General features: G+C 66.0%; 6 protein-coding genes and 1 non-coding gene across 18 annotated transcripts; 3 read left to right on the top strand and 4 right to left on the bottom strand.

The window, feature by feature from the left end:
- The first annotated feature begins 1,458 nt into the window (after window positions 1–1,458).
- DBH (dopamine beta-hydroxylase) lies at window positions 1,459–14,237 on the top strand. Its single transcript, XM_008152484.3, has 12 exons — window positions 1,459–1,776; window positions 5,251–5,397; window positions 5,639–5,896; window positions 6,355–6,531; window positions 8,032–8,134; window positions 9,980–10,146; window positions 10,491–10,634; window positions 11,006–11,044; window positions 11,551–11,610; window positions 11,906–12,033; window positions 12,392–12,551; window positions 13,384–14,237. Exons 1-12 carry the CDS (start codon window positions 1,459–1,461, stop codon window positions 13,513–13,515), a joined length of 1,833 nt encoding a protein of 610 aa, XP_008150706.3. The 3' UTR covers window positions 13,516–14,237.
- Window positions 14,238–16,362: 2,125 nt separating this feature from the next.
- Window positions 16,363–55,337, bottom strand: SARDH (sarcosine dehydrogenase). The gene is made up of 21 exons (XM_054727767.1): window positions 55,240–55,337; window positions 52,742–53,099; window positions 51,312–51,490; window positions 50,354–50,533; window positions 49,773–49,896; window positions 49,523–49,623; window positions 46,262–46,366; window positions 45,332–45,461; window positions 43,025–43,111; window positions 42,689–42,779; window positions 41,110–41,251; window positions 40,286–40,369; window positions 38,985–39,098; window positions 34,853–34,991; window positions 32,833–32,946; window positions 31,437–31,584; window positions 30,271–30,364; window positions 19,441–19,603; window positions 18,934–19,102; window positions 17,797–17,932; window positions 16,363–17,160 (listed from the first exon to the last, which is right to left on the bottom strand). Exons 2-21 carry the CDS (start codon window positions 53,067–53,069, stop codon window positions 17,035–17,037), a joined length of 2,754 nt encoding a protein of 917 aa, XP_054583742.1. The 5' UTR covers window positions 53,070–53,099; window positions 55,240–55,337; the 3' UTR covers window positions 16,363–17,034.
- A 6,236-nt stretch (window positions 55,338–61,573) lies between these two features.
- VAV2 (vav guanine nucleotide exchange factor 2) lies at window positions 61,574–163,586 on the bottom strand. Of its 4 annotated transcripts, XM_054727771.1 has the most exons (28): window positions 162,900–163,586; window positions 129,389–129,505; window positions 105,084–105,142; window positions 98,629–98,697; window positions 90,293–90,395; window positions 87,487–87,585; window positions 86,625–86,693; window positions 86,193–86,293; window positions 85,889–85,988; window positions 84,684–84,779; window positions 83,934–84,002; window positions 82,146–82,232; window positions 79,232–79,317; window positions 78,387–78,519; window positions 76,185–76,294; window positions 74,779–74,880; window positions 74,352–74,440; window positions 72,812–72,828; window positions 72,135–72,156; window positions 71,386–71,513; window positions 70,653–70,727; window positions 69,707–69,759; window positions 68,851–68,967; window positions 67,291–67,378; window positions 66,236–66,356; window positions 65,320–65,406; window positions 64,237–64,391; window positions 61,574–63,123 (listed from the first exon to the last, which is right to left on the bottom strand). In XM_054727771.1, exons 1-28 carry the CDS (start codon window positions 163,101–163,103, stop codon window positions 63,076–63,078), a joined length of 2,604 nt encoding a protein of 867 aa, XP_054583746.1. In that variant the 5' UTR covers window positions 163,104–163,586; the 3' UTR covers window positions 61,574–63,075. The 4 variants fall into 4 exon arrangements, with proteins under 4 accessions (XP_054583746.1, XP_054583744.1, XP_054583743.1 ...); XM_054727769.1 differs by lacking the exon at window positions 65,320–65,406 and having other exon boundaries at window positions 66,236–66,353; XM_054727768.1 differs by lacking the exon at window positions 65,320–65,406.
- A 7,995-nt stretch (window positions 163,587–171,581) lies between these two features.
- BRD3OS (BRD3 opposite strand) lies at window positions 171,582–174,588 on the top strand. Of its 3 annotated transcripts, none has more exons than XM_054727779.1 (4): window positions 171,582–171,730; window positions 172,123–172,196; window positions 172,747–173,014; window positions 173,107–173,314. In XM_054727779.1, the coding sequence occupies exons 1-4, from the start codon at window positions 171,645–171,647 to the stop codon at window positions 173,111–173,113; spliced, it is 435 nt and encodes a 144-aa protein (XP_054583754.1). In that variant the 5' UTR covers window positions 171,582–171,644; the 3' UTR covers window positions 173,114–173,314. The 3 variants fall into 3 exon arrangements, with proteins under 3 accessions (XP_054583754.1, XP_054583755.1, XP_027983016.1); XM_054727780.1 differs by having other exon boundaries at window positions 172,747–172,922; window positions 173,015–173,314; XM_028127215.2 differs by having other exon boundaries at window positions 171,586–171,730; window positions 172,747–174,588.
- A 3,091-nt stretch (window positions 174,589–177,679) lies between these two features.
- BRD3 (bromodomain containing 3) lies at window positions 177,680–208,376 on the bottom strand. Of its 5 annotated transcripts, none has more exons than XM_054727773.1 (12): window positions 208,336–208,376; window positions 191,677–191,995; window positions 190,764–190,901; window positions 189,608–189,755; window positions 188,718–188,932; window positions 186,422–186,793; window positions 185,898–186,026; window positions 185,431–185,622; window positions 184,246–184,469; window positions 180,131–180,423; window positions 179,852–179,977; window positions 177,680–178,667 (listed from the first exon to the last, which is right to left on the bottom strand). In XM_054727773.1, exons 2-12 carry the CDS (start codon window positions 191,887–191,889, stop codon window positions 178,552–178,554), a joined length of 2,166 nt encoding a protein of 721 aa, XP_054583748.1. In that variant the 5' UTR covers window positions 191,890–191,995; window positions 208,336–208,376; the 3' UTR covers window positions 177,680–178,551. The 5 variants fall into 5 exon arrangements, with proteins under 5 accessions (XP_054583748.1, XP_054583747.1, XP_027983012.2 ...); XM_054727772.1 differs by lacking the exon at window positions 208,336–208,376 and adding an exon at window positions 200,426–200,490; XM_028127211.2 differs by lacking the exon at window positions 208,336–208,376 and adding an exon at window positions 192,123–192,388 and having other exon boundaries at window positions 189,608–189,701.
- A 2,037-nt stretch (window positions 208,377–210,413) lies between these two features.
- On the top strand, window positions 210,414–225,925 carry WDR5 (WD repeat domain 5). 3 transcript variants are annotated; one of them, XM_054727216.1, is made up of 14 exons: window positions 210,414–210,504; window positions 213,357–213,547; window positions 214,103–214,211; window positions 214,551–214,624; window positions 215,424–215,513; window positions 215,675–215,764; window positions 215,895–215,978; window positions 217,327–217,382; window positions 219,443–219,489; window positions 221,657–221,732; window positions 222,316–222,349; window positions 222,729–222,803; window positions 223,311–223,398; window positions 224,244–225,925. In XM_054727216.1, the coding sequence occupies exons 2-14, from the start codon at window positions 213,467–213,469 to the stop codon at window positions 224,342–224,344; spliced, it is 1,005 nt and encodes a 334-aa protein (XP_054583191.1). In that variant the 5' UTR covers window positions 210,414–210,504; window positions 213,357–213,466; the 3' UTR covers window positions 224,345–225,925. The 3 variants fall into 3 exon arrangements, with proteins under 3 accessions (XP_054583191.1, XP_054583190.1, XP_054583192.1); XM_054727215.1 differs by lacking the exon at window positions 210,414–210,504 and adding an exon at window positions 210,957–211,079; XM_054727217.1 differs by lacking the exon at window positions 210,414–210,504 and adding an exon at window positions 211,705–211,929.
- Window positions 225,926–227,609: 1,684 nt separating this feature from the next.
- On the bottom strand, window positions 227,610–227,735 carry LOC114226802 (U6atac minor spliceosomal RNA). The gene has a single exon (XR_003612913.1). It is a non-coding gene; the product is annotated as a U6atac minor spliceosomal RNA (small nuclear RNA).
- Between the last annotated feature and the right edge of the window lie 44,661 nt (window positions 227,736–272,396).

Here is a 272,396-nt window from a genome sequence, read left to right on the forward strand (position 1 = left end):
TCGTGACCTCCAATGCCAGATGCCTGCTTAGGGCACAGACTGGGAGGTTCTAGAAAGAATTTGGAGAAGGAGACCTGGTCTCAGGCCTTCCCCCCTGGCCTGGGCCCGCCCAACTTAGGCAGACAGCACCACCCCAGGGCCAGGAACTTCCTCCCAGTTTCATCGTCACACAAAGACAGTCAATCCTTCCTGGGGAACAGAGGTCAGAGCAAAACCAGAGCCAGCGCAACCTACTCACAGCCCGTCTTTCAAATCCCTGAGGATTTAACACTGGGCACCTGCCAGGGACCTCCGTGTGCTCCTGGGGCTGGGTTTTTAGTTTCTCCAAAGAGAGGAGGAACAGGAGGAGGAAGAAGGTAGGAAAAAAGGGAGGGAGGGAGACCGAAGGGAGGGAGGGAAAAAGGAAGTTAGTTTGATGTCTGAGGGTTGGGGGCTGAGGTCAGAGCAGGAGGCAATCATGGAGAACTTCCTGGAAGTGGCAGCACACGTTGAGTCCATTCTGCACAGAGAAGGACGGGAGGGAGCCGAGTGCGATGAGACTGACACTGGAGGCTCTCAGGGCTGTAAGACCCGACGGGTCTGTGGGAAGGCCCTGTGGAGTGTGGAGAAACCGCAATGGCCGGCTGGCCCGGGAGGGTTCACTTTCAGGCTGGGTCCACTCTCTGCTGGAGGGTGTCAAGGTTGGGGAGCTTTGGAGACATGGAAGCGGGCCCCCTTTCCGAATGTGTCCCCTTTCCGAATGTGTCCCCGCCAGCAAGGTGCGCTACATTTTACCCCTCTGCAAGGCATCGCCAGGTCTGCTGCCCAGAAACGCCACCCCCCCACAGCGCCATCTGTCCCCACCCCCAGCGCTGCACCCACTGCTTCTGCAGCAGCCGTGGCGCCAGCTGGAGCCTGTGGGGAGCAGAGCGGAACAGCAGGCCCCCGAGAGTGTCTCCACGCGGCCTATTTGGGGACCGCCTTTTGTTTTCGGTTTGAAAGCGCCCGCCCCCCGGCCTTGTAAAACCGCTCCGCGGGCCAGGCCTCCCGCAGCACGGCCCATTACTCACTGCCCCCTCGGGGATAACTTTGGGGTCTCAGTCTGCCCATCCGCGAATGGGGCGGCACGGGGCCCATCCGTCGGCTGGGGGGGGACAGGACGGGACGGCCTGCCGGGTGGTCAGGGGGTGCCTGGCGGGAGGGCAGGCGAAAGGCTGGCCGGCTGCAGGGAGCAGCCCTCCCCGGCGGCGACCCCTCCCCAGTCTGCTCCAATTCCCGCTGACGGTGTCCATGCCCCCATCAGTGCCAATTAGGGGAGCCAGGGAGGCAGAGCGTTTGGCCCGGGGCACGAGCAGGTGGGAGGGTCAACCGGACAATTCAATTCCCCGGCAGACAAATGTGATTACGGCGGCCGCCTGGGCCCAGCCCCCGCGAGGGCCGGGACATAAAGGGCCAGGTGGGGCGGCCGAGCGCCCAGCCATGCGGGTCCCCAGCCCCAGCACGCGCGAGGCCGCCTCCATGTACGGCACGGCGGTGGCCGTGTTCCTGGTCATCCTGGTGGCCGCGCTGCAGGGCTCGGGGCCCCCCGAGAGCCCCTTCCCCTACCGCATCCCCCTGGACCCCGAGGGGACCCTGGAGCTCTCCTGGAACGTCAGCTACGCGCAGGAGACCGTCCACTTCCAGCTGCTGGTGCGCGAGCTCAAGGCCGGGGTCCTGTTTGGGATGTCGGACCGCGGGGAGATGGAGAACGCCGACCTGGCCGTGCTCTGGACCAACGGGGACCGCGCCTACTTCGCGGTGAGTCTCTCCTCCGCCCTGAGCCTGCCCCTACCCAGCCCCCGCCGGCCGCCCCCTGCACTCCACCTCCTGAGCCGGGTCCCAAGCGCGCCAGTTTGCGGAAAGAACGAGAAATAGATGCTCTCCAGGGGCCCTCACTGCGCCCCAAGCTACAGGGCAGGACAGGCCGCCGCTGGAGCGGGCGCAGACCCCACGCCCTCCACTCACACGAACAACGCCCGGGCGCCCACACCCTCGCACGTGACCAGGCGCAGGGCCGCGTGCACCCCGGGCCCAGGACGCGGCGCTGGCCGGACGCGGTTTGCACAGGCAGGTCCACCGAGCGGCGCGGCCCCACGGGCGGAGCGCTGGAGCCCTGGCCTCGGAAAAGCTGCAGAGGGTGGAAGGGGGAGGTTTCCTTTTGAACTGGAGCAACGTTGGGGCCTCCACAAAATGAAGGGAGGTCCTGGGGGGGCCCAGCCCCTGTCCTGAGCCCCCCTCCCGCCCCCTCCCTGACTGACCTGCCACCAGGGTCTCTCTCAGCACAAACCCCTCTCTCCCCAGAAACAGACACAGGAAGACGGGAAGTCTCGGAAGTCAGAGCGTCCTTTCTTTATCTGTGCACAGAGGGACGCTTGCCCCTTGGCGTGGGGGAGCCGGGCGGGAGTGCTGAGTCAGGAGGGGGGGCCCGGCCTGTCCTCCTCGGAAGGGCGGGGAGAATCTCCTTCCGCTCCTGCGGGTGTTTGTGGGTGACACCAACTGCTGATATTCCTGGTCCCCGACTGAGCTCCCCCCGCTGCCTGAGCCGGCCCTGCAGGCGGGTACGCTGCTGGGTTCACAAGTGGGGCCCGCGGCTGGGGAGCTGCGTGGGGCACCCAGGTCGATGGGCCGGAGCTGCCTGGTTGGGGCAGGGCTGCCCCGGGGCCGCCCGCCTCCCACGACGAGGGCGCTCGGTAGCTGGGGCCACGCAGCCCCGTGCCGAGCACGCGCTCCTCCGGGCGGCACAGCGGCTGCCAAGTGAGCGGGCCTCTCCCTCCTGCGCCGCAGGGTTCATTTGCACAACAAATTCCTCTGCAAACAAATGTCAGGCCTGTTCTCCTCCTCCGGCAAGATGTTCAACAACTACTTTCTAGGTTCCCAGCCCAGCATCACCCGCGATCTTCCTGCCTCCGTTTAGCAGGAGTCCCGCGAGCCCCCGCCCCCCCACACACACACACACACACACACACACACACACTCATACTCACACACACACACACACACACACACACACTCACACACACACTCACACACACACACTCACACACACACACACACACACACACACACACTCACACACACACACACACACACTCACACACACACACACACACTCACACACACACACACTCACACACACACACACACTCACTCACACTCACACACACACACATACACACACACTCACACACACACTCACACACACACACACACTCACACACACACACACACACACACACACACACACACACTCACACACACACACACTCACACACACACACACACTCACACACACACACACACACACACACACACTCACACACACACACTCACACACACTCACACACACACACACTCACACACTCACACACACACACACACACACCCGCGGTGGCGGCGCGTTTCTCCTGGGACACGGTGCACAATCGTGGGCAGCTCTTCTCTCAGGGAAATGAAGACCACAGCGATGGCCCCGGGAGCAGGAAAACAGGTCCTGAGGCCAAGGCCCCTGTTCCTGAGCGGAACAGAGGCCCTGGGTGGGGAAGGCTGTCCCTCTCAGACGCGCCCCCCCCCCAACACGCGCCCCCTGCTCTGGCTGGAGCCCCTGGTGCAAGGGAAGCAGCTGGGGGTGGGGAGGGGTCAGCCAGGTCTGCTTAACATCTGGGGGAATGCAGCCGGTCCGTTTCCTCCCCGGCCTCAGTTTACCCTCTCCAAGCGAGGAGGGGAGGACGGGGCAAGGGGAGCAAGACGCCCAGGCGTGGGGTTCAGGGGGTGCCCACTCTCGGGGGAGCAGGAGCACAGGACAGGCACGTGAGCCGAGGGCCTCCTGAGCACTGTGCCCGGCCTCTCTCGCCATCTCCCCTCCACGCTCCACGGGCCGTCATGACCCTCCCCCCCCCCCCCGCGGGCCGGTGGGGGCGCTGTTTGTCTGAGGCCTCTTCCCAGTCACGGCACCTTCTTAGCAGGAAGACTCCCGGGTCCCGCCCGGAGGTCCGGACTGACTGAAGCACATAATCCCTCCTTGGGAAAACGGCTGTTTAAAGCGGATGTTTTAACTCCTCTGTCATTCTCAGACAGTCCCTTGTTCTATGGGTCAGCTCTGTCATTCTCAGACAGTCCCTTATTCTGTGAAATAACCGTTTTAGTCTGAATAATAGAAAAAGATACAAATCCAGCTGTCTGACCTTGCAAGCTCGCCATCTAATGTAACAGACGAATACTGATACTATCCCCATGTTCTCAGGCCGAGTTTGTTCATTATGTATCCAGGATTACGAGCTGTCTGCAAAAAATAACTCACAGAGTTCTTTTGTCCAAGCTGCGAAGAGCTCGGGAGGTATAAATAGGGAAGACGTCCTCCATGTCTTTGCTCAGAGGTTCGGGAGACGCCTCCCTCTGGGCCCGCTGGCGTGGATGGAGACCCCTAATTAATTGGCTCATTAAGGCGTCTTGTGCCTATGATACGACATAGCCAGCCCCGGAGCCCCGCTGGCCTCTGAGAGCCCTGCTTCAAGGTCCCAGGGGAAGGGAGACAGGACGTGGAGTGAGCCCCTCACCCCGGCCAGACCCCGGCCCCACAGGGCCCGTGCGCCCTGCGCTGTGGGCAGCAGCCTTCGCTCCCAGCCCGTCCTGTCCCTGCCCCGCACTCCCAGCCCGTCCTGTCCCCGCCCCGCGCTCCCAGCCCGTCCTCTCCCCGCCCCGCACTCCCAGCCCGTCCTGTCCCTGCCCCGCACTCCCAGCCCGTCCTGCCCCTGCCCCGCACTCCCAGCCCGTCCTGTCCCTGCCCCGCACTCCCAGCCCGACCTGTCCCTGCCCCGCACTCCCAGCCCGACCTGTCCCTGCCCCGCGCTCCCAGCCCGTCCTGCCCCTGCCCCGCGCTCCCAGCCCGTCCTCTCCCTGCCCCGCGCTCCCAGCCCGTCCTGCCCCTGCCCCCCGCACTCCCAGCCCGTCCTGTCCCTGCCCCACACTCCCAGCCCGTCCTGCCCCTGCCCCGCGCTCCCAGCCCGTCCTGCCCCTGCCCCGCACTCCCAGCCCGACCTGCCCCTGCCCCCCCCCCCCCCCCGCACTCCCAGCCCGTCCTGTCCCCGCCCCGCACTCCCAGCCCGTCCTGTCCCCGCCCCGCACTCCCAGCCCGTCCTGTCCCTGCCCCGCACTCCCAGCCCGTCCTGTCCCTGCCCCGCACTCCCAGCCCGACCTGCCCCTGCCCCGCACTCCCAGCCCGTCCTGTCCCTGCAGGACGCCTGGAGCGACCAGAGGGGACAGATCCACCTGGACGCCCAGCAGGACTACCAGCTGCTGCAGGCCCAGAGGACCCCGCAGGGCCTGAGCCTACTGTTCTGGAGACCCTTCAGCACCTGCGACCCCCGGGACTACCTCATCGAGGTGGGTGGTGGGCCTGGGTGTGCGTTCACGGCAGCCCGTGAGAGAGCCAGCCCAGCCCCTGCCCCCGTCCGCCTGTGACCTCCAGCTCGCAGCCTCTAGAACTTTCTATGCCTGCTCCATCCAGCACCAGCGGGGCTGGCAGCTGCCTTCTTGGTCAGTGCCAGGCATGCCACCTGCCAGGCAGGGCGGGCAGGGGCCCGGCGTCCCCAGGTGACCAGGAGCCCTGCTCTGGGGTCCGCAGGACGGCACCGTCCACCTGGTGTACGGGGTCCTGGAGCAGCCCTTCTCGTCGCTGGAGGCCATCAACACCTCAGGCCTGCGGACCGGGCTGCAGAGGGTGCAGCTGCTGAAACCCAACATCTCCGTCCCGGCCCTGCCCGCCGACGTGCGCACCATGGAGGTCCGCGCCCCCGACGTCCTCATCCCCGGCCAGGAGACCACCTACTGGTGCTACATGACCGAGCTCCCCCCGGGCTTCCCCCTGCACCACATCGTCATGGTACGTGGCGGGGGGGGGGGGCGGGAAAGGGGGGGAGGCTGCTGCCTGGGGGCCTACAGAGCCCTCCTGTCCCTGGAGCCCTCCCTGTCCCTGGAGCTGTCCGAGGTCCTGGTTGAACCAGGTGTCCTGAACCCTGGGCCCCCGACCTTCCTGAAGCCGCAAGTGTGGTCTGATCCATCGCTGCCCAGCTCCCAGGGCCTCGCACCCCAGCTCCCAGGGCCTCGCACCCCAGCTCCCAGGGCCTCGCACCCCAGCTCCCAGCCTGGACCAAGGCAACTGATACCGAGTTCTGCTTCTTCCCCTGGGACTGGAATGGCCGTCTGCCTGTCAGGCCACATCCCCCTTCCTTTAAAAGCAGCTTAACTCAGAGCGCAATTGCTCTGAGCACCTCCCAGTGGGTGGGCAGGTGTGCGGGCGGTGTCCACTGCCCCAGACTCGGTGTCCCCTCCACCCCGCAGTACGAGCCCATCGTCACCGAGGGCAACGAGGCGCTGGTGCACCACATGGAGGTGTTCCAGTGCGCGGCCGGGTTCCAGAGCTTCCCCCACTTCAGCGGGCCCTGCGACTCCAAGATGAAGCCGGAGCGCCTCAACTACTGCCGCCACGTGCTGGCCGCCTGGGCCCTGGGCGCCAAGGTGCGGCACCCTCCACACTGGTGTCCCCACTTCTCCGAGAGGCCCCACGACGGGGGCTCCACAGGGTGCTGCCACCCCCAAGTCCCCAAGGCCTGTGCGCGGCCCCATCCCGTCCTGGGAGCCGCGGGACTTTTCCCAGAAGCCCCCGAGCTGTGTGCTCTGTGGTACTGACCCGGGTCCGCTGGCCGCAGAGGGTTTGTGCACTGGGGGGTCCCGGGTGACGGGCAGGTGTCGCAGCCGCCCTGGGCTGCACCGTGGGGCTTACCTCCACATGCAGAGGGGCCAGCCAGGGGCCGGGCAGGCTGGCCGAGGGGCACCAGCACCCCACCCCCCGCCCCGAGTCCAGGAACATCGTGTGCACTGGCGCTGAGCTGCTCGTCAGCAGGAGAGCATTGTTCTAATCCGCTGCCCCACCAACACCCCTGCAGCTCAGCCCCACCCCCTGCGGCTCAGCCCCACCCCCTGCAGCTCAGCCCCACCCCCTGCAGCTCAGCCCCACCCCCTGCAGCTCAGCCCCACCCCCTGCGGCTCAGCCCCTCCCCCTGCAGCTCAGGCCCCTCCCCCTGCGGCTCAGCCCCACCCCCTGCAGCTCAGCCCCACCCCCTGCAGCTCAGCCCCACCCCCTGCGGCTCAGCTCCTCCCCCTGCGGCTCAGCCCCACCCCCTGCGGCTCAGCTCCTCCCCCTGCGGCTCAGCCCCACCCCCTGCGGCTCAGCCCCACCCCCTGCGGCTCAGCCCCACCCCCTGCAGCTCAGCCCCACCCCCTGCAGCTCAGCCCCACCCCCTGCGGCTCAGCCCCACCCCCTGCGGCTCAGCTCCACCCCCTGAAGCTCAGCCCCACCCCCTGCGGCTCAGCCCCTCCCCCTGCGGCTCAGCCCCACCCCCTGCGGCTCAGCCCCACCCCCTGCGGCTCAGCCCCACCCCCTGCGGCTCAGCCCCTCCCCCTGCGGCTCAGCCCCACCCCCTGAAGCTCAGGCCCCACCCCCTGCAGCTCAGGCCCACCCCCTGCAGCTCAGCCCCACCCCCTGCAGCTCAAGCCCACCCCCTGCAGCTCAGCCCCACCCCCTGCAGTTCAGCCCCACCCCCTGCAGCTCAGCCTCACCCCCTGCAGCTCAGCCCCACCCCTTGCAGCTCAGCCCCACCCCCTGCAGCTCAGCTCCACCCCCTGCAGCTCAGCCCCACCCCTTGCAGCTCAGCCCCACCCCCTGCAGCTCAGCTCCACCCCCTGCGGCTCAGCCCCACCCCCTGCGGCTCAGCCCCACCCCCCGCGGCTCAGCCCCTCCCCCTGCGGCTCAGCCCCACCCCCTGAAGCTCAGGCCCCACCCCCTGCAGCTCAGGCCCCACCCCCTGCAGCTCAGCCCCACCCCCTGCAGCTCAGCCTCACCCCCTGCAGCTCAGCCCCAACAGTCAAGTGGGTTTGCCACCCGGGACCCCCTGGGGCCCCGGTCTGTCTGCAGGGCTGCTGTCCTAACGCCCAGCCCGCTCCCTCCGCTCCCCGCAGGCCTTCCACTACCCGGAGGAGGCAGGCCTTGCTTTCGGGGGCGCCGGGTCCTCCAGGTTTCTCCGCCTGGAAGTTCACTACCACAACCCGCTCAAGATACAAGGTAGGAGCTCGAGCTGTTTCTCCGGGCCCACCTCTGCCTTCCCCTCGGCGCTGGACTCCCCCACCCTGCAAAGTCTGGCCTCCTGCTGTGACCCACAGGGCACGCATCCCTCTCGCCTCTCTCCTTCACTGCTCGCTGTCCGTCTCCGGGACCGCAGTGGCTCTGGGACAGGGCCTCGCGGGGCTGGCTGAGCACCAGGGACACGGCACTGTCCCAGACACCAGCCCCTGGCACAGGCAGGTAGAGGTTCCTGTGTACCCATTTTGCAGATGAGGAAATTAAGGCCCAGAGTGTAGGGACCCACGAGGCCACAAAGTGAGGAGGGACCTGGGAGCCAGGAAGTCTGGCTCTGGGCCGCGGTGGTCTCCAAGGGCACGCAGCCTGGCCGGGACTGGCCGGCTCTGGAACTGAGCCAGACTGGTCTGAGAGCAGAGCTGTAAGGATCCGGTGGATGTTGGGTCGGAGGAGTAAACGCCCGCCCTTCTCCGGCACCCTGGGCTCACCCCGCCAGCCAGAGCAGGAGCGAGCGTTGGGGTGTGCCGACCAGGTGGCTCAAGGACGTGGGAGCAGAAATAGCGTGAGAGATCCGACTGTCAGCCCCGGGCCGGGCCCAGCCCGCCCTCCCTAGTTGCGTGACCCGGGGGGGGGGGGGAGATGGTGACCCTCACCCTGCCGATCTGCTCACCTCCCACGTGACTCTTCCTGGCGCACAGCCGACTCCCCCGCGCGGGAATGACGGCCGCGCACAGGGAAGGGCATACGTCAGCGGGCCTTCGCGGGAGACAGGATTTAGTGCTCCCTGAAGCCGGGAGGCTAATGGGTTTCTGAGAACGCCTGACGGACACGCCAGGGAAGTCTGTCTCCTCCTGATTCTCGGGGTGTATTTATGGACCCGTCACCAGATATAGGGACGCGCCTGTCACTCCACAAATCTGGAAGCGGCTGCTTTCCTATAAATATCAGAATCCACCGTGATCTCGTCATCCATCCCGCTGCGCGCGAGCCAGCGCATCTCCCTCACTTTGTCATCCTCGGACGCAGTCAGCGCGGTGCAGGGCTAAGTGTGCACCCCGAGTTGCGGGCTGGGGGGCATGGAGTAGGGAGGCAGGGGGCAGAGGCAGGAGGCGTTCTTGGCTTCACCTCCGAGCAAGAGCGGGAGCCCCCGGCCCCCACCAAGGCCCTGGCTCCGTTCCCATCTCGGCCACGTCCCAGGCCTGCGATCTTGGGCTCTGAGCCTCCGTTTCCACGTCTGTAAATTGGGGACGAATACTCTGTTACCTGGGCTCTCCACCCACCTCCCAGCTCTGCTGTGCATTCCTAGGGTCATCCAGCCCCGCCCCCCCTTTTTTTCTCCACGGGACCCTCCCGACGCTCCACCTGAAGTCCTCAGGACCCGGTCACTGACCAGTTCCAGGCAGGGAAGGGCAGGAGACAGGTGACGAGGCCACAGGTCGTGTGGTGGGGCCTGTGGGTGGCAGTGTCCCCGGACCTCTGACCCACACCCTCATGTGCCCGCCGGGAAGCTGCCCAGGGAGCTGAACTCCCCGATGAGCAACTTCGAGGAGAGCGGGCAGGGGTGGCTGGACCGTGCTGGGTAGAAGCACTGAGGTCTTAGGACGAGGCCCTTGGCTTTGAGCTGAGGCCCAGAGAGGGGCAGCGACTTGCCTGAGAGCACCCAGCACACTGCTGACCAAGTGTCTGCCTCCTGGTGTGAACGGTGTGGGGTCACAGGCCCACGCTACAGGCTGGGACAGGGGCGGGCTGACCATTCCTCCTGCCTCAGGGCAGCGGGGGTCAGCCTGCCAAAGGGGCGGGGACCTTGGCTCACCCCTCGCCCCCTCCCAGGCCGGCGGGACTCGTCGGGCATCCGCCTGTACTACACGGCCACGCTGCGGCGCTTCGACGCGGGCATCATGGAGCTGGGCCTGGTGTACACGCCCGTGATGGCCATCCCCCCACGGGAGGCGGCCTTCGTGCTCACGGGCTACTGCACGGACAAGTGCACGCAGCTGGTGAGCGCCGGCCTGGCCCGCGGGGCCCCTGCCGGGGGCTGCCTTCCCAGGGCCTCCGTCCGGGGACCGTCCTCCTCGAGGGCCGGAGGCTCCGGGGCCCCGGGCCGCTCAGGAAGAACTGGCTGTCCCCACAAGGCGCCCCTCTCTCGGACAGCGCAGCCCCCTGGTTTCCTGACGGGGGGGGGGGGGGGTTAATGCTGGGAGAAGGGTGAGGCCGGGAATGCTCACGTCCTGGGACGCTCTCGGCCTCGCTGCCCCGTGCGCGGTCAGTGCCGGCAGCAGGTGGAGGGCAGCGGCCCACGTCCCCACATGGTCAGGCCCTGACCGGCACCCCCGGGGATCAGGCCCTGCCTCCCTCGGGGATCCACATCTTTGCCTCCCAGCTGCACACGCACCTGACCGGGCGCAAGGTGGTCACCGTGCTGGCCCGGGACGGCCGGGAGAGGGCCATTGTGAACAGGGACGACCACTACAGCCCCCACTTCCAGGTGGGGACCCCCGCCCGCCCTGTCTGACCTTCTCTCTCCCAACAGCCACAGAAACACCCCCGTCCCGGGGCTCCTTGTCCTGGGCCAGGCCCAGACGCCTGGCGGGGGTGCAGTGGCCAGCCCTCCCCCCGGGATTTACTCTAAGGGAAGGATCGGGGGGACGCTGGCCTGTGGCCGATGCGGATCTGGGGGACCCAGGCGGCCCAGTGGTAGCATCTGTCCTGTTTCAGTCCCTCCGGCAGAAACCAAACTCAGCCAGGCCTGGCTCCCCCAAGGGGCTGGGACGAACCTACACCCCAGAGGGCCGGGGGGTGGCTGGAGTGGGTCCAGCTGAGGTCCCCCTTCCCTCCGCCCCCTGCTCTCCCCTCCAGGAGATCCGCATGCTGAAGAAGATCGTGTCCGTCCATCCAGTGAGTGCCCGGTCAGGGCGGAGGCCGGGAGGGCCGGAGACACAGACAGCACCGGGGGTGGGGGCATGCAAAGGTCCCTCCGTGTCCACACAGCAGGGGCTGGGCTGTCCCACGGCGAGGGCCCTGAGCTCAGAGGGGTTGGGACAGACGGCACTCGGGGTCAGCCGACCCCAAAGCCCGAGAGCCGCAGAGGGAGCTGAGGGCGTGGAGGTCGCCCGCGGGGCTTCTGGTCACGCCCAGGGAGCCCGGGCCACGGGGGCCTGGCCCACGTTCACCGAGGGCTGGGACACGGCCGGCAGGCCCGGAACCACCAGCCGCCTGCCCATGGCCGGCGGACGAGGGGCATGGAAGCCGAGGCGCGGTCACGCCTGGACACTCAGCGTGTGACCCTCAGGTGTGGGCCCGTGACCACACGTGCTGTGGCCCAGTCCCATGTGAGCGTGGGCCCCGAGCACCTGTCACCCCAGGTGGGCAGGCTGACGGGCCTCTGTCGGCTCGGCTCACAGGGGGACGTGCTGATCACCTCCTGTACGTACAACACGGAAGACAGGGAGCTGGCCACCGTGGTAAGTCCCTCACTTCTCCCTGCCCCCGGCCCTGGAGCCCCTGCCGCCGGGGCTTCCTGTTCGGACTGTCTGCACTTTCGAGAGGACGCCTTTCCTCACCTGGGGAGGAGGCTGCTGGGGGGCAGGGGTGCCCCCTCATTCATTCCATCAAGTGTGGCTGCAGAGACCCACTGGGACCGCTGGGTAGCGGAATGAGGGAGGGAATGGACGGAAGAATGAACGAATGCGCGGACCCAAAGGACGCGCTGCGGGGTGGGCGTCCGCGGGGCCGAGCCACAGCGTCTCCTGCCCGCAGGGCGGCTTCGGCATCCTGGAGGAGATGTGCGTCAACTACGTGCACTACTACCCGCAGACGCAGCTGGAGCTGTGCAAGAGCGCCGTGGACGCCGGCTTCCTGCGGAAGTACTTCCACCTCGTCAACAGGTGACGGCGGGCGGGACCCCCCCCTCAGGCCCTGCAGCCGGCGGGGGAGTGCGGGACCGGGCCCGGTCCTCAGAGCAGGGGAGGCGTGGCAGGCATCACCAATGGGACCCACCCCCCCTTCCTGCCGAGCCCGGACGTGGCCTGAGAAGCACCCGGCCCCGCCGTCCAAGGTGGCAGGGGAGAGGAAGCTGTTCCCCATCCTGGCGTGGAGGCGGGGCCACCACAGCCCGTGAGGCACCCCACAGGAGCCCTGCCGGGGAGGAGGCGGCCTGAGGGCCACTCCGGGGACCCCACCCCGTCTGCAGGGGGTGTCTCCTTGCCCCACCTGCACCCAACGGCCGCTCCCTCCCGCCGCCAGTTTCAACAGCGAGGAGGTGTGCACCTGCCCCCAGGCCTCGGTGCCCCAGCAGTTCGCCTCGGTGCCCTGGAACTCCTTCAGCCGCAGCGTGCTGCGGGCCCTGTACGGCTTCGCGCCCCTCGACGTGCACTGCAACAAGTCCTCAGCTGTGCGCTTCCAGGTGCGCCCCCTGGGCCTCGCTCTGGGCCCTCGCTCGCCCGGGGCCTCCCGCAGCAGGTCCCCCAGCTGCCTACCCCTCTGTGCCCGCATCAGCCCCGGGCCCCGAGGACCCCCGTGTGGGGTGACAGGTGCCCCTCCAAGCAGCTGGCAAGGAGCCCTCACACAGAACCGTTAGACAGGCGGGCCCAGCCAGCCAGCCAGCCCATGGAGGGAGGAACCTGCAGTGGGAGGAGCCGACAGCACCCACGTGGGCAGGGGGCTCCCCGCTCCTGGGCGCCATCACATCACATCACGGGACCAATCTCGGTGGTGTGAGCCGGGCGCCAGCAACCTCCCCCGGAGCCTAAAAATAAAGCGAGGGGAGGGCAGGTGGGAAGGAGCAGTCTGAGACGGGGCCCGTCTCCCTCCTTCTCGGGGGCCCACTGGGGTTCAAAGGCAGCTCCCGAGCCCCCAGGCCGAGTCAGGTGGGACCGCTCTGCCGATGCCCGAGGCACATTTCCTGGGCGCGTCTGGGAGCCGGATTAATTGCTCACCGATCGGTGCCGGCTGCCAGGGAAAGGCTGCCAGTCACCCAGGCGGCGGGGTGGACGTGGCACAGACTGGTGTGGGGCAGCCGGTGGGGGAGGAACAGCGGCCGCTGCCGCCTGCACCCGGGGCTCTGAGGGGAGGGTGAGTGGGGCGGAGGGGGTGCCAGGATCACCTCCAGTGAGGCCCTCCCAGCAGCCCCCGGGGGTGGGGAGGGTGTTTGGTGTGAGGACAAGAAGCCAAGGGATTGTTGGGAGGCGGCGCCATCTCAGCCCTCCCGCCTGTTACCACGTGGCCCTTCCTCGCAGGGGGAATGGGACCGGCAGCCGCTGCCCAAGATCGTCTCCCAGCTGCAAGCGCCCGCCCCTCGGTGCCCGGCCAGCCAGGGTCTGGGCCCAGCCGGCCCCACCGTGGCCAACATCAGCGTGGGCCAAGGCTGAGGGGCAGGCCACCTCCTCGCTCCCCCTCCGTGCTACCCCTGTGGGCACATGCCAGCGCTGTGCACCCCCACTCTGTGAAGACCTCCTCGAAACAGCCGTGTGCCCAGGATGAGGGACCGGACTGTGCCCCTGCCTGAGACCACTGCGCCCTCCCCCTGCATGGCCAGAGGCTCCTGAGCGCGCCCGGTGGACCCGCCAGGCCTGGGCGTCCGGACCAAGGCCCCTCCCGGCCTGTAAGGGCAGCCCGGCTGGCGGTCTGGAGCCCAGAGCCCCGAGAGCCCTGCCCGTGTCTCCAGGAGCCACCGGCCCTCCCGGCAGGAGCCACGCCTGACTGCACTCACCCCGCCCCAGCCCATTCGTGCTCTTGCGCGTCCCTGCAGAGCGGCGCGTTGCAGTGGGCGGCTTCCCTGCCCACGGAGGCAGGACGAGCGTTTCGCCACTTAGAGACTCGCCTGGGAAATGGCTGGTTTCAGGGTGAAGAGACGTTTCGCCCACCTAGAGGGAACCCTCACCACAGCGCCACCATGAAGGTCGGACGGCCAGGATCCCAGCGAGGGCCTGGGGCGGCCCCGGGTTCCCCTCTCCTCCCATAAGAATCAGACCTGCCTTAGAGCCCCTGGCCTCTTAGTGCAGGTGTGATGTGGGTGGACCATCTCACCTCCCTGCCCCTCAGTTTTCTCATCTGTGAAATGGGGCCAATACTGTGCCGATTGATGAGACAATAAAGCTCACACACAGGGCGGCCTTGCTCCCACCAGAGGCCTCGCTGAGCTCCTTCCCATGTGGCCCTGTGCCCCGCGGGGAGCTGGGACACGCCTCGCTTCCCTGCCCACCTCCACCTTCCTCCCCTCGGAGCTGCCTCCCGGTTAAGGCCAAGCTCAGCTCTTGGTTTCTGCGGGAAGTAACAGATCAGACTGTTCAGCCAGATCAGCAAAACCCTCCCAGCCTCGAGGGAGGGAGGGGGTGATGGATGGGCCTTGAGTCCCCACTTACACCCGAGCAGACGCCAGCTCAGCGGCCTGCGAGCCACTCATCACAGAGCGAACGGTCTGCACTGCGTCGTATAAATCACGCTTCCCGCGCCGAGTCACAGGGCGATCGTGGGAAATGCCAGAACCGCCCCGAGCCGCCGCCCTTGCTCATCTTACAGCCGGGAGGACAGGCTGGGAAGGGGCCCTCCCTGTGGGGCAGGCCTCTGGCCCTGGTCTCCTGGCCCAAGGAGAAGACCCCTCACCCCACCATGCCCATCTGCCCGAGCTCCCCCTCACCCCACCGAGCCCTCACTGGCCACCACCATTCTGTCCCCAAACACCTGGGAGGCACTGTGCTATTCCAGTCTCGCCAAAGAGGGAATGGGGAGAAATGGCTCACCCAGGGCCCCTGGAGGATTCATGGTGACTGGAAATCACACCCAGTTCTGGAACCTTCCGCCACCCACAGCGACCACTGCCTGCGCCCTGTGCCCCAGGCCCTGGCTCCCACATGGCCCTACCTGACCGTCCTGCCCCGTGTTGCTGACAAAGCTGCCACTGGCCCTGGTCCTGTGATCACACGGAACCAACCCACACGTGCTGCTTCTGCTCCACAGATGGGGAAGCGCAGGCTCAGAGACCTAGTTAGGGGCCGAGGTCCCCAGCGGGAGCCGGGAGCCCAGGAGCCCAGGAGCTGCCCCGGGCCTGACTGCAGTCTGGGCCCTTGGCCTCCGCTTCCTTCCTCGGGAAGCAGGCACCGTGCCCAGTCCTTGTGAAGACCAAGCAGACGCCTGGGGGCCCTTTAGTTCCTGACAACCTGCCAGGGCCAGGACCTACCTGGCCAAGCCCCCAGACTCTCACCCACCTTCTGAACGGTTGGGGTGGTGGCCAGAGTGCAGTGAGGGCCCCATTCCTCCCTCTGCTGTGTGACCCTGGGCAAGTTGCTTTCCCTCTCTGGGCTCAGACTTCCTGCAGCAGGATGAGGCAGGGGAGCATGGGAGGCGGCCCAAGATGGCCTCTGGCACGTGACCCTCATCCCTCTCCACGCGGGTCAGGGCTGTTTCTCCTCGGAGAACAGCAAACACCCAAATGGGCAAAACATGGGTTTCTGAGCTCAGCCCCGAGGAAGGAGTCAGACTAGAACCCAAGTCTGACCTCCTGGTCCTCAGCATCCCCCGGGAAAGGCAGGCTGTGGGATTAACACCGCGCGGCCTGCTCAGGACCTGCAGAGACCGGCGAGGCAGGCCAGGCTGTCGGGGCGTGGCCTCCCAGGCCCCTGTGCCGGAGCCAGGCCTGGGGGGAGCAGGCCAGGCTCTGGTGGGCCTTCGCCGGGGCCTTGGAAAGCCAGAGGCCCCTGTACCCCAGCCCGTGGGCTGGCAACGAGGCCAAGCAGCTGTCCAAAGGCCGTCTGGACCCCAATGTCCTCCCTGGCTACGGCTTGACTAGCCTGGCCCGTCCCAGCTCAGCCCGAAGCCGTGTGTGAGCCCCCGAGAGTGGCCAGGCTGCACCCCAATCACCAGTGCTCCCTGGGCTCTCCTGTGGCCCGTCCTCTCTGTCCCCGGGCATGTCCCCCCGCTTCCCGGAGAGCCAGGGGGGGATTCCTGGTGACTGGAAAGCACACCCGCGCAGGGCAGCTTTGTTGAGGCTGCCTGGCCCCTAGGGTGCCCAGAGGGCAATGACCTCGGGCGGGGGAGCGAGTGGAGGGGCTGGGAGCTGGGCATGCGGGTGGGGCAGCCGGACCCCATCCCGGGCAGGGAGGCAGGGCCACACGGCAGATGCCCCGAGAAGAGCCCTCGGCCAGGCCCTTCCCCAGGGTCCAGAGGAGAGAGACAAGGACGCAGCAAGGACAAAGGCCACCCAGGCAGGAAGGTTCTGTCAGGTTCTTACGGAAACATGATCATCAAGGAGCGCCTGGGGAAACAGGCAGGAGATGGCCTGTCTGCACGGGCAAGGACCCCACACGGGGACTCTCTGAAGGCTGCCGTGTGAAAGCCTGGGCCATGGAGGCAGGAAGGCCTTTCCACCGCCCTGGGACCGGGACAGGCCCTGCGCCCGGCGACCTCAATCAGGGCCAGGGCGGCCTGGCACGTGCACGCTGCCTTCCCTACCGTGCCCAAGGCAGACATTACTAATCAATCCTGCTCTGCCCCGATTGGGGGGGGGGGGGCAGGGGCGCCTTGGACACCTCCACCACCGGAGCAGCAGGCGGAGCCTCCCTGCCTGTCGCTGGGCTTGTCCGCTCGCTCCTCAGTGCCTTCTCGGAAGCCTGTCACGGTCCTGGCCCGAGGCGCCACAGGTGTGTCTGGGGGATGGAGGGACTAGAGCCGGGCCCTCGGGTCCTCTTCCCACCCTCTCCATCCACATGTCAGGTCAGCAGGCCTGGCCTGAGGGCAGGGAGGGACCAAGCTCTGGCAGGGGCCCAGGTCTTGGGCTCAGGGTGGTGCAGGCCCCGGGGGACCCAAGAGGGGGAAAGGCCCTATGGGAGCGTGGGTGGGTGGGGGGAAGGTCTCTGGCGGCCTGAGCAGCTGGGGCCCTGCCCGTAGGCCCGTCAATAGATCCCCTTCACTCTCTTGTTGTCAGGGTCAAAGGGAGACTTCAGGTGAGCCCGGGCAGGGTAGGCCACCCCCATCCTCTCCAGGCTGTAGTCCCCACTCTTCACGAAGTCCGGGGAGACCTAGGGGCAGAGGAGAGACGCCATCACTTGGGACTTCCTGGTGGGTGCTGGGCCCACACCTGCTGCTTCTCGGAGCAGGATCTCGGCCTCGCTTCCCCCCCGCGAGCAAGCCAACCCTGCGCAGGGCCTCCCTGAACCAGGGCCTGCCCAGCGGGGGGATCCTGCGCCCCAGGCCCAGCGGGGGGAGCCTGTGCCCCAGGCCCAGCGGGGGGAGCCTGCGCCCCAGGCCCAGCGGGGGGAGCCTGTGCCCCAGGCCCAGCGGGGGGAGCCTGTGCCCCAGGCCCAGCGGGGGGAGCCTGCGCCCCAGGCCCAGCGGGGGGAGCCTGCGCCCCAGGCCCAGCGGGGGGAGCCTGTGCCCCAGGCCCCTGGGTCCAACAGAGCCAGCGTCTGGCAGGGATAACACAGGGCTGGGCCCCACGGAAGATGTCTGGGGGTTCTGCCCTGGGGTTAGGGGAGCCCTTTCTCCCGGCACTCAGGACTGGGTGGAAAAATGAAAAACACACAAGGAGTGAGGCGGCTTCTCGGCCCGGCCACGTGGCCCCGTGGCCCCCGGGCAGGGGGACAGGCCGTGGGGCCAACACCTTAAACAGCGGCCACCAAGCTGCCATGTGGTCCTCGCTAACACCCCCGACTCACCGGCCCGCCGCTGGGGTCCCGGATGTAGCCGTAGGCGAGGGTCTTGTCGATGGTGAAGCCGAAGTCGGCCCTGCGCACGTGGCCCACCACCTGGCCGTCCCTCCAGATGGCCTCCAGGCCAAACATGGGCACTTTCCTGGGAGACGCAAGGGAGAGACTGGGACCCAGAGCCCCATCCCCGGGAGACACCTGGCGGGAGGGGGAGGCTGGAGCCCCAAGACCCCCACACTGAGGGGACGAGCCTGGAGGGGGCGGTGTCCAGGGGGAAGCGGCCTGGGCCCCGTCCGTGGAGAGGATGGGGGGAAGGAGGGTCTGTGAACATGTCCCGTCTCCTATGGTGCCACCTCCAGGTGAGGAGACAGGCTCGGGAGGCCCCGCCTCCCCCGAGGGCAGAGCCGAGGGCGGGCGCTCCCTGTGGCTGCACGGCCAGCATCCAGGCAGGGTCGCCGCTGAGGACGGGACCGCAGGGCGCCAGCCCTACGCTGTCTGTGCCCAACCTCGCCGAGCTGCTCCAAGGAGGGCGCCGCGGATGGTGACACAGCCAGCTCTGCTCGCCCTCCTCCCACCCCCCGCCTCCACCCCCGTCACTCCCGACACCTCTGAAAGCCCCAGGCTCTGGGAGCGGGCGCTGTCACCCCCAAACCCACAGGCCAGAGCCCGCCCTGGAGACGGCTGCCGCTCGGACGCCACAGAGCCGTGGCTCGGACACGGCGTGGACGGTCACCTCAGAGTGACTCCGCCCACCCACGTGGAACCCAGGTGCCCAAAACCAGGGACGCCGTGGCCATGGCTGAGCAGCAGGTGCAAAGCCGCCCCCGGGGAGGCAGAGGGCAGGTCCCGGAGAGGGGCTCCTCTCCGGGGCAGGAGGCCCCCGTCCCTGGCACCCATGGTCCCATATGCAAGTGGAGTGGCCCCAGCCTGGCCCTGCCCGCCCCGTCCCCTAGCCCGGAGCCCCGGGGAGGATGTAGCTGGGACACGGGGAGGGCCTGCGCGGTGACTGGGAAGCTGCCTCGAGGCCGGCCAGCCTCCCGAGGCCTCTGCCTGGGCCGCCCCCGGGTGGTGGCTCGGCAAGACCTTCCTCCTCTGAGACCCGCGGAGGCAGGTGAGCCGTCCCCCTCGCCCCGGCGGAGCACTCACTCGTCCACGGTGAAGCAGACCAGGCGCCTGCGGAGGCCGGCCGCCCGCTGCCGCTGCAGGGCCTCGCGCCCCAGGAAGGGGACAGCGGACTTGAGCTTGCAGGTGAAGGCCAGGCCCGCCTCCAGGGGGCTGTCGTCCGGCCGCAGGTCCGCGTGCCAGTGCCGGTAGCCTGTGCGGAGGGACTGGCTCAGCGCCCCGGGCCAGGCACCACCGGTGTCGCAGCCTCACACACCGGGCTGGGACCTGGGACGGGACAGGCTCGCGGAGGCCCTGGCGGCTCTCAGGACAGGACGTTAGGCACCGAATCCAAACTGAGCCTGGTCCTTCACACCCCAGCTCCCCGCCGAGGGGGGTCAGAGGACCCGCTGGGGGAAGGCCCGGGTCACGGGCAGTGGGCGGAGGGAGTGTCACAGGGGAGGAGGGGACAGACCTGGGGAGTAGCAGCTCCCCGGCCCCCGGGGGGCTCCAGCCGCCCGCCTGCCCCCGCCCCCCAGGACTTGTGCGCACCTTTCTCGATGCTCAGCGAGTCGATGGCCCGGTAGCCGGCGTTGACGAGGCCGTGCTTGGCGCCCGCTGCCATCACGGCCTGGTACACGGGCACACAGGACGGCCTGGGGACGTGCAGCTCCCAGCCCAGCTCCCCCACGAAGGACAGCCGCATGGCCCGCACCTGGGGGAGTCACAGCGCTCACTTGGGGCGGTCCCATTTCACCATTGTTATCGGCTGGCCCTGGGCCCCGGCCCGCCTGCCACCGAAACGTGGGGTCTCCGAAGAGACTTCCCAGGAGCCCTCGGGAAACATGTGAGGGGAGCAGGGGGTCGCGCTGGGAGAGAGCGGACAGTTCCCAGGACTCAGCTCTCCTCTACGTGACCGTGTGAGGGCCCTGCAGCCCCCAAACCAGCGACCCCAAACTGAGGCTGGAATCACCAGAAGGGACTCCCTTCCGGTTCTGGGGCTGGAAGTGCCACCACGGTGCCGGCCCGGCGCTCCCTCCCGGGCTCTGGGGGGACCTTCTCCCCACTCCCCTGGCCTCTGGGCGCTCAGTGGCTGTGGCTGCGTTACCCCACCCTCTGCCTCCGGCGCCACGTGCCTCTCCCCTGCGGCGCCCTGTCTCTGTCTCTCATCAGGGTTCCTGTCCCTGGACTGAGGCCCCGTGTGGAGCAGGAGCAGCTGTGACAGGGACAGCGGGTCTCTGCGTGTGTCCCTCACACATGTGCACCACCAGCGGCTGCGCGAGGCCACCACCAGCCCGGGGTCACTACGGGCAGCAGCATGCGACTGACCCGCACGCTGGGTTGGGTGGCGCGTCATCTAGACACCCCGCAACCGGGTCTGCGTCCAGGCCTACGGGCAGGTCCCGCACCCACAGGTCCCGGTGGGGAAGGCCTGAGCGCTCAGCCCAGGGACCGTCCAGCTCACAGAAGGGACAGTGAGAGCACAGCAGGTCAGAGGTCATGGAGAGGGAGGAGCAGGTCACAGAGGTCACCGAGAGCAAGGCAGGTCACGGAGAGCGAGGAGCAGGCCCCGGCACTGCTCCGGCTGGAAGGCCCGCCAGGGGCAGCTCCGCCGGGACACGTCCACCGGGAGAGTGGAGGCCGCGCTCCTGGCCGCAGAAGCACAGCCGGGGGGCCGGCTGGAAGGCCCTGGGCGCCCCCGCCGCTCGGAAAACTCAGCATCGACAGAGGACGTGCTGCTGGCGCTGCCTCGCTCCGGGTGTAAGCTCCAGGCCTCAGCAGAGCCCGCCCGCCGCCCGCCCGCCTGCCTGCCTGCCAGCGGGTGCTCCTGTCAGGCAGCCGCGCCGAGCCCTGGCCCAAAGCCAGTCTCATCCGAAACAGACAAGTCCTCAGTAAAGCTCCCCACTGGCAGCCCGAGATTGAGGATTCCAGTCTGACACCCCCCGTCGGAGTGAGAGGGTCGGCCCGCGGCTTCCTTGAATCACGGGTGGGACGCAGCCCCTTCCCAGCTCTGGAAGCCACGGTGGGGCTGCTGCAGCTGATTCCCACCCCTCGCAGGCTCAGCCACGGGGGCAGAGTAAATGCTTCCTGAATGAAGAACACGGGCGGAGCAGACGGACCCCCGCTTCCCGGCCAAGCGAGGGCGCGGGGGGCAGCCAGGGGCCTAAGGCCACGGCGTCACTGGTTCCCAAACGCCCTGCTGTTCTCCCGGAAGCGGGAAGAGGGGCAGTGCTCACTCCTGCGGAACACGGGCTCCGGGTCGGCCTCTCTGACCTCAGTGTTCCCATCTGATAAATGGGCGGAGGCCAGCGCTGTGAGCACCAACTTCACGGGAAGCCAGTGCCTGCCACACAGCCACCTGCCAGCACACGTGGGCGTGGAGGGGCTGTAAGAGCAAGCCCCAAGAAACCGTTGTAAACAGCCCTGCACTCACTCTTACGGGACCCGCAGGCAGTGGGCGGAGTCACAGAATCGTGGAAGGTTCTCAGGGAGGACTTCAGCCGGGTTTTGCTAAACCCTTTTCTCACCCTAAGAACATTACTGGAACTAATAAACAATAAACATTCAGCGAGGCGGCAGAGGGCACAACCCACACACACCATCAGCTGTGCTTCTACACCCAACCATGGACAATCCGAAAAGGAAACGAATAAACCCAACCACGGAGGTGAAAGACGACAAAACTTTGGTGGAAAAAATGCAAGAAGATACAAATAAATGGCAAGACAGCCCATGTTCATGGATTGGAACGCGCAGTATCGTGACAGTATCAACACTACGCGATCTACAGGCTGAATGCAATCCCTATCGGCATCCCCATGGCTTCTGGCAGAAACAGAAAAGCCCACCCTAAAATTCACAGTCACAGGGACCTCAAACAGCCAAAACAATCTTGAGAAAGAAGAACGAGGCTGAAGGACTCAACTTCCTGATCTCAAACATCCTACGAAGCTGCTACACGCAGAACGAAGCCAGACCAATCAGCCCGTGGGAAGACAGGAGGGCCCAGAATAAGCCCTGTGTGCATGGTCCACGGTCTTCCACGGGGATGCCAAGACACACAACAGAGAAAGGGCGGGCTCTTCAGTGTTGGGAAAGCAAATACCCACACGCAACTGAATGACGCTGGACTCGCACCCGCACCGGATGCAAACATTCACGCTAAATGACTCAAGACCAAGTGTCAGGCCTGAAACTGTCAGACTCTTAGAAGAAAACAGGGGAGCAGCTTTATGACGCGGGACTCGGATGATCTCTCAGACTTGACACCGAAGGCGCAGACAACAAAAGCAAAAGCATTCTCGTGGGACTACGTGTCATCACGTGGGAAAACCTCTGCGCGCCAAAGGATGCGGTCAGCAGCGGGAAGGCCGCCTGCAGGCTGGGAGACACTCTCGACAAGTCACAGATTCAATACGGCTTAGGACCCAGAACATACAGAACGGCAGCTCAACAGCACACAGACCACTGATGCAGAAACGAGTCCCGGACTCGAACAGACGTGTCTTCCAAGATGCTACACCAACGGCCAATGAGCATTCGGAAAGATGATCAGTATCACTGAGCATCAGAGAAATGCAAATCAAACCGCGATGAGATGACCTCACCCCTTTTAAAACACACCCGTGTTGGCGAGGATGGAGAAACTGGAACCCTTGGGCACAGGTGGGGGTGTAAAATGGTGCGACTGCTCAGGAAGACAGGATGGCGGCTCTGAGAAATGAAGAGAACGGCCATACGTCAGCCATCCCATTTCTGGGCATACACCCGCAAGAACTGAAGGCAAGACCTCAAACTGCCGTTTGCCCGCCACGTTCACAGCAGCGTTAGCACCACAGCCAAGAGGCGGAAGCGACCCGTGTCCGCCCACAGAGAAACGGACCAACAGTGTGATGCGTCGACGCAACGGCATCGCATTCAGCCGTGAAAAGGCCGGAACTCCGACACCTGCTGCCACACGGGTGAGCCCGAGGACGCGGCGCGGAGGGAAACAGGCCGGTCACGGAAAGACGTGTTCTGTGTGACTCCGTGTGCGGCACCGAACGCAGGCCAACGTGCAGCGACGGACAGGATGGCGGTCATCAGGAGCTGGGGGGGGCTGTTCACATCACGTGGCGATGTGAGTGTGCCCAACACGCTGAGCCACGTGCCTGAAAGGGTGAAGATGATGAAAGCGAGACGAAGCACGCTCTTCTCCACGACTGGGCACCGGCAGCCCAGAGGACTGTGACTTGTCCTCTCGTGACGCTCCGGGTGCCAGGAGGGAGGGAGAGAGGCCGTGGCGCCATCCCAGACCACAGGGCTCTACAGACCCACCCAAACCCTTCGGTGGCAGGGGCTGTTCTCAGGTTTCACTGACATGTGCACCAGGGGGCTCGGTGCGTCACGGAACTCCCGCCAGCTCTCCTTGGAGATGACTCAAGTCCAAGGGGTACGGGGTGCCCGCCTGAGCCCAGACCCAAGGCCCTGCAGGTGCCCAGGTCAGGGAGGCCACGGCGCTCCCGCGGATGCTTTGGGCCATGCGCCATCAGCACAAGCCTGGGCGCACCTCTCAGTCCACCCCGCAGGGGGCTAAGCAGCTGTGCCCACATGCCCACCTTTTCAGATCACATCAGCTCATGGCGGTTTCACCAGTTCCCAGCGTTTGGTTGTGTAACAGCACGGCCGACACAGCAGGCACAGCCACCAATCTTGGTCACCCCTTAAACAGTGAGGACCCCAGAGGCCCAGAGGCAAGGGGCGGGCGGGGACCAGAGCACGAGCTGCTCTCTGCAGGGCCCGTGGCCCCAACCCCACAAGAAGCACGTTGGTTGTATGTTCAGATAATCTTCATTTTTTAAAACCCTCTGAGGGCTCCGAAGACATCCTGGACTCTCAAAACATCCTGCTGTGGGGTGTGCACTCTCTCTCAGGGGTCTGGTTCAAAAGGCTAAGGTGTGATGGCGATGGTGGTGATGGTGGCGGCGGCGGCAATGGTGGTGGTGGCAATGGTGGTGATTATTGTGATGGCAGTGATGTTGGCGATGATGGTGGTGGTGATGGTGGTGGTGGCGATAATGGTGGTGGTGGTGATGGTGGTAATGTTGGTGGTGGTGGTGGTGGTGGTGATGTTGGTGATGGTGGTGGTGGTGGTGGTGGTGATGGTGATAATGGTGGTGGTGGTGATGGCAGTGATGTTGGCGGTGGTGGTGGTGGTGGTAGCGATGGCGATAATGGTGGTGATGGTGGTGTGGTGATGGTAGTGATGGTGATGGTGGTGGTGATGGTAGTGATGTTGGCGATGGTGGTGGTGATGGTGGTGGCGATGGCGATAATGGTGGTTGTGGTGGCGATGGTGGCGATGTTGGTGGTGGTGGTGGCGGCGGCAATGGTGGTGGTAGCAATGGTGGTGATTATTGTGATGGTGGTGAAGATGGTGGTAGAAACTAGTTTTCCAAGAACCAGGATAAAAGTAAATAAAAGGTGTGATGCTCAAAGGTGCGATTGTATGCATCTGACCCTCTCCGAGGATGTGGAAAGCACCATGGAACTGTCCGGTCCTCGGGGCACCTCTCTGGGCCTCTGGAATGCCAGGTCGGCCACAGCCCGGACGCTCCTGAGAGGAAGCGCACCTTCCCCCTGGGCCGGCCTGGAGTCGGATTCCGAGCTGCGAATGACAGCTGTGGGTCACCCCGAAAGGCGCTGCCTGCACCCACAGAGGACGCAGGGCAGCAGAGCCGGACACTCAGCGCCCCCTGCGAGGAAGGACGGGGCTCCCTGGAGGAGGTTCTGGAATCTCTGATGCACACGCCCCAGGTCCCTCAGCACCACCAGCCGCATTCCAACCACACGTGTCCTCATGCCCCAGCCAGACACGCTGCCCGCACGGACACGGGAGGAGGGGCTGCAGGTGCTCGGGGCCACGGCGATGCCGCACAGGCTGCGAGAAGGACCTCTCCGCCGGCAACCAGACCCATCGCCAAGGCCGTCTGCGTGGGGTGGCCGCGTCCGGTGCCCCTTTCTAGAACGTTTGCGGGCGAGAGAACCTTCCCCCCTCGAGTAAGCAAACCCGTGAGGACTTCACATGGTCAGGGAGAGAAGTTCAATTTCCTCCTGACCTGAAGTTAACGTTCAGGAGAAAGTCGCTGTATCGCTGTGTCTCATCTGAGCCTGCAGCCCGGCGCCTGCTGCTCTGCAGAGGGGCCCCGGTCCTCACCGAGGCGCCGCGACACCACGTCTGGCCGGTGACCACACCGGGGACCGTTTCCCACCGGGAACCTCCATGGCCTTGAAGCCGATGTGTGGGAAGTAAGGCCATCTGGTCAGTTGGCTGCCGAGGGGACAGCGTCGCCGCCCTGTCCTGCCTCTAGGAATGCAGGCTCATGGAAGCCCGGCCTGAGCCAAGCATCTCGGAGAATTATTGCAAAACCCGGACACTGCTCGGCTGGGGACACTGCTCAGCCAGGGCCCCGCCCGGCCGACTGCTGTGAGCGAGGGTCCCGGGGGCGCAGCGGGGGCCTGACGTGCAAGCTGGGCCGGGGCTGCGGTCTAGGCTCAGGGCCCGCCATCCGCGCCCTGCAACCAGGAGGCCTTGCCGACTGCACAGGCCCCCATCCCTCCCCCACATCTGCTTGGCCGGAGCCCAACGATCTCCCATAAACACTTGGCCCAGCCCTGCGCTCCGGCCCCAGCGTCTCTTCACATTGAGGGATGGGGCGCCAACACGCGCCAAAGCCAAGACAGGATCTTGCTTGGGAGAATGTGAAATTCCCCGGCCCCGGGAGAAGGGCCGTCTGCGCAGACCTGTGGGCCGGCCCAGAAAGGAGCGTAGACATTGTCTAGCCTTGGCGCTACAGATGGGGAAACTGAGGCCTGAGAGGCAGCCCCAAAGAAGGCTGGGGTGGGACTGGAAGCCAGGCCTGCCCAGCCCCCAGCTCTATTGACCAACGGGGTGACATTGCCCATGAGCCCTCGGGTTCTGTGCTGACCCAGCTTCCACCCAAGCACATCTGTGACCCCAACCACAGGCCTCTCTTCCATCCGTGTTTCTCTTGCCAAGACTTGACTCTCCCTCCTCGGACTTGTCCCTGGAACCCTCCTCATTCTGATGTCAGCTCCTTGGGGAGTGCCCCCCCCCCCCGGCCCAGGCCACCCTCCAGTGCAGGCTGGCCTGTGGCTGCAGGACCCTGCCCGACCCCCAACCTCAACCCGGGTGTGACTCCTGGAGGGGGCTGGCCGGCGCGGAGGTCTTCGGGAGGAGACAGACAACTCCAACGCACGATGACCCACAGGACGGAGTCAGGGTCGCAGTGAGGCTGTGGGAGGGGCACGGCCGAGGGACGCTGGTCACGGGGCTCCGAGGAGGAGACACGGCCCCGCGTCAACGCCCAAGCACAGGGGCTCACGGAGCTGAGCGAGGGGACGTGGCGCTCAGAGCGGCGCTCAGGGAACATGTAAAAGGACAAGAAACCGACCGCCAGGCCGTGAGGGAAGGAAGCCGCGCACAGATGTGCACGCAGGGTGGTCCCGCCTCCGCGTCAGCATGCGGCCAGAGTCAGGAAGAAGGAAGCACCTGGGGCCTGTCTGTCTCTCTGTCTGTCTCTGTCCCTCTCCCTCTCTCCCTCTCCCTCCCTCCCTGATTGCTGAGTTAGGGCTTCCTTTACTCATCCTCATTTGGCACAGGCCCCCGGGATTTTCAATGAAACGCTGATGCCCAGACAGGCAAGCAAGCTTTGCGCCAGCTTCTCCTGGAATCTGCTTAACGACCGACCCCCGTCCCGTGCCAGGTCCACCCCGTCCCGTGCCAGGTGGACAGAGGGAAGGCTCAGGGAGGCCGAGGGTTGCGCCAGGCCCGGCACCCTCAGCCCCATGCGGCATTTGGTTGGAAGCAGAGGCGGGCACGTGCAGTAAATCCTTTTGGACAAAACCAGTAGCCAACCCTGGGGCCAGGGCGGGGAGGAGCCCGCACACCCTAACCCCGCCCCCCACCCATGTCTGCCTGCTTATCACCCGGGGAGAGGTTCACCCCGAGGCCCAGCCTCTTTCCCGCCAGCCCTGCTCAGAGCCCGGCCGCCACGGCGCGGCCAGACCTGGGAGGTGGCCAGGGCGGCCCCAGGGGCAGGGAGGCAGCCGGACCCGCCATCCAAGACCACGTTCCAGGTGCCTCATGGGAGCGCCTGGCTGAGAGGGGAGTGTTCCCACCTGGTCCTCTCCCCAACTCACCCCCACCCCAAACCACAGAGGCTGAGCGGATGCCAAGCCTCCCAGCTCAGACGCTGCACGGGCCCAGGAGCTGCAACGGGGTAGGCGGGGTGCAGCCACCACCCCGGCCGAGCTGTGCTGCTCCTGCGAAGTGCCCACCCTCTCTGGTCCCAGCGGGCAATTTGGCACCGAGGAGTCAGGAAGCGAGCTAGACAGATTCCCCCTCCCCAGCTTCCTGCTCCCCCAGCTCGGCCTCTGCAGTGAAGGCGGGAGCGGAGCCCGCGCCTCCTGGGCTCCCTCCGCAGAGCGGCCTTTATCTCCGTCCCCCTGGCAGCCTCCTCGCCGATGTCATCGCGATGCTGTTTATTTGCTAACAGGACCCAGACGCGTCCGACCTCCAGACCCTCTGCGGGCCAGCATGGCCCCTGACCAACGCTCCCTCCCACTCCCTGCCCGAACCCCCAGATGGACACAGGAGATGAGAAAAGGACCGTCTGTCTGTCCACCCAACCTGTCCTCATGGTCCCGTCCGCTTCAGGGACACGTATCTGTGCACTCTTCCTGTTTTATTGGCCGGGCAGCCCACCCAACCTCTCTGAGCTCAACTGGAAGGAACATCTGTCCTCCAGGGTGACGGGGACCTGGCCATGACTGCTGCCCGTGGCGGCCACCCTGCCATGGGTAACCCTGCAACAGTGGCTGCCCACAGCGAGTCTGTCCCCTGCTGCCCGTGGCGGCCACCCTGCCATGGGTAACCCTGCAGCCGCAGAGGACACTCGCTCATGTCTGGACACATTTTCGGTCACAACTGGAGGAGTCCTGGCATCGAGCAGCCTGAGGGCAGGGACGAGGTTTACACCCACCGCACCCAGGACAGCCCAGCACAGCACATCTGCTCCCGGTGTCGGCAGCACCCGAGGAGGTCAGTGCGCGGAATCCTCGTGTCAATGCACCTAGAGCGGCGCCTGGTACAGCGGGCCTGGTACAGCGGGCCTGGTATACACCTGGTACAGCGGGCCTGGTACAGCGGGCCTGGTACAGCGGGCCTGGTATACACCTGGTACAGCGGGCCTGGTACAGCGGGCCTGGTACAGCGGGCCTGGTATACACCTGGTACAGCGGGCCTGGTACAGCGGGCCTGGTACAGCGGGCCTGGTATACACCTGGTACAGCGGGCCTGGTACAGCGGGCCTGGTACAGTGGGCCTGGTATACACCTGGTACAGCGGGCCTGGTACAGCGGGCCTGGTACAGTGGGCCTGGTATACACCTGGTACAGCGGGCCTGGTACAGCGGGCCTGGTATACACCTGGTACAGCGGGCCTGGTACAGCGGGCCTGGTATACACCTGGTACAGCGGGCCTGGTACAGTGGGCCTGGTACAGTGGGCCTGGTATACACCTGGTACAGCGGGCCTGGTACAGTGGGCCTGGTATACACCTGGTACAGCGGGCCTGGTACAGCGGGCCTGGTATACACCTGGTACAGCGGGCCTGGTATACACCTGGTACAGCGGGCCTGGTACAGCGGGCCTGGTATACACCTGGTACAGCGGGCCTGGTACAGTGGGCCTGGTATACACCTGGTACAGCGGGCCTGGTATACACCTGGTACAGCGGACCTGCTACAGTGGGCCTGGTATACACCTGGTACAATGGGCCTGGTACAGCGGGCCTGGTACAGTGGGCCTGGTATACACCTGGTACAGCGGGCCTGGTATACACCTGGTACAGCGGACCTGCTACAGTGGGCCTGGTATACACCTGGTACAATGGGCCTGGTACAGCGGGCCTGGTACAGTGGGCCTGGTATACACCTGGTACAGCGGGCCTGGTACAGTGGGCCTGGTACAGCGGGCCTGGTACAGTGGGCCTGGTATACACCTGGTACAGCGGGCCTGGTATACACCTGGTACAGCGGGCCTGGTATACACCTGGTACAGCGGGCCTGGTATACACCTGGTACAGCGGGCCTGGTATACACCTGGTACAGCGGGCCTGGTACAGCGGGCCTGGTACAGTGGGCCTGGTATACACCTGGTACAGCGGGCCTGGTACAGCGGGCCTGGTACAGCGGGCCTGGTACAGTGGGCCTGGTACAGTGGGCCTGGTATACACCTGGTACAGCGGGCCTGGTATACACCTGGTACAGCGGGCCTGGTATACACCTGGTACAGCGGGCCTGGTATACACCTGGTACAGCGGGCCTGGTACAGCGGGCCTGGTACAGCGGGCCTGGTACAGTGGGCCTGGTATACACCTGGTACAGCGGGCCTGGTATACACCTGGTACAGCGGGCCTGGTATACACCTGGTACAGCGGGCCTGGTACAGCGGGCCTGGTACAGTGGGCCTGGTATACACCTGGTACAGCGGGCCTGGTATACACCTGGTACAGCGGGCCTGGTACAGTGGGCCTGGTATACACCTAGTACAGCAGGCTACAGCGGGCCTGGTACAGCGCCTGGAACACTGGGCCAACACAGCAAACAGTGGCGGGTGTTACTTACACTGTCTGCTCCTCCCCTTGGCCTCAGTAATGCAGAGGGAAAGTCACGGTCCCTAATTTCCAACAAGGACACTGAGGCCCAGGAAGGGACGTGCTGACCCAGGCCGGACCAGGCACCTGGCCCCACGGGCTCTGAGGAAGCCGGTTCTGACAGGGCCCCGACTGTCCACAGTCTCCGAAGCTTCAGGTCCTGGGTCCCGGCCTGTCTGAGCTGGGGGTGGGGGTGGGGATGCCCCTCGGGACCGGTAGTGCTCCCCCGAGCAGCCCTCCTCCTCCCACACCCGCCCTGCTGGTGGGCGAGAGGGGAGACACAGCAGGATCTGGAGACCTGCCCAGCTGCCCCAGCCCCGCCGTCCCGAGGAGGCAGAGGAAATAACGCGTCACCCGATGTGGGAGGGGACCCCGGGCGGCTGTGCAGGTGGCAAGGCTGAGGCTGCCTTCCTGGCAGAAGCCTGGGACTGAGTCCCCTGTGCCAGGTGCCAGGAGGAGCTGGGGTGATGCCGGGCTTAGACCCAGCACCCCTAGAGGTCTTGACAGCTGGTGGGCAGGACCGGGGTCTCTGTGCACAGTGGGGACCCAGGCTCTGGGAGGTAAATAGCCTTGCCCGAGGGCACTGGGGTTCCCCAGTGCCAGCCCCGGTGTGTTCCTTCCAGCAGGCGGCTGCCGCCCACAACCCGGGGACAGCGGGTACCTACCAGGTGCCCGGCGGCGCGCACCAGCTTGTGGGTGGAGAAGGGGAAGGCCTCGTTGCTCAGGTCGGCATCAAGCACCTCCTGGAGGATGGCCCGGCTGTGAGCGAGAACAGAGTCGGTCAGTCAGTCAGTCAACCAACACTTGCTGGCACCCCTGGGTGTGTGCTCCGTGCCAGGAGGGACTGGGGACAGAGCGGTGAGCGGGACCAATCCCTGTGCTCGTGGGGCACTGACAGCAGGCCTGGTGCTAATGAAGGCACAGCAGGACGCACACACACGAAACAGGCAGAGAAAGCAACAATGAAGGAGCAGGCGACCCGGTGGAGGCCAGACCCACAGACACGCTCTCAAGGGCTCCTTCCTCGGGTGGGTGAACAGAGGCTGGGACGGTGACCTAACCATCTTCGCCACCCCATCCGACCACATCTCCTGCTGCCCTGCATCCCCCCCCACCCCCACCCCCGCTATAGACCTGGGTCCCCACAGGCAACCCGAATTCAAACACTTGACAGTTCAGGTACACGAGCCACTCAGATTCTATGCGATTGCTCTGCCAGGACCCACTGGGCACCTGCTGCGTGCCGGGAGGGAGGCCGGCCAGTCTAGGGCCAGCGGGGAGACGCTGGCACAGGCTGGCAGCCCACAGGTGCCGGTGAGTGGCTTCTACACGATGTGCTTCCCCTCTTGCCCCCCACCCCTGGGTTCCTCCTCCGAAGCCCAGCCAGAGGGGCCTCTGGAAAGTGCGCAGCTGCCCGAGTGCCCCTTTCTGGACGGGGCTCCGCGGGGGGGAATCCTATAAACACAGCAGAGTGAACGGAGGGTGAGTGCGCGGCCCTCCGGCGTCTCACGGGCTCAGGGAGGTGCAGAAAGAGGCAGGTGGCCTCTCCGTGCAGGACAGGCTCTCAGCCCAGGCAGGACCGGGCCTGGCTCTGCCCACTCCCAGAGCGTACGTGATTCTGAGACGTGACCCCTGAACCCTGCGATACCGAGTCACACGGGAAGTTTCTCTGCATTTTAGAGCTTTGAAGACGGTTTATCCCGCGTGGAATCGCTAGCTTCCCCCGATCGCTGAGCTAACCAGACTGTCCCATTCTGGACAGTAAGGGCTTCTGCCCACGGGTCCCAGTTGGAGGGACTAGGGCCGGGGCCCAGGTGCCCCCTCTCCTCACCTGGCTGGGCCCTGGATGCTGATCATGCCCAGGTCCTCTGAGCTGTCGATGAGCTGGCACCGGAACCGCTGGTCCTGCAGCACCGAGGTGATGTGGGACCAGTTGTGCTGGGCCACGGCCCCGCCCACAGCCAGGTAGAAGCCGTCCCCTGGAAGGGAAGCAGCGCCTTAGGGGGGGCCTGAGGCTTGGGTTGAGAGAGTGACCAGCAGAGCAGCGACCTCACCAGGGCCCTGGACCCTCACGCACAGGACAAAGCGTGGGGCTGTCACTGGGGGAGACCGGGGTGTGGGACCCTGAGGACCGCCCACATCAAGGGAGCACTTTCCTGGGAGAGTCTGAGGCTTTCGCCCCTTTTCAAAGGCTCCTGATCTGGGAGCGTGGGAGCCCGACACCAGGTCGCCACGGGAGATTCCGGCCCCATATCGGCAGGGCGGGCAGCCGGGGACCCCGCTCCTTTCCTCTGTGAGCGGAGAGTCCCCTGCCAGCTTCCATGTCACTCCGTGTGCCCGTGTCCCTGGGTCTCGGGCACCCCGCCCGGCCCAGATCAGGATTCGCTGAGGCTGGCACTGGTGGACCTGGCCTGCTGTCTCTCATCCCAACACCGGAAGGGCTGGGACTAGACCAGAGGCCAGCCCAGGCCGGGCCAGCTGCAGGCGGGGCGGGGAAAGGCGCGGAGTGTCAGGGCGGAGCCCGCAGGGGCGCTGGGGCGCGGGGCACCGCAGCCTGGACTGGGTCCCGCACTTGGCGGCATGGCCAGCTGCTCCCTGCGGGCTTGTGTCCGGGCCCTTGGCGGTCAGAGGTGGTTCAGAGCCACCGTTCAGGGCTGCGTGTGCGCCACCTTGATCCGACGCAGATCGCCGCGTGCCCCCGACTTCCTGACGGAGCAGGCGCCGTGCACACGCGTGTGCCACACACGCACACTTGGCGGACTCGCACCTTCCGAGCAAGAACTGAACGGCTTTTAAAGCCGAAGCTGAAACCCAGTCTGCGTGCGGCGCCCGCGCATTGGTGTCCCCGGGACCTGCAGCGCCTCCGTGTCCCTCGCCTTCCTCGTCACAGCACCAGCGCCTGCTCCCCGCCCCCACCCGCTCCTCAAGCCCCGGGCGGGCCGAGAACCCACTGGACCCCAACCGGGAGCCCCGGGGGGACCCAGACAGTCCACTGGGCAGATGTCCACGCCGAGGGGCTCGCTCCGCCCAGTGGGAGGCCGCCTTCGCCCGGGCTCAGCCTCGGGCAGGAGAGCCGAGCAGCCACGCCACGGCCGCCGCGAGCGCCAGGGGCCGACGGGCTCACCGGGCACAGGCCGCCCGCCGGGCACACGGGGCACAGAGCGGCGCTCAGCGCGGGGCCGCCCCTCCCGCCAGGGCACGGCCGCCGGGCCGGGCCGGGCTCTCACCTTCGAAGGCGGGGGCGAGGGGCGAGGCCGCGGGGCCGGGGGCCAGGCGGCTGACGGTCAGGTCGCTCTCGGTGCCGCCCCGCGGGTTCAGCATGCAGGTGTACACGGTGGCGCCTGCGGGAGGGGGCCGTCTGTGCCGCGACGCACGCAGGCAGCAGCACGCACGCACGCAGGCGGCACGCACGCACACAGGCTGCACGCACGCAGGTAGCACGCACGCACGCACGCACGTAGGCGGCACGCACGCAGGCAGCACGCAGGCGGCACGCACGCACGCAGGCTGCACGCACCCAGGCAGCACGCACGCACGCAGGCGGCACGCACGCGGCATACACGCAGGTAGCACGCACGCACGCACCAAAGACCCCTCCCCCCTCTGCCCGCGGGAGAAGCAGGAAGGAGGTCCCTCTTCTTGCAGCGTCTCCCACTGACCCCCCCCCCCCCTGCCCCCAGGATCCGCGTCCCATCCACCCGGGTTCCCCGAGCACCGTGCCTGGTAGCGGAGGCTCCACAGAGCCTGCAGGATAAATGGTATGTGATGGGGGCGGGGCGGGGGGAGTGAATGGATGGGGTGGGGGAAGGTGGGCGGAGGGGGTGCAGGGGTGAGGGGTGGATGGGAAGGTTGGAGGGCAGATGGGTGGAAGGCGGAATGGGTGAAGGGGGAGTAGATGGGTGGAGAAGTGAAGGGGTGGGAGGAGGTGATGGTGGGAGGAGGTGATGGTGGGAGGAGGGGATGGGATGGGTGGGCAGGTGGGAGGAGGGGATGGTAGGAGGAGGGAATGGGATGGGTGGGAGGAGGGATGGGATGGGTGGGCAGGTGGATGGGTGGGAGGAGGGATGGTGGGAGGGAGGGGGTGGAGGAGGGAATGGGATGGGTGGGAGGAGGGATGGAATGGGTGGGCAGGTGGATGGGTGGGAGGAGGGGATGGGTGGGAGGAGGGATGGGATGGGTGGGAGGAGGGATGGGATGGGATGGGTGGGAGGAGGGATGGGATGGGTGGGCAGGTGGATGGGTGGGAGGAGGGATGGTGGGAGGGAGGGGGTGGGTGGGAGGAGGGGATGGGATGGGTGGGCAGGTGGATGGGTGCGGCAGGATGGCTGGTGAGTGGGTTCTGGGAGCACTGAGGGAAGTGAGTGGAGTGCAGAGCGCAGGTGGGTTGGTGGGCTGGCTGGAGAGATGGTGTTATGGGTGGAATTGGGTCCCCGAAAAGGTGTTGGAGTCCCCTCCCCCCGTATCTGTGAGCGTGGCCTTGTCTGGAAACAGGCTCTGGGGAGACGTAATCACGTAAAGGCAGGTCGTGAGCGCGGGTTCTAATCCAATGTGGCGGTGTCCTCACAGGAGGAGGAAATGCAGGGAGGAGGCCCTGTGGCCTCAGAGGCAGAGACCGAGAGACAGGAAGGAAGGACAGCCGCAGCCAGAAGCCGGGACGGAGGCAGGAGGGTCCTCCCGAGCGTCAGGCAGCGTGGCCCTGTGACACCTGCTGTGGGTCGCAGCCACCCTCGGGACTGATACAGAGCACGGGGGAGGGTGGGGGTGCCTGGGTGGGTAAGATGGTGTGTGGGTGATAAAATAGGAGAGGACTGTCCCAATATTACATAACACACATTAAGAAATTATTCGTTCTTTCTCTGAAGTTCACACTTAACTGAGCATGGGTGTTTATTTAATCTGGAACCTTATCTGGGGCAAGCATTCCTGGGGGTGGGTGGGAGGCCCCCCCAGTGCCAGGGGACATTTACTGGGGGCCTCAAATCCTTTCTGGAACCAAGTACAGGGGCAGCAAGGGATGGGGAAGGGGCAGCAAGGGTGGAGGGAGGGGTGCAGGGAGGCCGACAGTCCTGGGCCTGGGATTGGTGGTAGGGACACAGGGATCTGGACAGGGGCCCAGGCCAGGCCGAGGGGCAGAGCATGTGCTGGAGGAACCCAGAGATGCCACCTCATTCCAGTGCCCAGAGCTGTGCCAGGAGTTCTGCCTGGAGCTGAAGCCTGACAGGAACATGGCCCGCCCTGGCCGCGTACCTGGGGGTCGGCTGACGTCGGCAGAGAACAGCCAGTCGGCAGCCTTCCTCGCGTCCACGCCCACCAGGTAGAACTTGCCGAAGTAGGACATGTCGAACACAGCCGCCGCCCCTCTGCAGGCCAGGCACTCCTGCCTGATCTGGAAGGGCGGGGGGTGGGTGCCAGGGGCTCTGAGACGTGCCCCCCCCCCAGGATCATGGGCACTGGGGCTCTCTGCTGCCACCCACTCTGAGCCTCCCCTCCGTCCCCTCCAGCTCAGAAACACCGTGACATCTCGGACACAGGGACACACCCAGCGTAGATCATAAGCCATAAAAGCAAACCTAATACTTTGAAAGGATTAAAGTCATACACAGCATGCTCTTCGACCACAATGGAATGACACTGGACATGTAGCAGGACGCTGGAAAACTCTCAGGTCAGTGCAACTGAGCAACAGCCAACAGATCAGCAAAAATCGCAAGGGGACTTAGAAGACATTGAGCGGAGTGACAATAAACACGTGACGTATGAAAGAATTTTAAAATGCTTACGAATAAACGTAACAAAAGTACCAATTGGAATTAAAAACTACAAACTATTTTTGAAATAAATCAAAGAAGGCCTAAGCAAGTGGGAAGACATCCGTGTTTGTGAAAGACTTACTGTTGCTAAGGTGAAAACACTCCCCAAATGGACCTACTGTTTCAACACCATCCCTACCAACATCCAGCTGATCCGTGGCAGAAATCGCCAAGCTGACTCCACAATTCACATGAAAATGCGAGGGACCCAGAATATTCAAAACAACCTTGAGCCCTCGCTGGTTTGGCTCAGTGGATAGAGCATTGGGCTAACCGGAAGGTCCCGGGTTCAATTCTGGTCAAGGGCACATGCTCAAGTTGTGGGCTCGGTCCCCAGTAGGGGGTGAGTAGAAGGCAACCGATCAATGATACTCTCTCATCATCGATGTTTCTATCCCTCCCTCTCCCTTCCTCTCTGAAATAATTTTTTTAAAAACTCTTGAAAAGGAAGAACAAAGCTGAAGGATTCACACTTCCTCAAAACTTGCCACAAACTGCCGAAACCGGTGTGGCTCAGTGGATGGAGCGTCGGCCTGCGGACTCAAGCGTCCCAGGTTCGATTCCGGTCAAGGGCATGCACCTTGGTTGCGGGCACATCCCCAGTGGGGGGTGTGCAGGAGGCAGCTGATAGATGTTTCTCTCTCATCGATGTTTCTGGCTCTCTATCCCTCTCTCTTCCTCTCTGTAAAAATTCAATAAAATATATTTTAAAAAAAACAAAAAACTTTACACAAACTTACTACAAAGCCACTGTAACCGAGACAGGGTGGTGTAACCTCCGGACAGATGCATAGATCAACAGAGTAGAATGGAGGGAATTCCAGAAATAAACCCTCACATGGATGATTTCCAACAAGGGGGCCCCAGGCAATGCAGTGGGGGAAGGAGACTCTTCACGCAGCGGGGCTGGGACGTTGGCTGTGCACTCACACGAGAATGAGGCCGGACCCCGACCTCACACCGTCCACAAAACGTCATCAGAACGGGTCACAGACCCAAGTGTAAGAGCTGAGACTGTGACACTCCTGGGAGAAACAGGAGTAAATCTTTGTGAACTTGGGCTAGGAAACGTTTTCCTAAACACAACACCCACAGCAGAGGGACAGGCGAGCAACACGGCAGCCCTGCCGCATCTGAGTCAAGAACTTCTCTGCTGCCAACAGCGCCACCAAGCAATGAGACGACAGCCCACAGAACGGGGGTGTCTGCAAGTCGTTTATCTGGTGAGGGATTTGTATCCAGAATCCATAAAGAATTCTCATAACTGCCCTCACCAGTGTGGCTCAGTGGATAGAGCGTCGGCCTGCGGACTGAAAGGTCCCGGGTTCGAGTCCGGTCAAGGGCATGTACCTTGGTTGCGGGCACATCCCCAGTGGGGGGTGTGAAGGAGGCAGCTGATCGATGTTTCTCTCTCATCGATGTTTCTAACTCTCTATCCCTCTCCCTTCCTCTCTGTAAAAAATCAATAAAATATATATTTTTTTAAAAAGAATTCTCATAACTCAAAACAGGTAAATGACAGAATTTAAAGATGAGCAAAGGGTCTGAATAGACATTTCTCCCAAGAAGATACACAGATGGCCAACAGGCACATGCAGGGATGCCCACAGCATCAGGCATGGGGAAACGCAGCTCAGATCTGCAGGCTACGCCTACCCCCCACTGTGATGGCTGGACTCAGACAGGATGGGGCAAGGGGCGTGGGCCACATGGCCGGGGGGGGGGGGGGGGGGATGGAAAGGGGCGTGGTCACTTTGAAAACAGCCGGGGTTGCTGAGAACCCTCAACACCGAGTTCCTGCACGACCCAATGACTCCTCTGCTGGGCGTCCATCTCCCCGGAGAGGTGGACACGTGTCCACATGCAGGCTTGCGTGCACGTGATCACAGCAGCCCAAACGTGGGAACAAGTGGAGTGACCCCCCGGCTGGATGGATAAACAAAACCTGGTCCATCCGCAGGATGGAGCCTTGTCCGGAGCCAGTGGAGAGCTCCGCCCCCTGCAGACACCAGGCAGGCAGCCCTTCCGGAGCCCCGCCCCCCGCGCCCCCCCCCACCCCCCCCCCCCCCCCCCCCGCCTGCACTGCTGGGCCTGGACCAGAAGCCGAAGCAGCTTCCTGGCAGATCCACGTCTCCCCGCCTGGGCAGTGCCAACGGCCAACGCTGAGAACAAGCGCGGGGCGTCCATGGGCTGGAGGCCGCAGGAAGCCAAGTTGCCCCCCCCCCCCCCCCAGATCTCACAGCGGAGCGTCCACAGCCTTAGAAGCTGCGGGTGCAGAGGCGCCAGACGGAGCCCCACTCGCTCCCCAAGAGGCGGCCCGGGGACCCTGAGGTGTAATGCACGTGCCTCCCCCCCATTTCAGAAGCCAAGGCTTCAGGGGCCCCCACGGAAGCGGGCTCCGGGGCAGTCGAGGGGTGATGGATGGCTCCTTCCCTCTGGGGTGGCTGCTGAAGGTTGAGGCCCAGTGCAAAAAAGACCAAAGTGTGGGTCCTTGTTCAAAAGTAGGAGTCCGGCCCTGGCCGGTTTGGCTCCGTGGATAGAGCATCGGCCTGCGGACCAAAGGGTCCCGGGTTCGATTCTGGTCAAGGGCACGTTATCTTGGTTGAGGCTCCTCCCTGGCCCGGGCCCTGGTCGGGGCTCGTGCAGGAGGCAACCAATAGATGTGTCTCTCTCACATCGATGTTTCTGTCTCTCCCTGTCTCTTCCCCTCTCTCTAAAAATCAATGGAAAAATACCCTCGGGTGAGGATGACCAAAAAGCACGAGGAGTTTCAGGGCGCGGCCACAGAGCGTTACCGCCCAGGCGCTCCTGAGTGCGGCCCCGTGTCTGCGCAGGTGGCCGCCCAGGAAGCTGGCTGTGCGGTGTGACCCCCAGCGCTGCGGCCCCTTGGGGTGGGGCCTCCCTGGGCGCTGGCACCCCTGGCTCGGGCCTTGGCTCCACTCCTGCACAGAGGCACGTGTGGGCGTCACCCCGCCTCCCCCGACGGCCACGTGTGCGGACACAGCGACGTTCTGCTTCGTGACCACCTGACAGCGTGGCGAAGAAGCCGGCCTGGTGCGTCCGCACTGGCTGCCCCCGAGATCGCCCCGTGTGGCCCAGGCCCCTGTCACCTCCACCCAGAGTGGGAGCTCGGGCGAGGGGCAGGGAGCTGCCAGGGGCCCTGTCTGGCCAGCCTCCCCCACCCACGTGTGGAGTGAGGGGCAACCAGCGGCCCAGACCACGGACCCTCCCCAGCGGCTCCGCTCTGTCATCCCAGAAGGTCTGCTCTGGGCTCGGAAGGAGGGGTCATCGCTAGTAAAGCTGACCGGGCGCCCAGTTCTGGACGAGGCTCAGGGGGCCGAGGCCCCGGCCTGAGGCCACACAGCCGGACCCAGGCCCGCTGCCCGGAGCGGTGCCGCTGCCCCAGGCCGCGTCTCGCAGTGGGGCAGGGGAGACATCACCTGACTCCTGGAAACGGAGTCAGCCCCAACGGGCATGGGACGGAGCCAGGAGCTGGGCACTCTGCGGGCCAGGAGGCCGGCCCACAGAAGCCCCGGCTCTTCCTGGGGGGGAGGGGGCACAGCACTCACCACCTCGTGGTGGGGCGGGAAGTCGAAGGTGTACTCGGCCCCCAGCAGCCGGTTGTAGGCGTAGTCCTGGTGCGCCTGGTGCCCGTAGGCCCCGTAGTAGTCGTAAGCGAGGACCTGGGGAAGGAGCCTGCTCGACCTGGTCCCACCCCCATCCTCCCCCTCCCCCACACAGATACCGGGCTGGTCCCACAAGGACAGACACCCAAGACCCATAAACCCACACAAGTGACACCGTCATCGCGGAGCGCGTGCGTGGTGGTGGGTCTGTGAGCCAGTGGGGCCCCCGGGGGCTGGACAGGAAAGTGCGTGAAGTCGAGGTGTGGGGAGATGGGGAGGCAGGAGGGGTCCACTGGGACCTCAGGGCTCTCAACGCCCAGGCAGTGGGGGGCGGCCAGGGACGGGGATGAAGGAGGGGGTGGCCCAGCGCCACCCCTGAGGCTGTTGCCATGGCAGTCGGGGACCACGTCCTGCTCAGAGTGCCCCTCTCCTAGGAGGAGGGTCCTTGCTGCGGTGAGGAAACAGGCGCAGGGACATGAAGACTGGTCCCGGGTCCCGGGGGGTGTCAGACAGAGCGTGGCCCTCACCGGGGGTGCACCGGGAGGCGCTGGGCCCCTGTGGGGAGGTGGGTCCTACGGGCCCCAGGAGGAGGGACGGTGCCCAGTGGGGCTCAGACCGAGCGGAGGCGTGAGGGAGCTCTAGCTCCCGCTCCCCTGTCGATGGCCCGGAGCACTCTGGGGGATGTGGGTTGCTATGGAGATGGAAGAGGGGTTGTGCTGGGAGGGGATGGCGGAATATAGCAACAGGAAAGGGGTTTCATTTGTTCCCATCAGGACCCAATACTTCCCCAGCGGCTTAAAGCCTCCCGTGCCGCCTCGAGGGCCGCCCCAGGGGTTCACAGACAGGGTGGTCTGACCCTTCTGAGGGCCTGGGCCCTTGGGGGACACTGGTGGGGGTCGGCGGGGGGTGGAGCCCCAGGAGGGCGCCCCGAGGCCAGGATGGTGTGAAATCCCAGCTTACAGGCAACACAGAATGCATCACCTCCTGCGAGCCTCCCACTCACACAAATGAGCAGTTGCCGTTGCCAAAAATACGTGAACCAGATTATGAGGAGACGCTCTGATTTCTCCTGCAAACCGGGGGGTGTGCCCGGCCCGCTGCGGGCACCAGCTTCCCGGGGCCAGGGCCCTGTGGGCGGCGGCACTGCGGGGGCCTCGGGGAGCCAGTGCCCCGGAATCACAGGCAGCCGGACGGGCTCAGCGCCCGAGGCGGGTGGCGGGTGCGGGAGGACAGGGACTGCTCACCGGGGCCGCGCCTCCGGGGTTGAACCATCCTGGCCGCTCCCAGCCGTGCCGCTCCTGGAACACACAGCCTCGCGCGAGGAGCTCCTGGGGGGGGGGGGGGGGGGGGCAGCACCCTTCATGCCGGGCCAGACACCCCATGCAGGACAGACAGCGACCGGACCTGCCACGTCACCCCAGGGCATATGGGCCTAGAGATCCTGGCCCGGAGCCGGGACACAAGCCCAGGCGCCCTCCCCACAGAACCCCAGCCGCACCCTCTGCTGAGGACTGAGCCCCTGGCCTCACACTCCCATGCGGAAGCCCCGAGCCCAGGGCCATGTGTTTGGAGATGGGGCCTCTGGGAGGGACTGGGGTGAAATGAGATGGTGAGGGGAGGCCTGTCCTTCCAGGGACGCGACCCTGCTCTGTCCCCCACGTGCGGACAAAAGGGCGGCCGTCCCAACGCCAGGAGAGCCGGTGGGCGGGGCCTCCAGCCCTTGGGGAGTGGGGTTCTGTGCTGAGGCCGCAGCCCCTGGTGGTGCGTGGTGGTGGCCCAGCAACCCCCCTGCCAGGTGTGACCCAAGAGGAACGACAGACATGGAGCTGCGCACGCAGGAGCGCGTCTCCTCCGCGGGCCGCCGTCTGATGGCGCCCACCTGCCGGGGGACTGCACACACCTGCCCGGGCACCTCCCCCAAGAACCCCCCTTCCCCCCCCCCCCCCGTGCCAGCGGCCGGGGAAGACCCCAGGTGCGCGAGTGAGCCAGCCGCCCGCCCGCCGGTGGGGCCCCACAGGCACTGCCTCCCCAACACCCCACCGCCGAGGGGAGCCGGCCGCCAGCGCACCTCGTGCAGCGGGTCCGTCCGCATGTTGCGGCCCGCCAGCGGCTCGTCGTGCGGGAAGACCACCGCGTAGTTCTTGGCGTAGGACTCGTGGCTGCGCTCGCGGATCCAGCGGCGGTGGTCCGTGAGCGAGTGGTGGAAGCGCCTGTCACAGGTGGAGGCACCGTCACTGCCGCGGCGGCCGAGGACCAGGGACCCAGGCAAAACCCCACCCCCAGCCTGGGAGGCACCGCCCCTGCCAGGAGGGGGGGCCGAGGCGTTCACCGCCTCCCTCAGCCCCCCTCCCGGCCCAGCTCTCGGGGTGCCCTCCCCGTGCCCTCTGCCTCCCAGCCACACACCGGCCCTGGGAAGGCTCTGCGGGAAGGCGCTGGCGGAGGGAGCCAGACCCGGTCCCAGCTGGGCAGGGGCTGGGCAGGCCTTGGCTGCTGGGACACGGTGGTGCGCAAGGCCCCGGGGACAGCAGCCAGCCGGGCCGGGTCAGACACGGGGTGCCTGCCCCTGCAGACAGCCCTGGTGACCCCAGGCAAGTCCCCGCCCCTCGGTGCCTCCTCCTCGCTGTTGGTAGCAGGCGGGGCTGGTCCATCCCCAGGGCCCCGCACAGATTCCGCATTCGGGAACATGCCCCTCCTGGGAGAGCCCGTGGGCACAGCCCCCACGGACACCAGGCACACCGCCCACCACGCCGTGCCAGGCGCACGAGGGGGTGGCCACTGGGGCATCTCAGTGCCTGTCAGCCTGTCCCTGTGGGGCCAGACACCCCCGTGGGTGTGATGTCCCATCAGGCTAGGAAGGGAGGAGGCGAGCCGAGGAGCGGGCGTGCTGAGCTGAGCCTGTACCCCTGCACCCCACCGGCAGCGGGTGTCCCGGGGGGCTGTCTGCCAGGAGCAGAAACGGCAGAGCTGGCTGAACACCCAGCAGCCCCCCAAGCTGTGGCCGGGACTGCGGCCTGGGGACAGAGCCCGGCCCGCGGATCCCACCGCCCAGGCCTGTCTGGGGCACCTGTGTCACCAGCCCCGACTTGCAGGGCAACTAGGACCCCCCAGCCCTGACCTCAGTGCCCCCCGGCCTCTGCGGGGGTTTACTAGCGCTGCCACGTGCAGGCCTGGTGGGGGTTTACCTGCACGGACCGAGCAGCACACGCACCCCTACCCAGGTCCCAGGGAGGCCACCGCTCGGCGTCGGGGCGCCTGGCTCCCAGCCACGGCACACGCGCCAATGCCCAGCTCAGCTCAGCCCCGCCCCCAGGCAGCCGGCACAGCCCCTTCCGCCCCGGCTCCGGCCTCCCCTCTGCGGAGTGGGAGGGTCTGATCCCACGGCTGACCCCGGAGCTGGCCCGCGGGCCAGGCAAGGCCCTGGGACTGGAGGTCCTGGAACTTGTAAGGGGCCGTGGAGCTGCCAAACCCAGGCAGCCCCAGCACCGCCCCTCCTAGCAGCCTTCCTCCCTGTCCCCCTCACTGCCTCCTCTTCCAGGAAGCCCCCCAGATTTCAGGGAAGGCTCCTTTCTCTATCGCCCTGGCTATCTACCCAGGTCCCAGGGCGGCCGGGAGGAGCCACCCCGCCCGCAGGTGTCAGGTGCGCTCACCTGATGTCGTAGCCGTACATGTCCTTCTCCGGGCGCCCGTGGACGATCCAGTGGGCCAGCTCCTGCCCGCAGCCGCCGCCCAGCATCATCCCTGCCGGGAGGGGAGCCACAGTCTGCAACCCGTCGCACAGCTGCTCACCCGTCCCGGCCCCTCCCAGCCCCCGGGCAGCAGCACCGCAGGCCTCCTGACGGGACCGCACCCGTCCCTGCAGGCCGCTCCGTCCCCACCCCTGTCGGGGCGCGGGGCTCCCGGGCCAGCCCCTCAGTCCACCTGGGGGAACTCTGAGAACTAAAGGGGAGACCACGGGGTGCCGGGGGCGCTGCGGCCGGACCCACCTGCACTGTTGAAGCCGCAGCCCAGGAAGAATCCTCGGACCTCGGGCGCCTCCCCCATCAGGGGCTTGTGGTCGGGTGTGAAGGACTCTAGAAGGAAGGGTGGCCTGAAGCCCTCCAGGCTGCGTGCACCTGGGGTGGGGTCTCCCGAGGGCAGTGGTTGGGGCAGGGGCCTGCACATGCTCCGTCATCCAGCCCCTCCCACCCTTAAGCGCCCACTCAGTGCCCCTTCCTCCAGGGAGCCGCTCTGATTGCTCCGGCCACATTTACAGCTACGCTTACAGCTTTGCCATACGTCAGAGACTTCCAAAACGGCGGGGCTCCGTGGCTGAGCGTCAGCCTGTGAACCAGGAGGTCAGGGTTCGATTCCCGGTGGGGGCACAGGCCCGGGTGGCAGGCTGCATCCCCAGTGTGGGGCGTGCAGGAGGCAGCCGATCCATGGTTCTCTCTCATAGATGTTTCTACCTCTCTCTCCCTCCCCCTTCCTCTCTCTAAAATTAAAAATTAAAAAAAATAAAAGGAAAGGAGAGAGGCCAGGGCTGCTGACCCCGCGGGCACTGGGGTGGAGCGTCGGCCCGGCGGCCGCAGGAAGCCCTGAGCCTCGGGGCCGGGAGGAGACGGCGGCGGGAGCACAGTTTCGGGGGACAAGGGTCTTGTGAATGTTTAACCCAGGACCCAAGGCTGAGCCACCGGAGATGCAGGGTGCGTGGGCGCTGGGGCAGGGCAAGCGAGACCCCACCTTGGCTCTGACCTCCCGCCCAGGAACGAGAGCTCGGGCCCCGCCCCCTGCTTCCCCGAAGGCGGGGGCCTGGGGCTCCCCGGCTCCGCTCCGGAGGCCAAAGGCCCCTGGCTGTGCTGTCCCCTGGCGAGGAGAGAGGCCCGTTTCCCCAGAGACCGCTCAGGGCCGCCCGGAGACAGACCCAAGACGCCTCACAGGCATCCCCCCAGGCGAGGCCTCCGGGGGCGACGACTCGTCTAATTAGGCTGAGCTCCGGGTTATCTGTTTGCTGGGATGGCTTCCGGCCTGTCTCTCACTGCCGTCCCCTCCCCCGAGGCTGTGGGGCGGTGAGTCATCGCCTGCTCCCCGAATCCTGCCCCTGTGGGTCGCCCTGCACCCCTCCCTCCCCGCCCCTGCCTCCCCGGAAAGGCGGCGGCCCTCGCCAAAGCTTCCTCAGGCCCAGGACAGCTCCTGGGGGGCCAGCGGACACCGGTGTGCGGGGTGGAGGGCTGGGACCGGACCCTCCCCCTCCTGTCCCACCCCTCCCTCCCCGCGAGGCCTGTGGACGCGGCTCTGGCCCGGCTTCTGGCTGAGCGCGCCCATGGGGGACTCGCTGCAGTCTGCTGGCCGGGCCGCGCCCTCGTCTGCGTGTGGCTTCTCCTCGCTCCGTCCCTGCGGGGTGGCTTGCACCCATTTCACAGATGACCGAACCGAGGCACAGAGAACGCAGAGCCTCCCCCACAGCCCTGAGCTGGGCGAGCTCACCCTGCCATCAGCAGGGCATTAAACAGGCCCGTGTGCGCCCAGAGGGAGGGGACGCCCCGGGGCCTGTGGGAGCCACAGCGGGGTGGTGAGCCTCCGGCCCAGGCACGGCCTGCTCCCCCCCAGGGCTCGATTGGGCTGTCCCTCCTCCGGGCAGCCCCCCAGGCACCAGCACCCCTGTACTCCCGTCCGGACACCTGCCCCAGTGGCTGCAGCCACCTAACCGCCTGGTCCCGCCCGCCCGGCTGCTGGGGCGGCCAGCTCGGCGCTGGGGCTCACACTGGGGCGGAGGGAGCCTGGCCGCGTGGCCCTCGGGGCACATTCCTGCCCGGCCTCCCGCAGGTCCTGGCCTGCAGGGAGGGTACAGCAGTGCCCACCACCAGGGCTGCTGGAGAGAGGCCCAGGGAGCAGAGACCCAGCTGCTGCCTGCAGGGGCCAGCCCCCTGCCCCCAGGCCTCCCGCTCAGCCTCCAGGGCCAGCCCCCCATTCCCCCAGGCCTCCAGCTCAGCCTCCAGGGCCAGCCCCCTGCCCCCAGGCCTCCCGCTCAGCCTCCAGGGCCAGCCCCCCGCCCCCCGGCCTCCAGCTCAGCCTCCAGGGCCAGCCCCCCGCCCCCAGGCCTCCAGCTCAGCCTCCAGGGCCAGCCCCCCGCCCCCCGGCCTCCCCGCTCAGCCTCCAGGGCCAGCCCCCAGCCCCCAGGCCTCCAGCTCAGCCTCCAGGGCCAGCCCCCCGCCCCCCGGCCTCCCCGCTCAGCCTCCAGGGCCAGCCCCCCGCCCCCAGGCCTCCCGCTCAGCCTCCAGGGCCAGCCCCCCGCCCCCCGGCCTCCCGCTCACCAGGGCCGCAGACCGTGGACTTGACCCCCGTCTTCTCCAGCACAGGCACCCGGTTGACGGCCCCCTCGATGTGCTGGGTGAACACGTCCCAGTCCAGGTCGAAGAGGCCGAAAGCGAACTTGTCCGACACCTGGGGGGGCGGGACCCGCCCTGTGACGCCGCCCCTGGGGCTGCAGCTTCCCCGCAGCAGGTGAGTGACAGCTGGGCTGGTCCCCACTCACCCACCCCCCAGCAGGGCCTGTCTGCTGTCTGGGCCCCCCAGCTCCGCTCCTGACTTGCCGTGGCCTCTGCCTGGAGGCCCCGCTTCCCCGCCCTCCCCGTCCCATCATGCCCCGCCTGCTCTGAAGCCTCCTGTGGGTCCCGGCGGCTCCTCTGTGGTCTGCAAAGTCCTACAGGAGCCGGCCCGCCCACAGCTGCCACTGACCCACAGCCACGCCGACCTTCCTTCGCTCGAGAAGGGCAAGCTGGACCTCAGGGCCTCCACCTGCCCCCGGGGCAGCTGCTCTCCCACCTTGTCCTCTGCAGGGCCCTGCTCAGGCCCTCCTCCAGCGCTCAGCGTTCCTGTGTGTCTCCCCACCAAAATACAGGTCCCCCGGGACAGGGACTTTTATCTTGGTCTCCCTGTTTCCCCAGAAAGTAAAGCAGAATCTGACCCAAACTGGTCATGATTCATTCAAGTTGTGGACTAAATGCATGAAAATGAGAGAGAGGGTGGCCGCCCACGCCTGGGGTCGCCGAGGGGGCGGGGCACGGTGCTGCTGGCTGCTGGACAGAGGACTTGAGGGGAGCCCTCCCCCTGCCGAGGTCTGGACCTGCGGGCCGGGGGCCTGCGTGGCTCAGCACCCACCCCAGGAGCTGCAGGCGGAGGGAGACGCAGCCCCACCCCCACCCCACCCTCCAATCCCCACCCCCATTCCCTCCGAGCCGCACCTCCTCCCAGAAGACGGGGTTGGCCTCGTAGCCGCCCACAGACAGGGCGTCCCCCTGGAGGCGGAGGTAGACCGAGGCGTCGTGGTCGCGGACGTTGGGCATGTTCTAGAAGGCAGAGCAGAGGCCGGGGGTCAGCCAGAGCGGGTGCCGGGCCCCATGCCTCCACCAGGCCCCAGGCCCATGGCGGGCCCACCTGCCGCCTCCTCCTGGTAGGACCCTGAGGACAGGGACCCGGGGCCTCGGGCCACACGGGGGACAAACCAGCCCCCTTCATCCCAGGACAGAGCAGCAAAGATGTGAAAAGGAGGAATGTGGGCGGGCGGGGGGGGGGAGGGACCAGCACAGATGGGGCTCCCCAACACCACTGGGGTGCAGAGTGGATGGGAAGGCGGCGCCACAGCCGGGGTTTGGGGTGGGAGACCGAGCAAAGGCGGGTGGTGTGCCCCCCTCTGCCCCTCCAATCTGCTGGGAGACCGAGCGGGGGGGGGGGGGGCAGACCCAGGTCCCTCTGCGTGGGGGTGAGAAGCAGGACGCGTGTGCGCGCCGCGTGTGAGTGAGCGTGAGGGAGAGTGCGTGTGCGTGTGTGTGAACAGCAAGGTGGGCAAGGGTCCTTTCGAAGCAGCTGGACCCAGATCCCCTCCATACCCACCCAGCGAGGCCGGCCCTGCCCTGGGGGAGCCCCGAGGCCTGACGCTGGAAAAGGGGAGCCCCAGAGGCTCCAGGCTGGGGGGAGACGTGGGCTGCTCCCCCCGACAGTGACTGGACGCTCCTTGTAGACACTGAGTGGCCGGAGAAGGCTCCAGAGCAGCCGCCAGGGCCTCCCTGAGGAAGGGGCTTTGGCCGGCCGGCGCGGCGCCGTGGCTGGGTGTCGCCCTGAGAACCAGGAGGGCACAGGCCGGGCGGCGGGCTCCAGTGATTATCTTTCATCACTGATGCTTCTATCTCTCTCCCTCTCCCTCTCCCTTCCTCTCTGAGATCAACAAAAACATTCTTTAAAAACTAACAGACAGTGACAGAAAGACAGACAAGGGATAGATATCACTCGTGACCGTTAAATGGAGAACTGAGCGCCCAGAAAAAACACGGTTTACAACCAACTCCAGGAAACAGCAAGCTGGACCTGCCTGCCCCGGCGTGGCCACGTAACGTGGCCGTCCCATCGCCAACGCTGGCCGCGGCCTTAACCCGTAAGCGAAACGAGGAAGTCTGGTCAGGAAGCAGCAGGCGAGGGGGAGCCCACCTGCCAGGGGCGGGCCCGCAGCTCTGACCCCCGAATGAGAGCCAGTGCGTGGAGGCTGCGGTTGGGGGGGGAACCCTTCTCAGCAAGGGAGCGTCAGGGTGACAGCGACGTCATCGCCGCCCTGTGGCTGCCACGGGCACACAGCATGGCGCGGGCTCCGGACAGCAGGGCCGGAGGAGCCTGACTCCTTCCCCAGGGGCCGTGCCCAGCCCGCCCCGGGCACCCACGGGAAGCCCGCCCCCGGGTATGGCCCCTCCCACTGGCATCCCTGCCTCCCACCTCAGCCCCTTCCCCTCCGAGTCCTGCGGCCCCGGCCCCTGAAGCGCCTGCAGCTGGACCACCCACGCCCTTGGTCTCGGCCACCGCCGTCCTCACCGCAGTGACCACGGCGTGAGCGGCTGCTGCACGCCAGGCACCACGCTCAGCCCTCGGCCCTGTCCCGCGTTCCTCCCTCCGCACAGCCCTCTGCACGAGGCACAACTTCTACCCATTTTACAGAAAAGGAAACTGAGGCTCAGGCGGTGCCCTGACCGGCCCGGCTGGGCGATGGGGGACTTGGGTGCAGACCCACAGCCTGTGCCGGGCAGAGCAGCTTCTGGAAACGAGGCGGGGAACGTGGTACTGGGAGGCCACCGGAGCGCCGGGCCTTTGAGGGACAGACCAGGCCCGGAGGGGAGGACGAGGTCACGAGGACGGGGCACTGAGGCCCCCGGGGCGGCACAGCCCTCTGGGCCCCGAGCCCGCACCGCCAGCCGGGTGCTGAGGCCCCTGGCACCCTGAGGCCGGGTCTGGGCAGACCACGTCCTGGCCCAGGCCTGCCCAGCCAGGGAGTGTGCTGAACAGCGGGGCGGGGGAGCGGCCGGGACAGCCCGGGGTCAGGGGCCTCCCAGCGCCGGCCCGAGCCCCTGCCTGCAGGAGCTTGTTCTGTCACCTGCTGGGGTCGGAGGCCAGGGTCGGGGGCCAGGGTCGGAGGCCAGAGTCGGAGGCTGCGGTCAGAGGTCAGGATCGGGAGCCAGGGTCGGAGGCCAGGGTCGGAGGCCAGAGGCCGGCTCCTCTCCCAGGTCCCGACTCCAAGGTTGGGCCTCGGGGCCGGCCTTCAGCGGGTGTGGGTTCGCCCCAGCCCCAAATCTCCTCTTTCCTCCTGCACAGTCTCCGAGGTTCTGGGGCCGGTGCGGGGCACAGCCTGGACCCCCACAGCACACGGGCCCCGGGGGGCAGCGTCGGTGACTAAACGAATAACCCCAGCCTGCCTCTGACCTTGAAGTTCACGGAGGGGCCCTGGCCGACCGCCCGGCTTCTCCTGAGCGGCGCCTGGAGGTCAGGCATCCGCGGGGACCAGGGCCCGGGGACGAGGGCCGCCCACCATCCTGGCGCTGTGGACGCCCTGGGCGCCCCTGCCCTGGACACAGCCCCTGCCGCCCTCAGCCAGTCCCCGGCGTGAGCTCAGCGGCCCGAGCCCGCTGCGGCCCGAGGGCGCCCCCTGGTGGCCACCCAGAGCTCTCCCACAGAACGGGGCCTCCCTCGTCCTGCCCGCGGCGCTGGGTGACTTCTCTGACCCCAGCGCCCACCCAGTGGGGACACAGCAGCCTGAGGAGGGGGGCCCTCAATTACAGCAACTCCATGAACCGGGGAGCCCTGTCAAGGGAGGCCCCCGCGCCCCACCCCGCCCCTCTGCGTCGCCGAGCGGCCAGCCTGGCCCTTCCAGTGACCGCAGGGAAGCAGGGGAGTCCAGGGCAGGGTGCAGGCTCCCAGGACCCTCTGTGCTGGGCCTGACCCTACACAAGGGCAGTCGCCTCGCTGTCCCCACCCGGCCCCCTGGCCCGTGTCTGGACGGCCTGCAGGCCCTGCCGCGCTCCACGCCTCCCGACCGGCCCTCTGCCGCCTCCGGACACGCCGCCACGGAGCGCCTGCCCGCAGACGCGGGTCACGCCACGCGTAAGTGCCGAGGCCCAGACCCAGGCCTCCGCGCCTCCCACCAGCCAGCCCCCCAGGGACCCCCCCCCCCCCCGGCGGCCGCCTACCTGGATGCCCTCGATGCGCTCGGTCACCACGTAGGCGTGGTGCATGGCCACCAGCGGGACCTTGACCCCCGCCATGCGGCCCACCGCGTCCGCCCACACTCCTGCGGGCAGAGGCGACCGGTCAGCCCCGCTGTCACCCTGTCTGCCCGACCACGGAGCCCCCAGGCTGGCCCACCTGGGCCCTCCCCCCGGAGAAAGGCCGGGGTTCGAGGGCAGCCGCGTGGCCGCTCGGAGGCCGGGACCCTCCCACCTGCACAGTTGACCACGCAGGGCGTCTGGACGGCTCCGTGCTCCGTCTCCACGGCCGCCACCCGCCGCACCCCGAAGTCGTCCGTCCGCACGCGGATGCCCGTCACGGGGCAGTTCTCGATGACCTGGGAGCGAGAGGGCTGCCACCTGGGGCTCCCGCACCCTATCCCGGCGGGACGGGGACCCCTGCTTCCGACAGGCCAGGCCTGGGCGACGCTCCGGGAGCCACCACCGCAGCCCCGGGAGCTACTCCTTCGCTCGGAGACCTCGTCCCGCTCACAGCGGCTCTTTCTCACCAAGTGACTTAAAAAGGGCCCATGACTAAAGGGTGTCTGCGTCCCCCGTGTGGTCTGAGGTGAAAAAAGCCACGAGAAGACGGTGGGGAGGCGGCCCTGGCCCAGCGGGCAGCAACCTCGGGGCGTGCCGGCGGGAGGGGACCCCCAGGCCGACGCGGGCACTGCTGCCTTCGCAGGAGCGGCCGCACGGCAGCGAGAACGGCGCCGGTGCCCTGCCTTCTGCTCCCGGGCCTCAGCGGGAGGGGTGGGCTGGGGGCAGGGCAGCCCGGCCGGCGGCCACCAGTACCTGCGCTCCCCGGGCAGTGGCCGCCCTGGCGAGGGTGGTGCAGGTGCCGGCGGGGTCCATGGTCCCGTCGTGCGGCACGTACAGGGTCCCGTACAGGTCGTCCACGTTCATCAGCGGGTACAGCGCCTTGGTCTCCGCCGGGCTCAGCACGTGGGACTCCACGCCGTAGGCCTTGCCCAGCTGGGGGCCGGGGGACAGGGACTGAGCCCTCGGGAGCGAGCCCTTCCGGTCACTGTCCTCCCCGCCTGGCTCCGAGGGTCAGCCCTGACCCCTCCTCCAGGAAGCCTGAGCCGGCCGCCACGCCCAGGACCCGGGGCGCACCACCCAGACCATACAGACCCGCTGCCTGGCGTCTCCTGCCTCCACGGTCCCATTTCACAGGTGAGGGGACTGAGGCTCAGAGGCAGACTCCTCCCAGGTGGCCCAGCCACCAGGGGCAGCACCAGGGTTTCAACCCAGATCTGTCGGGGCTCCCTCCCTGCAGGGGCTCGCCCACCAACTTGAGCCCCCACCCTGCAGGGCGCACCCCATACACGAGCCCCCCCACCCTGCAGGGCGCACCCCCCCACACGAGCCCCCCCACCCTGCAGGGCGCACACACCGACATGAGCCCCCCCACCCTGCAGGGCGCACCCCCCCACACGAGCCCCCTACCCTGCAGGGCGCACCCCACCACATGAGCCCCCCCACCCTGCAGGGCGCACCCACCGACATGAGCCCCCCCACCCTGCAGGGCGCACCCACCAACACGAGCCCCCCCACCCTGCAGGGCGCACCCCCCACACGAGCCCCCCCACCCTGCAGGGCGCACCCCCCACACGAGCCCCCCCACCCTGCAGGGCGCACCCCCCCACACGAGCCCCCCCACCCTGCAGGGCGCACCCCCCCACACGAGCCCCCCCACCCTGCAGGGCGCACCCCCCCACACGAGCCCCCCCACCCTGCAGGGCGCACCCACCGACATGAGCCTCTTGTACTCATCCAGGCGCTGCCGGTTGGACGCGATGAACAGGCCCCCGTTCTGGATCCAGCCCGTGTGCAGCCCCGTCTCCTCCTCCAGGTCGCGGCTCACCACGCGCCTCGTGTGGGCCAGCAGCTCCACCTCCACGTCGCTGGGCCGCAGCTGCCACAGCAGGCCTGGCGGGGAGGGGCACCGTCGGCCCCGCGTGGGGAGCTGCACCCGCCCCCGGGCCAGGGCCCCGAGGATCAGGCAGCGCCGGCCCTCATGCAGACCACAGGCAGCCCGAGAGCCGGGGAGGAATGACAGGGTCCGGGCTGCTCAGGACAGGCCTCCTGGGCCCGGGCAGCGCGGAGAGTGACCCCAAAGGCTCCATCTACAGAGCGCCTGCTGTGCCGGGTGCCAAGTACTGTGTGCCGTGTGCCATGTACTGTGTGCCGGGTACTGGGTGCCGGGTGCCATGTACTGTGTGCCGGGTGCCATGTGCCGTGTGGCATGTACTATGTGCCAGGTGCCGTGTGCCATGTACTGTGTGCCACGTGCCGGGTGCCATGTACTGTGTGCCGGGTACTGGGTGCCGGGTGCTGTGTGCCAAGGCCTGGGCTGAGCCGTCCCAGGGGGAAGGGGGCCTCTGAGGTAGGGTTACTTTACCCAACGCCCTTCACCCACACAGCTGCCCCTCAGAGCGAGTCTGGGAATGGAGGCCGGGTGAGGCCGAGACGGTGAGGGCCGAGGTTGCCCTGGCTGATGGAGGGCGGGAGGGGTGGTGGCCGTGGCTATGTGGGCGGCCTCAGGTCACCTCCCAACATGTGTGGTGCCTGAAGGCTTTCCAGCTCCGCGGTCAGTGGCTCGCACTCATGCGGGAGGCGGGAGTGTTTGTCCCTGGGAGCTGGGAGCTGGGAGGTGGGAGGTGGGGGCTGGGAGGTGGGAGGTGGGAGGTGGGAGGTGGGAGGTGGGAGCTGGGAGGTGGGAGGTGGGAGCTGGGAGGTGGGAGCTGGGAGCTGGGAGCTGCCCCGGGTTGGGGCAGAAGGGCGACGCCCGGTGACGGGCACTGGTTGGCTAGAAGAGAATCGCAGACACAGCTGGTGGCCCGGAGGACCCCGTCTGACCACCTGGATGGCCCTCCCCGTCCACCCTCCTGCCCCGGGTCCGCCCCTCACCCAGGTGACTGTCCGGGAAGGGCTTCTGTTCTCTGAATAGACAGCTGGCTCCCAGCTCAGGTCTCAGCTTTGACCTCTGACCTCCGGGGTCCCACAGGCGGCGTCTGCTCCCTCCTCCCACCACAGCTTCAGAGCCTCAGGGGCAAGCAGGCCCCCAATCCGCCCCCCTCCCTGCTCCGCTCAGCTGCCTCTGGCCCGCGGTCCTGGCCCCTCGCTGAGTCCCGTCCCCCGCCCGCCTCCTCCCAGCGCCCCTCCCTGCGGCGGGCCCACCTGCGGTGTGCCAGGTGGTCCCCGAGGTGAGGCGCTCCCGCTCCAGCAGCACGGCGCCGCGCACGCCCAGCTTGGCCAGGTGGTACAGGGTCTGGCAGCCCAGGCTGCCCCCGCCGATGACCACCACGTCGGCCGTGCTGGGCAGGGGCCGGCTGGGGCCTCGGGCCGCCGCAGGGTCCCGGGCCTCCTTCAGGGTCCGCTGGTACGGCACGCTCTTCTCGGTGGCCGGGCCGGCCCCACTGGTCAGGGGACGTGGCCCCAGGCCCTGAGCAGGGCTCCGACGAGGGCGTGTGGCCGCCGCACGCAGGGCTCGGCCCAGCGAGGCCATGGCGATGCCTGGTGTCAGCGGCTCGGGGAGCTGGGGAGAGAGTCAGGTGGCAGGTGTGGACAGGCGCCGTGGGGGCGGGGCCAAAGGAGAGCCGGACTGTGCCCCCCACTGTGCCCCCAGGCCCCCTCCTGCCACAGCCTGTGTGTGCTCCTGCATCACCCGGCGAGGGCCCGCTGCGGCCTGGAGCACACATGTCAGGGCCTGGAGCACACATGTCAGGGCCTGGCGCACACATGTCAGGGCCTGGAGCACACATGTCAGGGCCTGGCGCACACATGTCAGGGCCTGGCGGGGCCCAGGGCACCACGGTGGGGGCCGAAGGTCCCGGCCAGCCCAGGGAGTGGAGAGTGGGCAGGGCTGTGCCTGGGCGGGGGAGCTCTGTTGGGGGGGGGGGGGGGGTGGAGAGGAGCGGCCAAAATGAGACCTGGGAAGTGGGGTTACCCCTGGGAGAGGGCAGGGAGGACCGGAGGGGACCTGAGAACCAAGGACGAGAAAAAACTCGGGTCTCGGAGAACACAGGACCCAGACAGGCACCCGGGCAAGGATCGGGTGGGGAGGGGCTGTCCCAACGGCCTTGAGAGCCCCAGGCACTTCCCGGGGGTGGGGCCTGGTGACCCCCGGGGGTGGGGCCTGGTGACCCTCGGGGGTGGGGGCTGGTGACCCCCGGAGGTGGGGCCTGGTGACCCCGGGTCTGGCGCTGCAGGGTGGTGCTGGGACAGGGAGACGGAGGGAGGTGGGAGCCACCAGAGGGGACGCAGTGACCTAGGGGGTGATGAGAACGGGGGTTGGGCGGGGGAGGCGGTGTGCACGGGGAGCGGGGTCACAGGGCAGGTGGCGGGCAGCCCTGCGGCAGGGACACTCGACCCTCCAGCCTGGCTCCCACACGACCCCTGGGGGAACTCCCCTCTCAACCCGACACAAGTCCTTTCTGCCTGGCCGGCCCCAGCGCCCTCCGGACCCGAGGCAGACGGTGAGAAGGGCTGTGAGGTCCAGGCCGCTGGGCGTCAGGGCTCAGGGCTCCCTCCTGCCTCCTCCCCTCACCCCCGTCCCCTCCTCAGGGTCCTCCCGGGGACTTCAGGGCTCACCTAGGGCCCCTCCTCCTCCAGGGAGCCCTCCCAGACCTTCCCAGCCAGAAACATCTCAAGATCAGAACGTGACAGGGAGCCCCTCTCCTAAGGACAGAGGCGCGGAGAGGAGCCCGCAGGGGGGAGCCCCGGCCAGCAGAGGGGCAGGGAACGCTCCGGGGGTGGAGTGAGCCGAGGGTGGGGGTGAGCTGGGCCACCGCCATGAATCGTCAGGACGGATGCCAACGAACTGACTGAGAAAGGCACCGTCCATTGCGAGTGAGTGCCGAGCGCCGCCCGCCCGTGGCACGCGCCTCGTTCAGCAGCTGCTCTGAGGCCAGTGCCATCCAGCTTACAGGGAGGCCACTGAGGCACGGGGAGGCCACTGAGGCACGGGGAGGCTTAGCCAGGGTCCCAGGGCCGCGACGGGCCCCGCGGGGACGCAGGTCCGGGCCTGTGCTTGGCGGCTCTGCTGCCCCCTCCTGACCTCCGTCTGCTGGGGTTACAGGGCCTGGTGTGGGAGGGGGGCTGGGGCCGTGCCTGGGGGGTGGGGGCGAGGGGCCCAGCCCCTGACCCTCTCCCAGAAGGGGACCAGAGGGGCAACGGGGAGCTGTGATCTGAGAGGCTTGGGGGGGGGGGGGGGTTCGGGGTTGGGGCAGCGCCTCGCAGTCCTCCCCGCCCCCCTGTGCCTCCCTGTGCCCCATGCCTGACCCCCACCTGCCCTCCTCCCGCAGGTGGCCCGAGTGCGGGGCGCACCCCTCGGCTGTGTCTGAACTTACCGTCCAGGAGCCGAGCGGCGTCCGCTGTGGACAGCCGCCTCACGTGGGTGCCCGGACCTTTCCCCGCTGGGCACCTGCCCCCGCCCGCCCCCCGCGCCCGGCCCCGCACCCCGCGGCCTCTGACCGGCCTCCGCCCCCGGGAGGCGGCCACGGCCCGCCCGCGCGCTGGCCAGTCCCGGCTCTCCACCTGGCGGCCTCCGGTAGCAGCTGCTCCCACATTAGCCTGCGCCCCGGGGCCCCCCACAACCCTGCCCCACCCCCAGTCGGCCACTCGCTGCCGGGGGTGAGGGTGCCGGACCCACGGGTGCGGGGTGAGCCACCACTTACCCAGCCGTCAGGGGGCCCGAGGCGCCCCTCGCCGCTGCAGGACGAGGGGAGGGTGGGGCGGTGCCTGGCCCGGCCCGACCGGTGGAGGGGGGCGGGGAGCTGGCCGGGGGCCCCGCCCACCCAGCCCAACTATCTATCTAGTGCAGCCGCCAGAGGCGGACAGATGGCCCCCAACTCCGGGCCGCCCCACCCCGCCCGCCGGGGAGAGCCTGGGCCCGCCCCCGTCCAGAGCGCCCGGCCCGCCTGGCGGCTCCTTCCTTCCTGAGCAGCCTCGGCGGAACTGGGCCGCCCCGTCCCGGCCAGTCCCTCCGCGCCCGCCCCTGCACCCCGCCCCCCGCCCCCTGCACCGCCCCCGCAGCGAGGCCAGTCCCTCCGCGCCCGCCCCTGCACCGCGCCCCCTGCACCGCCCCCTGCACCGCCTCCTGCACCGCCTCCTGCACCCCGCCCCCTGCCCCCTCCTCCGTCCCCAGCCAGTCCCTCCGCGTCCGCCCCTGCACCCCGTCTCCCCCCGCCTCCTGCACCGCCTCCTGCACCCCGCCTCCTGCCCCCTGCACCGCCTCCTGCACCCCGCCTCCTGCCCCCTCCTCCGTTCCCTCCCCCCCGCCCCCGCCCCCGCCCCGCCCCCCACTTGGGAAGCGCCGCCAGACCGAGGGCCGCTGGGGCTGCAGCCTAGAGGGCGGCAGAGCGGACTGCAAACCCCGAAGCCCCGTCGCCAACCCCCGGTGATGGGTTGGTGGCCTCACTTCCTCGATAAGACGGGTCCCAGGGCTGCTGCCGCGGGGACACACACACACACACACACACACACACACACACGGCCTTCTGCGGGCCCGTGGGAGGTGGCCCGGAGCCTCAGCACACGCCTGGCCCCTGCCCTTGCCCCCCCACAGGGCAGAGTCTGGCTGCCCCCCCTCCCCCTGTGCCCTCCGGAGCGCCCATCCCTCGGTGCCGGGGACGGGGACGGGGGCGCCCCTGGGCCTCTGGTTTCCCGCTGCACAGCCTGGCTCCCGGGACAGGCATGCCTGGCTCCACTCAAATGCGGGGGGAACGGGGCCCAGAGGGGAGCCAGCTGCCTTGGGCCACGCAGCAAGGGGGACGACAACCCGCACCTCCTCTGGGCCGGCATGTCGTCCGCGTGCAGCAGAGGCAGGTGCCGGAGAACGCCGGACACACACGCTCCCTGCACGCGTGCACAGAATCAGGAAAGGTGCTGACGTGAGATGGTCCCACTGGCCCCGTGGTCGGCCAACTGCGGGTCGCGAGCCACATGCGGCTCTTTGGCCCCTTGAGCGTGGCTCTTCCACAAAACACCACGGCCTGGGCGAGTCTATGTTGAAGAAGTGGCGTTAGAAGAAGTTTAAGTTTAAAAAATGTGGCTCTCCAAAGAAATTTCAATCATTGTCCTGTTGATATTTGGCTCTGTTGACTGATGGGTTTGCCGACCACTGCACTGGCCCCTGGGTTTACGTTATGGCCAGTGGACACCAGAGCGATGCCAGCCGCTGCGGTGAGTACCGCCCAACATGTAACTGGGTTCCTGATGGCACCAGGCGGTCCTCCCTCTTGCTGCTCTCGTCTGCCCTCCACTTTTACTGAGCACCGACTGCATACAACGCTCTGCCTGGAATCAGGCAGCAGGACCAGTCCCTGCCTTCAGGGGCTCAGGGTCCATCCGGGAGGAAGCGGGGCTGCTGTGCAGCGGCTGCTCCCGAGCAAGTGGTCCTTCCTCCCAGCAGGAAACCCAGGAGGGTGTCCTGGAGGAGGTGGCCTGGGCTCTGGCCTGACCAGGTGTTGCCACTGTTCTCAGTCCTCACTCACTGCCTGGCTCCGCCAGCACCAGGCTTCCTAGGGGTGGCTCGGGGTCCGGGGCAGGGAGGACACCGGCCGGTCACTGTGTGGCTGGCCTGGGCAGCCGCCCGAGTCAGGGCCGCACTCGCTCGATGGGCGAAGGACAGGTCAGAGGACGAGGACGGGTCATGGCCTTGTCCTCCTGAGAACGCGGTGCCCGGTACGCGGGCGAGTGACGCACTGGCCACTGCAGCCCCGGGCAGCCGCTGGGACCGCCCGGCTGCCCGCGGCCCCGCACACACGTCAAGCAGCTGGTGCCCTGGACTTTGGACCAGGGGCGGAGGCTGGAGGGCCAGGCCTCCTGTGGTCAGCGAGGCCACCGATCGGGCCCTGCTGGAGTCTGGGGGAGGGGCGGGCCCCTCGGCTTCCCCGGGTGCGGGAGGGCACAGCTCAGGAGGTGGCCAGGCTCCAGTGAGGGACACCCAGTCAGGGTCCTGCGCGTGGCCGAGCCTCAGTTTCCCCACCGGGCAAGCCGGGACGAGAACCCTTCAGGGCCCACTTAGGGGAGGCGTTGCACGTTTACCTGCGTGCTGTCCTGTCCTTTTAGTGCGTTTTTTAACTGTGTGCTGTCCTGTGTGCTGTTTACCTGTGTGCCGTCCTGTGTGCCGTCCTGTGTGCTGTTTACCTGCGTGCCGTCCTGTGTGCTGTTTACCTGTGTGCTGTCCTGTGTGCCGTCCTGTGTGCTGTTTACCTGCATGCCGTCCTGTGTGCTGTTTACCTGCGTGCCGTCCTGTGTGCTGTTTACCTGCGTGCCGTCCTGTGTGCTGTTTACCTGTGTGCCGTCCTGTGTGCTGTTTACCTGCGTGCCGTCCTGTGTGCTGTTTACCTGTGTGCTGTCCTGTGTGCTGTCCTGTGTGCCGTCCTGTGTGCTGTTTACCTGTGTGCCGTCCTGTGTGCTGTTTACCTGCGTGCCGTCCTGTGTGCTGTTTACCTGTGTGCCGTCCTGTGTGCTGTCCTGTGTGCTGTTTACCTGCGTGCCGTCCTGTGTGCTGTCCTGTGTGCTGTTTACCTGTGTGCCGTCCTGTGTGCTGTTTACCTGTGTGCCGTCCTGTGTGCTGTTTACCTGTGTGCTGTCCTGTGTGCTGTTTACCTGTGTGCTGTTTACCTGTGTGCTGTCCTGCGTGCCGTCCTGTGTGCTGTTTACCTGTGTGCTGTCCTGTGTGCCGTCCTGTGTGCTGTTTACCTGCATGCCGTCCTGTGTGCTGTTTACCTGCGTGCCGTCCTGTGTGCTGTTTACCTGTGTGCTGTCCTGCGTGCCGTCCTGTGTGCTGTTCACCTGCGTGCCGTCCGGTCCTTTTGGTGCGTTGGAAGAAAGCCACGTGCAGACCAAAGTCCCGATGTTCTGTGGCCCCGACCCTCCCCCACCCACGCAAATCCAGACTCCCCCCTGCCTGCGTGGCCAGCCCTGAGACGGCCCCTCTTGCCCGGGCTGGCCCCACGCGCAGGCCCCAGCCCGCCCTCTGCCCGCCTGCTGGCCAGCTTCCCCGGCACAGGGAGGCGCCTGCCGGCGGCACCCTGACTGGGCGGGAGTCCAGGGTGGAGCAGGGGGAGGGGGCAGGGGCAGCTCTGCCTGCGGCCCTGAGGGACGCTGCCTGAGGCACACCTGACGAGGACGTGGCGCCCGGCGCACCTGCGGGGCGGGCGGTGTGCCCGGCTCTCAGTGAGAAATGACTGCCCGGTGGAGAGATGGGGAAACTGAGCCAGGACCCAGCCGAGGGCGCAGCCGGGGTGATACGCGGTCAGGGGAGCGTCCAGGGCACCTCGAGGGAGGGCTGGGTTGGCACTGCGGTTCTATCTCCCAACGCGAGCCTTTAAAAACACGATGCCAACGACCCCACGACCCCACGACCCCACGGAGGCAGGCTGTTCATCACCCGGGGTCCGTGGTGGATCTTCGGGGGCAGGCGGGCACCTCGTTCCCCGGACACCCACACAGAGGGCAGGTGGGACCGGCTCGGGGCTCGGCCACCTGGGCACAGGCGTTCCCAGGGACAGGGCACCCCCAGCAGGTGTGGGCAGCTTCCTGGGGGCTCCCACCTCACCCCATGATTTGCCTTGAGTGTCACTTGTGAGTGAAACAAACACGTAAAACAGGTGAACTTGGTCGCTTCCCATGGCTGAGCCCGTGGGGGCCGGGCCGTGCTTCGTGTCGCCCGGGGGCACGGCGCCCACAGCTGGGGCACCACCTCTGTCCACGGGGAGACAGATGGAGCTTCGAGGCTCTCCTGGCCATGGAGCGCGGGTTGGGGCGCGGGGCCCCTCTCATTGAGGGTATCGGAGGGAGCGATGGAGAAGCCGCGGCCAACGGCACAAGACCCCACAAACACCTGCCCGCCCAGCTCGGTCAGCGAGCCCTCCAGGCCCCACGCTGGCTGTCCCGGCTGAGACTGTAGGAGGGGCCCAGAGATCTCCTAGAAAACCCCGGACTTCCACGCTTCGCCCATAAAGCTGGACACCCCCTGGCCACACCCTCAGATGGCCCATTTGGTCCAGCTGGCCACAGTCCCCACCCGGCCTCTTTGCCTCTGACCCCTGACCCAGACCCCCAGCCACTGGGGTGGTGGAGGTAGCAGAGACAGCTTCCTCTCTCCAGCTCCGGGGGCAGGAGCACCCCCAAAGGGGACCCTAGGGAAGCCGGGCAACCAGTGGGTCTTGCAATGACGGAGGGGGAGGCTGAGCCTTTGCAGGGAACACCTCCCCCTGGTGGCCACACGGAGTACAACACCTGGGAGAGCTGAACCCAGGAGGCATCCTCAGACCACCCCTCCCCCCCGGGAGGGGATGGGCACTGGGCCTGGCAGCGTGGCTCAGCCCGCTCACCCACCTCCACGCAGGGAGCTCCCGCACCACTCTCCAGAGGCACCTGCTCTCCCTGCTCGACGCCAAGTGGGTCTTCATTTCCTTCATCGTTTTTTTAATTCGTTGATTTGAGGGGGAGGGAAGGGAAGGGGGGGAAACACCCATTTGTTGTCCCACCGACCCACCCGTCGCCCATTGGGGGTTCTGTGTGCCCTGACCAGGGATGGGACCCACAGCCTCGGTGTCTCCGGAGGACGCTCTGCCCACCGCCGCCTGGCCAGGGCTCATTTCCTTTCTCTTCGAAGTCCAGGTTGAGCGTCAGGTGCGTTTGTCCCGGGTACGGGCCGCTTTCCACCCTGTGTTTCTGGAAAGTTGAGGAAGCACAGGGAGCCCTGGCCGGTGGCTCAGCTGGCTGATTCCATCCAGGGGCGTCGCTACAGCTCGGGACACAGGCCCCCGTGGCCCTGCCCTGGGACCCGCAGCTGTCGGCATTCAGGGCCGTGATGCCTGGTGCCCGGGCGGCCACCTGCCTCCCGGGTCCCGGGTCACCCTGGGCAGGCAGACCCCTCGTCCCGGCCGACTCCACCCCGTCCACACGCGGGACCTCAGACAGGCGGGCACCCGCCATCTTTGGGTCTGAACCCACAGCAGACGCTCTGATGCCCGCCCCCCAGCGGCCACCTGTGGACGCAGCAGCTTCCCCCCAGGCCTCTCGGCTCTTGGCTCCCGGAGCTGGTGTGGGAACAAACAGGCCCCTGGTGGCTCAGGCTGAGAATCCCAGGGCGGGGGCGGCCTCTGTGTCACCCCAAATATTCGAACCCGCCTCCCTCCTTCGTAACAAAGTCTGACATTTGCTGAGCACCGGCGTGAACCAGGTCCCAGCTCAGCTGATCCTCACGACCCCGTGAGCCGGGCCCTGCGGCCGCCCCCCAACAGCCGTGCCCCCGTCTCCACAGTAACAGGGCCCAGGGCCCCAGGGGCCGTGCGCCAGCTCAGCTCCCGCGTGTCCGTGCCCTCGCAGGCAGCAGCGCCGGCGCCCAGGCTCCGGGTGAGGAGGGAAGGGGCACGCTGTGCCGGGCCCGCTCTGCCCGTGGCCGCGGTGGCAGGAGCGCCAGCAGCCGTGGGCCACGAGGGGAGTGAGGGAAGTGCATGTGGACAGTGGAGACGGGGTGTGGGGGGCTCCGCGGCCTCCACCTGCTGCTCCCTGTCCGGGGCCCAGCCCCGCCCTCAGGAGAGCACCCACTCTCTCCAGCCCCGGGAGACGCGGCTGGGAGGGGAGGGCGCACGTGGGCAGGGCCCGGGTTCGAGTCCACCCACAGGGAAGACAGCAGGCGCTGTGCCAGCCGGAGGAGGCGCCGGCGGGTGGCCCTGGCATGTGCCCGAGGCATGTCCCGAGCTGACAGTGTCCTGGTGGGACAGACCCAGGGGAGCCGGCGGCCGCGCCCCTCCCGCAGGGAAGAACTGGGTTTATTGCCGTAGAAACCGGGGTCTGAAAAACCTATCGGCAAATGTACAGCCTGTGTTCCATTTGGGGTCGCCTTCAGCTGCGGGACCCCGACTTCGGACCCGCATGCATGGGGCTCCATGTTCACAGCCAATCCCAGGCCCCGGCCTGCAGCCCCCCAGAGGGCGCCCCGCCTCCTGCCGGATGGAGCCGGAACCGCCCCTCCCCGCCCGCCTGCCCCGAGCGAGCAGAGCAAAACCAGCCACTTGAGTCCTGGTTTCAGAACAAAAAAGACAGAACGGCTGCGGGAACCGGACCCGCGTGCGCCTTCCCAGTGGCCCCGCGTCGCACGCCCGCGTCGCGATGGCCTCAGAGAGACACACGTTCCCGCTCTTATAAAATCTCTTCCTTATATTCACAGACACACACGGAGCTTTGGACGAAATAATTACAAACTTCTTTTTCCCTCAGAAAGCAAACAAGCCAAACAAAACAAACACAAAACCTCCGACAGCAGTAAACAGAAAGGGGCTGGCCCCTCCCCTCCATCGGGCCGCGGCCGAGGGTCTGCGCAAAGTGCTGGTGCGCCCGTGACGGGATTCCCCCCGGCTCACCGCCCGCGGCCGCGACCTCCCCCCACTTCTCCAGCCCCTGCAGGCGGCCTTCTCTCTTCTCCCTGCTGCTCACCACCTGGGGCCCTCCCGCCTCCTCCCCATGCCCGGGGCGGCGGGAGCCCAGCCTGCAGGCTGCCAGGCTGACCTCCGAGGCCCCGCCTGGCCCTGCTCCGGGCACAGGGCTGTGCAGCTGCACACGGAGGAGGGGCTCGCAGGGAGTGTCACTAGGTCTCATGCAACATCCAGGCAGAGGAGGGTCCGGCCGAACAGCCAGAGGCCAAGGCCAGGGGAGGCAGGAGGGGGCGCCCCAGGGCAGAGCCCCCCAGAGCACTTACTTCGGGGCCCGTTCGCGAGCTATGGGAGCTCCTGGAAGGAAGACCCGCCCAGGGCGAGAGCCCACGTCCTGTGCCAAGGCCGGGGCCCCTCAGGGACCACCTCGCAGGACACAGGAGACCCAGAGGGGCACCCCGCATGGGAGCGTGCGCCCCCTTCCGGACAGGAATGTGAGCAGCAGGGACAGCGAGGGGACCCGTGTTCTCCCCGCCGCATCGGGGTTTCCAGTCTCCCGGCAGCAGGCAGGACAGACAGCCTCGGGTTCGGGCAAAGACAGTACCATCGACCAGGGGGAGGGGGCAGCTCCCCCGCTCCCAGGGCACCTTCCTGAGAGAGGTGCCCGGGGCAGAGGGCACGGGGAGGTCAGGGGGCGGCCGGGCCCCTTCAATGCCCTCCCCTACGCGAGTCACCCCGGGAGCAGCAGGAAGCAGGAGGGCTGAGTCCAGGGCTGAGCAACGTGGGGGGGGCCCTCCCGCCCTGGGACGGCATCCGCGCTCCCGCCCAGGCCCGGCAGGACGGGGCCAGACGAGCTCCGACCGGGCTGCCGCCGGCGCGGGCCCTCCCTCCTCGGCGCTCCGGCGGGCAGCCACGCAGGCCGCCCGGATTCCTCTATGTACAAGCGGCGAACCCAGGACAGGCCACCGAGGGCAGGCTGACGGGCACGGGTTGCGGTCAGGACTCAGCACCCTCCCCGTCCCCGCGGCCGTGGGAGATGGAAGGTCGGCAGGCACTTCCCCGTCTGGGTCCAGGAACGGACACGGGTGCCCACGACAGTCCCTGAGTCCCGCCTGCGGCCTGTCACTGGATGCCCTCCTCTTCCACGTAGGTTGAAGGAAACCAGCCGATCTGAAAAGAAAGATGGCGGATCACTAACAGTGTATGTGTGCGTGTGTGTGTATGTATGTGTGTGCATGTGCATGTGCATGTGTATGTGCGTGCGTGTGCGTGTGTGCTGGGACAGGGCGAGAAAAGGCTTGTGGAGGTGGGGGACCCTTCAGATGGCGACGCCAGCCTGGAGAAGAGGCTGAGCGCCTGGCGGAGCCCTGGCCCCGAGTAGGTGGGGCCCCGAGAGGCACAGCCCTGAGCAGCTCGCGCTGAGCCCGCCCTCCAGCTGCCCCCGGAAAACCAGCATCGCCTCTGGGGGGAAGGGCATCAGCCAGGCCTCCGCTACGGCAGCCTTCCTTTCACAAAAAATTACTTTATCGATTTCAGAGAGGAAGGGAGAGGAGAGAGAGAAACATCAATGGTGAGAGAATCACTGACCGGCTGCCTCCTGCACGCTCCACACTGAGGATCGAGCCTGAAACCCAGGCCTGTGCCCCGACCAGGAATCGAACCCTGACCTCCTGGTTCATGGGTCGATGCTCAACTACTGAGCCACACCGGCCGGTGTTAAAAAAGGGAGTGGAATGAAGACGTGTCCCCATCCAGCAAAAACTAAGGACTTACAGACGGACTCGCCCGGAGCACGACCAGGAGGAAGTGCCGGCGGGGGGACTGGTCGTGGGCAGATGCCGGGAGGACCGGGAGGACCGGGAGCCGGGAAAAGTGAATCTACATGAGCACCAGCTGCCTAAAGCAAGCCACGCCCACGGGGCTAACATATTAGAATGAGATACAGGCCCGGCTGGCGTGGCTCAGGGGTTGAGCAGTGACCCAGAACCAGGAGGTCACGGTTCGATTCCCGGTCAGGGCACAGGCCCGGGTGGCGGGCTCCATCCCCAGTGTGGGGCGTGCAGGAGGCAGCCGATCCATGATTCTCTCTCATCATTGATTGGTATTTCTCTCTCTCCCTCTCCCTTCCTCTCTGAAATCAATAAAATATTTTTTAAAATAAACTTTTTTTTAAAGATACATGACACCTTCCCCAAAGCTCAGGGGGGTGGGTTGTCAAAGACGGGAGCCCCTCGTCGGCGGGAAGGTGGTCTCAGCGGTGGCGGCGGTGGGGCAGCCACTCACCCGGCCGTTGGTCTCGCCCCGCCACCAGCCCTGGTCCCCGCCGATGCGGCTGTAGATCTTCACCACGTCGCCTTCCCGCAGCGAGAGCTCCCGCATGTCCCGGGCCGCAAAGTTGTACCTGGCCACGGCCGTGCCGATGACGCGGGGCGTGAACACTGTTGGGGAGATGGGCGGCGTCACCGGGCTGCGGGGCAGGGCCCAGCCAGGGCGGGGGGACCCTCAGGCCGAGCGGCTCTCTCCCCTCAGGCATCTGGCCCATCCCCGGGGGGAGGCCTGGTGGCATGAAGGCTCTGGAGGGACAGCCCAGGCCCCAGGCCCAGGGCCCCTCGCTCCTCTGTGGCCTGAGACCCCGTGGAGGGAACCAGAGCCGGCACCACCCGCCCCGGAGCCACCACCGGCAATGACCGCGCTCCCACGGGGACAAGAACGGACGCCATGCTCTGACCATCACAGCACCTGCGAGCCCGCCCCCCCCCCTCCCGCCCATGTGCCCGGGCGCCACAGGCCAGGGGACAGCTTCGTGGCCGCCGCCCAGCTCCCAGCTCCCAGCCCTCACTCCGACGGAGCTCCCTGACGGGACCCCAGGGCACGGTGCCCGCCTCCCTCAGGACCCCCTTCCAGGTCCCCAAACGGGAACCCCAGCTGGACCAGCTCCCCCGGGACCCAGGAGTCCTGATGGACAGGTGACAGCGACCGCGACAGAGAGAGAAGCAGGCACAGCGGCCGGGAGGGCTCTGGCTCTGGCAGCGGAGGGAAGGCCGTGTGGTCGGCCACCGAGACCCCGCCCCCGGCCCCCAAGTCCCACCACCCCTCGGACAGCGCTGAGGGGGGCCGCCTGGCTGTCAGCCGCCGCCAGAGGCAAAGCTCTCCGTGAGCACCGCGGACGATGGCCGAGCAGCTGCGGAGGGGCCGTCGGGTGAGCGTGTCGAGGGGGGACAGCAGTGAGGGCAGCGCCGAGCCTGCCGGGGTCTCAGGTGCAGCAGCCCCGCCTGCCCCGCGGCCCCCCCACCGCTGGGACCCCTGCAGGCAGGGTGGGCCCGCAGCTGCCCGCGCCAGGCCCCCACGCCCCGAGGGCAGCGGTACCTGACCAGAAGGGAGCGGAGGGGCCCTGACAAGCCAAGCTGAGGCCCTGAGGACTGAGGAAAGAAAAGCTGTAGGAGGCGCAGGGAGCTGCAAAGAGGCGAGAGAGAACGTGAAAGGGGCGAGGAGCGCCCACGGGACCCACCGCACATGCTCGCGGGCGGCGGGGACGGCCCAGGCCGTCCTAGGAGTGGGGGGTGGGGGGCGGCCTCAAGGCCCTCCCGGGCACAGCGCAGTGGCCACCGCTGGGTGCCCTCCCTCCAGCTCAGCCCTCTGCACCTGCCCCAGAGAACACATGGGGCCGCCTCTCCCAGGGCGGCGAACACGGGATTGACCTGCCAGGAGCCTGCCCCTCGCCCAGCACACAGTAGGTGCTCACGAAGGCCCGCCATGCCTCTCCTGGCCTGCTCTGCCGTGGACCCACGGCTCTGCAGGTCCTGCCGGCTGGGGGAAGCGGTGGCTCAGGGTGAGTCCTGGGCTGGATGCCGAATGCTCGGGCCCAGCCTGCCCCCCACTCCAGGGCCACCCCTTAGCCCCCCGCCTGGGCCACAGGGCCCGGTCTGCACAGAGGTGCTGGCCTGGCTCCCGCACAGCAGGGCCCCTGGGCGGGTGGGGCACAGGGAGGGATCTGAGGCAGGCGGGACCCGCTCTGTTCTCTCCCCAGGCTGACCTCGGGCAACGGCACCCAGGCTCAGAGCGGCAACTCAGAGCGGCATTCCTCCACTGACACCCAAGACCACCGGGCACCGGCCTGGGAGGGTGCTGGTGATGGGCTGGGGTGCCAGCACTGCTCCGGGCCGAGGTCAGTGTGGCCCATGGAAAGCCTTCCTTGAGGGCAGGTGGGCAGTGGGGCCTGGGCCGTGGGGACCGGGCAGAATGGACACCGCGGGGAGACGGGTGTGCCGAGGGCGGGCACTACCTGGGGAGCGGCCGGAGGTCCGGGCGGCGCGCTCGCGGGACTTGTAGGGGTACTTGAGCGTGGTGTCCAGCTGCTTGAAGCTCTCCTTGAGAGAGTGGCACTGGTAGTACTCCACCAGCTCCTGCAGGGCACACACACCGACTGCCGCCGCCGCCGGGCAGGCCTCCCGGGGCCCCGGCCGCCCTCTCCCACCTCCTCGGGGCCAACAGGCGATTCCTCTCCTGGCCCCTCGAGGGCCCCCTCCTCCTCCTCTTCCCCCAGCGCCAGGCCCAGGCGGGCGGCCAGCGTCCCCTTTGAGCCAGTCATCTCCCTCCCCAACAGGAACAGCCTGAGAAATGCTGAGGGCGGGGTCAGGGGTGCTCCCTGCAACTCTTTATACGGAGAAAAGCGGGGACCCCACGTGCCCCCCATCGGGGAAATGCTTCCAGAAATAACAGCTTGTCCAAGTGGCCGAGGCCACACCAGCCAGGAAAAGGGGGGTGGACTGACTGGCCCGTTTTTCACTCCGCCTGCCGGGGAGCAGGCCGGGGCACGTGCATATGAGGCTTCCCGGGCGGGCGGGGGTTTTGGGGGCGCAGTGGGGGGCTTTCTGTTTTACGTGGCACTTCTCTGTGGCCACTGTGGGTGTAAGAGCTCAGGGGGTCTCAGTGCACGGCCTGCGTGTGAGGAGGAGAACGAAGGGGTCCAGTCTTAGTCACCTTATGCCGGGAGCTGCATCCGGCTGGGCTGTGACCGCGCAGTGGGGAGGCGGGGGGGGGGGGCGCCGGGGGAGGGGTGCTGTGGGGAGCAGCCGCGGGTGAGGTTGGCTCACACCAGGCCTCACTGGCCATGGTTTCCGGCTCCGGTAGGAGGATGGGCTGGGCCCTCCCTGTCACTGTCCACCAGTCAACCCACCTGGCCTTTTGGGGGGTCTGGGGGACAGTCCCGACTCAGGGGCCCTAACTGTCCCAAGGTGCGGGGTGCAGGAGGCCTCTCCTCCGTGGAGTGGCGGCCATGGGGCCCGGGCCCTCCCCCGACCCTGGGGCCCGGCCGGCGGGAGCCGCAGAGCCGCCTACCAAGAGGCTTTCAAACTTCTTGGCCTCCGTGATGTGGATCCAGCCGTCCTTCTCCACGACCTTGATGTGCTTCACCTCGTCGTTGAACCTGGCGATGTCCACGGCGAGCTGTCACCGACGGGCCCGTGGCCCCGCCCCTCGGGGGCCCCCCCCGCCCGGAGCCAAGACCCACCTGGGCCTCGGCTCACACCCGCTCTCCAGCCCCTGCCTTTCGGTCCTCCCCCCGCCCCACCGGCTCCGGCCTGCCTCCCACGGCTTGTCTGTCCGTCTGTCTGTCCGCCTCTCCTGCCTGAGCTCCAAGCTCCCAGCCCAGCCTGCACGGCCTCCCCCAGCCACTTCCGGACTCGGGGTTCTGCTCACCCTGCTCTCCGCCCTGGGGACCCTCCGCCCCGTTTCCCCAGAGGCCTGAGGAGGCAGCCTCGCCCCAGCTTTGACACCGTCTCCCAACATTCTCCAACTCACACCCTCCCCTCCGGCGGCCCGGCCCGTCCTCAGTCACGCCAAGCACATGCCCACCTGGCCCTGGCCCTGGCTGCCCCTCTGCGTCCTCTCCGTGCCCTCAGGTCTCGGATCCAATGTGCCTCCTCCTCCCCCTCCTCCCCAGGTGCCCCCGCACCCCTGCAGCCGACACCACCCAGACCAAGACCCACAGGAAGAAGATGTCACACCAACACCAGGCGCCAACCCTTCAGCAGCCGGGCCTTCCCACACAGTCCACACGCACACGAAGGACTGCGCACCACAGCCAGCGGGGCACCCCAGGAAGGCACGGATGGGGCGACCCAGGACCCCTGCGTGGGGCTCTCAGCCCCGTCCCGCCGACAGCGGGCCTCTCATCCCTGGCCTCGAGCCCGGCCCAGGACTCCTGCCCCGTGGGTGTTCCATGCCAATGGTGACCAACCACCAATCAGATTCTGTCTCTTGGAGAGGTGACAGCAGACCCGGGCGGGGGCAGGGAGGGGAAAGCTCTGGGCAGGAGGGCACCCCGACTGATGACCACTGGCGGGGGCTGCAAGATGGCAGCCGTGTGACTCCCGTGCTCTCCGAGGCCACCTGTGGGGCCGCTGGGAGCCCTGACCCTCCCAGCATCCCCGCCTGCTCTGTGGCTGAGCTGGGAGCCCTGACCCTCCCAGCATCCCCGCCTGCTCTGTGGCTGAGCTGGGAGCCCCTGACCCTCCCAGCATCCCCGCCTGCTCTGTGACTGAGCTGGGAGCCCCTGACCCTCCCAGCATCCCCGCCTGCTCTGTGGCTGAGCTGGGAGCCCCTGACCCTCACAGCATCCCCGCCTGCTCTGCGGCTGAGCTGGGAGCCCCCGACCCTCCCAGCATCCCCGCCTGCTCTGCGGCCGAGCTTGTCTGGTCCGTGGAACCTGGAAACGTCGGCCAAGCTCGCAGGGCAGCTGTGAGCTGACGGCAGCCAGGATGCTCACGCACACCCATGGACACCCTTCCGACCTGAACGTGTCCAGGTTTGGGCACTGCATCCCGTGGCCACCCAACCCAACGCTGCCCTGCAGGGGACGTGGGCTCTGAGGTCCCGACCGGCGTCGGGGACACGTACTTGATGCTGATGGCGAAGCGCTCGGCCTCGGCCGGCCGCTCCCGGATCAGGTAGGTCCCGCTGGCGTGGGATTTGAGCAGGTTGTCCGTCTGCTGCCGCTCCATGTTGCCTGCGAACCTAGAGCGACGGGAGGAAGCGAGGGTGTCACTGACGGCTGTGACAGCATCCCGCCCGCGACAGCACCCAATCTGCAGGACGAGCCCGCTGGGAGGTGAGGCCACGCCCTGTGGCCCGCACTGCAGCCCCCCTGCTGCGGCCACTGCGGGCGCTCGTTCTTCGAGGCGGAGACGCACGCTGGACCCCGGGCCGCCTGCACCGGTGGCTCACGCCCAGACCGCCACCTTCACGCCTGTATCAACACCAACATCCCACTGTCCCGGCGAGCGGCTGCCCGTGTGAACACGTGACTAGACCTGGCCTTAAATGTGCCGCTTTCACACCTGTAGTGACTCTTCACGCAGAGAGCGTAAGAAAGCACTTCACTCTCCCAACTGCTCCCCCCAATGATCGGCAAAGGCGGCCGCTGCCAGGGGTCGGGGAGACCCCCACACCCAGGCGATCAGGGCCGAGGACGGAGCAGGGTGGGCAGCTGGGCTCCGCTGCCTGGAGAACCCAGACCCGGCCTGCTCACGGGCTTGTGGGCCCCCCCACAGCCCAGGGGCCCCCCACAGCCCAGAGGCCACCCCCACAGCCCAGGGGCCACCCCCACAGCCCAGGGGCCCCCCACAGCCCAGAGATGCCTCCCCACAGCCCAGGGGCCACTCCACAGCCCAGGGGCCACACCCACAGCCCAGAGATGCCCCCCCACAGCCCAGAGATGCCTCCCCACAGCCCAGGGCCACGCTGGTCGGCTCACCAGGGGTAAGCACTGTAGTCGATCTCCCGGGACGGCAGCCGGCCGATGGGTGGCTGGCAAAAGAGAACATGGGTGTTAATGCCCCCCCCCAGGGGCCGCCCACACGGGGGGGCGGGGGGTAAAGGGGGTTTGTCGGCAGTGACCTGACCCCTGGGGCCTGGAGCCACTGGACTGCGGGGTCCCCGAGGGCAGTGACCGGGACGCACCGCCTCTGAGTGACTGGTCGCTGGGTTTGAATGGATGAGTGAACGGGTGAGTGATGATTGGTTAAATGAATGAATGAATGAGTGAGCAACCACCACCGGGCACCTGCCCCCAGGAGGGTGTGACAAAGGCTGCAGAACGTCTCGGGGGCCACGAGCACCCCCACAGCTCTCGGCGCTCAGGCCCGAGGCCCCGGGCAGGCATCTGCTGGCAACATGGTGACAGCTGCTCGCAGGCAGGTGACCCCGCGGCCGGAGCCCCCCGACTGCCCCTGGCTGGGCCACAGGCTGGGCAAAGCCTCACTACCTACCCCCTTCCCACCCCTTCACTGTGCAGATGGGGAAACTGAGGCCCGGAACGGGGACGAGACCGGCCCAGGCCACCCGGTGTCAGCGACTTTCCCTCCTCCGCCACGTGGTCCCCTGGACCTGCCAGCAAAGCCGGCCCCAGACCCAGGTGTCCCCCTGCGTCCTCCTTCCCCCGGGCAGGGAGCCGCAGATGCTGCGTGCGGGGCGGGGGCGCCGGGGCCAGGCGGGCGCCGGGGCAGCTCCTGGTCTCTAACACCCATGATGGAACGCAGCCCCCCCGGCCGGGTCCTTCAGACAGGAGGGCCCCCTGCCCTGGGCGCCCCACCCATCTCCTCTGGGTGCAGGGCGCTCCAGGGCCAGCTCACGGCCATCAGCAAGGAGGCCCCGCACCAGGACGGCCCCGGCCCCGGCCCCGGAGCTCCTGCCACGCTCACCCGTCCGTCCACGGGGCAGGGCTTCACGGACGCGCTGGGGAAGCAGCCGGACTTCCTGGTCTGCACCAGCCGCCCCTGCAGCAGAGGGGGGCACGGTCAGGCCGAGGGCGGGGGGGGGGGGGAACCTTAGCGCTCGCTGTCTCCTAGGGACAAGGACGGGGCAGGGCCATTCCGGAGATGCGGAGACGGCATCCCCTCCCTGCCGTGACCTCCGCTGACCTCACAGCCCTTCTGGGCAGGAGGGGCCTCCCCACGGCACAGAGGAGCACGCTGAGCCCGCAGAAGCAAGCGGCTTGCCCCCAGCTGGGATGGGGCCTCGCCTCCCGGCTGCTCCCTCATCCACGCAGACCCCGCGGGGAGGCCAGGTGGGGCGGCTCAGCCTCGCCCTCCCGCCCCCGTCCCCGACTGAGCCCCAGGGCCGGGCAGCCGCCCCTGGCCCTCCGCTGTCTCAGCAGCAAAGCGTCCCTCGAGGCCACCGGCACTGACGGCCGGTCACACCTGGGAGGGTGTGCGGGACGCAGGGAGCCGGGAAGGAGACGGGCGCCGGGATGTCCCCTCTGTGAGGGCGCCGCACCCTCCCCAGGGAACAGCCACCGCCCGAGGCCCGGCGCACAGCCCTCCTCCCTCCACCCCCGCCGCTCGCCCCCACCCGCCCTGCCGGGGGCGCAGGGCCTCTGCCTGGGCCGGGGCGGGGGCAGGCGGCCGGGCCTCCACCTTCCAGCCCAGGACGCACCTCCCACCACGGAGACTCGGGGTCCCCTCTTAGCAGCTCAATCACGTCGCCCGTCTGGAAGGTCAGCACCGGCTTCCCGGGGGGAGCGGGGTTGCCGTGGTAATTCTGCACAGCCACCATCTTGGGACCTGTGGGGACGGGGTGGGGGGGTCGCTCGGGGACTCCATCCTGCCCGGACTCCCGCATCTCCGCTGTGTGTGCGTGTGTGCATGTGTGTGTGCGTGGTAACAGGTTTGGGGGGCCGTGTTCTGGAATGGCGCTTCCCGTGTTTCCTTTCAGCACCTCCCCTCCTGGGACCCACAGCGGCACCCGCAGGAGGCGAGCTCCCGGGTCAGACAGCAGGGTGGGCCGGGCCTGGGACGCGCCACGGCCACCCCGCTCACTGGCCCAGGCGGCTCTGGGGCTGACGGGGGTCCTGGCTGAGCCCCCTAAACCGTGCAGGCCGGGCCTAGTCAGGCCCTGCTCTGGCCCGGCCGCCCCGCGTGGGCCTGTCTGCCAGGTCCGGTCCCGGCGCTGGGTCCCAGCGGCAGGGGCGTGGCCTCTGGCTTCGGTTTCTCGTGATCCAGCCACGTTCCTGTGATGCAGTGCAGGGGGTGTGTGTGCGTGTGTGTAGCATGTGTGTGGCGTGTACGTGTGGTGGGAAGAGGAGACAGAACACGGGAAAGCAGCCGTGCTCCCGTCGGCTCAGCTCGGGGCCCAGGGTGACCGCTGACAAGGACGGCAGCCGAGAGGCCCAAGCCCGCACTCACCTGGTCCCGCTCCAGAGGCGTCCTGTGAGGGCAAGGACAGACGACAGGGCTGAAGGAGGCTGCCCACAGTCCGACACACCCCGCCCCCAGAGAGAAGGGTCAAGGCAGGGAGGGGGCGGGACCGGGACGCGTCCTAGATCCTGCTCCCGTGTGGCAGCCCCCCACTATTTCTACTGCCTTCCCCTTTGTGCCCCTCTACAGCCCTGGGACACCCGCCCCTCCCTCGCCCATCCTTACCACTAGCTCCCACCTCCTCCAGGGAGCCTGCCCTGACCACCCCGGCCTGGAGCCTCCCGGTCTGAGCCCGGGACAATCCGGGCGTCCTTCCCCCACGCAGGGCTGGTAAGCTCGCGTCAGTGCTGGTTAACCTGACTGGACCCCACAGCTGGGCAGGCCCCGACGTCCACACCCCATAGTGACCTCAGGGACACCCAGGCCAGCTGAACAGAGGGCTGTGAGCCAAGGGGCAGGCGGGCAGTGCCGGTGCCAGAGCCGGGCCCCGTGGCCACGAGCCAGCCGGGCAGGTGGGAAGGGCGGCGGCCGGCGGGGCAGCGGCCTCCAGGGCCCTCACGACCGCAGTGGCTGTGCTCGCCGGCGCGGCCGGGAGTGCCGAGAGCTGGCCCCGGGCCCGGCGGCACACAGGGCGGGCTGCGGGCAGCAGAGCGCGGCGGACTCACCAGGTCAGCAGGCGAACCTGAAAAGGAAGCACCAGGCCTCAGGGCGAGCCCCCGGCACGGGCCGGCGCTCGCCGCAGCAGGCGAGGTGTGTCTGACCACGGCTCTCCAAAGTGGGGAACGGCCCGTCTGGTGAGACCCCAACTACAGATGCAACGGGAACGGCGAAAGCGGCCGGGCCCGGGGTGAGCGCGTTCCCAGCAGGAGGGCGGGCGGCCGGGCCAGCGGCGGGGTCCGCTCCTTTGTTCTTCCTACGTTTCCCCGTTTTCCCCGGAAACAGCATGTAACATCAGAAAGACCAGTCCTCTGGAACGTACTGGTCTGGGCGGCGTGCCCGAGATGGTTCCGGAAGGTTTAGAGCCTCGACGGCAGGGCGGGAGCCTGGGCCCCGTGGGGATAAGGGCCGAGGCTTCATTCGGGAGCAGAGCCGAGGGGCAGGGACCTGCGGAGGCCAGCCCGCTCCCCGCAGCGTGTGGGGGCCCAGCCCCCCCAACCCCCCGGGCACTGATGTCCAACCCCCGCCCACCCTCAGGGCAGCTCCTCCAGGAGACAGAGCGGCGCCCGGCTGCGGCCACCCAGACGCCACGGCCGGGAACAGGGGCTCTGCCAGTCCCGTTGCTGCTGAGGCCGGGCCCGGCGCCCGGACAGGGAGGAGGGCCAGACAGGGCGGCTCGGACCCGGGACCGAATAGCCTCCGGTCATTTCTTCACCAGTTCACGGGGGACATTTATTTTCTCCTTTATTTCATTTTTTCTCTCTCTTTTTTTTTTCCCCTTCAAATTTTTGACAAGTGTTACTTTTAGGATCAAAAGAACAACAAAAACGCTTCCCCCAAAAGCCAGTCACCCAGCGCGAGGGACACGTGGCCACCAGAGGGCAGTGCTGGTGGGCCAAGCCGCGCAGGAGGGCAAGGTGGCGTCTTCCTGCCGGGAGGGGCCTGGGCCGGGGCTCAGGGCCTGGGCTGTCGGACCCGCCTCCCCGCTCAGGCACTGGGCCAGGCTCAGCAGTAAATGGGACACTAAGTCTGCTCTTGGTGAGTGTGCGTGCGTGTGCGTGTGTGCATGTGTGCATGTGTGCATATGTGCGTGAGTGTGCATGTATGTGTGGACATGAACCCCTACAGCACGGCTGCAGCCGGAGGGCCAGGCGCTCGGCGCAGAAGCGGGCGCAGGGGTTTCTCTGAGACCAGAGCCTCCACGCACTTGCCCAGAGGTTCTGTGTCCATTTTGGGGGGACCCCCAAGCCCCCGCTGGGATGAGGCGGGGACACGGGAGAGGCAGAGAGAAGCCCTCCAGGCGCAGGCAGGAGGGAGGAGGGGCACGGAGCCGGCCCCTGGCCCCGGGCAGGTGTCCTCCCCTCCGAGCCTCGGTTTCCTCAGCTGTCCCGGCGGGGGACCCCGAGGGAAGGAGAGCGTGCTCACGCAGCCCGCGCAGGAGGGTGGCGAAGGTGGCTGCGAGCCGCGGGACCCTCGGCGGGTGTCAGGGGTGGCCGAGGGCCAGCTCCCAGCGGGCAGCGCGGGCGGGCGGGCGGGCGCGGTACTCACTGATCTTGCAGGGCGGCGTCACCTCCAGACACTCCTTGTGCGCCCCGACCCCACACTTGGTGCACAGGTAGCCCTGGTAGAAGGTGCCCCTGTGCCGGGGGGGGGGGGGAGGGGGGGGTGAGGCACTGCCGGTCCCCGCACCCGGCAGCCGCAGGCAGGGAGGGCCCAAGAGCACCAGGCCCGCCCCGCTGGCCCCCAGAGCGTCCAGCCGCCCAGCCCCGGGCCTCCGAGACCCCGTCCCGCTCTCCCCAAGGACAGCCGCCTCGCTCTGCCGTCCCACACAGCGGGCCCTGGGCACCCACAGGGACAGGCCTCCCCGCCCCTCCCGGCCGGATCTGAGCTGACGGGCCCAGCCCGGGGCGGGGGAGGTGGTCGGAGGCGGTGGGTTCGGGGCCCCTCGGGGCGGGGGCGGGGGGGGGCCCCTCACCGGAGGAACATCCTGCAGGCCTTGCAGCTGGTGGTCTTGTCGAACGTGTACATCTGGAAGCTGTGGTGGTTGGCGTTGGCCTTGTCGGGCTTGATGTTCGACCTGGTGGGAGGGAGGCGGCAGGTCCCTGAGCCCCACGCAGCCGGGCTGGGCCGGGACGGAGCCCGGTCTGCCCGACACCCCGGCTAGACGGGGGTGCTGCTCGGGCAGGAGAGGCCTGGGTGCAGGTCATGGCTACACCCTGACAGGGTTTGGGGGGGCAGGCGCGGGCACTGGTCAAGACTGAGCGGAGGGGCCCTTCAGGCCGCCACTGGGGGCGAGTTAGCGATGAGAAACTCAGGGTAGCAGTGAGCTGGAGCTCACAGCAGGCACCCGAGCATTCGGGGGGCGTGCGCCGTGTCTAATTCACCCAGAGCACATCCCCCGTCAGCCGGCACGAGGCCGGGGCTTAGACAGAGCCAGCAGGTGGGATTGGAGTGCTCCTCAGAGGGTTCGGGATAAACTGCCACCTGGGAGCCGGGGCAGAGGTGGAGGGAGGTATCATCGACCTTTTCCTTTTTAAAAAAATATTTTTAATTTCAGAAGGAAGGGAGAGGGAGAGAGAGAGACATCAACGATGAGAGAACCATGGATCGGCTGCCTCCTGCACGCCCCGCACTGGGGATGGAGCCTGCAACCCGGGCCTGGGCCCCGACCGGGAATCGAACCCTCATCTCCTAATTCACAGGTCAATGCTCAACCCCTGAGCCATGCCGGCCGGCCGGCCGGGCGGTCATTTGTTCTGACGTGTCCTGGGCGTGTCCCCCCTCGACCCCCCTAACAAACCCCTAACGGCTTCCTTTCACCGCCGGTTCACCAGGAGGAGAAAGCCCGGAGCGGGCGCACCTGCCCGTCCGACCGCGGAGTCTGAGGGCACAGGACCTGCCTCCCTGGCCTCGGTCCAACGTGCCTGGGTCCCCAGTGACCCACTGGTCCCCGTCTCCGCTGGACAGAATGGGCTCCTCCTGGGTTTCACGGACTGTTCTCTGGCTGCCACAAGAGGTGGCAGTCCCAGCCTGGGGCCCCGAGGAAGTGTCACCAGGGGTCCATCTGGCATCGCGACCCTTGCTGGCCACGCAATGCCCTGCCAGACAGCGTGCAGGGCTCCGCCTCGGGCAGCGGGGCCCACCTGGGCCAGCTGGGATGCCACCAGCGTGGGGCTGGGGGTGACCAAGTTCGTCTCGGTCTCTGGGCATCTGCCCTCACCCTCGCCTGACAGAGTCCTGGACAGAGCCCCCCCCCCCGGGGCTCCTGAGCCCCCCCACGCTGCCCCCTGGACTCCCGTGTCCATCCCCAACTGCTCCATCCACTGGACAGAGTCCCCCCCCGGGGCTCCTGAGCCCCCCCACACTGCCCCCTGGACTCACATGGCCATCTCAAACTGCTCCATCCACTTCCGCTTCGTGTCCTCTGTTTTGCAGAAGAACTGGAAGCCCTGCTTGCCTTGCAGGTGGATCAGGTAGAAGCCATAGGACCACTGCGGGGGGGAGTACATGTGTGTATGCATGTGTGCAGTGCACGCCTATGCATGTCTATGCCCGCATGTGCACATGTATGTATGCATGTGCATGGGTACAGTGCACTCGCATGCATGTTTGTGTCTGTGTGTGCATGTGTATAGTACACTCATGTGTGTGTATGTGCATATGTCTGTGTGCAGGTGCATGTATACAGTGCACTCATGTCTGTGCCTGCACACGTGTGCATAGGGGCATGTGCACAGCCCTCTCAGGATTTCCTGGGAACCCCTCCCAACCCCCCGACGGTGCGCCCTCAGCTGAACTCCACTGGTGCATCCGGGTCCCTGAAGACGGAGCGGGGTCCCCGGGGAGCCCGTGTTCAGGAACTGGCCCCGGGCCTCCCATCGCACCACAGCGGCCCACCCACTCTCACTTCCTAAATGTGGCGCTAAAGGAACGCCCTGCTCTGAAGCAAATCAACCGAAAGGAACAGGGAGGGAAAGGCCACGGTCTGGGAGCCCACGCCAAAGCCCCACACCGCTGCCCACCCCCTCGGGGCCCAGGCTGGCGCCCCAGGAAGGAGTTTGGAAACCCCGAGCCCCTGTGTTAGAGATGATGGAGGGGGGGGGGGGGGCGCAGAGAGGAAGAGGGGGAGGAGGGGGAGGGGAGAAAAGACAGAGGGTGACAGAGGGACACTAGACACACCCCTGACCAGCCATGGCCTTAACCTCCAGGGAACGGAGCTGGCGGGGGGCCAGGCAGGGCGGGGGACCTCGCTGGAACCCTCTGTAAGAGGCAAACCCTTCGTCCCGCACACACGTCGTCGTCGTAAGAAACTCGAAGGAGGAAGAAAGCCGTGAGCCCGCCTCTCCCCGGCCCCGGGCCCCGGGCCCCACTCCCGGCTCAGGAGGGAGGGGCCGCGTCGGCCGAGGTGAGGGAGGCGTGAGGGGCGCCAGGTGCTTACCATTTTCCCATGAGACTAGGCAGCGTGCGGAGAGGAGAGGAAAAGGGCGAGGTCATGACGGACTCGCAGCCCAGGACACTGACCACTGAGAGCCCTGGGGGCGGGGGGGCAGCCGGGCCTTCCCACAGGGGAAGGGTCAGGGGCTGGGACCTGGGGAGCGTCTCAGCCTGGAGCCTGGGGCGTGGCCGCAGCTCACCACCTCGGGGCCCAGCAGCTTGTTTTGGACCTCAGGGTTAGGCGGGCCCCCCACCAGCTCTTCCAGGCGGCACCCTCTCTCTACACTGTAAACTCTGAAGTCCAGGACCTGGGTCTTTAGCACATTGGATCCTGGCCCCTCACCCCGCTCAGGGCTGCGAGTGAGGGCCCAAGCTCTGGCACAGAGGCCTCTGCAGGAGCAGGACTGAACGGAGAGCAGGGCAGCCCCATCCAGCAGCCATGGCCCCACCCCCAGCAGCCATGGCCCCACCCCCAGCAGCCATGGCCCCACCCCCAATAGCCATGGCCCCACCCCCACAGCCATGGCCCCACCCCCAGCAGCCATGGCCCCACCCCCAATAGCCATGGCCCCACCCCCACAGCCATGGCCCCACCCCCAGCAGCCATGGCCCCACCCCCAGCAGCCGTGGCCCCACCCCCAATAGCCATGGCTCCCCACCCCCAATAGCCGTGGCCCCACCCCCAGGTGCCATGGCTCTCCACCCCCAGCAGCCATGGCCCACTGACTGCACAGCAGTCTGACAGCTGACCCCGAGCCCACCCAGGGCCCTCCTCGGCAGGGGCGGGCAGGGGCAGGAAGGACTGCTTCCTGCAGGGCCAATGTGGACTGGAGCCGGGGCCAAGGTCTAAGGCTGACTCCCACCGAGCACTTGGCTGGGTCCCTCTGCTCCTCCCCTCACTTGGGCACTGAGATCCTGGCCACGCCCACTCCCGGAACGATTCAGAGACGAAAGCCAGGGATGGGCTGGGCCCGGCGGGAGGGGCGCCTTCGGCAGGAGTCACCGTGACAGAGGATGATTGACAGGAAGCCCTGTCCCCCTGCAGCCCACCCTTTCCCGAGGCCGCTCCGCGACACCCCTCAGCGGGGCATCGCCCGGCTCCCTGCCTGTGCGCCCCGCTGCCCCACCGTCCCCCAGGACGGGACCCACCTTCTTGACGTCCTTGTTGTTCATGGGGTCGTCGGTCATCTTGTGGAACAGCAGCTCGATGATCTCCTTCAGCTCGTAGCTGTAGCCCCGCCTCTTGCAGACGATGACCACCTTGTCGAACAGGAACAGGTACCTGGCCGCGGGCGCGGCGGGCGTCAACATGGCCCGCGCCCCGGGCTCCCGGGCCGTGGGATGGAGCCCAAGCCCTGCCCTCCGCCTGGCTCACCCGCGAACGCTGACCCTCGGCCAGGTCTCCGCTGCTCAGGTACGACTCCTCCAGGAAGTCCGCCTTGACCTCACCCATGGCCCAAGGAGCAGATGGACTCCTCCATCCCCAAGCTCCATCTCCCACTAGCTAGACTGGGAGCCCCGAGGGAGCCGAACCCACGTGTGCTGCGACCCCAGCCTCGGCCCAGGCCTCGCACAAGTCGGAGTGCATGGAGGGCTGAACAGCTGCCGGGCCAGCTCGGCCAGCGCCGTCCCTGTCGCCCGCCTGGGCACTCCCTCAGTCATCTGGCAAAGGGCTCACGTGGCCACTCTGGCTGGCTGGCTGCTCGGAGCCTGGGAGCTCGCCGGCCAAGGCCTCTGGCTGCCCCCCAGCCCAGCCCAGCCCAGCCCAGCGCCGCCGGGCAGGGCAGCCCCATGGGCGTGGCGGCCGCTGGCTGACGTGGCCGCTGGCTGACGGCTCACCAACGCTCTCCCGAGAAGGCAGGAAGCAATTAAAACGGAGCCACACAAAGCCGAGCGGGCAGGCAGCGCGCTCCGGCAGAAAAGCCGTGTCCACCCCGTGGGGGCGGGTGCCTGGCTGCGCTGGTGCCGCCGCCCGGGACGCCGTCGCCGCTCACCTGTCCTGCTTGGTGTGGTTGACGATGGACCGCACCTTCAGCTCCCCGTCGATCTTGGGCCGCCCAAATTCCTCCAGCTTTACTTGCTAGGAAGACGGGGAGGGCTGTGAGCCGCCAGCTCGTGCCGGGCAGGCCCCGTCCCGCCCCTGCCCGGAGGAAGGGCGGTCGGTGTGCACCAGCCCCAGGGGCCGACCCCACGGAGGCGGGAACCCAGCGCGAGAGCCCGGTGGGTCCTGGCTGGTGCTTGGAACAAGGGGCGGCGGGTGCCAAACAGGCCTGCAGGCTCCGGTGCCCCGCCCAGGGACTGCCTGCACCCCCAGGAGCAGAGCCCTTCACGGGGGGCGACCTCCCCGGCCGCTGTGGCGTGCCCAGCGCACGGACCCGGTAGGAAAGGCCAGACGCCCGAAAACCACGTTCAAGGGAACGAAGAGCGTTTGGCAGACGGAGGGCGGGCGGGTGCCGGTCCTGCCCGGAGCACGGTGTGCGGCCACGGGACAGGCGTCCCGCCAGACCCCCTGCTCTGCGGAGATTCCGTCCCGTTTTCCGTGAGGCCGTATCGCGGCTGCTCTGCTCTGGGCACGGTCCTGGTGGCCCGCGCAGACGGGAAGGCTGCGCCCTGCCCTCTGCCTGGCTCCGGCACCAATGCTGACCCACAGATACGCCTCCTCCGGGAAGCCCTCCTTGGCCTCCCCAACCTTGAGGAGGCCGTGTCCGCGTGGTGCTCCAATGGACGGGTCTCAGCATCTTCTTCCGAGCTCTCGGAACTTTCCAGAAGCTGCCAGGGCACAGCGGCTCGATGTCTCGGAGGGAGGCTGAGCACCCTGCACAGCGACTCCCTCGGAGCCTCCACGTCTCGCCTCTAACGTGCAGGACGAGCGTGCCGCGCCCGGGGGCGGGTTCCCGGAGAAAGAGCGGCTGCGCGGGGCCTGGCCCAGAGCCCCACACCTGCTCGCCCCCGGGCCGGGTCGTAGTTTTCAGGAACAAGTATTTCTCACACGCTAAACCAGTGATGGCGAACCTATGACACGCGTGTCAGCACTGACACGCGTAGCCATTTCTGATGACACGCGGCCGCTGAGGCAGCCGCATGCCGAGGATGAAACATTTGCTGCTCCTGAGAATGACACATTTGCGAAATAATGTTTTTTCCTCAAAGTGACACACTCCCCGAGTTATGCTCAGTTTTTTGGCGAAGTTTGACACACCAAGCTCAAAAGGCTGCCCATCACTGGGCTAAACAAAAGTGTTTAAGTAACAAACGAAAATCGTCTCTTTTCATGTAAAAGTGACGCCGGTGCATCACCGGGCATCGAGGACACGCTGCTGACGGGGAGCCGGACGGCCTCGCTCCGCCAGGCGCTGAAGGCACCGCCCCCAGTCCGGGCCCTGCCCCCACCCTCTGCCCCGGGCTCCGAGTTTGTTCTCAGAGGAAGGAGACACGAGCTGTGTCCCAGCGCTGCGTGGGAGCGTCTCTTCACCCGGCGACACGTACGAGCGTCCCTGGGCGCGTGCGCAGAGGGGTCCTCCTCGGGCTCTCGGCCCCGGGGGTGAGGAACGGGCAACGGCACCAGGTGTGGCCTGGGCACCCGGGAGCTTCCTTTGCCCAAAGCTTCTGTGTGGATCCGACTTCCACAGACTCGGCGGGACCGGCCAAGTTCAGGGACGAGAGTGAGAGCGTCACGCAGGCCGGGGCTGAGCCAGGGCCAGTCCTGTGCCCGGGGGCACCCGGAGACGTCACTGGCCCCCAAGGGTGGGGGTGCTACGGGCATCCAGTGGGCAAGGTGCGATGCACAGGACAGACCCCCCAACAAAGGACGCTCCCCACGGTCGACAGAGCAGAAGTGGGGGAACTCTGGGGACGCACTGGCAGGTCGGCGAGACGTCGGCTGGGACAGCAGGGAGTGCCCGCTTCCGCTGGCCCAGCTCCTGGTCACAGAGGCCACCCAGCACCCAAGGGTGACGCTGAGAGGGTCCCGTGAGGTGCCCGCCTGACGCCCAGGGGAGGGAGGACCCTGAGGGCAGCTCCCGGCAGCGTGGACACACGGTCCGTTGTCCCCCAGGGGCCAGTGGAGGCGAGGGGGGCAGGGTCCAGGAAACAGGAGCCGCAGGCGCCCTGGGAACCACCACCTCTAGGACCGACCAGGCCAGAGGGGAGGGGAGGGGGGCTGGTGCCGTCTCCCGCGGGCCTCCCCTGGGCAGCAGGCCACCTGTGAGCCCTGGGTGCCGGGCGCCGGGCTGGCTGGCTGGCAGAATGTCAGGGCCGCACCAGCTCCCAGGACCCGGCCGGACAAGTGTGTTCTCACTTCCGCTTGTTCAATACGGAGATCGGGAAAGGCGTTTAAAAAACACACGCAGGACACGGACATGATCCATCTTCACCCTCTGGCCCTGGCCGGTGTGGCTCAGTTAGCTGAGTGTTGTCCCATGCACCACAAGGTCACCGGTTCGATTCCCCTCAGGGCACAGGCCCGGTTGTGGGCTTGATCCCCAGGGTGGGCGGCGTGCAGGAGGCAGCCGATCCATGATTCTCTCTCACATCTATGTTTCTCCCTCCCTCCCTCTCTCTCTCTCCCTCCCTCTCTCCCTTCCTCTCTGAAATCAATAAAAATACACTGAGTGGCCAGATTATTATGATCTCTGAACACATAAATCTGGCCACTCAGTGTATATCCTGTATAATAAAAGGCTAATATGCAAATTGTCCCCTCGATCAGGAGTTCGACCAGCAGGCAGGCCGGCCAACCACCCATGTCCCCTTCCCCTGGCTAGGCTGGCCGGACCCCACCCATGCACGAATTCATGCACCAGGCCTCTAAAATATATATATTTTATGCATTCAGAGATCATAATAATCGGGCCACTCAGAGTACATTTAAAAGAAAAGTCTCCATCCTTTGGAGTCGGCCACACTTACCAAGTTCTCTATGGAACTCTGAAACTCGCTGATTTTCTTCAGGGTCTCTTTGTCCCGTTTCACTTCATTTATGTACATGGCCAAGTCCTTGAAAACAGCAGTGTGGGGCGGGGTTGGCAGGCCCACGCTGGGCAGGGCTCAGCCCCCAGCCCCATCCCACATCCGCCCAGAGCTGGGCACTTTCAAAGTACCCCCAGCCCGGCCGGCGTGGCTCCGGCCGGCGTGGCTCAGTGGTTGAGCGTTGACCTGTGAGCCAGGAGGTCACAGTTCAAGTCCCGGTCAGGGCGCATGCCCAGGTTGTGGGCTCCATCCCCAGTGAGGGGCGTGCAGGAGGCAGCCGATCCATGATTTTCTCTCACCATTGATGTTTCTGTCTCTCTCCCTCTCCCTTCCTCTCTGAAATCAATAAAAAATACACGTTTTTAAAAAGCACCTTCCATCTGCCGGAGGTGGCCGGCTCTCAAAGCAGCAAGGAGTGAGAAGGGCCAACCCCACTTGACAGATAAGAAACTCGGGAAGAAAAGGTAGAACCAACCCCAAACCACACTCCAATCAGTGGCCAAGAACCCCCACTCCTGCCTCCTCACCCCCCAGGTGCGAGTAGATAAACAGCCAACTAGACTCGAGCAGCCGTGTCTTAGCTCTGGGGAGGGGACCCCCAAAGGCCACCGCCTCGGGGAGCCCCGGCTGCACGTGGGCGAACCCCACCAGGTGGCCAGCTGGCCATGCATGCAGCCTCCTGCTGGCCACCAGGGGGCAGTGCCCACCACAATCCAGAGGGCAGAGCGACTGGGCAGGGCACCCAGCGCTGCAGAGCCAGGGACCCGGCCCACCCTGGAGAACCCAGGAGGGCGCCGCTGCCCCCGCCCAGCAGGAGCACAGGCTGCCGTGGGGGGAGCCGCAAGCCAGGCCGCGGTGGGGCCGGTGCAGCCTCCCCGCAGAGCTCCTGCCCGTCCCCGCGGAGCCCAGCGGCGGGGCAGGGCCAGACCCGAGGCAGAAGCGCTGCAAGACGGCCGGCCAGCTGTGCGCCCACGGCAGCCCCGCGGCACAGGCCACGGCCCACGCGGACGTGGAGCGAAGTCCCCACGAGCACAAGGCTGTTCAAGGCGCGCTCAGCGTGGAGCCTGCGCAACGGGGAGCGGAACCCAGGGGGCCACCCTCCTGGGAAACGTCCCCCTGCAAAGACTGGGACACAGCCGGGAGCGGGGAGGGGCCCGGCCTGCCACCACTCCGAGCGGGGAAAGGCTGGAGGGTGCTCAGGGCCCGGCGTGGCCAAGCAAGCCTGGGACGTGGGCACGTGGCAAGCACACCGCAGAGCCACAAGCACCGGGAGGCCCCCCGGCACACGGAGAAGCCCGTGCCTGACGGGCAGGGGGAGCCCCAGGAGGTCTCGGGGCAGCGGGCGACGCCAGCTGAGCTCCCCTTCGCGAGGTGTAGCTGCCAGTGTCTGGCACGGGCCTGGGAGGCGGGGGAGGTGGTGCGGCTGGGGGGGAAGGGGGGGTCCAGGGGCGGGCATGTCCGAAGCAGAAGTCCCAGGGCTGGGCAGCAGGCAGCACAGGGCAGGTGCCCAGAACTGAGTCCAGGGCCTGGGAACCTGGCGGCCCCAGCGGACGGCGGGAAAGCCTGCAGCGCCCCCGCCCCGCCCCTCGGCCCGTCGGTGGGTCTCCCCCACCACCCTGTGCCCTGCTCTGCTCCGTGCTCCCCAGGAAACGCTACATCTAGGGTCACAGGCTTGTTCGTGAGCCCCAGGCCAGCCCGGCCGCTCCCTGCCTCAGTTTACCCACCCACCTGCATGGCTTCCAGTGCTTCTTTCAGCTGCTGCCTCTCGGGCCGGTCGGTGGAATGGCTCAGAAGTTCCTGGGAGGGGTGGGAAGGGAACCCTGGGTCACCCCTCGGGGGTCCTGGCCTCTGCCCTTGCCCCTACCAGGTACAGAGTGCAGGCACAGAGCGAGGCCTCCTAACAGCCGGGCTCAGCTGCCGCCTCCAGCAGACAGTGGGTCCCCACCCGGCCACACACTGCTTCAAGGGCGGGGTGTCCCCGAGTCCGGTGGGTAACAGGAGGGGTGTCCCCGAGTCCGGTGGGTAACAGGAGGGGTGTCCCCGAGTCCGGTGGGTAACAGGAGGGGTGTCCCCGAGTCCGGTGGGCAACAGGAGGGACGCTCACAGCACGAAGCTGGGTGCTGAGCCCACAGGGAACCGGCTGGTTCACGGAAGAGCCTCCCTCGGCACCTCCCAGAACCAGCGTCGCCCCGGGTCCGTCTGCCCAGGAGGACTTCCCATTCCCCTTTCTCCGTGGCCACCGGGGGGCTCCGGGCGGCTAAGGCGCAGCCCCGGGAACGCGCACTCCTGGCCGGGGCGCTTCCTGTCCCCCCGCTCTCTCCGCTCACCCCCACGCGAGCCCTCGCTCTCTGTGACGCCTCCCGCGGTGCCAGCTCAGAGCCGGCTCCTCGCGCACCTGCCGCTGCCAGGCCTAAGCTCGGCGCCCCCGTGGCTGCTGGTCCTGCCCTCCCCGGGCCGCCCGCCCGGCGCGGGGCTCACCTTCAGGAGGAGGTGGTACTTGAGCACCCGCTGCATGGGCACCACCAGCAGGTCCTGCAGCTTGAACTTCCCGTCCTGGACCTTCTGCGTGCATTCCTGGGCGTCGGGGCAGCAAGGCGATGAGGGGCGTCCTTGCCCGGGGACGCTGGGCCCCGACGCTCCCACACCCCGGCCGGGGGCAGACCTGAGGCCGGAACTGGGGCCCAGGTGTCCCGTCCTTGTCTGGCCTGGCTCCCAGAACCCCCTCTCCCCCATAACCAGGGGTGGGGCTGCCGCCTCTCACGGCCTCGGGTCCGCAGCGGCCACACGAGGGCTGCGAACCTGGGGCTGGCGCCCACTGGGCCTGCCTCCGCACCCTCGGGGAGCCGGCTCCCGTCAGGGGACCACCTGCAGGACCAGGGCTCCCTCACTGCCTGGGCCCCGGGCGCCCCCGCACCGCTGACAGAGGGACCCAGCACCGGGGCCCACTCCGGAAGCAGGATCTGACGGGAACCCAGCCGGGGAGCAGCCAGGCCACCCCGAGGAGGGGAGCGAGGACAGGGTCCAGAGCGGAGCTCACGTGGGAAACCCCACAGGAGCCCGGCCCTGAGGATGGGAGAGCGGGGGGTCTCCACGCTCCCAGCAAACAGCCGTCACCTGGGGCCCCCTTGGGGTCCACGTAGGCCAGGGTCAGGGGTCGGTCACAGCCCCTCACTGAGCCAGATCCGGTCCTCGGGGCCTACCTGCCCTGCCCCCAAGGGGCTCGGCTGGATTCTGGCCTGGGACAGTGACCCCCACCTGCTCACTGCCCACCCCACAAAGGAGGGAAAAATCACCTGCTAAAATCACCTACAAAAAAAGTCCTATCAGCCCGGCCGGCGTGGCTCAGGGGTTGAGCGTTGACCTATGAACCAGAGGTCCCGGTTCAATTCCCAGTCAGAGCACAGGCCCGGGTTGCGGGCTCGATCCCCAGTGGGGGCGTGCAGGAGGCAGCCGATCCATGGTTCTCTCTCATCATTGATGTTTCTCTCTCTCTCCCTCTCCCTTCCTCTCTGAAATCAATACAAATTAAAAAATTTAAAAAAGAAAAAGTCCTATCACTACCTGGTCCCCACCTTCCCACAATGTGGGTGAGCAGGAGGCCATGGAGCTGCAGCCTCGGGGGATGAGCCAGGGGCGGGGCAGGCCGGGGGCAGGCCAGGGGCCGGGCCGGGAGCCACTGTCACCTCCACTTTCAGCCTGAAGTCCTCCCGGCTGGCGAGGAGCTGGTTCAGCGTGTTCTGAGCGTGCTCCATGTGGCTGCAGTACTCCCCGTAGATCAGGAGCCTGGGCATGCACATGCGAACATGTAGAGTCACATGTGTGCACACACACATGCACATGCGCACATATGCCACCTGCCGCGGGCGGCACACAGCCAGGGGACCCCGCCCGGTGAAGCCACTGGTCAGCTCTGCACTGTCCCCCGAGGACCCAGAGAGGCGCCCAGGCGTCCCCGAGGCCCCGCAGCCGGGAGGGGCCGCCACCCACCTCTCCTTGAACTCCAGGAAGACCTTGGCCAGCGTGCCGCCGCCCGCCATCATGGCCACGTCGATGGCCCTCAGGAAGCTGTGGTGCACCCTGATCAGGTCCTGAGGGAAAGCCGTCGGCACGTGAGCAGGCACCCGCCAGAGGGGCCCACGGGTCCCTGATCGCTCTCGATGGCGAGGCCCGGGCGTGGGGGTGCGTCCCACATAATGTGGGTGTAACCCAGCCAGGAGGGCTACGGGGCTGGGCGCCCAAGGAGGCCTGAGCACACCCAAGTCCCCCAAAACCAATCCCTCCTCTCATCTGCCAGCCTTAAAACACCCCTAGCCAGGACCCACCGAGCCCCGGGCAGGGATGCAGCGCAGCCCGGGACCTGGGTACAGGCACAGCCGGGGACCCGGGACAGAGCCCGCGGGCGGGCGCACGGGGCCTCACCTCCAGGTTGATGAAGACGGCCGCCATGTCCGCCGGGCTCAGCACCAGCCTCAGGGGGCCCATGTAGTTCTGGAAGACAGAGCCCGATGCCGCCTCAGCCTGGGGGGCAGCCACCTCCAGGCCACAGCTCGGCCAGGGGGCTCTGACAACCCCCCGAGGTCAGGGCTCCCTGCAGGCGGCTCCCAGGCCTGGCCCGGCCGGCGCTCAGTGCTCGCTGGAGAGCGTCTGGGAGGCCCGGCTCTGCTGAGCGGGGCAGGTGGAGGGGCCTGAGCACCGACCGAGAGCCACGCCTGCTCCCTGGGGGCACTTGCATCGCGCTGGACGCAAACCCCACAGCCACCGCGGAGCACGGCTAGCGTTTGAGACATGAGGAAACTGAGGCCCGGGAGGGGGCATCACCCTCATGCACCTCTGACGGTGACAGGGCCACGGTCCCCAGCCTGCGCCCCTGAACCTGCCAGGAGCGGCTCTCCACACCCAGCAGCTCCGCGAGGCAGGCTGTGGTTCTGCCCGAGCCGCCTCGGTTCTCACAGGTGCAAACGTCCCGCCGCCGGGGGAGGACTCCGCCCCTCCTCTCCGGCCCTTCTCCCCGGGGGCCCTCCCCGGCCTCTCCCGGCCTCTGGACGGAGCGGGAGGAACTGCCCACATGGACAGGCTGCCCTGGCCTGTCTGACTCGGGGACAGCACACCTGCCTCGAATGGGGAGGGGAGGCCTATAAACATGGTTACCCCCCAAAGCACACGGCACGCCCTGGCCGAGGCCCCCAACGCCGCCCGGTCGCACCGGACAGGAGTGGCCCCTGCCCTGCAAGGCCGAGCGGCGGGGAGCCGGAGCCGGCGCCGCCGCGATGGCCGAGCCCACCTTCTCGATGTCCTCCAGCGTGCGGTAGTACTTGGCCTCGGTCTCCTGGATCTCCAGCAGGCAGCACGTCCTCTTGTCGTCCTCCGTCATGCCCATTTTCTACGGGACGGACACGGGGCGTGAGCAGGGACGCCCGCCAGGCCTGCCACCCGCTCACCGCCGGGCTTGGCCAACGTGGGGCCGGATGGGAGGCGGAAGGGGCCCAGGCCTTCCTTCCCCGCCCCTCTTGCAGATGAGGAAACTGAGGCACGCGGAACCTGAGAACCGGCGGCCGTGCCGAGGAAGCGCGGCTTCCAGGCCAGGGCGAGCCCCGCACAAGCCACCTCCCGCATGGACAGCACGTGTGAGCTGCTTAAAGCACCTACTGTGTGCGCAGGAGGGGCTCTGACCAGCTCCCTGAGGACCCGTGTTCGCCACCTAAGCTGGTGCCTCAGAGAAAGACACCGATTGCTCACAGGCTGGCCCTTCCCGGCGCCCACGGGGCTCAACCAGGGGCCCTGGGCCTGGGGACTCGCCACCGGGGCAGGGCCGGCCCCCACCTCTGGGGGGAACGGGGCCGGGGGGCGGGCTGACCGAGAGACTGTGGCCACAGGGCCGGGAAGGGGGTGATGTGACTGCAGAGGCAGCCACGCTCTCGGGCCCCCAGGCGGAGCCGTGAGCAAGGCCCGGGGAGAAGGAGCTGGGACCCGTGCCGTGACGTCCGGACCCCGTGTGCCCTGACCACCCGCCTCCTCCAGGAAGTGCCAGGCCCTGCTGGGCTCTGCCGGGGCCGCAGCTCCAAGGGCCGCGCGGGGCACATACTCCAGGGCCGGGTGACAGCCCTGCTCAGCCAGGGGCTGCATCGTTACTCTCCATGGGGTGCCGAGTGACCCCCTAAAACGGCATAAAAACAGCCGACAGTGTCTCCGGGGACAGGGCCGAGGTGGGGGAGCCGTGCGGGCAGCGCTTACCTGCATGTACCTAATCTGCGAGCATGGAAACAGATGAGAGACCCGGTTAGTGCCCCGCTGCACGGGGGTCAGGGAGGCCCGGCACTTAGCCCACAGCCTCAGGGGTGCCCCGTGCCGGGCTGGCGGGGAGGGACAGCCCGGGACCAAGCACGCGGCTGGTCTCCCACGTCTGGGCTGAGAGCCACACCTGCCGACCTCGGGCTTTATCTTCCTTCGCGAAAGTCACCGCCCCATGACCTCCACGGGGACTGCGGGGGGGGCCCAGCCGTGGAGGGGGTGGCAGAGAATGGCGGGAGATGAGATAAACTGGCGGCGGGTCCCAGAGGGCGTGGCAGGAGGCCCCCCCCACCCGGATGGACGCAGCGGCCTGTGAGCACCAGCCCGGGGCGTTAGGACACTGAGCAGAACAGGGCAGGGGGCGCCAGCTTATCCCCAGGATATTGGGGGGGACATCGTCTCAGCCCCAGGCCCCGCTGTGTGGGTGCGGCACCAGGACAGAGGGAGCTCCGGAGGGCCCTCTCCAGGTCCCCGCAGGCCAAGCACCTGTGGGGGCCCGAGGGGCTGTGGCCAGGTCCCCACCTGCCCGGCCGGCCCGCAGGACCCGCCTTCCCCACAGCAGCCGTGGGCATGAACCCCGCACCGCACCGCAGCCCATGGGCGTCCTAGGCTGTTAGCCGCCGCCGGCTGGAAACAGACACCTCGCACATAGAGCACGCACAGCCGGCTAACCGGGCGAGGGCGGGTCCCGTGCTGCCCAGAGAGCCAGAGGCCGACACGTGTGGTGTGAGCTGGTGCGTGTGGTGTGAGCTGGTGCGTGTGGTGTGGTGTGAGCTGGTGCGTGTGGTGTGAGCTGGTGCGTGTGGTGTGGTGTGAGCTGGTGCGTGCAGTGTGAGCTGGTGCGTGTGGTGTGGTGTGAGCTGGTGCGTGTGGTGTGGTGTGAGCTGGTGCGTGCGGTGTGAGCTGGTGCATGTGGTGTGAGCTGGTGCGTGTGGTGTGAGCTGGTGCGTGTGGTGTGAGCTGGTGTGTGCGGTGTGAGCTGGTGCGTGTGGTGTGAGCTGATGCGTGTGGTGTGAGCTGATGCGTGTGGTGTGAGCTGATGCGTGTGGTGCGGTGTGAGCTGATGCGTGTGGTGTGGTGTGAGCTGGTGCGTGCGGTGTGAGCGGGGCTCCCGCTGCGAGCTGGTGGCTCCAGGCGGGAGGGACTCTGAGCCCCGCACAGCCTTCGAGGAGAATCCCACGGCTACGCATCGCGGAAGGCGGTAAGGGCACATGGCAGGCAGCGTGTCACATCCCAGCCTCCTGAGGAGACTTCGCAGGGACGAGGGCCTGCAGCAGGCTGGGCCCGGGCAGAGCGAGGAACCGGGATGGGGAGGAACGGGGTGGGGAGGAACGGGGTGGGGAGGAACGGGGTGGGGAGGAACCGGGGTGGGGAGGAACGGGGTGGGGAGGAACGGGGTGGGGAGGAACGGGGTGGGGAGGATGGGGCAGCCTCTGGAGCTCCCTCCACACGGGACCAGCTGCCCCTCAGTGGCCCGGGCCCGGCCGGGGCTGCTCATTTTTAAAGAAAGGGCCAGAATCAGCCCGGCCGGCGTGGCTCAGTGGTTGAGCGTCAACCTATGAACCAGGAGGTCACGGTTCAGGCCCGGGTTGCAGGCTAGATCCCCAGTGGGGAGCGTGCAGGAGGCAGCTGATCAATGATTCTCGCGTCATTGATGTTTCTCTCTCTCTCCCTCTCCCTTTCTCTCCAAAATCAATAAACGTACATGTATATTAAAAGGGCAGACTGCTCTGCCCAGCCTAAAGCCCGTGCGGGTGAGAAAGGGGGGGGGGGGGGCACGGGCGTGGGGGGCGGCTCACCATGGGCTGCTGCACCTCCACCTTGATGATGTCCTCGTAGATGTCGTCGCCCTCATCCTCGCACGGGACGCAGTCGTAGATGTCCTCCCCCACGTCGTGCTCGCTGCAGGGAGGGAGCGGTCAGAGGGCCCCACCAGGTGGGCACCCGCCTCCCAGGCGCCTGCGTTTAAACCGGCGGCGCACAGAGCCCGCTCCTGCCTTGCCTGCCGTCCTTCAGAAGGACCCCCGAGACAGAGCCCCAACTCCCCCAGCCCCTCACTAACTGCCAGGGACACGGGCGGAGGCTGGGGGGACCCTGCGGGAGTCTTGGCAGGCCAGTCAGCGCAGTGCCCAGCTCCGCGCCGGGCTCCTGCCTCCCGGCCCAAAGCCCTCGCCACGGCCAGGCCTGGCACCTGCAGCCAAGCACCCGGCCTCCGTCCCTGCAGACCCTGCCCCAGAGAAACGGCTCCCGAGGCCCTGCCCGCCGGTTCCTGGGGTCCAGACAGGCCCTGAGGTGCCGGCTGCCCCGGCCCCTGTCGCACGGCAGAGCGGGCCTGGTGACAAGGCCGGCATCGCAATGGTGGCCGCGTGGGACAGAGGAGAGACGGACGCGGCAGGCTGCTCCCTCAGAGGCAGGCGAGGCCGCTCACGCCGGCGGGGGGGCCAGTGGAGGGAGGCGGCGGGCGGTGGGGGCCCGGGCAGCGACACATTTTACAAACAAGTGACATTAACAAAGAGAACGGGAAACAGGCCCAGGAAGGGGCCTCCAGGTCACTGGTGCAGGGGCACCAACCCGCCCGCACGAGCCCCCTTCTCCTCCCATGTTTGGGGGCCTCCAGGTCACTGGTGCAGGGGCACCAAACCGCCCGCACGAGAGCCCCCTTCTCCTCCCATGTTTGGGGGACATTCCAGTTGATTCCCGCGCCCTGTCCCACCCGCTCAGGATCCTGCCCCGCAAGGACCTCCCTGCAGCGCCCCCACAGGACTCGGTGCTCAAGATGCAACCTCCTTACTGCCCCACGCGCGCCCATGGCTCTCACAGAGCAGAGGGAAGTGGGGTGCACCGGGCAGGGGGCTTGCCGAGATCTCCAGGTCTGGGGGACACAGTCCCGTTCCTCTGCGTCCTGCTCGGGCGGGCTTGAAAGACGCTTGGAGGGGCCCGGCCGGTGTGGCTCAGTGGTTGAGCATCGACCCATGAACCAGGAGGTCGCGGTTCGATTCCCGGTGGGGCCACCTGGCCCTTCTCTGCGTTTCTGTTTCTCCGCGGAGCCCCCACCTGTCACTCAGGCGGCACATTTTCCCCCGAGTTCCTGGCCGTTTACAGCAGCGGAGTCGGCGATGGGCTGCTCTGGGCCGTTTCTATTCCGGCGATGGCTCCCTCTCCCCCGTGCTCTGCGAGTGTGATGGCTTCCGGTGGGCACGGGACAGGATGACGTTCATGGCGGCGCAGGCCGCGGTTCTTGCGAAGAGCCGTGTTTGCGCTGAGACGGCTCGCTGAGCGGGGCTCGGACGGTGGGCAGCGGCGGGCGTGGCTGCTGGGTCCGCCTCCGGCTGCTGACTTCTCGGCGGGAAACCGAGGCCCCTTCCCGTGTGTGAGGTTCCGTGCTCAGCCCGGGGCTGAGGTGGATTAGAAGACGGGGGGGGGGGGGGTCTCTGCTCTGTGGGTCCCTCACAGGCAGCCCCGATCCTTTTCCCTGACGGCTCAGGCCTGAGAGTGCGGCTGTCGGCACAACTTGGGGGGTACCCCGCCCCCCCGGAAAAGGCTGCAGGCCTTCCAGTTCCATCCACAGCGAGCACTCGGGGAGAACCTGAGGGCTCCTCCGGGGGAGAGTGAGACGACGTGTGCTCAGGGAAGGGACAAGACCCCGAGACTGACAGGGGAATACCTCCAGGGTGGTCACCCCCCCGCCCCCCGTGTCCACTGCCAAGGTCCCCACTTGCTTCTGTCCTCAGAAGAGAGACAGGAGCACGCGTGCCCATGGCATTCCCTCCGTGCACCCCTCCACTCGCAGCTTCCCACGCCCCAGGGCCCTGAGACCTGCCCAGGCAGAGGGCTGTGTCCTGGCACCCTAATGTGGGACGGAAGCACCTCAAAAACGCAGGCACCGCCCCCTCCGTCTCTCTTCTGCAGAAGGTCCACCCTCTGCCTGTCCATCTCCCACCGGGGATGGCGAGCCCCTCCCTCGAGCCCTCCACAAGGCACGGAGCACATGCCTCCTACACGGAAAGCCCCGTTTCCTCATGGAAACCCTTCCCAGCCATTGTTACTATTATTATTATTTTATTATTATTATTATTATTATTTTGTTGTTGTTAATCCTCATCAGAGGAAATTTTTCCATTGATTTGTAGAGAGAGGAAGGGAGGGGGAGAGACAGAGAAACATTGATGTAAGAGAGACACATCAATTGGTTGCCTCCCCCATGCACCCCGACCAGAGCTGGGGTTCGAGCCTGCAACCGAGGTACGTGCCCTTGACCAGGATCGAACCCGGGACCCTTCAGTCTGCAGGCCGACACTCTATCCACGGAGCCACACCGGCCAGGGCCCCAACCACTATTCAGTTCGGGTCGATGAGCACGAGGAATGTAGGTTCGTGCCTGTTATTTGAAGTTATGAGACAGGAGCCCGGAGTCCCTTCTGCACGCCCCGTGGTACATGGGAGGAGGGGGTACAGGGCGAAGGAGTGACTCTTTTACACTGAAAGTATGCGAGTAACGAGACGTGTGAGACCCAGCCGTCAGACACAGACGCCGTCAGATTTGATGGGTTAGATCCGTGGTCGGCAAACTGCGGCTCTTCCACAAAATACCACGGCCTGGGCAAGTCTATTTTGAAGAAGTGGCGTTAGAAGAAGTTTAAGTTTAAAAAATGTGGCTCTAAAAGAAATTTCAATCGTTGTCCTGTTGATATTTGGCTCTGTTGACGAATGAGTTTGCCGACCACTGGGTTAGCTCAACACACTTCCTAAGACCAGTTCCCGCCAGCAGCTTGTCGGGTGCAGGGGCACGGAGAGCCCACAGCCCAGGTGGGGAGACCGACGGACGGATGGACGGACGGACAGACGGGCGGCGAGACGTCGGAGAGGCAGACGCTTCCGGAAGGTAGCAGTGTCGTTCGCTGGGGTGACGAGCTCCGGCTGCCAACAGTCCTGCTCTCTGGTCGGAAGGCAGACGTCCCACGAGCACCTGCTGTTCAAAGGCAGCATCTCCGGACGCACGTCCCGAGCGGGGCGGGGGGGGGGGGGGGGGGCGGGGCTAGAGGACAAGTCTCGGCGTCTGTGGCAGCGGATCAGTCCCGTCCCACCAGCTGGGCCCAGGGCATCTGACCGCCGAGGCGGAGTGGACACACTTTGGTCGTCACCCGCCCGCGTGACGGTGGCCTCTCCAGGCAGTGGGACCGGCTCCTGGCAGCTCTGCACACGCAGGCGCTCTCCACCGCATCCCGGGCGCAGGCAAGTCCTCCCCGAGTCCCGGGGAACTTGGACGATCCTGCTTTCTCGTCAGTCCCAGGAGGTGTGCTTCCCCGGGGCGGTGCTCCACGCCTCGCTCTCCCGCCTCCCCCCGCTCCCTACCTTCTGCTCTGGGGGGCACTGTCCCAGCCAGGCCTCTGCAAGACGCTCCTACTTGGGCTCCAAGACCCAGTGGTCACCTCTTATGAGGAGCCCTCCTGGATTTCTTGGGTTGGCATTTACCCAGCCCCAGTCCAGGCTCCCACGGGTGCAAACTCCCTCCCAGCCCTGGGCGAGGGGTTCCCCCAGTTCGGGCACCTCACCCCGGGCCGGCCCAGGACTCGGGCAGGTCTGAGACGGGAGGAGCAGCACCCCAGGCTTCCTCAGAGCGCCCCAGGAAGAAGAGGGGCTCTCAGGGAGGGAGAAGCCATATGCAAACGCAGGCATTCATCAGGAGAGCCATTTCAAAGCAGGCCTCCCCGCTTGCTTGCTGAAGCGTCCTTAAGTGGCAGCATTTTGTGTTAATTTTTCCAACCAGCTGCCGTCCTGTTCAATTATACATGACTCAGTGGCCTCGGCCGCGAGCTCGGAGCCCGAGACCACCCTCCTAACCCAGCGCCCTCCGCTCAGGCGCACGGGCTTCTGAGCTCCCGGGTCACGTCTGACCCGAGACCCCCGCTGCCCACCGGGGCCGCCACCCGCCGGGGCCGTGAGCTCCCCGCGGCGAGTCCCGCTGAGCTGTGCCCGCGGTTACGCCGAGCACGTCGGCTCCGTGTGGCACTAAGGACACGGTGGGACCTGGTTTCTCCACCGCCGCCCACCGCGGACTGACCGCCCTTTCCCGCTGACGCCCGTGTGATGGTCACGCGCCTCTCGAAGGAGAGGATGCGCGCACCGGAGTCGGTTTCCCGCGGTTCACACCCCAGGATGTTGTGCGTGAATATCTTCGCGTTTTGTTTTTGGCTTTTGTTGCTGCTTATAATTATTGTTAAATTTTCACATCTCACTGTTCATTCCCTTTCCTGTTGGTTAAGTTTTCGTCTCCCTTTCACGTCCTTTTTGCTTTCCTCGTGCTCACTCACAGATTAGCCAGGACAAGAGGCCTGGCCTGCCTATCAGGGAGGGGAGGCGGGATCACGGGAGGGCCTGGGACGAGTCACTCCACTTACACGACTTCTAACGGGAACAGGTGACTCGGTGTCGCACAGCCTCCGGACCGAGTTAAGGTCCAGGAACGAGGCCCGCTGTGTTGGGCGTGCCGGGTTAAACAAAAATACACCCTCACAGCCCCCTCCTGTGCCGCTCTCTTCCTTCTTCGCGCTTTGCTGTCGGTGTGGCCACTAGAGAACGCACAGCCGCACACGTGGCCCGTGGGCCATTCTCCGGGCGGCACGGCCACGGCCGTTGGCAATCCGGGAAGAAAGGCCACGTTCGGGGTAAAGCGGGTCGGGAGCCACCGTCCCTGCCTAGTGCCTGCAGTGAGGTCTCTGGGCCGTGCCGTCCACAGTGTCACTGCGACCCTCCCAACCGGTCCCCAAACCAGATGCAGACGCTGCGTGTCACACACGGGAAACCGAGGCACGAAAGGTGGGTAACTGCCAGAGGCCACACAAACAGGACAGGACAGAGCCAGGTCCTGGGCTTGTCCCACAGACAGCCTGTGGCTGGGGAGCAGGCGTGGCGGGAGTGGGCGGGCGGCGGCCTTCCCCGAGGAGCTGTGCGTGGCGGGCGGAGGCTGCGGGGCCTCCACCACCCGCTAGGCTGGGGCGGCCGTGGGGGCTGCACCCCCGGCAGAACGGCCTCTCAGAGGAGGGTCCACATGGGGACCACGCCTCTCCAGCGCTCGCCCCTCTTGCAGCCCCCCGCCCCCCGCCCTGCCAGGAGCACAGGGGCCTGGGGCAGGGGGTCTCACTCCCCTTCATGGTCCCAGCTCCTGGGACACAGAAAGCACTAGTCTCCAGTGGCAACTGGACGAACACACGATTGACTGACTGACTGAATGAATGAATGAATGAATGGAAGCCGATGTCGGCGCTCGCCATGTCGGTCCCTCCCCAGGTTCCCGGCGTGGGAGCGCGGCACGCGGCTGCCGTGTGTGAGGGGGATCGAGCTGCGGAGTGTCAGGTCCGGGCAACTTCTGACGCCGGCCAACAGCCCAAGGAGAGAAGAGCAGGTTCTGCTCAAACTGGAGCTGCTCACGCCCGGCCGCCAAAAGGAAGTGGGGGGAAGTGGGGGCTCCTTGCTCCCGGCCGCCCAGAGGAAGTGGGGGGAAGTGGGGGCTCCTTGCTCCCGGCCGCCAAAAGGAAGTGGGGGGAAGTGGGGGCTCCTTGCTCCCGGCCGCCCAGAGGAAGTGGGGGGAAGTGGGGGCTCCCTTGCACCCAGTTGCCCAGAGGAAGTGGGGGGAAGTGGGGCTCCCTCGCTCCGGGCCGCCCTGATGAGGTCGGACCACGGCCCCAGCCCCGCCTCGACGCGCACAGCCTCCTGTCTGCCCCGCACTCCTGTTTGCCTGGTGAGCGACCCTAATCGGTAACATCACCCCGGCCCGCGGGGACAGGATGCGAGGGGTGTGCTTCTCCGCGGAAGGAGGAGGGGGGGGGAGCTTGAAAAATTTATTAAACTGGAGCCGCTGGGACCAAATCGCAAGTTAAGGACTCACATTCATCCCGTCCCTGCGACCCGTGATTTATGTTGGCAATAACGGCGCCGTGAGGAACGCATTGGATTAGGGCCCGCTCTTCCCGTCACAGAACGATGTCCCTGAGCTGTGCGCAGCCACGGCCCCGGGCCGGCCGACACCTCAGGCCGGCGACCTGGGAGAAGCGGCCCTCGCCCTGGACAGGGGGCGCCCCAGGCTCTGGGGGGCTTCCGCTTCACATGGTGGGGAGGTGGGCGCACAACATGGAGTCAAAGCTGAGCGACATGGACCGGGGCTTCCCCTCGCTGGGCCTCAGTGTCCCTGTCTGTAAAATGGGGACGCCGCAGGCAGACCGCACAGGCAGCTGGGCGAGGGGACCTCCAGGGGTGACATCCCAGCACTGTCACCCGGGCCTTCCGTTGCCGCGCACACGCCCCGCTGCTAGGGGACCTGAACGGGGTGCTCGTGACAAAGACACAGGGTCTGAGCCCAGGAACCTCCCAGTCCAAGGAAGACAGGCATGTGCCTCCCCATCGCCGCGCACCCCATGGACAGCCGCGCAGGGTGGGGCTCTGCCGGGTGGGGGTGGGCGGTGGTGCTGGCTGGGTGGGTGGGCTGGAGGGGTGTTCCGAGGGGGAGACACTCAGACCCGGATGTGGCAGGTGAGGAGGCGTCTCCAAGGTGAAACGCCGGGAAGGGGGCTCAGCCAGCAGGAGGGGGGCAGGAGGAGGGCGCGGACCTTCCAGCTGAGCCTCTCTGAGCCCCGTTTCCTCATCCCTGCAGGCGGGTGAGCAGCTCCCCACTCAGCCGCACCCCTAAGGGCCCGCATGTGGGGTGATCCTCTCAGTCATTTCTAAGACCCGCTCTGACTCCTGGCACTGGTCAGGGCGGGGGGCGGGGGCCGGGGGGGCGGGGGGGGGGGCAGTGGCATCCAGGTGGGCTGCTCGGCCCCGGCTGTGGCTCACATGGACCCCAGGCCCCTGTCTCCCTCCAGGCTGCTCTCCCGCCCTCTCACCCACATGGGGTCGACCAGGCGCCCCGAAGAGCTCCAGGCCTCCCAGTGGGGTCGCTGCAGGGCCCGGCCGCCCAGGCTCAGGAACAGGGGCCGTGGCAGCCTCTCCCACTGGTGTCTCGTTCCCACAATCACAGGACCTCGCCGCCAGCTGTGCCCACACCGGAGTTTTGAGTGGCTCGTGTTGCTTTAAAGAGACAGGCTCCTGCTAAAGGTACCGGCCCGGCCCCACACCCGGGAGGCCGCGGGGATGTGGGTGGGGCGGGCGGCCACGGCTGGCTCCCACCCCGGCCTGTGCTGCAGGTGGAGAGAGAGACGCTCAGAGTCTCCCACAGGGACAGCGGCTCATCCGGGCCAGGCAGGAAGGAGGCGCCGGTCGCAGGAAGCGTGCGGGGTTCCCCGCCTGGCCCAGGGGCCGTGCCAGCCGGCTCAGGAGCCAGGAGGGGCCGGCCACCCAGGGCTCAGGCTCCCTCCTGCAGGATGGGCACCCCTCCTCCTCCGGCCACTGCCCCCCAGGGAAGCGGCCCCGCCCTGAGCGCAGGCCACACGGTCCCACCCCTGCCACAGTGACCCCGCAGCCGGGCGACCTCTTCAGGCTCCTGTTGGTCCCGGGTGGGGTGGGGGGGACTGTAGGGTGAACCGGCCCAGGAGGATGGCCAGGCGGGGCTGCGTGTGGACGCCTGAGGAAGCCCTCGGAGAGAGGAAGGAAGTAGACACACAGCCACAGGACGGGCCGCCCAGAGAAGGGGGACCCCTGGGCCTCAGGTGGCCTGGTCTCAGCCCCGCGCCCGCCCTGACGGGCCAGAGGCCACGCTGGACCCACCCACTGCCTGTGCTGTGGCTCGGGCTCCAGGGGCCCTGGCTCCAGGGACACCCACATCCCCCAACAACCCCCCAACACAGCACCGGGCTAAGAACCTCCCAGCCCAGCCCCGTCCAGGCGGCCCAGCTCTCGCTGCGGCTCTGAAAAAAGAGGCTCCCCGACAAGAGGCCTGGGGAGGAAGACCCCCCATGGCACCTCCAGACACGCCGGGAGCCTTCGAGAACGAGGGGGGGTGGTGCAGAAAGGCTCATGTTTGAGAGAACAGACCCTCCCACTCACTCTCTCCCAACCTGCTGGGGGGACCCACACGGGGCCCTCAGGACTGGCAGGTGTCCTGGGCGGGGCTCTGAGGCCTCGGTGGGTACCCTCCCTCCCCCCTCCCTCCCCCTCCCCCCTTCCCCCGCCCTCCCTCGGTCCAGTCCTCCCCGGTCCTCACTCGGCCAGCTCCTCCAGGCTGCGGTACACGTCATCGTCGTTCTCCGCCGTCTCCTCCGAGGGGAAGGGCCTGCGGGAGAGAGAGGAGTGAGGTGAGCAGGTGTCTGTTGGGCCGGGAATGATTTTGCTTAATCCCGTCACCTCCCCCCGGCTCTCCCCTGCACTCAGCCCAGCTCCGCACCACGCTCAGCGGGCTCTGCCAGGCTGCGTGGGGCGCGGGCCTGCTCCCCTGCGGTCCCTCCACCCCGGGCAGGAGCCCCCGTGCCATCCCCTCACTAACCCTAACCCTAACCCTAACCCAGCCTGCTGCCCCCGGCCCCGACCCCCCAGACCCTGGAGAGAGCACAGGCCAGAAGCCAACAGAGACCCCACCGCCTCCGACGCCTTCATCTAAGGAGAGACTCGGCGGGGGGGTAAGAGCAAGGCCTCTGCAGGTCCCAGACCCAGGTTCAACCCCGGCTCTGCTCCGCTCAGCCGCTGTGTGACCTGGGGGCTGTGTGACCTGGGGGCTGTGTGACCTGGGGGGCTGTGTGATCCTGGGGGCTGTGTGACCTGGGGGCTGTGTGACCTGGGGGCTGTGTGATCCTGGGGGCTGTGTGATCCTGGGTGCTGTGTGACCTGGGGGCTGTGTGACCTGGGGGCTGTGTGACCTGGGGGGCTGTGTGATCCTGGGTGCTGTGTGATCCTGGGGGGCTGTGTGACCTGGGGGCTGTGTGATCCTGGGTGCTGTGTGATCCTGGGGGCTGTGTGACCTGGGGGCTGTGTGACCTGGGGGCTGTGTGATCCTGGGTGCTGTGTGATCCTGGGGGCTGTGTGATCGGGGGGGGCTGTGTGATCTGGGGGCTGTGTGATCCTGGGTGCTGTGTGACCGGGGGGCGGGGAGCCCTTGGCGCCTCCCTCCCTGGTCTTGGCCTCTGCCCGGGGGACGCTGCCCGGGGGACACTGCCTGGGGGACGGTGCCCAGGGGATGCTGCCCGGGGGACGCTGCCCGGGGGACGCTGCCCGGGGGACGCTGCCCGGGGGACGCTGCCGGGCCAGGCAGGAAACCCCGTAGGCTCTGCCCACACAGACACTCGGGATGCGTGCCCCAGGGGACAAGAAGGTGTCACAGAGCTCACCCCGGGCCTGCAGGAAGGCCTCACGGGCCAGCGGGGCCCCCGGGAGCCAGGCCTGGACAGCCAGCGCCCCGCACGGCTTCCCCCAGCCCTCAGGCTGGGCCTCGTGTCCCCCCATTTCCACCCACAGGAAGCCACTCACGCTCCCTGCACAAAACACTTCCCAACTGTCTGTGACGGGTGGAGCCCCGGTCCCCCAGCCCTGGCCCGGGTTACGGAGTCCGAGCTCGCGTGTGCCAGGCCAGGAGAGTGACGGCTGACCCTCGAGGAAACGGACACAGGGATGGGTGGACGACAGGCCGATGGCAGCTCTGCCCCAGGTTCCAGAGCCGCCAGCCACGGGGCGGAAGGCCGCCTCCTGCCCGCAGCCCCCCACTCTGCCCCGAGGGTGCCCCTGAGGCCCCAGACCGCCCCCCACAGGCAGCCGTGGGCGTGAGCTGGCACCACAGCCCGGGCACTCGGGCAGCTACTGGAAGCCAAGAGCCTTCCCTTCCCTCCCCTCGTCCACGCTCCGCTCCCGGAGTGGCCCCGGGGCCCGGGGAGGCGGCAGTGGCAGAGCAGGGCCCCAGCTGCTCCCGCCCCCCCTGCTCCCCAGTCGCACAGCCGGCGGCGCTGGGGCTCGGCCGCGGGCTTGTCTGCCTTTGCATCGGGCACAGGCGTGAGTCAGACACGCGATGTGCCGCGGGCGTCCAGTTCTCGCTGCTGACTCCACGGAAACGTGTCGAAAGCGGATCTGAGTAAGCACGGCATCTGGGGACAAGAGGGGCCCCTGCTCAGGGTTCTGGGGGCCGGCGGGGTCCTGTGCAGGTGCAGGGAGTACGGGATGACCCAGCGGAGGCCACCTTCTCCCTGCCCGACTTCCCTGCGTCTCCCGGGCGATGAAGCGTCCCACGGCAGCCCCATTCCCGGAGCCCTAAGGCCTGGATCCACAGGACAAGGGGCAAACCAGGGCCTGCCTGCCTGCACCCACCGCCCGTCCCAGCCCTGGCACAGCAGCATCGCTGGTCGAGCGCGGTGGCCTCTGGCATCGCGGTCCAGGCGCAATGCAGATCCGTGGGCCCCGGTGAGCAAAGCGGCCAGCTTCCCGGGCGCTCTGGGCAGCCCCGACTCAGCACCTGCTGCCCAGAGGTGGGTGGGGTCAGAGGTGAGGGCGGGGCCCACTCACCCAGATGGCAGGGCACAAGGTAAACCCAAGCCGCCCCTGGACTCGCAAAGGAGGGTCAGGGAAGCCTCGGGATATGGGGGGGGGGGGGGGGTGTTCCCCAGGTTTCCTCCAGTCACTGACCACAACCGCCCACAAGGTGGGCACCAAGGCTCAGAGACGGGGTGACAGTGGCCCCGGAGACCAGGCAGGAAGCGGCAGAGCCAGCCTGGAGCCAGGGCTGCTCCCAAGAGGGCCACGCGGGGAAGCACCAGGCAGGACAAGCTGCACCCTCCCACCCTCCCGGGACGGCGGGCTGCGTGCTGCGCGTCCTGGCTGCGGGCACCCCGAGCCTGCGTGAGGACGGGCCGGTCTGCAGCCCTCCCACCGTGCACCGGGGGGTCCGGCTCGGCCCGGGGAGCGCAGTCCTGGACCTCGGCCCTCGGGACGGCGCGGGCCAGCAGCGGAGGCGGCCCTGGGGGTGGCTGGGCACGGGCGCACCCCCACCTGTGACGGCTTTCCTCGCTCTCTGCATGGGGCTTCAGGGCACCCCGGCCCCTGGAGACAAAGGCAACCCCGTGGGGGCCAAACGAGGGGACGCCCCCGGCCACAGGCTGACTTATCCCCCGTTCGGTCCGTCACCACGGGAGCCTCAGGGGTGAAGGCGCCCCCCTCCGGCAGCGGGAAGACGGGGCGGTCTCGACGGCCAGCCTGGCACAGAGGCTGCCACTGCCCGGCCCCGAGTGTGCTGCCGCGCTCGGATCCGCATCTGGGTGTGTCTGACGTTCTAGAATTCTCTTCAAACTGGAAAAGGGAGTCCCGGGCACGGGGGGCTGGGAGTCCAGTCTCTCCACCGCTGACCCCGGCCTCCACCGGAGGACAGACGTCGCTCAAGACCGCCCAGGGGCCCGGCCGCTCTCTCGCGGCCCCAGAGCCGCCCTGCCCCAGGTCCCCGGCGGGGGCTCCTGGCCTCACCTCTCAGCCTCACTCCCAGCCCCGCCCTTGCCACCCCCTCCCTCCCCGGCCTCCCCGCTGTCATGGAGGAGGACGTCCCTCGTCTGCAGGACCAGCTCCGGGTTCCACAGGGACCTGCGTCCCCCACGCTGAGCCCGACGGGTTGACACGGGCCACCCCCGCCTCACCGCCGACCCCCCGACCCCCCGGCGGCACCAGGGTGGGACTCTGGATCAAGCCTCCCATTCATCGCCTCTGAGAAGTACAACTGGGCTCTGATGGAAAACCAGCTCATTATGCCAAGCACAGGTGCTGGGAAATGACCATTTTTTAAAGGAGCGCGTTGGGCTCCATCCAGCCGTGAGAGGAAGAAGCGATCGGGCCGGGCTGCGGGCTTGGGGTGTGGGTTTGGCTGAAGTAAAGCCTTTCGCTAATTAGCGGCCCCGCGCAAGGCTCTGAACGGGAGAGCCCCGTGGGCGCTCGGCAAGGTGCTGGGGCCCCGGATGCCTGTGGACACCCCTCCGCCCCCCACGCTGATCCTGACTCCTGCTGTGCTGCGGGGCAGCGCAGAGCAGTGCCGCCGGCCCGAGCTCACAGGGCGGGCTGCGGGGTGGCGGAGGGCCTGTCCCAGGGGCTGCGGGCAGAGGGGACCCCATCTGCGGGCTCAGGGCCCAGGGCCAGGGGCTTCTGCCCACGGCTGGTGAAGCACCTGCATCGGAGAGTAGTTTGGGCTGGGTGCAGGCCTGTTGGGGTGCAGGGGCCATGGGAGAGGGGTCCACAGGGGCCACGGGAGAGGGGTCCGCAGGGGCCACGGGAGAGGGGTCCACAGGGGCAGGAAGACCAGGAGCGAGGACACCACCCAATTCCAGGGGCCGTGACGCCCATCGGAGGGCAGGACACGCACTGGGACAGACGCAGGGCCGCTATGGAGTCCTCTCCACACCCTACGCCACCCAGGGTCTCAGCACCAGCGGCAAAGCCCCCGGGAAACTGGGGCCTGGGGGCTGCAGAGGGGGTGGGACCGCCTGGGCCTCGGGACAGAGAGCCTGGACCGGCACCGGGAGAGCCCGGACCGGCACCGGGAGAGCCCGGACCGGCACCGGGAGAGCCCGGACCGGCACCGGGAGAGCCTGGACCGGCACCGGGAGAGCCTGGACCGGCACTGGGAGAGAGCCTGGACCGGCACCGGAGAGCCTGGACCGGCACCGGGAGAGAGCCTGGACCGGCACCGGGAGAGAGCCTGGACCGGCACCGGGAGAGAGCCTGGACCGGCACCGGGAGAGCCTGGACCGGCACCGGGAGAGCCTGGACCGGCACCGGGAGAGAGCCTGGACCGGCACCGGGAGAGCCTGGACCGGCACCGGGAGAGCCTGGACCGGCACCGGGAGAGCCTGGACCGGCACCGGGGGAGAGCCTGGACCGGCACCGGGAGAGCCTGGACCGGCACCGGGAGAGAGCCTGGACCGGCACCGGGAGAGTGCCTGGACCGGCACCGGGAGAGCCTGGACCGGCACCGAGGAGGGCCGAGGCGTCAGCGCAACCACGTCCGTGCAGTCAGGCCGGCTATGCCGCCCCCAGGAACATAACAGGGTCCCGGCCCCGGGCCGGCGCGGGGAGAACGCTGGAAGAACTTGGAGATCACACCCAGCACCACCTGGAAGAGCGAGGGAATGACTGAGCCTCGCCCCTGCCGACGACGGTGGAGCGTGGACGCGATGAGGAACTGCTGGGACCGCCGGCCCCACACCCGTCACACTCCAGCGCGGGGGCGGGTGCGGGCGGCGTTCCTGGGCCGTTGTCCTTCACACCTGAGGCTGCAGACACTCGCGGGTCTGTGTTCACTCTCGAGTTTAGAAACGCTGTGACACAGCCCACCCGTGTCTGACATTAACAACAAAACACAGCCCGGCCGGCCTGGCTCTGTGGTTGAGCATCGACCTAGGAACCAGGAGGTCAGGATTCGAGTCCCGGTCGGGGCACAGGCCCGGGTTGCAGGCTCCATTCCCAGTGTGGGGCGTGCAGGAGGCAGCCGATCCATGGTTCTCTCTCCTCATGGATGTTTCTCTCTCTCTCCCTATTCCTTCCTCTCTGAAATCAATAAAAACATATTTTTAAAAAAACAAAAGGCCTTAAACTGGTTTGGCTCAGTGGATAGAGTGTCGGCCTGTGGACTGAAGGGTCCCAGGTTCGAGTCCGGTCAAGGGCATGTACCTTGGTTGCGGGCACATCCCCAGTAGGAGGTGTGCAGGAGGCAGCTGATCGATGTTTCTCTCTCATCAATGTTTCTAACTCTCTATCCCTCTCCTTCCTCCCTGTAAAAAATCAATAAAATATATTTTTTTTTAAAAAGAATTCCTTCTTTAAAAAAAAAACAAAAAGCAAAAATCCTCAATTCAATGGAATGTCTAAGTCCCCTGAGATCCAGCAGGTGGGCCCCCTAACATCTGGGTGACGCTGAACCTGGGCAAACAGCCCCACTGAGGGGCAGCTAGGCTGGCCCAGGTCCCCCCGAGCCGTGGTCCTGGGACCCCCAGCCTGCAGGGGGGCGGTGTCCCCCACGGACAACACCAGGATAAGGCCCCCTCCCAGAGTCCAACCAGCCTCAAACAAGGGGAGCTGTTCCCCCCTCCCAGGCCTGTCACTCCCCCTGCTGGCCCGTCCTCCCGGGATTCAAAAAAGGCCCATCCCTACTGAATCTGGAACCCGGTCCCCATGCCGCTGTCTCTCGGACCCTGATCTGAGGGCCAGAACCCACAATGAGCAGCTGCCATGTGGGGCTGCCCTCCCCCCGCCCCCCGTGAGCCCCTCCACGTGTCAGAGGTGAGACGCCAGACCGCGGGGGGGACAGGATCCTGAGCAGAACGGACACCAAGCAGAGAGGGTCCTGCCGGGAGACCTGAGGCCCAGGTGGGCGGTCCCCGTGCCCTGCCCGTCACTACAAACCACCACCAGCTCCCTCATTCCCACGGAGCCCCCGCTTCTGGCGCGTGCAGAGCGCACACACGCGGGCAACGATCTGTGAAAGGACTAATTTGTTCACCTGATTGCCTAAATCGAAACGGATTTCGCAGCCATCAGCAGCATGCCTGCGAGGTTTCCCTGGTGCGTGCGGGCAGCCGCCTCCCCCGCCTCCCCGCCCTGCCAGCGCGGCCAACAGGGGACTCGAAACACGTGGAAAATTCACAGGGCTGGGGGGCGGGGCAGGTGGAGGGGGCGGGCCTGTGCCAGGAGGGGGGGGGTGCTTACCGGATCCCTTTGTTCTGGGCCACATTGTGCAGGGACAGCCTGGACACGGCGGAGATGACCTGGGGACGACAGAAAAGAGGCTCGTCAGTCACAGGAAACAGAAGTCTCCGGAAGGCGGTCATGCAGCCCTCGCCAGCTCGGCTCCGTGGAGAGAGCGTCGGCCTGCAGACTGAAGGGTCCCGGGTTCAATTCCAGCCAAGGGCACAGGCCCGGGTTGCAGGCCCGATCCCCATTAGGGGGCGTGCAGGAGGCAGCCGATCAATGACTCACTCATCACTGATGTTTCTATCTCTTTCTCCCTTCCTCTCTGAAGTCAATAAACATATACATATTTAAGATAAAATGAAATAAAGCGGCAAGGCAAGGGCTGGTAGAAGCGGAGGGCTGTCCCCCGCCCTTCACCCTCGGGGGAGACACGGGAGCTGGTACTTAGGCTGACGCCTGTTTTGCCCTCATTGTGCAGAATCGGTCACCGGGTGCACTGCCCTCCGAGGGCTGCCCGCGGCCGGTGCGGGTTCAGAGTGCGGGCGGGGGTCCTGGCGGTGCCCCAGACCAGCAGCTGTGTCCAAAAGGGAGCTGTGACGGGCTCAGGGACGACCTCGGCCACTCCTCCCTGGGCGGCCCCGCCCCGTGCTCCGGCCAGCCTGCCCCAGACACACAGCTCCCACCCACCCCGGCCCCGCAAGTCCCGGTGCGGTTATTCCAAAAATTTTTTTTAACGTATTTTATTGATTCCAGAGAGGAAGGGAGAGGGAGAGAGAGATAGAAACATCAGTGATGAGAGAGAATCATTGATCGGCTGCCTCCTGGGGATCGAGCCCACAACCAGGCATGTGCCCTTGGCTGGAATCAAACCGGGGACCCCTCAGTCTGCAGGCCGACGCTCTATCCATTGAGCCAAACCAGCTAGGGCATATTCCACAATCTTCAACACGACGGGCAGCTAGCAGGCATGGGCTCCGCACTGTGGGGAAACCGAGGCAGGGAGAGGGAGGTGGCTGACCCCGGAGCAGAGTTTAACACACACCAGCACAGCAAGAAGCTGCTCGCGGTTCGGTACAGGATTTACCGGCGCCAGGGGGGCGGCGGCGGCCTCACCTTGGAGACGCCATTGTGCGAGCACGAGTTCATGTGTGTGTGCTCATGTGTGCCTGCGTGCTTGAGTGGGCATAAGAGCCGAAGTGTGTGCACTGCGCGTGTGCATGTATGTTCGTGAGTGCGTGCATGCTTCATGTGAGCTTGAGTGTGCATAAGAGCTGAAGTGCCTGTCCACGTATGCGAGCGTGTGCGTGCGCACACATGGGTGCATCTGGGGAAAGGGAACCTGGACACGACCCCTGGCGGCCGGCTGCTAAATTCACAGACCCCCCTGCTGAGTGCGGGGTGTCCCAGGAGGGGAGCCCAACAGGCCTGGAGGAGCCTCGCCCCGGGCCACCCTCGCGCCCCTCCAAGGCCTGGCCTGCCGTGCACACTGGGGAGACAGGAAAACCGAAGGCAGGTCCCCCACCAAGGCCCCGCGGCTGGGACCCATCCCTCCGCCGTCCTTTCAGGCTGCCCTCCTGCTACAGCAACTGCTTAAAGGCTCGGGGAGACCCCCAACCCGTACAGAGGGCCCTTTCTCAGCCCGCGAGGCGGCAGACCCGGCCAGCAGCCGTGCGTGGTTCTGTCTCAGGGGCCGGCGCGCGGAAGCCGTGAACCTGAGGGTGGCAGGCCCCGTCGGTGCTCTCAGACCAGACTCCCTCGCGCATGATGGGGCCGCCCAGCCGGCTCCCGGCCCGGCGCTCTGAGGGATCCTTTACAAGCAACTCGGCCCGGGCTGTTTTTCTTGGCGTGTGAGACTGGCAAATAGTTCCAGAGAACAAAACCAGAGCAACATTGCTGGTGCCCTTCCGGCCATCCGACAAGCTGGCCCTGCTAGAGCTGGGAGGGCTGGCGGACGATGGGGCTTGGAGACCGTGGGGCGGGGAACCGCCCCGTCCGATGCCCACCGGGCAGACAGCACTCATCAACGGGCACACTCCTCCCCGACGAGCCAGACGCAGCTGGGCCCCCTGCAGAGCAGCCGGGCACCAGCCTGGGTCAGCGTGGACCCGGAGACAAGACCATCTGCCGACCTGGAGCCAGGGCAGGGGCGCGGCTTCGCACGGGGAGGAGCGGCCGCAGCGCGAGCCGGGCGGACGGTCTGCGCCCCGAGCTCCTGGTCCCGGCGCAGGGGCTCCTCCAGCGGCTGTGACCACAGCAGCCGCAGCCCCGGTTTCACGGCCACGGCTCCGGCTGGACTCGGCCCCGGCGGTGTGTAAAGGGCTCGGCTCTGGTTCCCGCCCGACAGGGCAGCTCCTTAAGCAGGGAGCCGGTGCCGGGTGCCCGGCTCCGCCCGAGGCCCGTCCCTCGCCCCGCGGGGCTGTGTGCTGCCTGGAGCCACAGGAAACCCCGCTCGGGGGGCTGGGGGCAAACGGGAGCCCCAACACCGCCGTGGGGGGAGCTGGGGCGTGGCGTGGCCCCTCGTGAAAGGACCCGGCGCAGGGAGCACCGCCCCGCAGGGCGCCCGGCTTCCCCGGAGCCGTCGCCCGGGGAGAGGATCTAAAACCTCCCACTCCGCCTGCCAGCGCCTCTGAAAACGTAAATGTCAAAGGATGACATTTTCCCACTTTTATCTCCACGTCTCATCTTCCCGCAGTTAATGAATGAAATGGAGACACACGGCTGCCCCCTCCCCGTCCCTGCCCCCCGCCCCCACGGGACCAGCACCACCTGTGCCCACGGAGCTTCATTCCGGGCCAGCGAAGGGCCGTGTGCGAGGGGCATGGGGGCAGGCGGGGAGGCCAGGGGGCAGGAGCAGGCCTGCCTGGTGCCCCCCAAAGCTGCTGCCTGCGCTGTTCCCCGAAGGCCCTCCCCGCCCCCACCCCCACCCGCCTCACGTGGCCTTGAATGTCACGGCTCCTTTAATGCTGGTGAGGGGACGAGGGGTGGAGGTGACAGCCCTGAGGGGAACATTGGGGTCTGAGGCCTTGGGCCCGCCCCCACCAGCGTGGCCAGCACGGACCCTGGCTCTCTACCAGGTCTGGGTCCCGGGACACCAGCAGGCCCCTCACATTACAGGGGGACCTTCAGAATGCACCCCAGCCCCCGGCTCCGAGTGAGAGGGGGCCCCGGAACCTGCATGTATGTTTAAGGCCCCACGTGGCTCGGATGTGCGGCCGGCTGGTCCCGGCACTGTCCATCTCGGGGTGGCCTGCGACGCCGGGGTGCCGAGAGGAGCTGGGTGGGGGGCCCAGCGGCGTGGGCAGGAAGGACGTCTGCAGAAAGGACACGTGGTCTGGACTGCAGGACGCTAAGGGGTGGGGCCCAGGGCAGAGCAGCGTCCAGTGCGGACCCCAAGCCCAGAGCCGGATGGGGCTCCCAGGGCCCTGCACTGGGGGAGGGGGGCAGGGGGGTCACTGCCTCCTCCGACGAGCAACAGGCTGTCGGCGTTTGGGCTGCTGGCCCCGCGGGCCCGAGACCGGGCAGCGCCCCCCTGCCGGCCGGAAACTCAGCTTCTGGTCCTGCCGGGCAGGGAGGCGGCAGGTGGGCTGAGGACACGTCCCGAGGGGCAGGGTGACCGGGGTGGCCGCAGCAAGCCCTGGGGGGCAGGTGTGGGGAGCACCCCATTCTCTGGGCCGGGAGCAGCTCCCCGCCCGGCTGTGCCACTGCCGGTTCCGCCCCACGCCTCACAGGCTCTGCTCAGGCTCCGGCTCCGGCTGACGGGCCGGCAGGACCTGGGACCCAGGGTGCAGCGTCCCTGCTGGAGCTCCCCCCGCGAGCCAGAGGTGCAGGTCGTGGAGCTCGGGGTCCAGCCCTGAAGCCACAGCCTTAAGGTCCCCTCGTCCTGGGTCAGGGCTCAGGGCCAGCTCTGGGCCAGGGGCTGTGCGGGCCTGAACACCGCTGCCAACCTGTGTGGGGGTGCTGGGAGAACATTCCGGAGGCCTCACCGCCCAGCACCGCTCAGAGGGTCCCTGCACGAGGAAGGCTCCAGGGGCGCCCGCTGGAGGGAGCTCCGCCAGGCGGTTCCCGGCCGCGCATGCTGCGGGGGTGGGGGGGCAGGGGGCGGGCAGGCCGCGGGCTGCGGGACCCTGCTCCCTGCCGGATGGGGCTGGGGCGCTCTGCAGGCGGGGCCTTAGGACGGCGTCAAAGACAATGCCGCGGGCCCACGCGGGTGCGCGGAACAATTAGGTCCAGACGCAGTCACTGCAGCGTTCACAGACAGGCGCAGAGCTGGCGGCGCCGGCGGAGAAATGCAGAGAAATGAAGAGCTCGGCGCGCCCACACGGGGGAATCCTGAGCCGGTGTCCTCGTGGGAGGGATTTATTGCGACAACACACCCATCAACACCATCAGGAAAAAACAGGTTGGAAAACACGCAGGAGGGAGAGGCCTGATTTCTAAAAACACGAGCTCGTTAAGAGCGCCGGCGGCAACACGAAATGTCGGCGGCGGCTCCTCTTCCTTCCCCGTGTTTCTGACGTCGGGGCTGTGCTCGGAAAGGACTGTCTGCGGGTGTCCACCCCCCGGGGCGGCCTCTCCCCGGAGTCCCGGCATGAAAACATGTCACTCAAACCAAAGGGGCCTCGAGGGGAAGTGCGGGCACAGGCCCGGGCGAACCCAGCTGCCTGCCCGTCTGGACCGCCCCGCACCCTCCCCGGCCCCGCAGGCCGGCCTCCACTCTGGATGAGGCTGACGGGGGCGACAGGACCACAAACCTCACCCTCAGGCATCAGGAGCAGGGCTAAGTGGGGCCCTGGGGTCCCACCAACACGGGCTTTGGGGAGCCTGCCGGGCAGCCTCTGTGAATGCACCTCACTCCTGCCCTCCCCGCCCCTCCATCACCGTAGTTCCCTCCAGCAGCTGCCCCAGGCTGGCTGCCTGCGGAGGCCCCTCCCCCGTGGCAGGGGAGAAGGTGGGTGGGATAAAGGTGTGAAACGCAAGCAGCAGCTTGTCCCCTCTCTGATCCAGTCGCAGCCTCTAACCAGACACAGGTCTGCTGCCCCGTGAGTCACAGCCCCGGAAGGTGCCGGAATCCCCCAAGCCGCCCCGTGGCGCCCGGGCCTGGGATGCTAAAGGCCGCGCAGACAGCACGGGGCGGGCAGAGCCCAGGCCCACCTGGAACCTCGCCCTCCCCTCTCCCTGTGTGGACCCTGAACCAGGGCCAGGAAGCAGGGTCCTCACAGCTGGCTCCCAAGTGGGCCCGGCCGCCCCAGCCCAGCCCGCCTCTGGCCGGCACACTGGATCCCGACTCAGCCCGTGGAGTTCGGCCCCACCACACCCCTGGGGAGTCGGGGCCGTCCTCCCATTTCCCAGGTGAAGAAACTGAGCCCGGCCGTCTGCATCAGCACTGAGGTGTGAAAAGCCTCCCACGGGCGTGAAAAGTTGCCAGAAATGGGATGGATTCTGTTTGCCCCTCCAGTCCTCAGGGTGCCTAGAATCGGTGCTGGGGTGGCGGCAATCTGCCAGAGGACAGCCACGCCCCAGCCCCCAGATGCTGGGGACCCGCAGCCCTGGGCACACAACCATTTCCTGGACAAACCGGCCGAGTCAGAGCCCAGAGCAGCGCTCACAGCACCAGGCGCACCAGGAGCCTCCTGGAGTGAACTGAGCTGAAGTGACCTCCAGCCTGAGCCCTGACCTCCAGCCTGAACTCTGACCTTGAGCCTGAGCCCTGACCTCCAGCCTGAACTCTGACCTCAAGCCTGAACTCTGACCGTGAGCCTGGCACTGGGCTCAGAAGTTACCCCGCGGCCTCACCGAATCATCAACCACCCAAGATAGTCAGACAAAGACACCGAGGGTCAGAGTGGTCACCTGCCCGCAGCAGCAGAGAGGGCTGAGAACCTGGATGGTTGATTCGTGCCAAGTGCCCTTAAAGAGGAATCGGCCAGAAGAACAGTTCAGCCTCCTGGCTAAGCGTCTCCCCAGAACCCCCTCCCACGGCATTTCTGGCGCATCCGCTCCGGGCTCCCAGCCACCACGATCCGTCAAACCCGCTTTCTAACAGGAGAGAGTGACAGCAGCCACCGCCTGCAGAGGCGGTGGGTCTCCGAGCTGCTGACTAACGGCCACTTTAACGGGAAGGAGAACAGACATTGTATCTCAGCTGGCGGCGGCAGCTTTTCAGGCGGCACCCGTCTCGGACGCGATGGCTTAGGAACCCGGCTTTCACGGCGAGCGCGGGACTCTCCCGCCAGGTCAGCTCCTTGCTCCGGGCCCGGGGGGAGCTGGTGAGGCCGGAGCACCCGCAGCTCCGGGGCAGGGGCACGGTGCCCCATGCCTTCTCCCCAGCCCGTGTCACGGCAGAGGCGGGCGGCCCCTGCACAGGGCCAGCAGGTGAGGGCGAGTTGGGCTGTGTGTTCCTGTGTCCTGTGAATGGAACCAGTGTCTTCATAAGGAGACACGGAAGGTGAGTCCCCAGGTGAGAAGGCGGCCACTGCAAACCAGGAGAGGCCCCCCCCCACCCCGGACCCCACCATTTGGGCCCCTCAGAGTCCCCGCCTCCGGAGGTGAGAGAGAACCCTGCGCTCAGGCCCCGGTCCGCGGTCCTCCTGTCACAGCTGCCCAGCGGCCTTGCAGGGCCCAGCCCGCCAGCCCCCCCCACACCAGCCCGGGAAAATGCCCAGGAAGCCACGCCCGGGAGCCCGCCCTTAGCCGCAGCCACTGCCCACTGCCCACTGCCCACTGCCCACGCCAGGCGTCTCCATCCGGCGGCAGGTTTCCAAAGAGGTCAGCAGGGCCTGGGGGGCGGCATGGGGGCAAGGACAGCGCTGGCCCTGGTACGGAGGTCCCGCCGGCCTCCTGCCCGCGTCGCGCTCTCGGTACGAGAGAGACCCTCTCCCCAGAGCGGGCGCCGCCCAAGACCCACAGGGATGGAGGCGGTGAGTCAGCCCTGGACTCCCTGCAGGAGGGAGCGGGGGTGGGGACCCTGTCCCAGCTCCGGGCCCGGGCACAGCCTAGGAGGGGCGGGTGCCAGGCTCGATGTCCCACACGGGCTGGCCCCCGCTGCCCACGGTCCCACCATCCCAGCGATGGCCTGAGCTCCTGGGGTCCCGGGCCCTCGTCTGTGACGTGGGGACCACAGCCGCCTGCCGAGGGGTCCTCGCTCCTCGTCTGTGTGCGCAACAGCATTCGGGGAGCAGCTAGGACGCAGCAAGCCCAGTGCTCGGGACAGAGCCACCGGAGGCCTCTGCATCTCACAGGACCCTCTGGGCTCCGTGCTGTGGGGCAAGGACAGGCCAGCCAGCGGGGTGGGAGCCGCGGCAGGGCCTCACTGAGTGGGCGGGGAGATCAGGGAAGGCCTCCTGGAGGAGGTGCCTGGACCTGAGGCCTGGGGGGTGAAGGGAGTGTGCAGCAGGCAGCAGCCTTCTCGCGGGACGGGGTGGGCGCCTCGGCCTCGGCCCCGGACTGCGGGCTGCTCGCACGGACCACAGCGGAGAACGGGCCCTCCCTTCCTCGGCTGCCTCAGCGCGGGCCCCCTGCGCCCACATGCCCGCCCACATGGCCAACGGGCGGTGCCAGCAGAGGCAGAGGTCAAGGCGAGGGCCCCCCGCGCACAGCGTGTACGGAAACAGGTGAAGCAGCGCAGACAAAGCTGCAGGTCGCTTCCGAGAAAACGCCTCTGTTCCTGCTGAAGCCCGGCCCACTCGGGGTCCCGGAGCCGAGAGATCGTGAGGGAGGAGCGGGAGGAGGAAGAACGCAGGGCGAGCCGCCGTGGGCACCTGCCCGGAGCCGGGCGCCATCCACACAGTCCCCCAAGGGGGCCCCGCCAGCGCCTGGCACCACGGACAGGTCCCGGAATAAGCTGTCATGGCCAGCTGCAGTCTGTACTGAGTCCAAGGGTCCCCCAAATCCGTGTCCCCCCAAAAACCTCACAGGGGATATCTGGGCAAAGGACCACTGCAGATGCGATTGGTTACGGCGAGGTCAGGATCAGGGTGGGGCCTTCACCCCATGTGCCGGGTGTGCCTACAAGAGACAGAGACACAGAGAGGCCAAGGCAGTGACAATGGAGGCAGATCAGAGCGAGGAGCCACCCGTCGGGAACACGGGAGCCCCAGGAGCTGGGAGGCGGGGACCCTCCCGGGGCCTCCGAGGGAGCCCGGCCCTGGGACACAGAACCGGGCGAGAAGGAACGCGGGTTTGTGGTCCTTTGCTGTGCAGCCACGGGTGCTGAACGTCACAGACACTGGGCCGGGGTGGGGGGTGCCGGCCCCCAGAGCAGATAGGCCCCGAGATGCTCAGCGATTAGAACGGCACAGCCGCCCCCCACACAGACAGGCGACGGCGCTGAGCCCGAGCGGGGCGGCACCTCCCGGGTGGGGTCGCGGAGCTAACCTGCGGTCTGCACCCTGCTTTCCGGATGCCTCGTGGCTCCCCTGGCCCACACACGTGTGCCGTGACGAGCCGGCGAGCGAGCGCCGGGAGCCTGACCAGGCCCGGAACTGCCTGCAGGGGGCCCTCAGCCGCTGCCAGGCCGCCACCCATCGCAAGCCCAAGTCCACACGCTGCCCGGCCCAGCGCCAGGCTCGGCAGAAGCAGGGACCTTGAGACCAGCGTATGATGGGGTCCCTGCTCATCCCCCAGCCTCCCCGCCAGGAAGAGGGCCCCGGTAACCCCTCAGCAGCCGAGTCCGACTCAGAGGCTGCGGAACCGGCCACGGCCACCCAGCGAGGGCAGCTGGTCCGGGATCACACCAGCTCCGGCCGCCCGGACGAGGGGCAGCCCCGACCTGAGGGGCGCCCGGGCCCGTGTCAGGGTCTGGTGGGCGCAAACCCCTCCTCCTCCTGGAGACCAGGGAACCAGACAGGCCCTGAGCCCGGGCCACTCACTACAGCCCCCACCAGGAACGTAGTTAGCAACCGCCCCGCGGTTCTACCAACAGAGGTCAGGCGTCTGGCCACGGGAGAGGAGCGGCTTCAGGCACAACAGCCGCTTGCCTGCCAGGCTCCCCGGAAAGCTGCGCCCCGGAAAACCACCTGCCCCGGGCAGGGTTCAGGCGTGCTCAGTGTCCGAGCCGCCGAGCCGGTTCAGGCCCAGAGGGAGCCTTCCCTCCCCAGGCCACGCCGAGAGCCGACTGCAGCCGGGGGACCCCGAGGCTCCGGGTGGGACCGAGGCAGACCCCGAGGACTCCAAGCCTCTCTCTTCTGCAGAGGGGGGTCTCCTGGTGGGGGTGCTGTCCTTAGAGGGTTCCCTGGGCTCAGGCCCACTCAGGACAGAGCCAGCGCCTGCCCGGCCCCAGGACAGCAGGTCCCAGCACAAGCGGTGCCCCTGTGGGGTGGGGGCAGGGCGGGCCATCTGCCAGGCCTGTTCTGTGGGAAGTGACCTTCACACACACACACACACACACACACACACACACGCGCACTCACACACACACACACACACCGGAGCCCTGGGGACTCCCTGCGGAAACGAGCTGCCTGGAAGCGTAAAGGAAGCCGCAGGGATGTGATGGGGGGGCAGCGAGGCCCACAGGCCCCTCGGAATGGGGCACAAAGCGGCCTCAGCTGCGGGGAGCCCACCGCCCACCGTTCCCAAGGAGGGGGCGCCGGGAGGAGCCAGGTTTTCAGAGACGCGGGCAGCTGGGCTCCGGGAAGGATCTGGGTCCAAAAACAGCAGCCCCTGTCCCGCCGGACCCCTCCCAGCCCACAACTCCCAGGAGGGGCCGTGAGAGCCCACTCACCCTTCTCCAGACCAACAGGGGCCCCTGGACCCCCGGACCCCAACGGCAGGAGCCGGACGGGCCTCGGCAGGGAGCACACGGCCAGGGCACCGTGCTTGGCGCGGCCTGCCAGCCCTCCCGCTCTCCAGGGGTCCCCACGGGCTGGGGGAGGTGGGAGGAGCCCCGGCTGAAGGATGGGGGGATGGAGGCTAGAGGGGAGGCGACTGCTCCTGGGCCCCAGCCCCTGCCCGTGAGTACTCCAGGGCGTGTTCATCAATCCGCCCACCAGTTCAAGCGCCCCGCAATCTGCTTTCCCCGCTGTAACGCCCCCGCCTCTGGTTTTGCCTGGACCGACGGGGTGGCTGCCCGACACGGTGGTGTGTTTGGTGCCGCAGAGCTGGGCCCGGCAAAGGGTTAGGAGGGGAGTGATGTTATGGGTGTTTTACCAAAACCAACACAAGCCGCTCCGAGTGCACACCCACAAGGGCGCCCGCCATCGGCCCGCTGAGAGCTGGTTGGGAGGCTCGGGCCGGGGAGCGCAGCCACTCGTACACCCTGGACCGAAGCCGTCCCCTCCTCTGGGGGAGGCCCTCCTCTTCCCCCGAGCGCGCACGGATCGGTGAGGGAGGGGGCACCCGCCTCGCCAGCCGGGTCAGCCGAATCAACCCTGGCGATCCGTGGGGTGACAGATGTCCCAGCCAGATCGCCCTCACATCCAGGCCTTCGGCCCTTTGAACACAGGCGGGGAGCGCTCGCCCGTCTCCTGACGGCCCGGGTGGGCCCGATGCGACCGGCTGAGTCGCCCAGAGCGGTTCCCATAGGAACCATTGCACCCATCTGTCCGTCCGTCCGTCCGTCCGGGAGACCAAGGCAGGCATCTGGGGCCGCACATCTCGAGTCCCAGCCTTGCTGCGGCGACAGGAGGCCACGGCGTCCCTCCCAGGTCAGAGCCGGTCAGCATCCCGGTCGGGGCCGATCTGCTCCAAGGGCATCGCCCGTCGGCTTCTCAGGTGCTGGCATCCTTTCCAGGCCCCGAGGCTGCCAGCGGCCGGATTAACCACACGCACACACGTGACGCTTTCCCTCAGCACAAACCAGAGGGACCGCTCTCTGGCGAAAGGACGCCGGCCCCGGTGAGACGGCGGGTCATTCCCAAGGAGACACACAGCCTTTACGGGACATGAGGCCGCAGGGCCCCGGCAGGGGCGAGAGCATCCGAGGGGGCGCCCGCCTGGCCGTCCCAGGTGGCCACGGGGAGAGGCTGCGTCTCGGGGTGCGTGTCGGGGCCGTCCCGCTCACAAGCAGAGGAACCGGGCAGGCGGCCGGGTGGAGGGAAAGCGGACACGCTCTTGGGTCCTCACACCGCAGTCCAGAGACAGCGCACGCGGGCTGGAATGAAGCCACTCGCCCAAGGTCAGGCCAGCAGTGGGGGGGCCCCGGGTCCCCAACGCCAGACTTAGAGGGTCGCCGCCGGCCGAGGCCGGGCCAGGCACAGGGCTGCTGCGGGTCTGCCTGCGTGGACGCCGTCCTGGGTCTCCGAGGCCGAGAGAGACGCCAGCGCAGGTGAGTGCTCGGCGGGAGGCTGACTCGGGGACGGGGGAGGACAGACCCAGGACGCAGGCGGGGCCGGGGGAAGCAGGGGACGGGCCCAGGACGCAGGCGGGGACGGGGGAAGCAGGGGACGGGCCCAGGACGCAGGCGGGGCCGGGGGAGGACAGGCCCAGGACGCAGGCGGGGCCGGGGGAAGCAGGGACGGGCCCACACCCAGCAAATCCCGGCGGGCTGGTGCTCCCAGGCCACCAGGATGCAGACTCCGGGCTCTGCGGGCACAGCCACATCTGCCTCTCCCCTGGAACCCCACGCCGTGCCCAGAGCCGGGCACCCAGTGGCCCTCAGAAATGGGTGCCAGCCCAGCCAGCGTGGCTCCGTGGTTGAGCATCGATGTATGAACCAGGAGGTCACGGTTCGATTCCCAGTCAGGGCACATGCCCGGGTTGTGGCTCGTTCCCCAACTGGGGGAGAGGGGGGGGTGGGGAGGCGTGCAGGAAGCAGCCAGTCGATGTTTATCTCCAGTCGTTGCTGTTTCTATCCCTCTCCCTTCCTCTCTGAAATCAGTAAAACAAAATTTTTTTAAAGAAAAAGAAAGCTCTGGAAGCTTTGAACATGTGGCCCCGGAAGTCGGGTGGCGGCAGCTGCAGTGGGTTCTGCAGCCCCGAGGGGGCGGGAGGAGCCCAGGGCGCCTTTTCCGGGCCTGGGTCCTCGGACAGACACCCACACGCATGGCGGGAGCCCGCCGCCGCCCGCATGGCCTTCGCCGCCTCCACGGCTCCGAGGACACGTGTGGGGGGCCCAGCCCTGGCAGGCGACGGAGGCCAGGTCACTGCGGCCCGGCAGGGCTGGACAAGGAGCTCCGCTCGGACCCACGCCTCCCCCAGGGGAGGGGCACGAGGAGCAGAGGAGCCTGCAGGGACCGGGGTCACAAAATGAACTCAGAGGTTAGCGTGTCAGCCCTGGGCCTGAAGGGTCGAGAGTTCGATTCTGATCAAGGTCACCTACGTCAATCCCTGCCCCGGTCGAGGTGTGTGCGGGAGGCAACCAATCGATGTGTCCGTCACACGGACGTGTTTCTCTCTCTGCCTCTCCCTCCCTGAAAAACAAAACAGAAAGAGAAGAGCTCGCAGCCACACTGCAGCGCTGGCCCGCGTCCCGGCGGCGGCTGCCTCGGCTGCGCCGCCAACCGGCCGCCCCTCCCGGCGGGGAGCGCCGTGAAAGCGGTTATTGATTCCCACAAAGCGCCTCCGTCTCCCGGGGGCGGCCGGCTGGCACGGGAGGCTGGGCCGGCTTCCTTCCGCGTCTGCCCTCCCCGGGACGGGACGGGGCGGGGCGGGGCGTGGGCGCCTCGTCAAAGTGCCGGCCTCAGAGCCCCTCACCTGCCGGGTGTGAGCCCGGAGCCCACCATCGGGTTCAAGACCAGCTCCTCCAGGCTGAGCTGCGTGACCGTGGGCTGAACCTCCGCGCCTCCGCTCCCTCTCCTGCCGACCGGCCGGGCAGACCGACCGCCGAGACCAGCAAGACCTCCGTGCCCCTCCTCCCCGCCCCCTCCTCCCCGTCAGTCCTTGTTCTTGGCTCGGGGAGGCTGGGGACACAGCCCAGGGTGGCTGTGCGGTGAGCGTGGAGGAGGGCGGGGGCGGGAAGGGGCGCGCCTCCCCTCCGGGCACGTCCCGCCGGCCGGTGCCTGTGGAGTCTGACGTCGCGGTCAGCTCTGGGCCACGCCTCAGAGAGCTGCTGGAGGAAGGGCCTGACAGGAGTGAGCCGCCCTCACTGAGTGTCAGCCGCCGTGGGCACGAAACCCACCCGCAGCCGGGAGGCCCCGGCCCCGGCCCCGCCTGCGGAGGAGCGCACTGCCCGCCCGGGTCCACCCCGCACCCTGCGCCCCAGGCTGTTGGCAGGCACGCCCACGGCTTCCCTCCCCCGAGCCTGGCAGGAGGTGGGCACAGGCCAGGCCGGCCCACGGGAGGGGGGAGGAGGGGGTCTTTTCCAGACGCCTCTCCGCTCCTCCCCGTGGACACCTGCTCCGTGGGGGAGGCGAGAGGCAGCCGGCCGGGCGTGGCCCGCTCAGATAAGAGGGAAGAAAGGACAAGATGAATGGCCGGCCGAGCCCATCACCGGGCTGAACGCTGACGGACAGGGATGCATCCGAAGTCTCCCGGGAGAAAGCCCGGGGCAGGGAGCGGGGTGGTGGGCGCCGCCAACAAAGGCCGGGCGTGGCCTGGCAGGGCGGGCCGGGACGTGCCCGCCGGCCGCTCAGAGCTGCTGGCTGAGCCGCGGAGGCGCCTCCGAGCTGGGAGTGGGCGGCGTGTCACGGGGGGACGGCCCTCTGGGGGGGGGGCCGTGGGTGAGGGGGGCCTCATGGCCCGAGGGAGAGGGAGGCGTGGAGAGAGCGGAGGAAGGGAGGGGGCGGGAGAAGCCTTCCATCCTTACCTATTCCTGATCCCCGAGCTCCCGGGATCAGTTCACTGGAGGAGGGGGTGGGGGGGTGCCTACGGCTCAAATGTGAGGTTCCCTTTCAGTCTGGCTCTGCGGGGTTCTCTTTAAAAACAGCACCAAGAACAGCGCACACTGAGCGCTTGGTAAGAGTCTAGGTTGGGCCCTGGCCGCACGTACCCGGGGTGCAGGTTAAACCCCAGGCCCAGGTCCGGGGGCGTGCGGGAGGCAGCCCACTGCTGTGCCTCTCTCCATCGGCGTGTCTGTCTGTCTGTCTGTCTGTCTGTCTCTCAGGAGGGGAACCCCATGGCAGGCAGCGGGAGCCCCGTCTCTGACCACGGCCGGACGTCCCAGAGCAGCCACAGCGTTGTCCACCGCCCGCAAAGCACCGCCGTCACGCCGAAAGCACTGACTGGGCGCCTCCCGCGTGCAGATGGGGGGGGGGGGCGCCGGGTGGGGCTGGAAGGGAGAGCCTGGTGCCGAAGGCCTGGCTCTCCAACCACCGGCGCCGGCTGTGCGGGAGCCGGTCCCTCCACCTCCGGGGCCCGGGGTCCCGTCCATCCTGAGGTCCTCCCACAGCAGCCGGAGCCTCGAGGGGGGTGCACAGTCACTGCTCATAGGAATTAAGAGGAGGGCCCGGCCGGCGGGGCTCAGGGGCTGGGCGGTGACCTATGAGCCATGAGGTCACGGTTCGATTCCTGGTCAGGGCACCTGCCCTGTGGGCTCGATCCCCAGAGTGGGGCATAAAAGAGGCAGGGGATCAATGATTCTCTCTCATCCCCGATGTTTCTCTCTCTCTCCCTCTCCCTTCCTCTCTCAAATAAATAAAAAAATTAAAATAAAATAAGTAAAGTCACTGATCGCATCCACGACGCTCCGGCCTCATGATGGAACCCAACCCCCAAGGCCTCACCTCTGACCCCTCACACGGAGGCCAAGGCTTCAGCGCGTGAATTGTCGGGGACACAGCCCTCCGTCTGGGGCGGCCGGAAGCCTGCTGGCACAGACCGGCGGCGAGAGAACTGGCGGAACGCCGGGAGATGCCGGGTCCAACCGGGTCCCACCGGCTCCGCGCCCTCGGCCGCCGAGACCCTGTCCCTGGCCCCATCGCCTCGCCCACACCGGCTCCCAGACCCCCTTCCCCGACCTCCCGCCCAAGGACGTCGGCAATTTCTCATTTCCCTGCTTCACCGACTCCATTCCCCAGAGCGATTGAGATTCTACACCATCGAGGACGATTTAATTTGCTTCCCCCGATGATATGCCCACGGTATTAGGACGTCTCTCCTTTTCCGCTTGGAGGACATGGCGGGTGATTTTCTGCAGTTAAATTAATAGGGTGCCTCCAGCTCAGCGAGGGACTGTCTTTAAATGGAGGGGAGCCCTGGCCGGTGTGGCTCAGTGGATAGGGCATTGGCCTGCAGACCAGAGGGTCCTGGGTTTGACTCTGGTCAAGGGCATGTACCTTGGTTGCTGGCTCCTCCCCGGCCCGGGCCATGGTCAGGGCTCGTGCAGGAGGCAGCCCATCGAAGTGTTTCTCTCACATCGATGTTTCTCTCTGCCTTTCCCTCTCTCTCCCACTCTCCCTGAACATCAATGGACAAACATCCTCGGACGAGGATTAATAAAACAAAACAAAGAACCAGAGGGGAGCCCGGTCCCAGCGGGGCAGAAAGTCTCTGGTCCCGGCGTCTCATTTCTGCGGCTCCCGCTTCCCTGTGGCGATCCGACGCACGCCCAGTGGCCACCCGGACCCACCGTGCCCGGGAAGCGCCCAGGCACCCAGGCCAGAGGCCAGCCCCTGGAGGGCGCCCTGCTCCGGGCACCTGTGGTCGGAATGGGGACGGGCGCCCTTCCCAGCTCGGCGAGGCTGACGTAATGGGTGTAATTCCGATGCCCGCGTTGCAGATAAGACGACTGAGGGCGTGGAGGGCGTGGAGCCGCACCAAGGTCACGCGTTCAGTAAGCACAGAGGCGGAACCAAACCCTCCCTCCCCCGCCCCACAGTCCTCAGCTGCTGGGACCCGAGGCCACAGGTCAACAGCCACCCTGCCAGGCACTGCCAGCCCCTCGGGCTCACCTCTGCCCTCGCCCTGACCTGGCCACGCTCCCAGGTGTAGACTGGACTGCCCACCCCTCAGGCCTCCCTCCTGCCGCGGCCCTGCCCTCTGACACGCCCCACTGCCCACGGAAGCCACCCCGGGCACGTGGCCACCCTCCCCCGGCTCCCAGACCCGCCCGAGAGGCTGGTGCTAACGGGCATGGCTCCTGGCGGCAAAGAGCGAGGACCCAGCGGGGCTCTGAGATCTGAGCCGAGGGCCCCAGGACTCGGCGATCCGGGCGGCACCCATAGAGCCGCCTCCTGGGACCCGCCCTGACGCCGCGCAGCCCTGGCCAGGGGGCTCCTGGAACCCGGCACCCAGACCCCCGGCCCAGGCCCCGCTGTCCCGTGGCCGGCACGGCCGGCCGACTGCCCGGTCAAAGCTGCCCTCGGGGCGGGAAGGCACCAGACACCGGGCTGTCCTTGAGCTTTCTCCCGTCGGGAGGGAGGAGGGGCTTGGAGCCATTTTTCCACCAGCGAAGTCTGTCAGTCTCAGGTCAAAGAGGAATCAAGCCGGACACGGCACCGAAGCCGGAGATGATGGATGCGGCCGGGGAGGCTGAACAGCCCGCTCTGGGCATCCATGGGCGGAGCAGAGGGGCCTGGCCACCGCTCCCTGCGCCTCGGCCCCTCGTCGCGGCCCTGAGAGCTGTCTGCCGGCCCAGCCCCGGGCGGCGCTCAGCTGTGCTCGGCCGGCTCTGCCGGGGCTGCTGGCACCTGGGCGCTCCGTCCTGGCCTGGTGGCCAGGCCTCACCGCCTCCACACCGTGACCTCCACACCGTGGCCTCCTGCTGGCCAGGCCTCACCGCCTCCACACCGTGGCCTCCACACCGTGGCCTCCACACCGTGACCTCCACACCGTGACCTCCACACCGTGACCTCCACACCGTGGCCTCCACACCGTGACCTCCACACCGTGGCCTCCACACCGTGGCCTCCACACCGTGACCTCCACACCGTGACCTCCACACCATGACCTCCACACAGTGGCCTCCACACCGTGACCTCCACACCGTGACCTCCACACAGTGGCCTCCACACCGTGACCTCCACACCGTGGCCTCCACACCGTGGCCTCCACACCGTGGCCTCCACACCGTGACCTCCACACCGTGGCCTCCACACCGTGGCCTCCACACCGTGGCCTCCTGCTGGCCAGGCCTCACCGCCTCCACACCGTGGCCTCCACACCGTGGCCGCCACACCGTGACCTCCGATGTGAACGCGGCACTCAGACAGGGGAGGGCTGCTGTCTGGGGCTGAGCCCAGAGCCTCAGGCTGGTCAACCCCAGGCCATGCTCGGCCTGCCCGTCACCCAGGGCCTGGCCTCAGGGGCCAGGAGAGAAGCCACAGGGCAGGCCGGGTCCTCGCCAGGCCTCCGTGTGCCCCTCAGGCCTCCGTGTCCCCCTCAGGCCTCCGTGTCCCCCTCAGGCCTCCGTGTGCCCCTCAGGCCTCCGTGTGCCCCTCAGGCCTCCGTGTGCCCCTCAGGCCTCCGTGTCCCCCTCAGGCCTCCGTGTGCCCCTCAGGCCTCCGTGTGCCCCTCAGGCGTCCGTGTCCCCCTCAGGCCTCCGTGTCCCCCTCAGGCCTCCGTGTCCCCCTCAGGCCTCCATGTCCCCCTCAGGCCTCCGTGTCCCCCTCAGGCCTCCGTGTGCCCCTCAGGCCTCCGTGTGCCCCTCAGGCGTCCGTGTCCCCCCGGCTGGAAGACAGCCAAGGCCCGCCATCCCGAACCCGTAGGCCTGGGCCACCGGGGCGGCTTCACAGAGGCGGCGGCAGCGGGCTGGCCCACACCGGCCGCGGGGTCAGCCAGGGAGAGGAGAGCCCGGGGGCTGGGCACAGATGCCCATGTCCCCTCTGCCTGCTCACCCAGCTGGGGAGCCTGGGCCCCAAGGCTGCAGCTCCGTAGAGACCTCACACAGCAGTGAATGGGGGCGGGGGTCATTTCCCCCCAGATGCCCGCCCTCTGGGCGCCCCAGCTGATGGCTGACCCTCCCCAGCCCCACAGCACAGAGAAGCCCTGGGCTGGCTCGGGATTGGGGTGCTGCCTGGCTCCCTCTGCGCCTCCCACAGCGGCAGGTGCCACCCGCCCACCACGCCGCCTGAGTGACCACAGTGCCAAGGACCCGAACTGGGGTCCTCGAAGGTCATCGTCCCGGGGTGAAGGTCATCCCAGAGGTCGCCAAGTGCCCTGAACACACCCAGCTCAGCGCCCAGCTGGCCCTCACGGTCAGGTGTGGATAGGAAATGCTAATTGGAGACGTAACTCATAATTAGTCCTTGATTAATTAAAGATGGGAAAACTAATTACCTAACGAATGTCGTTGGTTTTAAACGCATAATCTCTGAAAACAGGCCGTCCTAAGAGGAGAGGGGAGGGTATTTAAGAGGGTCCGTGAGGGCCACAGCTGGGGTGCAGATTCGGCGGGCTCCCCAAGACCTCAGCCCCCAGCCCCCAGGCTGACACGGGGGAGAGTTGCCCCACTCCCCTTCCCCACTCAAGAGCAGGGGACAGGGTCTGTCTGCTCACCACTCTGCCCCCTGCCCCAGGGCACCTCACAGTGTCCGTGGGATGAATGAATGAATGAATGAATAATGAATGAATGAATGAATGAGCGAGCAGCATCTCCTTCAGACCCCGAACGTCCAGGGGGAAAGCCGTGTCTCGCTCTCGGCTTTAAGCTCAGGTGGGGCTGAGCGTCGACCTGTGAACCGGGAGGTCACAGTTCGGTTCCCAGTCAGGGCACATGCCCGGGTTGTGGGCTCCATCCCCAGGAGGGGGTGTGCAGGAGGCAGCCGATCGATGATGTTGCTCTCATCATGGATGCTTCTCGCTCTCTATCCCTCTCCCTTCCTCTCTCTCTGAAATCAGTAAAAACACGTATATTTCTTAAAGTCAACCAAGCCTCCCCGGCACGCGCATGTCCACAGCAGCGCCATTCCCAGCAGCCACAGGGCCGAAGCCGCCCCACTGTCGGCCGGCGGGCGATGGACAAACACAACGTGTCCGTGCACACAACGGAACGTTAGCAGCAGGAAGAGGGAGGGAACGCGGACCCGGCGGCGGCGTGAACTTTGCACACTCCGTGCTCAGGGGAAGCACCGGCCGCCGCAGGCCACCTGCTGTCTGACTCCGGTGCACAACGCCCAGGTCGGCACGCGGGAGTGAAAACAAAGGAAGGGCCGCCGGGGGCTGGGGTGGGAGAGGAAGAATCGGCTCTCCTTCCGGGTGGTGAAAAGTGTGGGACTAGCCCTGGCCGGTGTGGCTCGGTGGATAGAGCATCGGTCTGCAGACTGAAGGGTCCCGGGTTCGATTCCAGCCAAGGGCACATCCCTGGGTTGCGGGCTCGATCCCCAGGGGGGGGGGGGGGGGCGTGTGCGGGAGACAGCTGATCCATGATTCTCTCTCATCATGGATGTTTCTATCTCCCTCTCCCTTCCTCTCTGAAATCAATAGAAATATATTTTCAAAAAGTGTGGAACTAGACAGTGGTGATGGACGAGCAACACCGAGTAAATGCAGGGAATGACACGGAACTGTGCACATTTTTTAGGGTTAAAACGATCAATATTAGGTTACCTCCATTTTACCATAATAATTGCTTTTTCCACGGAAGTCTAAAAAGGATCACCCAGGATAAACATTTCAGGGCTCCAGCCCAACCTCCCGAACCTGAGGTGCAGGCAGAGGGGGGCGTCGGAGGGCCTGGGAAAGGCTTTCTGACCCGCAGCAGGGCCTCCCCCCGCTGCACCCCAAGATCCAGAGGGGCTCCCCCACCCAGCACCCGCCTGGCGCAGAGCCTGGGGCCTCGGGGAAGCCCGGGTCCTGGGGGGCCGCCTGGAAGGACACCTTGTTGCGATGCACTTGCTACCTCCTGATGTTTGTTTCTTCTCACCTTCCTCGTCTCCTTCTGCCTCTTTTGCAACAAACATCCAATTGCCAGGCTTCAACAGAAACAATTAGTCTCTTGGGGCGCTGAGGAGAAGCAATTAGCCAATTAAAATTTAATTAACTGTGGACACAGGCAAAGGAAAGCATGCGCACCCCAGGTGGAGGTGGGGAAATCCAAGCTCCCGGCCATCGGAGTGGGGTCGGCAGGTAAAGGACGTGGAAGAGAGAGGTGAAAAGGTGGGAGCCCACAGGGACCCGAGAGGCACCCCGACAGCCCTTCAGCTGACACACGGGGAAACTGAGGCCCGACGAGGAGCAGCGACCTGCCCTGTGTGGTGAGGACCAGCGGCCGAAGCCGGGCCGGGATGCACCCCGGCTGCCCATCACCTCCATCCCAGGCTTCCCCCCCAGGCGTGAGGGCTGCGCCCGGGACCGGAGTCCCCTCTCCCCAGGAATGAATCGTAGCGAGAAGGGAGAAGACAGGCGTGGTCGCTCACCAGGGTCAGGGACTCCCCTGGGCCAGCAGCCCCTCTCAGAGGCCGGACCCGGGTCTGGGAATCACCGCCCCCCTGGGGCCCACCGAGGGGTACTGAGGCACCAAAACAGAGCCCCAGAGGCTCCCGGCCTCCCACGCATGCTGAGAGCCTCCCACCCGGGAGGGAGACCCACCGCGCCCGGCGCTCAGCTCCTCAGATCTGCAGGGACCCAGCCACTGAGACCCACGGGCCTCCCTCCGCCATCGCCCACGGGGGAGGCCTGCTGATGGCCACGGCTCCCGGGGAGAGGGCGCAGAGAGAACATGGAAAACGGCGGGTCAGCGCTCACGGCTTATCTGACTCTGTGCGCGAGTGTGCACGTGTGCAGTACATGTGTGTGCATGTGTGTGAGCTATGTACACATGTGTGCAGGTGTATGTGTATGCAGGCTATGTACATGTGTGTGCAGGCATGTGTGTGTGCATATGTGCCGGTGTGTGTATGTACTATGTACGTGTGCGGGTGTGGGTGTGTGTGTGGACTGTGTACACGTGTGCAGTTGTGTGCACGCTGGCTGTGTACATGTGTGTGCAGTGTATGTGTGGACTGTGTGCGTGTGCCTGGTCGTCGGTCCTGCTGAGAGCGGGTGGGCTGACGGTGGCGAGTGACAGAGCCGACGGGGGAGGACGGTTTCCAGGGGAGCTCAGGCTTCGCCAGCCTGTGGGCGGGAGCCAGAGGCCGCGGCCCCGGCCCGCGGTTAAGCCGTCAGCAGAGGCGGCTGCGAGGAGAGCAGAGCACCCGCGGCATCGTGAGCGAACGCCCCCCGGCAGCAGCTCTGAGCCCCCGGCCGAGCAGCGAGGCCTCCGGAGCCAAGGCGTCCGCGCTCGGCGAGCGGACGAGCAAACACGAAGGGAGAGGCGCAAACACAGGCAGGGCCTGGGGGCACAGACGGGGTCGGATCGATGCCCGCGGCCGCCCGCTCCCGTCCCCGACCAGAGCGAGCCGGGGACGCGTCCATCAAAGCGCCTTCCATCGATGCGCCTGCTCGGGGAAATGAGTGCCCGGCGGGTGACAGCTCCATACAGGCGGGACCGGGGAGGCTGGTCAGGGGCACGCCCGCCGCACCCTCCCCACAGCCAAGGCCATGCCCACTGCTCAGTGCACTGGCCGCAGGCCACCACCCGAGGGCAAGGCCAAGCACAGCCACCCTCTCAGACCCTCCGGCCGGCTGTCCTCAGAGGCCCTCTAGGACGCCCGAGAGGGAGGGGACCCACCACCTCAGACCCTCCGGCCGGCTGTCCTCAGAGGCCCTCTAGGACGCCCGAGAGGGAGGGAACCCACCCTCTCAGACCCTCCGGCCGGCCGTCCTCAGAGGCCCTCTAGGACACCCGAGAGGGAGGGGGCCGAGGTCCCGCCAGGGCAGTCTGGGACCGGCTCGCCCACTCCCAGCATCACATTCTGTCCTGAGCCCCGAAAGGCGTCTCAGCTGGCCACTGTCACTTCCAGAAGCACCAGCTTCCCCGAGAAGTCGGGGGACAGTGGGGGGGGGGGGTGTCTGCGGGAGGGCAGGGCTCCCCACTGGCCTCCTGCCTCGCTTCCCAACCCCGGTGATGGCAGAGCCACATGCTGACCACAGGCTGACCGTCCTGTCCCTGCCGACAGCTGCCGGCTTGGCAGAGGGCAGGGCACAGCAGAACACGAGACTCCACCTCTGCCGTCGGCAGGACCCGACCGACCCCAGTTCCACTGTCGCTGTGGGACACGAGGGAGGCCTGTCTTCTCCGTTTCCTCCCTCCCTCCGGGGCTCGTGGGCGCCAAGAGCCCGCACACAGCGCAGGGAGCCCGCACGGAGCGCTTGCCGGCGGAGGGGGAGGGCGGAGGCCAGCGACAGACGCGCACTTGGGTGGACGGCTGCGTGGCCGCTTCGCGCTAAGTGACCCCACGGCCTGTCGGTCGCCCCGCCTCGCCCCGGGCCCGGTTCGCCGCTCCAGAAGTTCCAGAGGTTCCGAGCCCGGCAAAGTGCTCCGTGAATAACCAACAGGCGCCAAGCCGCCCATCAGACCGTGCGCTGCTCTTCCTCAGCCGCGGGCCTTCCTCTCGGGTCAACTCTGCCCCAAACCGAGGCGACCGTGAGCCCAGGACCGGCAGCCCCGGAGCAGGGCAGCAGCTGGGGCCGCCCTGGAAACGGGCCCTGACCCGGCGGGGGCCCCTCTAGGGGAGATCCCGGGGCCCCAGGATGTCGTCTCCCCAGGCCCGGCAAGGCGGCTGGGCCGCCGAAGCCCCCGATCCACCGAGGTGCCTCCCGCTCCTCCCGTGAGATCTGGGCGTCCAGGCAGACAGACAGGTGCCCTCGGCCCACAAGCCCGGCCGTCCACCAGGGACCTCGGGGAGGGAGGGAGGGAGGAAGGGAGGGAGGGAGGGGGGAGGGGGAGGGGGAGGAAGGGAGAAAACCCCGGCCTGCAGGGAAGGCGTGTCACACTCCTGTCCCTCAGCAAGGGTGGGACTGGGGGTCGTCAGGTCGCGCTGGCGGCGGGCTCGGCCGTGCCCCTGCCCTCGGCTGAGTGACAGCTGTTGGCAGGGTGGTCAGCTCCGCAGGACTCACTCCAGGTCTAGTGACCGGAAGCCCCTCTCCCGCCCCCTCCCTCCCTCCCACAGCATGAACGCAGGCTCGGCGGAGGCGGCAGGCCGGTGGCTTCCCCGGCGATGGAGGCCGCTCACCGGGTGTCTGGCTGCGCCCTTGAGGGGCCACCTGCCGGCTACCCCCGAGGCCTATGCCAAGGGTCTCCCCAGGAGCCCTGAGCCGGGGGTGGGGAGGGGGCGGCGAGAACCGGCCCCACAGGGCTGCCCTCCCATACGCTGCTCCCTGCCCCGGGCGCTGCGGGTCAGGAGAGAGCAGGTCCGTGGGGCTGAGGGGCTCTGACAGCCAGGAACCCAGGTGGTTCTGGTCCCGGGGGGGGGGGGGGGGGGGGGCCCACCAGCGGACGCCGCTGAGTCAGAGACCCGGGTGGCTGCACAAAGCGACGGGCTCGTGAACAGCGCCGGAATCTCCTCTCCGGAGAAGCTCAGGAACCAGGAAGAAGGAATGCCGCCAGGCCCAGGTGGCTGATGGGAAAGTCCTGGCCTCGATGCTAAAAGGACGCCCCTTCAAACACGGACTCCTCAGCATCTGTGACCGCCCCTCCAAACCACGCGCCGGCCACGGACACGCCCGAGCCCCGCCCTGACCCCGGTCCTCCGATAAACAGGCACTAACCTCCCGAGAGGGCCCATCAGAGGTGGGGCGCCCTCCAGGCCATCTGGGCAGCGCGGTCCCCGGAGCCCGGGCCAGCGGCGGAGGGCAGGGCCGCCTGGGGATCCTGCAGGCGCTCGAGGGGACGCGGGCCACCGGGGCCGTGGGCAGCGCCGCACCAGGTCTGCACTCAGCCCCACACGAGGCCCCGGGCCACCAAGAGGTCGTCGTGGTCTGCCCAGCGATTTACAAGGGGTGACCTTGGCCCTGCGGTGCTATCTGGTAGCACGTGGCACCCCAAACCCGGGCTCACCAGGATGCCCGGCATCAGCCTTTGGACGGCCCGGCCTCGGGCCCCCTCCCCGTGCCAGCCGGGCTCGGAGGACAGCTGCCAGCGAGACTTCCCCGAGGCATGGGCCCAGGGGATCGCCTCCGGGACCTTGGGGTTCAGGTGATCACCCCCTCCTTGCCTCACACCTGCCGGACCTGTTTCAGGGTCACTGCGAGGGCCCCTCCCACCGAGCGCCAGCCCAGCCCGGCACCGCCCCCGCCGGCTCCCGAGGCGCTGGGCCGGGCAGCAGCCCTCCGTTCCTTGGAGAACCGGAGACTCGGGCAGGAAGTAAACTCTGGGGTCCCCCGCTGGGCAGGCAGGGCCAGGGCCCCACCCGGTTCTGCCAAGAGGGACGCCCTGCGGTCCCTCCACGTCCTGGCCTCACCCGAACGGCCTGAGGATGGGCTGACCTCCTGTCCAGCCCCCGATCGGGCCCCTCCTCTTGGCACACAATCCCGCCTGCACCTGCCGGACGGACGGGACGGGACGGGACGGGACGGGACAGCCGCTCCGTGGCGTACAGGGGCCGGGCCCCGCCTCTTTACTTGGCCCCTGCCGTCGAGCCGGCCTCGGCCGCCAACCTGGGGACTGAGGCGGAGGAGGAGGCACTCACCTTCCCAAAGTCTCGGACATCGAAGAGGTCGAAGGGGTCAAACAGCTCGCTGTTCCTCAGCCCAAACTTGTCGTGGCAGACCTTGAGGAAGGTGCGGATGTTCTTCAGGCACAGGAACTGCGGAGAGAGGCAAAGCGTGAGCCCTGGAGCCGACGGCAGAGTCCGCGCCCAGGGGCCAGCACGGTCCTGCTCAGGAGCCGCCCGTGACTGTCCCACCGCCCAGCGTCACAGACGGCCCAGCCCTCGGCCACTCACGACCATGTACCCGCCCACCCCCCCACCCCCGGCCCTGTCCGAGGGGACCCAGCACGTTTCAACCTGACAGTCTGGACTGGAACAAAGGTGCTGCCTGAGTGAGCAAAGACGGAGTGTGCGCCCACACGCACACACACGGGCATGCATGCACATGCTCACTCACACACGTGCACAGGCACACACACCTGCACTTCCCTGGGCACGGACTGACACAGTTACTCTACAGGGGACAAAGCCGACACTCAGCACGGGGCAGCACAGGCCGCCACAGCGGGGCTGGAGCCGGCACACGGACAGGCCAGAGTCCCCAGATCAACATCCAGGCGGCTCCTCCTCCCCTCCGCCCCCGCCCCCCCCACCTGGTACCCCAACACCTGGGCTCCCGGCCTGCACTGGGCGTGGCTCGCAATGGGGGAGGAGGCATGGGGGGAGGCATCGCCGGCTTGCATCCCGAGAGAAGGAGCTGGTAGGAACTTACGGGCGGCCGGCGAGGTGGCCGGAGCTCAGCCCGTCACCGGCCCTGGGGCACCCGGTCGCTGATCCTGACTTGCGGGACCAGGGGGAGTGGCTCGGCTCCCGAGACCTGGTTCCTAACAGGAAGCCCCTCGCTGGGTTAATGCTGTGCCCTCAAGGTTAATGCCCCCTCGGTGTATGGGAGCCCCCGGCCCACGCCCTCCAGCTTGGCGTGGGTGCCCACGGGCGAGACGGCGGCACACACAGCGGAGAACAAGGGGGTCTCAGTCGTCCTCCCCGGGAACCGCTCACCAGGCGCCCGACGGCTCCATTCCCAGAGCCTGCTCCCCGGGATTCAGACCAATGGCCAGTTCAGGCCAAGGACAGGCCAGATCGGAGCTCCGGCAGCCCCCCCCCCCCCAGAACCCTCCAGCACGCCCCCCAGCACTCCAGCCCGGCCCAGCCCAGCCCGACTCTCTGACTCTCTGCCCACCCACCCCCAAAGGCAGTGCCCCTGCCTCAGGCCACTCCTCCCGTCCGCCTGGGCTGGTCCCTGGTCACGTGGAGACCAACTCTGTGTGTGTGTGTGTGTGTGTGTGTGTGTGTGTGTGTGTAGGGGGCTGTGTGTGTGTGTGTGTGTGGGGGCTGGGTGTGTGTGTGTGTGTGTGTAGGGGGCTGTGTGTGTGTGTGTAGGGGGCTGTGTGTGTGTGTGTGTAGGGGGCTGTGTGTGTGTGTGTGTGTGTAGGGGGCTGTGTGTGTGTGTGTGTAGGGGGCTGTGTGTGTGTGTGCGTGTGTGTGTGTAGGGGGCTGTGTGTGTGTATGTGTGTGTAGGGGGCTGTGTGTGTGTGTAGGGGGCTGTGTGTGTGTGTGTGTGTAGGGGGCTGTGTGTGTAGGGGGCTGTGTGTGTGTGTGTGTGTGTAGGGGGCTGTGTGTGTGTGTGTGTGTGTGTAGGGGGCTGTGTGTGTGTGTGTGTGTGTAGGGGGCTGTGTGTGTGTGTGTGTAGGGGGCTGTGTGTGTGTGTGTGTGTGTAGGGGGCTGTGTGTGTGTGTGTGTAGGGGGCTGTGTGTGTGTGTGCGTGTGTGTGTGTAGGGGGCTGTGTGTGTGTATGTGTGTGTAGGGGGCTGTGTGTGTGTGTAGGGGGCTGTGTGTGTGTGTGTGTGTAGGGGGCTGTGTGTGTAGGGGGCTGTGTGTGTGTGTGTGTGTGTAGGGGGCTGTGTGTGTGTGTGTGTGTGTGTAGGGGGCTGTGTGTGTGTGTGTGTGTGTAGGGGGCTGTGTGTGTGTGTGTGTAGGGGGCTGTGTGTGTGTATGTGTGTGTAGGGGCTGTGTGTGTGTATGTGTGTGTAGGGGCTGTGTGTGTGTATAAGTGTGTAGGGGGCTGTGTGTGTGTGTAGGGGGCTGTGTGTGTGTGTGTGTGTGGGTGTGTGTGTGTGTTGGGGGGTGTGTGTGTGTGTGTGTGTGTGTGTGTGTGTGTGTGTAGGGGGCTGTGTGTGTTTGTGTGTGTGTGTAGGGGGCTGTGTGTGTGTGTGTGTGTAGGGGGGCTGTGTGTGTGTGTGTGTGTGTAGGGGGCTGTGTGTGTGTATGTGTGTATAGGGGGCTGTGTGTGTGTGTAGGGGGCTGTGTGTGTGTGTGTGTGTGTGTTGTGTGTAGGGGGCTGTGTGTGTGTGTGTGTAGGGGGCTGTGTGTGTGTGTGTGTGTGTGTGTAGGGGGCTGTGTGTGTGTGTGTGTGTGTGTAGGGGGCTGTGTGTGTGTGTGTGTGTGTGTGTGTGTAGGGGGCTGTGTGTGTGTGTGTGTGTAGGGGGCTGTGTGTGTGTGTGTGTAGGGGGCTGTGTGTGTGTGTGTGTAGGGGGCTGTGTGTGTGTGTGTAGGGAGCTGTGTGTGTAGGGGGCTGTGTGTGTGTGTGTGTGTGTGTAGGGAGCTGTGTGTGTGTGTGTAGGGGGCTGTGTGTGTGTGTGTGTGTGTGTAGGGAGCTGTGTGTGTGTGTGTGTGTAGGGGGCTGTGTGTGTGTAGGGGGCTGTGTGTGTGTGTGTGTAGGGGGCTGTGTGTGTGTGTGTGTGTGTGTCTGTGTGTGCAGGGGGCTGTGTGTATCACTTTTTGTGAACCCTAAGAGAACACTGCAGACTCCACCCCCTTCACCCCAAGCACCTGCATCTGCGTGTGTTTCCCAAGGACAGGACCCCACCGTCCAGCTCCACGTCAGACCGGGACGCTCACTGGGCCCCCACGTGCTCGCCTTCCCGCCACTGCTCTCATTTCCTCACCGGGAAGGACAGCCAAGAGCCATCAGCGCAGAACGAAACCCCGCCCTGCAGCGGCCACGCTCTCCGTGACCCTAAGGGCAGCGCCGCGGGCACTTCGGACCCACGGAGGTGCCCTCGCTCGCCCGCTGAGCACCGGACGGTGGCCGCGCCAGCTGAACAGCGGCTTCTTTACCTTCGTTTCCTCCTAATTCACTTACGGGGCGCCCTCACGCGGACCCAGCACACCCGTCTCTCCCCCAGACCTGGCATTCTGAGGGGTGCGGACACAGGGGGACGAGCGCTGTGGGTCCCACGCGTGAGGCGCCGGGGAGGTGAGCGCACAGCCGGGAAGCGCCGGGGCCGGGCTGCGGAGGGAGGGGCCAGGGTTTGATCGGCGCCGGCTTTCTGTTTGGGCAGATGAAACGTTCTAGAGAGAACAGTGTGATGGTTACGCAGCCCTGTGAACTACTGAACTCTCCCGTGTACACTGGCAATGGTTAAGACGGTAATAGTTACACTGCATAGGTCTTACCGAGGTATAAATATTGATTTTTTAAAAAGGGGCCCTAGCCGGTTCGGCTCAGAGGGTAGAGCATTAGCCCGCAGACGGAAGGGTCGCAGGTTTGATTCCCGGTCAAGGGCACACAAGTCCGTTGCAAGCTCAATCCCCGACCGCAGTTGGGGTGCGTGCGGGAGGCAACCAATTGATGTGTCTCTCTCACTGATGTTTCTCTGTCTCTCCCTCTCCCTCCCACTTTCTCTAAAAATCAATGGAAATGATATCCTCGGGTGAGGATTAACCAAATAAATACACACACACACACACACACACATATACATACACATACACACACATACACACACACATACACACATGCACATACATGCACACGCACGCACACAGTAAGGGACACAGAGGCACAGACCCCGGGAGGGGGCACTGTGACAAGGGGGCAGAGACCAGGGTGCTGCTCCCAGGAGCTGAGAAAGGCGGAGGCGGCCAGGGAACCGCCAGGGCGCGGCCCGGGACTCCCTGTCAGAGCCCCAAGGAGGGCCGGTCCTGCCCACGCCCTGACCTTGGACCTGCGGCCTCCGGAGCGGGAGCGGGACGAATACACTGTGTGGCCTTAAGCACCCCCGGGTCCGTGAGCCTGCACCCCGGGAGGGGGTGCGCCGGCCAGCCCTCATCCTGCCTGTGCCCGCCCTCGGCCCCCCCCACCGCGGGACGCTGCAGCTGCCGGCGGCGCCACTATTTTCTGCGCACACTCGTCTCTAATTTCCACTGAGCGTTTATTTTAATTCCTCCTCGGCCTCCCGTTTTTAGAGTTAATTACACAGCTCCTCGCCACAATCGCAGCCGGCACGCCAGCCTTCCTTTCGGGGCTCAGGGCAGGACGCAGCGTCGGCCCGGCCTGGCGCACGCCCTCCGTGGCCCCTCACCGTCTAGACCCACTGTGGTCAGCGCCGGCCGCCCGGCCCCTCACCGTCCAGTCCCGCTGTGGTCAGCGCCGGCCGCCCGGCCCCTCACCGTCCAGTCCCGCTGTGGTCAGCGCCCGGCCGCCCGGGGCAGCCTCTGCGAGGCGCACAGACCGTCGGGCCTCAGGGGAAGGGACACGGCGTCGGGGGACGAACCAGACGCCAGGAGCCGGCTCAGCACCCACGCGGCAGCAGTTCCCTGGGCACCGGGCGCTGGGCTGCAGCTCTGCCCGCCGGCGCCAGGACACCGGGCTCGGGCGGTAAAGAACGCTGGCTCCCGACGTGAGTGTGGCAGAGCCGAGACTTAAACCCACGTGCTTCCGGGCGGTGAAGGCCCCTCGCGAGAGCAATCTCTGGGGGGCCCGTGAGCCAGGTCCCGTCAGCCGGGTCCTGTCCTGCGCACCTGTCCCCGGCATCCCCTTCCATCTCCCAAGTGGCTGGTGTCTTGCATAAGTGATGTGGTCACTGCAGTTAGGGAAACCGAGGCCCAGAGACGGAGAGGGGCAGTTAGGGAAACCGAGGCCAGAGGGGGTGGGTGCCAGTTCTGGGAGGCCCTGCAGGTGGGACTGAGAGGACGCAGGTGGGGCACGTCACAGCCACAGGCCGAGGGACGGGGCGGGGAGGCCAGACCTGGCCAGCGCCAGGCCAGAAGCTGCCCATCCTGTCCTGTGGCAGCGAAGGCTGGCCGGCCGGCGGCGTCCCTGCGGCTCCGGGGCAGCGGCACCGTCTCTTCCCTTCCCTGCGGGCTCCCTACGAGGGCGGCCGCGGCCTCGCCAGCGTCTGGAGGCTGACGCTCAGCTCGGAAGCCAGGCTGCGGCCACAGGAGCGTCCGTCTCCAGAAAACTGGCCCCGGACAAGCGGCCAGAGCTGAGCCAGGCCCACGGGGCTTGCTTAGGGGCCTCCGTGGGGCATGGGCACCCCACCGCGCCCCCCGCTCCCGCCCCCAGGGAGGCCTTTCGTCCCTCGCTCCAAACAAAGCCCCGTGCAGGCCTGGCCGGGGCGCCAGGAGGCAGGCGGCTGAGCCGGACACGCCGGGCTCCTCGGCCCTAATGGCCTGAAATGCGATTAGCTGAGGGCTCAGACTCCGCGCCCAGCGCCCACCTCCCCGGGGCTGCGGCACCGCCAGGCCTGCTGCTCGCTGTCAGCTGTCACTTAGCTCTCAGGAGGCCCCGGGGGAGCCAGGACCCTGAGTCTCGGGTGCACCTCGGGGGGACGGGGGGCAGGGGGGGCCTGGCCCATTTTGGCCACATAGGGCCCGCCTACTGACTGGGAACAGGGAAGACACTGGCAGGACAGCTCCCCCACACCGAGGCACCACGGAGGCCTGTCCCTCTGAGGAGCGCCGGAGCGCACGGCCCCCCAGCATCTAATACACACGGGGTACCAGGGCCACGCTCCGCCCCCACGCTCCCTCGCACACCCCAGCACTGAGAGGCAGCTGCAAAATGGGAAACTGAGGCAAAGAGAGGAGAAGCCACTGGCCTGAAGTCACACCCTCCACATTGCAGACCCCGCAGGCGGTAAGCCCGGTGGTGAGAGCCCTGGCCTGGCCGCTGGGCCGTGCCTCGGTTTTTCCGTCTGTAAAATGGGGAAGAAACCTCTGCCCTCGGACTTCCAGGATGCGGGGAGACACCTGCTTTAAGAAGCCACGGTTGACACGGGGCTATCTCCCCGGGAGGACCTGCAGTGCCCGTGCCCAGGGATCCCGGGGAGGTCACGCCCTGGGAGAGCGGAGGCAGGGGGCTGGCCCTCCAGGGCCCTGGGATCTTTACTCGGGGCCACCATGCCCCTGGCCCGGGTCCGCTGGAGCTGAGGCGTGGCCGCACCCAGATGGACCCGGCCCTCCACCCACACCTCCGCAGGCCTCTAATGACCAGCCTCGCTCCACGGCGCTGCCCGGGGGCGGGGCTGGGCGACCCCAGGCCACCAAAGGCCCCGGGAGAAGGTCTGTCGGAGGCTCTGCTCGCAGCCAAGCCGGCGGGATGACGGGGCGGTGACAGCATGCTCCCCCGCCCCCCAGCTTCAGGAGGCCCCTGGCCCCCACAGCCCCGGAGACAGATGGGCAGGCGGCATCCCAGACTCGAGAGAACAGGAATTCTCTTAAAACCTCTGCCTCGTCCCGAGGGGGGGGAGTCCCCACATCCGAACTCCGTAGGGGACAACAGAGGCCCCAGCGCGCCCACAGACACCCTGCGTGTCCTGAGCTGTTTCAACGAGCGGCACTAACCCGCTTCCCTCTGACCGCCGCACGCCGTGGGGGGACGGGAACCCCGGGGCCGCACTGCTGGGCCTGCCAATCACCCGCTCGGACTGGCAGCTGACCATGTCTGTGATCAATATCAACGTGGAAAAGTGAATTAATCGTCTGTCTTATGTACGCCCTGCTGATTCCAAAAGACACTTAAAACATCTTCATTCCCAGTTAATGGAGGCAGCCTGTGGAATAAGCTTTCGAATCCGGGCCCTTGGGGTAAACAGGTGGGTGGCCTTGAGGTGACCAGCTGGCCCACGCCCGGGGACCAGCGGGGACCTTCTCCCCCCGAGGCCCAAACACCCCGGGCAATGGCCCATCCCAGGGGCTTGAGACCGAGTGAAGGCGCCCCGACCGGTGTGGCTCAGTGGATAGAGCGCGTTGGCCTGCGGACTGAAGGGTCCCAGGTTCGATTCCGGTCCAGGGCATGTACCTTGGTTGCGGGCACATCCCCAGTAGGGGGTGTGCAGGAGGCAGCGGATCGATGTTTCTCTCTCATCCATGTTTCTACCTCTCTATCCCTCTCCCTTCCTCTCTGTAAAAAAACAATAAAATATATTAAAATATATATATATATTAAAAAAAAAAAAAGATTGAGTGAATGCCCGGGCAAGTGGAGGAGGAAGGAAGGGCTGTATCGGAGAACCCTCAGCTGGCATCTCTGGAGGGGCCCTGAACCCCCACGATGGCTTCGGAGGCGCCAGGTCCCCATGAGCAGTGGCTGCTGCTTGAGGGCAGGCCCCCCTTCCTGACGCATCTCCCCCACCAACAAGCAGGCAGGTGGAACTTGGGGTTTGGCCACGAACCCCACTCCCGTCCTCGGGCCTCGGTGCACCAACCAGTCGGGGCCATCCGCTCAGCGCACCCACCACCACCGGCAGTGTCCTGGATCGCCCATTCTACAGATGAGGAAACCGAGGCTCAGGAGGCGGGTCTGGGATTGGAACTCCACGCCGGCACCGCCGAAGCCGCCGTGACGGCCCCCGCACCGAGCGCCAGGGGGCGCCTGGGAGACGGCCCAGCTCGCCCACCCGCTGCTCCAGGCAGGAGCGCACCGCCCGCAGGGATGTGTCTGAGGAGCCGGGTTCGATTAGGTCTGGACAACTGGACGTGAGCGCCTCCTGCACTTGGGCCCCTCCCGGCTGCACACGCGCACCAGCCGCCGATGGACGGGGTTTCTTTGCACGGCCAGGAGTTCCAGGGGCCGTGCCACGTCGGGGTGGCAGCACCGTGCCCACCGCTCGCCGCTAGACAGCTTAGCCCAAGGCTGCGGGGTCTGTCACCCAGAAGGACCACGAGCAGGGCGCCCGTCTCCCCACTGGTGCGTTTCCGGCCGAGGCCGCGAGCACGCCGGTGGCGGAGACAGGCCACAGCCTCCCTTTCCCCGTGGCCAGCAGCCCGGGCATCCCTCCACCACAGCAGGAGCCCCGATGCGCACGTGGGGAAAGGGCTTGGGGACCGCCACGTGGACACGCAGGGAGGGGGACCCAGCGCGAACCCCGGTGGTCGGGTCCAGTCCTCATGGTCTTGTCCACTTTGCCAGGCTCCTCCCATGAGAGACCCCCAAAGCCACGGACAGGGGAAGCCCCCTCAGGGGCCGACTCCGAGGAGGCCGAGCCAGGCTGTGGGGTGGGGACGAGCTGCTCGGGCCTCCTGGGGCCGCAGGCTCTGTCCCGGGGCCCCAGCTCTCCCCAGCGAGGCAGTGCCTCCCCCACCCGCAGGGCACAGTCCTCCAGGCGTGACCGCAGCCATGACCGCCTCGGTGACTCAAAAGGTCAGCGAGCTTCCTGACCCCTGACCCCTTCTCAGGACCCCTGCCACAAGGTTTCAGGGGTGCACTCTGGCCAATTCCGGGAAAACGGCAGGAGCTCCGCCTTCGGCCCGGCCACTCCCCTCTCCCCTTCGGTTCCGAGAAGGCAGCGGGCTGTCCGGCTGTCCGGAAGCTGCAGACGCGGCTGACACGGGCTCCGCTGGGCTCGGGGCCCCTGGCCACGTGTCCCCGCGGCTCCACAGGCCCTGTGCTCACCCAGCGGGCTCCCCCTCCCGCCCACCACGGCCTCCCACCGCGGCCACAGCTCCGGGGCCATCGGCTCGCACCTATAGACAGTTGCCACCGTGAAACGGGAGGGGCTTCCCAGCGACCCTGGGAGGGGCTCAGGGCGCCGCGGAAGCAGGCTCTGAAGGGGGGGAGGGGGTCGCGCCCTCGGGCACCAGGGCGGCTCGCCGGCAGCCACGCAGGGCCAGGCCGTGCCAAGCGGGTGACGGCCGCAGAGCGGTGACCCCTGTCCTGATCGCAGAGGGCTTCCTCATCACACTGGCGGGCAGCGCGCCAAGAACAACAGCCCTGGAAAAGCTCCGCTGGGAAGGGGGGGGGGTGGCGAGGGGCGGCCGGGAGCTCCATCCTCTCTGCGTCCTGCTCAGCCCCATCCGCAGACACTTTGTAGGTGCCCAGGGCGCAGGGCCCCAGGCTCAGAGAGCAGACGGGTGGAGAAGGGGGAGGCGGGCGCCCGTAGAATGGGTGATCAAGGGCACTGCCGGTGGTGTTGGGTGCGCTGAGCCCACAGCGTCCGTCGGGGCAGGACCAGGACGGAAACGTCCCCGGAGCCCTGGAAAGCCCCGCTGCTCCGGCGAACGGCTGTCTGAGCCGGAGGACGTAGGGGGGCTCGTGCGACCAAGCCTTCAAGGTCGGGTCAAAGCAGAGGTTTCCTACGAAGCCAGCAGGAAACGGCTTTCCCGGCGTCTCTGCGCGGCCACCTCCCCTAAGCCGGCTTCTGGACGCCCGAGGGCTCCCATCCCACCGCCTGCCCGGGACGCCTCCAGCAGGCGGGCTCCGAGAGATTGGCTGGGCGGTGCCCCCCACTCCCCTGGATCCGCTTCTCTCTCCTGTGAAATCGCCCCTTGCTCCTGGCACTTCGTGCTTCAGACGCCCGACCTGGGGCGGAGGCTCAGGCAGACCCAGGCAGCGTTCAAACGGAGCCACCTGGGTTCACGTCCACACCCTCCCTGACACGCTCCCTGGGAGCCGCCCCTCGTGACTCCAGCTCCAGCTGAACCCGGGGCTCAGGCCCCCAGCTCGGCCTGTCTAGTGGCTCTAGGAAAGGTGCCCAACTTGAGCACCCCAAAATCAGGTCACCCCAGGAGTGCCCCCTCCATGGGGGCCACCTCCAATCACCCGCAGGCTGGAGCCAGCACCTGCTGGCAGCCGGGACGCCCTCGTCCTGTACAGTCTGATCATGCAAGCGGCCTCCCGTGTGTGCGCTGACCCAACCCATGACACGTGATGACTTTAAGCCTGATCACCGAGAACATGAAGGGACAGGAAGCAGCCTTCTCCGTGGCAGCAGCGATGCTGCAGACGCTCGGAGCCGTGGGGGTCCCCGGGCCACAGCATTTCGAGAGGAAAGAAGAAAATGCCACGTTCAGTGATTCCCCCTGGCCCCCAGGTGTCCTGAGAAGGGGCATGGGCCCCAGTGACCGCACGCCCCCCTCCCCCCAGACAGGCCTCAGCTAACGCCGCCAGGCTGTCTGCAGGCCGCCCGCTGAACCACCGCATGGGGACGGGGCGGCTGCAGCGCCCATGGGCCATCCTCCCTGGGAGAGGCCTCGGCCGCCTCGCTCTGCAGGCACCGCAGGCGTTTCGAGAAGCATTTCTCCCCAATGCTGGAAAGGACCCAAGTGCCCAGCGTGGGAAGGAGAAGCGCGTAGTAGGTGCTCAGGAAAATGGAGTGACTACATGTGGGTGCCCCGCCCTAGTTGGTGTGGCTCAGTGGACAGAGCGTCAGCCTGCAGACTGAAGGGTCCCAAGTTCAATTCCAGTCAAGGGCACATGCCCAGTTTGCGGGCTCGATCCCCAGTAGGGGTCGTGCAGGAGGCAGCTGATCAATGATTCTCCCTCTCATTGATGTTTCTCTCCCTCTCCCTTCCTCTCTGAAATCAACAAAATTATATTTAAAAAAAAAAACAACTGAGCGCCTAAATGTGGGTGCTCCAGGAAGGCTGGGGGCGGGGGGGGGGGGGGTGCAAGTATGTGTGTGTCGGGGTGACGGAGCTGGAGAGCGGAGCAGACAGGCCTGCAGGTGGACAAGGACCGAGAGAAGGGCTTGAAGTCCGAGCAGGTGGTGGGTGAGACGCAAACGCGCTTTCCTGTCTTTACCTGCACTCCATTCTCATCACGTCGTTGGTGCGTCACTCAAGCAAGTTGAACGCGATGAGGAAAGAGGAAGGCACTTCCTCCCGCTGCAGCCCCAACGCCGTCCGCACAGCAAGCAGCCACCAGGCCAGCCGAGCCGAGCCGGGGGGGAGGGGGCCAGTCCAGGGCCCGGGCCCTTCTCTGGATCCTGCAACCCATCAGAACCCCGATCCTTTGGGGTCACCATCCTTCATTCAGTCAAATATCACTCACTCGTGCCCCAAACATCCAGGCGTCATCTCCGTCCCAGGTTGCAGGGACCGCGGGGGGAGCCACACCCTCCCAGGTCCTGATGCCGACACCAGGTGCCCCCACCCTCCTCTCCACTCCCCGGGCCTTCCCTGCTCAAGGGCCTTCCTTTCAATAGTAAATCTCAGGCTTGGAGTCTGAAGTCACTCCCCTCCCACTCACGTGGACAAAACTGCCCACAGGCTCGAGAGGCCAACGTGGTCTCCAGAGCCATGGCGGCCCTGCTCCCCGTCTGCGTAAAAGGCACCCCAGGAACCATCCAGAACCCAGGCCCTGCCTTACTGTCCACGCTGGCCACCCAGGACAGAGGGACGCTGGAATACACCTCTGCTCAGAGCACAGCTCGGTCACCCTGACCAGGTCTCTGCCCCTCGCAGCACCTCAGTTTCCCAGATCAGTGAACCTGAACGCAGCCCCTGGAGTTCCAAGGAGGCAGACCCCTCCCCCGTTTCTGGGGGGCAGTGGGGAGGGAGGGCGTCCTCCCCAGTGTGTCTCCCCGCCCCCCATAAGAACAGCTACTGTGCCCTAGCCGGCGTGGCTCAGTGGATAGAGTATCGGTCTGCGGACTGAAGGGTCCCAGGTTCGATTCCGGTCAAGGGCATGGACCTTGGTTGTGGGCACATCCCCAGTGGTGGGTGTGCAGGAGGCAGCTGGTCGATGTTTCTCTCTCATCGATGTTTCTAGCTCTCTATCCCTCTCCCTTCCTCTCTGTAAAAAATCAATAAAATACATTTTTTTAAAAAAAGAACGAACGGCTACTGTGGGAAAGACAGGAAGTGGCCTGTGCCGTCGATGTGGACAGTGGACAGGGGACCCCTCAGGCGTGCGCTGTGGGTGGGGATGGAACATGGTGCCGCCGCTGGGAAAGCAGTGAGTGTGTAGGTTCCTCAAAAAGTTAGAAACAGAGCCACCTTCCGAACCAGCAGCCCCACTGCTGAGTATTGTCGTCAAGGGGAGTCCCCAATCTGGGGTGCGGTCAAGGGGAACCGTGCACCCGGGAAAGACTCCACAAACCAGGGAAACAAAATTCTCCCCTTCCAGGCACTCGGAAGGTCATTTATATAGAAGTGCCCACCCTAGCCCCTGATTGGTCCGCTTTTATGCAAATGAGGAATCCAAATTTGTAGTTTGGCCCAAAGAGCACTGTCCCGATTGGCCAATGTGGAGCTGCTTTGATTGGTCAGTAAATATGCAAATGAGGACTCAATGCAGCGCTCCCATTGGACGGTGGAAAGCCTTAAAAAGGAAGCAAATCCAGACCACTGCCACCCCCTGGATGAACCCGGGAGGGCGCGATGCTGACTGAATAAGCGCGTCCCGGAAGGGCGAGTTCTGTGTCATTTTGCTCCTGTGAGGGACCAGGTCAAACTCACAGACAGGAAGTCGGTGGTGGCTGCAGGGCTGAGGGGAAGGGGTGGGAGTGAATGACTGATGAATGGGGCGGTTTCGGTTTGGGAAGATGGGAAAGTTCTGGAGACAACGGTGGTGCTGGTTGCACGATGTGAATGTGTTTAATAACCACTGAACAGCGCACCTGAAACGGCCAACACGGTGAACGTCATGCTGTGTGATTCATCTTGGACTCCCCGCACCCCACACCACGCCCCCGTGCTGGGGCTCCCGCAGGGGGAGCAGATACAACCTCTGTGACGGGCGCAGTGGGTCAAGGTGCCCGAAGCAGGGGTGCCACCTGCCTGCGGGCTGCGGGGTCCGGGAGCTTTGCCTGCCCCGCGTTGTTTCATGTTTTTATTTTTTCCAATGAGCCAGAAAAGCGAAGATAACTGGAGAAGCTGCACTTTCTGGAAATTCCGGCAGAACCGGCGCCAGGCCCCAGGGCAGTGCACAGGGGGTGGGTGTGGGGAGCAGGCTCCATTGTTTGCCGGGCAAGCAGCTGGGTTCTCTCCCCTGAACCGCAGGTCAGGAATGCTCACAGCTGCAGACTCACCCTCCACCCCCACCCGCCCGGGTGGGAGCCAGGCGGGGGAGGGCGGCTGGGCCGGGGCCTGGGGACAGAGCCTGGCCAGGGGAGGAGGGGGCAGGAAACACCCCCAGTTGTTTTTGCAGAGAAAGCGGAGCCAGAGCTGGTATTTCAGCTCCGGGGGCTGAGCTCCAGCCGGGCCGGGGCCCCACCTGCTCAGAGCGTGCGGGGAGGGCAGCCTCATGGGGAGCAGAAGCCCCCAGGGCTCTGCCGTGGGCAGGGGCTCCTGCTGGCGGGGCTCTCTGGGCTGGGATAGCCAGCACCCCTTCACTGGGTGGGCAAACAGGCCAGACTGGCTCTGAGGGCCTCCCCCTGCACCAGCTGCCAACGAGTTAGGTCTGATTTGTTTGATCGTTAATCCTCACCCAAGGATATCATTTCCATTGATTTTGTAAATTTTTTTTTTTTTTTTAGAGAGGAAGGGAGAGGGATAGAGAGGAAAACACTGAGAGAAACATATCGATCAGCTGCCTCCTGCGCGCCCCCTACTGAGTGAGGATCGGCCTGACAGGGAATTGAACTGGTGACCTCTTGGTTCCTGGGTCAATGCTCAACTGTGAGAGAGACACACGTTGATTGGTTGCCTCCCGAACGTGCCCGGACTGGGAGTGGGGATCGAACCTGCAACCCAGGTACCTGCCCTTGATCGGGAACGGAACCCTGGACCCTTCGGTGGGCAGGCTGGCGTTCTAACCATTGAGCGCACCAGCCAGGGCTGTCCCTTCTGATTGTAACAGCAGGCGTGCCCAGGAGTCAGCCCCGGGCATAAACCCTTCTTTGTCTTTTCTCCTGAAGTAGAAACTCCTCTTTAGATAAAGGGGGGGGGGCGGGTGGAATCAAATAAAAACCTACTCGACCTCCCACCTCTCCCGGCCTAAAGCGACACCGTTTTCTTGACTCTGCAGGGGTTTTGGTTTTTTGTTCTTTGGGGGTTTTTTGTGTTTGTTTTTTACAAAACTGACTGCTGGGAATAACACCCAGGCCGGAGTCCCGGCACTGAACCCCCCTCGCTGCCGCCATGCAGGGCTGGGGACGCGGGAATCTCCCACGGCCTGGCCCGCGCATTCCTCACCCCATCCCCTCCGACATTCCGGCAGCTTCCAGTTTCACTATCGCGTCTGCAGGACAGGGACCAGCTTTGTTCTGCTCAAGGCCCCCGGGGTGGGGGCCACCAGACACCCTGTCCCAGTCCAGGGGCCTTCAGCCCCGACAGGACCGCGTAGTAGAAATGGTTGGGCCACAAGGGCCTCGGAGAGTCCGGCACCCATCACCCACCTTCACTCATCCACTGTCCATTCATTCATCGGACATGGCTGTCGGGCCCTACTTTGTGCCAAGCCTCGGGACCCCAAGAAGGAAGTGGCACCCGTCCAGCGTGGCTCAGGGGTTGAGCATCGACCTATGAGCAGGAGGTCACGGTTCGATTCCGGTCAGGGCACATGCCGGGGCTGCAGGCTAGATCCCCAGTAGGGGGCGTGCGGGAGGCAGCTGATCCATGATTCTCTCTCATCACTGAGGTTTCCATCTCTCCCTCTCCCTTCCTCTCTGAAATCAAAAGTATTAAAAAAATTTTAAAGAGGCAGAGGCATGCCCTTGCGTGCCCTCCACAGAAGCCATTATACGGGGCTCCCTGGCTGAGCCTCAACGTGCCTGCCCGCCCCCCCTCCACCCCCTATCCCCCCCGAGTTATTTTCGAGATGAGGGACAGGGCTGGCCAGGGGAAGTGAGAGGGCAGCGGAGCGGCTCAGGGTGGGGTGGAGTGGGGTGGAGGGGGGGTGGGGGGGGTGGGGGTGTGGGAACCTGAGCGAGGCTCACCAGCTGCAGACTCGGGGCGGCCCAGGCGGGGGCTAAAACACTCCGAGGGGAGCCTCCTCAGTGGGAAGGGGGGATGGAAGTGGCACACCCAGGAGCCAGGGAGACCCTGCTGCCCCCGTGGGCCCTCGGGTGGGCCCTCGCTACCCAGGCTGACCGCCCCGGCCTCGGCGTCACCGCAGGCAGCCGGGGTCCAGACCCCAACAGCCTCACCACCCCCCGCTCCCCCCCCCAACCCCCCGCCACCTCCTCGGCCCAACTGAACTGCTGAGACTGCTCCACCCGGGTGTGGCAGGCAGGCAGGCCTGAGCAGAGCAGGTACTCGGCCGGGACAGAAGGTCACGGGGTGGAGAGCCCCAGGTGCCTAGCAACGGAGGGCTGGAGGGTGGGACCTCGCCCCAGGTGATGCTTCCTCCCCTAGCACGTGGCTGGCCTTGTGGGTGCGACCCCTGACCTTCTCCCCTGGAGATAAGCCAGGCCTCGGTTGTAGGTCAGCTCCAGGCCCAGAAAGGCGGCTAAACCAGCCCCGGCGCCCTCGGGCCCAGCCGCGTGGGGTAATGACCCTGCCCCGGCGCCTGCCAGTCAGTCAGTCAGTGAGACCAGGCCCTGAGTGGACACACCTGGAAGCAGCTGAATGGTCTAGTGCAGTGGTCGGCAAACTCAACGTCCACAGAGCCAAACATCAACAGGACGATGGAAATTTCTTTGGAGAGCCAAATTTTTTAAACTTAAACTATGTAGGTAGGTACATTGTTATAACTTAATTAGGGTACTCCTAAGCTGGCCTTTACTAAAAACTCCAGGGGCCAAAGAGCCGCATGTGGCTCGCGAGCCGCAGTTTGCCGACCACTGTTCTATTGAGATCCCCTCCTGGGGCGTCCCCTAACATCTCCCCCTTAAACCCTTCGGGACAGAGGGCCCAGCGCCCCTCCCTCCAGGGAGCAGGCTGAGCCTCTCCTTCCCCGGCCCCTCCCCCACTCTCCCCCCTGGTGGTAGCATCAGCGGCCTCGCTCCCCAGCTCCCGGGCCCTTCCTGGACCTCCGTAACTTGCTTCCTAAGCCCGTTTCTTTCGGAATTACTTTTCCTTCCCCCGCGATTCACCCAGTAAATGTTCTCCTCCCGTCGGAGTCTTGGCTCTGAATTCTTAGCCAGAACCCCAGCACCGCGGCTGCTGCACCAGGTCCCGTCGGACCCCACCGGCCTAACAGCACCCGGTGCCGTCCCCACCGCCCACGGCAGGGTCGTAAGCCACCCTCTCGCTCGGCCATTCAGCCGGGCCGAGCCCCCACACGCCCGCCCGCCCGGAGCCCAGGCTAGCTGGTAGGCACCGAGGACCCAGAGAATGCCGGCAGAAGAGAGAGGAAGTAGGACGCCGTGGGTTAAAGTGCCCCCCCCTGCCCGGCCCCGGAAAACCCAAAGATACGTCCACATCACCACTCCTGGGATTCCAGCATCGGACCTTATGTGAACAGAAATCTCTGCAGATGGAACGGCGATAAAGATCTCAAGGTGGAATCATCCCGGGCTGGAGGGGCCACATCCAAAGAGCAGTGTCTTCTTTTAACCTTTTTAATGTTAATCCTCACCAAAGAACGTTTTCCATTGGTTTTTAGAGAGTGGAGGGAGGGAGACACGGAGAGAGACGTTGGTGTGAGAGAGACACACCCATTGGCTGTCTTCTGCTCACGTGATGGCCAGGGATCGAGCCTGTAACCCAGGTGTCCTTGACTAGACTTGAACCCGGGACTTTTCAGTCCGCAGGCCGCCGCTCTACCCACTGGGCACACCGGCCTGGGCCACAGTGACTTCCTAGGAGACAGAGGAGAGAGACACAGCGAGGAAGGAGCCACCAAAGACAGCAGAGCGGGAGCGCCGTGGCCACCAGCCAAGGAACGCTGGAGGGTCCCCCGAGAGCCTCTGGGGGAAGCCAGGCCTGGGCCTCCGCCCTCCAGCTTCCAGAACTGCAAGAGAATCAAGTTCTGTTGTAGCAGCTTCCTTAGGGCCACTCCAGGGCATGGCGGGGGGAGGGGGAGAGGCGCAGGGGGAGCGGATGTGACCCACCCCGGGCCCTCACCTGCAGACACTCCTCGGAGGGGTCCCTGCTCCCTGCTCCTCTGCCCCAGGAAGAACCCCAGGAACGGGGTGGGGGTGCCCTGAGGCCTCTGGGGGAGACCCCGCCTGCTCAAAGCCAGCGCCATGGTGCGAGGGGAGCTCGGAGCTGAGAATGTTCTGGTCTGTGGGGAATTTCATCATCGCAGTTTAGGTTGTAAATCACAAGAGACTCAGGACGTACTTCCCTGCCTCCCCCTGGTCCCCGGAGAGGCCTCGGCCCCCGGACACAGCCCAGAGCGGCGGGGCGCCCGGGGACGTGCGGGAGGCTGCCTGGAGCGAGGGGGGGTGCCTCCACTCCACAGCAGTGCCCACACCAGGAACCAAGCACCCGTGGGCAAAGGAAGGGGGGGGGGGCAGGCACTGGCTCCTTCTAGGAGTGGGCGGGGCCGAGGGCGGGCCCAGGTGAGGGCGGGGCTCCCTCGCTGGTTGACAGGGAGATGCACCCCTAAGCCTGTGGCACTGGCCACCTGACCCTACAGCTCCCGTTCAGCAACGGGGTCCGGGCCCAGGGGGGCTGGAGGGTAGCGAGCCGCTGCTCCCTGGGGAGATGGGCCCTCGTTGGGGGCGCTCGGCGGGGCCTCCACTGCCAGTCCAGGGAATGAACCCCCGGGCGGCACCAAGGGGGTGGGAGTGGGCAGGGCCTCTGAGCGGGGGCTCCGCTGGCCTTGGGGGCGCAGAGGAGGGGAGCAGCCCCACGGTGGGGTGGCCCCGCAGGCTCCCAGGCTGAGCTCAGACGCCCACCAAGGGGGCGGACAAGAGTGTCCCCTCATCACCCCACTCGGCTGACATCACGAACCCACTCGGCGCCCCAGCAGCCACGCCAGGTGCCCCTCCCCACCCTCCTCCGGTGCTTCCAGGCGCCGGGCCGGGCTGCGCGTCGGGGAGGTGGCTCACCCAGGCTTGGTGCGGAGGTGGCCTGGGTGTCCCTGATGGAGCCAGGTTCCGGGGAGGCTGGGGTCCGGGTCGCAGACCCCATGAAAGATCTGGAACCCCCTGTCCGCTCTGGCCGGGCCTCAGGGGACCCGGACGGGACCCAGGGACGCCCGGCCCCTCCCCCGTCCCCCCCTTCCCGACACGGAGCCAGAGGGCCGCCGGGCGGAGAGTGGCCGCGCCCGCAGGCCAGAGCGGCGCGGGTTTGGCTTCCTCTTTCCGATCCCACGCTGAGTCTGGGGAACTTCTCCGCCAGCGGCACCTCGCTCTGAGAGACACGGCACGTCACCCCCGAGCTCCCGGGACTGGGCCACCAAAAGCCACCGGGGAACCGACACCCGAACCCGAGCCTGAAGCAGCGAGCCCGGGCGCCGGCGATGCTCAGCGGTCACGCACCCATCCCGGGCCCAGGGTGGGCAAGGGGGTCCCCGGAGGCCCCCTCCCCGGCTCCTCTCCCCACAGGGGTCCATGCGGAGCCCCAGGACGTCCCCCATCTCCTGACAGCTCGGTCTGGACACTCTGCCCTCAACCCCAACTCTGCCCACCAGCCCCTCTCTGACCCTCATGGGCTCCCGAACACACAGCTGGGCACAGAGGGGGGAGGAAAAAGCCCCCCCCGGGGGCATAGAGGCTGCAGAGCCGGAGAAGAGCGGGGCTGGGTAGGGAGTGGGGTTGGCCACTCGCCACCCCCTGGGCGCCTGGGCCGCCAGGTGAGCCCCCAGGTCAGGACACCTGCCCAGGCCCCCCCTGCTCCCTCTCCCCCCACAGGGCGGAGCGCCCCCACCCCCCCCCCCCACCCGCCGGCTCCGGGCTGGGCCTCTGCACACTCCGGGCGCAGCGATGACCTCATCCCCAGGGGAGACACCGGACACCGTTTGGGACGAGCCGGAGGCGGGCGGCCGCGGGCACAGCGCGCCCAGGTCCTCGGCTGCTGGCGAATGTTTTGTCCCAACGGCGTTTTCTTTTTAAAGTTATCTGTCTGCTTCGATGTTCCGCAGCGGGGTCTGACCCCGCGGCTCGGGCCCTGCCCGCCCTCCGGGGGCTCTTCCAGGCCGCTCCCTCCATCGGGTCCAAGTGGAGGGAGCGGCCGGTGCGCAGGCAGAGGCCGGAAAGGGCCGGCTGGTCTGGGAACCGGGGGGCGATGGAGCCCAGGTCCCGGAAACCTCCTGGGTGGGGATGGGGGCCCAGAACCCTCTACCTGGGCCCTCTGCCTCCCTGACCTCCTGTGCTCCCGGCGGCCGGGCCAGGGAGCGGCCTGCACAAAAGGCGGCTGTGAAGCGGGAGAGGGAGCGGAAGGAGGGGCCCGCTGCTGTGTGTTTTGGATGGCTTCTCAGAAATCTCCTCCTCCGACACCATGGCAACCAGGCGGCAGCTGGGGGAGCCCTGTGAGCTGGGCTGGGTGGAGGGGGAGGTGGGCGGGGGAGGGCCCTCTGCTCCCCTCTCTGAGCCTCAGTTTTGGCGTCTAGAATATGGGCACAACCCAGCTGCTGGCTCCTGCCAACCAGGTGCTCCAGGACGCGGAGGCCCAGGCGGCACTCCTGGGGGAAGGCCGGGAGGGGAGGGCGGGGCCGGGGGGGGGGGGGGCCCTGCATCTTCCTGCAGCTGGGGCTGGGCCAGGCGGCGGGGATCCCTGAGCCTCGTGGCCTGCGCTTCCCACCGAGCAGCCCGCCTGCTGTGCCCACTGCGGGGAGCGGGAGGCAGGGCCGAGGCACAGACACAGGGATGGGTCTCCCTGGGAGCTCTGCGGTGAGAGGTCTAGGGGATCCCCCGCCGGAGCACAGGGCTCAGCTGTTCCCAGAACCCGGTCAAAGCCCCAGAAGGAGAGGCAAGGCGGGGTTCATGTCCTGGGGCCGCTGCTCCGATGACTGCAGACTGGCCTAACCCGGCAGGAACACGTGCTCTCCCGTTCTGGGGCCGGAATCTGAAACCAGGGTGTCGGGCTGTGCTCCCTGGGGGGGGGGGGCGCTCCAGGAAGCGTCCTTCCTGCCTCCTCAGCTTCTGGGGGCTCCCGTGGCCCCTACTCCGTCCTCACATTCTCCCGCGTGTTCACGGACCGCCACCGTTCCTGTGCCCTCTCCCTAGATCACACGGCCCCAACCCCCATCACGTGCCCACTTCCAGCCAATCACATGGCCCTGCCCCTGTCACGTGCACACTTCCAGCCAATCACGTGGCCCCGCCCCTGTCACGTGCACACTTCCAGTTGATCATGTGGTCCCCTTCACGTGCACTTCCGGAGGACGTGGCCCCGCCCCATTCACGTGCGCACTTCACGTGGCCACGCCCCCTGTTCACAAGCGCCCCATGTTCACGTTGCCCACTTCCGCGTGTTCACGTGGCCCCACCCCCTTGAGACCTTGGATGGTCCGTTTCCGGGGTGCCACCTCCCGGGTTGGCCGCCTGCCCCGCTCTCTGGCCTGTCCACCGTCCCTCTGCCAAAGTCCTTGCGGAAATCGCCTGCGCGTGCCCTCTTTCCCGCGGGGCTGTGACCGCTGGGATTGAGGAGGCGGCAGGAGAGCAGTGGCCCGTCGGGGTCCATGCCAAAGGTCCAGAGGGGCCTGTGCCATCCCTGGAAGGCTTGCGGGGTGCTGACTAGGGAGAGGAAAGCCCTCAGGGCACGTGGGGCGCACACCATCACCCACACTCCCGTGAGGAGCCGCTGTGGCCCATGGAAGAGGTGAGGCTGCTGCAGCACAGAGAGGGCGAGCGGCTTCCTCGAGGGCACACAGCAGAGCTAAAAATGGAAGCCTGGCCCTGGCCGGTTTGACTCAGTGGATAGAGCATCGGCCTTCGGACCAAAGGGTCCCGGGTTCGATTCCAGTCAAGGACACGTGCCTTGGTTGCAGACTCCTCCCCAGCCTGGGTCCTGGTCGGGGCTCGTGCAGGAGGCAACCAATCGATGTGTTTCTTCCTCTCTCTCTCTCTCTCTCTCTCTCCCCCCCTAAAAATCGATGGGAAAATATCGTTTGAGGATTAACCAAAACATAAAAATGGCGCCCTGGGCTGCCCACAGCCTGCGTCTCCTTTACCGGTGCCCTCTGGGTACGCGGCCCCTCACCCCGTGGCCATCTGCTCTGCTGGGCTTCATCCTCCCTCCCACCCCGCCCCCACCCCAGCCGACGGGGGTCCCTCCCAGCTGGTGCCCCCAGTGGAGTCCCCGGCATTGGGGTGAGGCCTGGTGGGGACAACGCCCCGCCTCCCTTCGCCATCTGCGGCTTCGACGACGAACTACCATTATTTTTCCTGTGTCGGGCTTCTGCCGATGGCCGCTTTTTAAAAAAATGTTTTTACTGATTTTTAGAGAGAGGAAGGGAGACAGAGATAGAAACATCAACGATGAGAAAGAACCATTCACGGGCTGCCCCCTGCACCCCCCTACTGGGGATCGAGCCTGCAACCCGGGCACGTGCCCTTGACTGGAATCGAACCCGGGACCTCCTGTTTCCTGGGCTGATGCTCAACCCCTGAGCCCCACCAGCCGGCCGGAGAGCACTTTTATTTGTGTTGACCGTTCCCACCGATAAGCAGCCTGTGAATTATTTAAGGCAAGCGTGTTTACCTCCTGGACAAAGGCCCTTGCGCGGGGGACAGAGCGGGGAAGAACAGGGGGGCTGGCCCTCCCACCCTGCAGGTCCCGGGGACACGGGGAGGCGGGACCAGCTCCACAGGCCCCCACCGCGAGCCGGGAGAGCGCATCGCACTGCGTCCCCTTCACCACGGACCCACGGGGGCCCCGGCCCTCAGCCGTCAGCGGCTAGCGCTGACCAGCAGGGCTGGACCCCCACGGGGGGCGGGGGCGGAGGGCCGGCGTGCGGACCGTGTGCGGTGAGGACCGGGGTGGACCCCGACAGCACCGCCCTGGCCTCCTGCGCCCGGGCCACCACGGGAGGGGCCGCCTCAGACTCCGCGGGCCCGCTGGCCGGCCTTTCCACGGGGGCACTGCGCGTGGCCGGCCCTGCGGCGGGAGAGCAGGGCGGGCTCCGTGCGGAGGAGGCTGGCCGGCTGGTGGGGCTCGGTTGCTCCGGGCATCGTCCGGTGCACAGAAAGGTCACGGGGTCGATTCCCAGTCAGGTTTCCGGTTCCATCCGCGTCAGGGTGCGTCCAAGAGACAGCGGATCTCTCCCCCCACCCCACCCCCATCCCCCGCTTCCTCTCTCTCTAAAATCAGTTTTTAAACATTTCCCGCTTTTTTAAGTAAAAAGGTGGGCTGTGGGTGTCCAACCACCGAGCAATATGGTGGCATCACCTTGGGCCATCGGACTCCAGGCAGCCATGGAGAACCAGAGTGCAGCCCGCCAGCGTGGCTCAGTGGCTGAGCGTCGACCTATGAACCAGGAGGTCAGGGTTCAACTCCCGGTCAGGGCACAGGCCCGGGTTGTGGGCTCGATCCCGTGTGTGGGGCGTGCAGGAGGCAGCCGATCCATGACTCTCATCATTGATGCTTCTCTCTCTCTCCCTCCTCCCCCCGCCCTTTCCTTTCTGAAATCAAATATATTTTTTTAAACCAGAGTGTAAGATGCTGCGTTTCAGGGCACTGAAGGCAGGGTCGGTAAGGCACCACCTGAGGCATCGTACATGTCAGCGGGGAAGCGCTTGCCCGAGACTCGCCCCGATCTTAAGGCTCCGAGAGGCACCTGGTGTCAGAGGAGCTGGGACATGGACACAGTCCATCTTGGGAACGGTGGGAAAGGGGCTGAACCTGGTGACCCTCCGACCCGGGGGGAGGGGCTGGGAGAGGCTCACGTGCGGCCACCCACCCGGTCCCGGGGTGCTCCTCGCCGAGAACCGAGGACGTGGCCAGGGACCCCTCCTGCCCGTCCCACTGCCTCTGACTGAAGCTTTGCCAGACGGACAGCAATACCGCCGTCCCCAGGCGTCGCCCTCGGGCCAGGCCCTTTTTAAGAACAACACGCTTTCCTCGGCCAGAACCCCTTTCCGATCACACCCAAGGATGCGGGGTTCCGGCAGTCGCTGGGTGGCCACAGGCTGTCCTGTCTCGAGGCCCCGAGAGCGGGGTCCCCAGGCCAGGTCCCCACGCCGGGTCCCGATGCCGGCCCCGAGCGTCCCTCCGAGGAAGGGCTGTGGGGACTCGGAGAAAGTGAGAGTCTCTGAGGGCGAAGCTGTGGGCGCGGGGAGAGCAGGCAGTCCCCGCAGGAGGAGGGCGCCGGAGCGGAGTCCGCGCGGGGCAGAGGCGTGTCTTTGGGGCCCGGCCCGCGAGGCCTCGCGTCCAGCCCGGACGGCGTGCGGTCAGCCGCCGCGGCCGGAAAAGCAGCAGGAAGCCCCGAGGCAGACAGGGCCCCGCGGGCGGGGCTCGGTCCCTCCTCCCCGCCGGCCGGGCGGATCCGCCAGGACAGCTGGGGGGGCCGCCTCCCCTGGGCCCTCGGCCAGCAGCGGACTCGCAGGCCGAGGGCTGAATCGGGAGGCCACTGCCCAAGCCAACATCGGGCACCTCCTCACCCCCCGTGTCCAATGGGGTGCCTAGCCCCAGCCTGCCCCGGAGCCGGCTCCTCTCGCTCCCCCCTCGCGCCCCCTCCGTTCCCTGCCTGGTGACCGCATCCTCCCAGCCTCCCGGACGCCCGACTCCAGGCCTCCCCCAATCCATTCCCAGCACCGCAGCCACTTAGGAACTTCCTGAAGCCACATCCAGGCACAGGGTGTCCTCCACCCCGTTCCCGGGCTCCTCAGCACCCCAGGATGAAGCCACCCCCCTCCCCACCCCCCTGCTTCCCTAGAGCCTTTGAAAGCCGTGATTCTGAGTTCCTGTCACCTCCCCTGGCAGTGAGAGGCTCGGGGGGTCCTGGGCCCCTTCTGCTCCCTCACCCTTCTGCTCCCTCCCCCGAAGGAGTTGCCAGGTCTCGCCCATCTTTCCCTCACCTGAGTCGTTGTTCAATAAAAGTTCCCTGAGAACTGGAAGGTCCAGATGACCTATAGGAGCTGCAGGGAGAGCTGGTGAAATCCTGGAAGACTCCCTGGGGGAGGTGAGAGGCCTGGCCAACCTTAAAGGAAGCAGCAGCTCCAAAAGGCAGCGGGGAGGGCAGGCCCTGGAGAAAAGGGGCAGCTCCCCACACCAGAATCCGACCACGGAGTGACCCTGGGACCGGGGTCCTCCACGGGAGCCGCCTGTGCCCGGCATGGTCCCTTCACACCACGCAGCGACTCAGAAACCAGTGCCTGCGGGTCCCCAAAGTGCATGCCACATGGAGCAGCCGTTTCCAGAGTGAAGGGTGGGAACCAGCGAGCAGGAGCCCACGGCAGCGGCAGCCAGGGGCTGCGGCCCACAGCGGCCACACCGCAGCCCCTGCACCGAGGAGCCGCTGAGATTTGGGCAATGGGGGGCAGGGGGGGACTAAGAAGCTTGGTCAGCACGGCCGACGTGGCTCAGTGGTTGAGCATCTACCTATGTATGAACCAGGAGGTCACGGTTCGATTCCCAGGCAAGGCACCTGCTGGGGTTGTGGGCTCCATCCCCAATTGGGGGGGGGGGGGTGCAGAAGGCAGCCGATCCATGATTCTCTCTCATCACTGATGTTTCTATGTCTCTCTCCTCCCTTCCTCTCTGAAATCAATAAAGATGCATTAAAAAAAAGGAAGAAAAAAAAACACAGCAGCTTGTTCAGGGCCACACGCGGCCACAGTGGGGCCCCGGCCCCGCCCACCACCGCCCACCACCGCCCACCACCGCCCACAGGCTCGGGTCCCGGGTCCCTTGGGCACGTGGGGGCTGTGCAGGCAGAAGCCGCTTCTCCCCTAAGCCCTGGCCGTGGCCGAGCCCCAACACTGGCAGTGAGGGGCCGGGTGCCTCCCATTTTGGGGGGCCCACCGCTGGCCTCTGGTCCAACCTCAACCAAGGAAGTTCCTGCTGTCCTCAGGGGCCTGAGGGGCCAAGTACAAACGCTCGGGCGGCCCTGCACCCCGGGGTGACGGCGTGGCCTCTCGGTGCCCCGTGATCCTCCGCGGGTGGGTCTGGGCGAGTCTGTGCCCCGCGGAGAGACGAGCCCCACTCCGCTTCCACCTGCGGCGCGGCGCTCCGCCCGGCGGGCTAACAGATGTTCCGTTTAAGCCGCTAAATTAGCACAAACGCACCGGAGAGCTGACAGGCCGTTTCTCCCGGGGCCTCTGCCCGAGCGCGAGAATCCGCCTTCCCTTTCGGAGGGGAGAAACGTCTCCCTACACGAGCGGCTGCGGCACGGGCCCACCACGGGAGCGCGCAGGGACACGGTACGTCCGCGCCCCAGGCCCCCGGCGCCCGTGGGTGCTGAGCTGCGCGGCCCCGTTCCCAGCCTCAGTTTCCAACTGGGTGACAATGACCCCCCCCCCCCCAGCTTCGCTTTCCGGGCTGAGAGCTCTGGCGGTGACTAATGAGGACCGTCTCGGCAGCGCCAGGCCGCGGGCAGCCCGGAGCAGGCACCGCGGCAGGGACTCCGCGTGCGGGAGGAATGGCCGAGGGGCTGATCGCTCTGAGGGTCAACTGTCCTGGCCGGGCCGCTGGCCACCGCCGCCCACAGGCAGCCCAGGTGGCGGCCGCGTGCCCCCGGGCCACCCGACGGCCACGCAGAAGAAAGGCCGCGGCCGGAGCCACGCTGCTGGCCGAGGGGCGACGTGGCCGTGACGCTGGCCTCCTGCCCGGCTGCCCATTCCCCACCCGGAAGGAGACCACCCCCCCAGCCACAGGCCCAAGCGGGAGGAGGGGGCAGGACAGGCCGCAGCCATGGGTCCCGGCCTCAGCAGGGCCTGTTGGGCGGACACCTGTGTCCTGACGCCTGGCCGGCCGGCGACCAAGGCTCCCCAAGCCGACAGGTGACAGAGCTCTGCGGGCAAAGCCAGCGGGGCCTCCGCGGCTGCGGGAGCGTGGACACAGCCCCGAACAGCCCAGCGGCGCTGATGGCGTCGCCGTATGGGGGCGCAGGCGGGCACAGCGATGGCGGTCTCTGGCCGAGGGCACAGACGGACGGCAGGCCCCGCCTGGCCGCCTGACCCCAGAGCCCACTCGGATTCGTCACACACACACCAAGGCCCGAAGTGAGATGCCCTCCTGCTGCCGCCAAGCAGGCCGCACAGCCCACCGCAGAGGCCAGGCAGACCGTGAACACACACACACACGAATACACACACACGCGCGCATGTACACATGCACGCACACACATGCGCACAGACGCGCACACACCCCCGCGGTGGGCGGTGAGGGCTGTGGCCTGGGATTGCCGACTCCCACACAAGGCGCCGGTCCTCCGCGCCCAGCCCTCAGCTCCCGCTGACGACAGCATCGGACGCGCCCGGCCCCACACGCGGCCCTGCCCTTCCCTTCGTGGGACTCTGCAGGCTCCTCTCCGGCCTGCGGGCGGGCGGCGTGGGAGCCGCGGGTGAGAGCAGCAGGGCGGGCAGGTCCCAGCAGCAGCGCGTCATCAGCTCATGTCGGGAAACAGATTCTCCCAGAACCGCAGAAACCCACGGCGTGCTGAGCGCCGAGGCTGCCTGGGCCTGGTCCCCGGGCAGTGCGGCTCCGGGCCGTGGGGGGAAGCACCCCCTGGGGAAGGGCCGAAGCCCGGCCGGCGAGGCTCAGCGGGTGAGCGTCGGCCTATGAACCAGGAGGTCACGATTCGATTCCCGGTCAGGGCACAGGCCCGGGTTGCGGGCTTGATCCCAGTGTGGGGCGAGCAGGAGGCAGCCGATCCATGATTCTCTCATCATTGATGTTTCTCTCTCTCTCCCTCCCTCTCTGAAATCAATAAAAACCTATTTTTTTAACTTTTCTAAAAAAGAAGCGCCAGAAAAAAGGAGGCCTTGTCTCCCAGAGCGCAGGGACCCCGGAGTCAGAGGCAGGCGCTCCCCACAAGAGCGTTACACGCAAATCCCGCGCCTCCCCTCCCGATGCCCTGGTGGCACGTGGCTCTGTCACTCGCTCCTGCCAGGGGCACACAGACACCCGCCGCCCTCCTCCCAGCCACCGTGAGGCACCACGAGCGGAAACGATGCCCCACTTTGCAGGTGGGGCAACTGAGGCGCAGGCGTGAGGCCAGCGGCGCGAGGTGCCTGCTGGCTCCGCACGGGGTGGGGTGGGGGGCAGACGAGGGGGGGGGGGGCTTTCTCCCAACCACTCAGCCGAGACGCTGCCCAGGCCCTGGTTCCGGTGCTGAGTCCAGAGCCTGGAGCAGAGGCCCATCCTGGCCCATCACCCCTCCAGCCCCCCCTCCTGGAGAGAGGAAGCAGGAGGCATCCCGGCGGCCCTGCCTCACCTGCAGAGATGGGGGCGGGGCTCCAGGTGGCAGCGAGCAAGGCCGGCAGGTGCTGCCGGCACAGAGACCTGCGCCCCGGGATCGGGTCTGTGGGAGCAGCAGCTCAGACCTGGAGGGGCCCTGTCTCTCGCCCGTCCCAGCAGCAGGCAAGCCGGGCCCGGGGAGGGAGTCCGGTGCCCCTGACCCTGGGGCCGAGGGGCAGAGCCAGAGCCAGAGAGCTTGGGGCAAGGAGGAGGGTCTCAGGATGTGGGTGTCATGAGCATGAGGGACCAGGACCATCCGCCAGCCCCCACGCCCCGACGGGAGAGGACATGGGCCCGGAGCTCTGGCGTGGGGAAGGCGGGGCAAGTCCAGGCCCCGAGGACGGACGGATGGAGGGACAGAGGACGGGAGGCAGCTGTCCCCAGCCCCCCACTCTCACCGACACCGCGTGCACGCTGCCTCTGAAGCCAAAACACACACGAAACCAGCCCGCAGAAGCTCCGCGGGCTCGCGGACACGGAGGAGGCGTGTGAAAAACGCCACGCTAACCCTCACGTGCACCACAAGACCGGCAACGAACCCCCCAACACAGAAACGCGTGTCTTAGCAGCCGGACACCCCCAAAACCTGCAGCCGGCAGGTGGGAGCCTGGTTTGGTGCCCCCCCTGTCCCCCCCGCCCCCCCGCCCCCGCCGCCCGGCTGGCAGCCCACACACCTGCCGCCCACACCCGCCCACAGCCGCCTCCCTCTGCGCCGTGTTTGCTGTTCCTTCTCTTTTGGATTCAGAAACCCAAACAGTCGTGGCAGCTCCAGGCTGCTGGCCAGAGGCCCTGAGACGGGGGGTTCAGGGACCCCGAGCAGGGGGCTCGTCCAGGCATCTCCCTCCGGCAGGTTTCAGGGCGCGGGGTCGGGGCGGGGCAGTCACGGGGAGAAGCCGCAGCCCCAGGCTTCAAAGAGCCAAAATGCCCAAAGTGAGGGTGTCCAGGGAGAGGAGGGCACCCCACGGTGGGGTTGGGGGGGGTGCTCCGTCCACTGAGCACCTATCAGAGCCAGACACTGGGCTGAGAGCTTTGGGCCCCTCTGTACCTCTGTCCTCAGTCAGACACCCCCTTCTAGAGACGAGCTAACAGGCCCGGGGGGTGGGGGGGGGGGGCGGTTTGCACAGCCAGGTGAGGCAGGACTTGAACCAGGTCTGAGAGGGTCCAGGGCTGCACCCCCCTCCACCCCAGGGACGAGCTGGCAGCCACCCCACTGAGCGACAGCACCCAAGGCCACGTGCAGGGAGAAAGGAGTCCCAGGTGGGGCTGGCACCCAGACAGCTCTGCCAGGCCCGCACCCAGGGGTCCCAGGGCGAGAGGCGGGGCCACCGTGCGGCCCGAAACGAGGACAGAGGATGAGGGCAGGGCTCGGGGAGGCCACCCCTGGCTCAGCACAGCTCACAGGCCAAGACAGGTTCTCATCTTTTTAAACGATTGGGAGGGAAGATCAGAAGAATGGTATTTCATGACACATGAAAATCATATGAGATTCCAGTTTCATTTTCCACAAGCACATTGTACCGGGCACAGCCCTGCGTCCACACAGCCCCCCACGCCGCTTCCCGCCGTGAGGCCAGAGTTCACAGTTGCGACAGAGACCGTCTGGCCCCCAAGGCCTGAGACGGGGGTTCACGCCGGGCCTGCTCTGGGAGGGGTGGCAGTGCCGGCTGGGGTGCTCAAGGGGCAGTCAGCAGGGAGGGCCACGGTGGGGCCCCGGCCGCAGGGCTGCGGGGCTTGGGGTCTGGGCACCTGCCTCACCCAGGGCCCCCCGCACCAGCCCCACCAGCACTGGCTTTCCCGGGGGACCCTCCCCACAAACTTGGGCAGCCACGGCCACGGCCACAGCCTGAACACAGGAGGACGGGCCAGCGGGGGCCCAGCCGCTCTGGGAGGGGGAGGAGGGCGTCTCCTCCGGGGAGGGGCCACCCTCAGTCACCTGGGCCTCACGGCAAGAAAGGGCTCACATGAGGCCTGGGGTGGGGGCTCCCCGTGGCTCCTCCCCTTGTCAGGCCCCCAACCAGGCTCTGCCCCACCCCGGGCCCAGGCCCAGCCGAGCCCCCGGTCCAGGCACGGAGACGCCCATTTCCCGGGCCCAGACCACGGTCCCTCCCAATGGCCTCTCCACCCAGAACACACCATCGCTCTCGGTTTCAGCCGAGGCCCGTGCAAGCCGGCCCTCGCCATCAGCGCGCACAACCAGTTCACTCCACGCCGGGGCCGCCCTGCCGGGACCTGGGCAGCCGAGTCCAGACCCACGCCTGGGGGCCCGGCCCACCCAGCCCTGCAAGCCGCTCCGGGCGTCCGGGTGATGGGTCGATGCTAAAGCGAGACCCTGGCCCATCAGCCTCTGCTCTCCACCCCAGCCCGGCCGGCTCCCGGGACTCCGGCGGCGGCTGCGCGCCCGGCGCCGCGTGGAAACGCTAATGCCCGGGAATCCTGTTTCTTTTCATTACCGCCCCTCGAAGGAGCTTTTCCAGGCAGGCTTCCTAAACACCTCCCCGCATGAAACTTTAATGCCGCAGATGTACGGTCGTCTGTTCTGCACTCCGTGTACATCTGTGCTTTAGGGTAAAAAGAACAATTTCTTCACCCCAAAGATCTGAGTGCCACTCCCCTATGGAGAGCACGGGAGCAAAATAAAATGTGTTTTTAAAATTAATGGTGCCCGGCTGGTGTGGCTCATTGGCTGGGCGTCGACCTAGGAACCAGGAGGTCACGGTTCGATTCCCGGTCAGGGCACAGGCCCGGTTTGCAGGCTCCATCCCCAGTGGGGGGCGTACAGGAGGCAGCCGGCCATCATCACTGATGTTTTTCTCTCTCCCCCTCTCCCTTCCTCTCTGACATCAGTTAGAACGTGTATCTTGTCCTAATCTGCCTACAAGAAAGGAGAGGGCACCCTGTGGCCCTGGAATCAGCCCTCCGGTCTCTGCTCCCGGCCGCCCGGTGTCGCAAACCCCGGCCGCGGGACCAAGGAGCCTCCTGCTCGCACTCGGGGACTCTCTGGCCACCTGAAGGCCACCCTTTCGGTCAACAGGCATCCGGCCACCACCCGCTGCGGGTCCCTGCTGGCCCGGAAGCTCTGGGCCCGGCCCACCCAGCCCCTCGCCAAGCAGCAGAGGGCCTGACAGTTACCCCTTCAAGAGAAGAGACCAAGGGCGCCAGGCTCTGCGGGACCCAGGGAGGAAGGCTCGGCCGGGAGGGCGGGAACAGACAACCGCCCACGGGGGCGGGCGTCCCTCTCTCGAAACCGATCCGGCGAGAGTATGGCTCCCAAGTGGTAAGGAAAGTGAACCAAAGTGGGGCAGGGTGAGGGATAACAGCAGGTACACGGGGCCGAGGCCCGGCTCTCCACCGGCAGGATGGAAGCAAGGGAAACCAGAGGGGACTTCCCGGAGGAGGGGGCCTCTGGACTAGCTCCTCCGGGAAGAACAGGCTCAGAGGAGGGCCGCAGCACAGGATGGGCAGAGAAGGCACGGGGCGGGCAGGCTGGAGCAACCGGGACGCAGGGGCGGGCGGCACTGTCTGGAGGTGTGGGCGGGAGAAAGGCCCGGGGCCCGGTCTGTGCAGTGTCCCACAGCCCGGCTGCCCAATCTGTTCTTCGGGAGCACACCCGCCAGGGGTGTGGGCACGAGGCGGGGCGGGCGGTGCCCTAAAGGCTGACTGCGGACCGCACGCCAGGGCTCTCTGCTGGCATCAGCGCCCTCAGGCCCACACGCCCGAAGCCGCTCCGGCCGCCTGCGTGCTCCTCCTGCGATCAGCAGATTGTGGCCAGACCTAATTAGTTTAATTACAGCCAAGGGGGCTGCCAGGCATTGGGAACAAAAAAAACACAGCAGACCCTGCCTACTCCGGAGGGCGTGACCAAGAGGCGGCGCGGGCCTCTGTGACTCCCCCCGCGGGCCGGGCCGCACACAGCAGGTGCTCAATACGTGCCCGTTGCTATTAAGCTCCTTTAGGGCCAATAATCCAGCTGAGATCAACTCAAAGGCGGGGGGAGGGCGGCACTCCGAAAGCTACCTTCCGAAAGATGATGTCACCACGGGAAGCCGGCTCGGCCTTCTGAACCGACGGGCCGTCACGGGGGCCTTGGAGCAGGACCGCAGACCCATGCCGGCGGCACAGTGGCCAGGTCCCCACGGTAACCAGGCCCGCGCTCCCCACCCGCCCATCCCCTGGACACACACACACACACACACACACACACACACACACACGCCATGAACCACCCAAGAAACGGGCCAGAACGTCGGTCAGAAAGCCAGCAAGACGGCCGAGGGCGGCCTTGAAGCCATAATTTGCTTACACGGTCCCGGACGGGAGACCTAAGTTCAAGTTTGTTTTGCCACTGACCCCGTGTGGCCTGGGCCAAGCCCTCCCAGTCCCTGCACAGCCATCGGCGGTAAAGACGAGGTCTCTGTCGTCGTGAATACACAGGCGGAGCCACATCTGACTCCCGACCCGAAACGCAGGCCCCAGAGCACCTGCAGCCACCCCCGCGCCTGCAGCAGCCCCGCCCTCTGAGGGGCAGGTCGGGGAGGCCAGCCCTCATCCTCCTACGAGGACCCAGTGACCGTCCTCCCTCACTGAGCCCGCACAACGTGGCTAGGAGGTGGCGACCAGTATGGCCCCATTATACAGATGGGGAAGCTGAGGCCCCAAAGCCGGTCACCACAGGTTTCAACCAGAGCATGTGGCCACGAAGACACACAGACACCCACCTGGTTCTCCGACCACCCAGCCCCCTTCACACCCCTTCACCCGGGCCGGGGCAGGGGGGTGCCCACCGACGGCTCCAGAGACCCCGGGAGGCCTCTGCACCTCGGGCACAGGGGCGGAGCCAAGCCACCTGCCACCGCCAGCCCCCCTCCCCATCCCACCTGAACCCCAGCTGGGGGGGGGCAGCTCCAGGACCCAGCGGCCCCCCAGCCCCAGCCTGTGCGATGCAGACCCACCCACCCCACGCTGTGCCCTGTGCCCTGGTCCCCCTGCCACTTAGGGGGAAACCCGCCAGGAGCAGCAAGCCTGGGCAGCCCCTGCCATTAGCCAGAGGCGGGCACTCCCACTCCGGGCCCTGCTCTGCCTCAGCAGCCCTCCTTCTCCAGTTTGGGGGGCGGGGGGGCGGGGCGGGCAGAGGAGGGGACTGGATCTGAGACCCACTCTGTGCAGGGCCGGGCCCGGCCTCGGGCTGCGGGCACTGGCAGTGCCTGAGGACGGTGCTGGCGGGGGGGCGCCCCGAGGACCAGCTGCAGGGCGGGCACCACAGGGCTCCCTCGGGCGGCCCGCCGCCTCGGTCCTGGCGGGTGAGGACTGACCAGAGGGCGGCAGGCCCCTCAGGGCTTTGTCAGAGGCCACCGCACCCTGCCCCCTGGAGGGGGAGTCCCATCTCCTGGGAAGCACAGTCACGGCCAAAGGGCAGAGGCCAAATGCCCGCCTGGAAGGCGGTGACTCACCCAGCCCCTTCCCGGTCACCCAGTGAATGGCCCTTGTGCACTGGGCTCGCCCGGGGCCATGGGGAAGGGGACAGGGCAGGGAGGCAGGCCCAGGCTGGGGGCCCTCAAAGCATGCTGGGTGGGGGTCCACGACCCCAAAAGGCGGAGGAGAGCCTCGATTCCCCTAAGTCTTGGCCAAGTTCCCTTCCCAGGGCCAAGCAAGGCAGCTCCCGGCGGAGCAGACACGTTCCCACCCAACAGCGACCACACGGCCTCGGCCACGACAAAGCCACCCGGAGGGCGCCCACCGGTGGCCCCAACGGGCGGAGCGAGGGGGCTCCCTTCACGCCAAGTTGCGTGGGGCCCGAGGCCGGCTCAGCCCACGGCGGTCCGGGAGGAGGCGGAGGCCGCGAGGGGGCGGCGCCCCGGACCCACCGGCTCCCTCCGCCCCGCGGGGCCCCCAGGCCGCGCCCCGGCCCCGCTGCGCCGGCCCGTCCTCCACCGCGTCCAGCCCCGGCGCGGAGGGGGATCCCCGCGACGCCGGTCGAGGCCCGAGGCGCAGCGCGCTCCCCGGGGCCGGACGGGACCCTGGCGGGCCTCCGCCTCCGGGAGCGCGAGCGGCAGCGGAGGGCGCCCCGCCGGTCGGAGTCTCCCCGCACCCGGGCAGGGCCCGCGGGCGGCCGAGGCGCGCCCTCAGCTGCAGGGACTTCGGTCAACTTCGCGCCTCCCGGAGTCGCCCTCGGAGGAGCCGGCTCCGCGACCCGGGATGCGCCCCCCTCCGCACGCCCCCGAGCCCGGCCACCGTCCCGGGACGGCCCGCGGCTGCGACCTCCGAGCGCGCGCCCCCGCGCCCGGGGACCGGGCCCCTCCCGCGCCCCGACCCTCACCTGGGACATCTGCGGTCGGAAGTTGATGTCCTTGAGGTCGATGGAGCCGGGGGACAGGTTGTGCAGCAGCTGGCACAGCAGCACCCCGTCCCGCAGCGCCTGCGCCAGGTCGAAGGCCACGGCCGAGGGCCACACCACGCGGTGGTTGGGCGGCAGGACCTTGCAGTCGATGAGCCAGCGGCCGCACTGCCGCCACTGCTCCATGGCCCCGCTCAGCGCCGCGCGCCGGCCCGAGTGCGGCGGCCGCGGGGCATCCCGCCCGGCCGCGCCGGGCTCGGCGGCCGGGGCGGGGCTTCGAGCGGGCACCCCGGTCCCCGCCGCGCTCCCTCCGCTTCCTCCTCGGGCTCCGCGCGGGCCGCGGCTCCCGCCCACGTGCGGCCGCGGGGTGGGCTCCAGGCAGCGCGCCGGGTCCCCCGTTCACACACACGAGTCCCCGCGGGCCCCGGGCCGGGCTCCACGCCGTCCGCCGCCGCAGCGCTCCGCAGTCGGCCCCGCCGCGCGCCGCATTCTGCGCTCGGGGCGCCCCGCCGCCGCCGCCGCTCCTGCCCCGCCCGAGACAAAGGCCCGGCGGGTCGCTCGCTCCGCGCGTCCCGGGCCTGGGCCGCCCTCGCCGCCGCCGCTTTGTTCCCGCCGCCTGCGGGCTCCGCGCTCCGCGACCCGCGCTCCGACTCCGAGGCGCAGCGGTTCTTGGCGCGGGGGGCGCGGGGGCGCGGGGGCGCGGGGGCGCGGCAACAGCCGGGCGGGGCGGGGGCGGGGCGCTGGCCTGGCCCCTCCCCGCGACCGAGCGCCGCCCCGCCCCCACTCCACTTCCTGCCCCGCGGCCGCCCGCAAAAAGTTGCGGAGGGCGGGAGCCCGGGGCCGGCCGGCCTCCTGCCAGCGGCGCCCGGACTCTGGGGAGCTCTGCGCCCGGGGCCGGCGGCCTCCCGGTGGGCGGATGGCCGGTCGCTTCTCCGCTTCCTCCTCGTCCCGCCCCTGGACACCCGGCGGCGCCCTTGCCGCGCTGGGCTGCTCCGCGTGGCCCTTCGGGAAGGCCCGACACCGAAGGGGCCCCCGACGGGGTGCGGCCTCCCCGCCCCTCGGCCCACCAGGCGGCCCCCGCGGGGTGACTAGAGGCCGGCGGTGCGCGGACGGGGACGCGCCCACAGCTCCGTTCCCATCCGCCCTGGCGTGGGGACCGGCAGGAAGCCCCCCCTTCCGACCCGCACAGAGGCAGGGACTCCCCTGCCTTCCGACCCAGAGGCCCGCACTGACCACTCGCAGCCGCCCGAGGGCCAGGCCCGGGGTCCGGGCTGGATGCGGGAGATAAGTAACGGGGAGGGAGGGCAGGAGAGGAGGCCAGGCCGGCCTGGGGCCGCGCCCTCCCTGCCCGCTGCTGGGTCCCCTGCCCCCGCCCTGAACTCTTCCCCCTCGGCCTCGACGGGAGGGTGGGGGCGGGCTCTCCGCAGCCGGCCGCCTGGACAGGGGGCGGGGGCAGGGGACATAAAGAGCCCATCTGGCCGCGAAGTGGGTCTGACTCGGCTGCCAGGAGCCCTGGGTCCGCACCGCTGACGGATGGGCCACCCGGAGCCCCTCTCTGAGAGGCGGGTGTGCGGCAGACGGTCTGAGGGGCCCTGCCTTGGACACTTGTGCTTGAACCTGCACCTTTGTCCGCGGGGGCGGTGCTGGGCAGGCGCCAGGGCAGATGACACCTCCCCCTTCATTTCCAACCCAGAGGGGTCCCCTGGGCCCTCTGCTCTAAGACCTGCCCCTTCCCAGACTGAAGAGGAAGCATGGGGAGGTGGGGGGAGCCGGCCCCTGAGGGCACACAGGGCCCGAGGAGGAGGAGGAGGAGGAGGAGGAGGAGGAGGAGAGTGGGGCCGAGGGGCCGTGAGCTCCCCGCTCCTGTCCAGCATCCTTCCTCGGAGGAAACGGGTGTGGCACCATGGTGGCCGCGCTCAGGAAGGACTCAGCCTCTGGGTGGAAGACGCCAGCCTTGACGGAGACAAAAGCAGACCATCTCAGCGCAGAGCGGGGCACAGAGCCTGAACCCCAGCCCCTCCAGCCTCCGCTCCGAGAGCCAGCTCGACCATCTTCCCCGGGCAATGCCCGCTCCTCCGCTGCAGAAGGGAGAGCACCCACCGGGTCGGACACCCTGGGGTGAATGAAGAGCACTGATTACCACCCAGAGGCTTTGCACGGTGCTTGTGGCAGAACACGGCTCCCAGCCCCTCCCTCCGGGTGCCCTCTTCATGGCGCCCCATCCATGCCTGTGTCTCTCCCCCACAGGTAGCTCCCCCAGCAAGAAAGGGGCCTCTGTCCCTGAGCCCTTGGCCTTCCTGCCTGGGCAGAGGACCAACCTGAAGGATGAGCCAGGGGCCCCACACAGGCCGGGGCAGCCAACCCTGCAGGCGGCCCTCTGCCGCCCCCTGGTGGCCGTGGGAGGCACTGCCGCCACCTGGCTGCCCCTTATTGAGTGCCACTGCCCAGCTCCACTGGGAATAGTCAGCCCGCCCACTGTGTGGTCCTGAGCCAATCACAACACTTCCCTGAGTCCCAGTTTGGGGGGGGGGGTGTTTTTTTTAATGTATTTTTATAATATTTTTTTATTGATTACAGAGAAGAGGGAGAGAGAGAGACAGAAACACCAATGAGAGAGAATCATCGATTGGCTGCCTCCTGCAGGCCCCCTACTGGGGATCAATCCCATAGCCCAGGCATGTGACCTCCTGGTTCATAGGTCGATGCTCAACCACTGGGCCACACCGGCTGGGCGGCTTCTATTTCTCAAGTGCCAGGTGGCTGACCCAAGAGCTCTGGCTGTGGTGCCTGCAGCACAGGCTCTGGGGGGTCAGAACGCAGAACCCAGAGAACTCCACGCCCCGCCCAGAGCTGCCAATACTGCCCTTGGCCTTGGCAGGAAGCAGCCCCATCCTGGGGCCATTCCTGGAGCAAAAGGTGGGCACAGCCGAGGGGAGGTGCCTGCTGGCCCTGCTGCCCGGCCGGACCCAGCGCCAGTGACCTGAATCCTGGGACCGTCCCATCACCCTGCAGTATACCCACGCCCCTGGCTGTCGCCCCCAACCCCCTGCCCGCTGCGCTCTGTCTGTCCGTGGAGCTGCCTGTTCTGGACGTTTCTATAAATGGATCAAATACCATGTGGCCTTGTGTCTGGCTCTTCTCACTCATGTTGTCCAGGACCCACAAGGACTTTATTCCTGTTTGTGGCTCATGGTGAGTGGAATCCATTCTAGGGACACATTTTATTTAAGCCAATGGATCTGAAATAGCGTCGTTTCAACGTGCAATCGGCCTGCAAACATGCTGATGAGATATTTTACGTTCCACTTTTCAGGTTAAAGTTTCCAAAATCCGCTGTGTACTTTACACTCAGGGCACGTGTCAGCTGGGGCACTAAATTCTCCCCAGACACGTTTGATGGGTACTCAGGTGTCGCAAAATGTATCGTCGAAGAAGGAGACCCAAATATATTTACAAGTTTGCCCAACACTGAACTGAGTATCAAACTTTAAGTTAATTAAAAATAAATACAATTAGCCGAAACCGGTTTGGCTCAGTGGATAGAGCGTCGGCCTGCGGGCTGAAAGGTCCCAGGTTCGATTCCGGTCAAGGGCATGTACCTTGGTTGCAGGCACATCCCCAGTAGGGGGTGTGCAGGAGGCAGCTGATCGATGTTTCTCTTTCATTGATGTTTCTCTCTCTCCCTCTCTCTTCCTCTCTGTAAAAAATCAATAAAATATATTTAAAAAATAAAAAAATAGCCCTGACCGGTATGGCTCTGGATAGAGCGTCGGCCTGCGGATTCAGGGGTCCCAGGTTTGATTCCGGTCAAGGGCATGTACCTTGGTTGCGGGCACATACCTAGTAGGGGGTGTGCAGGAGGCAGGTGGTCGATGTTTCTTTCTCATCGATGTTTCTAACTCTATCCCTCTCCCTTCCTCTCTGTAAAAAATCAATAAAATATATTTTTAAAAATAAAAATAAATACAATTAAAAATGCCGTAGCCTCACGTGGCTCAGTGGCTGCTGCCACACTGGGGGGCGAGGGGCTGTCCCCAGCCGTGTGAAGTTGCAGAAGGCATTCATCTTCTGTGTTGTTTTTTATTACTGATTTCTAGAGAGAGAGGAAGGGAGAGGGAGAGAGAGAAACGTGATGAAAGAGAAACATCATTGACCGGCTGCCTCCTACACGCCCCCCAACTGGATGGGGGATGGAGCCTGAAACCCAGACATGAGCCCTGACCAGGAACGGAACCATGACCTCTTGGTTCATGGGTCGACGCTCAACCACTGAGCCACACCGGCTGGGCCGTCTTCTGTGTCCTGGCCTGTGAGGTGGGTCGGGGTCCCGTGGGGTTACTGAGGAACGCACGGACCGTGCGATGGACAGCTTTCTCCATCTTCTCAGAGTTCCCGGGAGACAAGGAACAGACGCTCCCGTGAGAGTCTGGGGGCTGAGAAGGGCTGTGTCACACTCCCCACCGGGTGGCCACGGCCTTCTGGTCTCTTCCCCACGTGACCCCTGCAGCCCTCCCGCCCCCCAGGGAGTGGCCTTTCTGACCCACACAGCTGATCATGCTCCCTGTGTCCCCACAAAGTCTGCACGTCCCCGTACAGGGCAGTGCTGCTCACAGGAGCCAGGGGGTGGCCACAACCCGTGTCCGTCGACGGCGAATGGACAGAGCGTGGTCCATCGGGAGCCTGGGTGTCGTCAGACCTAAAATCGAGTGCAGCTCTGACCCGCTACGCCATGCGCTTCCAATCGCTGTGCTGGGCCAGGGGCCGGGCACGGCGGGCGGGTCTCCTGGGACCCCGTCTCCATGAAGCGTCCGGCATCGCATCGGGACACCGACGGACAGCAAGAACGGCGGGGCGGGGGCCGGGAGGAGGGGCGTGGGGAGAGGGTGCTGAAGGGGGCAGAGCTCCGTGCGGGAGATGGGAGAGGCCTGGAGAGGATGGCGGCGGCGGCCGCACAGCCGTGTGAATGCACCTCGTGCCCTCAAAAACGGTGACGGTGGCCCTGGCCAGGGTGGCTCCGTGGATAGAGCGTCGGCCCCCAGACTGAAGGGTCCCGGGTTCGATTCCACTCAAGGGCACGTATCTCAGTTGCAGGCTCGATCCCCCGGCCCCCGTCGGAGCGTGTGAGGGAGGCAACGAACTGCTGTTCTCTCTCACATGGATATTTCTCTCCCTCCCTCCCCCTCCCCCTCCCTTTCACTCTCTCTGAAATATCAATGGCAAATACCGTCGGGTGAGGACTGACCAGAGTGAGAAACGGTGAAGGTGGTCAGTGTTCCGGTCTGAGGGCTCACCAGTCACCTCGTGCGTCCCAGCTCCCCACCCCCACTCCGACACATGTGCCGGGGCGTCCGGGAGGCGGACCCTGCCATGCTGTCAGGACTGGCTGGCCTGGGCAGCAGGAGCCCAGTGCTATGGTAAGTGGGGTGCTGAGAGGCCCTGGCGCGGAGGAGACAGGAGGGGACGCCTGCGGGCGATGGGCCTGGGCCGCAGGGTCTCAGACCCTTGAATGGCGGGGAGAGTCATTGTTGGAACCATGGACCCCGATTCCAACAACCTCAATAATGACATTTATTAGGTAATCAGAAGACTGTGAGCACGAACCAGAGATGAGCTACTATGAGTAACTGTCCCTTTAAGATGGGGGTGGTATCGTGTTACTGTGGCTCTGTATGAGAACGCCAACGTGTTTACAGGTGAAATAATATGATGTCTGGCATCAGCTGCTGTCTATGTTCTCACAACCTGTCATTTGCTTCCTATTTTGAAATCTCTGTGTGCGTGTGAAACATGACATACAGGAAGATGCAGAAAACATTCGTGCACAGCCTAGCAGGTGTGGCTCAGTGGAGAGAGCGTCGGCCTGCGGACTGAAGGGTCCCAGGTTTGATTCCAGGTCAAGGGCACATGCCCGGGGTTATGGGCTCGATCCCCAGTTGGGGGGCGTGCAGGAGGCAGCTGATCCATGATTCTCTCTCATCATTGATGTTTCTATCTCTCCCTCTCCTGTCCTCTCTGAAATCAATAAAGAAATATATATTTAAAAAAATAAAAACATTCATGTACAGCCCAGCCGGCATGGCTCAGTGGTTGAGTGTCAACTTATGAACCAGGAGGTCAGGGTTCAATTCCCGGTCAGCGCACAAGCTTGGGTTATGGGCTCCATCCCCAGTGTGGGCGTGCAGGAGGCAGCCAATTCATGGTTCTCTGTCATCATTGATGCTTCTATCTCTCTTTCCCTCTCTCTCCCTCTCTGAAATCAATAAAAAAATATTTTTAGCCGAAACCGGTTTGGCTCAGTGGATAGAGCATCGGCCTGTGAACTGAAAGGTCCCAGGTTCGATTCCGGTCAAGGGCATGTACCTTGGTTGTGGGCACATCCCCAGTAGGACATGTGCAGGAGGCAGCTGATCCATGTTTCTCTCTCATCGATTTTTCTAACTCTCTATCCCTCTCCCTTCCTCTCTGTAAAAAATCAATAAAATATATTTAAAAATATATTTTTAAACACACACACACACACATTAACGTACAGCTTAGTGCAGCGTCAGAGTAAGAACCCACGTATTCAGCACCAAGTCAAGAATCAGACTTTGACGAGACCCCAGAAATCCTCGGCGAGTCTTTTCCGAGGCTTACCCCCCTAAGTTCCCCCAAAACTCACCGATGCACTGACGTCCGTGGCCCCCCTGCATCCGCACCGTCACACTGCCCGTGGGGCAATATTCTTTTTGAATTGTGTGTAAACCAGCAGGTGGGCGGGCTCTCTTGCCCCAATACGATACTCCGTTTCCGGGATGCACGTGTGGGTGTTGGGGTGTGTGTGCTGCAGTTCATTCACTTTCACGCCCAAGCACAGCTCTCCCGTGACACCGCCCAGCCCCATGCATTTCCCGATCCACTGACGGCGGCGGCCCTGGGGGCACTGGGGAGTCCCGGGGTGACCTGTGAGGCCTCCTGCCGCCTGGCACACCCTCGGCCGTGTGTGCGTGCACACAGCTCCTGGATGTGTCCCTGGGCATGGAAGCGCTCCGTCCGGGATATGGGAGCCCTCAGACTGAGTGGAAAACGACACGTTTAGTGGAAATGGCGTGTTTTGTGGGCTGGTTTTCTTTCCTGTGGCCTGTTTATGTTGTTTTCCAAAGGGCCCCTCCATGGCCTCAGGCAGCGTGAGACGGTGACCAGCCCCCACACTCTTGCCATCCCTGGCACTCCGTCTGGGCAATGTTTTTGCGTTGAGACTTCCTGTGGATGTGAGTGGTTTCGCGTTGTTTTGATTTGGATTTTCCTGGTTACCCTTTTTAAACTGTCGGTTTGTCTCTTTTTCTTATTAAGTCGCAGAAAATGTTTATGTCTGATGGGAGACCTGCCTATTTATAAATGAGCGGCGGCCAGCCCCAAACCCACCTTCGTGTACTGGGCTGCTTGGCGCTCCCCTCCCCCTCCCCCTCCCCCCCACCTCCCACCCCGCCTCAGGTTCTGCCCTCAGGGGCGCTACAGGGGCTTATAACAGCTTCTGTTATAAGTCCCCTTTAAATTTTTCAAGATATATTTTTATTGATTTCAGAAAGGAAGAAAGAGAGATAGAAACATCAATGATGAGAGAGAATCATGGATCGGCTGCCTCCTGCAAGCCCCACACTGGGATGGATCTTGCAACCCGGGTGTGTGCTCTGACTGGGAATCGAACCCTGACCTCCTGGTTCATAGGGCGAGGCTCAACCACTGAGCCATGCCTGCTGGGCTTCTAGTTACCTTTTTATTGTTGTTTTTAGGACTAGTCTTCTTTCCTGTGACCTATTTGTGTACAATTTACATGCTTTGGAAGGTGTTGAAACTGGTGCACGGTCTGGCATGTGGTGGGTTTTGTACATGTTCTGTGTCCTTGTGAAGAATGAACCCCACAGCTGCGGGCTCAGTGCTCTGGGGACGTCCTTCGCGTCATTTCCTAATGAGCACCGGAGGGAAGCTTTCAACACAACTTCAGTCCCAGAAAGGACAGAGCCTCCCAGGAGCGTCACTGGACCGGGACCGGAGGTGGGGTGGGCGGGGACCTGCTGACCTGTGTGAATTCAAGACCTATTTCGGACAGTGTGCCCAGGGCAGCACTAAATTATTTAAAAAACAATTGCATCAGTTCCTAGGAGTGAGAATGCTAATAGCTAAAGTACGCAAGCAGCTGCACAAATACCGTCAATGAAGTGCTAGGACCAACAATGAGGTGGGAGGACCGGGACTCGGCGCACCGCTCTCCAATCCCCTCCTCCACGACAGGCCCCGCCCACGAGGCCCGACTCCGCCCACCGCTCGCCAATCCCCTCCTCCAACGGCAGACCCCGCCCACCGCTCTCCAATCCCCTCCTCCACGGCAGGCCCCGCCCACGAGGCCCGACTCCGCCCACCGCCCTCCAATCCCCTCCTCCAACGGCAGACCCCGCCCACGAGGCCCGACTCCGCCCACCGCTCGCCAATCCCCTCCTCCAACGGCAGACCCCGCCCACGAGGCCCGACTCCGCCCACCGCCCTCCAATCCCCTCCTCCAGCGGCAGGCCCCGCCCACGAGGCCCGACTCCGCCCACCGCTCTCCATCCCCCTCCTCCAGCAACAGGCCCCGCCCACAAAGCCCGCGCTCCGGCTCCGCCTCCGCTTCCCGGGGAGATCGATGGCTCCGGCTCATCGCGCGGGCCTGCCCGTCCTCGGCGCTCGGCTCGGCATGCCTGCGGCGCTGCCATGGAGACGCGGCCCTGCGGCCAACTGGCGCCGCCTGGGTCTGCGCCTCGCCCCGGCCCGGGCGTCGCGGAGACCCCACGGCGCGGGTGACGGAGCGAGCGCGGGCGGGCAGCGGGGGAAGGGGACCCAGGATGCGGGGGAGGCGATGGGGACGTGCCTGGAGGGGACCCGGGGTGCAGGCAGGGCGAAGGGGACCCGGGATGCTGGGGATGGGGATGTGCCATTGGAATCTGGTGCGCAGGCTGGACGAGGGGGGCCCAGGATGTTGGGGAGAGGATGGGGACGTACCTTGGGGGATCCGCGGCGCAGGCAGGGGAGAGAGGGGGGACTCAGCAGCAGCCCGTGAGCAGGGCCTAGCGATGGCGGGGAGGGGGCACGGGCCTTCCAGAAGGAGAAGGCATCTGAGGGGCTGAGGACGGGGGCGGGGGGCGGGGGGCTTCCCTGTCTGGTTTCCAGCTGACATCAGGTTTCTTTCCAGGGCCTCCCATGCCCGGAGCAGGAAGAAGGCGCTGGTGCTGGTGAGCACCAGGCGGCCCTCAGCCTGCAGCCGAGGTAGCCGCCCTCCTCGGTCGGGCTGGCCTGGGAGCAGGCCCGGGGGTCCTGTGCCTTTTGAGGTTCTTAAGACTTGCTTCAGCCCTAACCGGTGTGGCTCAGTGGATGGAGCGTCGGCCTGCAGACTGAGGGGTCCCAGGTTCAATTCCGGTCAAGGGCATGTACCTTGGTTGCGGGCACATCCCCAGTGGGGGGTGGGTGTGCAGGAGGCAGCTGATGGATGTTTCTCTTTCATCGTCGATGTTTCTGGCTCTCTCCCTCTCCCTTCCTCTCTGTGAAAAATTAATAAAATATATTTTAAAAAGAAAAAGAAAAAAAAAAGACTTGCTTCACTGATATAGACACTCACGCTCCAGTAAGCCGTGTGCCAGGACACCCCACCCCTTAGCTAGAAAGAGGACAAGGATCAGGCTCCCAGTCTAGGCCTTCCCAGGGCGACCGAAACGGGAACCATGTGGGCAGCTGGGTTTCGCACCGACCCCGGGTTCAGATTCTGGGTCACAGACCCTGCCACTGCCCCCGACCCCTGACAGTGTGCTCTTTCCTGCAGGACCACCTGGGGGAAGCGCTGCAGACCAGCCTGACCAGGAGCCCCGAGCAGACGCTGGCTCCACACCTGGCGGCGCCCCCATCACCCCGCTGCGCGGAGCCGCCCCAGGCTCCCGAGGGGGCAGGCGGCCATGGGCGCTGCCAGGGACTTCTGTCGAGCTGCACAGTGCCCTTCCGGTGGGCACCTCTTTTCAAGTTAGGCGGGCCAAGGCCTGGTGTCGGCATCGCAGCAGACACTTGATGAATCCTCCCCCTCCCCCACCCCTCAGGTAGGTGCCTGGTCCCGGTCAACGCCACACCCAACACAGTGCACACAGCTGTCACCCGGAGCCACGCTTACCCGCTTGTCCTCTCACGGAAGGTCTTAGGTGTCTTCAGAATGCTCAGCGGCTCCTCTCCAGCGTCCCCGCAACACCACCCTCGCCAGGGTGCCGCCCCCCAACTGCCCGAACCCTCGTCTCAACCATCACATTAAACAAGGAACCAACCCTCAGACCCGCAGCTGGAAAGGGTGCACCTCGGAGCGGTCGGTGCCGCCGCGAGGACCGCCCCGGCCACAGCTCAGGAGCGGCCCGGCGCTGGCCCGGGATGAGCGGCCGGGTCCCGCTGGCGGAGAGAGCCCTGTCGGAAGGCCACGCCCGGCGGCGGTACAGGGACGCCTCCCTGCTCATCTGGCAGCAGCAGCAGCGGGAGCTGGAGTCGGTGCCGCCCGGGACCTACCTGAGCAGGAGCCGCAGCATGTGGTACTCACAGTACGGGAACGAGGCCATCTTGGTCCGAGACCGAAACAAGCTCGAGGTCTCCCGGGACACGGGCCAGTCCAGGTTTTGCTCAGTGATGTGACCGCCCTGTGCGAACCGGGGCCCGGGTGCCCGCGTGAGCCTGGCCGCCTTCCCGCCAGCTGCCTGTGGCTTCCCAGGCCTCACGGGGAGGCCGCGTAGTGAACGTGAGGACCCAGCGACGGTGCAGGAACCTGTGGCCCCAGGTTCCGAGCCGCTGGGCAGTGTCGTGCGGCTGGTCGGCTGGCCTCCAGCTGTCCGGGTGCTGCGGGCCCAGCAGGCCGGGCACCCCGCTGGGTGTGCTTTTCATATTCGAGAAACCAACCAAGAGGGCACCCTGCTTACCAACCACCTGTCCAAGCTTGGGAGGTTGTGTTTGCTTTCTTGTCATTTTAATTACGGTGACATTCAATATCATATCAGTTTCAGGTAGTGGGTTGCTTTTTTAAAAACATGTTTTTATTGATTTCAGGGAGGAAGGGAGAAGGAGAGAGAGATAGAAACATCAATGATGAGAGAGTCATGGACCGGCTGCCTCCTGCAGGCCCCCTACTGGGGAGCAAGCTCACAACCTGGGCCTGGGCCCTGACTGAGAATCGAACCACGACCTCCTGGTTCATAGGTCGAGGCTCCACCACTGAGCCACGCCGGCCGGGCGGCCGTAGGTTACTTTTATGTCCACTTCTGCCTGGTGACGAATGATCTAGCAAAAGGTGAAGGAGCAGGCATCACCCGGTGGGAAGTCTACCTGCAGGACCAGGATGTCACGCACAGGCCGACACAACGCACTGGCTCCCGAACACGTGAGGACTGCGGCCAGCGCGTCCCATGAACAGTGAGAAACCCGGAAGCACCTTCCAGTCGCCCCAGTTCCTTGCGGGCGGGGCTGGGACGGCAGGTTCCGGACGGACCGTATCAGCGGGGCCGAGGCTGCCGCCCCGCCATCCGCAGCGCCCGGTGCCGGTCCCTGTCCCACGGCTGCTGTGTCACGTCCGCGTGCGTGGCTGTGCGCACGGGAAGGACCAGGCCGAAGCCGGTTCTTTTCTCAATAAACACCCTCCAGGGCTCTGCTCGCTCCCGTGTCTGTGTTGGTCCGTGAGGTGCTCCTTGGCTTTTTCTTAGTGTCTCGTGATTGCTAACCCCCAACACAGAACCTGGACGGCGAAGCCACAGTGACACCCCACCCCCCAGAGACGCAGACGCCGTCCCTCCCGCGGCCACGCCGTCCCGCAGTCACCTCCAGGCGGCGGCCCCCGGGCACCGTTTTGGACTTTCCTCCTTGCTCAGCTGCGCAGTTGCAGACGGTGTTGACATGGCCCCCGACGGGCAGCGCGGGGGAGCCCCGTGGGCGGGCAGCGTCTTGCTGTCACCGTGCACGCCGCATGCCCTGCGCCTACCTGGTCGGCCGACTTGGAAGGGACGCTGTGGGGTCACCCCGCTTCCCCAGACGCTCCTGTCCAGCCCAGGCCTGGTCCCTGCTGACGGTTCTCGGCCACATGCTGCCTGTCGCCGCCGGCGCTGGAGGGAAGCCTGTCCCTCCTGCACAGAGGCCCCTGCGGGCAGGGCGCTGCCCCGGCACCCAGCAGAGGCGCCGTCCTGCTCGGGAAGAGCCCCTTCATGACGCGCGGGAGTGCCTGCGCCCACAGCCCCAAGACTGGGTGGTGCTGGGTTGGCCCGGCATGGAGGCGGCACCTGGGGGTCCGCTGGCCACAGCCGGGGTCTGCACGGGCCGGTGTGCAGGTGACCGTGCCCTGGGGCACGCGGCACAGCTGCCTGCCTGAGGGTGTACGCCGCCCGTCCTCGGGGAGGGGCTAGGTCTGGACAGGAGAGTGTGGGTGCGACCGGCCAGGGTGCCCGCCAGCGCCAGCCTGGGGGTGGGATGCCTGGGGCCGGAACTGGGGCCAAGAACCTTTTCCGGGCTGGCCAGGTTCGAGAGTGGTGTCAGGACGCCTCCTGCATTCCCCACTGAAGGGAGCGGGGACCCCGGCCCGTAAACCGTCTGGGCTGGCGTGGCGTCGGGGGACATCTGCTGGGCCTGCGGGACGCGTGTTTGAAGCCTCAAGTCCTGGGAACCTTAGGAACCCCGAGCGCAGACAGAGGCGCAGGAGGAGCAAGGACTGGACGGTGGGGGAACCCGCACTCTGGGGGCGGGCGTTCCAGAGGCCCCTGGACGGGGTGCCTCGCCGGGCCGAGGGGCGGAGTTCCGGGCGCAGCTGGGGGTGTTCCCGCCTAGAGCTCCAGGCCAGGGGCGCGAAGGGGAGTGCTTCCCCCCCCCCCCCCCCCGCCCACCAACTGCCCAGCGCGGGAGCCGCCAGACCCACAGGAAGAGGCACACGCGGCACCTCCGTTTTTACTTTTGTTTTTTTTGCTTTTATTATGAAAACAAAACAAATGCCCCAGGAGAGGGTCCATGATTACCAGAACATCAGCGAACTTCCTACCATTTTATTCCGTGGTGTGGAGGCCAGCGTTGCAGTAAACAAGCTAAAACTACTTACAATGGACTCGTTTTCAGTAACTGACATTTACAGGAATATACTAGAAACGGCACTAAAAAGCTTAAGAAAAGGTACGGTAAACTCGCATGCACATCATACAGGAAAGGAACGTTTTAAATATAAAAAGGAAACTTCGGGAAGCGTCAGCGCGAGGGGGGGGCAGCCCCGCTCTGGGCGCCACGCGGGGGCCGCGTTTCCCCGGACGACGGAGAAAGACGTGAACCCGCAAAAGAACAAACCCAAACAGAAAGGCAACGTATCTTACAGCGCGCCGTGAGCAAGGAGCACCCTGCCCTGAGCCTCGAGGTAACGGTCACGAGGCCGCTTCCAAAGCCCTTCCCCCGCGTGGCCAACCTGCTTAACACGTGGGAACTCCCCTTGAAGGCTCAGGCCCCTCGCTCCCCGCCCGGCCAGCTGCGGCCTCCCCAGCAGAGGGGCGTGACCAACACCCACGGGTGAGCCGAGGCTGGAGGAGGGGCCCAGACGCGGGAGACGGGCTGTGCAGTCTGGACAGAAAGCCGTAGGGCCTGCAGCACCGATGAGCCACTCGGCTCGGCAGGGACGGCGGCCGGGGGAGGTCCGAGAACCCGCTGTCTCGCCCAGACGGCTCCCTCCGTGCTCAACTCGGGGGCCAGGCGCTCCTCCCGCCAGCAGCTCCCCCGGGTGACCCTTCGCTCCCCACGCGGGGCTGGCGCTCCACGGGAGCCCCCGGCATCACCTGGGCCTGTTGGCGCTGCGCGCCCAGCGGGCACCGGCTCCTCAGTCTTGGGTTACATGTGCCGCCAAAGGCCTCTTTAGAATAAAAACACTTTGAAAAACTAGGGAAACTTTAAAAATGGCAAGTTTTAAACCCACTGATATATTTCTTATAAACAAAACTTAAAAGTTTAACAAGCTGGCTCAGAACTCACCAAGCGTCGGGGTCCCCAGCAGTAAGGAAAATGGAACTGCACCCCCGCCCTCAGCAGAGCGCGGACCCACCGCCCAGAGCTGACGTGGGCGGGACCAACGGCGCGGTCCTGTGAGGGCCCTGCTGAGCCCCACCCGCCAGGCCAGCACCCCGGCTGCACCTCCTGGGAGACGCCCCGCCTCAGCCATTTCTGCTGAATGGAAAAGGCTTGAGCGGGGGCCCTGTGTAGTCCTGGGGGGGCCTCCTGGAGCCAGAGGCTCTTTGACCCCCAAGAGCGGCTGGAAGACGGCATGCGGCAGCGGGGCGCAGTGCCCCCCCAGGCGGCCTGGAGGTGAGGGGCCGCATCCAGGGCCGGGCCGGGGCGGGAAGGCCGAGCGTGCACGCCCGGCCGGAGCCACGCTGCTGGGGACCCAGGCGGGCGGTGCGGGCATCCCCGCGCTCACAGGCCTCCGGGCAACACAAAACCAGAACATTCCTCCGTTAGACTCTGTATATTATTCCTCTTCTCTTTACAATAGAAAGTTAAAAATCAAGACTTAGATTTACTATACACTTTCCCCTCAGGTTACAAAGTTTATATTATATAGCTGGGGTTCCCTACACCGGCTTCTTGTCAACAGTCCTAGAGACCGGGGAGTACGAAACGACCACACGAGCAGGGACCGGGGACCGGCGAGCTGCGGCGGAGCGCCTGGCGTGTCTCCGGGGCCACACCGAGCGCCCCCCCCCCCCCCCCCCCCCCCCCCCCCCCGGCACGCAGCACCGCAGGGACGTAGCACCTGGAGCACCTGGGCTCCGCAGACCGGGAGGCCTGCGTCTCTGCTGTTTTTAATGCGTTTCTTTTGTTTTTCTTTTCTATTTTTTAAAAAAATGACCAATGGTGTTAATAAATAAAGTACTCATATATACACGAGTGGGCGACGGTTCTGGAGTGTGCGGCCGCGGCAGCGCTGACGAGGGGGACACACGCGGGGGGGGCTTTCGTAGAAAATTGCTGAACCTTACAAAAAAGTCTCCTTTTTTTATCTTTTTTTTTTTTTTTAAGTTGAGGTAAAAGTTTCAGTGTATGAAACCTGCACACGCAGCCACGGGACCCCCCGGGAGTTCCTGGCGTCACAAAGGTCAGAAAACCTCACAGCCCCTTCCACGCCGGCCCTGGCTGCCCCCCTCTCCCCCGCAAAGCTCAGTCGGAGCCACAAGGACCCCCCGCCTGGCCCCGCGCCACTTCCCACGCGGGCCCACCGCCCTCGGCCCCTGCAGGAGGCGGCGGCCCTGGGACACGGGCGGACGGGACGAGCCAACAGCTCCCGAATACAGAACCGCCTCGGAGACGGCGCCTCGGAGGCTCCGGGAACAGGCGCGGCCCGGGGAAGGGGCTGCGCAGGGCCGCTCCGCCGCCACCGTCCTCGCTCTCCTCCGGCCGCCAGGCGAGCATCTAAGCCGTCAAGACTCGCCGCGACCTCTGACCCAGGAAAGCGACAAGGGAGGAGGCCGGAACCCTGGATGAAAGAGGACCCGCGCGGCGTGAACAGAAGTAGTATATTGACTGGGGGGGGCACTGTGGAGGTCGGCGCGGGCGCAGGCGGTGGCCGCGGGCGGAGTGGCCAGGCCCGGCCGCCTCACTCCGAGTCGCTGCTGTCCGAGCTGGACCCGCTGGAGCTGCTGCTCGCCGACTCCGAGGAGCTGCTGCTGCTGAGCCGGGAGGGCCCTCCGGGGGGCGCCGCGCCCGATTTCTCTGGGGGAGACGCAGCGGGTGAGAGGTTGTTCCCGTGCCCCTGGATCGCCCCACTCCCCCCACACGCCCCACCACGCCGTCACCCACGCAGCTCTTGCAGCACATCCCCAGTTTCACGCCCCACTGTATGCCACGGCCCACCACGCCTCGACCCGGGCACTTGGTAAACATGTACACGTGTTTGTGGGAGAGGAGGGAGCGTTAACGAGGCTGCGGTCTCAGGAGACATCTCCATGGATCTGTCCCGGCTCCTGAGACCCTTGGAACGCCCGGAGGGTAAGAATGTCTTGTTATTTATAAGATCCTTTGGGTCACCCCCGAGTTTATGCTAATGAGTGACTGGCTGGGGCCCCCAGATGGCCGCAGGATGGAGCTGGTCACCGGGAGGACCAAGCCATTTAGGGGGCAGGAGCTTGGAGCCCCATCCCACGCGGGGTGGGGGAAGCACATGGAGCGGGAGGGTGGCCGCCCGAGAGGGCCAGGCAGCGTGTGCCCCCCCCCCCCCGGCTGCCATTCCTGAGGCACCCCTGTATCTGAGCCCTGAGCCCTGAGCGGAGGGAACGCGCTCTGAGTTCTGCGAGCCGTGCAGCACGTGACCGAATGGGGGGGGGTCTCGGGAACCCCCAGGGTGCAGCCAGCAGGTGGGTCAGCGCTGCGGGAGGCCAGGACCTGCACCTGGAATGTGCGGTGGGCGGGCTTGTGGGCCGAAGCTCACTCTAGGGGTCCGCACTAACGCTGAGGACAGTGTCAGCCCGCCCGCCGGGCGCAGGGAGGCTGGGGAGTGAACAGAGCGCAGATGGGGGACGTGTGTGCTGCTGTCACTCAGAAGTTACTTAGGGAAAATATGCAAATAAATAAATAACAAAATAAATACCTACAGCTCAGAGGCAGTAAGACCATCTCGTACCCCAGAGACGGGAAAATGAACCCAACCTGCCCGAGGAGCTGATGGGCTGTGGGTGGGCGGGGCACCCCCACCCGTGACACAGAGATGCCGCCCGTCAGTCAGGGGCGCAGGCGGGCCCAGGAGCCGCCGCTCTGCCCGCCCCAGGGTGACCCAAGGGGGCCGCCAGCCGAGTGGGCGGGCGCTGGGCAGCAGCTCAGAGCTAGGACATGGGGCCTCGTGACGTGATGGAGCCTGGTCTGTGGGCACCCCTCCCGCCCCGCCCGGCGGCGCCCGGTACCTTTCTTGGCGGGCTTCCTGCTGCTCAGCTGCCCGCTGACGTCCTGCAGCCGCTTCTCCAGCTCCTTCTTCTTCTCCTGCGCCAGCTCCTCCTTCGACTTGGCCGCCTGCTTCTTCCCGCCGGCGGCTGTGGGCGAGGCCGAGGCTGAGCCCGTCGGTGGGGGAGGGACGGGAGCCGAGCGCACCCGCCTGCCCACCTCTGTCCCCAGCCGAGCACCCGGGCGCTCCACCTGGACTGCGGGGGAGTGGGGGGGTGCCGTGAGGCCTCGCTCCGACTTACAGAACGGCCGCCGCTGCTTCCTCTGTAAACAGGACTTGACGTAGCGCTCCAGCTCCCGCAGCGTGGTGGGCTTCAGGGTCTCGAAGTCGATCTCGATCTCGTCGGGGTTGGAGTCCCGGAGCGAGGGCTCCCGCGACTGGATGATGTGCACCACCCGGCCCAGCTTCTCCCCGGGCAGCCGGTTGATGTCCAGGCTCAGCTGGCGCTTCTCGTCGTAGCTCATGGGCAGGCCCTCCTCCTCCTCCTCCGAGTCATAGGAGGCCGACGCCTGCTTGCCGCCCTTCTTCGGCTGTCTGAGCAGGAGGCAGAGAGCGCGTGGCGTGGAGCCCCCGTCCCCTTACCGCCCCCCCCCCCCGCCTCCATGGAGCCCCTGTCCCCTTACCCCCCCTCTGCCTCCATGGAGCCCGTCCCCTTACCCCTCCTCTGCCTCCATGGAGCCCCTGTCCCCTTACCCCCCTCTGCCTCCATGGAGCCCCTGTCCCCTTACCCCCCCTCTGCCTCCATGGAGCCCCTGTCCCCTTACCCCCCTCTGCCTCCATGGAGCCCCTGTCCCCTTGTCCCCCCCTCTGCCTCCATGGAGCACTTTGTCCCCTTACCCACCTCTGCCTCCATGGAGCCCCTGTCCCCTTACCCCCACCCCACCTCCATGGAGCCCCTCCCCTTACCCCCCCCGCCTCCATAGAGCCTGTCCCCTGGGCCCTCCCCGCCCCTCCTGTCTGGCTCCGTCCTCTCCAGCCCAGGCTCTTACAGGTGGGCGTGCCGCCCCAAGTGGTGCCCCAGGCAGAGGGGCCAGGCTGGCTGCCCGGGGGCTGCAGGTGTGCCTTCAGGGACACGGGAGAGAGACCCTGCTCCTGCGGTGGGAGCGGAGGCTGCCCGCCGGCTGGGTCCCAGGCCTCACCCAGGAAACAACTGGCCACGGCGCCCCACAGGCACCTCCAACCCAGCAGGCCGAGCACTGGCCTCTACCTGCGCCCCAATCAGCCACAGGAAGGCGGCTAAGGGGACGAGGGGTAGACAGAGGGGACCCACAGGGCATGATGCACGGAGAACCGAGACCCAAGTGCACCAACAAGGACATTAAACAGAAGCAGTCTAAACACACCGACTAAAAGGAAAAGACGAGCAGGTTGTATGAGAAACAAGACCTGCCCTGGCCGGTGTGGCTCAGTGGATAGAGCGTCGACCTTCGGACTGAAGGGCCCCAGGTTCGATTCCGGTCAAGGGCACATGCCTGGGTTGTGGGCTCGATCCCCAGTAGGGGGCGTGCAGGAGGCAGCCGACCAATGATTCTCTCTCATCGTTGATATTTCTCTCTCTCTCTCCCGCCCTCCCTTTCTCTCTAAAATCAATAGAATATATTTTTAAAAAACAACAAACAAGACCTGCCTTACATGCTGTCTACACAAACCCCACCCTAAACATAGAGACAGAAGTGGGTTCGACGTAAAGAGGAGGAGGGGGAACCGATCAAAGAAAAGCGACAGGAGCTGCGTTACTTCAGACAAAGGAGACGTCGCGCTGCGTGAGGGTCACAGGGCCGCCTGGCCACGGGGACGCCGCGGCCCGCCGGCGTGTGCGCCCGACAGCCAAGCTCCCAAACACGGAGGCAGAATCCACCAGGAAGGGAGGGACGTGGGAAAGCCACAGCTGGAGCTGGAGGACCCGGCTACTTCCTCTCAGCCATTACCACCACGAGCCGGTCGGCAGGAGCAGACGGCCGGACAACGACCCCCAGGCCAGCCTGACAAGGTTCTGCCTGGGGGCTGCTCTGTGTTTCTTCCTGACTGCCAGCCACCGGCAGCGGGGAACACACCTCCTCCAGTGCACACGGACCTTCGCCAACCCCGAGCCTGGCAACAAGGCTTTTTTTAAAAATATATTTCATTGGTTTTTTACAGAGAGGAAGGGAGAGGGAGAGTTAGAAACATCGATGAGCCGAAACCGGTTTGACTCAGTGGATAGAGCGTCGGCCTGTGGACTGAAGGGTCCTAGGTTCGATTCCGGTCAAGGGCATGTACCTTGGTTGCGGGCACATCCCCAGTGGGGGGTGTGCAGGAGGCAGCTGATCGATGTTTCTCTCTCATCGATGTTTCTGACTCTCTATCCCTCTCCCTTCCTCTCTGTAAAAAAAAAAAAAAAGAAACATCGATGAGAGAGAAACATCGATCAGCTGCCTCCTGCACACCCCCCACTGGGGATGTGCCCGCAACCAAGGTACATGCCCTTGACCGGAATCGAACCTGGGACCCCTGAGTCCGCAGGCCGACGCTCTATCCACTGAGCCACACCGGCCAGGGCCAGACAACAAGTCTTAACAACTTCAAACATGTTCATCACTGACCGTAATAGAATTAAACCAGAAAAACCCCCAAACATTTGGAAAATAAACACATTTCCTAAAAACCCACGGTGAAAGAGGAAGTCTGAAGGGAAATGAGAAAATATTTTGAACTAAATGAAATCACAACCTATCAAATCTGTGGGGTGTGATTAGAGCAGCATTTCGATGGAAATGTATAGCATTAAATGCTTTGTAAGAAAAGGTCTCGCCCTGGCTGGTGTGGCTCAGTGGATAGAGCGTCGGCCTGCGGACTGAAGGGTCCCATGTTCGATTCCGGTCAAGGGCACATGACCAGGTTGCAGGCTCGATCCTCAGTGGGGGGCATGCAGGAGGCAGCCGGTCAATGATTCCCTCTCATCACTGATGTTTCTATCTCTCTCCCTCTCCCTTCCTCTCTGAAGTCAGTAAAAATATATAATTTTTTAAAAAAAGAAAGGAAAGGTCTCACCCGGCTGACGTGGTTTAGGGTTGAGTGTTGACCTATGAACCAGGAGGTCATGGTTCAATTCCTGGTCAGGGCACATGCCCAGGTTGGGGGCTCAATCCCCAGTGTGGGGCATGCAGGAGGCAGCCGATCAACGATTCTTTCTCATCATTAACATTTCTATCTCTTCCTCTCCCTCTCCAAAGCAATAAAAAAAAAAAAAATACACACACATGTAAACATATATATATACATGTATATATACACACACACATAGACATATATACACACTAGAGGCCTGGTGCACGGAATTCGTGCATGGGGGGGTCCCTCAGCCCAGCCTGCACCCTCTCCAATCCAGGACCCCTCGGGGGGTGTCCGACTGCGTGGGATCGGGCCTAAACCGGCAGTCGGACATCCTTCTCGCAATCCGGGACCGCTGGTTCCTAACTGCTTGCCAGCCTGCCTGCCTGCTCACCCCTAACCACCTCTGCCTACTGGCCTGATGCCCCTAACTACTCTCCTGCTGGCCTAATCACCCCTAACCGCCTCTGCCTGCCGGCCTGATCGCCCCCATCTGCCCTCCCCCGCCAGCCTGATCAGCCCCTAACTACTCCCCTGCTGCTGGCCTGATCGCCCCTTACCACCCCTGCCTTGGTCCCTGCCACCGTGGCTTTGTTCAGAAGGACATCCGGAAGATGTCTAGTCTAATTAGCATAGCACCCTTTTATTAGTATGCGCGCGCGCACACACACACACACACACACACACACACACACACACGAGGCCCGGTGCACTAAATTCGTGCACAGGTAGGGTCCCTAGGCTTGGCTGGTGATCAGGGCCAATCTGTGGGGTGACTGGCGGGGTGATTGGGGGCCCACTCACCAGTCCTGTCCCCCACCGCCACCGCCTGTCGCCTCCCTCTGTGGGGCGACTGGTGGGGCAATCGGGGCACCCACTGGCACCTGCCTTGGCTGGCCTGGGGCCTGCAGGCTGGGGGCAGGTCCTGGGTTGAGCGTCTGCCCCCTGGTGGTCAGTGCACGTCATAGCAAGCGGTCGTCCCGCCTTTCAGCCCATTTGCATATTGGGCTTTTATTGTATAGAATAGTGTATAGACATAAACGGTCTCGTGGTGCTGGTGGCGGGGATAGAAGGTGGAAGAGGGCACAGAGGGGATAGGAGACAAGGACACCAACCCCCACCCTGCGATCCGTGTAACGGCCTGAGCTCTGAGCCACCAGGACTCGGGCCACGGGGCCACACCGGGCCCCACCCAACACTCCTCCCGCCCCCCAGCCCCCCGGGCGCGGGGCCTGGGCTCCCGGGCCAGGGCGACGGCGGGCACACCTGCTGGCCACGGTCGTGCTGCTGGCCTTCTTGGTGGGAGGCTTCTTCGGCGGGGCCTGCCTGGGGGGCGGGGCGGCCTTGGCCTTCCTGTCGTCCTCGGGCCTGGCCTTGTGCCGCTCCTTGTCCTTCTTCCTCTCCTTCTTCTCCTTCTTTTCCTTCTTCCTCTTTGGCTTGTTCACGGGGGCCTGAGACAGGGCGGCCAGCTGCTCGTGCACGGCCTTCAGCTGCAAGAGAGCAGGCGCTGAGCGGGCCCCCGGGCACACCTGGCCACCTCGCCTCGGGGCCACGCGGGCCCAGGAGCCACGGCGTCAGAGCCACGGCTCCGTCCCCACTGCCCGTGACCGCTGGCCCTCGCCGGGCCCGTTTCCTCGGGTAACCTGCGGAGAAGGCATCTGGTCACGGGCGGCGCAGAGAGCAGCAAGACCAGCCGGTGACATGGACACGTGGCCTGGGGCAGGCACAGTAAGGACTCGGTAAATGGTGGCTGACGGTTTTCTTATTCGTTTTTATTTTTAGACGAGGCAGACAAAGGCTGACACGGCTGCGTAAAGGCGGGGTTCACAGCAGGTCCAGGGGTGGAAGGATCCGGTGCCGACGCGTGCTGGCAGCGCGCTAAGTGCTCTGTGCTTCTCGCCCCGCGGCCCCCGGGCACGAGGGGCGGCCCCCGGGCACGAGGGGCGGCCGCGCTGCACGGGGCGGGGAGCAGGCAGCTCTCAGCCGTCTTCCTGGCGTGTCATCTCTCAGGAGGCTCAGGTCAAAGCCAAAAGCCCACCCCACTCCGCTCTTCTCCCTGCCAGAACCCCGGGTATCAGGCACCTGCGGGCTGCCTGATGCGGGAAAGCAATTTACGTTTCTCTCAATCCATCATCAGAACAGCTCAAGCAGCGGGGAGCAGTGGCCCCGATTTGTAAATGAGGAGAGTGAGGCAGGGGGCCGGGTCAGAGGCCGGGGCAGGACAGCCTCATTCCCAAGAGCCTGCACCCCGCGTGGCTGCTGCCGGAGCCTTCCCGCTGGGCCTTTCTCGGGCAGCGCGAGGCACCCGGGCCCACCAAGGCTCCGGAGCATTGCGGGGGCCAGGACGGCAGGCACGGCCGCGGGGGCCCTCAGAGCAACGCTCCCGGTCCCCGCCCCCAGGCACGGCGGGGAGGACGGCTGCGGCCTGCGGGGGAGGGGGCGCGGGCTCACCTGCTCCTGCAGCTCCGCCAGCCGGGTGGCCCGCTCCTCCTCCGAGTCCGAGCTGGCCGAGTCGGAGGAGCTCTCCTCGCTGCTGCGGCTGCTCTCCGTGCCCTTGCTCACCACCGGGGCTGCGGGGGCCGGCAGTGCGGGCGCCTCTGCCGGCTCGTCCGGCATCTTGGCAAACCGCATCTCAAACACGTCCTGCGAGAGAGCAGGGGCTGCCTGAGTCCTGGACGCCCCGGGCCTCCACTCGGTTTCCTCCCACGTGCTGTCCGTCCGTTGGCGACTGCTGTCCAAGTGCCAGGAAGCAGGTGGCGGCCGGCCAGCACGTGGCCACCACGGCAATGGACATGGCTCCGGGGCCTCCCGCTGGACGTCCCGAGACACCTGGGTCTTCCCTACGGCCCGGCCCGGAGCTGCTGACCCCGCCTCGCCCAGCGGACCGGGCCCCCGACCCCCGAGAGCGCCCGGGTTACCTGCAGCTTCCTGGCCATGGCCACCACCTCGTGGTCGGGCGGGTTGTACTTGTAACAGTTGGAGAACATTAACCGGATGTCGGCCGCAAAGCCCTGTGCGTCCGGGTACTCGCGGCTGTCCATCTTCTTCTGTAACACACGACGACGGGGCGTGAGGGGCACCGGCCAGCGTCCCCGGCTCAGCCAGACGCCCTGCTCACGTCCACCCCCGTCCGAGCCCCGAGAAGCCCCGGCAGGAAGCCCCGCACGGGAGCTGCGGGCCAGGCTTGGGTTTCCGCTCGGACCCACTTCTGTCTGGTGAGGGCGAGGCCACTTGGGAGGGCCTTCTCGCCTAAACTGCGCCCCCCCACCCCCCCCACACACCCCCATTACAGAAACATTCGGTGCCCTGGGACAGGGACAGAGGGAAGTGAAGGAAACAGGAAGTGGGGATCAAGGGGCTGGAGGACAGGACGCTGCAAGCTCAGCGTCGCCGGGCAGAGCCCCTCCCTGCGGGGCTGCGGGCAGGCCCGCCCCCGCCGCACCTTGACGGTGCTGAGGTCCATCGGGTGCTTGATGATGTCGTGGTAGTCGTGCAGCTCCAGCGCCTCGGCGTCCACGGGCTTGTAGAAGGGCCAGGCGTAGGCCGCGTGCTTCTTGGACAGCAGCTCCTTGAGGATGCTGTCGCAGTGCCGCAGGTGCTCCGACAGCCGCCCCTTCTTGCCCGCGTGCTGGGGCACCTCGCCGTCCTCCAGGTCCTTCCGGGGCGGCTTGATGGGCCGGCCGCCGCTCTCCCGCCGGGCCACCACCTTGGCCTGCTTGGGGTCCGACAGCGGCGGGGGCGACTCGCTCCGGCTGGCGGTGATGGCGGACGTCGTGGGCGTGGTCGTGTCCGCTTTCCGCTTCACGCCCTTTTTCTGTGACAGCGAAACCGCCCGTGAGCGCCAGGGCGAAGCCGGCGGAGAGCGAGTCGCGGCAGCTGCTCTGGAGCACGACTCCCGGCCAGGCACCGCGCAAAGCCAAGCCGGCGCGGCCGCGTCCATCCTCCCAGCTGCCCCCGCAATGGGGACGGAGGCTCGGAGGGCCGCGTCGCCGGCCCAAGGTCACACAGCCGGCCCAAGGTCACACAGCCGGCCCAAGGTCACACAGCCGGCCCAAGGTCACACAGCCGGCAGTGGTGAGGCTGGACTCGGAACCTTCCCTGAGCTGCCCTCTCCCTCGGCGCCCCAGGCCCCAGGCTCACAGCGGCTCGGCACACCCGAGCCGTGAGGGGCAGCGTGCAACCCACCCGCTCCTGACCGGCACCGGGCCGGCTGCGCCAGGGGCTCCGGGTCAGGCGTGACCGAGAGGCCGCCAGCGGGATCCTCGCCAAGCAGGACTCAGGCTCAGGGGCGGCAGAGACAGAGGGACGTTCCAACAAGGACCTCAAAACCAACGCCTTCGGGGGGGGGGGGAGGAAGGGGTCTGGAGCAGGAGAGGGCAAGGCATGCGGGTGCAGGCGGAACAGCAGGGGCTGAGAGGCGGGTCTGGACTCCACCCTGAAGGCAGCGGGAGCCAGCGAGGGCCTCTCTCCCGTGGGGGGCGGGATGCTAAACACCCCCCCCCCCCCCCCCCCCCCCCCCCGAGCCGGAGTGGGTGTGTCCAGCGAGAGCACGTTTAACGCCAGGGCAGCGGGCCCGCAGGCCTCTCTGGGCACAGCAGCCCTGGGGCCTCGCGGCCACGTGCCCACGCTAGGGCTCGGTGTCCCGAGACCACTCCGCCGGCTCCCGCGTCTCCGCTCAGGCCGAGGCCACGAGGTCTGCTGTCTACAGCCACCAGGGTCGCTGCCCCGGACGAGCCGGCTATCCACCAACTCCTGATGGGCACCCAGCGATGCCAAGCACGTGCCGCAGGGGCCCGGGGGGTGTCTGGCCATGGCAAACAGGACATGCTCCAAACCAGCCGGGCGGGCAGTGGCGGCCGGGCCGGGAGCCGTCCCCAAGTGCAGGCAGTGAAGGCCGGGGGCGGGGGCCACGGAGGAGCGTGTTACCTTTGGGGAGCCATTAACCCTCTGAGCGCCTGCTCCTCATCTGTAAGATGGGGGAACGCTGCCTGCCCCAGAGGGCTGCTGCGAGGGTCAAACCGGAGAAGACGACACACGTCAGTGCCCGCGCGGCCGCGGGAGCGAGCGGGGACGGCAGGCCGCCAGCCCCCACCTGGCGGAGCCCCTGCGCCGAGCCCAGAGCGGCCAGGGCAGGCCCACGTGAAAGGTTCCCAGGCGAGGGGGGAGGCGAGGGGGGGAAATGAACGAGGGGGGAGATGAGCGAGCGGGGAGGCGAGGGGGGAGGCGGGGGGGAGGCGAGGGGGGGAAATGAACGAGGGGGGGGAGACGAGCGAGCGGGGAGGCGCAGGTGCAGGTGCTCACGCTGAGGGGCACACGGTGCAGGGGGAGGCGATCGACAGGCCCACGCCTCAGGACCCAGCGGGCCACTGCCCGCCCTCCCCACGCCGCTGGCTGAAAATCCGTGTGCGCGCAGGGCGGGGCAAGATGGGCCGGGACCCTCCCACCCTCCTCTCGCACACCTTCCCCACCTGGACCCGTGCACTGCCAAGGCCCGGGTTTCAGGGCGGAGAAGCTGGGGTTCGAGTGCAGCCTGCCCTCGCCAGCCATGTGACCTGCAGCCCCCGAGCCTCGGTCGCCTCGTCGGCATCACAGGCCCGGCGAGAACCATCCAGAAGTCACGTGCACCAGGCGCCCAACACGCACACGGCCGGTGGCTAGGGACGGCGGCAGAGTCCCCGCCTGCCCGGCCCCCCCCCCCCCGCCAAATCCGGGAACCCTGACGAGCCCTGGACGCTCACCTTGATGACGGGAGGCGTGGGAGGGACCACGGGGATGATGGGTGTCGCCGGAGGCGGGGGCGCGGCAGCCGGGGGGACAGGGACCGACGTGACGTTTGGGGTGATGGTTGGCACAGGGGTGGCAGCAATGACGGGCGTCTGGGAGACAGTGGGGGGGGCGCTCTGAAAGGGGGTCGCCGGGGAGACAGAGGACACGGCCGCCACCTGCTGCGTACCTGGGGACAGGACAGGAGGTTGGACAGGCCCGGCTCCTGGGCAGACGGGGCAAACGCAGTCCTTCCAGAAGCTTCCTGGACCATCCCCGCGGCCGGCCCGACGTGGGAGGAGCCCTGCCTCCCCAGACACGGGCCCTGCATCTCGGCCGCCCCTGTGGGTGCTCCCCCAAGTACAAGGCCTCCCCCTCCGGCCGGGACGAGCCACGCAGCCTGGTGGGTCAGGCCTGCGCCTGAGAAGTGGGATAAGCCAGACTCCGCCAGGAGCCATCGGAGTGACCCGCCTGGAGCCGCTAAGCCACCCGCAGTCCCCCCTGCTGGCGACCCGTCCGGCCTCTCCCGAGGGCTCGGCCGCCCCCGCAGCCTGTCCGTCGGGACGCACCTCCCTGCCGGGTTCCGGGACCAGGTGAGTCCCTGGGGCTCCCCAACGGCTGACACAGCCCCTCCCGCCCCAGAGAATTCAAGTGCTAAAAGGGGGAACGTCCTCGGAGGGACGGAGGGACAGCTGGGACTCGGCAGAGGGGGCCTCGAAGCCAGGGCCGGGAGGAGCTCGGGGACGAGGCCCACGGCCACTCCTCCCAGCATGCCTGAGGGCAGACCGACTCCACCGAGGCCCGTGTCCCGGACGGACTGCGCCACGGCGGAGACCCGCCCTGGGACAGGAGCACCCGCCGTTACCTGCACTCTGGGCTCCCGCAGCCGGTTTCCGGCCTTTGCCCTTCGGAGCGGGGGGCAATAATTCAACTTCCTCCTGGGGCATCTGGGCCACTTTCTGCAGAAAAATTTTCTCTAAGGCTTGGGCCATTAGCACTATGTCATCTGTGGGCTGAAGACACGGGAGAGCCGAGGTTACATGCCGGGGAAGGAGCCGCGCGCCGGCCGGACACGCTGGCTGACTCAGAAACATCCACTTCAGAGACTTAACACAGCGGTCGCCAACCGGGGGCCCGTGGGCCACTGGCGGTCCGTGAGGTCCGAAAGGTTGGCGACCGCAGTGTTCAGAGGTGCTGGCCGGGCGGCTCAGTGGGTTAGAGCTTCGCTCCCAGGCGCCACGGTTGCGAGTTCCACCCCAGGTCACGGCACATACAAGAACCAACCAATAAGAGCGTTTTAAATAAATGGAACAATAAACCCCTGTCTCTCCCTTCCTCTCTCTGAAACCAGTGAGTAAAACTTGGAAAGACATTTTGGTGGGGCAGGAGAGAGGTAAAAAGAGTACATGTTAATGAAGAAACTGTTTAAAAAAATTCAGAAAACCACCCAGCCGGTGTGGCTCAGTGGTTGAGCACCGACCTATGAACCAGGAGGTCGCAGTTCAATCCCCAGTAAGGGGCGTGCAGGAGGCAGCCGACCAATGATTCTCTCTCATCGTTGATTTTTTTTTACCTCTCTCCCCCTCTCCCTTCCGCTCTGAAATCAATAAAAACATATTTTAAAATAAATAAAGAGCCGAAACCGGTTTGGCTCAGTGGATAGAGCGTCGGCCTGTGGACTGAGGGGTCCCAGGTTCGATTCCGGTCAAGGGCATGTGACCTTGGTTGCGGGCACATCCCCAGTAGGAGGTGTGCAGGAGGCAGCTGATCGATGTTTCTCTCTCATCGATGTTTCTGACTCTCTGTCCCTCTCCCTTCCTCTCTGTAAAGAATCAATAAAATATATATCAAAATAAATAAATAAATAATAAAGAGCTCGGTCTGCGTCCCCTCCTTCTGGAAGGCCTCACATCCTCCCGCGGGGACGTGGCCCACAGTGCGTGGGGGTCACGTGTGGGGCCCGGGGCCCGCGTGTGCAGAGCGCCCAGGCCGGTCCAGGGGCCACGCCCCGCGCTCCTCACCTTGTTGTAAATGTAGCAGTTTGTAAACATGGTGTTGAAGTCCTGCATGCACTCGCTGGCACTCCAGTAGTAGTTGTTCTCCAGTCTCTTCTTGATAGTCCCCATGTCCATCGGGTTTTTTATTATTTTGTGATAATCCTAGGAAGAGATTTCAGAGGGTCACTGACGGACTCAACATCCTCCTCCCGCATTCCAAGTCTTCGCCACGGGGACAGGGCTGGCCAGCGCCTGGGCCCCGAGGGCAGGAGGGCGTGCGGCCCGGGGCGGCGCTCGTCCGGCTGGGGACCCCTCGCTGACCAGGGCTCTACGTGGAGGGCGGGTCTCAGAGAGGCACGGGGCTGCGGCGCCGGAGCTGTCTCGCTGGGGATGGGGGCCTAGCCCCCGCCCGCGTTCCAAACCTCGCTCAAGGGCCGCGGGTGGGCAGGGCTGGGCCGGGCCCGGAACCCAGCTACCAAGTGCTGATCCAGGGCGCCCCCTGAAACACAGGGTCCTCTATTTGGGTTCAAGGAGGAAAGCCATCGGACGCCGGGTCAGTATTCGGCGCCAACGGGGTCAGCACCTGGGCCCCTCTGAGCGACTGACCTCGGCGGATCAACGGAGAGCACAGGGGAGGTGGGGGGGACGGAGTGCACACAGGGGGGCCCTCGCTCCTGGACCCTCCTGTCACCACGAGGCACGGGTTCTCCCTGCGCCGGGGGCAGCGCCCTCCCTTCGCCTGTACCCCAAGTAGCCCCTCTTCTCCTTGGCCACTTCGGGCTCTGAGCTGTCCCCCCGCTGGAGGCACGGGCCACGCCCGGCTCACCAGCACTACCACCAGCACCAGCCACGTCTCGGGCACCACCTGTGCCAAGGCCGGGAGAGCAGCAGGTCCACGAGCCGGGGCCACGCGGGGGCGGGCGGCGGGCGGACTCACGGGCAGGTTCAGCTTGATGGCGTCCACGGGCTGGTAGAAGGGCCAGGCGAACTGGTGCTTCCACAGCGTCTTGACCACCACGTTCTGCATGTACTGCAGCTGGTTGGTCTTGCGGCCGGGCTTGGCGGGGTTGGCCACCTCGGGCGGGGGCGGGTTCACGGGGCCCGGGGCCCCCGGCATCCCCGCGGGGGCGGCCGTCGCCGTGGTGGACATCGTGCGGCGTGCTCACTGGCCGTCGTCGCAGCAGCGGCTCAGGGCGGCCCTCGCGTCCTCCCCGCGGAGGCGCGACACCCCATTTCCAGGCCCCACCGGGCAGCACCTGGGGGAGGAGGGACAGCAGAGGGAGGCGGTCACGAGGCCCCGCCGCCTCGCCCGGCCACCACCAGCCCGCTCCCCGCACGCCGCACCCATGGCAGAGCCGCCTGCCCGGGTCAAGCCAACCTCACCTGCCACAGAACCACGCGCCCGGTCTCGAGCAGGACACAGAGGGACACGGGTGGCAAAAGGCCACCTGAGCACGCGCCACCGGGCAGGGGGAGCGCAGGGGTGGGGAGGCGGCTGCCGTCAGCTCACTGCCCACCCCGGGCTGACCACACCGCAGCGGGCCGGGCAACCCTTCAGGCCCTAAAGGATCGGGGGGTGATCCACAGGCAGAGAGCTGCGACCCCGCAGAGCTGAGCCTGGCAGGCAGACCCTCGAGCAAGGCCACCCACCGAGCGAGCGAGGTTCCACCGTAACCGCGAGAACGGCTGTGGGTTTGTGATGGCGGCCAGGCTGTGACACTCGGTGGAACCCGGAGCTGGCTAGCACCCTGGCGGTAGCCTGCCACGGGCCACGTGGCGTGTTTGCGCCAGGACCGCTGGCACGCCAGTGGAGGCTGTGCCCACGCTGACTGTGAAACACTGGCTGGCACCCTCCGCTCTGCCCCTGCCAACCCGAGTGGAAGGGGCTCAGAACCCACGAGGCCCTCCTCTCCCAGCACGCCACCTGCCTGCCCCCGGGAGCCGGCTCCGCTCCTCCACGCCCTCCCGGAGGAGTGGCGCCTCGCGCTCCTCGGCCTCACGGCCCGGGGTCTGCAGGGCGGCTCAGTGGGCAGGTCAGCGTGTCGGCTGGTGCCAACGGTGAGGAGGCGGCGCCTTCACCACCAGACAGACAGCCCGAGCCTGGCACGCACCCGGGTCATTGACACCTCGCTGCCTCGCCCGAGCGCCACCCCTCCCGGTCTAAGCGCCCCGCCTCCTGCTGGGATCCCACGAACCTCCGGGGGTCGGCCCTCCTCACTCACATGACAGCACCGCCCACGCCGGCCTGCAGGGCGCACTGTGCCCTGTGGCTCCCCCCCCCCATCCTGGCTGCAGGGATCAATGGCCACGCTCTCACCACGCCCGGCCCCCTTCGGGCCCTCGGCTCCAGCGCCGCCAGCGCCTGCCCGAGCCTCCCCGAGCCCCAGGCCTCCGGGCCAACCCCAGCTCTGGGTTCCCAGTGCCGTCTAGTCCCGCCACACCGTCCTGGGAGCCAGGAAACGGGCAGGGACAGCCAGGGGCCAAAAGTGACCTTGGGACACGGGCCCACAGGAGGGTCCAAGGCTGCTGGCCCAGGTGCAGACCGCCCTCCTCCAAGCTCAAGGACAGACGGCACGTTAGCTTTGCAAAGAGAGAAAAGTGCGAAGGCCCGGCTGGCGGGGCTCAGCGGCTGAGCGTCAACCTATGAACCAGGAGGTCAGGGTTCGATTCCCGGTCGGGGCACGTGCCGGGTTGTGGGCTCGACCCCCAGTGTGGGGCGTGCAGGAGGCAGCCGATACATTTTTCTCTCTCATCGCGGGTGTTTTTCTCTCTCTCTCCCCTTCCTCTCTGAAATCAATAAAGATACTTTAAAAAAAAAGTGCCAAAACTGGTTTGGCTCAGTGGATGGAGCGTCGGCCTGCGGACTGAAAGGTCCCAGGTTCGATTCCGGTCAAGAGCATGTACCTTGGTTGCGGGCACATCCCCAGTGGGGAGTGTGCAGGAGGCAGCTGGTCGATGTTTCTCTCTCATTGATGTTTCTAGCTTTCTATCCCTCTCCCTTTCTGTCTGTAAAAAAATCAATAAAATATTTAAAAAAAAAAAAAGTGGGAAGGAATTTCTGTTTTGAAAAAAGTACTCAAAACACAAACCAACCACGGTCTGGCCAGGGCGGGGCTCCCACGGCACCCCGGTCAGTAGGCCAGTGTCTCGGAGTGGGGCGTCCTCTCCAAGGGCAGGGGCGCTGCCCGGGCGTGGGGACAGGCCCAGCAGCCCCGAGCGCCCCTAAAGGGGAACCGACCGAGGTTGTGCTCCCCACGAGGGAGCGCTCGGCACGACGCCGCGTCTGGGCTCTGCCGCCCCGGGTCCGGCCGGCCACACCGCACCACGGGGCCTGCCCCGCAAATCCCCACAGAGCCCACTGTCGGCGCCGAGCAAGGGCGCGCCACCCCCACGCTGAGCAGCTGTCCCCTCGGCCGCCCTCGCCGGGGTGGGGGCTCAGGGCCACATTCCAGGGCCAGGGAGGCGAGTGCGGCTTCCAGAAAGAAACGAGATCAGTAGCCACCGCCCCCCCAGGGTTCACCCTGAACTGAAAGTCAGTGATGGACAGAGACACAGCATGTGGAGGCCGAAAACCACCAAGGCGCCCTGGCCGGGGTGGCTCAGTGGTTATTAGAGCGTTGGCCCTCACACGCAAGGGTCTCGGGTTCGATTCCCAGTCAAGGGCACATACCTAGGTTGCAGGTTCAGTCCCCGGTGGGTGGGCGTGGTGCGGAAGGCAGCCAATTGATGCTTCCCTCTCATCTATGTTTCTCTCCTCCCTCTACCTGCCCCCCACCCCCAAAATCAATTTTTAAAAAATTCTAGAAAATTCGACAGCAGCCGCACTGGCCCTCCTGTCATGATGCCAAGCCTGGGTGGGGGGCGGGGGGGATGAGGCCTGGAGGGTGGGCAGGGGCTGGCCCAGCCCAGAGCCAGGCGCCCTTCCTTGGGCTGGGGTTGGGGGAGGGACAGAAGCGGCTTCAGACCTCCACAGGAGCCTGGTCCCCAGGGGGCTCTCTGCGTGGGGCACCGGAGGGCCTGCGGGGGGGGAGTCCTGGGGACAGTGCCCGTGGGGGGGGGGCGGAGGTAGGAGGGAAGCCAGGGAGTGAGCACCCGCCTCAGGAGAGGGTCCGGGGAGGGGTCGAGGGGCGGGCTGCGCTCGCCTGGGCCTCCCTGCCGCCCAGCTCACACGCACCAACCCCACCTCCTGGGGGCGGGGCTCACTCTGCACCCGAGGGGGGCTCCTCCCTGCACCACCCAGCCCTGTCTCCTTGTGCCCCTCCTGGCCTGGCTGGTGGGGGTCACGTGAGCTCCACCTTCCAGGTGGAGGCTCAGAGGTGAAGGGGCACAAGGTCACCGGAGAGAAAGAGGCAGAGCCAGGCCCGGGACGCCGCCATCCACCCCTCACCGACCTCACCGCCGCCTCCCGGAAGCCTGACCATCTGCTGGGACCGGAGCTGAGGCCGGGAGGGCCCCGCCGAGTGTGGCCCCGGCTCCCAGCCCCCAGGCGGCCAAGCCGGCCTCCCAGGCACTCCGACCAGCGGCCGCGGCCACGGCCACCCTGGAGCCTCAGCCTCGGAAACAGGATCCGTGGGGCAGGGCGGCGCCAGTGACAGACGGAGCCAACTGCCTCCTGTGGGGCCCGGGGGTGGCCTGGGAGGGCAGCCGGGCAGGTGAGGACCCCCTCCCGCTGGGCGCCACCTCCCGCCCAGGGAGCACGCCATGCCCAGCAGGAAACAGTGCCTGCACGCGGTCCCCGAGGCGTCTCTGCCCACAGCAAGGTGCCCCGACCAGGGCCCCCCCACTCCCCACAGGGTTAGATCACACCTGCCTGGCGGCCCCCCGTGCACCCCTGCAGGCCCCTCCCCAAGGCCAGGCCCCCGCTGCCCCCCCGAAGGGCTCAAGGGGAACATCAGGCCACACCCACACCCTCACCCCACCCCTCCCCACACCCACCCCCCTCCCCACACCCTCACCCTCACCCCTCCCCACACCCTCACCCCTCCCCACACCCTCACCCCTCCCCACACCCTCACCCCTCCCCACACCCAGCCAAGCCTAGACGTCCCCACACAGCCCGCCCTCCTCTCCAAACCCATCCCCAGGATCGCAGAGGGAGGGGGCGGACACCTCCTGAGCTTCCGGCCCTCATCCCAAAGACCTGGGGCCCACGGCATCGGGCCACCGGCCACCTGCTCGGGTGCCATGCACACTCGCGCCAGGCCCAGCGCTCGCCCGTGACTGCCACCCAGACACCTTCCCGCTCGCCGCCCAGTCGGGCGTCAGCAACCCCGAGCTGGAGCGCCCCGGGCGCTTCAAACCTGCCAGATGCCAGAGCAAAGGGCTGTCCCACGCGTCCTCGGCCAGGCATCCTCCGCGGCCCGGGCAGCGGCCCGCCCCACGGACGCTCTGACCCGCTCATCCCACTGGAGATGGGAAACGCGGCGAGAGCAGGGTCCCGGGGCTGGGAGGCCTCAGAGCCAAGATGCTCGGCGGCGGGAGAGGGCCGGGGGCCAGGGCCCCTGCCCACCCCTCACTCCAGCTGCCTCGCGGGATCAGCAGCGTGACGGGCAGAGTGGGACCTAGGGTGGCGCAGCCCTCGGTAAAGCAGGGTCTCTGGTAGGCACTCAGCCCCCCCACCCCCCCCCCACACACACACAGGTGTCCACACCTTTCCACACAGGTGCACGTCCCTCCTGCCCGCAGGGAGGCCGTCGGAGCCTGGAGCCCTGGGGAGGACAGCACAGCCCGCCCCACGCTCCACCCCCCGACAATCCCACCCAAGGGCTCCCAGAGGCCAGCACCCACCTCCCACCACCGAACCGCAGCCGCCAGGGCTGGGGTGCTCACCACAGCCCACGTGCCCGAGCGCGAGCCGCGCGCCGCTGCGGGCTCTGCTCCGTCGCCCCTTCTGCCCTCGGCCGCCTGCAGGGGGCGGGAGGGGGTCCCATCATCCCGGACAGCAGTGACACAGTCATGTGAGTCTCCCCACCAAGAACCACACGTGGCCAGGGGCACAGCCTGGAGGCAGCTGAGATGGCAGGGCACAGAGGGGTGCCTGCCTTATCTGGAGGCCGCAGCCCGCAGAGCCCGGCTCGCCACCCCGCTCCCGGCACTGGGCTGGCACCAGGAGTGCCCGCCACCGTCCTCAGGATAAGACACTCCCGACCCCAGCTCCTCACGACGAGCCGGGCCTGTGACGCGGGCGCCCCCGCTCTGGCCCCGCCATCACCTCCCAAACATCGCTCTGGAAATGCTGCCGTGGCGGCCGCCCAGCCCAGCTTCCCGTGACGTGGGGGAAAGCGGATGGGGGGACACGGCCCAGGAGCTGGACAAGTCCTTCCCCAAACACCTCGCTGACCCGGCCTGACGACTGTCCCAACACTTCGGGGGGCCGTGGCAGGGAGGGAGGGGGGCTCCCCCAAAACATCTTCTGGCTGGCTCTAACTCGAGGCTAGAAAGACCCTGAGGAGGAGGTAGATTGGGCCCTGGCTCGTGTTGCTCAGTGGTTGGAGGGTCTGATTCCCGGTCAGGGACATGTACCGAGGCTGCAGGTTCGATCCTGGGTCAGGGCGGGTGCAGGAGGCAACCATCCGATGTGTCTCCCTCTCCCCCTCCGTCCCTCTCCCCCGTCCTCTCTCTCCAAAAACCAATAAAAATACCCTTGGGTGAGGATTAACAAAAAAGGGGGACAGGGGGTAGATTGGGACCTGGTTCTCTGGTAGAACAGCTAAAAGCTGGCAGAAGAGCCGAAGCCGGTTTGGCTCAGTGGATAGAGCGTCGGTCTGGGGACAGAATGGTCCCAGGTTCGATTCCGGTCAAGGGCATGTACATTGGTTGCGGGCACATCCCCGGTGGGGGGTGTGCAGGAGGCAGCTGGTCGATGTTTCTCTCTCATCGATGTTTCTAGCTCTCTGTCCCTCTCCTTTCCTCTCTGTAAAAAGTCAATAAAATATATTTAAAAAAATAAAAAAAATAAATAAATAAATAAAAGCTGGCAGAAGAGACACACGGCCAGGGCACTGAGCCGAGAGCCGAGGCCCGTCTGGGCGTCCCTGCTCTAACCCACCCGCCTGCAAAGGGTCCTGACCCGGGACTCTCCGGGTGCGAGCCCGAGCTTCCCTGCTGGCAGGAGGGCAGGAGCGCAGGCACCCGGGCGGGGGCAGGCGTCCGAGGGCGTCGCGACCACAGGGACACTGAGGAAGCTCCAGGCGCCAGTCCCCGCCTGGGCCGCCACCAGCACCCCTGACCCAAACACCTGTTGATCTCCTGAAATAGGGGGCAGATGGGATGGAGGGCACCCAAGCAGACCAGAGCCGCCAGCCCCACCCCCCAAGTTCCCAGAAGGCACAGGTGCGGCACGCAGGCCCTGCTCTCCGCCAGCTTCCCCAACTTTCCCTTCCCGGAGGGATGCTGCGAGGACATCCCCTGCAGACGCCGACGTGCGGGCCTGCCCGCGGGGGGCACAGCCCTCGGTAAAGCGGACTCCCCACAGGCCGCCCCCCACCCACCACCGAACCAAGTGCTAGAACGGCCCCCAAACCGGGACGCCTGCAGAGCAGCCTCGGGCAAGCTCCGAGCCACAGCCGTGCTGGGGGTGAGGGGCACATTATGAAATTCTGGGCAGAAAGCTTTTGGCCCAAAGTAAGGGTCACAGGACACCAAGGCCCACCAGCAGAGGACAGAAAGCCAGCCAGGCCGGGCGCTGGGGACCTGTTAGTCAACTCCATTCTGGTTCCCCCCCCCTCCCCCTCCGTTCCCCGAGGGCTCTCCCCCAAGAACCAGGAAGTGGCCATGCAGCTCGCCACAGTCGGCTGGCAACTCGCCAACCTGAAGGAAGAGGGCGCAGGAAGGAGGTGAGCGGGTGCCCCCCCCACACACACACACTTTCACTTTCTGCCCGGCTGCAGGGCTGGCTGCTGGAAGGCGGGAGCTGTGTTTACAAACCCCTTTATGCAAAGCTCCCTTCCCGGGCGCACGTGAGCGGTGGCAGAGGAGAGGCACGGACTCCCGTTCCCCAACACCAAGCCACCACCCAGGAGCCCCTCCTCCCTGGACCCCGTGGGGGCTGCATCGAAGCCCCGAGGAGCTGCTGGGAGGCGTTTCCAGACGCCCAGGGCCCAGGTATGGGGCCCCCAAGTTACCAGAAAGGTCCGAGAGAAATGCCCCCCCACCTCACGTCCAGGCAGAGTACGTGCCCAATCTTTCCCCGATCTGTAACTACGGCACACATCAAGGCCTCCAGACAGAAAAGGGCAAACTCAGACCTTTATTTGCAAATGAAAGGCCCGCATTCAGAGCTGCGGGGGAGGGCAGGGAAGGAGTCCCTAACTCCCCAGGGCTCAGGCCCCCCCAAGGGCTCAGGCCTTTTCTGGATTCTCCTTAAAAGCCAGAAGAATGCCACACCTCGCACAGGCTGCAGGCTCTCCTCGGGCCCAGGAGCAGAGCCACTTTACAGGGCAGAGTAAGGGATAAAGAACCTTCCGCCGTGGGGAGGGGCAGGGCCTGGAGAGGAGGGGCCTGTCCGGCCGGGAGTTAGCCCACTGACACCCCCCCCCCCCACTCTGCAGTCAATAGCCCGGCTAACACCGAGATGGAGCGGGGGCCCGTTAATGAAATTCTGGGCAGAAAGCTTTTGGCCAAAAATAAGGGTCGCAGGACACTCAGGGATTGGGCCCAACGGAGAGGACTCCCAAGATAGACCAGGGGACCACCCAGGGGGGCCCCGTGCAGTGCCCCCACTTTTTATCTTTGCAAAACTACCCCTGGCTCCGAGGGAAAGGCTTCCCACGGCTTCCACCGGCCCTGCCCCCGCAGGAGCAACCTGTGGAGGGAGGATCGCCTTCCCCGAGCCCCAGCTTTATTCACGAAGAGCCCCCCCAGAACATGGGGACATCGGAGTCCGGGGTGAGCCCTGCTCCCCGATGGGCTTGTAACATGCCCACCCCGAGTAGGGACCAGAAGCAGCGCCCGCTCCTCCCGCTCCAACTCCCCTCGCGCGGATGAGGCGCTTTTCGGGCTGTTTTCCAAACGAGAGCTGCGTCTCCTCCTGGCCCGGCTGCAGCGGCCCCGCAAAGGGGCTCAAACTCAGCGCCGGGCGCCCACTCTGGGAGGGCACTGCCCTCCGGCCACGCCACCCGCTGGCCCCTAACTCTGGGCGGCCGCGCAGAGCCGGGCTCGGGCCTGGCCAAGCCCCTCGCCCTGGCCGCGTCGACGGCGGGGAACCGTGGCGGGCGGGGCGCGCCAAGAAAGTGGCGCCGGAGCGCACGGCGCGGCCCGGGACGCGCCGCGCACCTTCCCCGCCGCGTCCTCCCCTCCAAAAGATGGCGGGCAGAGGAAAGGGGGAAAAATCCCTTCCGTGAGGCTGGACGCACGGGAGGCCGGCTGGCGCGGGCCGTGCCAACTCCAGGCTACGCGCCCCGGCCGCGGCGACGCCCCCGAGCCCGGGACGCGGCGACGCCCCCCGAGCCCGGGACGCGGCCAGCCGGGAGGGAGCCGGCGGAGGGCGAGGAGAGGGGGCCCGGGCGGCCGCCGCGCTTTGTTGCATCGTGGCCGCGCACAAAGGCGGCGGCGGCGGAGGCTGGGGCGCCCGGCTCCCCGGACGCGCCGGCGGCCTGCGCCGGGGACTCGGGGCCGCGCTGCCCGGCCCGCCCGGCCCGCTGCCGCCCGCCGCCCCGCGCGCGCAAGGAAGCAAGAGAAAGGCGTACTTGGCCTCGGCGGCTCCGGCGGCCGTCCCCTCCCGGCCCGCGCGGCCGGCTCCTCTTTGGCTCGCCGGCCCCGGCAGCATAATAGACGCGCCAGAGCCGAGCTGGGCTCATGCGCTGCGCCGCGGAGCCTGGCGGGAGTCGTAGTCCGCGGCCCGGACCGCGCCCGGGCTGCCCAGGGGAGGCGGCGGCGCGCGGACTACATGTCCCGGCCCCCCCGGCGCCGCGCCCCACCCCGCGCGCCCCCGCCCGCCACCCGCCCCGCGGACGCGGCCCGGGGGGCGCGCTGGGGCGGGGCGCCCACCCACCCCTCCGACCCCGGCGACGAGGCGGGGACCCCGGGAGGCCCTCCCTTCGGTGCAGGGGACGTGCTCCTCGGGCGAATTTCCTGGGGCCCCCGGGTGGCGTGGAAAAGGCGGGAGCGCGGCCATCGCCCGCCTACCCGCCGCCAAACGCGCCCGGGGTCTCCGAGCCCGGGGTTTGGGGTCGCCCTGGAACCCGGCCGCGCACAGCCCGGGCGGCGCGCACCTGCAGAGCGCCCTTGTTTGTAAACAAACCGCGCTGCTAATTAGCCTGGCGGGGGCGCGCACGGGAGGCGAGGGCGGGGCGGCGGGCGCGCGCAGGGGCGGCCCCGCGGGGGGAGGAGCTGCGCTCGGCCCCGCCCCGCCCCCACCTACCCACCTCCTCTACCCACCCCCCGCACCCGTCTTTCGTACCCACAACGCCTGGGGGGTGGGGAGCCCAAGTCCCCGAACTGGCGAGGCGTTGGAGATGTTCCCGACCCCGCCCCCCCTCACCCTCAGCCTCAGTTTCCCCACCTGCCCAGCGAGGGCAGGCAGGGAATCTGAGGTCCCTAGCCTGAGATTCCAGACTCCAAAGATAAAAACAAGGACCCGGGCCCTTTTCCCGTAATTTGTAAAGATCAGCTCGTGGACACGTTTTCAGATCTTGTTTCAGGTGGCAATTACTCGGCTGTATACGTGAGTACATGTTCCCAGCTATAAATTAAGGTGGCTGCACGTAGTGTATGTTAGACACCCCCCTCCCCCCATAAAAACGTCAGTAACCACACGTTTTCCTCAGTGCTCGCCGAACCTGCCAACTGCGAGGTGGTGTTTCCGAGCCAGGCCCCGGGTCGCTGGGTGGACCTGAGGTTGCGCCATCGCTCCACTGCCCCAAATGCACGCGTCTTTACACTGAGTGCCAGGGACCCAGAGCGGCCCAGCCGGCCGGCGCCCACCCCCTCTCACAGGCCGGCTGCCCCAGGCTTACAGGGCGGACGCCGGGCTCTGGGAGGTGAACGGACGGACTTGCTTTGGGTCAAACGGAACCAGTATGCGGGGAAGAGGGTGCAGGGGAGGCTCAGCCCAAACTGTCCCCAGCCTCCCAGCGCCCCTGCTGCCTGAGCAGACATCCTGCAGCCCCTGTGGCTGCAGAGAAGGGCCTGGCTGGGGACGACCTTTCCTTTGTAGGTTTGGGGTTGGGGGAGGCGACAGGTCCCGGAAGGTGAGGGTCTGCAGGCTGGTTCCTTAGAACCACCGTCCCGGTTGCGTCCCTCTCCAAGCCCTGGCCTGGTACCCCCACTTCTGTTTCACCCCCAAGGCCGCGTCCCCATCCTGCCATCTGGGTCTCCTTCTCTGGGACGCCTGGGCCTGGCCATCAGGATGGTCCACTTCATCACTTAAAAAGACCCCGCCCCCCGCCCCCCCTGAGGCCAAAACAAAGAGCCTCCCCCCTGGTCTTGACCTTGCAGAGCCGCCCCTGACCAGCCAGGCTGTGGAGGCTGCTGACCGAATGCCCTGGGTGCTGATGACCCTCCTCGGGCCTCCGCTGACCAGAGGAGTCCCCCTGGGAGCATAGCAGGAACCTGGGCGTCCCCGGGGACCTGGCTCTGAAGGGAGGACCCGGGTCCCACCTCTCCCTTCCCCGTGCCCACCAGTCCGGCTTGCCCACTCGGGTGTGGCCCCGGTGGCTCAGTGCAGTGACCCTCCCCGCGGCTGGAGCCGTCTGGGGAGCAGTCTGTCAGAGCGACGTGACGGACACTTACCTTGGGCCCCTGGGCCCAGGGCTCACCCCTCCTTGGTCCCAGTGTGGGGCGCCTCCCTGAGGCCTCTGGAGAAGCAGAGCTGCCTTAGGAAGGGACTTGGGTGACCCTGACTGTCCCCACCAACCACTGTTCTCTCCCTTCCCAAGTTCTTGGGAGTTTCAACCCCATGAGACTGGGCCACTTAATCTCCCCAACCCAGCTTCCTCATCTGTCAAGGGGGACAAAAATAGGGCCCGATCCTCCGCGGGGGGAGGGGGAGGGAGAAGCTGGTGGGAAAGGTGGGGCCTGTGCCTCGGGCTCTCACCCTGGACAAGGCCTGTTCACTGGCCTCTGCCCTCCCGTGGCAGCTCCGTGCGGGCCGGGCTCTGTGTGCGCAGGGCCCTCAGCACGTCTGGCTCAAGAAATACTTTCCCGGTTTTCCTGCCACCACCGTTTTTCATTTGCCCAGAAGTAACAGTGGAAGTCCTTAAAAGCACAGAGTGGAAGACTGCGCTGCGCTGCATTGATGTGGCCGCAGAGGCAAGAGGACAGGTGACAGCCCGCCCGCCGGAATCTCAACCTACTCACCTGTGAAATGGGGATAATCACTACCTGCCTCAGAGGATGGTCGCAGGGGATGAGGTGTAAGCTCTCACGCGTGAGATAGTACGGGCATCCCTTCCTCCATTCACTCCAGAGGTAGCGAGGGAGGGGGTGGGTGGTGGCCCGCACTCCTGCCTCATGGCACGGCAGGCACCACAGGGGGAAGAGGAGGCACCAGCTGCCATCGGGCTGCCAGGCCGGGGCGCACAGACTTTCACAGATAAAACAGGCAGCCTGCCTGCCGGCGCTCAGAACCCTGGGGCAAAATCCAGCCAGGGTGGGTGATTCCGTGTAGTTTTTCATCTGGATCATTTGTTTTTTTCCCATGGCAAGCAGGTAAGTATTATGCAGTATAGTGGAGTTTTATTTGAAGAAGCAATCCTTGGGATACAGCGGCAAGAGTGCTGGCCGGGGAAGGGACAGTCCCAGAGAGGAGCAAAGATTTTTGGACACAATTAAAACTAAACCCACAGCCCTGACCCAGGTGGCTCAGTGGGTAGAGCCTCGGCCTTCGGACTGAAAGGTCCCAGGTTCCATTCCGGTCAAGCGCATGTACCTTGGTTGTGGGCACATCCCCAGTAGGAGGTGTGCAGGAGGCAGCTGATCGATGTTTCTAACTCTCTTTCCCTCTCCCTTCCTCTCTGTAAAAAATCAATAAAACACACACACAAGAAAACTAAACCTCAGTTGGTTAGAGCTAGAGCGTCGTGGGCATTAGATCAAAGGTGTGGGTTTGATCCCTGGGCAGGTCACGCAGGAGAATCACCCAATGTCACGTACCTGGTTGCATGCTCCGCCCTGGGCCCTGGTTGGGCTCCTGCAGGAAGCAACCAATGGATGTGTCTCTCTCACATCGATATTTCTCTCTGTCTTTCCTTCTCTCTGCCACTCTCTCTGAAAACCAATGGGAAATACCCTCCGGTGACTATTGAGAAAAATAAATAAAACTCTGTCAACATATAAAACTTAAAAAACAGCCCTGACCGGTTTGGCTCAGTGGATAGAGCATCGGCCTGCGGACTGAAAGGTCTCAGGTTCGATTCCGGTCAAGGGCACGTACATTGGCTGCGGGCACATCCCCAGTAGGGGGTGTGCAGGGAGGCAGCTGATCAATGTTTCTCTCTCATCGATGTTTCTAACTCTCTATCCCTCTCCCTTCCTCTCTGTAAAAAATCAATAAAATATATTTTTTAAAAAAAGTAAATACAAGTTTTTGAAAATCCAAACACACTGCCGAAACCAGTTTGGCTCAGTGGATAGAGCGTCGGCCTGCGGACTGAAAGGTCTCAGGTTCGATTCCGGTCAAGGGCATGTACCTTGGCTGCGGGCACATCCCCGGTAGGGGGCGTGCAGGAGGCAGCTGGTCGATGTTTCTCTCTCATCGATGTTTCTAACTCTCTATCCCTCTCCCTTCCTCTCTGTAAAAAATCAATAAAATATATATAAATAAAAAAAAAAGAAAATCCAAACACACCAAAACCTTACTGGGTGCCGTGAAGGCAGCGCTCAGAGAGAACGGATCGGCGTGAGTGACTATATTAAAAGAGAGGAACTCTCTCCAATCCTAAACTCCCACCCAGTGGAACTAGAAAAGGAAGAAACTAAACTCAAAGCCAGCAAATGGAAGGAAATAATAAAGCTTAGAGTGGAGATACATAAAATTAACAAATAGAAAAGCCATAGAGAGACTCAGCTAACCTAAATCAAGGAAACCGACAAGCCTTTAGCTAGATTGTCCTAGGGGAAAAAAAAAAAAAAGAGGGAGAAGACTAATGTTACCGGAACCGGGACTGGAAAGGACGGGCAGAGACCGGCAGGGCAGCTGTAAGCCGGCAAGCGCCATCACCTCGAAGAAAGGGCCACGTCCCAGGAGCCCCACCGGCCCCAGACTGGCCGTGGGAAGGAACACAGCATCTCAGGAAGCCGCAGGCAGGCTGAGCCGGGGCTCAGCAACTTCCAGCCGGGCTCGGGGTGAGCCCGAAGGAGCGTTCAAAGAAAAACGAGCGCCAGTCCTTCTCCCTCTCCCCACAGCGGAGAGGGAGCAAGTCCTTACACGCCATGCTTGCGGCCACTGCTCCTCAGAGCACCGCCAGCCGAGGGCATCGCAGGGAGACGCCCGCGAACCTTGCTGGTTCCCTCCCCGGCGCCCTGGGCCCCTCTCTCCCCCCACAGAGTGGCACAGTGGCATTGCGGGGTGCACCCCCTCCACGCTGGCTCTCCGCTGCTCAGCGCGCCTGAGCGACCCTCCAGGGCCTCGGCCCAGCACCTCACTCAGCAGGTGGCGCAGGACGTCCCAGGACCCTGAGTGCCCCGCGGGTCCACTCCCCGCGAGGGATGGGCAGCTCGGCCCCGTCCAGTGGTCCATCCTTATGAGGGAAGGGCTCCGGGAGGGCTCGGTGGCCGGGGGGGTCTGTGTGCTACCCGGGCACTGAGGCCAGGCTCTCATTGGGGTTTAGGAACCCCTGTTTCTATTATTATTATTATTTTAAAAAATCCTCCCCCGAGGATGTTTTTCCATTGATTTTTAGAGAGAATGGGAGAGAAACGGGGGGAAGAGAGAGAGAAGCATCGATGTGGGAGACACGTGCCCTCGAACCCTGACCTCCTGGTTCACAGGTCAGGGCTGGGCTGTTTCTATGATTTACACCAACTCCTGCTCTCCTAGTCCCTCCCCCTTCGTTCCCCGGCAGCTTGAACAGGAGACCCTGAGATTGACGGGGAATCCATGGCCGGGATTAGAACAATCCAGAGCCGTCTGCGCTTCACCCCTCTGCCCCTCTGCCCCAAGCAGGCCGCGGTGGGCAGCACCTGCTCTGCTGCGGGAGCCCGGGAGCCCGTGCCGGCTGCGGGCTGGGGCTGGGGCTGGACGTGGCGGGCGGCCGCTCAGCCTCCGGTTCTGCCACCCAAGGTCCGGCTCCCAGGAGGTGGCAGCTGCCTGCCAGCCCAGGCCGCCCGCCAGCCTCGGGGAAGCCTGGACCAGGCTCCCTGCAGACACTGGGCCCTTAGCAGCTTCCAGGGGCTTCACAGACCTGGGAGGATGGAGGGAGGGGCAGGCAGGGGAGGGGCGCGGGGATGGGGGGAGCCGGCCTGCAGCTGGCCTCCCGGGCGCCGGGCACACGCCGGGGACTTTGGCCCCTGGTTCGAGGCGTCAGCTGTTCTATTTTAGGCTAGTTGCTGGTTGGTTAGGGAATTCTCCCGCCCTGGGAACCCAGAGAGGCGAGGGCTAGTGTGGTGGCCTCGGGGCGCCCTTCCTCGGCCCCACGGACCCCCCTCCAGTGCCAGGTGAGGGGTGCCCCCGGCTGGCACGCTGGCCTGTTTCCGCGGTACAACGCTCCCGCCTCCTGAGCCAGGCCGGGCGCTCCTGGGTCTCATCCCACAGAAACCATCCGCAATCCGTAACCGGGAAAGTCCGGGGAAGACCCCACCGCCCAGGTCTGCAGGCCGCCGTGGGAGGGGAGGAGCAGGCCGCGTGGTGGGGGGCGTGGGGGCCCCTGAGAGCCGCGTGCAGGAGGCGGGCTGCAGGGCCGCTGGGGTCACCTGGCTGTGGGAACGTGTGGAAATGTGGACACGGCGTCTGCTCACTGGCATGGAGGCCCCAAGAGCAGGGTCGAGCCCAGCCCTTTCCGGTCCTCGCTGTGTGGCCTGGGGCCAGTCTCCAGGCTCTCGGAGCCGCCAGGTCCGCCTCTGTAAAAACCGGAACAGCTTTCCAGGGCGCCTGGCGTTCAGGGAGGCGGTATGTGCAGCCCTGGGCGCGGGAAGGGCTCCGGGGGCCCAGGAGGAGCAGCTGCCGCCCTCCGGCCAGGACAACTGGCAGTGGTCTGATCTGACGTGACAGGGGAACAGGTGGCACACAGCAGCGGCATTCATATTCCTTAAAGATGCCCCCGGGGACCCCTGCGGCACCTCCCCCTCCACCCCCCCCAAAAAAAGCCTAAAGGCTTTGAACAAAATCCCCCGCTTTTTGGGCCTCTGACTCCCACCTGCCCGCCCAGGGCTGTGTCTTCCTCACTAGCTTGTCGGGACCTCGCTCTAACCCAGGGATTAAGCCCAGGCCTCTGCAGACAGGAACAGTGGGGCCTGGCTGGGGAGCTGGGAGCCGCATTCCAGGGATTCCTGCTCTGAGACCCGCCCGCTGGCCGCAGCCCAACACCCTGCACAGCCTGGAGGGGCCGCCCTGGGACCCCCCCCCCTCCGCCGCCAGGCCTGGAGTTGGGGCGGGGCTAAGGGCAGACAGATTTAGTTGTGGGGCCTTTGAAGCAAATTAGGATAGGGTTAGATCCAACAGGAAGTGGCAGCTAACGTCCCAGGATGCCTTCGTTGGGGGGGGGTCTTTATTAGGCACCGACTGTGTGCCCTCCCATCGGGCTCTGTGGCCTGGGCTGGCTGTCCCTGCTCCCATGAACCCACAGGAGTGAGGGGGGTGGACACGTGAGGGCCAGCATGCTCACAGGGGATGATGGGAAGGGGACAGAGAAGCAGGGGGTGGGGGGCCAGCCTAGGGCTGAGCCTGGGGACCTTAAGGAAGGGACAGTTCGGCCTCCGCTTCCCTGGGGCTGAGGGACGGTTGGGGACAGGGCCTTTCAGTTTTCTTTCTTTTTAAAAATATGTATTTTCATTGATTTCAGAGAGGGAGAGGGTGAGATAGAAATATCAATGATGAGAGTCACTGATTGGCTGCCTCCTGCACGCACCCCACTAGGGATCGAGCCTGCAATCCCTTATGTGCTCAGACCAGGAACCAAAGTGTGACCTCCTGGTTCATAGGTCAATGTTCAACCCCTGAACCATGCCGGCTGGACTCAGTTTCCAAATGAGACAGTGCTAAGCCAACAGAGCCGTCGGTCACCCTGAGGGGGGCAGCCTACGGGGTCACCTTAGCGAGGGTGGCATGGGGGCGGGGAGGTGACGCAGGGGAAACGGGGCTGGGGTGCTCACTAGGGGCGAGAGGGAGGAGGGAGAAGGGACGGGTCCATGAGGGAGGGCACACCCTGGGCAGAGGCCCTGGAAGGAGAGAGTCCCGCTTCCTCCTGCCACCTGCTCTTTCTGTCCCCGGGAAACCAAGGCCCTGGCGAAGGCTGGGGGCAGTCAGGGCTGGAAACGGCTGTCTGGGTACCAGGCTCAGAGCGGCCCACGGCCTCGGCTTGGCTGAAGGCCCACGGGGCCCAGGGATGGTAGGCAACACGCCTGTCGCACGGACCATGAGGAGGCATGGAGGAAGGCGGGGTCGTACGTCTCTCCCAAACCAGTCACCAGGGACACGGAACGTCACCCAGACCCCACTGACCTGGGCTGGCGGGAGCCTTGGGCTTGCCGGGCAGCGTCAGCAGCTCCCGGGAATGGAGGCGAAGCGGGGGGAGCTGTCCCGCAGGGAAACCTGGCCAGCGGCCCCTGCAAGGCCTGGGGCCTGCACATCCCCCGTGTCCCCGGGACCCATGTTGCTCCCTCATCAACTGCCATCGGAATCCAACCTGGGGGCTTGGCCGTTAAAGGGCCAGTGCTCCCACCCACCTTGCTGCCTGCTTTGGGTGTGTGTGTGTGTGTGTGTGTGTGTGTGGGGGGGGGCATCAGTTCCTGCCACGTGGTCTGTTCCTCTACCGCCTCATGGAAAGCCCTCCACTGTCCCTGTGACTAATATGGCTTCTCAAAAGCTTGGAGTCCTATGAGAAGGTGATGTTCTTTTTTTTTTTAAAATATATTTTATTGATTTTTTTTGATGACATTTTTTAAAAAAATATATTTTATTGATTTTTTTCATAGAGAGGAAGAGAGAGGGATAGAGAGTTAGAAACATCGATGAGAGAGAAACATCGATCAGCTGCCTCTTGCACACCCCCTACTGGGGATGTGCCCGCAACCAAGGTACATGCCCTTGACCGGAATCGAACCGGGGACCCTTGAGTCCGCAGGCCGACGCTCTATCCACTGAGCCAAACCGGTTTCGGCTTATTGATTATTTTACAGAGAGGAAGGGAGAGGGATAGTTAGAAACACTGATGAAAGAGAAACATCCATCAGCTGCCTCCTGCACACTCCCCACTGGGTGTGTGCCCACAACTAAGGTACATGCCCTTGACCAGAATCGAACCCGGGACCCTTGAGTCCGCAGGCTGACGCTCTATCCACTGAGCCAAACCGGTTAGAGCTCTTTTTTTTTTTGGAGAGAAACATCTGGTTGTTGTTTCACTTATTCATGTATTCATTGGCTGATTCTTAAAAAAAAAAAAAATATATATATATATATATATGTGTGTGTGTATATATATATATATATATATATATATATATATTGAGAGAGGAAGGGAGAGAGAAAAATATCAATGATGAGAGAATCATTGATCGGCTGCCTCCTGCACGCCCCCACCGGGGATCGAGCCAGCAACCCGGGCATGTGCCCTGATCTGGAGCCGAACTGTGACCTCCTGGTTCATAGGGTGACGCTCAGCCCCTGAGCCACGCCCTGGGGCTCACTGGAAGCGTCTATCCCCGGAGGAGGCGGTGAAACCAGGTTACCTGGGCACCTGGCTTGAGTTCTGAGCTCGGGGATCAGGGCCCTTGGCTCGCTCCACCTGCCGCAGGGGCGAGTCGGAGGCCTGCAAGCCCTTGGGAGTTGGCGCTGGGACCCGGGGTGCACAGTTTGGGGGTACCCCGGCCCTAGGTGAGAGGAGGCGGTAGGTCTGGTAAACTCCCCCGGCTGAGTTTGGATTTGGACCCAGGGCCAGGGGAAGGCAGCTGAGTCTTAACGGAGGCTGTGAGCGGTTAGGGCTGGGGTTTCAGGCCGCGCCAGCGGGGAGGCGGACCAGGGCAGGCAGTGGCCGGAGGTGCCCTTCCCCTCCGGAGCCGGTCAGGTTACCGTCTGCAGCCGCGGCCTCACCTCCCCGAGTACAAGGGTGAGCAGAGGCCTCCGGGGCCCAGAGACGGTTGGGACGGCGCCCCACACCAGCTGCCGGGCTTCCCGGCCCGTGTCTATGGCAACCGCGCAGCTCCCTTCCCCGGGCGCGTCCACCTCAAACGCTCCGTCCTTTTGTTCGCACCGCGTCCCGAGTCGTGGTCGGTGTTCCCAGTTTCAGTCGGTAAATAACAGCCTGCCTGTCACTCTGAGACGGGCTGGGGTGGGGCGCGGGGGAGACCCCCTCCAAGACGCTAAGACCCACGTGGGCAGCGGAGGGGAGCCCCGGTGTGTGTGTGAGGGGGGGGGTGTGGGGGGGAGAATGCACGGGGTTTGGGGCCGAACCGCGCTCCCGTCCTCCCGAGGCCTCTGAGCCCCTCCCCTTCCCGCGTGTGACTGCAGGTGATGGTACCTGGGACGTCACCCTGCAGACAGCAGAGCAGCCCGCCAGCTCCCACCGGCTCTCCTTGGTGCGGGCTCAGGAGGGAAGCAGGGGCGCCCCGCGGGAGCGCGGAGCCGGCGGTCGGAAGCCTCGGGAGCTCGCCGTCTTCGCTGCAGAGCGGGAAGGTAAGGGTCCCTGTCTCCTGCGGTGTCCCGAGCATTCATGGAGACGCTGCGCGGACGCCCTGCACGCGTCAGCTGCCGCCCTGAGCGCGCGACCGGGGAGGGACAGGAGGTCGGAAGAGACGTTGGGGCCCGCCAGCCCTCGCTTCCCGGCGGAGAGCTCTGCTGCTCCCGGGAGCGCCGCTGCAGGGGGAGCTCGGGACGTGAGCCTTCGAGGGGGACCCTGGCCCTCTGCGGCGGTGTCTTCATACTTCAGTTTTTAGAAAGCGCGGGAGAAGAACGGCCTGCAACCGGTTACCTACGGGGCTAAGGCTTTTAGGCAGGAAGCACGTACTGTGTACTGTTCCTTTAAGGCGTAGGGCCTGCCCGAGGCGTTCTGGCCCTCGTCGCTCCCCGTAGCGCCCCTCCGAGAGGCCGGCTTTGTGCGCTCGCCCCGCCCCGACGCCGCTGCGGCCCTTTGCGCACGCGCACTGCCGGCTCCGCGCCGCCTCATCGATCTCGGTCCGGCTCCCGCCCAGGCGGCGGCCGACGCGACTCCCGGGGCGCTCTGCCCGCTCCCGCCCGCCGCGGCCCCGCAGGTAAGCGGAGGGCGCCTGGGCCGCGGGCACGCGCGGGGGCCCGACGCCCTTGCACCCCAAACCGCCGCCGCCGCACGTGTTCCGGCGGGCCCGGCCTCAGCCCCGGTCCCGCCCGCCGGGCCCCTCGATGCAGACGCCCCGCGCGCCCATGCCGCCTCGCCTTCCGGGTACCCGCCTGCGCCCCTCTTCCGGCCGAGCGCGCGGCTCCTCTCCTCACCGGAGCCTCCCCCGCGGAGGTCCCGTCCCCCTCCCCCCACGGGTCCCCAGCGGCTCCCGGGGACCTCCGGCGCCCACCGGGGCGGCCGCTCCCCAGGGGCCTAGTGACGAGCCCGCAGCCCGGGGGCTGCGACGTCTCCCTGCAGCCAGCCTGCAGGTCCCCTCGTCTGCACGGCGCCTCCAAAAACACCCCACGAGCCCCGGGCCTGGACGGGACGCGCACCCCGTCTGCCCTCCGCTGCGGGAGCGCCCGCACCCCGACTTGCTGCTCGGCCTCAGCCCGAGGCGGCCAGGCCCCGTCTCCCCGAGAGCCCCAGGCCTAGGGTGGGGTTCGCTGTCGGGAAGGGGAGGCCCCCGGGGCGGGCCCCGAGCCTGCGACCCCTTCCAGTCTGGCCCCCGGAGCCGCTCCGGGTGACGTGAAAAGACGCGCCCTCCGGGTCACTTTCCTTCCCACCCAGGTCCATGTACCGACCCTCTGGCCGGCCCGGCCTGGGCACTGCCTCCCGGGTGGGCCGGGCCGTGGGAGGGCCGGTGCGGGGTCGCCAGGTTGCCTCCTGTGTTCCCTCGCCCGTGGGCCTGGCCTCGGCCCTGGAGCTCAGGAACCTGCATTTTACCAGCGGCCGGAAGCTCCCAGGTTGGGGGGCTTGGCCGCAGGAGGTTGGGCGAACACCCGTGGGCAGGCAGGGTGCCCGGGGGGCCAACTCCGGTGGCCGTGGCCGTTCCCTTTCCCCACCGCCTTTCCAAGGAGCCCAGCTGCCTAAACAATTGTCCCCGGGAACCACCGAGTGTTTGTGGAAAATGCCGCGCTCCTCCCCCCCCCCCCCCCCCCAGGAGGAAACGTGGGGACCCTGTTAGAGGCCCAGCTGGTTTTGCCTGGATGCTGGGCTCGCCCCAGGTGGGAGCGGACCGGCTGGAGGGGGAGGGGCTGGCATCCTCCCTCCTCACCTGAGGGCGGTTGCCTGGCCAGGCCGCACCTCCTGGTGGGCCTCAGCTTTTATGCTAAAACGCTGTTCGGGCCCCTGAAGCGCCCCTTTCTCCTCGGTGTCCCCACCGGTGCTGGCCTCAGCCTGTGTGGCCGGCCCCCTCGGAGGCTGGTTCTGGGAAATGGACTTTCTAGCCCTGGTCCTTGGCTCCTCCCTCCCGGACTGGCCCAGCCCCCAGGGGAAGGCCGCAGAAGGTAATCGCCTAGGAGCCTTGGCCGCCGAGTGCCAGCCGGTGTTCCCTGGCGGGGCTGCCCGCACCGCCCCCCCCCCCCCCGCGGTGCAGCGGGCTCCGTCCGTCCTGGCCGCAGGTAGCCAGCCGTGGCCGCCCTGCTGTGCACAGCTGTGCTGCGTTGTAATTCCTTTCCCTTCTTGCATGAAGACTTGGAGACTTGCTCTTTTTTGTGATGGCTTCCATTTCACTTCACTGGGCACGCTTTAGTTTTAAGCTGCAAGCGAGAACTTCCAGTGTGCACACTCCTGAACGGTGGGTGGTCCCAGCTTCCGGGGGTTGGGTGGCCAGTGATGCTGGCAAGAACACCCTGGTGGCTCCCCTCCGAGTCCCCTGGTGCTTCTGCGAGGGGCATTCCCATGGTCACGGTGAGACCTAATGGAGCGCAGGCTCGGGCTGCCCAGCAGGCAGGGCCGGGGACCTGTGTCTGCAGACACGGCTCTTAGCGCTGTCCTCACCCGGGATGCGTGAGGATGTGGATGAGTTCCCAGCCTGTGCACCCGAAGCGCAGCCTCCTGTGATCTGGCTTGTTCTTCCCGGACCAGAACCTCCAGTGGTTTATACGGCGGAAGGCCCTTTGAGGAGAGCCTTGGGCGTGCTGGGCGGGCGGCCGGGTGGGGCTGCATTCCTGTAGACCCGCAGGTAACAATGGAGGCGGCCTTGAAGGAGGGGCCTTTGATCACCGCTCCTGCCTGAGCCCGAGGGCAGCCTCAGGAAGCATTAGGGATTAGGGTAACAGTCAGATGCCTCCACTTGGAGCAGCGGATCCAGGCTCAGTAAGGTGGTCCAATGGTTCTTACCCTTTTTCCTGGAAATTACTTACAAAATGTGGTTTGCTTGTTGGCCTAGGTCCCCCACTGTAGGCTGCGCTTAGCCCAGAGCTCTTCCTGCTCTGAGTGTTGTGTGGAGCTGTAACCCGTCCGCCTGCATCTCCCTGCTGCTCGGTGGGCCTCGGAGCCATGGCAACGGAGGAGAAGAAGCCAGAGACGGAGGCTGCCCGAGCGCAGCCCACCCCCTCGTCGTCGGCCACGCAGAGCAAGGCGAGTCCCTGGCTGCTGGGGAACTGCAGGGGCACGAGGCTGCAGATGCTGGGGAGTGGCGCTCCGGTTCATCAGTGTGAGCCCGTCAGAGCGGTGCGGGTTTAGTCAGTGACGGGCGGTTTTCCAGACCCGTCCCCTGGGGAGGGGCCTTAGCAACAACTCCGCTCCTCAGTCCTGTGGGAGTGGCCCCGGCCCCGGCTGTCCTGCAGCACCCCTCATGCCTGGGCGGGTGTGCAGACCCGCAGGCCTCTCACCGGGAGCAGCCTGCCGGTGTGCGTGGGGCTGCATGAGGGGCGGGCGGGCAGGCGCCGACCTGGTTGGCACAGGTGGGTGCTGGTGGTCTGGGTGGGGTGGGTTAGGGCGGTGGAGCCGAGGCACTGAGGTGAGGCTGCGGAAGGAAGAGCTCAGGCTGGCTGTTCAGGTTGAGGGACATGCAGGCAGCTCTGGTAGTCACGTGGTACAGGTTTGGCGCTCAAGCCGGAGGTCTCAGATTCAGGCTGACGGTTGACTTGATGGTGGTGGGCACTTGTGGCTGATGAACTGTTTCCTCACCAGCCTACACCTGTGAAGCCAAACTATGCTCTCAAGTTCACCCTGGCCGGCCACACGAAGGCCGTGTCCTCCGTGAAATTCAGCCCCAACGGGGAGTGGCTGGCGAGTTCGTGTAGGTATCGGCGGGGCCTCGGTGGCTGGGAGAAATGGTGTGTGTGTGTGTGTGTGTGTGTGTGTGTGGAGGGGGCTTGCTCTCCGACACCCCTCTGTCGGTGCAGCATGGGTGTGCCTGCTAGCTCCCGTGTTTAACTGGGAGAAGCCACGCCCTGTTGAAATGGTGCCCGTTGCCGCTCCGTGGCGGTGGTTGGGCAGTGGTTGGGGAGTGGAAGGTACTGCCCGTTCTGTGGGTGGCATTCTTCAGGGTCCCTCACACTGTTCCCGGGGGCTCACATGGGAAAACCCAGATTTTGGACTCTGGGTGACTGGGCTCTTTGTTACTCCTTTCTTTCAGCTGCAGATAAACTCATTAAAATTTGGGGTGCCTATGATGGGAAATTTGAGAAAACAATATCTGGTCACAAGCTGGTAGGTATCAGCCCTGCACACTGGTGGCTGCTGGACAGTGTAGCTCCAGCGATCACATGGGTGGGGCCCCTTCCCAGGCCTGTGGAGTTACGTTGAGTTCCCCCCCAAATTCTTTTTATTTTTTAAAATATGTTTTTTATTGATTTTGGAGAGAGGGGAAGGGAGAGGGATAGAGAGAGAGAAAGGTTGGCTGCCTCCTGCACCCCCCCAACTTGGGCATTGAGCTGAAACCCAGGTTTGTGTCCTGACCAGGAATCACTTGGTTCATGGATCAGCGCCCAACCACTGAGCCACCTTGGCGGGCCCCCTCCAAATTCTTTTTGGTAGCTATTTGCGTCTTTTCGTTTTTTCAAATACAAGTGAAAGTTTATTTGGAAAAGTCACAAAGGTAGAAAGAGTGAGCTCAGGGAGGCCAAAGCAGGGCCTGGGGGCTTAGGAGAGAAGGACATCCCATGACCCAGGTGCCTGCCCTCGACCGGGAATTGAACCCGAAACCCTTTGGGGCGTGAGCTGACACTAACCACTGAGCACACTGGCCAGAGCTGCCACCTCTTGCTTTTTTAAGCAAATGCTCCTGAGTCCTGGACGAGTTTCTGCCCACGGAGGCCTGCAGCGCCACCGAGCGTGCGTAGCCGGGGGCCGGGCCGTGTCTCGGTGCTCAGCGCTGGCCGAGGACTTGCTTGCAGAGTGGGACGAGCTGTGTGTCCAGTTGGATGGGGGTGGGGGGTGGGATTTGGCTTCTGCTGGTTAATTGTGTTTTGTCCCTCGAGATGGTGACCCTCTTGTCTTTCCTCCCCAGGGAATATCAGATGTGGCCTGGTCCTCAGATTCTAACCTCCTTGTTTCTGCCTCAGATGATAAAACCCTAAAGATATGGGATGTGAGCTCGGTAAGCCGAACTCGGGGTCCCCTCCTGGGGAAGCGTGTGTGGAGAGGGGCGGCTGGGGCAGCGGGTCCCTGGCGGCCTGGCTCTCCCAGGTGTGCATCGGTCGGCCTGGCCCCGCCCCGCCGGCAGGCCCCGGGGTGACAGTCTGTCATGTTTCATTCTAGGGAAAGTGTCTGAAAACCCTGAAGGGACACAGTAATTACGTCTTTTGCTGTAACTTCAACCCGCAGTCTAACCTCATTGTCTCAGGCTCCGTAAGTGCTGGCCTTTTCGGGGTGGGGGTGGGCACAGAGGTGACCTGTGGGGTGGTGGCAGTTTTGGGTTCGGAGGTCTGCCAGCTCCTGACCTCCCTGTGGCGCGGCCTTGATCTCTCCTTGTCTGCAGTTCGATGAGAGCGTGAGGATATGGGACGTGAAGACGGGGAAGTGCCTCAAGACGCTGCCTGCGCACTCGGACCCGGTCTCCGCCGTAAGTCCCTCTGGCCTGGGAACTCCATCTCCAGACACCGGCAGCGTGGAGGGTGTAGAACCCTGTAGAACTCAGTCCGTGGCAGGGCCGGTGGCTGTAGCGTGGGGGAGGGTGTTCCCAATTGGAACCTTCCGGTCCGGGGCGTTCGGTCCGGGAAGTGTGACCGGGGGCAGTGTGAGTTGAGAGTGGAGCCAGTAGCTCTGAGGTCCTGGAGGCGGGTGGGATGGCCCACCCGGTTGTGGTGAGAATCCCGGTTGTGGTGAGAATGGGTGGTGGGTGGGCCCGAGCGCCCGTCCTGCTCTGTAGGGTCCGAGCCTGCTGTCGCAGGGGCCGCGCGTGCACAGCGTGTCGTCACACTGCACACAGGGTTGGCGCTGCACGAAAGCGTGGCTCCAGGGCTCCCCTGCGCCTCCATCTCACCTGGGAGCGGGTCAGTAGCAGGAAGCAAGACCGTTTTAAAAGGTGTTATTTGTTGTAAGAAGGCTTATCCTGGGTACAGTCGCCTCAGGACTCGACAGGAAGAATAGGAATGCGTGTGAACTCTCCCTCCTGGCAGGGCCCCCCTCTTACTGGCATTGGGAGTCCATTGGGGGGAGAAGGAAAACCCCAAAGGTGAACCAGTCACAGGAGAGGGACGTGTCAGAGTGGAATATATTTATAGGAAGGGGTGCCCCCCGCCCCCGCCCCCCAGCTGAGCTAGACTTAGATCAGGTAAATGGGGCCGAAGCGCAGTCAGCCTCGGCCGGCAGCAGGTCCCCGCGGGGTTTGGAGCCGCCGGATCTCCTTCCTGTGCCCTCCGCAGAGCCAGACCGCTCAGGAGGCCGTGTGTGGGGTCCCTGTCCGGGGCTTGGAGCAGTGGTGGGTGTCAGGCTGGTGCTCGGATGGCCGTGGGCGGGCACCTGGGTGAGAAGCCCCCAGAGTCCATTCTTAGGAGGCTACAGATGGGGGGGGGGGTGGTTCCCCCCTGATTTCTTTGCTTTTGTAAAGCAATGTTAGGGGAAGTCATTTTTGGCTACGGTGATCAGGCTGCCTTCACTGGGGTGGGGGGCGATGGCGACGCCGGGGGCCGGATCCCGGACAGGACAGGCCCTCAGGAGTGGGCCTCCTGCGGCCGTGGTTTAGTTTCAGTCAGTGATGGACTCCTCCGGACGGACTGCAGGCTGGTTTTCTTCCTGTGGTTCCTCCTCCGTGGTGAGAGCCGTCCTCTCCACCTGCTCGCCGGCGGCTCAGGAAGCCAGCACCGGGGCAGCAGAGAGGGTCGCCCCGCACTCGGGTGGGGCCGCGGGGAAGAAGCCTGTGTGGCGGGCGTCAAATCTTCCTCCCTCCCCCCCCCCCCCCCCCCCCGCAGGTCCACTTCAACCGTGACGGGTCCCTGATCGTGTCCAGCAGCTACGACGGGCTCTGGTGAGTGGAGGCCTCGGGCGGAGCAGTGGGAGGCAGGCGGAGCAGCGAGGCTGCGGACGGGTGGACCCCCAGTGAGCCTCGGGTGGTGGGTGCCTCCCTGCAGGGGCCCCGCGAGGGCTGGACCTGCCAGGCACCGGGCCTGGGGCGGGGGGGGGGGGGGGCGGCCCGCTCACCGCTGAGGGGTCGGAGCCGCCTGCCCCGCGTCTACGAGGCGTCAGTCACGAGTGGTGAACCCAGACACCCCACCGCAGGCAGCCAGGCGGCAGGGGACAGGGCGGCAGCAGACCGTCAGTGCAGCCTTGGGGATCGTGGGCGTGGAGCTGGGGGGTGTGATGCGTGTGTGCAGGGGTGAAGGCGCAGGAGAAAGATGCGCATGTGATGGTTTAGGTCAGTGATCGGCAGACTCATTAGTCAAGAGCCAAGTATCAACAGGACAACGATTGAAATTTCTTTTGAGAGCCCAATTTTTTAAACCTAAACTCTATAGGTAGGTACATTGTTATTAACCCTTTGCACTCGCTTTTTTCTCGATTCCTTTATTCTTCTCGGGATTTAATTTTTTAAATACCCCAGATTTTACAAAGCGCGGCAGTAGAATAAAAAACTGGAGTTTCTTTTCATACAAACTTATTTATTTGGATTTTTTTATATCTCAAATTATTGATACATTCAAAGAGTAATTTTAATCTATAATTTTTCATGGTGTGATATTTTTTGAAACATTCACCCACATGAAGACCTGGTTTACATTCACATGTTTCGCAAATATAAATCGTCTCTCTTCTTCTTCCTTTGATTTTTTTGTTAGAACAAACAACACAATCTTTGTGTTTTTTGTTAGGGTGAGGTGTGATTATATGGAGTTTTCCATCTAAACGTTGCTCTAAGTTAGTGGATAATAATCTACCCCTGGAAGTTAGTGTACCATCTCTGAATTCTCCAACAAGATCATGTACTAGTTTCCTAATAAATTTCTCATGCGTTATCGGTTTTTCATTTTTTCTTTTTTGGCATCAGTTGAGACGGCATTTACATTTTACTTGTCCTTTCATGCTAATAAAAACAAGAAAAGATACTGGAAAAATAGACAAAAATCCCCCTTCCCCCCGCGGTGAAACTACGTGTCCAGTGTGGCTCGACATACGAGCTGCTACCGATGCTAACCGTGTCATCACACTCGACATCCGAGTGCAAAAGGTTAATTAGGGTACTCCTAAAGTGGCTTTTGCTAAAAACACAAGGGGCCAAAGAGCCGCATGTGGCTCGCGAGCCGCAGTTTGCCGACCACTGGTTAGGTCAGTGGTCGCCGACCTCACGGACCACCGGTTGGTGACCGCTGGTTTAGATGAACTCGGCGAGCATCAGGGCGGGTTTGGCGTAGCTGGCCTGGGGCAGCCTCTGCTGCGATGATGACCCGAGTAGGACTTGCCGTGTACAAGGGAGAAAGTGTCTAGAAACGTGATCGCGTTCAGCGGAAACGAGACGGGAGGACAGCAGGCCGCGCAGTGATCGGGGCGCCAGGAGGAGGGCGCCCAGTGTGGGGGGGCGGCAGCGGCTGGCGGCTGAGACCCGGTCAGAGGCTCTCAGGTTTGGGTTAGACCCCTCTGACCCTTTGTTCTCTTCCGGAAACAACAGAGTGGCCACTGCAGGTCTGACGGGGCCGGGGGTGGGGGGTGATGGTGTCCAGCCGGTGGGAAGCCAAGGGGACATTGATGCCCGTGATTTAAGATGGAGCAGCCGCTGGGGAGGGAGACAGTGATGCCCCCGGGGCTCGCAGGAGAGTGCCGAGTGGACGGTGCCGGAGCGCGGGGGGGGGGGGCTTGGGGGGCCAGGCCGGGGTGCCCGTGCGCGGAGACCCCACTGTGGAGGGGAACTGGAGCACACGGGTCCGTGGCGTGTGCAGCGCCCATTCTGGTCCTTGGAACGTGCGAGAGGAGCTGTTGAGTGGACGAGTGACGCGGGACAGTGCGAGAAGCGTGTTCCCTCTAAAGCGGTTTGATTAGAGCGGCACGCACGCCACTAGCTGTGACTTGCTTCTTCACAACTTGTTTGCTTTGCAGCCGGATCTGGGACACCGCCTCTGGCCAGTGCCTGAAGACGCTGATCGGTGAGCCGCGCTGGCCCGGGGGGCTCTCCTCTGAGGTTCCCGGAGCCCCCTTCTCGGTCCTGGGTCTGCCCCTCCGGGAGGATTTCCCTCCTCTGCCCTCCTTCCCCACTAACGGGCTGGCCCCGCCCTGCCCCCTGAAGGACCGGAGCACTCTGCCTGTGCCTGGCCGGCCCTGGGTCTTCGGCCTCGGGGCCCTTCCTAGTCATTCCTGGGGCGGTTGTGATTGTGCCTCGCCCTCCAGGCGTGCTCGGAGGAGGGCCATGGAGGAGCCTGGAGCAGAGGCCCTGAGGTCACTGCGGGCGGTGTTAGAGGAGGGGGCGGCTCTGGGCCGGGGTGTCCCGGAGTGGGAAGACCTGGCCTGGGCTGGCAGTGGGATGCTGTGGGCGGGCTGCAGGCCTGCTGTGCCTGTGAGCAGGTTGCCATGGGCCCCACGGGGCCTCGGGCCTGGGAGGCTGTAGGGAGGGCGTCCGCCCTGGAGGGTGTCAGTCAGGGCGTGTGGCTGTTCAGGAGCCTCATCACCTGAGTCAGCCTGGAAGTATTCGAAGTTTTAGGTCAAAGGGGAGCCGGTGCAGCCGGCAGCCACAAGGAGGGGCTGGCCAGGGGGTTGTGCGCCCCTAAGCTCCCTCCCGAGGCTGCCGTGGAAGCATGTAAGGCGGGGGCTCAGGCCGCCCAGCTCGCCTCCCGCCTGCAGGGCTGGTCCCTGAGGCTCCCGGCTCCTCGGTCCTCGCAGGGGCTGTTCTGTGCTCCGGTGTCCGAGACTCCTAAGACCCAGCCAGGCTGGTCATGGCCCTGCGAGGCCTCACTTTTTTTTTTTGTTACGAGAATATTTTTCCATTGATTTAAAAGATACATATTTTTATTGATTTTAGAGAGGCCGGGAGAGGGAGAGAGAGAAACATCAGTGATGATAGAATCATCGATTGGCTGCCTCCTGCATGGCCCCTGACTGGGGCTGGAGCCCACAACCTGGGCTTGTGCCCTGACCCAGAATCGAACCAGTGACCCTTCGGTCCTTGGGCCGACGCTGGAACACTGAGCCAAACGGGCCAGGACAGGGGCGTCCTGACTTCCCGCAGCCCGCAGCCGACAGGCGTCTTTCCAGGGCGGCTGGTGCAGCTCCCCTGCTCCCTGTTAAGCAGTTATGTGAACCTTTGATCTGCTCGGCCACCCCGCATGGGCGGAGACCGAGGCCCGAGAGGCTAACCAGCCCAAGGCAGCAGCACCCCGGCACCTGGGGAAGGCGGGCAGCGGGCAGCGGGCAGCGGTTCCCGGTCCCGTTTCTCAGCCCAGGTCTAGGAGGTAGAACCTTCTGGACTTGAGCACATAGTCCCGCTGATGCTGTGCTCAGCGCTGGGTTGGGCTGTTGGTACCCCTCATCTCGCCTGCGTCACCCGCCGGCCTCCCAGTGCGGCCCCTGGCACCGAGGGGCTGGCGGCCTCACGCCTTCCCGTGCCTTTCCAGTGACTCTGACCAGCCCGCAGCCCAGGCCCCAGGTGCCCGTCAGACAGGCGCAGGTTCTCCGAAGTGGTAATGCCACTCCCCCGGCACCCGGGACACCAGCTGCCCCTGCTCCCGCACCAGGTGCAGGCTCCCGGTCCCCTCGCCCGGCCGGGGCGGCGCGGCACTGTCACTGTCACTGTCACGTGGCGCAGAGGCCCTCCTGGGCTCGGAGTGCTGAGCCCGGCCGGCGGTGAGGGGGATGCTCAGCCCGTGGTGGCTCCGACCCTGACCCCAGGCCGCCGGGGCTCAGACGCAGGTGTGGGTGTAACATGAGGGCATTTTTCTAGAGGAACTTCCAGATCTTTAGCTAAAACGGTCACGGAAGACACCTGAGAGCATTCACCCAGTCGTTTGTGTGGTCCTCACATCCCGCCTGCCTGGCGTGTGGGTGTTTCACGTGAGGAAGCTGATCCTGGATCACCCACTGCCCGTGGGGGCTGGCACCCCGAGTGTGCACCGCCGCAGGCCCTGTGCTCCCCACGCCCTCGCGTCAGAGGTGATGGCCCCACGGGCCGTGGGCTGCACAGGCACGAGCAGGCTCTCACGGGGCCACGGGGGGCGGCGGTGTTGGCACCGGTGGCAGCGGCCTCACCTGAGGGTCCTGAGCAGCGATGGGTGTTTCCTGCCCGCTGGGCCCGAGCCCCGCCTCAGCCCCCGCTCCCCGCAGATGACGACAACCCCCCGGTGTCCTTCGTCAAGTTCTCTCCGAACGGCAAGTACATCCTGGCGGCGACCTTGGACAAGTGAGTGCTCCCGCCTGCCCGCAGCATTCCTTCCGCGGGGCGGGCCCTCCCCTCCCCCTCCCCCTCCCTCCCCCTCCCTCCCCCACCCCAGCTGCAGGATGGGGCTCCGGCTGAGCTGCGGCCTGGTTCTGTGCCGTTCCCCCACACGCCTGGGCGCAGATCCCCCGTCAGCCCGACGGCCCCTCCCCTGGCTGAGGACACGTTGGGGCCCTTGGGGGGTGGCTTGCTGGGCCGGCTTGTTTCTCAGTGCCGTCCTGAGGCCGCAGCGCCCTGTGGGGCCTCCCTGCTCCAGGAGGCGGGTGCTGTGCTGAAGTCTGGGGGGGTTTCTGGAACCAGGTCCCCCACGTCCCTCTAGCAGGCACGAGATGACCCCTCAGTGATGTGGGAGCAGCCAGCAGCTTTCTTTCAAAATGTCTTTGAGCCAAATATTGGGGGTTCTCGCGCTGTGCTCTGGGGTGTCCTCAAATCCCACTGCTGGCACCGGCACCGGCACGTGGGGGTTCCAGCCTGCAGAGGGCGCAGTGACAGCAGCCAGGTCCCCCCAGCAGCTGGGGAGCGTGTGTGACCCCCTCTTTCCTTCCAGCACCCTGAAACTCTGGGACTACAGCAAAGGGAAGGTGAGCAGCGGAGACGATGCGCCGGGCCGGGTGTGCGGAGGCCGGGCCGGGTGTGCGGAGGCCGGGTGTGCGGAGGCCGGGCGTGCGGAGGCCGGGTGTGCGGAGGCCGGGCGGGTTTGGTGATGGCTGAGCTGAGCAGGACCTGCAGCTGGGGGCCCCCGCTCAGAGAGCCATGTTCATTGAGTTGGTTTGGTGCAAATTTCTCCAAGACGTGGGTTTGCTGGCACGTCAGCTCTGACCACGTGGGTTTGTGCTGCGGGCATTTGAGTGCTTTTCAGGATGACTTTCGGTGAGCTTTAAAGGGCCGGCACTCAGAGAATTCGGGGAATTGTCCAGGAGGCGGGGCAGCGGGCCTCTGACCGTGCACGTGTCCTTTCAGTGCCTGAAGACGTACACCGGGCACAAGAACGAGAAATACTGCATATTTGCGAACTTCTCCGTGACGGGGGGGAAGGTGAGTTCCTCGCCGTCCGTCCCAGTGCCCTCCTGAGAGGCCCTGCCGAGGGGCGGGTGCTCAGGTGCTTTCTGTGCGCAAAAAAACCGAAAGCCACACGCTGCAAAGTGGTGGTGGCTGTCACTCAGAAAGGGGATGTCGTGACTTGCGTGCTCCTGGACCTGCCGGCTCTGTAAGTCGGACCCGGCATAGCTCCCGGGAGCGGCGGGCATGGGCAGGCGTCTGAGTGGTCGCCTAGCAGGCCATGCCGCCCCGAGCCGGGCCCCAGGCCTGCCCGCCTCAGTCCAGGGGAGTGGGACTGAGGAAATGGGACGTTCAGCTGAAGTGTAAGCGACACGAAACTATAAAGCGGTAATTGAAGAAAACATTTTACACCCTCGATGCCCGCTGTGTGCGGCTCTGTTTCGGAGTGGCGAGCAGGAGGGGGGCGAGGACGGGGCTCAGTGCGGGAGGGAGGGTGAGTTCGGGGCTATGGGAACTCCCCTCACCTCGTCCCTGTCTGCCCAGTGGATCGTCTCCGGCTCGGAAGACAACCTGGTGTACATCTGGAACCTGCAGACCAAGGAGATTGTGCAGAAGCTGCAGGGCCACACAGGTGAGCTGCACTCGGCCGTGCTCGCAGCGAGGCGGGTGTGTGTGGCCTGAGGCCGCCTCTGTCCTGGGCTCTCTGGTGGCCTGGGGGCCGCCCATTGGGGAGCGGCCGGCCAGCGCCAGGTCCTGGCTTCCCCTCGGCTGCCTGGCCTCGTCCATGCGGCTCTGCGGCTTCTCCGTGCAGGCGGCCCGTGCCCAGCATGTCCGGGAGTGAAGTCGCCCGCTGTCCATTGCAGGGCCCCAGCTTCTGTCTCCCAGGCAGGCCCGTTCCTCAGTGCTCTGGGTGCCCCTCCACCCCCTCACTGGCTCCTCAGCACTCGGGCTGCCCCTGCCCCAGCTGCCTGTCCCCCCTGCATCCCACCTTCTGTAGTCAGTGGAGAGGGGTGTGTCCCCTGAAAAGCAGCAGCACCCCCACATGGCTACACCCCAGAGGTGGAGGGGCACCGACGTGGCCTGCTCCTCTGAGGGCGTGGGGGAAGGTCAAGTTCAAGTTCGGGTTCAGCCTTTGTAAATCTAGTGCCTCGAGCTGGCCGAGCCCAGGTGCCAGCTGCTGTGGTGGCACAGACTTGCCTCCTGTGACAGCAGCCCCGGAGGGTTAGGCCGGGCGGCGGTGGAGGGTGGGCGTGGGCTCGGCCCCGGTGAAGACTGTTGTCCAGGCAGAGACCACCTGTGGCCCGGCCTGGTGTGGCCTCTGCCCGCAGCGCCTGGTCCTCCTGTCGCTGTCGGCAGCGCCTGGTCCTCCTGTCAGGGACAGGCTGTGAGGCCATGGTCAGCGTGGGGGGAGCCGCCCTGGGCTTGTTGCAGGTCCCTGCGCAGGGAGGGCGCGTGTGGACTGTCTCTTGTTTGCAGACGTCGTCATCTCGACGGCGTGCCACCCGACGGAGAACATCATCGCCTCGGCCGCGCTGGAGAACGACAAGACCATCAAGCTCTGGAAGAGCGACTGCTAGGCCCGCGCCGGGCCCGGAGGCTACCGATTGGCAGGGGCGGAGCCCGGGGTTCCCCTGATCCAGGCTGGGGATGGGGGCGGGGCCTGGACCCCTCTGAGGACCATTAGGCCGAGGGGAGAGGTCCCACCAGAAAGTTCTAGAAGGTGACGTTCTTGCCAGTTCCTCTGGCTGGGAGGAGTTCCCAGTCTCTTGTGTTCCGTCAACAAGACTTGTCATTTTTGTTTCAGAAGGTGAGCCAAGTTCAGTTTATCGCCGTTTCCCCGGAAATGTTCTGTGCTGTTTTTGCTGTGTTATTGCCCGTGCCAGGCTGTGACCGGTCGCCTCCGCAGTCCGGGCTGGCCAGTCGGCACTGCCCGACACGGTCGCACGGCGCCGGCCCTGCCTGTAGTCGTTCCCGTGTGGGTGTCTGGAACCCAGACCCTGTGAGGCTGTGTCTGTGAACTCGTGCTCGGGGGCTCGGTGCCGGTGTGTGGAGTCCACGCAACACGCCGCGCCTCAGGCCGGACGCAGAGGCCCTGGGCTGGCGTGGCCGCGGCCCCGGGCACCTCGTCCCTGCGTGTTGCAGGTGAGCGGACTTGGTCCAGGACTGGGCCTGCACTTTAACCCTGTGCACGGGGCGGGGACGAGCTCTCCGGGAGGCTAGCTGAGACGGCGCCCGCCCTGAAACGTCCTGCTGAATGTTGCGGATGGCTCTCGGGGCGGCTGGGGTGCAGGAGGCCCCGGCACCTCAGTTCCCGGCGCAGGCTCTCCTCCGAGGGACCAGCTGGTGGCTGGCCTCTTGCTGGCCTGCGGACCGGCAGGCTTCTTGGAGGCCTTGGCGGCAGGGAGCAGAGTGTCTGTCATCCACCTGCCTGGCCCTCCCGGCCATCCCAGCCCGGGCAGCAGCGGGCATGAGGCCAGGGCTGCAGAGCAGTTTTGTGGCAGTGGCTGGTTCCTGGGGACCCCTGCATGTAGCAAGGCCCCCCCCCCCCCAACCCCCCCGCCCTGGGTTCGAACCCAGTCTGCAGCACTGAGACCTTCGGGGGAGGCGTGAGGGAGGTGCGGTCCCACCGCGGCTGGGTGAGCTGACGGCTGACATCCATTCACAGCCTGGGTCTCGGCCCCTGCTCTCCTGAGGCCCGGGCCCTGGTTTTGGGGTTCGGGACGGTGCCAAGTGGTGGATGGGCTGTTAAGAAGTGGGGGCCACCCTCAGACAGGCCTCCTGGGAACCCCCTGGTGGCCACTGGCACAGGGCGAGTGTGACAGTTCTGAAGGCACCTGGGGCGGCAGCCACAGGGTCCTTGGAAGTGAGCGTGCTCGTGGCTTGTCCGTCTGGGGTGAACGGCCGCAGGGAGAGGGCGATGGCTCGCCGGCCGGCTCGGAGCATCCTGACAGGAGAGCCGAGGCCCGGGGCTTGGCTGCGGCTCCCGAGGGAGGTCGTTCCGTGTTTTGTTGTTCTGGGGTCTGTTTGCCCCGGGAGGAGGGGTCTGTGCGGAGCACCGTGTCCCGAATATAGTGTATTTTTTCTACATGGAATTCTCTGTTGTAGATTTATGTAAAAACACATTCACTTTTTGGAAATAAAGATTTTCATGTCTTGTATTTTTGTCCCCTGAGTGTTTTTTACCTTCGTGTGTAGCTGTTACGGGGGTGGAATTGCTGTGGGCCTGTTACAGCTGGGGCCTTGGGCGAGAGTTCATGGCTTTTTAAAAACTAGCCTTACTGCTCTGAAGGTTATCACGGGGAACGGGACAACGAGGGAGAGCGGAGCCCCTCACGCCCAGTCCTCCGGCGCCGGCGCCTCTGCTGCCTGTGCCCCTGCCCGTTCGTGCACGTCGCAGGGGTTTCATTCTCTAGGCGGCAATACATAGAATCTCTAAAGAAATTTCTTTATAAAAAGTATATTTTTATTGATTTTAGAGAGGAAGGGAGAGGGAGAAACATCAATCGGCTGCCTCCTGCCGCTGCCCCCACTGGGGATCGAGCCTGCAACCAAATCGAACTGAGACCCGGTTCACAGGGCAGCACTGGGCCACTGAGCCACACCAGCTGTGCTAAAAAGCATTTCTTCCAAAACCGTACCACACACCATAGTCACTTCAGTCAAGTATTCGCTATCCAGATTTCCCAGTTGCCTTAATACAGTGGTCAGCAAACTCTAGTCAACAGAGCCAAATATCAACAGGACAACAATTGAAATTTCTTTTGAGAGCCAAATTTTTTAAACTTAAACTATATAGGTAGGTACATTGTTATTAACTTAATTAGGGTACTCCTAAGCTGGCCTTTGCAAAACACTCAAGGGGCCAAAGAGCCTGCATGTGGCTCGCGAGCCGCAGTTTGCCGACCACTGCCTAAATATCTTTTAAAAAGTACATATGGCCCTGGCTGGTTTGGCTCAGTGGATAGAGCGTCGGCCTGCAGACTGAAAGGTCCCAGGTTCGATTCCGGTCAAGGGCATGTACCTTGGTTGTGGCACATCCCCAGTAGGGGGTGTGCAGGAGGCAGCTGATCGATATTTCATCCATGTTTCTAACTCTATCCCTCTCCCTTCCTCTGTAAAAAATCAATAAAAATCAAAATAAAAAGTATATATGTCTACATGCTCCACAAAAATGAAAGATAAAAAAGCCGACAAACGAAGGTGTATACACACGTCTGTGTGTACATGTCCGTGTGCTCATACACGTTCACGCTGTGAACTGCCCCGGCGAGGCCTGCCTGTGGGTGGTTGATCTCCAGCTGCTCCGCGTCCCTCCCCTGACCAGGAGGCCAGGGCTCCCCTGCAGGCCCGGGGCTGCGCCTGGTCGCCCTGCCCCTGCTCCGTCCAGAAGCTCCGTGGCTGGAATTGTCACCACCAACTCAAAGAATTCAAATACCAAACCGACTCAGGAAACAAAGCAACCAGAAGTACATACACACACGTGTCCGTGTACACATGCTGAAGGGAATGTGCAAATGGATTCAAAACTGGCAGGAGAGGTGGAAACGCGCAGGGCAGCAGTGCTTTCCCCTGGGCACGGCTTTGGCATCTCCGTAGGTGACACTTGTCCATCCCCCCAGGGTCCCCGCACAATGGCGGAGACACCGGAGGCAGAGGGCCTGCAGGGAGGGCACCAGCTGGCCCTCTGACTTCTTTGGCCAAAGTCACGGTGGCAGTTCTTCCTGGAGGACTGACTACCCGTCAAAAGGCTGGTGCGCGGGGAGGGAGGTTCGGAGTGAGTCCCCGCAGGTGGTGAAGGCGCCCTGGCCCCCGTGTGCTCAAGTCAGTGAAAAGGGAGAAAAAAAAAAACAGTGGTTAGATGCCACGAAGTAGGTGGCAATGCCTTAACCGTATGCGTGTTGTTAGGCCCGAGAGCCTCTTCCATCCTTGTCAAGGGGAGTGCTAACCTTCTCTCCTTTCATACAACACAACTGAGCCCTGGCGCCGTTGGCTATTTAAAGACCTCTACTCCCATCACTTTTAGGTTATGGTGACTTTATATACATGTCTCAGAGACACGAGAGCGAGCACTCCCATCCTACAAAGGCCACATAGTCTACATTAAAACCGTCCAAATTCGTTTTAGCGTGTGGAAAAGCCTCTCTTTTTCGTGCTATAATATATGCATAAATACAGCCAATCAAAGGCCGCGAGGAACACCCGGAAGTCCCGTGTCCTACAGCAAACTAGATTCCCCCGGAAACAAAACAGCAACACGACTCTCCAACGGTCGGGAACTGGCTCGGAACTTGCTGCGGAAATGGAAATGGTTTGTAGCGAATCAGAGGACGAGGAAGGAAGCTTGGCTCCACGAACTTCCGGACGCAGCCCTGCGCTTGGAACTGTGGGTGCTCGGGGCGCTGGGACCTGAGGGACGTCGCCCGCCCGCGCTCCGCGCCCGCCCTTCTCGGCTTCTGCGCATGCCCGGCGCTGTCTCGGGGTTGTGGGTTCGAGCCGCAGCCGGGTCAGTCTGCGCGGAGCTGCCCCCCGCTTCTCCCGCCCGCCCTTCCCTCGGGGTTTAAGTGCGACGCCTCGGGTGCTGGCCGTCCCGCAGGGTGGACGACGGGCCGCAGGGCTCCCGCCGGCCTCTTCCGCGCGAGCCGCGGCCCATCCCCAGGCGGCGAGGCGGGGCCTCCGGACGGCTGAGGGCGCGCGTCCCCGGGCGGCCCGCGTGTGCTGCGGAGGCGTGGGCCGCGGGAGACTTGCGAGTGCGCGCAGGACGTGCATGTGTGAGTGCACGTGTGTGCATGTACATGTGTACACGTGCGGGCACGCCCACGTGTGCAGAATCCTGTGTCCATGCACAACTAGGTGTCCACACACGTGTGCAGAGACAACACAGAAGGGCGTGGGCCGAAGGGGTGGCGCAGCGGGCTGGCTGGACACTGGGAAGGTTCAGGGAAGCCCTTGAGTGACAGGTAGCGGGGACACCGCCCACCTTTGCAGAGTCTGTGGAGAGAATGGAGGTGAGAGCGGGACCCAGGGAACTCGGCAAGGCCTGAGGCCCGGGCGCCCCCCTAGGGGAGAGGCTGTGACGGAGATCGCGCCTGGAGGCCTGGCTGAGCACCTACTGTGTGCCGAGGCCTGGGTCGCCCTGCACAAGTGTCTCTCGCTTCACTCCCACATCCCACGAGGAAGCGGCCCTCGGCACCCCCGCTCTACAGCTGCAGACAGAGGCCCAAGAGGTTGGTTAATTGTGCAAAATTACACTTCCGCTGGGGCAACAGGTGGGTGTGAGCCCGGCTGTGGGCGAGGCCAGGCGCGTCTTACTTGGGGGCCCCGCCTGGGACCTGGGGCCTGGTCACAGGCGGGGTTCCATGGGGGTGCCGGGTCCCAGTGACGTCTCCTGCCCCGTGGCCACGCCATGATGGGCCTCCCCTGCCTTGGGGCTGCAGCTCCTGGTCCCCATGGGTTTGGATAGAAGGGCCGCTGGCTCCTCGGAGCCCCAGACCAGGCCTTGCGAGCTTTAGGATGAAACCTGAGATCAAAATGCTGATTCCAGGCCCCTCCCCCGAGTCTGGGGTCTGGACCAGGCCTAGGGGTCTGCATTTAGGAACCCTTTTGCCCCCTCCCCACCCGGCAGCCTGTCTTTGCTCTGGGCACTTAGCGATGACCAAGATGTGGGGAGCATCTGTAGGCTAAGGCAGAGGCCTGCACGGGGCCGGAGGACCCGAGGCGGGGGCCCCTCCCCGGGTGGGATCCACTGACCTGTGTGACCGCCAGGACGCGGAACCAGCAGACACCTGCCCCTTCGCCGTGGCCTCAGGGCGGAGCCCGTGCCCGCTCGGACCGGGTGCTCCCGAGTGCCTGTTGAATAAACACGGGGTCGGTGCTGTGATCGCCACGAGCCCGCGCCTTCAGCCCTGGTCCTGGCGCGTTCTCCCTCCATCCCAGGGAGCCCTGGACCAGTGGGGTACGTCCTGGGCAGGAGGCCGATGGGCGAGCAGAGTGACCGTCTGCGGGGAGCTCACCAGCAAGGAGCTCACGGGACCCCACGTCTCCTTCCCGGGGGGCTGTCCCAGAGGCCCTGCATGAAGTCAGAGGAAGTTCCAGAAGTCAGAGAAGGCGCAGCCATTTTGCACAGGCAGGGACAGGACGGGAGGACTTGCCCAAGGGCACCCTGCAAGTTGATAGTGTTTGGGGTGACTCGCCTCAGAGGGTGGAGATGGGGTGGTGGGGGTTTCCGTTGGGCCCTGGTTGAAGCCCCAGGCCTGTCCCCTCGAGGTTCAGGGTAGAGTTGCTCCATGCAGAACAGGACACCCCGTTAAACTGGAACCTCAGATCCACAGCAAATAGGGTATGTCCCCTGTGGGGCGCGGCCGCAGTGTTTGCACAGGTTCAGGCCTCGGGCTAACGAGAGGGCACAGTCCTCACGGCCACGGGCAAGGCCCAGCGTGGAGGGCAGAGCCTCCCAGCACCGTGATCGCCAACAGCTGGAGTTGTGAGCGTGAACCTGTGGTCCGAACACGTGGCCCCACAGCCTGAGTGACAGAGGCTGCAAGGAAACAAAGCTGGACCAGGTGCCTGTAGCTGAGTGGGATCGAAACCCAGAGGATGCTGTGAACACCTTGACCCGCCCTCACTGTGCCGCGTGGCATCGGCTGTAAAATAACGACACGGCTGGGGGTCCGTGGCGCTGGCTCTGCATCAGAGAGGCTCTCGTCTGAGAGGACAGCGTCCCACCCAGACCCAGCTTCATTCTCTGTCTTTTCCAATCCGTCACCGCCCCCTCAGGGTCCCCCTTGGCCGTGCTGGCGGCACAGTCCCCAATATTTTATGGGACGAACTTCTACTAAAACATATTCATTGTTTATCTGAAATTCAAATTCAAACGACCTGTTCTGTATTTAAAATTTTTTTTTATTGACAGTATTACAGATGTCCCCCAGTGCCCCCTCCTTTGCCCCCCTCTGCTCAGCTCCCCTCTGCTCAGCCTTCCCCAACTATCGTCTGTGTCCATGGGCCATGCATACAGGCATGTGTGTTCTATACGTGCATATGTGTTCTATATGTGCACATATGCTCTATACGTGCATATATGTTCTATACGTGCATATGTGTTCTATATGTGCACATATGCTCTATACGTGCATATATGTTCTATACGTGCACATGTGTTCTATACAGGCATATATGTTCTTTGGTTGATCTCTTCCTGTCCCTGCCACGCCTCCCCTCTGAGGTCTCAGTCTGCCCCACGCATCCGTGCCTCTGGACCAGTTTTGTTCGTCAGTTTATTTTTTTTAAATATGTTTTATTGATTTTTTACAGAGAGGAAGGGAGAGGGACAGAGAGAAACATCGATCAGCTGCCTCCTGCACACCTCCTACTGGGGATGTGCCTGCAACCAAGGTACATGCCCTTGACCGGAATCGAACCCGGGACCTTTCAGTCCGCAGGCCGACGCTCTCTCCACTGAGCCACACGGTCAGGGCTCGTCAGTTTATTTGTTCACTCGGCCCCACACGTAACGCCCTGCGTCCTTGTTAGCTCGTTGGCAGCCTTGGAGGCAGGAGGGACCCTGGTCAGCTGCCCCCCGGCGGCGCGTCCTGAGTGTCCCCCACTTGACGACTCCGATGCCCTGTGGGAGGGAAGACCCGTGTCTGGGAAATCCTGTGTTAAATGAAATGGCAGACTCCCCCGACCCCGTTTATTATTTTATCCTCACCGGAGGATGTGCTTTTAAACGTTTTTTATTGATTTTGAGAGAGAGAGAGAAACGTTGATTAGTTGCCTCCCGCACGTGCCCTGACCGGGAATCGAACCCACAACCTTTCGGTGCACCGGGCAATGCTCAGCCCACTGAGCCGCCGGCCAGGCCCCGCCCTCCGCCTGGTGAAGGAAGAGCTGCCAGCAGGCCGCGGGGCTGTGAGGGGGGCGGGGCCAGTGGCACCCGGTCCTCTGACTGGCCCCGTGGTCGGCAAACCGCGGCTCGCGAGCCACATGCAGCGATCTGGCCCCTTGAGTGTTCTAACGCCACTTCTTCAAAACAGACTGGCCCAGGCCGAAAACCGACTTCTGCGCACGGGCCACGAAGTTTCCATCGCTCTGTACGTGCGCGCCCGCACGTGGTATTTTCTGGAAGAGCCACACTCAAGGGGCCAAAGAGCTGCATGTGGCTCGCGAGCCGCGGTTTGCCGACCACGGGTTTAGGCTGATGGGCGGGAGGGCTGGAGGCCTGTTCTCCAAAGGAAAAAAGTGCGGGAGGGGAAAAAGGGCCGGGACAGGAAGGGAACGGACGGAGAGGAGGAAGGCGGAATGGCGAACCCGTCCAGCGGGCCCCTTGCTGCTGCCCCGGGGCAGCCCTGGGTGCAGACCCAGCCCAGTCCCCCCCCTCCCCCCCCACCTCCTGCCCGCCGGCTGCCAGCCGCCACCGGGTGTGTGGAGCGGAGAGCCCGGGCCCAGGCCCGCCCCCAGGCACGGCTGGCTTCGGAGGGCTTTCCGGACCCTGACGGGGCCCGTGGGGCCTGGAGAGATGCCAGGGTCGGGGCTCAGCTGCCCGGAAGCCCGCGGCCAGTTTGGGCCCCACGCGTGGGCATTTCCCTCCCCAGCCGCGGGGCCGGCCCGGGGCGGCCTTCCCTCCGCACCTCGGAGTTCTCGGCGCCGGGAGGAAGGGTCGCGCCGCAGATGGGGCCGCGGGACCCCGAAAGTTAGGGACTTGGTGGTGGGTTAGAGCTGATCTTGTCAGGAGTCTCTGGGCGACACACTGGGCTGGCAGCGTCGTGGCTGCGTGGGTGGGGTGGGCGGCAGTCGGGGGCCTGCCCCCCTGCCCCCTGCTCACCTCCGGCTCACTACCTGCCTGCTGGCCCGGCCCGAGGGCCTTCCCAGGTTCCGGGGAGGGGGAGAGGGACAGGCCCCGGAACAGTGACAGGCCCCAGGGCCATGGCTTTTGGAGCGGAAGCTGGCTGATCAGGACCCTCCTGGGCTGTTGAGCGACTGCCGACTGCCGGGGCCCAGAGGGTCAGCCTCAAGGCCACTGCCAAGGCCACACGCAGACCAGGGCCCTTTGGATGCCCCTGCCCGCCACCCCGTCCTGCTGCCCTGGGAGTGGTCGGGGGAGTGGGCATCCCCCCACTCAGTGGCTCCCCGGGGTGGGGAACATGCCCTATCCCGGGCGCCACGCTGGGCAGTTCCAGAAGCGTCCAGCAGGGGGCGGGGTCGCACCTCTCAGGGTCCCTGTGGAGGCGATGGAGGAACCAGCCTGGGCGGCATCTCCCCTGCTCTAAGCCTCGGCCCAGAGCACAGCCAACCTTCTCAGCTCGCAGCCTGGCGTCTCTGCGGCCGCGGGCGCGTTGCCTGCCGGCCGGTGCCTCCGTTCCCTCCCCCATGGCCCTCCGCTCAGCCCAGTTGGCTATTATTGTCCCATTTTCCAGACGGAGAGACTGAGGCTCAGGACGTTGGCAGGAGCCTGGAGGGGGCACCCCAGGCGCGGCAGGCTCCGGGGTCTGGGGCCGGGGCTCCGGTTTCCAGAGGCCCCGGAGGCGCTGGGAGGCGCCGGGCCGGTGGCCGTGGGGCCGGGCGGTCCTGAGGGGTGGGTGGCTCGCAGAGTCTCCAGGGGTCGGCGACACTATTGCGTGGATCTTCCCACGGCCAGTTTTCCTGTTACACACGGAGCCCCGGGCCGTTCGCCGCCCCCCTGGCGCACGGTCCCTGCGTCTCTGCGGCGGGCGTCGCGCCTCGTTACCGGTTCCCTGTCCTGGGCCTGACAGGTGCTGGCGCTGCGCCGAGGTGACCCAGGGGCGCGGGGACGCCCAGGAGCCGTGCTGCCTGTTCCGGGGTCTCCCAGTGTCTCCCGGGCGCTCGCTGTGCGGGGAGCCAGGGGAGGCCCAGGGGAGGCCTGTCTGGTGACTGACGTTCCAGATGTTTCTCTGTGTCCGTGGGCTCCGGTGGTCTGAAGTGGTAGGCGTTCCTTGTGACGGTGACCCAGCCTTTCTGAGGGTGGACGTCGCTCCCGTACGAAGTGCGGCCTCTTTTTGCCCCGAGAGCTGCTGTGAAGGGGGGAGGGGGAGGGGGAGGGGGAGGGGGAGGAGAGCACTCGGAGTTTGAAGCCTGCTCCCCCCCCCCCCCCCCCCCCGCCCCCCTGTCCTGCGGGCTGGGAGGTGAGGCCCCGTCACTCCCGGGGGTCCCTCTGGGGGACGTCCCTGGGTCACTTGGCCGAGCCTGCAGGGAGGGCGCTGACCGCGGGGGAGAGGCCTCTGGCCGAGGGGCTGCTATTAATACAGTGACCGCTGACCCCGGACGTGCGGAGGGCGGGGGGCCGCCGCGTTCCCAGGGCTGGCGCTTGGCCCGAGGCCGCTCTTGCGTGACCAGGCGGCCTCTGAGCGCGGTCCTGCCTGGCCCCGCGGCCCGTGGGCAGGAAGCGCTGGGGGCCGCGCACGGGGCCGCCCTCCTTCAGGATGTAAATATCCGGCCGGCGCCCCGCAGCGGCCGGTGGGAGGAGGGGGCTCCCAGGTCACCCCTCCAGGAGCCGCCCGTCACTCAGAACTCCCCGGGCTGCGGCTGCCTTGGGCCCCAGAGGCAGCGGGCAGAGCGGCCGCCTTGCTCTCTGCTCCTGCCGTTGGGGCAGAGGAGGGGCGGGAGGCTGCCCCCTCCCGGAGCCTGGCCGTGGCTGCGGAGACGAGGACGTGGCTGGGCCCAGGCGGCGTGCTGTGGCCGGTTCTCCACCTCCGGCCTCGGGGTTCCAGGAGGGGGGACAGATGATGGAAGAAGCCACCCCAGGCCAGGCTGCCGGCCTCGCGCTGGTCCCGGCCCGGCTGCGCCGCATCCCTCCGTCCACACACCGGGCAGGCGGGCGGCTCACACCGGGCTGTCTGCTCTGGGACCTCGGCTCGCTCTCTCCGCCGGACAGAGGAGGATCCGAGGTTCAGAGAGGACCCCAGCTGGACGGGCACCGGGAGGGGTGTGGAGGCAGCTCGGGCCCAGGCTGCCCTACTCTAACGGGGAGCCCGGGCGTCCGTCCAGAGCCACCCCTCCCACCACGGGGTCCGGGCCACCTGTGGCCACGTGCTTTGGGAACCCCACGCGGCGCCCCGAGGCCAGCGTTCCGAGCTGAAGGCCTGAGGCACCTGCACAGAGAGTCCGGCTCCCTCTGCTCCCAGCGTTTCCCAAACTCCGGCACCTCGGCACCTCGGCACCTCGGGGCAGCACCAGTGGCCGCTGATGAGCTCAGAGAGGGGCGGCCCTGAGGAGGAGGGGGCGGGACATGAGCCCCGGAAGTGGGCGTGGCTCCTCACTCCCACCTGCTGCCCTGCATCACCGGCCTCACTCTGGGAGCCTTGGGGGGCCTGCCCCCCCTCACCTGTGAAATGGGGTAGAAACAGCTCACCTTGCAGGGCGGTTGGGAGACTCACAGGAAGACCTCGCCAAGCGGCCGTTGTCAACATTCAGGGAGCTGTGTGTGTTGAAGACCCACTGTGTGCTTTGCGCTGTGCCAGCCCCCGGGGACAGGCACATGGCCCAGCCTCTGCCTGGAGCCTCAGGCTGGGGCCGGCACGAGCAGGATTCCTGGCCTCGAGGGGCTGCTGCGGGCCCTGCACACAGGCCAGCTGCCCCTCCAGCCAGCACCCCCCCCTCAGGCTCCTGCAGGGCTGACGCCACGGGCCAGGGGCCTCGGGCCCTCTCCTCTCCTGCTCCACCCTCACTTATTTGCCCTGGAGTAACCCCCGGAGCCGCTGCTCAGCTGGGAGCCAGTGGCCTCCACACTCGGCCCCTTGACTTTGGGGTTCTGGTCTGAGAGCTCCTCTTCCTGGGGGACGTGTCTAGCGGCTGTGCCCTGGCTGCATCCGACAGGCGGCCTGGGCTGAGCGGGTGGGCACTGCGGCCCTGCCCCGGCCCTGTTTGCAGAGGAGCCCTCCGCCCGAGCTCGCTGCCCCTCCAAATGTCCCCTGTGACCTCTGGGGGGTGGGGCACTGGGTCACCCCGCTCCTCACCCTTCCTGCCTCCATGGGGCCTCCGGGACCCCCCTCACCAGGACCCCAGTCTCGGAGCTGCCATCCTCCCTGGGTGTCTCGAGTGCCAGCAGATCCCCGCCTCCCTCCGCGCCTGGTACTGGGCGTCTGGGGGCACCCCCAGCTCGGCATGTCCAACACTTGGCCGCCCCCCTGCCCACTGCCCCCAAACCAGTTCCCCCGCCGCCCCGGCTCAGGTGTGAGGAGTCAGGAGGGGAGAGCCGGGCCAGGTCACTCCTGCAGGGCCGGGTCACACCTGCCGGGCCGGGTCACTCCTGCCGGGCCGGGTCACTCCTGCCGGGCCGGGTCACCCCTCCCGGGCCAGGTCACACCTGCAGGGCCGGGTCACTCCTGCCGGGCTGGGTCACTCCTGCCGGGCCGGGTCACACCTGCCGGGCCCGGTGAGGGATGGAGTGATGCTCAGAGGGGCTCAGCAGGCACCTCTCCCGCAATCTCGTGTCACTTTGGGGTCCCTGGACAGGCGCACGGACAGTGCCGGGCTGACCTCTGGTGCTCAGGTGTCCGGGGAGGACAGGCGGGCTGAGGCCGCTTCCTTCCCAGCGGCGACCTGGGAGCAGCACGTGGCCTGGCCGCCTGCGCCCGCCCCGGGGTCCAGGTCCCGCCTGGGGTGGGGGCGGGGAGACCTGGTGCTGGGTCCTGAAGGTCGCGCTTCAGTTCCCCTAGGAGAGGGTCGCCAGCGGGTCCCCAGGCCACTGCTAACTGAGCTGGGGACGCCCGGCGGCCCCGGAGGGCCAGGTCGCAGCTGCGCTCCAGTTTCACCCTCAGGGACGGGGCAGGCGGGTCAGGTGTCACCCCACAGGTGAGAGGCCCCGGGGTGGGGGACCCGCAGGTCCCGAGGCTGCTCACAGACACGCGGTGGGCCTGGCCGCCCTGGCTGGGCCCCGGGAGCTGTGGGAACGCGGTGAGGTTCAGTGTCCAGTTTCCATGAAAAAGATCCAACGTTCATGATACGGAAAGCAGGAAGGGAAAAGGGGGAAAGGAAACCGGTCGGACCCCCCGGAGACCAGCCGTGTCAGCGTGCGGTGTGTCTGAGCCCTTGCCCTGCGTGTGTGTGTGAGCGTCACCGGGTCATGCTTGCTTCATGTAATCTGGCGTGAGACCGACACGTGACTGAATAGCCACGAGGTGTCGCGTGGCATCAACGTTCCCCAATGCATCTCCGCCCCGTGCACCGTCTTGACCATTCCCCCCAACAAACCCCAACCTTCCGACAAAGACCCGGCCCGCCCCTGAGGGAGGAAGCAAGACGGACGCCCCACGCCAGCGCGCAGGCCCACGTGCAGCCCGTGTGGGCGGCGGTGGCCACGTTTCCTTCAGAAAGATGGACGGGACGTTTGAATTTACAGGCTGACAGCTGTCTGGGGGGAGGGGGAGGGGGAGGGGCTGGGTGGAGGAAGGTGAGGGATTAGCCAAAGGACTTAGAAGCAGCCCGGCTGGTGTGGCTCAGTGGTTGAGCGTCGACCTGTGAACCGGGAGGTCAGGGTTCGATTCCCGGTCAGGACACAGGCCCGGGTTGCGGGCTCGATCCCCAGGGTGGGGCGTGCGGGAGGCAGCCCATCCACGCTTCTCCTCATTGGCGTTTCTCTCCCTCCCCCTTCCTCTCTGAGATCAATAGAGATCTATTAACAACAAAAGAACAGCTCGCACAGCCCGTGTTCACAGACCACAGTGCGGCGATGGCCGAGGGGCGGGGCGGGGGGGACTGGGCGACGGTGGGCATAGGTGAACGGGAGCATCCGTAACGATGCCAGTAATAAAGGAAGTTCAAAGGTGACAAAGTGAGCTGGGCCGTTCTTTTGTGGCCCCCTCCCCGCCGTGGGACAGCGTGTGGACACGCATTTGTAGGAGCCTCCAAACACCAGTCACACAGGCCTTTCCAGCTGCACGGGTTTGTCTTTGGCCCCTTGGCTCTGTCTGCCCTTCGTCCTTCGCGTGTGACGTGAACCTTTTCCTGGACGCGCGGGTGGTGGTCCGGAGGGTGTGGGTGTCCTGGCCGGTGGGGGCTGCCGGCTGCGGGGGACTGGAGCTCCCGGGCTGTCCGGCGGGGGCTCTGGTTCCTGCCACCGATTCCTTCCCAGGGATGCATTTCGTGGGGGACGCGCGGGGTCACGCCTCGGGCGCTGGGCACCCCAGACCGGACGTCTGTGCGGTGCAGACGACGCTTGTTTGCTGGGAAACCTGAGGCGGGTGTGGGGGGGTGCAGGCGGCCGCGTAGGGGACGGGCAGGGCTCACTCGATGAGCAGTTTTAAACAAGGCCTTTGCCCTGGCCGGTTGGCTCAGTGGATAGAGCGTCGGCCTGTGAACGGAAGGGTCCCGGGTTCGATTCCGGATCCAGGGCATGTACCTCGGTTGCAGGCTCCTCCCTGGCCGGGCCCAGGTCAGGGCGCGTGCAGGAGGCAACCAATTGACGTGTTTCTCCCACGTCGATGTTTCTCTGTCTCTCCCCCTCCCTTCCACTCCCCTAACAATCAACGAAGAAATATCCTCGGTGAGGATCAACACAACAACAAAAAGCCTCTTCCTGTAAAATTCCACTCACTTTTCGGTCCAGAGCCATGCCCGGCCTGGCCTCTTCCCCCGCTCTCAGCTCCCAGGTGTCTGGGGACAGCCCCCCCCCCGCCCCCCGCCCAGAGGGGACAGGCAAGCACAGAGCCAGCACGTGGGCGCCCAGGCAGACGGATCCCAGGCCAGTGCGCCCCCATCCGGCCTGGGTCTCCCCGAAGGCAGGCAAGGACGCGGGTGCCTTCTGTCCAGCGGGGTAGAGGCCATGCCGCCCCACGGACGTCTCTCTTCAGACCCACTTCACAGACGGGGAAGGGGAGGCCTGGCGGTGGGGCCAAGGCGCCCGAAGTCGCAGAACACGGGAGACGCCTGGATGGACCGGAACCCGCCCTCTCCGCCCACCCTCCCCGAGCCTGCCTCCTGCGTGGGGTCAGGTGCCCGGCACGGGTCCCGGTGGCCCGGGTCGCACAGTGGGTGCTGGTTGGTGGCGAGGAGAGCGTGGAAGAGGCCGAATGGGAATGCTGTTGGGATTTCCTTGCATCACCGAGTCCCGGGGGCGCGTGGCTGGGGCGAAGGGCTGTCAGTGGGCTCCGGTGAGGGGCCCGCCCCGCAGATCGGAAAACGTCAGCCACCCAGGGTGCGGTCAGATGGCCACCCAGGGTGCGGTCAGATGGCCACCGCCCCAGGGGTGCCCGGGAGTGGGCCCGCCTCGTGGGGTCCCCCCGCCCCTGGTGGCCTCCAGCCTCAGTGTTCCGTCTGTGAAGTGGGTCTGCCCCATTAGCGAGAACACGGCGGCGTTTGCTGCTGCATCCGCCCTCGAAGGGTCCATGAGTGCGGGTGTGTCAGCGCCGAGCCCGGGCCCTGGATGGCTGCACCCAGGCGGCGTGCCCAGGGTGGGGCGCCGGCCTCTTTCCGCCGGCCCAGCCAGCAGCCGGCAGCTCCGGCCGGTGCCCAGCGGCTTTCCATCGGTGGGGCCCTGGCTGGAGGCCAGCGGGGGGCCCAGCGCGGGGCTCTGGCCCTCACCCCCACACGCTGCCACACTCAGAGCCCGGCCCCTGCCCACATCAGCCCCGGGGCCCACAGGGTCTCTCAGGAGGCACGGGACCCATCAAGGGGGCAGTGGGGGGGGGGCATCGTGAGGCAGGGGTGTCCCCGGCCCCCAGCGTCCTCCGGGGAGTCCAGCAGGGCGGGCCCTGGAGTGCGGAGCCCTGGCCCCAGGCAGAGCGGGCACTGAGCGAGGAGGAAGTTAGGGGGCCCAGCCCCGGGGCCCTCACCCCTCGGCTGGGCGGTGGGAGCCGGCCCACCTCGAAAGCTCTCCGGCTCTTGAGTGTGTGACCCGCCCTGCGCCATCCATCAGTGGGAGAAACCTCGCGTGTGGCACCTCTCGGAGCCCGCGGCGCCCGCGAGATTGATGAGCACAAACATCCATTTCCCGGGCGGCGCGCTCTGAAAACACGGCCTCTTTCGGATTGAATTGCTGCTGCGCCGCCCGCTACACACGGGCTGGGGTAACGGGGAGATTTGTTACTGTGAGCGCGGGGCCCTCCTCCGTGCGGCTGCGGGGGAGGGGGCAGGGCAGGGAGGGAGACCCTGGGCCTGGCAGAAGGAGGTGAGACCAGCGACAGAGGGGGCCCCTCGCGGCCCGTGGGGAGGGGGATGCATTTTCCGGCCATCGGTCCCTCCCTGGGGAAGGGGCAGCTGGCCTTGTGGCCGCCGGCGTGGGGGCCGCACCTGGGGCGGGGCTCCCCGCTCCCTCCCTCCTGCCATCCAGTGCAGAGGCCCGGGAGCCGCGCAGGCTGGGCCCGGTGGGCACAGGACGGGAAGGGCGCCGGGCAGTCGGGCCCGGAGCAGGGAGACAGGACGCGGGTCCGGCACAGGGACAGGGCCTCTGGCCTCCGCGCTCCTGGGCCCCCTGCGGCAGGTGCACCCCAAGGCCCAGACGGTGTGTGAGCCACACACGCGTGTTCCATGTCCCAGGACTCACATAAAAAAGCAGCAAGAGGCCAGTGACAGCAGTTTAGGCGTATTCCCGGTAACGGAGCCCACTCCGCCCCGCGCAGCTGGCGTGCCGTGAGCGCGGAGCCGGGACTCCTGCGCCGAGTCTCTGTCCTCGCGAAGCGTGTCCCACGCTCAGGGTCTCCGCTGGCGGCCACGGTGCCGGGTGCCCTGGTTGGGTGTCGGTGCCCGTGCCGTGGTCGCGGCGGCTGCGGGGTGAAGCTGCTGGTTCAGGATTTGCCATTTGTCCTCGAAAACACCCACGTCCCGCCCTCGCCGGTGTGGCTCGGTGGACAGAGCGCCGGCCTGTGGACAGGCAGCCGATCGATGATTCTCTCTCATCATGGATGTTTCTCTCTCCCTCCCCTTCCTCTCTGAGATCAATAAAAATATATTTAATAATAAAATAAATAAAAACTTAAAAAAAAAGCTACTCACCAGTATCCCTCACAAATATAGACACGAAAATTCTCAACAAAATATGAGCAAATCAAATCCAACACTATCCAATGGGGTTTATCCTAGGAATGCAAGTCTGGTTCAACATTCAAAAATCAACCAATATAATTTACCATGTCAACAGATTAGAGGAGAAAAAAACGGATGATTGTTTTAATAGGTGGGGAAAAGAAGCATTTGATAAAATACAACATCTATTCATGGAAAAAAAAAAACTTTTAACAAACCAGAAAGAGAAGGGAACTTCCTCAGTCTTCAAGGGTCATGTGCGAAATCCCTTCGGCGAGCGTCGTAATCCGTGGTGAACACTGAAAACTTCCCTGTAATTTCAGAACCAAAGCAAGGGCATGTGGTGCCATCGTCCCCAGCCAGTGCGGTCCTGGAGAGCACAGCCCGTGGAATAAGGCAGGAAAAAGAAACTAAAGACACACAGATTGAAAAGGAAGAGATAACATTCTTCTCGTTGCATTCAGTGTGATCATTGATATAGGAAATCGCAAAGAATACGAAAAAGGTGCTAGAACTAGTGAGTTCAGCAAAGTCACAGGACGGAGGTTAATGTACGAAAAGTTAATTATAATGTTACGTACCTGTGATAAGCCATGGGAAATGGAAGTTAAAAAAGAAGCAAAACTATTTACAGTAGCACCAACCCCCCAACCCCCCAAAACCTAGGTATAAATCTGACAAAACATGTACAAGACCCGTATGCTCAAACTACAAAACGCTGATGAAAGAAATCAACGACCTAAATAAACAGAGACATACCATATTCATGGATTGGCAGACTCAGTATAGTTATGATGTCGTTTCCCCCCAAATTTGAGATTTAATACAATTCCACACAAAATCTCAGCAGCGGTGTTTGTAGAAATCATCATGCCCACTCTAAAATTCGTGTGGAGGGGTCGAGGAGAACTAGAATGGCCTGGGGGAGAAAACCATGGAGGATTCGCACTATCTGATCTTAAGACATATTTTAAAGCTACAATACGACAGTGTGGTATTGGCAAAGGATATACATATAGATCCGTGAGACAGAATATGGAACCCAGAAATAGACCCCAATGCGTATGTTTGAGTTTTAGCAAAGGTGCACAAAACTCAATTTAGAAGGGAGAGCCTCTTAAAGAAATGATTCTGGAACAGCTGGACATTCATATGCAAAAAAGAAAGAAACGTGACCCATACCTTGTACCACTTACAAAAATTAACTCAAAACAAAGTATGAAACTAAAAGATCTACTAGAGGCCCGATGCACGAAGCTTCGTGGAAGAATGGGCCTGCCTTCCCCTGGCTGCCGGCACCGCCTTCACTCTGGCCAGAGCCGCCTTTCCACCTTCCCACGCTGCCCAGAGGCCTGGAGCGGCTGGGGTGGTGTGGAACGCCTGCATCGTTGCCATGGCAATGATGCTAGCATCCCGCTCTGCCCTGCCCCCAGCTGCTCGGCACCTGCGTATGCAAATTAACCCACCATCTTTGTTGGGTTAATTTGCATACTCACTCCTAATTGGCTGGTGGGCGTCGCAAAAGTACAGTCAATTAGCATGTTACCCTTTTCTTAGGTAGAGAGAACTATAAAATGTAAAAATATAAAACTCCTAGAAGAAAACAGGAAAAAAAATATTTCTGACCTTGGTTTTGGCAAAGATGTCTAATATCTGACACCAAAAGCACAAACCATTTAATATTTGATAAATTAGACTTTGTCAAATTAAAAAATGTAAATGGAAAGACAATCCACAGACTTAGAAAAATATAATTTATTTTTTCCCCTTAAATATATTTTTATTGATTTCAGAGAGGAAGGGAGAGGGAGAGAGAGATAGAAACATCAGTGATGAGAGAGAATCATTGATTGGCTGCCTCCTGCATGCCCCCCACTGGGGATGGAGCCCACAACCCGGACAAGTGCCCTGACTGGGAATTGAACCGTGATGTCCTGGTTCATAGGTCGACGCTCAACCCCTGAGCCACGCTAAAAAAAGTTAAAATAAATAAATAAATATGGACACATCATCAAAAAGGGGCCCAAGGTAATTAGCCATCCTGTCGATGCTGAACGAGCCGCCACTCTAACCCGTGATCATGGCTTTCTTTGCTGCAAAAGCTTTATTGTTCCCACGTGGCCGGAGGCATGGGCGAGGGCTGCAGGTGGTTGAAAGGCTGCCTCCTGGTTGCAGAGAGAGGCTCAGACGGAAGCCAGACGCCAGGCGGCCACAGAGGCTCCTAGCTGTGCGTGAGGGGGCGCCTGTGGAGGCTCACCAGCCCGGCCGGGCCCGGCCCAGCTCAGCCCAGTCCAGCCCGGCCCGGCCCAGCCCAGCCCAGTCCAGCCCGGCCCGGCCCAGCCCAGTCCAGCCCGGCCCGGCTCAGCCCAGTCCAGCCCGGCCCGGCTCAGCCCAGTCCAGCCCGGCCCGGCCTCGCTGGGCCGGCAGCCTGCGGAGGGGAGCCAGGGTCGCCCATCCTCTTGATGCGTGTCACCCGCTCACCCAGGAAGTGGTTCATCAGGAAGTCACACAGCTGAGGGTCTGTGCGGGCAGAACCAGGGCCTGCAGCTCCCCCAGGGCCTGGGTCAGGTTCTTCTCCATGACCACCGGCTCCCAGGGGGTCCTGAGTTCCACCCACGCATCGTGGGGAGCCCTCTGCCCGTCTGGAAGAGGGCGTGGTCGCCTGGTGCTGGGTGTGCATCTTCAGGAGACGCTGGGGGCCCTGGTGCGTCTCCGGGGCCAACTCGCTCGTAAGTGGCCGATGCCCTGCGGAGCCCCATGGTCGCCATGGAAGCAGAAGCCCAGAGCGAGGTAGGTGTGGAGGCCGCAGATGCCCGCTGACCGGCGGCTGGCCGGCCTCCAGGGGTGGGATGGCTCTGAGGAGGTGGGAGCTCGGGGATAAGGATGAAGCTAGGGAATGGGCCTGGGCCCGTCTCAGGGTCGAGGGCGGCGGAGACGGTTCCAAAGCGGCGAATGGAAGAGGTTGGAGGCCGGTCGCGGCCGGTAGAAGGGGTCCCTGGTCTGTGCTGTCCAAACACTGTTGAAGCAAGAGAAGATGGGGGGCCGCCGGGCACTGCGACAACGGAGCAGCAACTGTGACGCTCAGACATCGGGGGCCGGGGGGCTGGCCGTTTCTGATAACGTGGAACACGCCTTGGTGCCCAGCCGCCCGGCCGTGGCTTGTCTCCTTTTTTTTTCTTTTTAAATATATTTTATTGATTTTTTACAGAGAGGAAGGGAGAGGGTTAGGGTTAGAAACATCGATGAGAGAGAAACATCGATCAGCTGCCTCCTGCACACCCCCCACTGGGGATGTGCCCGCAACCAAGGTACATGCCCTTGACCGGAATCGAACCTGGGACCCTTCAGTCCGCAGGCCGACGCTCTATCCACTGAGCCACACCGGTCAGGGCTGCTTGTCTCCTTTTATAGACGTGTGTCCTGGCGCCCCCAGACCCAGGGACCCAGGCCCCTGTGGGGTGCCAGAGCCCAGACCCTCCACCACCCCTCAGCCTGCGCCCTGCGCCCCACCCTCCGCTGCCGTGGGTCCCCCTGGAGACGGTTATCGCGTACCCGTCAGGCTCAGTCCCGCCCTGGGCCCTGGCCCTCCCCCCCCCGCCCCCCCCACGTTGTATCTGTGGCCGCCTGGCCCTGGGCAGTGGAGGTGAGAGAGTGCGCCCTCCCGTCTGTCTCGGCCTCGCCAGCCCCGAGTGCACGCGGCAGCCGCACCCTGAGCTCCCAGGCCTTGGGGAAGGTTTTCGGAAACCGGCCGCTTCCCCGCCGTGAGTGTGCCCCGGGGGGCGGAGGGCGCAGGCGGGCGGGGCTTCAGTCAGTTCCCGCCGCCCTCTGCGCAGGTAGGCATGTGGGCATCCCACCACGTGCACGTGTTTCTGCGTGGGTGGCAGGGCAAGATGGAGATGAGGTCCGTTTCTCTAACTGGGAGCCTTCTTTTTTTAAAAATAGTATTTTTATAGCCCTGGCTGGTTTGGCTCAGTGGATAGAGTGTTCGCCTGTGGCCTGAAGGGTCTCGGGTTCGATTCTGGTCAAGGGCACGTACCTCGGTTGCAGGCTCCTCCCCGGCCCTGGTGGGGGCACCTGTGGGAGGCAACCAGTCAATGTGCCTCTCTCACATCCATGGTTCTCTCTCCTTCTCTCTCTCTCTCTCTCTAAAAATCAATGGGAAAATATCCCCGGGTGAGGATTAAAAAGATATTTTTATTGATTTCAGAAAGGAAGCAGAGGGAGAGAGAGAGAAACATCAATGAGAGAGACTTACTGAAACCGGGGCCTGTGCCCTGACTGGGACTCGAACGGCGACCTCCTGGTTCATAGGTCGATGCTCAACCCCTGAGCCCCGCCGGCCGTGCTGACTGGGAGCCTTCTCCCTGCCCCCTGCCCCGAGCCCCGAGGCCTCCAGGGTCAGCTTAGACTCACGTCCCGGAGCCAGGCCGCCCCTCCCACGCCCCCTGGCACCTGTCTCTGCCCCGTGGCTCGGGTGCCCTGCGGGCTTCCTGTCAGCCCTGGACGGTCAGCCCCAAGGCCGTGGCCATTGTCCTGAGGCCAGCCCGGCGCCAGGCCCCCCCGAGGAGCCCCCTCTGCATCCATCGCTGGACTCCCCAAATGGACGATTCTGTTCCCTTTTGTCCGCTGCTGGGCCTCTGGCCACACAAGCCTCCCCCTCCCCCAGCCCCCCCAAGGGAGGGAGGAACGTGGCCCTGCGAGGTCTCCTTGCGAGGTCCAGCGTGACTTCCTGTTGGAAGATCCAAGTTCATGGAATTTGAGAAACGCTCTGTTCGTGAAGGCGGGAGTCACCCCTGACCCCCCCTCCCCCTCGCATCCTGTCCCGGGAAGCAGGCGATTGGGCCCCTCCTACCGAGGGGGCAGGAGGGCACCCCTGGAGGGGCCGTGCCTTTCACCCCATCCTCATCTGGAAAGTTCTGTGCCTTCCTCCCCGCGGCGATGAGCAAGGCAGCTGAGACGGACAGCGTGTGCGGCCTGGGGGTTCCCTCAGGCCCAGGGGCCCCTCTGACGGCGGTGCCTCCCAGAGCCGGGGGCTGGTGGCGCCCCAGAGCACCTGCGGGCGGAGCCCCCTCTCCGCCCCGGCCTGGGCGAGGCATCGTTTGAGCGTGTGTTTACCTTGAACTCCTCGGCCCAGCAGACGCATTATTTAGGGACGAGAATAAAAAGCCATTCACTTTACTTCAATTGACCATTTAGTTCAATTTGCGTGTTACTGCAGGTAATTACCCCGGTAATACGTGCCCTAATGTGCGCAAACGGGGCCGGCCCGGCCCGGCCTTAATGCGGCCAGCGCCGCACTAATTACCGGGCGTTGCCATGGTTACCTGCGGGGACGCCGTGTTAACGACACCCTGGAAGCCGCTCGCCGGCGCGGCTCTGAATCGGGGCTTTGTGCGCGGAGAGCTCAGAGCGCCGCCCGCGAAGCCGCCGCGAACAACATGAGATCATCGCCCCGCGTTGCCAGGAGGCTGATTAGCTCAACGGCAGAAATGTGACTGCTCCCCACGCGGGGGCCAGAGCCTCCCAAACGTTGTCGGGGTTGCTAGGCAACCCCCGAGATGACATCACTCACACGGCCCCGCGGCCCGCGGTGTCATCGCCGCACGGTGATGGCGCCTGCGGGGAGAGGGTGCCCGGGAGGAAGCGGGCGAGGGTCTGAACGGCGGCCCCGCTGTGGAGAGGGGCTGGGGACACCTGTGTGGCTCTCCCAGGGGCAGGTTTTATTGCCGCCAGGTCAGCTAATGGGTCCAGAGGAAACGGTACGTGTCCCAGCGCACGCCCGAGAGCGTGGTCAGGGGAGGCGCGTGCCCAGCCTCAGGGAGGCCGTCAAGTGGCAAAGTCCCCCGGCTAGGCCCTGGCCGGTGCCGCTCAGTGGTTAGGGCGTCGGACTGCGCACAGAAGGGTCTTGGGTTCGATTCCCGTTCAAGGGCACACACATGGGTTGCAGGTTCGCTCCCCACATGGAATACTTTCAACAATAAAGATTTAAAAAAAATAAAAAGCCCCGGAAGAAATGCCCTCAGGAGGATTAGCAGCAACGAGAAACAGTCCCCTGGCGCCGACGGCCCGCCTCCCTGCTTTCCCCGGGAACCCACGCGGGAAGGAGTGACCAGGGCAGGGACGCGGCTGCCGTAGTGATACTGAGCGCCTCGTCGAAGGAGGCGTCCAAGGGGCGGCTGGACTGGGGCCGGGAGGAAAGGCGGGCGGGGTTGGAGGGCGTGCGTGGCCTGGCTGACCGGTGCGGTCGCCCCGAGTCGGGACGCTGTGTGGTTCCGTGGCCGCTTTATTGCCCACGTGGAGCCTGGCTGGCCCCGCCGCCGAGGCCTCTGGGGGGCAGCGGCGAGCAGACCCCGTAAGAGTGGCCTCACCGTGGAGCACCCAGGAGGCCCGCCCAGGGCAGGGACCGTGAGGAGGCCTGGCCTTTGCCCCAGGCTCTTCCTGAAAATGGGGTCCCTCCGGCTGTGGCATGAAGAGCAGATGTGGTATGAAGAGCACGATGATCTCATGTTAAAACGACCCCCTCCTGGACGCCCGGAGACCCTGTCCGCTGCGCCCCGTCCAGCGCTGCTCATTCCGCCTCAGGGTCTTGCACCCGCCGTCCCCCCCGGGAGGGCCTCCCCGATGGTCTCATGGCCCCACCTCGGGGTGGGGGCCTGCCCTGAGCCCCTCAGTCCCTGTCCCCGATGTTTGCCGTCACACCCACACGCTCGCCGGAACTGACTTCCCTGTGCGCTGCCCTCGCCCTCCTGGCGTTCCGGCCTTGCTCACGGCTGGGGCCAGGTGGGCTCGGCGAGTAATAACAGACACAGGGGCGGTGTGGGCACGGGTGCTCCGGCCCGGGGCTCCTCGGGGGTCAGGCAGGGGGAGGTCTCTGTCCCCCTCCCGCCCCCGCCTTGGGAAGGTGGTCTGAGTTCTCAGCCACAAGGACCCTGAGAGTCGCGGCCTGGTCAGCGGGGCTGCATTCGAGGGCTCTTTCCCGTTGGCTCAGCTGTGACCACCGGCAGGTCCGCGGCGCCCGGAGCCAGGAGCGGGGCGGGGCGACTTCTGTTTCCGGGGGCCTTGGGCTCAGTCTCAGAGACGGGGTGCCGGGCGCTGGTGTGGGAGGGCACGCAGCGGGGCTGGTGTTGGATTGGGGCGCACTTCCTAGCGGGGTGTAAGGGATGGCACGCAGCGGGGCCTGGAGGTGGGCCTTGGGGCGCGGGGCTCAGGCTGGGCAGCGTCCTTCCGGGGACCATCACTGTCCCCGCCTTGAGGGCTGAGAGGCGGGTCACAGAGCTCGGGGTGACCAACCTGATGGGGCCACCCGCTCCCTGTGGGCGGAGCTGCGGGGCTCAGTGCTGAGCTCAGGGCTGGTCCAGGACCTCAGAGAGCAGGCGCCTCCCCCCCCCCCCGCCCCCAAGAGGGAGCCCCTAGGACTTGGCTTTCACAAGAGGATGGCGGAGGGGGTGCCGGGGGGTGACAGGCAGGTTTGTGCTCCTCTGCGGCTCCCGCCAAGGTCAGGGCTGAGGAGCACGGTGTGTGGGTCACGCTGTCCCCCGCCCCCCGCTGTGCCCTGCCTGGCAGCGGGGACTCCGAGTCCCAGCATCCTCATCTATGGAAGGGGATCATAGAGCCGACCCCGTAGGGCCTGCTTCAGTCGGCCAAGAGCCTGCTGAGACCAAGGGTCTTGGCTACTGACGGGACGTGGGGATGGGGCCGGACCGCGTGGACGTGGGAGAGCCGGCCTCGGGGCCAGGCTGACACAGCGGGGGCCGCCCCGGGGGCGCCCCTCAGCCGTCAGCGGCGGGGGAATCCCTGCCGCGGTCTGACTTTCCTTACGATGTTTTCCAACGTCGCTCTTTCCTCACGCAAGTTCAAGTTTACGTCGCCCTGCCCTCCCTCCCTGGAACGGAAATCCCCAGCACCAGCGGCGTTTCTGTCTGGCTCACGTCTGGGCCACAGGGAGCTGCTGAGAGATAGGCAAACCAGGACGGCCCAGAGGTCCGGCTCCCCGGCCAGGCAGTCAGGCTGCTGGCTTCTTTCCTTTCTTTCTTTTTTTAAATCCTCACCTGAGGCTATTTTTCCATTGGTTTTCAGGGAGAGTGGAGGAGAGAGGGAGATCAGAGAGAAACAGCCATCTGAGGGAATCACCTCGACTGGCTGCCTCCTGCACGCGCCCCAACCAGGGCCCGGGCCGGGGCGGAGCCTGCAGCCAGGATGGCAGGCGGGCGCTCTGTCCACTGAGCCAAACCGGCCAGGATTCTTTTCTTTTTAAAAATATATTTTCATTGATTTCAGAGTGAAAGGGAGAGGAAGGGAGGGAGAGAGAGAAACATCAATGATGAGAATCATCCATCGGCGGCCTCCTGCACGCCCCGCACCACTGGGGATCGAGCCCGCAAGCTGGCGTGTGCCCTGATGGGGAATCAAACCGTGACCTCCTGGGTCGTAGGTCAATGCTCAGCCGCTGAGTCACACCCGCCAGGCAGAGCTGCTGATTTCTTACTGAGACGAGACACTCAAACAAAACAAAACCCAACCCCCCCCCCCCCGTCCCCTCCTCCCCCCATGGCTGTGACTTCACAAAACCAAGGGCACCCAGACGCCGGAGTGGGGGCACCGTGACCTCAGAGCGGCGAGGGGTTCGTCACGGGCCTGTGCTCTCGTCACCTCACCGCCGGCAGGAGTCGTCACCGCCGGAGCTCCGCCTGGCACCGCGGCTTAGGGGGCCCTGGTGCTACCGCGGCCTCTGGCCGGTCCCGGGAAGTGGGGTGCCGGGGGAGGGAGGGGCCCCGGCTGGCGTGGCCGTGGCTCACAGCTGCCCACGTCTGTGCGCCAGTCACAGGCCTTTGGCAGCGAGAAGGAGGGTCCCTGGTGGGTTTGGGCGCCGCGCCGCGCCGCCTTCCCGGTGTCTGTCCTCATCGCAGCGCCCACGGACACATTGCGATCGACAGCCACGGGCCCACGCGCTCCGGGGGGCGGGCCGGGCGAGGGCTGGCTCTCCACGCCCCTCTGTCTCCTCCAGACGCGCCTGAGCGCTCCTCGCCAGCTCGCTCCTAAAACCCGCTTGGGTAACGGTTTGGCAAGGACAGGCCTGGCACAGGGCGGTTCGTAAGCGGGGCACAGGTCCCTGGAACCCCTGCTCCGCGGCCCGCAGGACGGGGTGTTCCTCCCCTGGCTCCCGCGGCGTGGCCTCCGGCGTGGCCGGCCCGTCCTCCGGGACCTCCAGGGCGCCGCTGGCCACGCCCGAGCCAAGTCGTCCCGCTCACGGGAGGCCCCGGGCTCTCCCCGGGCTCCGGCCCATCGTCCTCCCCACCGCAAACCGGTCCAGCCGCCGCCTCTCCGCCGGGCCTCCCTGCTGGGAGCTGCCTGGGCCGGACGGGCCCCGCGCAGGGGGGAGGGGAGGCGGGTGGTGGGCAGGGGGTCTCGGCAGTTTTTAGCGGAGGAGCAGGGTGAATGCGGAGCTGCTTCAGGAAGGGAGCTCGCGCGGCTCGTCCCGGACGTGGGGGGCCGGGTGGGGGCCGAGCCACGCGGTGATGTCACTGATCACAGCTCCCGGTCACGGGGCCTGTCCAGGGTCAGGCGTGGTACCCACTGTTCCATTCCTCGTGTCGCACAGAAACACAGACCACGGCCTGGGGCAAGGCCCCCATTTCACAGACCAGGAAACTGAGGCTCAGAGGGGTGACACCGCCTGGGGGCTGGCCTTCAGCAGAGCCGGGCTCCGGGTCTGACTCAGGAGGTGGCCTGGGGTCAGAGGCCGTGGAGGGGCATCGGGAGGGAGCGGGTCCTCGCCGGCCTGGGTGAGCGAGGGCCCCTGGTCCTGGCGCCCTGAGGACAAACGCTTGGGCTCTGCCCTGCTTCTCCGTCGCCCTCCCACGGGCCTCCGCATCCCCCATCACAGGTTGGACTCCGGACGCCTGGGGGCGGGGTCTCTTTGTCTCCTCAGGGGTCTCCAGGCTCCACGGTGAGGGGTCCTCCGTGGCGTGGCCCGTAGGGGGGCGGCGCAGGGTGGCCCGCAGCCAGTGGGGACAGACGGACGGACGTAGGGGGAGCACACAGAGCCCTCCCCCAGCCCCAGCCATCTCCTCACTCCTGATTTTTCTTTCCTTTTCTTTTTTCCCCTGATTTTTCATTAAAACGGCCACGGGCTCTGAGCTGCCCAAGGTCACGGTGGGGCTGCGAGGGGAGCTGAATGCGGCCATTACGCCGCCTCTAATCTGCTGGCGCCGGCACCATCAAGCACCGCGGACACTCCAATTCCCGCCTGTCCCGCGGCCCGCATTAGGGCCTGAGTGATCTCCTGGCGGGCGGGCGGGCGGGCGGGCGGCAGAGGAGGGCGGCCGGTGCAGCCACCAGCGGCCTGAGCCACGGGCCTCCCTCGGGGACACGGGGCCTCGCACACACATGGGCCCAGGCCGCGGCCCCACATCCCCCTCTCGGGGTTCGAGCTCAGTTCATCGCCGTGGGAAACACCGTTCCTTCTTTTCCAGCGGGCGGCTGGGCGAGGGCGGGCGCAACCCCTGTGCGCCCCCAAACGGGAGGGGGTGGGGGATAAGGAAGTACAGAGGGGGGCGCAGCCCAGAGGCTCCCCAGTGTGGCCACACAGGGACTCTCCCCTCGGCCCTGCCCAGGGCCCTCCCCAGACCAGGGGTGTCAGCATCGGGCAGGGCCCGGGCACCCCATTTGGTGATTGGGGGGCAGTGGGTTGCTGGGTTGGCCCGTGGGCCCCCTTTACCGTCTGAAATGCAGATCGCACGGGGTCTGACTATCTCACACACGATTTTGAAAAGGAATCAATATGATGTTCCGAGTGCATGGGAAGGAGGGATGAGGGCGCCATTGATAGGAAGTGAGGGGATGTCGGTGTGTAGGTGCCAGGCCTATCCCAGTGGGAGCCCCAGGAAGTCTCGCCCGGTTCATTGAGTCACCGCGCCGGCCACAGCGGGACGCAGGGGCTCAGGGGAGGCGGGGCCTCCGCACCTGCGGGGTGTCTGTCTGAACTTCCACCCGGAGCCAGGCCCAGCACCTTCCGTCTCAGCGGGGTGGGGAACATCGAGCCCGCGGGCCACGTGAGGCCCGGGAAATCATTTCGCTGGGCCCTGCCAAGGCATTAGGGGTGAGTTAATAAATGTTTGACCAAATATTTAAAAATATAGATATTTTATTGATTTCAGAGAGGAAAGGAGAGGAAGAGAGGGAAACATCAGTGATGAGAGAGAATCATGGATCGGCGGCCTCCAGCACGCCCCCTACTGGGGATCAAGCTCGAAACCAGGGCCTGTGCCCCAACTGGGAATCGAACCCCTGACCTCCTGGTTCCTAGGTCGACGCTCAACCTCGGAGCCTCGCCGGCCGGGCTGTAGCTTCCTTTCCAAACACGTCCCACCTGTCATTCAGCATCGGCAGGACCAGGCCCACCCGAGAGCAGGGTGGGCACCAGCGTCCCGGAGTCCTCGCCCTGTGCCAGGCGGGTGTTCTCAGGGTCCCAGGGAAGCCAGGTGTGCACCTTAGCGGCCGGGAAGCTGAGGGCAGAGGTGCAAGGTCACCCTCCTGGGCCCTCGGCTGGAACGGGAGTCGGAGCCGGGACCTGGGCCCTTGAGGCTCCCGCCCACCCCCTCCCCCGCCCGGGCTGTGGCCGCCATCCTTCAGGGTGAGCCCTCGCTGTGCCGTCCCGACGCCAAGGACAGCTTCCCGGTGGCGTGCCTGCTTCCTCTGTCTGGGCCGCCGCCCCGGCCCGGTCCTCACCGGGGTCCTCACCGGGGTCCTCACCGGGGTCATCACCGGGGTCCTCACCGGGGTCCTCACCGGGGGCCTCACTGGGGTCATCACCGGGGTCCTCACCGGGGTCATCACTGGGGTCCTCACCGGGGTCATCACCGGGGTCCTCACCGGGGTCCTCACCGGGGTCCTCACCGGGGTCATCACTGGGGTCCTCACTGGGGTTCTCACCGGGGTTATCACCGGGGCCCTCACCATGGTTATCACCGGGGTCCTCACCGGGGTCCTCACCGGGGTCCTCACCGGGGTCCTCACCGGGGTCATCACTGGGGTCCTCACCGGGGTCCTCACTGGGGTTATCACCGGGGTCCTCACCGGGGTTCTCACCGGGGGCCTCACCGGGGTCCTCACCGGGGTCATCACCGGGGTCATCACCGGGGTCCTCACCAGGGTCCTCACCGGAGTCCTCACCGGGGTCATCACCGGGGTCATCACCGGGGTCATCACCGGGGTCCTCACCGGGGTTATCACCGGGGTCCTCACCGGGGTCCTCACTGGGGTCCTCACCGGGGTCATCACTGGGGTCATCACCGGGGTCCTCACCAGGGTCCTCACCGGGGTCATCACCGGGGTCATCACTGGGGTCATCACCGGGGTCCTCACCGGGGTCCTCACCGGGGTCCTCACTGGGGTCCTCACTGGGGTTCTCACCGGGGTCCTCACCGGGGTCCTCACTGGGGTCCTCACTGGGGTCCTCACTGGGGTCCTCACCGGGGTCATCACCGGGGTCCTCACCGGGGTTATCACCGGGGGCCTCACCGGGGTCCTCACCGGGGTTATTGCATTTCACGCCGAGGTGCGCCATTGGCTGGGGCAGCGGCCGCTTCTCGTTCTGCACCTGTAGTCACCGGACGAAGATGAAACGCAGCGCGGCGCCCAACCCTGATGGAAGGGGCCGAGCGCGGATGCCCGGAACCTGCAGAGGGCTTCCCACAGGCGGGGGCCTGGGGGGGCGGGCGGCTTCGGACCTGCCCAGGGGGTGCCGGGTCGCATGGCCCCGGCCGGGCAGCGAGGCCCAGAGCCATGGCTTTCCCAGCTGCGAAGTGGGAGCGTAAGACCCTCCTTGAGAGTTCATGGCGCGGAGTAGGTATTCCCTCCGCAGGGCTGCGAGGTGGCTGTGGGAGGTGATAGCTGTGACGTCTATATTAGGAGTCATCAACCAAGAGCAGCTGCGTGCTGGGGTCCCCTGGAAAACAGAAGCGGGGAGACCCACGGACTGGCTGGCTGCAGAACAGCGTCCTCTCTGATACTCAGTTATCCCTCCCCGCTCCTCCCGCCCCGGCGGCAATCGGATTGTTTCGGGCCCACAATGCACTAGTGTTCACATGCAGGGGCCTCTCCCGAGAGCGCTGGGGACCAATGAGGCGGCTTCTCTCTTTTGGGGGCGGGGGTGGCGTCGAGACCTCCTAACCAAGCCTTTCATTCTGTTTAAAAAATACATATTTGCGCCCTAGCTGGTGTGGCTCAGTGGATAGAGCGTCGGCCTGCGGACTGAGGGGTCCCAGGTTCGATTCCGGTCAAGGGCATGTACCTCGGTTGCGGGCACATCCCCAGTGGGGGGCGTGCAGGAGGCAGCTGATTGATGTTTCTCTCTCATCGATGTTTCTAACTCTCCCTCTCCCTTCCTCTCTGTAAGAAATCAATAAAATACATTAAAAATATATATATTTGTATTGATTTCAGAGAGGAAGGGAGAGGGAGAGAGAGATAGAAACATCAACGATGAGAGAGAATCATGGATCGGCTGCCTCCTGCACGCCCCCCATTGGGGAACCTGGCATGTGTCCTGACGGGGAATCGAACCGTGACATCCTGGTTCATAGGTCGACGCTCAACCACTGCGCCACGCCGGCCGGCCGGCAGGTGTTTCTTGCCAGTGAAGTGAGGTTTCAAACACTGGGCGGCTCCCCAGGCTGGTCCGAGGCTGGCCGGGAGCCCCTGGGGCAGCGTGGACTCCCGAGCCCGGGAACCTGCGGGGCAGGGGTGTTGGTCTCGCCGGCCTAACCGCCGAGCGGCACTGGGCTCTCTGGCCCTGAGGTCTGTCGCTCACCAGGCTGGCGCTTCCACGTGCGGGAGACGAGGGTGCCGGGGCCTCCCGTGTGTTCTCCTGCTCCCTGGCGGGCAGGAGCGGGGTCGGCGGGAGGGCCTGGGACCCACCTCCCTGGTGCGGGGGTGGCCGGGGCCCCCTCCGTGGCTCCGGGCGGGCAGGCTCCTGTCCGGGAAGGTGGCCTCAGCCCGTGTGCCTTTGGGAGGGCACAGCATGGACACCCCCACCTGAGTTCCCTCTTGGGGGGGTTAGGAGTGGGAAATTGGGGAGAAGCTAGGAGAGGGGTGCGGCTGGGGGAGGGGGGTGCCCTGACCCCTGTGGGTCCCCCAGCTGAGGCCTCGGGGCAGGAACAGCCAGGGTGCCGGTGACCGAGCTCTTGTCCTTCCCTCGTGATAATCCCCTCCGTCCATCACCTCCCACGTGATCTAGCCCTTCCAGCAGCCGGCCCGGGCCCTCCCACCTGCCAGGCTCCAGGCTCCAGGGTCAGACCAGGGACCCGGCCACGCGCCCTTCACAGGCTGGGGGCTCACGGAGGCGCCGTGTCCGGGCTCTGGCCCCAGTGAGCGTCCCCTGGACCGCGTTGGTCAACACGAATTTCCGCCTATTGAAATAATTTTGATGGAGGTCACATTCACATCCGTGAGGCTAACCATCTTAGACTGCAACGCGCTGGCATCCAGCACGTTCGCCGAGTTGTGCAACCGCCGCCTCCATCCAGCTCCAGAGCGTTTCATCACCAAAGGAAACCCTATCCCCTTCCTCCAGCCCCTGGCGGCCGCCCATCTGCCCCCGTCTCTGAGGACCGCCGCGTTCTGCTTAGTCCGCACGCAGGGAAGCAGACCCGACGTGACCTTTCGGGCCTGGCCCCTTCCGCTCCGCGGTGCTTTCGGGGTTCATCCCCCCGGTAGCCGGTGACCCCGTTGCGTTCCTTTTCATGGCCGAGTGACACGCCACGTGTGGGTGGGCCACGCGGCTCACCCACGTCCCGCCTCCTGGTGGATGTGATCGGTGCTGCGTGAACATGGGTGCCCGTGGGCCTGTGGGCGCCTCCCCTGCCATCCTTCTGAGCATGTACAGAGGGGGGCATTGCTGGGTGTTGGGGTGATCTACGCTGACCTTTCTTTGACGAACCCCTGCGCTGGGTCCCTTCTTTCTGATTACATGTCCCAAGCACCAGCCGCCGGCATTTGCAGACTTGTTTCCTCTTACCCTCACGGAGACGCGGGCGCCAGGCGACGCCGCGGGAACAACGAGGAGATTCAGCCTCGGGGGGGGGGGGGGGCGGGGGGCGACACTGATGTACATGAGCAGCCAGACTGCCTCCTGGGCCCAGTTGCTGCTGCTGTTGCTTCTTTTTTAAAAATATTTTTATTGGTTTCAGAGAGGAAGGGAGAGGGAGAGAGAGAGAGAAACATCAACGATGAGAGAGAATCACTGATCGGCTGCCTCCTGCACGCCCCGGGCATGTGCCCTGATGGGGAATTGAACCGTGGCCTCCTGGTTCATGGGTTGACGCTCAACCACTGAGCCACGCCGGCCGGGCTGCACCGGGCTCTGAATCTGCCCATCCCTGAGCCCCCGCCGCTGGCCGCGGCCGCCCGGAAGCCTGTCTGCCTGGGCGCAGGGCTCCGTTCCTGTTCTAGTAGCTTCCGAGGACAAGCTCCTCGCCGGCCGTGACCTTGTGGCCTCCTTCTCTGTGGCTCCCCCTCCCGGACCATGCACACAGTGGGTGCTTTATGAACCCCAGGTTGTGACTCTAACGGGCCCCGGCAGTTTCGGGCGGGTCCCAGGGCGCGGCCACGGCCCCGATAGGCTGGCAGCTCCTCGCGGTTGGCGCTGGAGGGGCACGGGGCCTGCTGGGCGCAGCACGGCGGCGGGTCAGCGGGTTAGCGGGCCTCCTGCTGACTTAAAGGAACAGCGTGCTTTTGGAGCAGAGGCTGCTGCCGGGGAGCCCGAACCGCTTACCTCTCTTCTGGAAAAATAGATCATTCTCTTCTCTCCTCCCATCCAGAGCAGATGTTAACTTTCCAATAAGCGGGGGGAGAAATAGATGAGACATTTAGCAAACGGCGTGCGGGCCGGAGTTATCACTGATTTCAACGGGGACTATAAAATTTTATGAGCTATTAAATCGTCCTCAAGCGCCTTTAACATACAAACGCGAGCGCCTGCGATGGCCCATTAAGGAGAAGTGGGTTACCCAGGCCTCACACCCCCTCGGCGTGTTCCATCAATACCACCGCTAACCAGCCCTGCGGCCTCGGGCGGCTTCCAGGGGTCCCCGTGCGGACTGGCCGGCCAGGGGTCCTTGAGCATGGCCGTAGCCTGACGGCAGGGCTCTCAGCGAGGGCGGGTCCCCTCGGAGCCTTCCAGAAGGTTCTGCGTCCTGCCTGGGGTTCCATGATCATGGGCTGGGATGGGGGGCCCAGAGACCGGCATGTCGCGGGGACGCCCACCCGGGATCGGCAGGGGAATTGGCAGGGAGCCGGCGGCAGTGCCCGGGCCCGAGCGTGGGGGCCGGACCCCCCGAGGGGGGCGTGGGCTGCAGGCAGGCGGCCCTGCAGGGCGAGTGGGGCACAGGCAGGGCGTGGTCCCTGGAAGCAGGGGAAGGGACCCCTCGACAAGGAGGGTGGTGCCAAGCGCGTGGCACCCGTGTCCTCCCCGCAGCTCAGAGGCCGTGACCCCCCCCCCCCCCGCTGTGTGGACAGGAGCCCAGGCTCCCAGAGGCAAGCTGGCGACACGCCAGGGAGGTCCCGGGACGAGAAGGGAGAAGGGTCCTTACCACCGCCACCCAGCCCTGCGCCGGCCTCACGTCCTGTCCGCAGGCCGGGCGGGGCCCGCGCACCCGGCTTTCCACCCCGACTGGCGGCCGCTGTCCTCACCCCTTAGGTGCTCAGGGGCCCGGGAGGCGGGGGACCTGGCAGCCATGGGGGGGGCTGGCAGCCATGGGGGGGGGGGGCTGGCAGCCATGGGGGGGTCCTGGCGCCAGGATCTGAACCCCTTGCAACAGGCCAGTTGGGCAATCCCCGCGGCCGGGCTCCGCTGGGAGCCGGGCTCCCGTCCAGCCTGGAGTAGCGCTTCCTATCGCTGTTTATGGGGCCGCCTCTCCTCGTGGGGGGTTGGGGGGGGGCCTGGAGCCGCGTCTGTCTCTGGTCTGGTCCCTGCGATGCTCGGCTCCCCCCTCCCCCCGCCCCCCCCGGCGGGGCCTCGGCTGGAGGAGACCCCGGTCAGAGGCTTCCGGGCGGCCCCGGGGAAGGGCCGCTTCAGCCTGGGTTTGGGGTGGGTCTGGCCGAGCAGGGGGGAGAGCCAGGCCGGCTGCTGGGAGTGCGCTTGCCAGACCCCAATTAGCCGGATTTGGAGGTCCCTGGCCTTCCTGCCTGCCCGCCCGCCCGAGAGGGGGCCGTGATCACTCCCCACCCGACCCCTCCCGTGGGACCCGGCCCTGGTTCCTGCGTCCCACGCCCCGGAGTGCAGGGGTCAGAGGCCCGCAGCCTCCCTCCCGCGGGTCTGGACAGAGAGGGGCCTGGACTGCAGGCCCGGCCCCTGGGACGGGGAGCCGCCTGCTGCCGGCATGATGCGGGCTGGCTGGGCGTCACGTCCTGCTGGGGGTGCTGGGGGGCAGCAGGGGCCGCTCGAGGTCTCCCCGAGATAGGCAGCAGGCCCCACCTTGGAGTTGGGTCCCTCTCGGTGCTAAAACGCCGCGCCTGTGGCGTGACAGTGGCTGGTAGGAGCCCCATGTGCACAGCGAGGTGTTGGCCAAGTTCACCAGCGCCCCCTCCAGCCAGGCCCCCCCGAGCCTGAGCAGCTCTGCAGAGGGGGTGGCCCGGAGCGGGAGCTCCTGCGGGAGGGGAGTGGGGCAGGCTGGGAGCGCCCCGAGGGTCCCTGGGAAGAGGGCGGGGAGGAGGGGCCTCCGCTTGGGGAGTTGAGTGGGAAGAGGGAAGAAGGTGGGGGGGGGGTTCCGTTCCGGGGGGCCGGGGCCGAGGGACTGCGGGGCTCGCACCCGACTCTGGGAGTTGGTGCTGGTTGGCAGAGAGGGTGATGGACTGGAGGGGCACAGACGGAGGCGGGGTCCGAGCTCTTACGTGTCCGCTGAACCCCGCGAGAAGTGCCCAGCAGGGGAGGCGGGTGGGGACTTGGTCGGTCCCCGCTGATGACGCGCTCTCTGCCCTTGACTTGGGGGCTCTGCCGGGGCCACCCCAGGCCCGAGGGCAGGGGGCGGGGGGGGGGGGGGCAGCGCTGGCCGGGCTTCGGGAAGCGGCTCCTGGGGCACCAGGTCTGTGGGGTGTGAACGAGGCTCTGAAGCGAAGGCTCTGGGGGCCCAGGTTCTGGTCAAACGGGACAGTAACCGGCCTCGCCCGTCACCCCCATGCTGCCCGCCATTCCTCAGACCCCCCCCCCCGCTGGACCCCAATGGGCAGGGCCCCAGGACAGGCCCTGGGCAGCACGGCCGGGCCGCCTAAGCTCGTGGGGGAACAGCAGGAAGGGAGGTCCCGGGGCCGCTCGGAGGGGCACTCAGGTCACCTCCAGGTCCCGGGGGTCAGAAGGGCACTAAGGCCCGTTTAGGGCACGGGGCGTGCAGGCACGGGGTACGCGCCCCGGAGCCAGGGCGGCCGGCGCACGGAGCGGACACGGAGGCGCACAGCCGTCCCGGGGGCGGGAAGGAGCACATTTCTGCCCGAACCCCAGGCCGTCAGCCTCCTTGGCCTCTTTCCTTTCGGGCATGTGTCCCCCTGGGAAGTGGGCAGGGCACGGAGGCAGCCCCCCCCTGCCCCCCCCGCCCCCCGCCAGGGACTGTGGTTTCCAGGGCGGGGCAGTCTGGGCTGTGTGGATGCTGGGGCTCAGGGAGGGAGACCCAGGCCAGGAGCCATGCCACCGTGGCCCCGAGATGGCCCCCCACCCCCACCCCCATGAGGCCGACTTGGTGGTGTGGCCGTGCCTCCCCTCCCCCACCGTCCTGACCCCTTCCCTCCCTGGCTGGTCGATGCTGTGCCTCTGTCACTTCCCTGGGATGGGGGGGCGTGCCAGGCGCGAGCTGGCCTCTCAGGGCGGGGGCCACCACGGGGCACGTCCAGTCGCCGGGGGCTGGGGACCTGGCCACAGCTCAGGGCATGTCCCCTCCCACCCCCCATGCCTTTTGCCGCCTCACGCTCCCCTGGGCGGGGCCGCTGGCCCAGACGCCGCGGTACCCCCCTCCGTCCCCCTCCGCGTCCCTGGGCACTTCAGAAAGTGGGTTCATTTGGCCGCGTTTCTGAGTGGTTTTGGCTCACAGGTACCCAAGGCTTGGCCCTGCTGGGGAGCCCCCTCCAGCCGCGGGGAGCCTGAGGGGTGGACAGCTTGGCAGCCCTGGCATTGGCTGGGGACCACTGCCCCCTCCCGCCCGCACCTCCTCCCGCCACCCATGTCTCAAATGGGCCTCCTGGCTGGGCCGTGCCTGCTGCAGCCAGGCGAGGGGGACGCCCCCCTGCCCCCCGCGGGGCTGGCAGGGGTTCAGGGAGCCGGGCCTGCCCAGCAGCCCTGAGGACCAGCCGGCTCCTGGGGCTGAGCCCTGGGCCCAGGCCGGTTTGTGACGCTGGAGAGGAGCAGGCCGTGGGGACAGGGCCCTCCCCGGGGGGGCGGGCCCGCGGGACACCACCCCCACCTCTTGGGCCAGCAAACGGGACACCCCACAGCCTGGAGGGACATTCCTTCTCTGCTTCAGCTTCCTCCTGCCCCTCAGCTTCATTCACCCACGGGCGGGCACCCATGAGCACCTACTGTGTGCCTGGCGCTGTTTTAGCCACGTCTCCTGGGCTGCCTGCCTCCGTGCTGGCTCCCCCTCCGGGAAGTGAGCCCTGCCCTCCCCACAGCCCAGGCCGGCCCAGGCCCCGCTGCGGTCCCCAGGCCTCGTGTGGCTCCTGCAGCTCCACGCCTCCCCGCGCCGGGGCCCTGCGCGTGCCTGTCCCAGGGCGAGGGCCCGAGCAGGGTGTCGTCCCTCCAGCGCCCAGTCCTGAATCGGCAGCTGGATGTTGGGGAGAGGAGGGGGGCTGGGGCGGTGATGTCCGGAGAGGTGACTGACCGTCCGCTGCAGTCAGAGGACGGGGCGCAGACCTGCGGGCGCAGCGGTGGGCGGTGGGGACCTGCTTCCCCGTCGCGCACCTTGCCCGGCGCACGGGCTCCGGTCCAGCCCCACCCCCGGCTGAGAGGGCGTGAGCCGCCGACTGCACAGCTGGGAAACTGAGCCTCAGAGACTCCCCGTGCCCCGGGGGCAGAGCGGGCGTGGCTGAGCTCCCAGAACCTGGTCTGATCAGGAAGGCGGGGCTTTGGCCTCTGCCCCAGCGCCTGTGCCCTCCGCTCGGCGTGCCTCCTCGCCCGCCCGCCCGCCCGCCCGGCTCCTGCAGGCGGCTGCCTTCCGAGGCCAGGTCTCCACGCCCCGGCACCCTGAGCTCTCCCAGCACGGCTCCTGCTCCCTGGCTCCTCCAGAGGGCTCCCAGGGGAGCACTGGGTGCTGTGCACCACACGCGTGTGCTCCGTGTGTGCAGACACCCAGCCGCTCACACACAACACATGCTCCGAGTGTGCAGACACCCAGCCGCTCACACACAACACATGCTCCGTGTGTGCAGACACCCAGCCGCTCACACACGACACATGCTCCATGTGTGCAGACACCCAGCCGCTCACACACAACACATGCTCCGCGTGTGCAGACACCCAGCCGCTCACACACGACACATGCTCCGTGTGTGCAGACACCCAGCCGCTCACACAGAACACATGCTCCGTGTGTGCAGACACCCAGCCTCTCACACACAACACATGCTCCGTGTGTGCAGACACCCAGCCGCTCACACACAACACATGCTCCGTGTGTGCAGACACCCAGCCGCTCACACACAACACATGCTCCGTGTGTGCAGACACCCAGCCACACACACAGAACACATGCTCCGTGTGTGCAGACACCCAGCCTCTCACACACAACACATGCTCCATGTGTGCAGACACCCAGCCGCTCACACACGACACATGCTCCGTGTGTGCAGACACCCAGCCACTCACACAGGACACATGCTCCGTGTGTGCAGACACCCAGCCGCTCACACACGACACATGCTCCGTGTGTGCAGACACCCAGCCGCTCACACACGACACATGCTCCGTGTGTGCAGACACCCAGCCGCTCACACACGACACATGCTCCGTGTGTGCAGACACCCGGCCATTCACACAGAACACATGCTCCGTGTGTGCAGACACCCAGCCACTCACACACGACACATGCTCTGTGTGTGCAGACACCCGGCCGCTCACACACAACACATGCTCCGTGTGTGCAGACAGACCCAGTCACATGCACAAAACAACCATGTGCATTTGTGCACGCCTGTGTTCACAGCAGAGGCGTGTGTCTGCACCCACGCGGAGCCCACATCTGTCCACGCAGCCAGCGCGGCCTGAAGCACCCCCTCCCTCCCCCCTCCCTCCCCCGGAGCCTGGGGGCAGCCTGGTGCCCGCCGCCCACGCTCCCCCAGCAGCTGGGCCCTTTTGCAATTCTTGCATTTATTTCGCAGCCTGTCCGCCGGCAGAGGCTTTCAAAACACTCGAGCTTGTTTACTGCGCTGCGCAAGAACATTTTGTCTCCTCTCCAACTCCGCCTTCCAGAAGGATCAGGAACGTGCCCGTCTCCGCGGGGGCCAGCTGTGCGCTGTGCCAGCCGCGGCCCCAGCTTCTTAAAGGGCCAGCTGGGCTCACCCCGAGAGCGGTGTGTGTGTGTGTGTGTGTGTGTGGGCTCGGACAGAGGCCAGCCGGCCAGGGCTGCTGGCCCCCAACACGGTCCTCCAACACGGGTCCGAGGTGAAATGAAGCGTTACAAGGCTGGAGGCTGGGAGCCGGCACGGGGTCGGGGGGCCTGGGAGGAGCCCCCCTTCTCGGCAGAACGCTGAGCACGCTGCTGATAGGATGGCCCCGAGTCATCATTGTCACCTTGTGACCCACTCAGCTGCTCCCCGAAACAGGGCTGGGGTACCAGGGGCAGTGAGACGCCCTTTCCATCCCCATCTTTCTAAGGCCGGACCTCCGAGCAGGGTCCCCCCACACCCCTGGCACGAGCCCCACTGTCCGGGGCAGCTCAGGGCCCGCTCCATAGAGGGCTGTAGGGAGGTGTTGTGGCCCAAAGGGGCAGCCGCCTCGACCTGGGTGCTGGGGGCCGGGGCTGAGAGAGGAGCCAGCCATCCTACTCGAGAGAGGGTCCCCCGCTGCCCCTCCCCCGCTGCCGGTAATTTGGGGCACGACCTTTGCCTTGGTTCTCTCACGTGGCTTCTTCTTGGGGCCTCTTCCCCGCCCAGCGCCCCCTCCGGCCGCCCCCTCCAGCTTCCAGCCTTTACAACCAGCAGCCCTAACCCGCAAGCCCCAGGGACCCCTCACACCCGTCCCCTGCCCCCTGCGCTCCCCCGGGCCCTGCTGCCTCCTGAGCGCCCGGCCATCTGGACATCAGCCTGGTTGGTGGGGGCCGCTCAGCTCACAGTGTGACTTTGTTCTTCACTTATTTATTTTTTAAAAATAGATTTTTATTGCCTTCAGAGAGGAAGGAGAGGGAGAGAGAGCGCAACACCCATGATGAGCGAGAATCACTGACCGGCTGCCTCCTGCACGCCCCACACTGGGATCCAGCCCGCAACCAGGATCCCCAGTGTGGATTCCTGACATGGAATCGAACCCTGACCTCCTGGTTCCTAGGTGGACGCTCAGCCACGGAGCCCCCGCGCCGGGCAAGAAGGGGACAGTGTTGCTATGGGGCCTGGGCCCCGGCCGGTCTGGGGTTAGGGTCGCCGGAAGGACCAGCGGGGAGGTGGGCCTTGCTTCCGGTCTGGATCACTGGCCCCTCGTCCTCCTCAGCTCTGCCCGGGACTCTCCGCTCCGGGTCCCTGGCTGCCCCTCCACCTCCACCCTTCCAGCAGCCGAGGGAACTTCCCCGAACGCCAGTCCGCGGGCATCACACCTGGCACCTCGCGTGACCACTCCCCCTCCCCCTTGGCGGCTGGCGGCCCGCGGTCCAGCACTCTCATCGCCTCCGCGTGCAGCCCGGACCCGACCGGGAGCCCGCCCCTCCCCCGCCCGTCCCTCGTGGCCACTTCTCCCCCTGCCACGGCTCCTGCTTTCACCGTCTCTCCCCTTCACCCGCTGCTGTGGGTGCCCGGGGGCCTGGCCCTGTGCCCAGGCGTCCAGGTGCCAGGCGGGCCATCTGGGGAGCCACCTGGGGGGGCACAGACATTCCTGCATTTCCCGGTCCCACGGCCGTCTCTCTGCGGCCTCCTCGCTCCACGAGGGCCCGAGCCGAGGGCAGAGGCAGTGGCTGGGCCTCAGGCTGGAGGTCAGAGGGGGCTCTGGGCTCGAGCCCCCTGAAGGCCGGCGAGGTGGACCTCAGGGTCCTGGGGTGTGGAGCGGAGCCGGAGCTTGGGGCTCAGGGGCCCGAGGCCGGGAAGTGCTCAGGGAGCCGTGCGCCGGTGTCCACACACGGGAACGAGCGCAGCCAGCCCACCCGACGTCCCCGTGGGCCTGGGCCTCGGAAAACCCTCCAGTCCCGCCCCCGTGTCTGCCGCCAGGAGCACCCGTCCTCGCCCGGCCCGAGAGGAGGGGTCCCGCCCCCGCTCCGCCGGGTCCCGTGCGGCTGTGTCCCTCCAGGCGGGCGCCCGGGTCCGAGCGTTCCAGCCCCGGCGACGGCCACGCCCAGAGCCTGGGAAGCACGCAGCCTCCCGTGGGCGCCTCTCACGGCCCCTCGTGAAGGTCTGTTTACGCCCGTCCCTACGGCAGGCCCGGCTGCGTCCCTCTCCCCTCCTCCCTCCTCCCGGCCCACCCCAGCCCACCGCCCTCATCGGGAACCGGGAGCCGGGGCCTGGGCCGGGCAGGTGGGGCGGTGGACTCTGGGTCCGACTGGCCCTGCTGGGGCGGCACAAGCCCTGGCCCTGCCGCCCGGCAGCCCCCCCCCCCTCCCCGGCCCCTTCCTCCCGCCTCCGTGGCCTCCCCCTCGCCTGGTCTCTGGAGGTCCCTGCCCCCCCCCCTCGCCACAGCCTGGCAGGGTGGCCTGCCCTGGCCAGACCCCAGAGGCGCTGTGGGGGCGGAGGTGTGAGGGTGGGGCGCCCAGGAGGTTGGAGCTGCAATCGGCTTGGTTTCCATGCCGCCCAGTCTGAGGAGGAAAATGGGTTTGTGGCGAGTGGATGGGCGTCCGAGTCTATTAGTGACCTACCTGCTGGGGAGGACGGGTGACCCTGACCTTCCTCCCAGGGCACCCCCGCCCCCGCCCCCGCCCCCGAGGGTGCCTCCTGTGTGGCCACTGGGACCTGCCGGCAAGCGTGGGTGCCCCCTTGTCGGGCAGGTACACCGAGGTGCCAACGGATCAGGGGAGAGCGGTCTGGGCTGCAGCCAGCCTGGCCTTGCTCGGGGCTGCGGGCGGCGGGGCTGGCGCTGGGGTGTTTCACCGGAGGGTGCTGTGGGCCACGCTGGCTCGCACCCCCCGCCCTGAGTGCCGGCCGGCCCGCTGCCGAGTCCCCGGCGTGTGGGGCGGTGGAGTCCCCGGGGAGCCCCGTGTGCTGTGTCCTGAGCAGGTTCCCTGAGTTTTCTGGCCGGTGTGACGTCGGCAGGGTGCTTCCTCCCCCCGCTTCTGGTCCATCCGCCCAAAGCTCGTCCCTCGGAGGATTCTGCCCGCCCCGTGGGCGCCCTCAGCCTTTTCCCTGAGGAGCAGGGAGCTGTGGATTTTGCCAGAAGAAACTGAGGGATCAGCCTCGGGCCGTTTCCCCCGGAGCCGCCTCTGGGTTCAAATGGCCTCAAACCGATTCAGGGCCTCTCCCCATGCAGCGCCCAGAATGGAGGTGGGGGCGGGAGTGGGGGCAGTGAAGGGGGGCGGGAGCCTGGCTCTGGCGCTGGGCCTCCCTGGCGCCCGGCTGGCCACGCCCAGCTGCTGCCCTTGCTGGGCCCCCACGCGGGCCTCGGCTCCCGCGCCGTCTGAGGGTGGTTGTGGGTATTGATCCGGGTTTTGTGCGAACCCGGCGAGCTGGGCACTCAGGTGCAGGGTTCTGCGTGGCACGTGGCGGTTGGAGTTCACCGGGGGCCGGTTAGTGATCTGGGGGAATGTGACCTCTGCCCCCCGGCCCTCTCGGGGCCCAGGCCACCCATCGGCCTGTCCGTGGGGCCGGGACCTGGTGGGTCTCGTGTTCTGGCTTCTGGCCGAGGGTTTTCTGGCCTCAGAGTCTCGGGATGCGTGATGCTGGGGTCCCGGCTCCTCACTCCTGTCCCGGTCCGAGTTACGTCCCCCTGAATTCCCGTGCGGAAGCCCCGACGAAACCCCCGGGTGGCTGTAGGTGGAGAGGGCGCCTTTCGGGAGGGGACTGAGGTTAACTGAGGTCATGGGGTGGGGCCCTGGTCCGACAGACTGGTGCCCCATGGGAAAAGGAGGGCCCACCAGCCTGCGCCCACAGAGCGGGAGGACACGGAGGGGGCCACCTGCGAGCCAGGGAGGGAGCTCTCACCGGACACCCTGATCCTGGACCGCTGGCCCCCAGGCTGTGAGACAATCCGCTCCCCCCCCCCCCCCCAGTTTTTATTTTTTTAATCCTCACCCGAGGATTTTTCAATCGATGTTTCTCTCTGTCTTTCCGGCTCTCGTCCTCTCTCTCTAAAACCCATTGATTTTTCAAGAGAGTGGAAGAGAGAGAGAGAGAGAGAGGGAAAGACAGAAACATCGATGTGAGAGAAACACATTGATTGGTTGCCTCCTGCATGCGCCCGACCAGGGCCGGGGCCAGGGAGGAGCCTGCAGCCGAGGTACGTGCCTTTGACCGGAATCGAACCCGGGACCCTTCGGTCCGCAGGCCAACGCTCTATCCACTGAGCCACACCGGCCAGGGCCATTTCCTTTGTTTAAGCCGCCCTGTCTGTGGCCCTCTGTCCTGCTTGCCCCGCTGACTAAGGTGCCGTGGTGGGGGGCTGTTTCCTGCCCAGGAAGGGGGGCAGGGTTGATTCCCTCTCTTCCCACGTGGCCCCGTATGGGCACCCCTCCTCGGTGTGGGCAGAGGGCCGAGGGTACACGCTGGCCTTGAATCTCGGCTCCTCCATTGCTGGCCTCTCTGCTCGGCCTCCCTGAGCCTCAGTGTCCCCTTGTCCAGGGGGGCGATGGCACCCATGGCACTGTCTGCCGAGGGACCAGGCCGGTACTGAGCTGGGACCCTGCCCGGCGAGGGCAACAGGCCGTGTCCGTCCCGACGGTACTCCAGTCCGGCCCCAGCTCCAGCCCCAGCCCCAGCCCCAGCCCCTGCCCCCAGTCCCAGCCCCTACTCCCAGCTCCAGCCCCAGCCCCAGCCCCAGCTCCAGCCCCAGCCCCAGCCCCAGACCCTGCCCCCAGCCTCAGCCCCAGCCCCAGCTCCAGCCCCAGCCCCAGCTCCAGCCCCAGCTCCAGCCCCAGCCCCAGCCCCAGCTCCAGCCCCAGCCCCAGCCCCAGCCCCAGCCCCAGCCCCAGCCCCAGCCCCAGCCCCAGCTCCAGCCCCAGCCCCAGCCCCAGCCCCAGCCCCAGCCCCAGCCCCAGCTCCAGCCCCAGCCCCAGCCCCAGCCCCAGCTCCAGACCCAGCTCCAGCCCCAGCCCCAGCTCCAGCCCCAGCCCCAGCCCCAGCCCCAGCCCCAGCCCCAGCCCCAGCCCCAGCCCAGCCCCAGCTCCAGCCACAGCCCCAGCCCCCCCCCCCAGCTCCAGGCCCAGCTCCACTCCAGGCCCCCGCAGAGGCCGGGAGGACCGGCTCTGGGTCTGGGAGCTCATCCCTCATCACACGGTCCACGGGGGGCAGGCAGTCTTGGAATTTGCCATTCTGGGGGACAGAGCGCAAACATTGCCCCAGGAGAGCTTTGAGGCTCTGGGCAGCCCGTTCCTGCCTCAGTTTCCGGAAGGGAGTTTACTCTCCAATGAGGCCGCGCAGTTAGGGCCAGGGCGGGGCAAGAGGGCTGCTCTCGCCGGGTCGGTGGGGCTCCAGCTCAGGGCACCGTCCGCACGCTTCCCAGGCTGGGGTGCTGCCCGGGGCTCCCGCTGGCCCCTCGCTGGCGCCCGGCCCACAGGGCTTCCATCTCTCCACCCCAGGCCCTCAGCTGGTCCTGACCCTTGACCCCGGCGGGGCTCCTGGTTTGGCTCCTGCTGCAGGCTGCGGCCAGGGCCTGGGTGGAGGTTTGAGAGCCACCAGCCCGGCGGGCGCGGGTGCTGCAGAGGCTGCGGCCCGGGGCCTTCACCGCGACCGCCCGCCCTCGGAGCGCAGAGCAGCGGGCAGCGGCCGCCCGCTCCCGGCGCCGGACACATGAACGCGTGGATTAGAGCCGCAGCTCGGGGAGGCGGCGCGGGCTGTTTGTGCGCTGGGTGGGAGAGATTGCGCTACATTTAATTATAATTTAAGTGTGAAATATGCCTCTTTGGCGGCAGCTTCGCGCCTCGTGCTAATTACTCCGCCGCGCGCTCCCAATCACCCCCGGACGGCGCCTCGTGCGCCGAGAGCGGTTAATTTATAGCCGGCAATGCGCTAACACAATATTTAAAGCCATTGTGCCCAACGCGGCTTTCAAGGAGGGACTGAGATAATTATTTAAAGACCATTTCATCACGGAGGGTCACCCAGCTATTCCCGCGCTCGGAGCGGGCACCTGGCCTTCACCCCCCGGCCCGTCACTCACTCCCAGCTGCCGGCTCGGCTCCGAGTGCCCTCACGGGCTTCGATGACACTGGGTGACGTGGGTCCTCGCCGGGAGAGGCGCCCCTGGCAGAGGGACGCGCCCACTGCTCCTCGTTAAGTCAGGGCCGGATGGCGGCCACGCGGGAGGCTGGAAGCCGAGGCCGGTTGCAGAAGGCGTTTTGCCGCCCGGACGCCCTCCGTCTGGGGGGAGGGCTGTGACTGCAGGATGCCGAGGGGGCGCCCCGGTGTGCCATTGCCCAAGCAGCCGACTCTACTTTCACGGCTCAGCGTGGTGGGAAGGGGGCGGTCCCGTCATCGTGGGAAATCCACGCGCAGTCCCACCCACCACAGGCGCACCATTCTGACCCAGAGGCCGCGCGATGGGCTTGGAAGGCGGAGGCAGGGGCCGGGGCGGAGGAGGGCGGCTCCGACGGGGCGGGTGGCACGGGACAGGGCAGGGGAGGGGGGGAGGAAGCTGCTTGCTCAGTGCCAACGCCTGGACCCCGAGCGGCTCCTCAGGGCGCAGCCCCAGGCCAGGCCGTCGTGGGGCCTGACGAGGGGCGTGGCCAGCCTCCCGGATGACCTGGGCTCTGGGGTCGGCGGGAGCTGGACTCCAGCTTTGCCTCTCACCTGGGTGGCGACCTTGGGAATCTGCTGCGGCCGGGACCCCTGACCTCGCCCCCACTGCTGAGGGGACGCCGGAGCGCCCGGTGGCCCAGGAGACAAGGGCGTCCCCAGCGAGGAGGGTGGGCTGGGGTGGTCGGGAGCCTGCAGTCCCCTGGGAGTTCAGGGCGGGCACTGGGTCCTCAGAGTGGCTCCTCGGCCGACCTGCGCACAGTGGGGCAGCAAATGCCCATGGCAGGACCCTCGGCCACCCTCGGGCTGCAGTTTCTACGCTGCCCGTCACGGTACGATGCCCGGGTGGTCGCATTACTGTCTGGCTCTTTTTTCTTTTTTCAATATTTCTTCACTGATTTCAGAGAGGAAGGGAGCGGGAGAGAGAGAGAAACATCCATGATGAGAGAGAACCATGGATCGGCCACCTCCTGCACGCCCCACACTGGGGATCGAGCCCACAACCCGGGCCTGTGCCCTGACCGGGAATCGAACCGTGACCTCCTGGTTCAGAGGTCGATGCTCAACCCCTGAGCCCCGCCGGCCGGGCCCCTGTCTGGCTCTTGTGTGCGGCCCCGGTGCCGGCCTCTGTCAATTCTTCAATGAGGAACGGAAAGGGGCGGGCGGCGGGGGGGAGGGGGGGACGGATGGGTCCTGGCGTCAGGCCGTTTGGTGAGTGGGGAGCTGAGAAGACGTGGCCTTTTAGGGTCTGCGCCCTGGATGGAGGACCCCCAGCCCAATGTCAGCTCCTGTGGAGGGCGGAGCAGGGTGGGGGTCCCCACTCCTCAGGCCCCCGGGGCGAGTTCACAGCCCTGGCCGGAGAGGGGCCGGCGGGACCCACAGCTGGGCCGCGTCCATGCGTCTTCGGCAAAGAGCCTCCTAAGGGGCCCCGACTGGAAATCGATGCTTTAAAGCTGAAATCAATGACAATAACGGATATTAATCCTGATGACCCTTTCTTACTGCGCTTCGCAGCTGGGGGCGTTGTGTTTAGGGATTAGGGGGCGCTCCGCGGTGCGGCGGGGGCGGGGCCGGCAGCCCCTGCGCCTTGGGCTGAAGGCTCAGGTCCCCCCTCCCCCCCATGTTCCCCACGTGCCGGGGCCATCGCTGTGCCCGTGTGGGCAGGGGAGCCGGGGACCTGGGTGGCTTAGGGTGGGCGCTGCGGAGGGAGGCGGGCGGGGCGCTGCCCGGGCCTGCGTGCTGGGGTGCGGCTCCCACGCGGCGCACAGACGGTGGCCCTGGCTCGCCTGCGTCCCTTTCCTGGGCCTGAGTTCTGGTTTCCTCGGAAGCTTCTGGAAGGTATAGCCCAGTGCCCTGCAGGGAGGACGTCGCATTCGCAGCAGAAGCACTGCGGCGCGGACCAGGGCTCCTCCGGCGCTGTCTGGACCACAGCCCAGGCCCTGAGCTGTGGGTGAGGTGGGCCAGGTTAGGGTACAGAGGGACGGGCACCCCACTTCCCAAGCCTCGGGGTTCACTGTCACCGAGCAGGCAGGAGGCCTGGGTTCCGGATGACGTGCCATCCCCATCTCTGGGCCCCTTGTTCCCATCTGTGGGGTGGGGCTGGGGCACGGTCTGGGGGCACAGCCCCGGAGGCCCTCCAGGGCCCTGGCTGTGCTGGCTGGGGCTCCCCACGCCCAGACCCGGCCGCCCCGGCCGCCCCGGCTCCTGCCTGCCCCCGCCTCGTGGAGCTGCCGATGGGCTGTTTACCTGCTGCCCGTCGCCGTGACGTGGACAAACAGACTGGGGACAGACGGCAGGGGAGGAGATAAGGCCGGGCCAGGGACCAAAGGGGAGGATGCTCCCCTCCTGCCAGGTTATCGCTGACCCTGAACCCCGTCTGCCTGTGCCCGGGGCAGGGACGCCAGGCCACGAGTTCCGGAAGGCCCCGATCTCAGCTCCGGGAATCCCGTGGGGCAGCTGGCCGCTGGAGACACACGGTGAATAAAACATGAAGACGGCACACCAACGGCCACTTGTGCACCTGCCTGCTCGCCCCCCTCCCCCCAACCCCCGGCCGCGGGCCTCACAGCGCATTGAATTGCTTCCCCCATTTTACAGACCAGAACACTGAGGCCGGAGCTCGGGCGCTGTTAGGACCATGTGGGGGCGGGGAGCTTAACTCACGTCGCTCTGATTCTGGAACCCACGGGCCCAAGCCCAGACCTGGTGGCGGGCTGGGGGGGCGGAGGACCCGGCGGCAGGCAGGTCTGGGCCGCATTCTGCGCTCTGTGACTCTGGGGCCTGGCGTCGGAGCCGCAGTGGAGTTTTCCGTGCGGCCAGGACGGGGCGTTCTGTCTAATGAGACTCGGAGCAGCCGCCGCCGCCATCCTCAGGAACGCTCTGAGCCTCCATGCGGGCCCGTGACTGCCTGCGCCCGCCCGCCCTCTCCCTCCGGGTGGAAGAGGGAGGGTTCGGCGCTGGCGGGGGCCCCACAGCCCAGGGAACAAGCCGGCTCTCCCAGGCCTCCCGGCCCCTGTCCTGCACGCGGTCCCGCTGGGTGGCCCCCCGGGGACAGCAGGGGAAGGCGGCGGCCTCCGGTTCCTTCCCGGCTGGGAGCTCCGAGCCCCGCACACGGCCGAGCCCGTGCGGCTGGAGTTTCAGGGCGTGTGGCCCACAGGTTGGAGCACGCCGTGGGGCCGGTGGCCAGAGCAGACCCAGCTCCGGCACCACTGGCAAGGCCACGGGACTGGCCTGGGCCTCAGTCTCCCAATCTTTAAAATGGGTGTGGTCGCCTTTCCCCAACAGAGCTATTCAGGGTTAGCGGCGCTGACCCAGCAGCTGAGGGGCCTGCTGGGGTCCAGGGTGCTGGGTGCTGTTCCACGTCCCTTGCTGGCCTTCCGTGTTTCATGGGTTGCAGATGAGGTTTGCTGGGGATGCTGGCTTCTTAACGCCCCACGATGATCCTCAATCAGGGTGCTGGTGGGGAGGGTAACAATTCCGGGGTGTGCTCTGCAGTCCCCGGGGGGCGGAGCCTTCTCTGCTCCCCACTGTGCTTCCAGGAGCAGCTGCCTGCAGGTCTGCTTTAAGGGGGGGCGGCTGGCTAAGAGGGTTACCCCCCACACCCACAGGAGAGGCGAGGCACAGACCAACTCAGGAAGTGTGACTCTGCTGGGGGCAGGGGGCTGGGGGGCTGCCTGGAGGAGGCGCCTTTGAGCACAGACTAGGAACAGCTGAGGTGGGGAAGTCAGAGTGGGGCTCTGTGCTCCCGAGGTCCCCCCACTGTACCCCGCACCCCCGAGAGCTGGTGAGCCAGCAAGGCCCTTCGCCCCAGCCCTTGGACCGCCCAGCCGAGACCCGGGTGGACAGAGGGGAGGCGGCGGCCCGGCTGATGCCTGATGGCTTCTGGGTCGGCGACGCTGAACTCTCTTATTTGTGCGGAATTAATGTCGTGTCATTAGCGCTTGGAAACGCTCTTGCGGGTTAACCATTAAGCGGCGTGTGCTGGGAAACGCGGCTCCGGTGCCCGGCCCGGCTGACGGTCAAGGCCATGGGCCTGGGTCTGGGCTTTAGCGTTCTCGACAGACAGGCTTGCTAAGGGCCATCACTGACGGCTGGTGACCC

Source organism: Eptesicus fuscus, chromosome 15 (genome assembly GCF_027574615.1).
Source record: "Eptesicus fuscus isolate TK198812 chromosome 15, DD_ASM_mEF_20220401, whole genome shotgun sequence".
Taxonomy (NCBI): domain Eukaryota; kingdom Metazoa; phylum Chordata; class Mammalia; order Chiroptera; family Vespertilionidae; genus Eptesicus; species Eptesicus fuscus.

What these genes read in the sequence shown, in the direction of transcription:
- VAV2 (XM_054727771.1), bottom strand. Translation starts at nt 163,103, where the DNA reads ATGGAGCAGTGGCGGCAGTGCGGCCGCTGGCTCATCGACTGCAAGGTC. An exon ending in AAGCACTGGAAGCCATGCAG is followed by an intron (nt 82,233 to 83,933) that starts GTGGGTGGGTAA and finishes GCTGTTTTCAAG; the next exon opens with GACTTGGCCATGTACATAAA. An exon ending in AACCACACCAAGCAGGACAG is followed by an intron (nt 78,520 to 79,231) that starts GTGAGCGGCGAC and finishes GCCCGCGGCCAG; the next exon opens with GTACCTGTTCCTGTTCGACA.
- DBH (XM_008152484.3), top strand. Translation starts at nt 1,459, where the DNA reads ATGCGGGTCCCCAGCCCCAGCACGCGCGAGGCCGCCTCCATGTACGGC. An exon ending in CCTGGGCCCTGGGCGCCAAG is followed by an intron (nt 6,532 to 8,031) that starts GTGCGGCACCCT and finishes CGCTCCCCGCAG; the next exon opens with GCCTTCCACTACCCGGAGGA. An exon ending in AGATCGTGTCCGTCCATCCA is followed by an intron (nt 11,045 to 11,550) that starts GTGAGTGCCCGG and finishes CTCGGCTCACAG; the next exon opens with GGGGACGTGCTGATCACCTC.
- BRD3OS (XM_054727779.1), top strand. Translation starts at nt 171,645, where the DNA reads ATGGAGACGCGGCCCTGCGGCCAACTGGCGCCGCCTGGGTCTGCGCCT. An exon ending in GCGGAGACCCCACGGCGCGG is followed by an intron (nt 171,731 to 172,122) that starts GTGACGGAGCGA and finishes GTTTCTTTCCAG; the next exon opens with GGCCTCCCATGCCCGGAGCA. An exon ending in GCCCTCAGCCTGCAGCCGAG is followed by an intron (nt 172,197 to 172,746) that starts GTAGCCGCCCTC and finishes TCTTTCCTGCAG; the next exon opens with GACCACCTGGGGGAAGCGCT.
- BRD3 (XM_054727773.1), bottom strand. Translation starts at nt 191,889, where the DNA reads ATGTCCACCACGGCGACGGCCGCCCCCGCGGGGATGCCGGGGGCCCCG. An exon ending in CCACGCCTCCCGTCATCAAG is followed by an intron (nt 186,794 to 188,717) that starts GTGAGCGTCCAG and finishes TCGCTGTCACAG; the next exon opens with AAAAAGGGCGTGAAGCGGAA. An exon ending in TGGACCTCAGCACCGTCAAG is followed by an intron (nt 186,027 to 186,421) that starts GTGCGGCGGGGG and finishes CGTGTGTTACAG; the next exon opens with AAGAAGATGGACAGCCGCGA.
- WDR5 (XM_054727216.1), top strand. Translation starts at nt 213,467, where the DNA reads ATGGCAACGGAGGAGAAGAAGCCAGAGACGGAGGCTGCCCGAGCGCAG. An exon ending in GGAGTGGCTGGCGAGTTCGT is followed by an intron (nt 214,212 to 214,550) that starts GTAGGTATCGGC and finishes CCTTTCTTTCAG; the next exon opens with CTGCAGATAAACTCATTAAA. An exon ending in AGCAGCTACGACGGGCTCTG is followed by an intron (nt 217,383 to 219,442) that starts GTGAGTGGAGGC and finishes TTTGCTTTGCAG; the next exon opens with CCGGATCTGGGACACCGCCT.
- SARDH (XM_054727767.1), bottom strand. Translation starts at nt 53,069, where the DNA reads ATGGCCTCGCTGGGCCGAGCCCTGCGTGCGGCGGCCACACGCCCTCGT. An exon ending in AGCGCATCGAGGGCATCCAG is followed by an intron (nt 46,367 to 49,522) that starts GTAGGCGGCCGC and finishes TCTGCCTTCTAG; the next exon opens with AACATGCCCAACGTCCGCGA. An exon ending in ACCCCGTCTTCTGGGAGGAG is followed by an intron (nt 45,462 to 46,261) that starts GTGCGGCTCGGA and finishes CCGCCCCCCCAG; the next exon opens with GTGTCGGACAAGTTCGCTTT.